At 37.8% G+C, this 264,527-nt stretch overlaps 8 protein-coding genes across 12 annotated transcripts; 6 read left to right on the top strand and 2 right to left on the bottom strand.

Annotated features, from left to right (window-relative positions):
- The first annotated feature begins 10,256 nt into the window (after window positions 1-10,256).
- On the top strand, window positions 10,257-40,177 carry zfhx2 (zinc finger homeobox 2). Of its 2 annotated transcripts, none has more exons than XM_036558103.1 (5): window positions 10,257-10,649; window positions 31,164-31,322; window positions 31,460-31,520; window positions 31,623-35,677; window positions 37,191-40,177. In XM_036558103.1, the coding sequence occupies exons 1-5, from the start codon at window positions 10,347-10,349 to the stop codon at window positions 37,563-37,565; spliced, it is 4,953 nt and encodes a 1,650-aa protein (XP_036413996.1). In that variant the 5' UTR covers window positions 10,257-10,346; the 3' UTR covers window positions 37,566-40,177. The 2 variants fall into 2 exon arrangements, with proteins under 2 accessions (XP_036413996.1, XP_036413997.1); XM_036558104.1 differs by lacking the exon at window positions 10,257-10,649 and adding an exon at window positions 20,946-21,032.
- On the bottom strand, window positions 12,671-20,004 carry thtpa (thiamine triphosphatase). The gene is made up of 4 exons (XM_036558105.1): window positions 19,841-20,004; window positions 19,579-19,677; window positions 16,114-16,623; window positions 12,671-14,117 (listed from the first exon to the last, which is right to left on the bottom strand). The coding sequence occupies exons 2-4, from the start codon at window positions 19,646-19,648 to the stop codon at window positions 14,017-14,019; spliced, it is 681 nt and encodes a 226-aa protein (XP_036413998.1). The 5' UTR covers window positions 19,649-19,677; window positions 19,841-20,004; the 3' UTR covers window positions 12,671-14,016.
- A 1,791-nt stretch (window positions 40,178-41,968) lies between the features above and the next one.
- pabpn1 (poly(A) binding protein, nuclear 1) lies at window positions 41,969-58,994 on the top strand. Of its 4 annotated transcripts, none has more exons than XM_036558164.1 (7): window positions 41,969-42,462; window positions 46,244-46,352; window positions 49,491-49,558; window positions 50,196-50,302; window positions 53,037-53,124; window positions 53,599-53,750; window positions 58,571-58,994. In XM_036558164.1, the coding sequence occupies exons 1-7, from the start codon at window positions 42,328-42,330 to the stop codon at window positions 58,767-58,769; spliced, it is 858 nt and encodes a 285-aa protein (XP_036414057.1). In that variant the 5' UTR covers window positions 41,969-42,327; the 3' UTR covers window positions 58,770-58,994. The 4 variants fall into 4 exon arrangements, with proteins under 4 accessions (XP_036414057.1, XP_036414058.1, XP_036414059.1 ...); XM_036558165.1 differs by lacking the exon at window positions 58,571-58,994 and adding an exon at window positions 57,281-57,738 and having other exon boundaries at window positions 41,971-42,462; XM_036558166.1 differs by lacking the exon at window positions 41,969-42,462 and adding an exon at window positions 42,727-42,879.
- Window positions 58,995-62,807: 3,813 nt separating this feature from the next.
- On the top strand, window positions 62,808-69,064 carry eloca (elongin C paralog a). The gene is made up of 4 exons (XM_036558757.1): window positions 62,808-62,859; window positions 64,477-64,508; window positions 65,193-65,336; window positions 68,545-69,064. Exons 2-4 carry the CDS (start codon window positions 64,505-64,507, stop codon window positions 68,733-68,735), a joined length of 339 nt encoding a protein of 112 aa, XP_036414650.1. The 5' UTR covers window positions 62,808-62,859; window positions 64,477-64,504; the 3' UTR covers window positions 68,736-69,064.
- Window positions 69,065-69,955: 891 nt separating this feature from the next.
- On the top strand, window positions 69,956-78,424 carry flj11011l (probable ubiquitin-conjugating enzyme E2 W-B). Its single transcript, XM_036558759.1, has 6 exons — window positions 69,956-70,050; window positions 72,071-72,162; window positions 72,733-72,835; window positions 75,565-75,720; window positions 77,377-77,452; window positions 77,545-78,424. The coding sequence occupies exons 1-6, from the start codon at window positions 70,036-70,038 to the stop codon at window positions 77,556-77,558; spliced, it is 456 nt and encodes a 151-aa protein (XP_036414652.1). The 5' UTR covers window positions 69,956-70,035; the 3' UTR covers window positions 77,559-78,424.
- Window positions 78,425-80,581: 2,157 nt separating this feature from the next.
- On the top strand, window positions 80,582-216,913 carry stau2 (staufen double-stranded RNA binding protein 2). Its single transcript, XM_036557975.1, is given in 16 exon segments — window positions 80,582-80,659; window positions 89,262-89,463; window positions 90,871-91,001; window positions 91,961-92,120; window positions 93,049-93,184; window positions 115,634-115,793; window positions 120,230-120,337; window positions 132,155-132,367; window positions 132,896-132,973; window positions 132,975-133,034; window positions 138,421-138,549; window positions 141,034-141,097; window positions 150,677-150,972; window positions 163,896-164,009; window positions 211,674-211,762; window positions 215,529-216,913. Coding segments are annotated over 15 exon segments (2,025 nt in total). The 5' UTR covers window positions 80,582-80,659; window positions 89,262-89,270; the 3' UTR covers window positions 215,623-216,913.
- A 15,900-nt stretch (window positions 216,914-232,813) lies between these two features.
- rdh10a (retinol dehydrogenase 10a) lies at window positions 232,814-252,265 on the bottom strand. Its single transcript, XM_036558291.1, has 6 exons — window positions 251,477-252,265; window positions 250,421-250,650; window positions 238,584-238,682; window positions 236,807-236,952; window positions 235,012-235,143; window positions 232,814-234,728 (listed from the first exon to the last, which is right to left on the bottom strand). The coding sequence occupies exons 1-6, from the start codon at window positions 251,754-251,756 to the stop codon at window positions 234,605-234,607; spliced, it is 1,011 nt and encodes a 336-aa protein (XP_036414184.1). The 5' UTR covers window positions 251,757-252,265; the 3' UTR covers window positions 232,814-234,604.
- A 2,643-nt stretch (window positions 252,266-254,908) lies between these two features.
- Window positions 254,909-260,280, top strand: si:ch211-171b20.3. The gene is made up of 6 exons (XM_036557924.1): window positions 254,909-255,259; window positions 256,505-256,624; window positions 256,867-256,996; window positions 257,666-257,776; window positions 257,919-257,980; window positions 260,141-260,280. The coding sequence occupies exons 1-6, from the start codon at window positions 255,088-255,090 to the stop codon at window positions 260,278-260,280; spliced, it is 735 nt and encodes a 244-aa protein (XP_036413817.1). The 5' UTR covers window positions 254,909-255,087.
- Window positions 260,281-264,527: the final 4,247 nt, after the last annotated feature.

The following is a 264,527-nucleotide window of genomic DNA, read 5'->3' as shown; positions in this document are numbered from 1 at the left end:
ATTCTCATCAGGCTGAAGTTGCATTCTGAAATACAGATTTTCAGTAGTGGAACTGAAAATTCCTACTTAAGTACTGCTAAGTGGGGAACCGTGACTGTTAGCTAGGCATTCAGTTTGGGGCTATAAATATCAAAACTCATAATGCTAACTTCTGCTAGCACCCATATGGAATTTCTCATAGTATGTTAGCACTAAGCTAATGCTGGTGCACATTAACTGTCGCCACTGTTTTCCATTCCTAACAACTAACTGAAACTTGCTTAGACTGCAGCTCGTATTCACCATCAGTGACATATCTAGGACCTCCAAAAGGTCTAGAGTGCAATTTTAAGGTAAAACAAAGCATGATTGGTTAATTGCTCTTCCTAATTATGTTGGCAGTGAATCTAATTTGTAAGGCCTTCAGTCCAGCTCCTGAAGTCCTAACCGATAGGAGAGCCCACTTAGCTGTATCTGTCTAGATACCACAGAGAGAAAATCCTAACTGGACAGTTTTATTAGTAATGTAATATTTGCCTTACAGAAAGGAAGTGTAATGCTGAAAGTTTTGGGTTTATTGGCTAAGCAAGTCTTTTAATTTACATTGAATATTAGCTTGCATTAGCTAAATTAGGTAGCAAACATACACTCACAATAGAGCATATAAGCAACAGACTTCAGCAGTTTTATGAGGAGTAAAACTGCTGTTATTTAATTACACTATGATACCATATACTTAATTACAAACCTCTATTCCGAAAAAGTCAAAACAGCATGTGAAATGCTTAAAAAAATTGTTTTCTGTATAACTTGAGCTCAGCAGCTGTTCTTTACATTGTGGGAAACTTCAAGATGATTGGCCCAATAGAAGTGCTCCAGAATTGCTTCGAATAAAATCTCTTCATATTCACATACAATGAAAGCAAAGAATGTTTTTGTTTGTTGTTTTTCTTTGGACAGCGACAAAGTTTTGTTTGACCATGATATTTGATGCTATACCTAAACTTTTTTTTTGTAAATATATGCCTTTGTGTACAATTTTTGGCCTTGTGCTTTACACAGAGACATCCAGATTCCCTGAATGTTTTGATGTTAATTTGCACTTTATAGGATGAAACACCTAAAATTCTTGCACTCATTGAGGAATGTTGTTCTTAAACTGATGGACCATTTGCTGATGCATGTTAGGCAAAGTGGAGACCATCGACCCATCCATGCTCTTCAGGGATGAGGCCTCTCCTGGATCTTCATTTTATACACAAGCATGATTGCATTGTCTGTTTTACATTTCAACATTTCTACCTGTCTCAACCTTTTCAGAAAGTGTTGCAGGCATGAGTTCCAGGATGAACAAGGTGCGAAATACAGGGAGTCTGGGACCCTCTAATTAACCTCCTGGAACCCCTGAATGTCTCAAAATCAAAACTCTGGGGGGGTCCCTGAAAATAAACGTATTACGTTGCGCTGTCTATTGGGAAAAATAGACGCTCAAATACAGATTCAGGGAGAGGTCATGGTTCAGCAAGCTTCTGTCTTTGGTATGTTTATTAGAGATGCAGGACCGGTCTGCCTCAGGGTGGCGCTGTAGCAAACTGGTTCACCCTGTGGGTCCTTTATAGCCTAGCGACTGTAACTATGCACTGGAGTATCTCTGAAATACTGTACAATATGCTGTTGCATATTTGTAAATCTGAAAACTTGCCCAGTTTCACGAGACCTTTGGAGAGACTGAAACTCATTTCCCAAAACGAAGACAAAAGAGATGTGTAAGATCTCTGTGTGTGGAAGACTGCATTACCAAACTAGAAAAGAGCCATTCCAAAAGCCCACCAATGCTGGAGTAACCAGCCAACATGGAACACCCCGAATACCAAAGTCTATTTCACACACTGAGGATGAGCTTATATTTACAAAAAACAATGAAACTGAAAAGGTACAATGTTAAATATCTTGTCTTTGTATTGCCCACATACTGGAATTGAGTATATTGAATATAATATTGAATGTATTTAAGCATACACTCCCAGAAATAAAGGTATGAAACTGTCACTGGGGTGGTACCCTCAAGGGTACATCTCTGTGCCTTTAGTCAGGGAACATAATTGTACCATAATCCTTTGAAATTATATTTCCTATGTTGCATTGACTCCACACACCCCGTCTCGTCTCCAGGCTTTTTATTCTGTTGTTCTGTTTTAAAACATTAGGTTATGAAGAGGTACTAATATGTACTTTTCACCTGGGAAAAACGTATTTAAGGTACACTATTGGACCTTAAAACCACTGTTGTACCTTTGAGGGTACATTTACATTGCTTGTACCTTGACAAACAAAAAATGTACCTGAACAGAACCTTTATTTCTAACAGTGTACCACCATATTACATGTACTGCTATATTATTACCATGATTTAGTTACATGTTAAAGGGAAAATGCACTCAAGCACTATAAGGAGAGCAGCTGTAATTTGTTACTCTCACCTCTGCAGGTATGCGTGGGCCTGTAGGCACAGCATGTCTCTGCTGATTAATCTGTTCTTCTGAGCTGTAAGTTAACACGAACAGTAGCTCCTCCTTCAGGACCAGAACATCCTGCTACACCCCACTGGAAAACTGGTAGCGTTCTTTAAAAACATCACACGCTGTACTGTCCAAACTCCTAACCTGAGTAAACCTTGTTATGGTGATTTATGACCACTACAAGATAATGCATTTTTCTTTACAGCAACATAATGATTTATTAGTGTTTGTCTACTTATTAGTACTTGATAGCAGAGACAGCATTCTAGCACTGTATATGATGCAATAAATAACCTCACCACATTAAAATACTGCCAGCTATTTACTTTTCCATGACTACACGCAGACGTGTAGCCTAAAGCAGTGCTCTGATACTAAAGAGTTGCTTTCACATGTGTAATCTTAAACTTCTTCAGAGGCCGAGGCTCCAGCACTGCTAAAAAGCGCCTGTAGCGTGTTGCTAAAATTAGATTAGGGCTCGTAAGCAGTGAAAGGATACGACTGGCTGTGTGTTTTTTAAAAAAGCATCAGTAGTGGACAGATCCTCTTTCCATGCTTTCCATAACTCGATCCAGCGCATAAAGCTCAGCTGAAGCTATTGAGACCAGAGTGATGATATTTAATAATTAAGATTTAATACAAATTGGAGTTTCACTTCATTATATTTCAGATGTGAATGGAGCTCATAACTGAATTTGTTTACCACGACTTTGTACAGTGGCTGCCTGTAATGTGCACTATGACATCAGTATAACAGCCCAATTTGAGGCAGCTTTGGGATCTACAGTACTGCACCTACAATTCAATACAATACAACACAGTACCACTGAGGAGGTTAGATATGAGTTAATCATGGTGAAGAAGAAAGTCAAAGTGAAAAAAACAAGAGTTTCCAAACTAGAAGAAGAAAAATGGACCTGCTAACAACCACCTGAAATACCTAGTAGACCACCAAAACTACCCCCAGAGAATTTTTCCAAATGTCTGCATAGTTAAATCAATACAATCAATATGTAAACAGATTTGGCTCATTTTAAACTGGCAGGTACAAAAAGATACAGACACTCATAAAAATTGCAATATTAAAGACACTTAAAACAATAGAGGAGAAAATCAAGCTCCACTTTTGCCTCAGATCTGAAAAAATCCACAGGTGTCCATGTTGTGTGCATCCTTCCACTGTGAATTCCAGAGTCTGGAAGGATGTGTGGCTGTTAAGAAGCTCTTACTGAGAAAAAGAAACAGACACATCAAACAAAGAAGCTGCTGGTGTTCTCAGAGCAATGGACTCAGCATCACTGAATGTGTTTGGGATCACTTGGATCTGGACTTTTTTCCGACACTGACTAACTTGTACTTAATGGCTGTTTTGAATGGAAATAACAGTTTAAAGTTCAGATGGAAAGGTTGAAGAAAATGTAACCCTGAATCAGCTCAGAAAATCATTACAGGCGAGTCTAGCAGGTACACTGCAGCACTCGTGAGGATAAAAATATCTGAGGCACAAGACACATTTTCAAGATAACAACTATTTTGAAAAGAACTCCACCTTCAACAGAGTTCACACTCTATCAGTGACAATACAACATAATTTTGCACAAATTAACATTTTACTTAAAGAAATTAAAGGACCAATATTGTACTCTTTTATACCTTATTTTCTTCCCCAGAAGTCCACTTGTGACATTTCTGTGGTTTTATGTACCAAAAAGAGTCCTAATGCCCAATCTCCCTTTTTTCCTTAGAATTAAACAGGCTGTTTTTGTAACTGACAAAAGTAATAGACAAAAGTAGGTAAATGATCTTTGGTCTGATTGGCTGTCCTGTACCATGTTTCATTCAAAAAGCAGTCCATTCTGAAAACCTCAGCGCGAGTGGGTTAAATTGCTGTAGGCTGAATAGATGGATGTATGTAAATTATTTTTGTGATATCACAAAATCAGAATTCAAAATGAGCAGCTTAATTTTCATATATGGACGATGTTTACATACTACATCAAACTCTTTCATTTCAAAACAGCAAGGAAGGTTTGGTTTCCCATGATATGGGAGCTTTAAGTTTTCAGAAAAGCAGTGCCCTCCACAAATATTGGCACTCCTGATAAGCATGAGCAAAACAACATTTATAAACAACATTCTTTACTGCTTGTTCTTTTGATATTTTATTCCAAATATTAACAAAAAATAAACTTTATTTAAGGTATAATGATTTAATGAAAAAAAAAAAAAAATCTTATCATGAAATAAATATTTTTCTCAAATCTGTCTGTGCCAAAATGTGTGGGCACCCCTAGAAATTCTTATGAGTGAAATCTAACTAAAGTATATTCCCGTTCAGATTTTATGTTTTATATTTCAACTGAGTGAGGAACACAAATAGTCAGCCATGACATCCTGTTACACTGGAATATAAATATCAAGCTCAATATTTTTAATTAAAGATCTAAAAGGAAAAGCAAGCAAAGAATGTTGTTTACAGCCTGTTTTGCTCATGTTTACCTGGGGTGTCAATATTTGTGGTGGGCACTGTAACTAAAGGTCAATATTACTTAGAAATATTAGAATCAGACCCTGAACCTCAATTATGTACCTCTATAGATTAGCATCAACTCTTTACCTTAATGAAAGTCAATATTTAGACCCAAAAATAATTTGGAAATTTATCTGTTTCACAGTAGTTTTTTTACAGTAAACTCAGTATGTTACAGTTTACAGGCAGGGCATTGTCCTGTTCTTGCAGGCCTTCAAAACCCTGCACATTTAAAACGGGCCTAAATATCTTGTGATCCAACATATATAAAAGAAGGCATTCTAATTGTACTGTATATGGACATCTCTACCAAATTCAAATTGTGAAAACACAATAAAAGCAATGAAAAAAACAATTTTATCAATCCATTAAAATGTGTCAACACTGCAATTTACAGTAATGTTACATTTAGTTCCAGTAATCTCATCTTTAAATGTCATTACATCTTCCGTAAAGAATGGATTTTGAAGACTTACAGAAGCACAGATTTATGGAGCTCTTTTGTATGTAAAGATAAGCACTAGTTTCATAGTGTGTGTCCTGGGTCCCAGATTTTGCTTCAGGCTGAAAAGGCTGACTGAGTTTTATTCAATGTGATATAATGCTGTCTTTGCCACGCCTCTCTCTTGGGAGATTTCATAGAGGGATGTCCTGCTGACCTTAATTTATTGAAGAGGGTCCGACCAATCGTGAGAAGCCTTTCTCACGCATATAGAAAAAAGACCAAGAAAGCTGCTCCATTGATCTGTAGCCTTTTTATGCCATTGTCCAGAGCAATAGTTACATAAAAAATGCTATAAATTTGATCCTCATTGCCACACAACTCTATCGTTTATTCAAACACTGACTTAGTATGGCAGATTAGGGTATTTGCTATCCATCATATTAGTAATTCAGTAACCTGATTACTTTGATCATTAACAATAAAAATGAAGTTAACTGAACAATAATTTTATAAGCTATGAAGGCTTTACACACAATTCTTTAAAAAATATATAAAAACACGATGTGGTAAAAATGCATAAAAAACATGTTTCATTTCTCACTGTAGGAGGGAGCCACAAGAGAACCTAAAATACACATCATCAGTTTGACTGACCACTACCCACTGCCCATGTCTCCAGTTTTAATCAAGGACATTCCTGTCTAAAACTACCATTTAATAAGTTATAAGTTGTCATAATATTCTGTTTTGCAGCGTTGTACACTTCAGCCTCGTCTGTTGAACAGAATTCATAATTTCACATTCTTTTTGTGTTTTAATGTTATCTTACTACAATACCCAGCATACAATGCACTAACACATTATACATCCATTGAGAATCCCCCCTGCTGCGACAAAGAAATCCACAGACGTAGAGGTCAATAAAAATCAACATGACATTTGGCTTCCGGCAGCTATCTGCCTTCCTTCTGTATTAGCCAGCTAGGCAAAAAAATGTATCCACCCCAAAGGACTTATAGTTCCTCCCATCTTCAAGACTCATCATCAGAAGGGTATTTCCTGGTCTTTAACCTGGAAAATCTCACTCTAGAGACTACTACAGCACCACTGTAGGAAGAGAGTAAGCAAGCTTTCTTTGTTTCTTGTTTCTTTTTGGCCAGAGTGTCCCTTTAAGCACCATGACCCAGAAGGATAAGCGGTTTAGAAGATGGATGGATGGACGGATGGATGTCCCTTTATTGAGTGTGTGTAGATTCAAATCCCAAATGACAGCGTCTTTGTAAAAACTGCAAAAGTGGGTTTTAAGAAGAAATTTCTTCCTAATAACTGTTGGTGAACGAGAGAAACAGTACTGAACTCATCACAACCAGGTTTATCCAGGCTAAATTAAACACAAATGATTCAATGGAAGCCCATGCCTGCCAAGTTTCTCCTTTTGACTTATGTCTCAAAATACTGACTTACTATCTCTAAATATTGACTTAGTATCTTGGAATAATGAACTTACTATGTAGATTCAATTACTTATTGTCTCAAAATATGAACTTATAATGTTGAAATCATTACTTACTTTCTTCACATTTAATGCCTAGTTTTTGGCATAGTTTCTCAAAATGTAGTAGTCAATATCTGAAAGTCAATATTTGAAAAAAAAGTTATTTTAAGATTTTAAGTGTTATTTCAAATAAATTATAAATTAGGCATTATCTTGAGATGTAGAGTCAATATTTTGAGAAATCATTTTGAAATATTGAGTCAATGCTTGGAAAAGTCATTGCTTTGAGATATGAAGTCAATATTGCAAATACATTTTTTGAGAAGTAAAGTCTTTTATTTTGAGATTTTTTCTTGTCTACCTGGTGTGAATCGGCTTCTATATGTTACTCATAATTACAGTTTCAACAATGTCAGAGATTCTAAATGTAATAGTGTTTGAAGACAATAGTGGGTTTCAGGTAAATATTAATTAGTAAAGTGTGTATAAAAGGCCTAGAGTGTGTGCAGAACCACACTCAGGTGATAGACTGATTAATTCTGAATGAATGAGATTAAATATTGAGTGTCCTTTACTCACTGTAGCTCTGACACTTAGTGTTAATGTAATCATCTTCTTAATGGGGCTTATTAGTCATAAGGACAGTTGATAAAATAATCCAGGCACTGTTCTTCAATGTGTGTGTTTGTGTATGTTTGTGTGTGTGTGTGTGTGTGTAATGGTACCCCTGTCATTGGCCTCTGGCTCTCCCTAAAATAGTGCGAGGCAGCTGCTCAGAGCAAAGTCAAATGTGAGAACCTTTAAAGCAGCGGCAGTATGTGGCTCTGTTTGATCAGCACAGGAACAGAGTTATGAAAGGTCACTGATTGTTTAGAGAGGAAGATGGATGGAGAGAGAGAGAAGCAGAGAAAGAGAGAGATAGTAAATAACTTAGGTGATTTAAAGGCATTGTATTTATGAAGATGATAACTTCAGTGGTTCATACACTGATGACATGACAGTGGACCATAAGTGACAGGCTGCACTGATGACATCACAGTGGCCAATAATCAACAGGTTGCACTGATGACATCACAACCGCCCATATGTGGCAGGTTGCACTGATGACATTACAATGGACCACAAGTGACAAACTGCTGATTACATCACAATATCCCAAAAGTGACAGGCTGCACTGATGACATCACAATATCCCATAAGTGACAGGCTGCACTGATGACATCACAATATCCCATAAGTGACAGGCTGCACAGATGACATCACAATATCCCATAAGTAACAAGCTGCACTGATGACATCATAATATCCCATAAGTGACAAGCTCCACTGATGACATCACAATAGCTCATAAGTGACAAACTGCACAGATAATCTTTGTAAAACCACTGGCAATTTTGAGGAAAGACAGAATACAAGAGTTTTTAAACACACAGCTATCAGCAAATCAACTACGATGATATTACACAAACATGCAGCCTTTCAGTAACACAGTCATACAGAGTGCTTTTTGCTTTTTATCAGTTAGCTCTGCATTGGATCTTGTCTCTCTCAGATCTATGACAGCATATGAGATAAAAAACCTGACAGAGAAAAACGCACATAGTGGCAAATATCCACAAAACTGTAGAGGCGTCAATAAAAAGTGAGAACAGATGGCACTAAGTATCTGCCGTCTCAGTTTCTAACAGCCTCAAATGCTTCCTCACTTGTCACTTCTCATTCACACAAGAAAAGGGCCTTGCTAGGTTCCTCACAGAGACGTACAACTCCTTGATTTACATTTCAGTTTTGGATTATATTCTTTCCAGCATCTGGACACAGAGGCACTGATCGACATTCACACTGTATGTCCAAAAGATTGTAGAAACCAGCATTTCTTCTGATATCAAGGGTGTGGAGAGTTTTATTTCCTCTACTCTTCTGGGAAGGCTTTACACTAGAGTTTGGAACATTGCTGTGAAGATTTAATGGCAATTAACCACAATAGCATTAGTGAGATCAGGTACTGATGTTGGATGATTAGTTCTAGACCACTTTAACTCCTCCCAAAGGTATTAGATGGAGCTCAATCACTCCCAAGAACACAGCTCCGCTGCTCCACAGCCCAATGCTGGGGGGCTTCATACCCCACTTGCAAAAAAGACAGTAAAGTTCTTATTGATCTTGATCTTCGTGATGTATCACAATACGGAACAAAACTTTAGTCTGAAATAAATCTATTTTTTACAGCTTCCAGACATAGGTGATTAAATATTTCTATTCTAGTGGTTTTGTTCTACACTGCAACCCAAAAGGATAAGCGGTTTAGATGGTGTGTGTGTGTGTGTGTGTGTGTGTGTGTGTGTGTGTGTGTGTGTGTGTGTGTGGTTTTACTCTAATATGGGGTCAGTGTGCACCCTAATCCTGCTTTCAAGTATTAAAACTACAAAGCATTTTGACCTGAATTTCCTTCAACCACTGCACCATCTGCTGGTGGCGAACTGAAGCTCTTACATTATGTAGTAACAGCGCCATCTGCTGAGTTAAGCTAAAACTGCACGTTTATTTTTTCAGTTTGATACTGTTAAACCTTATTATTCAGTATCTACTGTGAAATTTCAGTCACTTCTATGAATTACTCAGCATTTACTATTAATTATTAATCACGTCTATGATTTTTGTAACTACTATGGAAAGTGTAATTCTGAGTGAGGAACTGAAGCGTGGACCCAAATAGAGAATCTTAGATTTTAAGGATAAGTAATAAACTGCCCGTCTTACATTTTGGGACACCTGGTCTTCTTTCGTTCCAAATAAGAGTGTAATTCATATTTGATTTTCATTGTTAGTTTTTAATTAAAGTAAGAAAATAGCTGAAAATTGTATATTTTATACCTGCAAATATTGTGTATAGCATGAAAGAGCCATGTGCTTATCCATTGAGGACATTCAGCTTCATGTTCAAAGTGTTTTCCTTTCTAAATAATTTTGTAACAATTTTATATACACACACACACACACACATATATGTATATATGTGTATAGATAGATAGATAGATAGATAGATAGATAGATAGATAGATAGATAGATAGATAGATAGATAAACTTTTATTTGCTCGCCATTTGGGGACTTTTCTTCTAACCGGTGCTGCGCATAACTGGCACCGATAAAGATTTGATCCCTAACTACAGTTCCGCTCAGTCCCGGGCCAGTTCCACAAAAAACAAAAAATAAATTCTGGGCTAAGCACCAATCATTCGGGGCTCAAGCACTTTACTGACACCCCTGTTTCTAAATATCCTTCTATGTCTCTGTTTATTCACCTGTCTGTGTGTCTGTGTGTCCGGCTGCTCGTTGTCTGTTGTTGTTCGTCAGGCTGTGGTTCGTCTGACCGGCCATGCCAGCGTACCGTGTGTGTACATTCCCTGGATGCACATCCAGCGGTAAAGTGCATAAAAACGTCTCGTTCTTTAAAGTATCGCCACATAAAAGCTGGATCAGGTTTTTAGTGAGCCATGGACACAGCGGGAGAGTCTACAACACCACCTGTTTATGCAGCAAACACTTCACTGAGGACAGCTTCAGTAATTTCTCGCAGAAAGCGAGCGGTTTCGCTAAAACTCTGAACCTGAAGGACGGAGCTGAGCCCACTCTCTCTCTGCAGAACTCAGGAGAACATCAGAACCAGCAGAGGCAACATGTAAGTAACCAGAGCTTCAAATTTAGCTTTTATCATAGTAATCTAGAGAAGTGTAGCAGGCTGGAGGGGCATGTCGATCAAACATCCTTATTAGCCACGCCCCCACACTACAGCGCTGCTCTTTAATTGAAACAAATGCGTGAATTAAATATATAAGATCAACACAATTTTGTCATTCAGCTTACTTATATTATATTGTACACATTTGTGTTTTATGTTTGTATTTAAATGCATAAATTTAATGCACCACTTTTCAGTGCAGATCGGTTTGTTTGATCAGTGAATTCAGCTGTTTTCTGAGCAGTGTTTTATCTTTTTTTCTGGATGTCTAATATTACACTTGAGTTTGGTGGCGTACAAATATTTTGAATATTTTACACTATGTTCCTTGGGACCCTAAGACAAACAGGAATCCAAGATTTACAGATAATTTCTTTTAATGCTGCTTATAGAAACTCCTGTCAGATTTGTTGGAATACTGTACTGTACTTACATTTATATGTTTGAATAGTATATACATGAATGGGATTCCAGCAAATGCACTAAAATGTATGGCGTACATAGCGTTTTTTTAAAGTACTAAAGAGGGACATTAATGATATGAAAACTGGTAGAAACTACTAAACAATCCTGAAAGTGCCCCTCAGAGTGTGTTCGGTCATCAACAAAAACCCCAAATGATGAAAATTAGGAGAATGTTGTCGATACTTGTGTGGATACTTGTAGAATATTAAGAATGCAAAGATCATAACTTTTATGTCCAATTTCGATTCCGATTTCTTTACAGCCAAATTTGCCGATAGCTGACTTTTTTTTCTGACAGGGAGAGAAAGTGCAGAATTATGCCGGTCACGTTCAAAACATTTTTAATAGATAACGGATTAAAAATCACTTTAAGATGGAACTTTTGAGATACCATAATTTCTCAGACTTTCTCCGTAAACTGACTGTTGAGCATTATAAGCTTTCCGATTCATATTTCAACCAGTGACCGTCTCCTCCTTTATAACGTCACTGATCGTATATAATAAGGTAACCAGATTTCTGAAATGAAAACCAGAGACAGTTCCAGTTTGGCGGTCATTATATCATTATAATTTCCAATGTTTTTAACTATGAAATAAAACAGGGGGGACAGTTCCAGCCTACATGCACATGGTGCGAGTAGAGAAAGACACTGCTGCCAGAGGAGCTGCTGACTGAGATTGATGTTAACATTACTCTAAGCAGCATGCATAATAGTTCTATAAAAGATCTATATTTCTTGATCTATATTTCTATAATCTCTCAGAAATCAATAAGTCTGGCTGCTTGGCAGGGATGAGGCAGGGATACATTTACCAGAAAAGATTCAGTGGTTGTAGGAGCCCATAATTCATATTCATATTAAATATTTTGGCAGTGATAAGAGTTCTGGAGAGACAAAGATGGCTGTAAACTGTATGATTGTACAAATCAGAGCCTACCTATCACCAGGTAGTGCAATTCAAGTCCCATAACCCCAACTCTGCTTTTAGTCCCTTGGTTTTGAAAAGACGTTTGTGGTAGTGTTGTGGACTCACATGACACTTGCTAGCTTCTGGTTGCGTTTTACACAGTAGTGTTCTCTAAAACTAGGCAAGCAAGCGGTAGAAGTGGTTAGTAGCAGCAGCCAGCCCCCTCTGTTGGCCAAAACAAGCACAGTGCAAGATGTCTGCCTGTCTGCTGTGCTGCCAGATCCTTCTTCAGATCTTCCGGTGTGTTTTTAATTCACAGTTAAAAACAGGGACATTTACGGGGACAGCTCCAGCTGGGCACAGGCCACCAAAAATGGGGAGTGTCCCCGGAAAATGGGGTAGTCTGGTCGCCCTAGTGTACAATTATAACACTACGGCAGCGGCATTCAAATACAGTGTGAGTGCACTTACCTGTTATAAAAAAACCTACAGCAAAATTAAATGAATAAACTGGCCAACTGCCAATTATGTTTTTAAAACCCCAAAAAACCTGCAGATTCAGATCATGCTTCCCACAAAACCTCATCAGTTGCTCCAATCAGTGCTTTATTTTAGCTTTTTAAACAGAAAGAAATCAGAGTATGGGTATACATACACTGAAAAACCTGATTATTGTGCTAAAATCCAGCTCTCTGTCAGATTTCAAGGCTTTAAAGGGGACCTATTATGATTTTCTGTTTTTCCCCTTTCCTTTAGTGTGTTATTATAGCTTTTTGCACATGTAAATGGTCTGGCAAAGTTACACGCCACAGGGAGTAACTCTCTCCCATAGAAACCATTTTTCTCAGCTGCCTGAAACACCTTGTTGGAATTCCAGCCCTTTTCTCTGTTACAAGGTGATGCCATCTCGTAACACAGTCATTACTGCCCACCTACTGGCAAGCTTGGCAAGCCCTCACCCAACACACAGCATCTACTGTAGGCTGAGAAGAGTTTGTTCAGATTTGTAGAGTGTCGAGAAGATGCTGACCTGACTTTCAGGATTGGGCTCTGGCTCAAACTGATGCGGCAGAATCAACAGCATTGGAAAAAAAGCCACACTAGTGTTTACAGCTGCATAGGAGAAAAGGGTTTGTCTGCTAGCAATGTTATGTTCTCAAACGATCCGGTTCTTTTCAATGGCTGTTTGGTAAGAACGAAGGGAGCCTAGTCATATTTGATTAAACAAGCCATTCAGAGTTGCCTGAGAGAGAGCAGCGGTGGTCCAGCAAGCTATAGAGTGAATGAAGAGAGGGAGCAGCAAGAACAAGGCGGTGAATCAGAGAAATAAAACTTTATTTTCTGATTGTTTCACGGCAGTTACGTTCTAACATCTTCTGCACAACCCTGTGGGAAGGATTTTTGTGAATGCAGCCGCAGTGGATGCCTCATCCTGGCTGCTCCTGTTTGCCTCTCTCTGCACTGCGTGTCCTAATCTCCAGACTGCAAGACAGGGGCAGAACTGCTCTAGCAGTTCACCAGTCAGAACAGACTATCAGATATGGGCGAGCTGACCTATCAGAGCACAATGGGCTCATCGCGAGGAAGGGCATAATGACACCGGCACTCTAACAGAGCGTTTCAGATAGACCTTGAATAGTGATATATAGAATGAAAAAAATGACGTGTTTTTGGAACACTGAAACATGTAAATTAATACTAGCAGATCCCAAAAATAAAATTATGATAATTGAAAATGAGCAGAATAGTTCCCCTTTAATCTGATCTAAAAAAACGGAGATCATTTGAGCAATCAGATAACTGCTGAAATCTGATGATGATAGGATTATTAAGTGCATGTAAACACGCTCAGTCTGAGCTCATGTATGGGCGCACTGTAAACTAACAGCAGCTTCTGTTCATTATTACTGTAATGAAACAAACATGTTCTTTCATAAGACATGAGCACTAAGTAGCTTTGCGTAGTGCTCTGGGCGATAACGCTGGAGATACACGTCCATCTTCCCCTGAATCTTCTTCTCACCACCAACGCCTTCAGAGGTACAGAGAGAGAGGAAATAAACAGAGAAGATGAGCACAGGAACATAGTCCAAATAAAACTTTGTATCTCTGAAATGGTACATTTTCAAGAGAAGAAAAAACTGCTCTTAACTTTAACGTACGTTAATGCAATAGTAATTTTTTTTTATTTTATTAGCAGCTGGCAAATGATGTAAAAGATGGGGCATGATGAAGACAGAACCCTTCCATACAAATTCTAGCAGGGTTCTGTCAACCTACCATGGTTGTCCTTAGAAAACATATAATTTCAACATTTTTTACACCATTTGGAAATTCCAGTTGCTCTTTGCAAATATTTCAGGATGAAATGAAAACAGAAATTCTGAAAAGCAAACCTTTTGAGACATTTTAACCACTCTCTAAGGGTTCAGCATGTAATTCATAGTAGATACTGAAAAAATTATAGTAAACACTGAATAATTTATAGTAGAGACCGAATAATTCATAGTAGACGCTGAATAATAATAAGCTGTAGGCTTAAATAATTGTGCTGTTATTAGTTATAGCAACATTTTTTGTGTGTAAACAGATACTTAACATTTCCTTTAAACAAAACGCAAAATTACAAATGCATTTTTCAATATTCTGCAGAATAAAAATAATGACAGAACCGAAAGCATATTTTTGGTGCACTGTAGGGCTGAAACAGTCAGAAGTCCTCAAACAGCTTTTTCTAAAAGAGCTATAGCTGTTTTTATTTTCTATATACACCAGCCATAGCATTTAAACCAGCTCCTTGTATCTGCACTCTGTCAATTTTATCAGCTCCACTTACCATATAGGTGCACTTTGTATTTCTACAATTACAGTCTCTAGTCCATCTGTTCCTCTGCATGCTTTATTAGCCCACTTTTACCCTCTTCTTAAATGGTCAGGACCCCCAAAGGACCACCACAGAGCAGGTATTATTTGGCTGGTGGATCGGTAAAACTAACAAGGTGGTGGCGTATTAGTGTGTTTTGTGCTGCTATGGGTGGAAATACAGCAGTGCTGCTGGAGTTTTTAAACACTGAATCCACTCACCGTCCACTCTATTAGACACTCCTACCTTGTTGGTCCACTTTAGTGAAGTCAGACACACTTTGTGTTAGTCATCCTCTAGGCCTTCATCAGTGGTCACAGGACGCTGTTGGCTGGATATTTTTGGTTGGTAGACTATTCTCAGTCCTGCAGTGATACGAAGGCGTTTAAAAAGTCCAGCAGCACTGCTTTGTCTGATCCACTCATAGCAGCACAACACACACAAACAGACCACCACCATGTCAGTGTCACTGCAGTGATGATCCACCACTCAAATAATACCTGCCCCATGGGGGCTCTGTGGGGATCATCTTGAGTGATTGCGATTAAGAGATTATGTCATAACTGTGACAGGTCTAACCACATTTTCAGCATTTGTACAGACTAGTCAGCAAAGATAGAATAGTTTTTCAGTTGTGCGCATGTGGTTTGATTTGTTCTGTCATTACAGCCCTTAAAATGTGTACTGCAGAAAGTCTAATCACATTAAAACGATAAAATATGAAGTAACATGGAGCCAAACAATATGAATAGAACTCTTTTTAAACAATCAGACTGTGTGGATGTATCAGGCTGGGAAATATGATGGTATTTATCGTTACTGTGCTAAATTACTTAACAATATGCCACAGTATGCTTTTCTCAGCATATCGTGGATATTACAAGTTCTTAAAAACACTTCTCAACTGCATGTTTCTTTACAAAGAAACTAAATTTGTTCTTTTAATTGGATTTATTGTAGCGCAGTGTGTGAAATGTAGCATAAAATGATTGTATTCATCGTTTTTGATAGTATTTTTTTAAAATGTAGCACTAGATTGTCTGTCCCAACTTAACACACATCAGAAAAAATAAATAGCATGACAGAAAAAAACTTAAGAATTGTGAGATTACATTTTTTTGCCATATCCCTCACCTGTATGGTTGTATGATCGTCAGAAACTTACCTAATTTTTCAGCTGTCTTTTGAATCCACTGCTGTGCGGATTGCATGTCGTCTCCTTCCGAAACTAAAACTTCTATTTCCCCCACACAATAACCAAAATCAGCCTGATCCAGATCGACTCGCACTCTTCCTTCCCCTCCGTCGCTCTCCAGCATGTAAGAACATCGCAGCGTTGTGTATTCTGCAAAGCAAACCAGCTTCAAATCCTGCAGCCAGCTTTCATCTTCTGCATAACCGTCCATCTGTTCCCTTTCTGAGGAGTTTTCAGAAGTTCCTGTGCAGTGTTTCATAACCTTCATCACTTCAGCCTTAATCTGAGGTAGATCTGTAACCTCTCTGTAATTCGTACACAGTGCCTCTGCTTTCTTCTCTGGATTCGTTCTTGAGGCTGCTGGACATTTTAGCTCCCAGGATCCCTCTCGCCTGCGCAGCCAGAAATCTTCCAGTGTTAGAGCGAAATCAGTCGAGTCATAATACTGGTCTTTAAAGTGGTACTGACCGATACATTCAGCTGGAAGGAGAAAACAAACAGCTGAAAGAAATATAATAAGAATGGACTATACATTTTAAAGTCACAATTAGAGATTCAGTCCAGTGCTGTTGATATACACTATATAGCCAAAAGTATGTGGACACCCCTTTTTAATTTTCGAGTTCAGTTATTTTAGCCACACCCTTTACAAACAGGTGTATAAAATCAAGCACATAGCCATGCAATCTCCATAGACAAACACTTGAGTAGAACCGGTCGTACTAAAGAGCAGTGGAAACCTGTTTTCTGGAGTGAAGAATCATGTTTCAGTATCTGGCAGTCTGTCTAATGGATGAATCTGGGTTTGGCGGATGCCAGAAGAACACTACCTACTGGAATACATAGTGCCAACAGTCAAGTTTGGTGGAGGAGGGATAATGGTCTGGGGCTGCTTTTCAGGGTTTGGGCCCCTTAGTTACAGTGAAGAGTAATGTTAATACTACAGCATACAAAAACATTTTACATAATTTTATGCTTTCAAGTTCCACCATGACTGTGCTCTTGTGCACAAAGCAAGCTTCATGAAGACAGGGTTTGACAAGTTTGGTGTGGAGGAACTCCAGTGGCCTGCACAAGGCCCTGACCTCAACCCCACTGAACACGTTTGCGATGAACTAGAAGGTCGATTACGAGCCAGGCCTTCTCATCCAGCATCAGTGTCTGACCTCACAAATGCTCTTTTGACTAAACGGGCACAAATTCCCACAGAGACATTCTTGTGGAATACCTTCCCAGCAGAGCGGAGGTTGTTGTAGCTGGAACAAGCTCATATAGGTGTCATGGTCAGGTGTCCACATTCTTTTGGCCTTATAGTGTATGATGTATAAACTAAGCAAAATACTTTATTTAATATAAAATTAGACAAAATTACTAGTTGGTTGCTATTTTCGTGGCAACATCAAATGATTGTTCTTGCTCATGTCCACTCAGTAAGAAAACATTTGTCATTACAACTAATGACGTGATTTTGTTAAGAACTCATTCTTTTATATAATGAACAAAACATTTGGTGTACATTGGTATTGGACATATATACTGTTTTAAAGCATACAAGTCATGGCAGTTGTTCCGTTTAAGCCACAGTGAGACTGGACATCGGCAGTTTACGTCATCCTGAGAATTGTTTATTGAGGCTGGAATACTGACGATGGAAAGAAGTCCTCCATAGCTACCTCGCTAACAATAAACAGTAACGACACAAAATTGTACATAATTTTAATCAAATAATTAAATACTTTTGAAAATATAGTGCTGCACTAGAGAAAAATTCCCAATCCCATTTCTTCTTTTTACCCCTACCCCTTTTCAAGTGTCACCCTAACCCCTTGGAACTGAGTTACAAGGGGTAGTGGTTGAAATATTGCCCTATGAAATGGGACAACCCTCAAAAAAAAAAAACAAAACAAAAAAACCATTGCTTCATTAACAGCTACTAGCGCTGCACAGTAGGCGACCCAGCCCGTCTTCAGTGATAGCAGAGAAGGGAAAAGTTCAGCAACCTCGCTGCTGGGTTTTAGTTACATTTAGGGCATCATATGCCTTCAAAGAGGGGTACAAGACAATTATTTATTATCGCCCACCACTAATTCTTTGGTGATACGAAGCTGAAGTCAGCTATTTACCAGGTTCTTGTTCGAAATTTCCCGTTCCACCTTAAATGGTGCAGCAGTTACATTCTGGCACTTAAGTCGTCAATACTGCTGGACTATTTCAGGTTGAACGGGAAACTTAGCTAGCTACCTACCGAGACATTAGCATGCTATTAGCTTTTTTTTATGCTTGTTACGAAGAAAACGACCATAATACATTGAACGACATTAAACTAAGATAATACAATGGTTATCGTAATTTTTTAACAGAGAAAATACTTTGTGGGTTTCTTTGGTCGCTCGCGCAGCCATCTTGCCGGTTTTTCTGTTTTTCTCATAACACTCCGTTTGGAGTGTGCCTCTGAAAAATCTCTGTTTGGAGGGCCATGTAGCCCTAACACTTCACCCTAAGTTATCCCTTCATCTCAACAAAAATTGGGACACCCTAACCCTAGACGTGAACACGCAAAACAGAGGGCTAAAGGCTAAGTGGTAGGGGTAACGGGTGAAATGGGATTGGGCCAAAAAGTGTGGCATGGTTGGTGACAGTGGGCTGACTTGTGTGCAGCTGCAGTTAGCCAAGGAGCTGACCTAGCAGTTAGCAACCTGGCTAACTCACCTGAAAACAGTAAAACCACAGATGTAAAGATCATAGTAAAGATCATACAGGCCCCTTTCATGTTTCAAAACGAAAGTTTTTCTAAAACTAAGCTGCAAAACAGCCTGTTTTGAATGAACTGTTTCTGTGATGTGAGTTCATTTACATAACATGAATTTGCATGCTGAAACAAAGTTGAACTGAATGTGAAATTTTGCACATGAAGTTTGTTTTCCCTGTCAGTTTGGGTGTGTTGTGAGGCAAAGTAGTCCCTGTTGTGTGGACGTTGTGTGGACGTTTCATGTAAAAAGCCAACCTAACTCTACTTCACCAACATCCGAAGATTATTTTAATTTGCAGTTTGCAAACAAAAATCCCTTGGAGGGATATATAAAAAAAAAAAATAGAAAAAATACCAAAACAGTGTACAGGAATTTAAAACTATCACCGATACGCGCTCTCGCGCTCTCGCTCTCGCGCTCTCTCTCTCTCTCTCTCTCTCAAAACATTGTCAATAGCAAAGTTTTCATCCAAAGGATTTTTTATGAAAAACGTTGTAATACTTTTTTGTTATTAATCTGAACCAAACTAATCTATGTACAGCAGAATTAGACTTCTGTAAAGAACGTTTTAACACAGAAAATATGCAAAATCACATCAAATCCTGACCTCAAATCAACAGTCGTATCGAATGTGAACATATGTGAATCGTTGCACCCCTAAAAATATTTGGAGATTGAAACACACCTCCAATATCCTTCAGTTTCTCCTGGATGTCTGCCTCGCACACAAATTTCCTCTCCACCTCCACAGCCATTCTGAACAATCCAGAAATACAGAACCACTCTGAAAACAGAACAAATACAGAACCACTCTGAAAACAGAACAAATACAGAACCACTCTGAAAACAGAACAAATACAGAACCACTCAGAAAACGTTACGATTTCACCACATAACAACTACATAAACACAGAAATCCACCGTGATTCATTCAGTTTCCATCCTACCTGTTATTATGAATGAAGGGGAGAGAAAAAGTTCAGGTTAGATTCACTTCAGCAGCTCTAATTCCAGTGTATAACCGCACTGTAGTCACTGCAGTAAAGCAGTAACGTCAATCTACAGCGGAGCACAAATAATCCGGCGCAGCGCACTTTCTGCTCAGGCATGTTTCCGGACACTCTAGTGTCTTTCCGCACGTCATCTTGCGCAGCTTCTGCGCAGCAAGGTCGGATTATATTTATCTATTTAAATCATTGTTTTCACTTTTTAACAGATCTTTTCATTTATTCAGTTTAACCATTTAAAAGTGTCAGAAATATAAATTACACGGTAAAAATAAAATAGATACATTTAATTTTATACAAACGTAATATTAAATTGAATTTAAGTATTTTAATCATTTTCAATTTTGTCAATTTTAAAAACTTTTATCAGTTATTTATTATTTTAACAACTCCTCAAGGTAAAAAGTAACATGATTAAAGTAACATATATATGTAAAATTTCATTTCATGTGTTTTTCCCAAATGTTAGAAAAATAAGAGAATAAAAATGGTATTTGTAAAATTGTTTTTTTTTATTAAAATTAAGTGGTATTTATTAAATAGGACACTTTTTTATTTGTGAAAATACAAAACGTATTTTTGTGGTATTTACTAAAAATTACTTTTTAAATTTTATACAGTAAAAAATAACACTTTGTGGTATTTATTAAAATGGACTTTTTTTTTGAAAATGTTTATTTGGTGGAATTTATTAAATACGACATGCTGTTACTGAATACGATTTTCCAGAATTATTTATAATATTTATTATAATGAACTAACTGTGCAGAAATTAAATATGCAGGCAGCCAAATAACGGTTTACAGCGTTATTAAAGCTGATAGCATGACCGAAATAAACACTGAGGAAACCTGAAATTAGGGATTATAATGTGTGCGCTCTGTTTTCGGGCTTGTATGAGTTGTTTAATGGTGCTGTTAGTGCAGTTTTGGTGAGTGTGAGCGGCCAGCTTTGGGGGGAGCTGTTGTGTGTTTACTAGAGGGTGAGAGAGGTAGAGGTAGAGAGACAGTGAGAGAGTGAGAGAGAGACGGGGAGGGAGGGAGTGAGAGAGAGAGAGAGAGGGAGAGAGAGAGAAAACTTTTCAGTTTTAAAGAGGGAGAGGCAGCGTGGTGCTCTGAGTCTCACTATGCAGGTAAACGCATTGGCTAATTGCTCTGCTCTTAATTAATTAATCTGCGCTGTACTGAAAGCCAATCCAGGTTATGCTGTGCACTGAGCGGCGTGGGGGTGACTGGTTTATTTTGCTGTTGTTGAGCTTCTGCACTGTGCATATAGTTGGATTTCGGACCTTAAATCCCAAAACTTTTCTACCTCCGTCTCCCACTCGCCCCTCCAGCTGCGTATTAATTCTGCCCTTAATTACTGCGATCATATTAAAAAACACCCACATTTGACATTAACTATGCTATTTAGCATTGAAAGATGGACTTCGGTATCGAAGTAGACCGTTCTGATCTTTTTAAGCGAATGAGAGAAGGTAGAAAACGTGTTTTTCTTTCCACGCATCTGTTAAAGAAATGCATTAATTAAGTAGCTCAGCCTGTGTAGGCCGCAGTGTCCGTGCCGGAGCAGACAGCGGGTGCTCCGTGACTGGCTGCCCAGCCAGCAGATACAATCTGCGGTAGAGGTGCAGCAATCAAGGCCGCGGCTTTTGGATCAGAGGGGGGATAAAGGCTATTTACAAAATTCAATTAGTGCTCTTTTTCCTCGACTTTGTTTCTCGACTAAATGTTAAAGAGACAGGCCGGTCTGCTGCACAATGTGTCCGATTGTACTCCGATTTCATGCTTTATTTGAAGTTAAATGAGGTTCACGACGCGTAATTAGTGAGCTAGCCAATTTGTTTAGTTAGTAGCTAAAAACTAAACAGACGTCGAAAGACTGATTAAAACGACACCAATTCGGGTAACACCGCTCCGACTTAAGTTGGAATCGAGTAAAAGGTTTAACCAGGTCGGAGTGGTTTGCAAATATTTGTCATATTTAGTCATTATCGTGCTAATTGGGGTGTTAGCCAGCTGCTAACAGGACAGGCTAGCTAGCCCTGCTAATTGATTCCACACCAATCTTGCTAATGAGCCTGTGTGTTAATTAACACAATTATCAAGAGTTATAGCGGCCGCAGGATGTTGGATAAATATTGAATACATGTTTTATGTCGAGTATGGTGTTTTTGAGGGTCTGTTGGACTTTCGTCACTAGTTGGGAGTACTTTTATTTGGGAGTCCAGTAGCAGCAAAGCTAATTGGCGTGGAGTCGCAGCTTTAGCAGAGAGGCGCTGCAAATGGGGACTGCTGGCATTTACTGCTCCTCAGCAGTCTGCGCTGAATTGTTTTACACGCAAAACTCATAAATTGTTTGCGCACAGTTTATGCTGAAGCGGTGTTGAGCTGAGGTTTGTGCTTATTTGTTTAATAATGTGCAGTCGATGAATTTGTGTTTGTTGTTTTATGTGTTTATTTATTTATTTAATTATTTTAAAGCGACATTATGCTGCAGGAAAAATGAGCAGGAAACATGTAGTCCTGAGTTTTCTAATAATAATCTGAAAGTGGTGGCGCGATTTTTATAATGTTATATTCTTTTCAATAATTATGACGTCAGTGACCAAGGCCCCTTAACTGTCTGTATAGATTAATTATTGATTTATCAGGTTACGCTGCTTTTAAGTATACAGCATTTTATTACACAGTTATGACTGATGTATTTTATGTAGTTGTTTTTGTTCATTTCTAGCTCTTGTAGTCTGTTATGGTAGGGTAGATGTCCTGTTTTGGCCTAAATTGTCAACTAATTTGGAATGAGATCAGTAATTCTACCAGTTGTGATGTTATTTAGTATTATGGTTGATTAGTGATTATGTACTTTTGCAAAACAATATGTAAACTTACGTATTTGCAGAGAGGACATTTGTTAGTGTATCACTGTTTCTTCTTGATGTGAGGTTTTGGTAGATTTTCTGAGAATACTGAGATCCTGGAGGTGTAGTTGGAGTTAACTGAAGGGCTCATATCAAGGAAAAATAAAGTTTCCTCACTTGTAAAAAATAAATAAATAAATAAATAAAGTAAGTGTTTGGTGTAGTATATAAACACATCCATACAGTCCAACTGAGCTGTCTGTTTTGAAAGAGCTGTCTTTGTCACAAAAACAATCACGTTTACGTATGTAGTTCAGCCTACAGCAGTTTAGTCCTGTCTACTTGTGCTAAAGTTATAAGGAATGTTTTAGCCCAGACTACTTTAGGAACAAGGCATAACACTAGGTAGCCAATCAGAACAGAGCTCATTTACATATGTCAGTCTTAAAGGCACAGTAACAAAGGGGGTGCCTAAGGAATAAAGAGAGGTTGGAAAATGGTCATGTTAAAAGGAATAATAATTTTGGTAAATAAAATCAAATTAATATTGTAAGTAGTAAAAAAAATAAAAATATAAAAAATAAAACAAGAAAATGTTCATTATGGGTTCGTTAAAGCGACCTTAGCTCACATTCTTTAATTGTAGCGGCTGAAATAATGGACTTGTGTACCCAGCACTACAGCTAATTGAATTTGCTTCTGTTTTCTGAGGATTAAATGGAATTTTAGTAAATCTCAAGTTTTATTGCACACTTTTTGATTCATTTAAATGGAAATGAAACCGATCATAATTGCTGCATAATTTAGTGGTTGAGATGTAAGCAAAGTCATTCAGAGTGGTTTAATGTGAAATTGATCATTGTAGGGAAAAACAGATTTCTTTACAGTGGTGGTGAAAGGAACCGGGGGTTGTGATGTCTGTAGACATCAGTCAGTGTAATCATAACCATTTCATGTAATTAGGTTTTGTGAGGGTGCTTTTAGAGCGGGGTCCCAAACTTCTGTTATATAAATGTCCGGCCCACAATTTTTTTTTATTATTATTTTTTTGCTGTAATAATTTCCATCTGATGGGAAGATCTGCTTCACCCACCAGACTCTGTGGCTGGTTACCCAACAAAAGCTCAATAAAATCAGCTTTTCTGTTCTAAATTAGATTGGTAGTTAAATCTGCCTTTGTGGAATCATTCAGAATACAGTGGTAAAATGCTTAAACAAATCCAATGAGAATGCAGAGTTAACTGCTCTGCCAACACTTCACTCTCAATAGCTTCACTTGTGTTCATCAGGAATGTTAATGGTATCAAAATATAACTCTACTGTTAAATGTTTGATTTAATTACGTATGCGACACTGTATCTATTGCCATTGCTATTAGTACTACTACTACCAATATTAAAAAATGTTATAATTATATTAATTATCTCGTAATAACTCTAATAGTAATTATACTAGAATAACAGATATATTGTAATGGAAGAATTGCTAATAAACATTGACTAATATGTGCTTAAATGAGTATGTTATGTAGTTATAATTACATTTTTTCACACATATTTATTATAGCTAGCCCCTCCTTGTAGAACACCACCTGGCTAGTGGCACTCAGGTAATTTGAGTTATAGTTAATATGTAAATAGTCATTCAGAGTGCTTTGATGTGAAATGCTCTGTTCTAAAGAAGCTTACCATCAGAATTGTTCACAGTGGTGATGATAGGAACCAGACGTCCACCTCTAAAATCTCCCATGTAGAAAGTTATTACATGTAATGGTTATGAATACACTGCCTGATATGTGAGACAATGCTTTACAAAAGCTTTGAGGTATTTTTGGCGTAAAAGTATTTTTAAAACATAGTCATGGCGGGGAGGTACAAGTTGGTGTTCTAAGGTGAAATAGTCCCCAAGGAAAAACATTCTTCAGATTTACCCTTGCTTTTTTGTGGTCAACATTACATGTAAAAACTGAGAAGATGTTTAGGTTCACTGATAGTTTTGGATAGTGATTAAAATGGCTTTATTTGTGTTGTAGTCATCATGATTAGAGATGCACTGGTTGCAATTTTCTTGGCCAATTTTGATCTCAGATTTTTTTTAAATCTAACCTGCCGATTCTGATTTTGGCTGATTTTCTTTCTTCTTAAGAGCTATAATTCAAACTATTCACAAACATATTTGTAACTTTTCTCTACTGGCAGATCCTCACTTCTCAAAATAAAAACTGCACTGGTTTACAGGACGAACCTTTTCTTTTTACAAACCTCCAACTAAAAGTGAAATACAGTATTTGTACTTATCCAACAGAAGAATAATCTATAACAAGGCACCTTTAGGGTCTCACATAAAAAATATGGTGTAACTGAAAATCTTCATCCACCCACTGAGCAGTCAGGCTCAACACTGACATCAAGCGTTCAGATGTCATTTGTAAAACGAATTGCTGCTTTGGAATCTGCTTGTCGCAGTCTGCGTGTTTGGCATGACACGAGATTAAACAATTCTGGTAACGTGATGTCTGAGAATCATCGCCTTCTTTGTATTTTGTACCTTGGGCTCAAGTAATTTCTGAAACCTCAATCCCCCACTACAGAAAACGGCTGGACAGGTGGCGTGCCGAATTCAGACTCCCCGGCAGAATCCAACTCCCCTGCATGTGCACGCACATCATGCAGGCATATAGACGCTACAGATTACACTCGCGATTTTGGTTGTTTCTATGTGTAAATAACAGTTAATCTCTAATTTTCCTCTACAGAAAACAACAGGACATAAAGCCAAACACAGTCTCACCGTGATAGTTTAGTTTTATGTAATGAACTAAAGACGTTGGTTGTTGGAGCAGCACATCAGAACTCAAGAGAGTGAGTCTTTCAGTCATAATCATAAGTATTACTAGAACACTTCAAATGCAGTTTTAATTCTCAAATCTGGAGCAGTAACTTACATGTTACAACCAAGTTCACCTCTGACGACGTGATGTTGCAATATTACTTTTTTTCGTCATTACTGCACATTATTGGGCACTTTATAAATAAAATTTATTTATGCACAGAAACCTATCTGTTCAGCAGGGTGTTTTAAGTGTCTTATTAAATTTGATATATTGCAAATTGCGAGCTTGCTCACTGTGAAGAGCTTCCATGTCGACGACGTGTGTGTGTGTGTGTGGGGCTGTCTCTGTGCCGTTCTATCCTATGGCACATGCATGTAAATTTGACTGGTACAGAATCAGTTATATGAGACTGATCGGCCGGTCACCGTTCATGGCTTATCAAGCCAAAAACTGCCTGATTCTGGTCACCAGCCGATCGATTGGTGCATCTTTAATCATGACCCCTGGTTCCTGTCACCACCACTGTAAAGAAAAAATGAGTTTCTACAATGAAATATTTCACATTTAACTACTGTGAATTACTTGAAAATTGGGTGGAGCTTCACTTTAAAGGGCTGTGCTGAAGGTGGGTAATATGGAAAAAATGTAATATCACAATACTTTCACAATACACAAAATGTCACAATATATATTTTTTCTGACATCTGATAAATTGGAAAAGACAAAATAGTACCAAATTAAAAATACTATTGAAAACTATGAATACAATAATTTCTAATTAATATTTCACATACTGTGCTTCACTAAATCTAATGAGGATTAATTGGCTAATCTAAACAGAACTAATTATGCTCTCTTTGTTATCAAACATGCAGTTGGGATGTGTTTTTAAGTATTGATGATAACCACAATATTTTAAGAAAACCTGATTGTGGCATATTGTAACGTATCACAAAAAAGATAAATATTGTTATTTTGCCCAGCCCCAGCCTGTGGGTTTACAAACGTGTGCAAGGGCGGGTGAATATTTGCATGTTTAGTGTACCTCAAGCTGTTATTTGAGTGATGGTTTAGTGTGTTCACATGTGGTTTCTAAAAGCCTTGTAAAGCAATAAACTTTCTCAGCTTGGGACACCATAAATGGTTAGTTACCTCTGTTGGAGTGAAAATGAAGTGCAAACAGATCCAAGTTCTTCCATGGAAGAACTGCGTGGATATCTTTACAACTGCAGAACTGGTTCTGTACAGCTTTATGGTTCTGGAGGCTTTGCACAGAATGGTTATGGTTGTTTTGGTGCAGCACATCTGACTGGGAGTCTGAGAGGATTACAGTCGGCTGCAGTTTTCGACAGCGGGGTTCATTCTCATTTGTTGAATAAAGTGCTTGTCTCATTTAGGTGACCACAGTTGTAGAGCTTGTCCAAGTTAGCACTTTTTCCAAGCGCATTGAGGAAAGGAGCCAGGAACTGATGTTCCAGTTGATGTCTGCCACCTTCTAGTGGTGGAACATAAGAATGAAAGGTCCAAAAATGCATTTATCTTAAGAGGTAATAATGGATTATGTGCAGGTTAGCGTGTTTTACAGATAATTAACCAAAAGTATCCGAAAAAAAAAGATTGTGCACCTTTCTTGCCAGTTGTACCATCCTTCCTGTTTTAAAACGAAGGAGTTACAGTCCTCCTAACAAAACCAGCTTCTAAGACTGAACTTTGGAAGTGTGGAAAAAATTTCTTGCAGATTTCTTCGAAAACCTGAATGTGAGTCTCCTAAAAAGAATGGAAGCTGTAATAAAAGTAAAGAGTGGACACACAGAGTAGTGAAAAATCTGATATTACATTTAGTTGTTGGGGCTTCTGGGTAATTTTCTGTTAGATGTGTTTGTTTGTTTATTTATTTATTTTGATGGTGTAAAATAACTTGTACTTTAGGGCTGTTTTGGCTGGAAATTAAATAAATGAAAGGGAGGTCTTTAACGTTTTGTACTGTGGTAGAGTAGAATCTTTAGGTGACATTGGTCTACTGTGATAAATATCTGCATTTGTAACTCTTGAGAAATAAATGTTAATATTTCTCTGTAATATTAACCCAGGTAGATTTAGCCCCAGTTTCTGCATTTTATAAATGTTCAAGTGTCAGCATCGTAAGATATGTATGTGAAAAATAACAGATGTTGTCATTCTTATGTCGGTGCACCCCTAAATACAGTAATGTATAACATATAGTTAGATTAAAATGTGCGTGTACTTTTGAATATTATTATTATTATTATTAATGCAGTTGAATCACCACCTTTACATTCAGACTGATTTAACAATGATGTTTTACATAGAAAAACTCTGCGTTCAGTTGGAGTCAGAATTTTGTCAGGTCTGGTTATTGATGCACACTTGTTGTCTTGTTTGAGCAAGGAACAGTGTGCCGGGATCAAAATCCACTGATAATGTGAATCAAAAAGCACAGGAAGATTTAGAAGCACATTTTAGTTCATTTTTTACTGCAGCACGATACTTTCAGCTGAAGTTCCAAGCATGTCAGCATTCATTTTCTATTACATTCACGTGAAGTAAGTTAAGGGGAATCTGTAGGGTGAGGCTAGCATTACAGTGCGTAGCAGAGAGAGATAACAGGCAGTTTCTTAACAAACCTCACTCTCTGTCTGTCTGTCTGTCTCTCTCGCTCTCTCTCTCTGTGTGTGAAACTGACTGCTGTTGCATGAGCCTGCACATGAACCCCAGTTACCAAACATTTTGCAAGCTGTATAATAGTAAATTAGTCCTCTCTAATTCTCTCTTGGTTCTTCTGCCAAAAAGGTGGTTATTGCCTTTTACAAAGCGCCATCGGGTTACTTGTCCATCATTGACGATCGCCCTACCGCCCAGACGTATTGTATTGTTGTGCTGTAACTAACATGCAAGCCTATGGCTAGTGCGTTACCTTAGGACTAACATATTAGCATGTAGCTAAAGTGTTAGGACAATATAAAGCACAAATATTCAGATATTGTTTTTTTTTGGGGGGGGGGTTAAACGCTGAAGGCACAACTCCTTATTTTTGCTGTATCGCAAAAAGAAACAGACACCACCATATGAAATCAAATTGTAAATTTTGTGAATTATTATATCCTGAGTAAGGGGTTATGGACAGATATTTGGCATTTGGGTAACCAGAGGGCAGGAAAAAGCGAGGACTTTGTCTGAAAGGGGCTATAAGATGCTCTTTTTAGCTGATAATACTGACAGGAGGCTAAAAATGTCAGTACCACAAAAATTTAGTAGCTCACAAAGGAATACATTTGAAAGCATGTTTTGTTATTGAAAAATGGCAGAGAGAAATCGGTAGGTTTTCATGGTGGCTGAGTAACAGGCTGCCTCTTCAAATGAGCTAATGAGCTAATTCTGACGCTACACCTAACTTCTACAACATTAGATGCTGATGAGGACTCGTCTTTTTCTCCACAATGTTTTTTTCCTCAGTGGACAATGTGCCAACGTGTTAGTTTGTCACAGAAATATATTTTCACTGTTTCTGGTCCTAGCTAACATCAGGTAGAGCAGTTAGCCTAGTTGGTAGCTAGCTACATTTAGCTACATAAGCTCGCTTAGCACTTGGGCAACACAATCAGGTTATGGCAACAGCTGAAGTTAATGCTAATGGCAGCTTAATGTTAATGCTAATGGTAGCTTAGCTTCAACATTACTGAATCGATGGTAAAATTGGTGCCAGAGCCAGCAGCATAATTTGACTTGTCAGTCAGGTCCTTAACAATGTGTCCTTGGTAATGTGCTTTATGTTAAGGTGCCCCTGTTTTGTAGTAGCAGAGTATAATATACATACTCACTCATATATGAGTAAAATTGTCACGTTTTATAGTCCCTTTAAAGATATATTTTACCAAATTGTTAGCTTGTATATTTTCTGCATCTTCCCATAATGAAACAAAGCAAAATGAATACCCAAATAGTGTTTTCAGTATTCAAATACCTGACCTCGAACATTTAATCCAAGATTAAATTACCTGTGCACATCTGTATGCTGTACTTTTGTAAGTTTATTATTGTAAGTTATCTTTGGAAAACTGATATCAAAGATTACAGGTGTTATCTAGCAACATGCTATTTCTTCTGAGACCTCTGCAGCTCAAATCTACTCATAGCAGCTTAAGTTCAGATTTCACAGAAACACAGTATTTCACAGAGACACACATTTTAATATCAGTTAAAAAAGGACCTTTTATCACAAAAGCGAAGTACTTTGAAACCAAATCCTCCAGAGATCCTCCAGTGTGGAGATATTTGATATTTGGCTGCTATGTTGTTGTTGTTGTTACTAAGGACATGATTGGTTGGTACAAGATTTCGAAACGTAATTGCGCTCGAGATGGTCACAGTGTATGGTCACTAAAGGTGTAGTATTTCTGAAATGAGTCATGAACATACTTTAAGCAGGATTGTGAGTTTCATAAATCTTGGTTAACCTGTTTTTCTGAGCAAACAAGTTTTTGGAACATGGAGATTTCAAGTGTGCAATATAAATTGGTGTGGCATATTTTGCTCATAATGCAAAAGTCAGTAAATAATTTTTTTTATATATGATGATTTTGAAAAGAAAATCAAATTCTCAGGACACTAATAATACATGTAGACATCACAAGCAATGTGCAACAAGGCTTTTTTGCTTAGTCCAGTAACTATTTTAAATGTATTGTGTATTTTGTTTTTGGTTCATTATATAATAGATATGTTCTTAGTTGAGGTGTTGATGGTATATTGAGATGTAGACATAAATATTTCCACCCCTGATACTTTTTTTGTGTTAGCATATGTTACAAGGACAGCAATAGCATGGCAAAGTTTGAAATGCAACTGAAAGAAAAAAAATGTGAAGAAAATGTGTTCAAAACATTCTTTCTCATCTATGAAACATAGTGGAATTTCATTGATTAGGTATGTATAGAAGCCTCTGAAGCCAAAAATACACTGTCTCAAGGAATGTCCATTAATAAACTGCAGGCACTTTCTATGTGTTTACCGTCTAATATCAGTGCTCTTTTGTAACAAATTGTATTAATTTCTTTGTAATTTCTTTTAATTTAAGCAACAAAAGCAGCAAGGATGGCTGTTTTGCACATGCACAAATTTGAGTCACTGTTTTGTGCTGCCATAGCCAGCTGTTCTACTTTTGTCTCTGTAGCCACTAGAATGTGATGTTTAAGCAAGTTAATCTCACGTTTTTTTCATTAGATAAGAAAACTATTCTTTGAATTCGGTATTTTTTTTTAAAGGCTCTGCATAACTTGGTTAATTTTTCAGTTTTTCTAAAAAGATTTTGTGAGCAACAACAGTGAAACAGTCAATATAACACAGTCACACAATCTGCAAAAAGTTTATTCAGTTCACGCAAGCATTCAAACCTTTATGCAAATTTTTGTCAATTTTATTTGCCATCTTTTTTGTATTTGGTATTTCAGAATTTGCATCAAAATGTGTGGATGAAAACCTAGCTTGTGACCCAGAATACCAACAGGTTCCGTGCACTATGTGTCTGGCTAATGGTATCCTTTTGATTTCAGGAGGAGCCGGGAGAGACCATGGGCAGTGACAATGATGGGGGGTCATTGTGGTTGTGCCCTTTGTGTCAGGATGGTCACGTGGATCGCAGTGCTTTGGCTTTGCATCTGACCGAAAAACACAGCGTGCTTCCTGCTTGCCTTGATAAGCTACTGGACATTGTGAATGCTTTATGATTATTATTATTATTATTTATTTATTTTAAAACACTTCATAATGGTACTTTTTATTGTCAGTTATGAAATCTATGACAGTTTATTGTAACAATTGAACCCTGTCCTTTTTGTTCAAACATAAGGTGGTTCCTATTAATCGTCCTAGTGATGAAAATGGAGAATCCAGCACTCAAAATGATACCAGTAAGTTTTCCTTTGCAAGCATTTTCTTTTAGAATTTCTGAATTTGGATATCACTACTTGTTGTGCCAAATTATAACATTCTATCTCATTTCTATCTCAAAGATGGCGTATCACAGCAGAAGTGTTTAGAAAACACCAGCTCCCCTTTAATGGCTTCCCAGAATGAAGGTGAACCAACGGATGCAAATGACAAAGATGGTTCTTCCCAGGAAAAAGAAGTGGATGACGAAAGAGGAGGAGTAAAAAATGAAGAAGGTGACTGGGGTGGTTTGGAATCGGATCAAGAGAATGTTACCCAAGCTGTAAAAACATCAGAAGCCTCTGTCAACAGTGATAAATCTGCTGATAAAAGCAGTGTTGCTGCAGAAGGTGACATTAACCGTCCATTCAAGTGTCATGCATGCCTGGAGTTCTTTCCCACTAGATCAGCATTAAGTGTACACTATAATTCAACCAGCCATATCCAAAGGATGAGAACAGGAGGGGGAAGTGAAAATGATTCCCCAGCCCCTTTCATTTCTCGCCCTTACGTCTCCAACAAACCATACCAGTGTGCAGTGTGTCGTGTCTCCTACAATCATGCCATCACCCTGGAAAGTCATTTAAAGTCTGTGTTGCACCAGAGTCGTACGAGAAATGCAGGTAATGCGGCCGCTAGTTCCACGGCAAGCTCTGGAAGTGGAAGCACGGTGGCGGCCACCAACTTGACGACCACCACGGTGGGTAATACGACACAGTTGGCTTATGCCACAGCCAGTAATTGTGTCACGCAAGCAAGCTTGACTGCATCATCAGCGATGACCAAAGACGGGGAACAGGTTCAGCCACAGCTAGCTCCTTCGTTGCTTTCCTCTCCGGTAGCCTCAGCACAGGCGGTGTCTGCTTTCCTTACTCTCTTAACCTCTAGCCCAAACTCTCTTCCACACTCAGTCCTCCCTTCTCTCATTGCTGCTGGGGCAGGTGCCACCCCAGGCACAACCACTCCTCAGCTAATACCCCAGCCTCAGATGCTCGTACCCCTTATCCTGAATGGACTCCAAACCCAAAGTCCAAATCCAGAGTCCCAAAAACAGCTTTTGCAGCAAACGGTGCCAGTTCTTGGTCTCAGTGCGGCGCAGCAGGCTCTCTTGGCCCAAGGTCTCACTGGTTTACAGAATCAATGGGCTGGTATTGGACCCTCCAGTGTGACTCAGCTGACTCCAGAAGAGAAGGATGGAGTAGCAGAAAAGGGGGTAGAAGCAAAACAGAAAAATGAGATTAAACAGGAGCCTAGTGATCAAGTGTCGCAGAAGACAGAAGAGGCCTGCACAAATGATGCTTCTGTGAAGGTGGAGCCTAAGCTAGAATATAACGCTAGTATATGCGAGAAAAAAGTTGAAGACAGCATGGCATGTGGCAACATGGAGCAGGAGAAAGATGAAAGGGATGTAGATGGCCCAGCTGAAGGGGAGAGTGTCGAGGAAAATGCAAAAGTAGTTCTAGATACTGATGCAAATAAATCCTCAGCAGCCCAAGTCCTTCATTGTAGTAGCCCATCATCATGTCCTAACGAATCTAATCAGTGTCCCATGCACAACCATGATCATGCTGTTAACAGTTTTGAGTCAAAACCTAGTTCTGCAAAATGCAGCCCTTCAAACACTAACCTTGCCTTAACTTCCTCAGGCCATACGAGTGCTAAGTCTCGTCCATGCTTGTCCTCAGGGCCTCCAGCTCTAACTGAGTTTCAGTCTCAGGTTCTGTGGGCCTTTCTGGAGTCGCGAAATGAGTCCGATGCAGCTAGTCCACCAAGAGAAGACTGTGAAGCCCTTGGCAGAGAAGTAGGGCTCACTGAGGAGGAAGTACGGAAATGGCTGGTGGATGCCCGTCACGCCAAAGATAGGCAGAGCGCAGAAGCAATGGAACAAGATGAGATAGAAGAAAGTATCGAGGATGAAGAAGGTGCTCTGATGATAGATGAAAGCGAATATGCACAGAGTCCGTCGGTCACAAGCAGCCATGCTATGGATCTGTCTAGCAGTGCAGAAAGACGCAGGGACAAGACGGACAGGGAGAGCCAAGGAGACTCCTGTTTGACATCCGACTCAGAAAGTGAAGAGTTCTACACCTCTGTTATTGTGACAGATGAGGAGAGTCAAAGTAGTTCGCTGAGGGAAGAGCCAGGTAGCCCAGCAAAACAGGCGTTGCAGGTAGAGACATCAGGTGAAAAGTCAAGCGGTGGAGGGAAGGTCCTCCGCTCCACTACAGTCTTTCTCTCAGATGCAGAGGATGAAGATGATGATGATCAGGCTGCAAAGAGCAAAAAGAGAAAAAGGGAGATTGATAAGGAGGAGATAGAGAGCAAAAAGGAGAGGCAGGATACTGATCTTGATCTTCAGTTGGAAGCCCAAGCTGACCCGCCTACTCCTCTGTCAGTTACTGTGGACCATCAAGGTCTTCCCACTGGAATCTTGCATCCCTTACCCCTCTCTCTTTCTCTCGCACCATTTTCCACTCAGTTATTCAGTCCTTATGTCCTTTCGGTTCCCTCATCTGTTGTTGGAGTTGGTGTTTCTGACGGAGACCGAGCCAAAGTAACAGCCTTCACGAATCCCCCAACTGTTGCTCGAACTCAAGCTCCGTTCTCCGCCATTGGTTCTCTTGCACAGTCCACCCGATTTTTATCTAACGGCAATGACTGTGAATCTGCATTAGACCTCAGTATTGGGAAAAACCATAGCTCAACAACATCCACATCTGTCTCAGCAAGTACAAAGTCCTCTATACAAAAGACCAATTTACTTGATGGTCTCGGACTTAGGCCTGCAACAGTTGGTGTCCCTGCAGATGGCAGTCTTATTGTTGTTCAAGTGAAGCCTGATTCTGCCATAACAATCCCAAATTCCAGCAGCAGTGCCCTTATTAACCGCAATAATGTGGCTAAGACTAGCACTGTGTTCATGAGGGCGGCAGAGAAGATAAGCACTTCCATAATGGAGAAGGAGAAAGAGAGCGACAAAATGGGAGAGCAGAAACGACCTAATGCCCGACGGTTCAGGGACATGAGAAGGTCCAGGACTATCATTCAAGCAGACCAGCTGGATGTGCTTTATGGATGTTATTTCAAAGACCCAAACCCAGGAAAGCATGAATTTGAGCAAATCTCAGAGTGGGTGCATCTGCCAAAGAAGGTGGTCCAGATTTGGTTTCAGAACATGAGGGCTAGGGAGCGAAAGGGGGAGGTCCGCTTCATCAGTGATGGCACCTTGGCAGCTGTAGGGAAACCACTCATAAAGTTCACTTGGCCACTAACTAAGCCCATTTTCTCAAGTACACCCAAATCTAACCCCAGCCCAACAAGCCCCAGCTGGGTTTCTTCCAAGCCACAACCTGGAAACATTACTCCAAAGGTCGAAAAGATTAAAGAGGAGAAGGAACCGCTAAAAATCCCCATCCAAGGTTTCAGTAGGCCAAAGGAGGTGGCATCTTCTGTTCTTGCCAGCAGTACATCAGCACTCAAAACCAAAGGCGAAGCAGTAAGCACAGTTACGATGGTTAAAATTGCCCCCAAGGCTGTGGCTCCTGCAGTTTCAATTCCTATATTAAGCAGTGGGGCTCCTCTCACTCAAACTCCCCCAAAGAACAAACTTGAAGAACAGTCTAAAGCAGACCGAGCAGAGGAGAAGGATGGTCACAGTCAAGAAAAAACTGGCCCTGGGGCAACTCAGCGCGTGGTGCCAAAAGTGTCCACTACACAAATTAACAAAGCTTCCACTGCAACATCTCCAAAACACAATGGCCTGAATTACTGGTCTCAAAAGGGTCAATTCAAGATTAATACATTGTCCAGGGAACAGTTGGGCCTGAGTGCCCCACGGCTGACACTCACTACATCTATTGTAACACCCTCTGTAACAATTAGTACACCACCATCCAGTCAAAGCCAAAAGGAAGCAAGCTACACACAGCAGCACTCCACACCAAGAAGACCGCGAACACACCTGAACTGTCTGCAGTTGTCAATCCTACAGTCCTGCTATGAGACCTGTGCTCACCCTAATGCGTTAGAGTGTGAAGCAGTGGGTACAGAGCTTGGCCTACCACTTAAAGTGGTGCAGATTTGGTTCCAAAACACACGTGCCAAGGAAAAACGCTGGAGACTGCAGCAAGAGAAGCTGGTAAGACCATCTCTACACTGGACCTGTTTACTGCAAAGGTTTTCCAAAAGGCTGTGCATAGTACTGCAAATAATAGAGCCAGTTTAAAAGGAATGAGTAGTGGATCCACCAAGATACGTTTGGTGTCCAAACTTCTTTAGTTTAGCACAGGAGTTATGTGGCTAACGCTGCTAACAGTCAGTAGTCAATGGTCAGTAGTTACCCTGATCTTTTCTGTGAATACATCTCTAGCAGCCCACTCTAACCATATTCTAGTCTGTATTATGCATCAAAGTGGTGCAGACTTGTCGATATGGTTTAAAACACAGTATGACTCACTAAGCTACAAAAATGAACAAAACATCTCTTTGTAGCTGTTTATAGACGATGATGTGCGAAAATTTCCCAGCTCTTTCTTCATGTGCATGCACATCATGCAGGCATACGGCTTATTTAATGCATGATTTTCTAAGGGGCAGTCAAATTTCGCACAGCATCTGTTGTCTACCTACATCTAGGGTAGTAGTGAAAATTTAAATTTTTACCCATCCATTCATTTAAGGATTAATTGAAACTAGAGCTGTTTCTGTTAAATCAGCAAGTCAGCTGAGTTGTAGTATTCTTGGTTAAGATTCTTTAATGTACATTTGGTATATTTAATTATTGATTTGTGTACTTGTCATTTAGAGTGGTTTGATGTGGAATCGTTAATTGCAGAGAAACTTGCTCACTGTGATTTCTTTGCAGTGGTGATAGGAACAAAGGATCATGATGTCTAGACCACAAATATAACGATTTTATTTACTATGCAAAACCCCTAGTGAAATGTGTAATGTTGATGGTAAAATAGTAATAAAACCGGAAAATGTAAAAATACCGGTTATTGGGTATCAGGCCTTGATACCATGCTCATTTACTTGTACTCATACTCATAAAAATTCACTGAAACCAGCTGATACCGTATGACATAAGCCAACATTTGCAACCAAAGTCTTTCTATACGTACTCGTATTCAGTGAATGTGTACTCATACTCAGTCTGAAAAAATGGTATTGATGCATCCCTACTCAGTGCCGTGCATTTACCCCTTCACCATGAATGGATTTTAAAAAAATCTTTTTAAAACCAAAACCTTCTCAAAACTATCATAAATGAGTGTCTCAGATATCAGGCAGTGTATTCATACCATTTCTGTGAGGGAGCTTTTAGAGATGGACATTTGGGTCCTATCACCACCACTGTGAACAACTCTAGAACTCTGTGTACAGTTATGGCACATTGTTTTTTTTTTTTTCATTTCAATATGTTAAACAAGCAAATAAATAGAAATTGTGCACTAAAATTTTCAGAAAAATGTCACATTTGTTTGTTCTCTGTAAAAGCTATTAACTTGTTTTCACTTAGAAAATCATCTAAACATGCCATTTGACTAGGGATGTTGAAACTTCACAACATCCCTAGTCGATTGGCACAACTGTATGCATTCTGCTGTTGAAGATGTTGAAATTAACAACCATTTTTTCCCATTGTACAGTCTCCTAATTCCACTGACCCTTCCAAGAAGGTGGACATAAGCTCGGGCAGCTATCTTCAGTACAACGCGCTCAGAGCCAACCGTCCAATCCTGCCCAAACCAGTACAACTGACAGTTCTGGAACCTTCTCCGCCCCCCACTGTGGGCCAGCCGGCGGGCCGCGAGACACTACGAGGAAAATGTGAAGTGTGCGACGTAGAGTTTGAGTCGAGGGCAGCGGTGCGCGACCACGTCTTCTCTCCTCGGCATCTGGCCACACTGAGAACCACTAACTTTGGTCAGCCAGCAACACTAGTCAACAACGGTTCCTCCACGGGATCCACTGGTGTCGCTAGCCAGTCTTCTTCCACATCACCAGCTAGCAGCACCAGCTAAGAAACGGACTTGGAGCTGGTGCACTTAGTGGACCCACTTTGCATTTTAAGCTTTTAACAGAGAAAGGGTGCTTGTCTTTTCAAGCTAATGTTCTTTTGGAGTCTGAGTGGGCCCGGAGAACTTAATGCTGCCTGGATGACAGCAGGGGACGATATTCTTTTGGTTCTAAACAAGAACTTCTTTCAATGACTTATTGCCACCACATCAGTTCACTAAAAAAAAAAAAATAATCCAATGAAATGGTAATACTGGACAAATTGCAAATGCTTGTGTGGTAATGGTCCTTTTATGTCTTTCACGGCTCTGTCTGAGTTTTAAAACATCTGATTTCTGTTGTGCTTGTTTATTGTTATTATGATTATCCTCTCATGCTTATTCAATCAAACTCTGGTCTGATTTGGGAGAAATTCACCCTTAAACTCATCAAAAGTGATTTGGATCGATGACGGTACAGCTTTTGTTTGAGATGGGGGCCTTCAGTCCGTTTCCAGTCATTTTGTATTTTATCAGAGTTTCAGTTTAGCGATCTATTACCACATTCAGATGGTCATAAGTTTTAAAGTGTCGTTGGGAGTTTTTACGCGAGTCAGATCATTAAAAAAATCTGAACTGTACAAAATAGCTAATGGCTAGTTCAGGGATGGGTTCATATGGTTTTCAGGAACCAAGGGAATTTGAATGGGATTCGAATCCATACAACAAGGAAGACACAGTGGCCTCTTCCATTTATTTGAATGGATCCATCATGACAATCCTACATTATTTGAGCACCACTGGCAAAAGCTAAAGATGTCAAACAGCCATCATACAGCACTTTGTTCCTTTTAAGGTCTGAAGCATTTTAAAGGTTTTCACATTGCTCTGAATAAACGTTTGTTTTATAGTGATGTCTTACTGTATGTCCGAGTCAAGACTATATTGAAGTGTTAACAGCTTTTGCTGTTTTAAAGACCTGTGCTGCACATTGTTGAAAACGGACAGAAATGGATCAGACCTAGCCGCTGTGCAAAAAGCCAAAGTCAACTCTATACTTTTAGCGCAATTTTAAATGATTTTGATACGGATTTGTGAAACGTCAACAAATATGATAATCTCCACTCAGATCACTTTTTTGTTCTGTCATAACCTTAGCCTGTCAAGCATAAACAATTACTGCTTATTTACAGTATAAGACAACCCCTTTTTTATATAGGGATGCACAATGATATCGAAATTGTATCAGTATCTGCAGATAACTGTTAAATTAGCGTTGGACAGATGTTTAGATTTGACCAATATTTCAAACCAATATTTGATGTTATTATTGCCCTTTGGAAGATGCTAAATTGTAATCCAGTGCTCAAATATCTGCATTTTATTCATTGTATTGCATTTGTAACCCTCTACAAATAATTTACATTCTCCGTAATCCTAATCCCAGTGGATTTAGTACCGATTTCTACATTTTATAAATGCATATTTATCAGCATCGATATCAACCTGAAAAAAATATGATATCGACATGGGCCCACAATTACCATATCAGTGCATCCCTACATTTTGTGAATGAAAATGGGAGAGAACAGTCATTTGTAGACCTTTTTCCTTGTTGAAGCATTTTATGTGAGTGCAAATCAATTACTTGTACTGGTTAGTGGTCATATAGTCATGTTTTATCCTAAAGCCTCTCCAGCCCTCAGAGGTGACAGCTGTTTTGAGGTACCCTTTTTTTCCTTTTCTTTTGGTGGTTCTGGTCACTGACGATTCACACATGAGGAATCAACAGCAGTGCGATCCGAAGGACATGAAATACTAAAGAGAACTGTCATTTTTGGTTTTAAGTTGTATGTTATAATAATAATAATTATTATTATTAATGATGTTACTATTAATAGTTTAACAAAATGCAAAACTAAAAAGTAACTTTTTTAAAGGAACTATATTAAGAAAATGGTATTCCAAAGTTATTCTTCCTCTTGCTTTCTGTCATTTAAAAAAAAAAAACAAAAAACAAACCAAAAAGCATTTTGAAGTTAGAGGAGTGGGAGAGATTTGTTTGTAATGCAAAGTTGTAAAGGATTTTTTTCCCACACTGACACTTTGATGCCACTTCCAGGACATTTTACACACTGAGCTGAAAGCAGGTGCATTTCGATCAACACAAGGTGGAGCACTGTAGAGGCTAGTTGTTTTTTTGTTTTGTTTTTGTTTTTTTTTAATGCGCCTCTGTGATTGTTGGGTAATAACACTCAGTGTGGAGCTGTAGCTCTGGATGCAGTGCACGATGGGATTACACAGTGTTGCACTCTTCAAAGTGGATAAGTAAACATAGAAACCTGCTTTTTTGTCTGATTTTTGTTTGTTTTGTTTTCATTAACACTTATCACTTGTTAACTACTACTTGCTATTGTTTTCATTACTATCATCACTGTTTTTGATTATTATTGATTAATAACGGTTTTTAATAACATCTCTACATTCACTGAGATGGTTTTGGTAAACAGCAATGATGGTGACAGTGTTGTTATGAAATACTAGTTTATTGTTTAAGCTTGTTTTTTCCTTACTTGTACCCTTATTTTGTGTTGGATCTCCTTTTTTCTTATACAGAAAAATAAACTGAACTTCATTTAGTGATGTTAAGGTTGTTGGTTAAAAATTACAATCGTTGTTTGGGGGGGTGTTTATTCTGAATTTCATTTGGCAACTGATCATGATATATTGGCAATATTAACACACAGCTAATACATGGTTTCTGCTATTCACACTCACTTTCAGAGACGTTATATGCTGCTGTTGACCCATTTGATCCCCATTTTTTTTCCTCATGACAAACTGAATGCATTTTTAACAATTGTTTTGGAAAAGTTAATGCAAATATGTTTTGAGTCAAAACATGCATTAATCAGACTCAAAAATATTATTTAAAATGGCATATAATTAGTAAACAGTAAAGAACATTGAGATAATGGCGGAAATGCCACATTTAGTCTCTAGCTCAGGGTTGCCCTTTTGTCTTAGGGGCCAAAGTGGTGGGCTGAGAGCCAAAAAGACAAAATAATATAGAAATAACGCTGGGTTTGAAATAGTTCTTTAAAAATTTATTTTATATACTTGCACTACATTTTAACACTAAAAACTTAAAAGATACAATTTTAAAAGGAAAATAAGAATTTAGTATATATGAGATAAAATATATTTTGTTCTTTCATTGTGTGGAGGGTTGGGGTTAGAATAATGTTCTGCTGGATCAAATCAAACGTCCTCACGGGCCAATTTTGGGCAGCCCTGCTGTAGTCCATCAGGTCATCTTGCTCCAGCATGTCCAAAGTCAAGTCATATGAAACAATGCAATAGTGACGATTCTCAGCAGCTAATATACGCCACTGCTTTATCGCTCTGGTCACTATAGTGATCATTAACAAGTTTATATCTTCTGCATGATACAAATGTGGCATAGACAGTGCTGCTGTTAGGGAAACAAAAATACAGACGCTATGGAGTGCAGTTCAAAAGCTGCAGAAAAAGTGAATATCTATGGCACTCTTCATCAATAATAAACTCTTTAAATATTGTATCACCAGGTATGGTAGTTATAGTAAAAAAAATGTCATGAAATCAAGACAACCTATAATTTCATTTATAGTTTACCATTCAGTAGAAAACACACTGATATATTTCTTAGAGGTTTACAAACTCAAAGTTTCGGACACCATTGTGGCCGATGGAATTAATTGCGTTAATGATACAAAAATATATATATTCTTTTAATCGGAACGTACGTGTGTGTGTCTGTGTGTGTATGTATATATATATATATATATATATATATATATATACATATATATATACACATATATATATATATATATACACATATATATATATATATACATATATATATATATATACATATATATGTGTAAGCTCAATAAGTACCTAAAAACAGGAACAGGAAATTTACAAAAAAACATAATGTACTGTAAGACAAAACATAAATGTAAATGCATCAAAATAAATAACAAAACACTGCAATAAAAATATGTACTTAAATAAAATACACACACATGTGTGTTTTGGAAATACAAAAATACAGAACTGCAAAGTATTTCGCTACAAATAACCTAGTAGTTTTAAACTGAGCAAATTCTAACTGAGCGAGTCTGTGGTGTATATTTCATTCAATTCTTAAACGTTGTGCCACGCAGCGCCGTGCTGAATGTTCCTCTTCCTCAACAGTGTGATCCTTGACTGACACGCCGTCATCCAATCCCAAATCACATTGTAAAACCGATTCTGCCTGAGGAGCGATAGGCGGCCAATGAGAGCTCTGGATATGCGAAGAGGGCGTGTCCCACCCACAGAATGGACCAATGTGCGGACGAGTTGGTGGCTGCAGTGCGTGTAGTCCCCGCCCACGACTCGCATTAGTGTTCTGGAAGACGCGGCGCAGCGAATAAAACACATGCGGGTTTCAGAACATGTTCATGTAAAATAAGAGAAATTGATTTTATTTTATTACGGGGGGATTAAAGCCGATCCAGCTGTTGCTGTTGCGCGTTAGAGTGGGTTACAGAAAAAAAGGTCTTGAGTTTTTTTGTTGTTTGTTTTTTTTAAAAAACGAAAGGACAGGCCTTTTATTCCTCTTTAACCCCCTCCGCTGTGTGAGTGTGTGGATCTTTTTTTGCCCCTCCTGCCCCACTATCTGCCCCCCCTCAGGGGTGAGTCGGGCCCTTACCGCACAACCACGAGGCGAGGAGTGGAGCAGCGGGAACCGGGCGGCATGGCTGAGTTTGGGAACGGGCTGGCGGAGGAGTCGCTGTTGGACTCAGACCCCGGGCATCCGGAGCTGGAAGACCCGGGCGTGGGCGACGAAGAGCCGGGCTTGGAGGAGGGAGAGGCCGCTATCGAGGACCCGGTGAGTGGAGGACAGGGAGGACGGGGGTTATCGCGGTTACAGCCACACACATCGCCAGCTGAGCGTCTTTTACAACCCGTGGGGTGTTTTACTGTCGAAGTGGATTACGTTTTGTTAAGAGAAAAAGTGTGGTTTGTGGTGTCGCCATTCCGGCTCTCAGCCCGCGTTTTGGCGGGCAGCTGTTCGGCCGCCATTTTGGCGCAAAACGTTGTAGTTTCTGCCGCTGCTGAAGGAGGAGAGTGAGAGAGAGAGTGAGAGAGGGGGGAAAAAAAACACCGAGCAGAAAAAAATACCAAACGGAGATGCGAGAGAGACGGTGGGGGGGCGAGGGGAGGACACGGGCCGCCATTACCGCTGCTGTGGGAGCCTGTCTGCAGATTAAAGGCGAAATAAAAATAAAAATTTAACCGGCGCACGGTAAACACGACGCCTCTTTATCTTACGAGTTTAAACGCGTTAGCTTTAGCTTGTAGCCTTTTTAGCTTTTAGCTTCGCGTCGTCGGTCGGGTTGGAACGATAAAACGCTGACGACTTGTTTTTTTGCTGGTTAAAATACAAGAAATGCAAGATATGCGTGTTAGTTTTGATGAAAATGTCCCATGTAAATATGTATTGTTATTTATTCTGTATTTTTGTAAAGACACAGATTAGGATTTTTAGGTCATGCTAGCTAATGGGTGCTAGCTAACGTTAGCACGGATTCTGCTGATTTATTGCCGGCAAGTTCGCTGTTGTCACATTTTTGTTCGTTTTTGTTACTCATTTGTGTCTGAGGATGTAATGTAGTTGGTTGTAAACGACTTTATAAAATGATCAGGCTCTGTTTTAAAAGAACACAAACCATCTCTTTGTTGTATATTTGCATCTTGGGTGGCATGTCTTGTATAATGAGTCAGTTTTTTTCATTTTTTTGAACAGGGGTTGGTTTTTGGGGATGTGGTAGATGTAAACTGAGGTTTTTGGGATGTGAGAGATGGAAAGTGAGATTTTAGGATTTGATAGATGTGCATAAAAAGAGGTGTGGTGCTCTAAAGCAGTGCAGGTGTGCCTCCCAATGCATAGCCTTACATGCAAGGCGTTGACATGATGCTGGTAACACGTGCTGTTCTTAACAGCTTGCTGACATGATTGTGTGTCTCTGTAGATGGTGAACGCATTTATGTGTGATGAGAATAGGGAATAAATAAGGACTGGGGTGGGTTTGATGGTGATGCACGCTGGCAGAAGCGCTTGGATGCTGCTGTGCTGTCCTAGGATGGAGCATGGTCGGATCCTGCTGCCCTGCAATGCAGCATTGCCACAAGAGCAGACTCCAGCTCTGTGTAGAAAAAGGCATCACGCCCTGGATCAGGCTTTAACGGCCATGAGCGTGCTGTATGGAAAGCGTTATGATCGGAAAATCCGCATTTTGGTGTCGGAAAATGCAGTCAGAACAAGAGAAATGTTTCATGTATAGTGCTAGTAGAAACATGTGATTTTGTATCAAATTCTAACAGCAAAACTCAAATTTAAATAGTAGGAATTATTTTAACATGCAAAAAATGTTTTTTTTGTTTTTTTTGTGGAAGCAGTTTTAGCTTTCAATCCTGAATTTTTGATATCAGAAATTAAACTTAAAGTAAAACATAAGTAATAGTAAGAATGTCACTGTCATGTAAAACATCAAATTCTAGTATGTTTTCTTAATCATATGAATTTTGACTGTTCTGAGTTCATTTTAATTGCAGGAGCAGTTTCTAGTAATGAATTACATTGTAGCATGCTAATTCAATTTTCATGTTAATATTCAACTAGTGAAAATGTAATTGTTACAGGTTAAAAAAATACAGGTAAATGTAAAGCTCTGGTCACATCTAAGAAAGAAAGCAATTTGAACGTTAGATTTGAAGTGTTAGATTTTGAATTTTATGATGGTTTTAATTTTATTATTTTTGGGTTTTTTTCATGTTCATTCATACTAGTAATTTGTTCTCATTTCTAGTGAACTTGGGGAAAACAATGGCTTCTTACTAGTGCTGACATCTTGCTAGAACCGTAATCATGAATGCCAAAATATTTTTTGCTTGTAAATGTTGAAGTGTGACATGTTAGAATGAACTGTTTTTGATGTCAGATTTCATTATTTTAATTGTATTAAAAATGTTTTAGTTAACTGATTTCTGATATCAAGAAACTTAGTTGGTGCTGCAGAAACGAAGATAAATATAGTCGTTAGCAATCATTATTGGGAAGAAGGGTTTTTAGTTTCCATCAGTATTGATATAATGCCATATTAACTGTTTGAAGCATGTTTTCTTATATTAAAGCTGTCTGTATGGGTGATCATTTAAGGCTCATTTGTACTGTGTTGGTGCACAAAAATAAATGACGTCCGTTTCAAACGATGTAACTGTCACTGCTCATATACCTCCTGGCATCCTTTACATCGGCTTGGATGTTATGCAATACATCTGCTAGAGGACAGTCCAGAGTCAAAAGTTTCTGACAACAACGAACACGTTATTGGTGGAGGAGTTCGTAATAATGTACCTGCTGTGGAAAAGGCAGCGTTGGAGACGGCAGTGGTCTGTGAGGCTATTAAGTACTTCGTGACGTGAACAGAGGGTTTGTTCATTTACATCACCAATGAGAGAAACTGACGTCTTCCTTGAACTATTGGTACACTGTCCCCACGGTTTCCAGCGGTACTGCTGTTCCTCCGCATCAGTATCTGTATTTAACGTTGCATATAAGTGAATCTTTACTGTGACATGTCTGGCCTGAGATTAGTTATATTCATCATATTCTTGTTTAGGCATGAAAGTTATAGCTTTGAGGTGCTGAACTGATGCTGATTTGGCTGTTAATGGTAAAATGTTTTGGCCCTCACCCCTCTGTCATTAAGGGTAATGACGTGACGTGGAATTGGCGTAGTACACTGTAGTTCTGTCAGTGGGGTGAAAAACATTGAAAGGTCTGTGGACATTGTCACAGTCATATCAATACCTTGTAACTATACATACATATACATACATTTTTATATTGTTATAAATAGTGTAATAAATCAGAGATGATATTCTAGTGTATATCTCATCACTGTTGGAACAAGATCTCCAAAATAGTAACAGGGGACGGAAAATTCTACCTGACTTTTATTGTAAGGTGTTTTAACATTTAGGGATGCACAGATATGAGTTTTGAGCTAATGCCAACATCCGATATTTTTTGTGTAAATATCTGTCGGTGTAGAAATTGGGGCTAAATGTCCCTAAAGAGTTGAAAATGAAGTAAAATGAATAAAATTCAGATGTTTTAAGTTATCCACAGTCAAGTAAACCTGCTATTTTGGAGTTCAGTATTTAAATCAATATTTAACAGTTTCAAACATCAGTCAAATCTAAATATGTCCATTTCTGATACCTTGTGTTTTTTTATTATTTATTTGTTTGTTTGTTGAGTCCTCACGATAAGATTGTCATGCATCCTTGGCGACTATTCCAGTTAATTTTGGACTATATTTATTGGTCTATTCACCATTTGTAACAATGGAAATGCAGATGGAAAGTTTGGTTCTGATACTTGCATTCATTTTGCATCATTTGAAAAGTGCCAGCTGTTCTTTACATTGCATGAACACTTTATAATGAACAGACCAATAGTAATGGTGCAACATCCGTAATTATTTCGTACATGGAAGTGAAATACATTTTATGTGCCGTTGTAAAAATTTAAGGTTTTGTTCCAACATTGACACTATGCTTTTGTATCATTTAACAAACATTTCTGTATTGTAAATCTACAGGAGCTGGAGGCCATTAAAGCCCGTGTGAGAGAGATGGAGGAGGAAGCGGAGAAACTGAAGGAGCTTCAGAACGAGGTGGAGAAACAGATGAACCTCAGTCCTCCGCCTGGTAAGAGGGAGAGCAGGGTTTTGGGGAGTGAAAACGAGCGTGCATGTGGGGGAGGGGGTGTGTGGGGGAAAAGAACACACTGCGCATCAGCCACTGCTGACAAATAGGTCTGCGCTACAGCGGGCAGAATCAGTGGGGTCAGTCAAGATTTTTGACTGAAAAAGGATGTAACCTACTTTCTGTTAAGGGACTGCTTGTGAATGGTGAGCTTAGGATAACGTGATAAAACTTAGTGTAATGAGCAGAAAATTAAACCTCGCTTTGGTCAGTGTAAGGTCACTAAATAAGAAAACACTGATTCGAGATCTTATTAAATAGCATAAGCTTGATTTTATGTTTGTCTGAACATGGCTCAGTCAAAACAGCAGAGCAACTCTACTTGAAGCTGCTCCTGAAAACTACAGATTTATGCATACGGTAAGACAGGGCGGAGGAGGAGGAGTAGCATGCATTTATAATAGTGACTGACTGCAAAAATACCACTATTGGTGAATTTATGTCTTTGGAGTATGTTGAGATCAACCTTTTTTAGTGATGCTTCTATGTTACTAACTAATTTATATACCTCCAATGCAATATAGTACTTTTTGGCAAAAATTGTGGAGTTAATATCAGCAAGCTATTATTAAATTTCTTCTCTCTGGGGAATTTAACTTACATATTTATAATCCATCAGACAGTAATATTTTCCAATTCATCAGATTTCTAGTGACATTTGATTTGAAACAGCACAGGGGCAGCCTTCCCCACAAGCTCGGTCACATCCTGGATCTGGTAATCACTAAAGGTTTAAACACAAACGTGTCCCTGGTCACTGATGTTTTCAAATCAGATCATTTCTGTATTTTCTTTCAATTCAGTTTAGAAGAAGTAAGGAAGAAAGTGCCTGAAAGTTACTTTAAAAAGCATTACATTCACTCAGAAACAGTTGAAGTTTTAAAAAAAAACATTTATAATAGTTCATCAAATACAGCACTGACTCCCTCCTGTAATGATCTGGTCTCTGATCTAAATGCTAGATTAAGGGAAACTTGACACACTCGCTCCAGTCAAAGGGAAGAAAAGCTTGCATACTCATAAAAACCCATGGGTGCATGCGAAAATACGCCAGAGGAATTGTCATAAATCGTAAAACTAAGCTGCAGGTATATTATGATATTCTCAAAAAGCAGATCTCCGCTTACAGTAATGCTATGAAAATATCCAAACAGTTATACCTCTGTAGTTAATAAGCACAAAGATAATACTAAAATCCTTTTTTCCACCATGGACCGACTAATTAACCCCAACTTTTCTGCTAGTGTGTCTCATGGTGATTTATCTTCTGAAATTTGCAAAGAGGTTGCAGCTCATTTTTAAAGTAAAATAGATTTGATCAGACAGAGCATAGCTCAGCTGACTGAAACAAGCTCCTATAACCTTCCTGAAAAGCCACCTACATCATTAATGACATCTTTCTCTGTCAATTATCAGGAGTTTACCCGTTATAAAGGAATTGAGCGCATCCACGTGTAATCTTGACCCTGTTCTTACTTCTCTCCTTAAGATGGTTATTTTGATTATGTTCAAAGTGATGTTTTAACTACTGTAAATTATACTGTCAACAAGTGCTTTTCCAGATGCTTTAAAAACCACCTTGGTGAAGCCTCTGCTAAAAGCATGGATCCTTTCAAAGTAAACAATTTTGGACCAGTTTCACACCTTCCTTTTTTTTTAGGTAAAGGTAAAGTTGTTTTCAAACAATCAAATGCGTATCTAATATCAAACAAGTTAAATGGAAAGTTTCAGTCAGGTTTTTGTTCTAACCATAGTACTGAGACAGCGTTGGTTCGTGTTGGCAGTGACCTCAGGCCCAACACTGATGCACAAAATGGTTTGACGAAATCATTAATCAAAACATTTCTTAAGGAGTCCCACAAGGTTCAGTTTCAGGGCCTTTTCTTTTTCTCTTTGTACATGTTATTTCTAGGTGATGTCATTAGGAAACACAAACATGTTTATAGCTATGCTGACGACACAATTATACACTTTCATTCCTTCTTATAACAGAGACTCTGTAGACAGGCTTACCAGCTGTGTGTCTCACAGTTCTCAGTGGATGTTGCAAAATTGCACAACTAAATCACAAAAAAAAACTGAAATACCGACCTTTGGTGCTAAACTCAGAGAAAGCTGCTTTAAGGAGCTTCATTCTTTAGCTTCATGCACCAAACTTGAAATACAAAACCTGGATGTGATCTTAGATTCTGAGCTCTGCTTCCTAAGAAAACAATACATCCCTTACAACTCGTACAAAATGTGGCAGCACGCATCCTAATAAAAATAAAAAGAGAGATCATGTCACTCTGTCATTTTGAAAGAACCTCACTGCCTGTCTGTATCTTTCAGGCTAGGTTTTAAGTTCTGCTTCTAGTATTTAAGGATCTAAGTGACCTAGCACCTGCTTACATCACAGTGTCCGTTATAGCATGTGATCTTAGATCTGCACATACTGGCCTTCTGCAGATACATTCCGTAAAATACAGATAACGTGAAGAGACCTCTTTTGGTTATTATGGCTTCTAAATTGTGGAACTCAATTCCATGTGTTTTAGACAGTCAGGCTCAGTACACACTTTTAAGAAAGATTTAAAAACGTATCTCTTGAACTTGGCGTCTAATTAAAACTCTAGGTCTCTTGGTATTTATCTCTCTTTAATTTGATCTTTGTCAATTTCTCATATGATTTTAAATTGGTACTCATAATTTCTTGAATTACTGTTAAGCTTTATCACCTGTCTGTAAAACACTTTGAGCTGCCACCAGCATGTGGCTATAAATATTATTATGTAAAGGAGTTTTATCAGTTTACGTGTTAACTAATTTAGTTACAAAAAAAGTTTAAGGGATTGTTGAAATTCCCCATTAACTGTAGACTTTTAGTCTGATTTTTAACACAACAGTAAAAAATCTAATTGTGAATAAAAGTATGAAAATTACCAAAACAATTGAAATGAGTACTGTTGATGTTCGTCCAACTTTAGACCAACTAGAGCAAATTCTGAGCATTTATCATGCTAAATTTAGTTGTAGTTTTCCTTTTAAAAGTATGCCTCATCATTGATTGTGTCCTAAAGTGAAGTGTCTCCCCTCCTCCAGCTGGTCCTGTCATCATGTCCATTGAAGAGAAGATGGAGGCAGACGGAAGATCAATCTATGTTGGGAATGTAGGGACCACTATTCACTTCCTACTTTTTTAATTAAAAAATTGAATGTTATTGAATGTAGAGCAGTTGTTTAAATTCTGAATACCCAGTGCATTACTACTCAAATTAGAAATGTAAGGTATTGTAATTGTCAGTGCCTCAGTAGGTGATGCACTCCCCGCAAATTACTTTCAAATGCAGCTAATAAGAGCAATTATTTTGTTACCATGCTAATTTTTAAAGTTTTAGGTGAGCTTCAGAAGCATAAACAAAAGTGAACGATGCTAATACAGTGTAACGTTCAGGCATTTTATGAAATATTTATTGTTGTGATGCCAAATTTTCCAAATTTAGAGGAATTCAATAATCCGATGTTGGTGTGTCTTTTGTCCAGCTACATAATGCATTCAAAAGGCTGACTGATTATAAATTACCACAGAAGTGGCATTAATGGACGGGATTGCACCCTTTCGTTACTGAAGTTGTCTGCGTGACATACCCTTCCATTTAGAAATAAAATTTTGAATGTACTCGGATATCAACAGCGTGTAAACATTGTTACATTATATAGTAGTTATCTTTTATTTAAAGAACGTACACATAATCTAGCCTCCTTTATTTTAAAAACTGTTTGAGTAATCGTCTCTCTCTTCTTTAGGTGGATTATGGTGCAACGGCAGAAGAGCTGGAGGCTCACTTCCATGGCTGTGGCTCTGTTAATAGAGTCACCATCTTGTGTGACAAGTTCACAGGACACCCCAAAGGGTAATCTACAAATTACACTCCCTCTGCTATTTCTCTTCATTCCATTCTTTCTTTGTCATAGTTCTCACTGTAAGGCCAGAAAAAGCCAATATACGGTAGATGATGAACACGCTTTGCTATGGGGAAACTTCCACTAGGTATGTCAATATACATGAAATTTAAGCTTCGATACAATTTTTGATTCTGATGTCAGGATCAGATGTGTTTTTTTTGTTTTTTTTTGGTTTTAATTAATGTTTTTAATTCTAGAGTTCGAATTCTGTTCTAGATAGATTTGATAGACAAGCCCTGCTCCCTCTCCACTTCGAGGTTTCTATGACTTTTAAACAAAAGTCTGTAAATAAGGCTTACTTGGGAGAAAGCAAGGGACGTATCAGTGATGCAGTTTCAAAATCCCCCCTACAAATAAAATAGCTTGAATAGTTTAAAGTTGAAGGTTTACTATCCGTTTTGTAAGTATATTTGAGTAAAATTTTATCATTGTATTAATCTCAAGAAGGACGTGCACTGTGCAAAAGCATGAAGCAGAAATTTTCTAACAAAGTGACAGTGGTGTGTTACAAACACTGTAGGCTTTGACTTTCAGGCTGGCAGATCTCTTTTATATTTTATACAGATTCAAAGTTTGCTTTCTGCTGGGAAATAAAAGTTTAAAAGAGCAAAAGAAAACCTACCGCTCGTCACAGGCTTGTATACATTACCATGACTACACCACAGTCTCTGAAACGTCCACACAGCCCTGATCAGGCAGGGAAGCTGGGTATTTCTAGCTAAATCGAGGAAGGTCTAATTGCAGCACCATATGAAGGCATTTCTGTGATGCAGGAACGCCCTTCATGTGACATCAGGGGCAGGTGGGCTTTGGAGTAAAAGCCACAGTAACGTTGCTGAATAAACAGAACTATGACAGCGTTTTATGGCCTCTGTTAATAAAAATAAAAATAGTACACTTTGAGAATAAAGCTCGCGATATTTTGAGGATTAAGTGCTAACTGTAGGGGGGCTGACATAACGAATTGGGGTCTCGGTTGCTGTACTGGTGAAGACACAGCGGAAGACACTGAGCACGCTGTTCCACACACTCCTGTCTCTTTGTGGATCGATCATTTTGATCATCATTCACAGTGTCTGTGAAACTTTATGCCCTCTTTGAATGGCATGGAGATGTAGCCACAGATTAATGTCCTAGTTCTATGATATTAGTATCGAAATATGACTCTCTTCTCAAAATATTATGATTTCATAAAATTGATATCAAAATATTATATTCATTAAATAATACAACTTTTTTCTTGAAATATTAGGCCTTTTTTCGTGAAATATTACAACTTTATTCTTGAAGTCCACTAGATTTATTTTTATTAACAGTGGCCCTAAAATGCCATTGTGCAACAGTGCAAAAAAGAGGGAAAGATTAATAAGGTCAAGAACGAGCGCTTTCATTACAGATTATGATGTCCTAAGTTTACTGTTACATTAACATTTTAGTATGACCTTAAAACTTGTGGAAAATAAGCACATGGTTGCTCGATAGTTAACAATACTCAGCCTTGCCAAAGTTATATTATGCAAGCTGGCAGCACCACGGTAACCCCTGCTTAATAAAGACTATTAAGATTAAAATCTGATGGTTTTTGCCTCCTAATGGTTACCATAGGAGACCACTAGGCGTTCTTGTTCTACGGAAATGCCTTTCATTGCAGTTCATCTGTATTGGCTAAATCAGCTATTTTTCTTTGGTTTAAAACCATCGAGACCTGAAACGATAGCAGTCAACTCTCCGCTTAATCCTTCGTTCCTTAACATCATACATGATGCATTAGATGCTGTGAGGTAGATTCTTTATAGCTTTGTTATTAATGATTAATAATCCATCTGTTTGATCTTCAGACTTCGGAAAAGGTGCTTCAGGCTCCCTGTAATTAGCAGTAGAGAACATGGAGGCATCTCTGCCTAACCAGTGTACAGCTGAATCGATTTTTTTGTTCAGAAGTTTGTAGACAGCTGCATTTCTTCTGAAATCAAGGGTATTAATAGGGAGTCCCGCTTTCCTGCAGTAACAGCCACTATTCTTCTGGGAAGGCTGTTTTTACAACAAGTGGAACGTTGCTCTGAGGACATGATTGCATTCAGCCACAAGAAAGTTGATGTTGGATGATTAGTTCTGGATCAAAAACGCTACTCCAACTCATCTCTCATTCTGTTGGCGCTGCTTTTCTGTGGAGATTAGAATCGAGTTTATGCAAAAAGGGCTAGAATAAAAAATAAATTCAGACTAGAAAAGGGGTCCGAAGCACAACCAATGTTACAAAATGTTCCTCTGCACATTTCATGTAATTACACATTTCCACATATTTTGAGGTTTATAATATTAGCATGAGAACTAATTAAAAGTATGTTGTGATTTGATATGAGTGTTGGCTTAAAAGACACCAGTTTTTCAGAATTCAGCATAATGCGGTCATTAAGAACAGTCATTCAGAGCAGTTTGATGTGAAATGGTTCGTTGTAGAGAAACATACCAACTTTGCAAAACAATAGTGGCAAAATAATGGGAAATCTGAGGGAGAAAAATCGTGATGCTGTTTTGATTTACAACACCCTGGAGAAAACCCCTCAGCAAACCTGTGTTCTTCTAACCTACAGATCAAGAACTTCTATTAAAAACAATACATTCTGACTGCTTTTTACATCTGAGTTTTGTAATGCTTAAACGACTTTCTTCTCTCCACAGGTTTGCATATATTGAGTTTGCAGACAAGGAGTCTGTTCGGACAGCCATGGCGCTGGACGAGTCCTTATTCCGAGGGAGGCAGATAAAGGTAAATATGTGAACAAAGGAGGCGTTTTCTTTGAAAAACAGAAATTAACTTGAAAATGTGAGGCACTCTCAAAACCAATAAAGACTTTTTGATACATTATTGCTTTTACTGTCCATGATCCATGCTATATGAGAAAAGTCAGCATACAATTGCAGCATTGCTCCCAAGCAATTTTCACTCATTAACGTTTGAATCATAAGGTGAATGCCGCCTCTTAAAGCAGTAGTTCAGTATCTAATTTATCTAGGCCCCCCTCCCCACCTTACATCAAATGTAGTCGATCAGCCAAGCTATGTTTGATGTGTGAAGTTTGCTTCTGTAGTTTTAGTGCAGGAGCTACGAGGCTAAGCTCTGAGGAGTCTTGCCTGTGTGGTTTCTGACACTGACACACTGTCACATATAAACAGTGTGTTGCGTAGCTATAAAGAGCAGCAGTATCATAAAGCCTGAATTTTGTATGTTCTTTTGTCCCAGGTCGGGGCTAAGAGAACAAATCGGCCCGGAATCAGCACCACAGACCGCGGGTTCCCCCGGGCCCGTTTCCGCTCACGTGGAGGGAACTTCTCATCCCGGGCTCGATACTACAGCGGCTACACGCCCCCTAGAGGCAGAGGACGGGCCTTCAGGTGAGCGCTACAGCAGCCCGCACACTCATGACAGATGCACACAACACAAACATTAATCTAGCAGGGATGTAAAGAGGTTAGATTAGTCAAAAGCCAGCAGATGTTTGGTTCTGGCATGTCTAGTGTACATCCAGGGGTCTGTCCAAATATTTGCAAGTGGAAGGCTTGAATATTTAAGTAAAAAAAATCATGGGGCTTCTGTTTAAGGTCTAGAATTCGTGCTCTTATTTCTTGAGACCAACCATGGCATACAATAGACATGGGTACAGTTGAACCCATTATTTGCCAGATGTAAACTTTGGCTACTTTATTAGAAACCCCTTCCTTGCAGCTCCACCTTTCTGGTGTACAGTTAGGCTATAGCCCTTTCTGTTGATGGACAGAACAGAGTGTGCACTAATAAATGGGCTACAGTCTGTAACTGTAAAATAAAATATATGGTAGGTGTACAAATATACGGTAGGTGTTAAGTACAAATTTAACTTACAGCTTAATATGTACCACAAAAAAGCTTCTGTACTAATTTTGGAGATTGCAGTAATACATAGAGTAAAAATGTAGTTTTACTAAAGGGGATAATACAGAAAGTGATAACAGAAGATTTATTGTATTTTTACAGTACTGTGCAAAAGTTTTTGGCACCTGAGAAAATTAGACTTGAAGCTATTAAACATTTTTTTTTGCTTAGAAAGACACAAATATTAGAATAAACACAAATAACATTAAATACAATAAGTAGTGATGTATGTCGGTGTTTTCATTCAACCATTTCCAACTTTCTACTTGGAGCAGCCCTGTATTAATTGTGGATATCATTCAGTATCTGCTTTGGATAATCAGTACTTAAGTTAAATCAGGTCTGCTGCTGATGTCTTTAAACAGCCAGGCGAAATCAGGAACCACACTTTAATCTTCAACTAGTTCACAAAATATCATTTACTTTTCTTTACAATAAGTAATTCTTGTTACTTTTTACAGTATTTAGTTAGATTTGCATCTAATTACATACGTTGACAAGGTAAACACACTTACTGCCAAGATTAATGGTTTTAATCTACATGTTTGGGTGCCTAAGACTTAAGCACAAAACTGTATAGGCTAGTGATGTTAAGTCATCTGACCCACCCTAAAGAGAGCTACTTTTTTGATTCAGTACTACCTAGGTTGTAATCAATTGAGGCAATAGGTTTGTTTTAAAGGTTAGAAGCCACAAGGCTTGCAGAGCATTAGAATGCCAAACAGTCATGATAAGCTTGGTTAAGACCATAAGTGCTTTAGTTTTATAGTTGAATTTGCAACAAACCTGTCCAAGCTTTGCCCATAAATGCATTTGTTCTGAGCAGCTGTTGAAGGTTGAACAGCTGTGAACAGAAGTGATAGTGTTAGCAAATATCTGTTTAACCTAATTAGAAAATTAGTGTACAACTCAAATTAGACTGTTTTGAAGTCACTATTTAACATTGAAATTCCAGTTCAGACGCTACGCCACTGAACTGGACTGAGCAAATCCGAACTAGGTTGGAAACTGTTTTTAACATGTTACCTCAATTTTAGGTCAAAAAAAAAAATACAACTGTTCTGACCTCTAACAATGTGACTTTTTACACATTTTAATGTTTTTTTTATATAAACTGAGTCATGTTGTTCATGGTGTTCTACAGTTTCTCATTAGGTTGAATGAATAACTCACTCTAAATGTAGGTGTTGTGATATAAACTGAGTCTGTTCTACAGTTTCCCGTTAGGTTAAATGGGATATTTACCAGCGTTCTGTAAAGCTTCCAACCTCTCAACAGTAGCTACAAAACAGCGCGTTTGTGGGTGGAGCATGGACAGGTTACTTGGACAAATTGTTTGAAATTAGGCTATGGGCTTGCAATGACAGAATATGGGCATACAGTTACTCTTCAGTTACTTACAAAAGGCAAAGCATTTTCCATCCTGCATGAATGCCTGCAGAACACTCACTCATCCAAACATCTGCATTTGATTAGCATGCTTAAATTACAAAAAAGACGGTTATTTGTTAATGTTGATTTGCCGAGTAGCCCTGGAGTTTTAAGGTTTAAAGTTCTTCTTGTGGAACTTAGGAGTTTTGTTCTTTAAAAAGTAAACGGCTTAAGGATGGTGATAAAAGCTCAGGACATAGACATGTTATTTGTGGTGTCTTTCTCCAGTTAAATTAACGGTCTGTACAGGTGGTGATGGGTCAAGGCTGTCTGTCAATTTTGGTTTTAAATAAGGATGTTTTATTAATTTTGGACATGAAAAGGCTTCTAGCAGAATGGCAGCTCATGAATGAAGATGTCTAGCTCTAATCAACTTCATATTTATTTCCCTTTTCCACCTCTTCGGCAAATCTGGTATAGCTACTGCATTGCAGATGCATACATCGTGTAGGTAGTCTCATAACTAGGCTTGGGTGAATTTGGCAGTATTATCAATGTGAAGTCAGTGATCCTGCATGGTTTTCCTTTCAATAAACAAAAATTGGTTCAGAATGCTGCATAGTCTAGGACTAGGCTTGATCCTTGTCTAGGAAACCGACACTGGTATGTCTAGTTGCAACATTCCAGCTAGTATGTATGGGTTTTTTAGTTTTTTTTTTAATAGGTAGATACCATCATGTTTTCATAATGCTGCAGGTTTTTAATTGTATTGTTATAGAATGTTTAAGATTTGCACTGTTAGAAGTTTATGACCGTGTGTCGAATGCGGACTGGTTGTGTCTTCCCGTTAGATAGCAGATGTTAATCCCGTTTGGAAAAACAGACATCACCCAATCCTACTCTGAGCTAGCCTTCACTTCCAGAATGGAGGGTTCATTCCTGCAGCCTGATATTGACTTCAGTATCTAAACACTTTAGTGTGTAGTCTAAGCTGTGCCCTTATCAGCACATGCTTGGAGGGGGTGGGAATAGTGTGGGTTTTTTTGAGGGGGGTCGGGGTAGGGGGTGGTGGGGGGATGTGTGACTGTTCAGCTGTGTTTGTGGAATTCTGGCTGCTTGAATGGATGTCCTTGCATTTGCGTGCGCTCTGTGGCCAAGTCCTGTGGAGACTGCTTATTACTGGAGTGAATGTGAGCGTATGTTTGGTTGAGTATCTGTGTTTTGAAGGGGCAACTTGTCCCCAAAATCTCTCCCCTACAGTGACAACAGGAGGTGCCCTTACAGAGAGAGATAAAGAGGGAGAGAGGATGCCTTCACCGCAACACTTTATCTTTTTTTAACACTGGAATATTATATTAATGCACTTGAAGCTCCCTCAAGCTTCTCTTAAAGCTAAATTACCAGATTTACAATGCAAATTCTTAAAATTGAGATGGTATACATTATAATAACAAATAGCAAATTCTGTATACCTGAAACATGTATGCCATTTTTATTTGTATTATCTGTCTACCTGAGCCCCGTAGGTACATGCACATACACTATAATCTGAAAAAAACAAAATAAATAAATTTGGTGTCCATCTTCAACCAGGAAAAAGAAAACAAAAAAAACTCACCCTCTTTTTCTCTCTCTTTTCCAGGGGCCGAGGGCGATCAACATCGTGGTATTCCCCTTACTAATACCCCACACCCACCACCCCCCCACTCATTTCCCCCTTTTACTGTCACCCTCCCTGTCCCCATACAAAAAAGAAAATACTCCCCCTCCCCCTTCAATAAAAGAAGAAAAAAAGAAGAAAAAAGACAAAAAATGGAAAAGAGAGAGAGAAAAAAGAGAAAAGAGCATCTCGTGGACAGACAGACTGACTGGCCTCAGTGTGCGATTGTGTGTGCGTGCGTGTGCGGAGGTGTTGCAGTCACCCTGGTAAGGTACAGAAACGGTCCTTGGGGGAGTTTTGGAATTTGGTGGCATTTGTTTTGTTCAAAATTTGAGATGATGTTATCTCAGGCTGCAGATGTGTCTCCTTTGTCTGGCTGTGAGTTCCTCATACCAAAAGAAAAAAAAAAACACAGCCCACTCAATGTTTGCAAAAAGCTAGGAATATTTGTTTTCATTTTTTCTAATTGTACCGTGAATATGTGAAAGATCCAATAGCAAGTATGTTGTTTTTTGTTTTTTGTTTTTTTTCCCCAAGTGGTATTGGAGGTTCATATTGCTTTTTCTTTCTGCGCGCTTTCGAAAAGTTAATGCTCACTCCCATCCTCACATTTTTTGCACTCATCCCATTTCTTCTTTTTTTCCTTATTGTTTTTTTTTTTTTAATTGTAGGGATGCACGCTGATATCGGAATCATATCGGTATCGGCATCGGATGGATGTATAGATCTGACTGATATTTTAAACCGATATTTGATGTATTTATTGCACTAAAAGTCGGCATTTTATTCATTTTACTGCATTTCTGACAGAAATTAATGTTTTTTTCTGTAATGCTAATCTAGGTAGTCTAGATTTTATAAGCGTTTATTTATCAGCATTGGCAGATAAGTACATGGAAGAACATGGGCATCGGCCTGCAATTCCCATATCGGTGCATCCCTAATTTATAGCCCTGTGTTTTGCACCACTGTGACAGTGGCTTAGTTCAGAGTTTAATGAGTTTTTCTTTTTTCACCCTCATCCCTCCTTTCTACAACAGCATCCTCAGGCATGACCGGTTTCTTTTTTCCTTTCCTTATTTTTTTTTTTTCCCCCCCATTGTCTTCTGATTTTCTTTCCCTATCATCCTTTTTCTCTCGCTCTCTTTCTCTCTCTCCCCCTCTCTCTAGCGCTCTCTCTCTCTCTTTTCTCTCTCTCTCTCTCTCTCTCTCTCTCTCTCTCTCTCTCTCTGTCTCTCTCTCTGTATACTAGACCACTTCTTGTCGTTTCAGGTTTCAGGACCAGTGGAGGCTGACCACCCCTCCCCCCGTGGCCGCAGCACCCCCTACTGTCTCGGCAGCGTCTCTATCTCTCTCTGCTCCCGCTATACACACTCACCCCATCCTGTCTGTGTGGGGGGGCGGGGGAGGGGGGCAGGGAGACCACCGGCCCACTGCAGGCGGCATTTACTACAGTAGTAACAAGCGCTGAAGCTTTTACTCTCCTCCCCAACCCCCTTCACCCCACTGGCTGACATGCATCAGGCCCACACAAACACATACACACACACACTACACACCTCCACCACATATTTAAAATAGCGACAGCTAAAAGCCACGATAGCAGCAGCAGCTGGTTTAAAATTGCAAGGGAAGTGAGGCAGGAGCAGAGAGGGGTTATTAAGGGGGGTACAAAAAAAAACAAAACAAACACAAATGTTTAGGGGCCCCGAATTCTCAGCGCGCCGTGCAGCTTCGGCACGATTTGAGGACTGACATGTGGGCCACAGGAATCGGCTATTTAAAGAAGGAAGGGTGCAGAGCTTTTGTTGGGATGGAACGGGGGAGGTGTGGGGGGGGAGGGTTGTATGGAGAGGGATATTTTTTTTTCCCCTTTTTTATTTTTTATTTTTTTTCCCCTTTGGGCTTTTTTTCCTTTTTGTTTTGTTTTCTTTTTTTGAGAGGGGGAGTGGGTTTGGAGGGGGAAAAAAAGTTTTGCTTTTTTATTTTTATTTTTAACCCATGAGTCTGTAATTAGAAAAAAAAAAAATAAAAGACATTGTAAAAATTAAGTGTTGCGTACGTTTTATTTTTTCACCTTGGTGAAATTGATTACGTTTTCTAGTTTTTGAACACGTACATTGATTATGATAAATGATCAAAATGATTTGACAATTCAACTGTTAATTTTGGAATGTTGGTCAGTTATAATATAGAAACATTCTGCTGGCTTACTAGTGTCACGGTCTGTAGTCAAGCAAGTTTTACATTACAGTGAACTGAGGCTGTCGTCCCAAGATAAGCCCCTGCTCCAAAATTGATACCCTGAAGCTTGACTTGCAGCTGGCTGCATGGACAAAGAAAATGCCTTCTGGAGAAAAGTTTAATGGTCAGATGAGACAAAACCTGAGTTGTTTGGCCACAATGACCGGAGGTATGTTTGGAGGAGTAAAGGTGATGCATTAAATCTCAAGACCACTAACAGCTGTAGAGTATGGTGGTGGTAGCATCATGCTCTGGTGCTGTGAATTGAAGAAAGAAGGAAGACTACCACAGAACTCTAGCATAACCTCAAACTAAGCTAGATGGATGAAATCTGGACACAATTGGGTGTTTCAGCAGGACAGTTACCCCAAAGTCCTAACATCAACCCTATTGAAAATACATTATATGGACTGAAGTATTGGGACAGATACGTTATACCTACAGGAGTTTTTATGACATTCCATTCTAAATCTGTAGGCATTACTATGGAGTTGGTCCCCCTTTGCAGGTTCCACTCTTCTGGGAAGCTTTCTACAAGATCTTGAAGTGTGTCTGTGGGAAGAGCATTTGTGAGGTCAGACACTGATGTTGGCCTGGCTCGCTGTCTCCGTTCTAGATCATGTTCAGTGGGGTTGAGGTCAGGGCTCTGTGCGGGCCAGTCAGGTTCTTCCAAACCAAACTTGCCGGGCCATGCCTTTATGGACCTTGTGTTGTGCATTGGGGCTCAGTCATGCTGGAACAGAAAAGGCCCTTCCCCAACTGTTCCCACAAAGTTGGAAGTATACAATTGTCCAAAATGTCTTGGTATGCTGAAGCATTAAGATTTCCCTTCACTGGAACTAAGGGGTCTAGGCCAACCCCTGAAAAACAACCTGGGGTCTAGGCCAACCCCTGAAAAAAAGAACATTATCCCTCCTCCACCAAACTACAGTTTTCTCAATGCAGTCCTAGACTTGTCCATGGAAACCCATGCCATAAAGATCCCAATGCACAGTCTTTGTGCTGATGTTAATGCCAGGTTTGGAACTCCACAGTTATTGAGTCAGTAGAGCGTTGGTGACTTATGCACTATGTGCCTCAGCACTTGGTGACCCCGCTCTGTAACTTTACAATGTCTGACACTTCATGGCTGAGTTGCTGTGGTTCGTAAACGTTTCCACTTTTCAGTAATTCCACTCACAGTTGATCATCTAGGAGGGTAGAAATTCTCAAACTGACAATGGTGGCATCCTACAGTACCACGCTCAAATTCAGTGAGCGCTTTAGAACGATCCATTCTTTCACATTTATAAAGGCAGACTGCATGGCTAGGTGCTTTATTTTATACACCTGTGGCAATGGGACTGAATGAAACATCTGAATTCAATAATTAAGGTTATTATTGAGGTGTGTCCCAATACTTTTGTCCATATAGTGTATGTGGACTGTGCTTAAAAGTCAGGTCCTTGCCAGGAAATCAACTAATTTGATTGAACTGAAGGGCACGACGGACAAGGAAGGTAGACAGTCTCACACACAAAGCCGACCCTCCTCGGACACAATTCAATAAGCAACGAGTACTTCATCGTTGACCCGTGGCAGACTGCAAAACAGCAGAGGACACCCACATGCAAGTCCACAATGAATTGGGGTGGATGGAGCTAAATGGCTATAAACGATAAGTTAAAATAATTTTAACCACTTGTCCAGAACCTTCCTTTAAGTTTAGAAAGTAGAAGGATGTATTTCACCGAAAAAAGCCTAAAGCAGCTGAATTAGCTGATTAACTGTTTTTTCTTCCTAGCTCTCTTCACTTTGTAGCGAATGCTAGGTTGTACTGAAATAAACTGTAGTGTAGTGCCCGCACAGTCATAAGTGTAAGAGTCAATCATAGCTTACACCATGCTTCATGCTACCCCGTGTAACATGACAGTTCTTATAAGATTACACGCTACAGCCCATAAATATTTGGACAGTGCGTTTTTGGTGTTTTGTTTCTGCAAGCCTGTTGTGTTTTACATGAAGTATAAAATAAAATACAACAAAGTTAATACAATACCGAAACGCACGTGTAAAAAGTAAGTTTTCAGTCGATTTGAAAATGGTAACAGACGAGGCATTGCAAAAATTGAGAGGTAGCCTTAATCATCTTTACATAATCATAAACATCCTTACCATACATATAAACTTGTTCTAGGTTTCCCCTTTGAGTGCTGGTTCCTCTCAGTGGTTCTTTCTGATGCTTTACAGTGAGTTTTTTTTTCTCTCAAAGACGCTCATTATGATCAGACTATGTTACCACTGGAGGGCGCACTACTGAAGAACACAAACGGGCGCTGTTTATCAAGGACTTGCAGTAAACAAAAATGTCTTCGCTTCGGTCATCTATATTAAATAAAAAGATATTTTAAAACTGTTGAAAATTAGTGAAAAGTCTTTATGGGTTTTTTTTACTCATGCAATTATTCATAATAGCTATACTACATTGAAATTAACAGCAGCAAAATAGTCTAAAATAAAGTGAAATACAATCGAATATAAAAATAAAATATAAGAAATCATATCATGATGAAGGGATTTAAGTATGTTTTAAAGCTCCAGATATTTAAGGAAAGTGTTGCTCTTCTTATCATTTATCATTTATTACATTCCTATTTTAAACACAATTTTGGAATTAAATTTGATAATTGTTTTTTAGCAATAAAATGTTTTGCAGATAAAATATTTAAGAGAGGTATTAGAATTCACGTGGTAACAAAATATATCAGTCATTGTAAAGCTGTGACCCTGATTTACAGGAAAAAAGAGAAGCACCAGAAAAGATACAGTCAATACAAAACGAATTTTGAACTGTATCTCTCCTAGTCTTGCTGGGAATACAAAACTTGTCAGTCTTTATGGGGGACTGCGCTGCTGGAGGCGCATCACTGAAACAACGATGAAACGCACGAAACTAAACATTGCTTACAAGGGAAAGAGGGTTTTCAAAGCTTATGGAGTTAGAAAAGATTTAAAGCAAAGCCTTTATAGTTTAATATGCATTAAGTTTCTCATATCTCACACACGTAAGGACTTTTTTATTAAGCACAGTGCATCTTTATACGTAACTGCAATATAAGGTTTTACGTTATTGAAAGCATTACTGCTATTCGTCTTCAGGCTTTCCACCTATTTATTACATTAAGCAAGTAAGCAAGCCAACCTCTGATCCAGCAACTTCCTGTTAGATAACAATCCATTTCATTTCTATTATATTTGATGTTATTTTATTTTAAATGTTTAACAGACTTTTATTCTGAAGTGCCGCTGTGCAGTCTTGTGTTTCCTCAGCGCTGCTGGTGAGTCGGAGAAAAAATCAAATGTTTAACAAATTTTATATTTAAATAGTAACACTTTTAAGAAATACGACTTTTATATAATTAAAGTTTAATAATGCAGATTTTGGACAAAATTGAAGAGACAGTAAATTAGACAGTTAATTGTTTTTCGGGTTTAATCAGGGCCGTTACCAGCTAGTGTTAGCTGTTATGCTAAAGTATCAACACTAGAGATTGGACATCCTGGTTTTTCAAGAGTTTACTATTTATTTACTATTTAATAGTAAGTATTATTAGAGTGTGCGCAAAGAAGTGTTATCTGGGTTTCTTCTCCAGGCCTGTTAATATTGGTAGTACTTTGAAGATAAATAATGCTGCCTTGAAGTCCTGTCGGAAACATCAGAATTACGAGATGAATGCACATGAACGTCACCACAATGTCGTATTTACTAGTGGGAAACTCGGATTTTTCAGTGAACCCCGAGTTTCTGAGTTGGGGGCGTGTCAACTAAAACAATAATAGTCGCTGATAAACTGACTGTATTTCAGTTATTCATCAGCCATACCCTTAACACTGCAGGCTAAAACCATCCACACATGGATATACAAATATAAGCACGTTGTGATACATCTGACTGCATTAGAACATCACTCTTCTCATCAGCATCCTGTGCTCTTTACTTTGTTGCAGTAACGCAAAATACACAGACTCTCTTTGACAGCTAAACAAAAGTATATCTGAAATATTATTTCTAGTGTATCTATCTTACCTATCCAACCAAAACTACTTGAACACAAATCAGACTGTACTTACGGACCTGATTCCGAAGACTTGAAGGCAGAATAAGACCAGTGTTAAAGTGGAAATCCACCAACTTTTCAACATTTCTGCATGCTTGAGTCGTTGAGATGTAAATAAACCCATTCAGAGTGGTCTAAGGTGAAATGGTTCATTGCAGAGCAACGTAGCTGTTGGCTCAGGTTTCTTGATTCCTTTACAGTGGTGGTCACAGGAACCAGGAGTTGTGATGTCAACAACACAAATATAGCCATTTTATTTACTGTCCAAAATGACCAGTGAACCTACACATCTGTTCTTAGTTTTCTTATGTAATGTTAATCATGACAAAATGGTGGTAAATAGTGGGGACTATATTGCCTTAAAAGGCCTGCATGTACCTCTCCACCATAAATAGGTTTAACAAAAATACGTTTAAGGCCAAAACCCTCTGCCAGAACTATCATAAAACAATGTCTCAGACATCAGGATGCATATTTGTAACCATTTCATGTAATAACTTCCTGTGAGGGAGCTTTTAGAGGTGGACGTCCCGCTGTGAAGAGTTCTGACTCGGGAAGTTTTCTAGAATGGAGCATTTCACACCAAACCACTCTGAATGACCTTGTGTCCATCTTAGCCACTTAATTATGCAGAAATTTTGAAAAAATAGTGGAATTTTCCTTTAAGCTTTTAAGCCTCTCAGTCAAATTGCCTGTATCTAGATAACCTACTGTTACACAGTTACCTAACTTAGTCCTGGGGAATAATAATGGGTTAAATAAGTAATTTAATTTATGGAGTAGCAAGCGTTCCTGTGCTGTTTTCATCAGTGTTTTTTTCTCTGTACTGTTTTGCAGGAACTTCTCTCTCTCTCTCCAAGGAAGAATGGGTCTGTATTAAAATAAAAATAATGGAAAAAATGTATAGATATTTAAAAGTAGAATTATCTAAACATTTCTATGAGCCAAGTCAGCCTGCTAAGATGAAACATCAAGCCTGTTCGTTAACTTGTTAATGTCGATATCTGAAATTTTAAAATCATATGTTTGACTTGAAATGGTTTATTGTAGAGACTTGGATTTGTTTACAGTGGTGGTGATCAAAACTAGTCAACATTTCACATAGTGTACTGCCCTAAATCCACTAATCATGTTCTCTTTTTAATGAAACATGCGGTTCGTCAGTGTTCAGTAAGTGCTGATGATAACAACGGAATTCTCAGAAAAGCATCTTGTGTATCAGGATAATAAAATGTATCAAGATAATGATAAAATAGCACCTTATTGCCCAAGTCTAAGGTTGCGTATTTATAACCATTTGATGTAACAACTTTAACAACTTAATTATATAGAAATTTTGAAAACTTAATGGAATTCCCCTTTAAGACCAATTAGAACAAGCTGTGTCATACTAAATACAGTTATTGCTCATGAATGGATTTAGCAGGTGTGTCATGAATGTGTCCTGTGATTTATTTGGTCCTGCTTTTAAATCTTATGATTGAATCAATAATTAAGTAATTAGCACTATATCTGAATTGTGGTATGGATGTCTTGTGCAATATTTCTTCCAGATGGTGAAGAGAAGACATACGGTGGCTGTGAGGGCCCAGACGCTTTGTATGTAAAACTCATCTCTTCAGACGGGCATGAGTTTATAGTGAAGAGAGAACACGCTTTAACCTCTGGCACCATTAAAGCCATGCTGAGTGGGCCAGGTGAGTGTTCCTGCTACTGATGCGCTGATCCGACACACTGAATCACTGCACATGGCAGAATGTTTCTCAGTCATGGTCATTTTAAAGTTGTAGCTAATGAATTTTATAAACCTTCCAGGACAATATAATTTAAAACTTTGCGCAATCATAAAAAGAATGTTAGTGTATGATCGTCTCCACCTTCGTACTTTAGACTCTACATTATGTTTAGAGAAAGAAGCCCCTGTAAAAAGTGTCTCTTTACAGTAAAATTAAACTATTATCTATATGTAAAATCAGCAGAATTATGCATATACTAACACAAATAATAATAGATTGGAAATAGACTGGAACTGTAGCCAATTTTTGCCCACTGTCAGGGCAAGATTTCCCACTCCTTGACAGGGGAAATCTTGCATCAGTTTTCATCTGATTTCTTTGTTTGCCATTACTCTGAAGTGCAGCTCTTCTACTTTAAATTACAAATAAGATCAGTGTATGGCTTACAGATCACAAAAATCACAGTAAAATAGAAAATGTCAGCTCTTCAGTTATATAATTATTAAAGGATATATTAAGGGATCTATTATCAGAAATGGAATATAGTATATAAAAACCAGCTTTAAAATAGCTTTTCTTGTGCAACTTAATATAAATGCATACATCACTATTATCCAATGATATATCAACTGATCCAAGTTTCTGGGGGAAAATCTCAGGAATGCAGCGATCCAGCTGAAATTGCAGAACTGTTTGGACCACAGTCATTCAGTGAATGTGTCAAGATTAGGTTTGGCCAAATCATTTGATCAGGAGAGAAAATAAGAGGACTGCATCTTACTCTGGTGGGCTCCTTCCCCAAATTACCCCACATTTCTACTAAGAATCATTATTCATTGAGACGTAGCAGCTGCTGAAATGTTTTAACTGATGGTGCTGTTGTGTCTGTTGGCCAGAAACCATCGTTTAAAAAACCGCATATTTGGTTGTTGTGACGAAATATTCAAGAATAGGCCTGCAACAAACGACTAATTTGATAGTCAAATAATCGATTATTCGGATTATGAATCACTAGATTACCAAATAACTTTTATGTAGCTATTAGCTTTTAAATTTAGCTTGAGGTTGTTTTATGCATTTGCTAGCTAACAATCAAGACAAATATGAATAACATTCAATTATTTACTCTTTTAATGAACTTTCCTGCTAATATAAATGATAAAAAAACTCAAAAAACAATTTATTTTTCCTGTCAAAATTTATAACTTTATAATATAATATACTTTATAATATAAAGTAGCAGCAATACAATTTAACAAAACTAAATCAGTTTTCCTTTAATCAAGTAAATAAAAAATCTATCTAAATTTAAACTTTAAATTTAGACAGTGCACTCTGTACATTCTGCTGTCTGTCTACACTTTGCTGCAACTGAATTTTACAACACAGGTCTTTATTGAAACGGAGAAAAGTCAGTATCTCTCCGTGCCGCTGTGAGTCTCGCTCTCCTCTGATACTCCCCGCTGACGCGCTCTGATGGAGCGGATGGGAAAGTGGCGAATGTTTGTGGCAAACTTCTCTATGAACAGTTAAATGTCAACGATTTTGTGTAAACGCTTAATTTCAGCGGTAACCCTTTGTCCAGCTGCCCTGTATGGTCACAGACAACTACCTCCTTAAACTGTTAGCGAGTGGAGCTAAACGTTCGCGGAAAAGAGAGAACTTTGCCAACGCTCTCCGGTGTCCACCGAATCTGAGCGCACCGGCGGCCTCTGTGTTAAGACAACGATGCAGTGTTTAAAACTGTAAACGTTATATGGAAAGTGAACAGGGTCGCTGTGAATAATAGTTACTTGCTTCTCTGTTCCAACTCCATTAACGATTGCAGAAAACCTGCAATGCGAAATATAAAATGTTACAGCTCAGCTCAGAACATGAAGTAGGACAGAATTTAACATTAACATTAGCTAACCAGCTCGCTAGTACAACTATTGCCGCGTCCCAAACCACACACTTCTGTACTTCACATACTACGCTAATGAGTGCATTTCTAATGGTATAAGCGCTATTTTTACACACTATTTAGTGTGGTATTATGCGGTTTGGGACGCGGCGCATCTTACCGAGCTCAATCTTCTTCGTCCAGTGAGCCGAAGAGTTTCCTCTTCAGTAGCTCCACAATGGAGGATGAGCTCCCGTGCCAACCAGGGTCAGCTTTACAAAGAGCACAACTGACCACCTTTTTTCTGAGTTTAGCACTTTTGAGGATTTTGTTACTGAGGCAGCCATCGCGCTGTTGTTAAGTCTCCAGTGAGCGGTAATGTCAAAAGGTTCCTAATGAGCGCGAGAAAGACGCGTAATGACGTCATCACCTAATTGACTAGTAAATTAGTTGCCAACTAATTTGGTCGTCGATTTTAGTCGACTAAGTCGAATAATCGTTGCACCCCTATTCAAGAATAAACAAACAATGGCTACAAGTATTCAGTTTAATTCAGTTTAACTTGTACACATCATTCTCTTCTCTGCATATTTTTTTCATGGAATGGAAAAAGTCAGCAAACTGTCGTCGCATTTGCATGGCAGCAGGTTTATAGAGTGGTTCTGAACATGTTATCGTCAGTTTAAAGCAACTTACATATTAGTCATTTGTTACTAGGTGAGACATGACTTAAGGATTTGTGGTGCAACCAAACTTGATAAAAGGATTTCAAAATAACTAGTGTTAACTAAGGACTTAATAATGACTACACACACACTTAAGTACAAATTTACAAAAAATCGGTGCAACTCAGTTCATGTCTTGACTTTAAGATTCTGAAAGATGCCAGTGGGCATTGCATTGGCCTCCTCCACTGGCCTGTGAAACCACGTCTCAACAGGAGTGAATAAAATGAATGTCATGAATTGTAGGAACTGATTTAAGAAGTTAGGCCTGTTTAGATTTCAGCTGCATTATTAAGAAATTCAGTTTATTTATTTTAAAACCTGCCAAAATCATGACAAAGATTTTGTCCACTGCCAAAAAACTTTTCTTCCCTCCGAATCCAACCAAAATCTGCCCAGTTAGGTGGGAATCTGGCAACACTGGTTGATATCGGAAATGGTTTCAGGAGAAAAACAGCTCGCTTGGTCGTTAGGTTCTGTGCAGTTTTACAACAGAAAAACACAAACATTGACCCATAACAGTGTTTTACTTGACTTAATGTTTTTTTTTTTCTGCTTATAGGTCAGTTTGCAGAGAATGAAACAAATGAGATCAATTTCCGGGAGATCCCGTCGCACGTGCTCTCCAAAGTGTGCATGTACTTCACTTACAAAGTTCGCTACACAAACAGCTCCACAGAAATCCCAGAATTCCCCATCGCTCCTGAGATCGCGCTGGAACTGCTGATGGCTGCCAATTTTTTAGACTGTTAAACAGAATAATGCTCAGTTGTTCCATAGGACGTTTTAAATATATGCTTATTTAAATTGTTTGCAGTGAACTGCAGATTAAATAGTGAGTACAGAGTTTATCAGAATTGTTTGTTTGTTTGGTTTTGTACTGTGCTTATTTGAACAGAATGATTTGTTTGTAATAGAAAGACATTGCCTGATTGTGTATTCTAATTATGTGCTTTAGGAGTTTGTTTTAATGAATTTTAAAATGCTTTAATGCATTTATTATTCATTACTCATCACTTTATGGTTGTTTTATTATCCTTGTGTGGGTTTTTTGAAGCTGATTAAACATAAGGTGAAAAAAAAACTTTTTTGTTGTTTGGGTAATCTTCTGTACTGTAACATGAAGCTAAATAATAGTAAAATCAGTTTCCCACACAAAATTACTCCTCTTTATAAACATTATTATTGATACTCAGGATGTGATGCTCAGATAAATATCTGAATTCATTCTGAATAGTGATTACACACTGATTATAGTGTGCATCACCACAATGGGTAAATGAATGAACAATAAGTATATTACATCAAAAAATATAATCGCAACAATAATTATTATCATAATAATAAGAATGAAGGAAAAAGAGGACATATACAGGAGTATATATTATAATAATATAACAACATAATAACATCTCATATGTATTGTATCTACGCAAGTAAAGTACTATGCAAAAGTCAGACACTGCCTTCATTTATTTCACTTCCAGTCAAAACAGCCATTAAATTTAAGTTATTCATTTTTCAGCATCAGAGAAAAAGAAGTAAACTAATTTATCAGAAAACTACACAGAATTAATAAAGATTTTTTCCATGTTTAGTGCGTCCACTCTTCACCTTTATTACAGCTGTCATTCTTTTCAGGAGACCTGCTTTCACTTTTTCAAAGAAATCTGCAGGGTTATTTTTCTACACCTACAGAATTTAGTCTTAGCAGTTGCTTTGGCACGTTCTGCTTTACATCACCTTCCAAGTAATCCCAAATACATTTTACATGTTGATGTAACCTTCTCAGAAATATCTCCTGAAAATGAATAACTTGTACTTAGTGGCTGCATTGAATGAAAATTTGGTACAATATGCAAATAGACCCTATTATTATCAAATATACGCTACTGTATCAGAGTCAGGGGACCCTGTGTGTGTTTACGTGTGTGTGTGTGTGTGTGTGTGTGTGTGTGTGTGTGTGTGTGTGTGTGTGTGAGAGAGAGTGTGTGTGAGAGTGTGAGTGAGTGAGAGAGAGAGAGCGTTCAGTCCTGATGCTGGGGCCTCCATCATGGCGTCGATGCAGGTAAGCTGTATCAGTCAGTCTCACCTGTTCCCCTGTTTTGTTGTCTATTTTATACTCTTTGGATGAGGATTTTCGTGTCAGCTCCGCTGTTTAGTGCTTCGCTGTTTAATGCGTGTCTGACTGCAGAGCTTTATTAGCCACACAACTTATTACTAAGCTAACCTACCTAACTCTGCCCGCACTGCGCTGCCGGCACCTCCTTTAGCAAAATGGATTCGGTGATGGAGTTAATTTGTGTGATTTTAATTGCCCATAATCTGTGGTTAAATTATTTATTCCTGCTGTTTAATAAATGCTAACGCCGTGCTAGCTTAGCACGAAGCTGAAGTTGGCTTATTATCCCGCTCCACCTTAAATGGTGCTGCTGTTACGTTCTGGCGCCTCTGAGACACCAGTCTGTAACTGCTTCCATTTAAGGTGGAAAGGAAAATTCGAACATGAAGCCAACTTCAGCTTCGTTAGCTAGCTTAGCTCCGGTAACCTGCTGCAGTCTAACCGGGTCTGGGTTGCTGAGCTGAGCTGAGCTAAGCTAAGCTAAGCTACCTGCTGATTTGTCTTTACCCTGATTAACTCTCTCGGCTTTTCTCTTGTTTGGGTATTATTATGATTTTTTATTTCTGAATGTCTGTGCTGGCCTTCCTTCAGGTGTATAACATTACATTAAGCTCAAAACAGATTTATTTGTGTCAGTTTCTGTCTCAGCAGAATTAAAGTCCTCCAGCGTTTATACTCTCCAAACAGCAATAAATGGGTTCTGTATCTCGTAATATTAGCCGTTTTTGTGTCTCGTAATTTCAGCCGTTTTGACGTTTGGCGTTAAAACAGAAATCGAAAATTCTCTAAAACAACATTTATTAACAGAAATAAACCAGAAATATCAGGATCAGAGCTGTTGGAGAATTTGGACCCAGCTACAGTAGGATTATAAAAACTGAACAGTTAATTAGATTATATAAAAAAACATTGAGCTCTAACGGTCCTTCGAGCTATAATCTGTGTTTTTCCTACATTAATATTTCTGTGGCTATAAATCAGTGTCGTTTACTTGCTCAGCTATTGCTGCCAGCTGCTCCTTCTTAGTGATGAATTGTGAAACTCAGTTTTGCCTTATTTGTCTTTAGTTTGATTAAATTAACTAAATAAACACTGAATGACTAAATCATGCTGTTTTTTTTAATTATTAGAGTTTGTACGGTAAGTTATTGACACAGAACTACATAATATCATAATATCCTACAGGTCAAGTCTGTCATATATATTTCATATATTTGCTGAATTATGTAGAAATTTTTGAAAATGAGAAACGAAGTCATTCAGAGTGGTTTGATGTGAAATGGTTCATTGAAGAGACTCTTTTACAGTGGTGGTGACAGGAACCAGCGGTCGCAATGTCTACAACACAAATATAGCCATTTTATTTACTATCCAAAACCACCAGTGAACCTATACAAGTCTTCTGTGTTTTTATATGTAATTTTGATGATGGTTAAATCGTGGAAAATCTATAAAAATCAGTTTTGTGTGGGTCTATTTTGCCTAACAACATGCTGCATACACCCCACACCCTGAATGGATTTTAATACAGTTTAAGCCAGAACCTTCTCAAAACTATTGTAAAACAGTGTCTTAGAAATCAGGCAGCGTGTTCATAACCATTTCATGTAATAACTTTGTGAGGGAGCTTTTAGATGGTGGATGTCTGGGTCTTGTCACCACCACTGTGAACAATTCTGACTTGAGGACGGAACATTTCGTGTCAAACTCCTCTGAAAAAGGTCTTAAAGATTCAAATATGCAGGTATTTAGAAAACTCTCTAAAATTCCCCTTTCATATGGTCATGCTTCCATCACCAATATTTATTTCTATTGTGTGTCTGTCTGTTCATATTATTTTAGGTTGATAGAAATAAATTCATTAAAATATTTCTCATTCTTGTGAATATCATTCATTCTTTCACTGAATTCAATTTTAGCATCTGTGTTGTTCCTCAAATAACGCGTCTGTCTTTTTCCTCAACAGAAAAGGCTTCAGAAAGAACTGTTGGCCTTGCAGAACGATCCGCCTCCTGGAATGACTCTGAATGAAAAAAGTGTACAGAATACAATAACACAGTAAGTTGCAAGGAATGTCAAATATGAGGTGCCAGCCTGACAGCAAGCTGCTGAACTTGTTCATCCTGATGTGAGGGTTTCTTTTCGTCTTCCTTTCTAGTCAGTGTTTCAGAGGAAGCTGGATCCAACGCTCTCCAAAATATCATTGTTTACCAGCTCAGTATCATGTCAAAACTGCTCAAAGAAGGACAATTTAATCAATCAAGACACCTTGGATTATTTCTATAGTTTATTTTATAGCACAGGGTTAATACAACTTGGGGTTATTCCAATGGTTTGTTCATAGCACAGGAGCTACATATACAAGAAAATGTGTTTACCTGACCATACAAGTGACCAAGACATGTACTATACTGATTGGAATTAAAGAGAGCAGCACAGTTCAGTACACTAAATTACAATGAATATGCAGGACAACATAGACATATCAAGAGAGCCTATAATTCTGGGCTCTGTTACACAGTGATGATGAGGAAAAATGATAATCATTTGTTATGATGCTGTCTTTGTTGCTTTGCTGATGTTTTGTATTGATATATTCTGAACTCATTGCTGTTGTGTGTTTTGCAGGTGGATTGTAGATATGGAAGGAGCCTCTGGTACTCTTTATGAAGGAGAAAAATTTCAGCTGCTTTTCAAATTCAGTAGTCGATATCCCTTTGACTCGCCTCAGGTACAGTGTTGATTGTGATGTGAACTGTGGAGTACACACATTTTTTAGTCACTGTTTACAGTATCCCTTGTAAAAATGCCAGTCAGTACTGCCTACAACAAAAGTGGTTATAACTTCAGACCACTTAAACACTAACTGCATGTTTCATTACAAAGAGACCTTAATTAACTGTTAACTGTTTAAGGAAAACTAGTTAACTATTTAAGTACGATGGTTTCCTATAGCTCTAACGGTCCTTCGAGCTATAATCTGTGTTTTTCCTACATTAATATTTCTGTGGCTATAAATCAGTGTCGTTTACTTGCTCAGCTATTGCTGGCAGCTGCTCCTTCTTAGTGATGAATTGTGAAACTCAGTTTTGCCTTATTTGTCTTTAGTTTGATTAAATTAACTAAATAAACACTGAATGACTAAATCATGCTGTTTTTTAATTATTAGAGTTTGTACGGTAAGTTATTGACACAGAACTACATAATATAATATCCTACAGGTCAAGTCTGTCATATATATTTCATATATTTGCTGAATTATGTAGAAATTTTTGAAAATGAGAAACAAAGTCATTCAGAGTGGTTTGATGTGAAATTGTTCATTGAAGAGACTCTTTTAAAGTGGTGGTGACAGGAACCAGCGGTCGCAATGTCTACAACACAAATATAGCCATTTTATTTACTATCCAAAACCACCAGTGAACCTATACAAGTCTTCTGGGTTTTTATATGTAATTTTGATGATGGTTAAATCGTGGAAAATCTATAAAAATCAGTTTTCATCAAATCAATCAAATGCCAGTCAATGCTGCCTACAGCAAAAGTGGTTATAACTTCAGACCACTTAAACACTAACTGCATGTTTCATTACAAAGAGACCTTAATTAACTGTTAACTGTTTAAGGAAAACTAGTTAACTATTTAAGTACGATGGTTTCCTATAGCTGTGTTCAGTCTGAGGACTGAGGTCTGAGGCTACTTTTTTCAAACTAAATTACTTACTGACTTAATGACTTTTGTGTTTTTGTGTATCGCACAGAACGTGTTACGTATCATCACTGTCTCTGTCAGAAAAGAAAACTCCAGAACTCTTTCAGGAGAAGGAAGAAGGGAAAAATATGCAGAAGGGAAAAAATAAGTGAGAAAGAAAGGAAAGAAGGAAACAAGTGAACAAGACTGGTAGAAGGAAGGAAGTAAGATAAGAAAGAAAAGAAGATATATTTATATTTATAGTGTGTTCTCTATGTGTTCCTTTTAAAGTTAGAGTATGTGATAAGGTGAAGAGTTTGGCTCTTAAGCTCAGAGCTGTTGGGTGAAGTTAATGCAGTCTGTAGTGTTTGTGTGAAGAAGTGTTTGTGATTAGAGCTGAATTCCATGGTGTGGTATGATTTGATGAACAGGGTCCCTCTTGTGAGGATGGATCCATGCCAAATTCCCCATAGCTCCTGTCCTTGTTGTCCAAATCGGCTTCATTCTAATTACTTACTTATACTTACTATGCTTATTACTTATTATTACCTATTAAAGTGGTTTTCCCTCTTTACCCTCAGCTAGGACATGCTTGGTGTCTGAAGATCGTTTAGTTTGTAGTGAGCAGCACTGCCGCTTAGTAATGTCTTCCATGTTGGTCACACACTAGAGGGTGCGCCTGAGAGAGTCCAAAATGAGTGGGTTTTTTCATAGAGCTTTTGTGTATTTAAAAATCCTTCTTATACTGACAAATCCATCCAGTGTCTGTTTATACAACACTGTTGTCATATTTATGAGTTTTCTGAACAGTTAAAAGAGCACAAACCACTGTACTAAGCCAATGAGCTGATTACCTCACCAGCCAGTCAGCTCTCAGTAGCAGTAATGCTAACCAAATAGCATTCAGTAGCAGTAATGCTAGCCAATTGGCATTTAATAGCAGTAATTCCAACCATTTAGCATTGAGTAGCAGTAATGCTAGCCACTCAGCACTTAATAACAGCAACGCCAACCAATTAGCACTCTGTAGCAATAATTCAAACCAATTAGCACTCAGTAGCCGTAATACTAGCCGATTAGTACTCAGTAACAGTATTGCTAACCAGTCAGCACTCAGTAGCAGTAATGCTAAACAGTTAGCCCTCAGTAGCAGAAATGCTAACCCATCAGCACTTATTAGCAGCAGTTCTAACCAATTTGCACTCAGTAGCAGCAGTGCTAACCAATTAGAACTCAGACCTCAGTAGCAGTTGCTGCCGAAAAAGTATAATTTAATATATTATTTTATGTAATACATTCTTCTGCTTTCCAAAATGAAATTTTAGCTGTTTACCTCCATTTACTCCCATTCACTGAAGACTTATTCACAGCGTTGTCTAGTGTTGCCCAGTGATGTTCTTGAATAGCTAATGATTTGCGAAAGTGGTCATGGCTTCCCTTAAACTGGCTCTGCTATGAGGCTAATGTAAGAAATGGAAATGTATACTCCACCAGATAGCGTTGTGCAAACTGCAGGCATGGTTTCTTCTAGCTCCACTGACAGAGAAGGGTGAGGTTTGAGAAGATGAATGGAAACTTCAAACTTCAGATGCCAAACATCTTGTAGCTAATTGGCTACATTTTATACTGAATTATCACTTGAAGGTACAACCTTGAGAGCTTTTATCCTTTAACATCATCCGCTGCAGATTTAATTCTAGTGTTTATGTTTGTCACAGCAGGATAGAGAAATTCTAATAACTCTGTGCTCTTGTCTGTGTTTTTGAGCAGGTAATGTTCACAGGAGATAACATACCCATCCATCCTCATGTTTATAGCAACGGCCACATCTGCCTGTCCATTTTAACAGAGGACTGGTCACCAGCGCTCTCAGTGCAGTCAGTCTGTCTTAGCATTATTAGCATGCTCTCCAGCTGCAAAGACAAGGTGAGCAGACCTACATTTGTGGCAGCAGGAGAGACCAATTACTGGTGTTAATAATATATATATATATATATATATATATATATATATATATGAAAAGTCCAGCTGCCCTTTACATTATGTGTAAATTTAATGATGAATAGACCAATTGAAATGTGTTGAGGACGAGAAGTGCCAAAATATTTAATTAACATATAAAAACGGAAAGAAATAGATGAGTATCAGAAAAAGTAAAACACTATTTACAGTAAAAATACACTGTAAATGAATGAATATATGATTTATTTCTTTATGTATTTATTTAATTCTATATGTATTTATTAAGTTATGTATTAATTTATTTCTATTTTATTTCATTTACTTCCTCCACTACACTTATAAAATAGTGAATGCTAAGGATCTGAGCTGAGTATCTTTGCAGTTACGCTTGATACTTGACGAATAACAAGTTCAGGACGTTGCCCACCAGCTTTAGCATGTGTCTGTGTTGCAAATAAACATAAATTCAGTAAAAAGTAACAAGAATTTCTTTTATAAAAAAAAGTAGTTGATATCTTGTGAACTAGTTTGAAGTACAAAGTTTAGTTCCATTTTTTCCTGGGTGCTTCCAGACATCACATAGATTAATTCAATCTTGGTAGAACCCAAGATTGTAATACTTTTACAATAATGTAATGTAATAAAAAATTGCTTGATCAAAATTAACTTGATCAAAAATGTAACCCAACAATGTAGTAACTTGCCCAATAATTTAATACAGTGCCTTAGCTGATAATGTAACAGTACTTTTACAGATAATGTAATACTTTATTATAGAGGTGGGCCATATGGCAAAATATCACAGTGCTATATCATAATGTCACAATACCAAATTGCCCACCCCTACTTTTTTACAAATGTTATATCACAATATTTTAAGATGTTTTCACGATTCACAAGATCCATTACAATAATTAGTTTTTCTGAGATTGATAAGTTATAAACAGACAAAATAAAACCTGTAACACCACGTATAAAAATACTGTAATACTATTATGGAATAATAATAATAATAGTAATAATAATAATAATAATAATAATAATCCTACACGTACAATAATTTTTATTCAATGTTTTACAAACTGCACTGCACTATATCCAATTGAATAGACCTAATTATGCTCACTTTGTAATAAAGTTAGTTAGTCTGTGTTCGTTAAGTATTGATGATATCCACAATATGCTCAGAAAAGCTTATTGGGAATTTTATTACATTTTCAAGCTGACTACATGTAATACCTTATTACAATATTGGATGTGTGTCAAATATGTTTTCAAAATGTATGATGTAATACTTTTAAGAGAAGTTAACAAAGTCTTATGAAAATTAGATGAAAAAATGTATATTTATGATAGGGAAACACAATAAATCAGTCAAATTTGACCAGAACACAACCAGATGGCTAACAGCCATACCTTCTCTTCTTCTCAATAATGAAATAAGATATTAAATTATCGGTACGTTACTAGATTCTACACTCTTTTCAGTGATGAATGGTGTAGAAGGGGCTGATAAACTGCAGTAACAGATGGGCTGCAGTCTGTAACTGTACATTTTCAAAGCACACTCTGTGTGTATTACTGTATTTATTTATGAGTACATGTATTTTTTTATTGCAGAGGCGGCCTCCTGATAACTCCTTTTATGTACGGACATGTAATAAAAATCCAAAGAAGACAAAATGGTGGTATCATGGTGAGAATATTGGTTTTGAATATGAATAATGCAGTATATGTAATTAACAGATGAGCTTTGTAAATGATTTGTTTGCACTGTTCTTTTTGCAGATGATACATGTTAATATTAAACTTTGTAATACACTTAGAAGAAAGAAGTCCTCCTGACAAAAATAAGCACTTTTTTAATCATTAAGTCTTTGGACTCTGGACCCTGAACTGGAAAATATGGACTGCAGATGATCCGGAAGATCTGACCTGTTATGAGAAGGACAGTCAGATGCAGAGTGCAGATTTGCAAAGGTTAGAATAATGATGTTGCAAATAAGCAATGGAAATACACATAAATGGGATTGATTTCAGCAGGAAGTCGTTTCATGCAGTGAGTCTTTTCTTTCTGGGGGGATAGTGAGGTTATTCCTTTTTAAATCTATGTATTATTGTATGGTTTCACTTTGTTTTATGTATTGATTATGTGTCTGTTGTGCAATACTGATGGAAATCCAAATCATGTGGATTGTCTGGAAGAGATTTTAGCTTTAAAGGGGAATTCCATCCATTTTTTTAAAGTGTCTGCATAATTCAGTGGTTAAGATGTAAACAAAGTTATTCAGAATAGTTGAGTGGTCCGTTGTAGAGACTCAGATTTCTTTACAGTGGTGGTGATAGGAACTATATGTCTACAAGACATACAAAGCCATTTTATTTACTGTCCAAAACCCCAAGTGAACCTACACGTGTCTTCTGAATTTTTGCATGTAATGTTGATGATGGTAAAATAGTGGTAAATCCATAATAAGTTTTCTTTGGGGCCCGGTTTGCTTCTCAATGCCCTTCATGTACTCTTCCAACAGTCCTGACTATACAAGTTTCTTTATAATTGAGCATTTCACACCAAACCACTCTGAAAGACTTTGTTTACATCTTATTCATTTATTTATGCAAAAATTTTTAAGATTTTGTGGAATTCCCCTTTAAAATCTAGAGGATGTGCTGCATCTCTGTTCATTTGTTTATTTTTGTTACTTGTTCCCAAATTCAGTTTTTATGCACTGTAAGGTGGTGTATACCATCTTAAAGGTACAGAATAATTATTGTAAACATTGCTTGCCACTTTAAGTTAGTAGGGTTTGTGTTGCTCTGCTGTCTCTGCTGTATTTTGTTATTCAACAATAGCCTCTTTTTCCTTGCATTACTTTGACGAAACGTTTTAGTAATTGGTCTAAATATTTGACATCAATTGTCAAACCAAGAGCTGAACTGATTTTAAAAAGCATCTGTCTGCAGTCATATGCACTGAGCTATAATGGATGAAATCATTATTGTGATGAATGCGGGCAAAACATCTGTGTTGCTGTTTTATTTATGTGTTTTATATTGAAAATACAATATTGTCTTTGTTTTTAAGTGTTTAAAGGGTTTTTAGAAGGTTTGAAAGTGCATATTTCCATATCATTCTAGCTGGTGTAATTAACGGTTCTAGTGTTGGTTCCCCTGGTCACTCTCTTCTGCCTCAGGTACTTTTTTCCAAGAAGATATCACCTTCCTACAGAAATTTTACATTTTATGATATTTTCTCCTGAAGGACTGTTACATATTTAAAAAAACAAAAAAACAAAACAAAAACAAGATGTGTATGCCTAAATTGTATGTGTATTGCTCTTTTGAATTGCAAGTTAATTTCAGCAGCATGGTCCTCTTGTAGATTAAGTAAATAATGTTACCACGGAGCACAAATTTGATTATTTTGCCATTTTTTTGCACTTTTTGCAAATGAGCAGAAGAATTTGAAAGCTGGAGTTTTTCTAAACGCTCTTGCTCATGCATCCAGAGAAGTTAAGCTGATGGGCTGCTGCTGTGGCAGTCAGATATGTACAAATGTGTATGTGTTTGGTTGGTTGGTTGGTGGGCTTCCACAATGTTTCTGATAATGTCACTCACTCCAAAGATGTATTTTGTTGCCATTTGTTCAGAAATACTTGAATATTTCATTCTTAGTTCATTTGTCTTGTTTTCTCTTTGTGAGTCGGGGGGTGTGTGTGTGAGTGTGTGTGGGAGGGGGTACCCGGGGTAAGGTGTGGAGGAAGATTTTGAAGTTTATTTATAGCTAATCCAAAATAGTGTGTGTGTATGTGTGTGTGTATGTGTGTGTGTATACATACATGCGTGTGTGTGTGTATATACATACATACGTGTGTGTGTGTATATACATACATATGTATGTGTGTGTGTGTGTGTGTGTGTGTGTGTGTGTTTATGAAGAAGGAATAAACACCTTATGATGTAATGTAAGTTAAATAATTTTTCAAATTATGTACATTATTATATCACATATTGGACACAAAACCCAGCATATAATGTAGTCTGTGCAAAAGTTTAAAATGTTATGGCACATTCTATATTTTAAGTTTTATTTTTTTCCAAATATGTAAAACTCAGTGAATAAATAGAAATTGTGTACAAAAATTTGCAGAGAAATACCATAATTAAGATTGTTCCTTGTAGAGGATGTGTGAACATATTTGCACCAAAAATAAGAAAGTGAATTGACTGGGGATGTTTAAATTTTGCATGAAACTGTATGACGATTCTTTTTATTTGATGTTATTTTTGTGGTAAATGAGGTTTTTGGAATTAAAATCTTCATTTAAGCACACATACACGCACATATATGCCTATTGGTTAAAATAATGAAAACTGGTTTCCATTGAATTAATCTCTTTCTCCAAATGAATAAATAAACAAATAGTAAAATATAAACAAAGTCAATAGAGCTGGAGAAAGACGCAACCTAACCGAATGTATTTTCTCTGAGTTTTGCAGTTGAGATTCTGACCTGAAGAAATATTTAGCTGTTTATTATCAAATGTCCAGTCAGTAGCCAGGCTGGTCATAGCAGGTTATAGGGACTTTAATTCTGTTTTTCATGTGCCGGAACGGCCGCTGTGCAGAGCAGGAAGTCGGACTGTACCATTGTACATAAAACAGAAGGGGGTTCTATATTGAGCTGAACACAAATACTGTCTATTCTGAGACAAAGTGGGTTTACAACTAAATTAAATCCCTATTCAATCACATCAAACATCAGCAGTGATCAATATGTTTTCACCATAAACGCTATGGAGAGAGCAGAGATGTGTTTATGTAGTGGTTCGGTCCGTGTCATCAGTTCTCTTTAGTGTTTGCCGATGTTGGAGGTGTGAGTGGGTCTGGCTGTGGAAAAAAGGTAAAATATCATATTAAAATGGGTAAATGTTTCATGTTGGAGCTGTGCACCGGTTTGCATGTGGATCTGCAGGGGTTTTGTAGCGGCTGTTTTTGCTTGTGGCGCTCCTGAGTTATGGCCTGTGGAAGTGTTTGTGTGTCTGAGATGCGGAGGGGCAGTTTGGAGCTTCAGCCATGATGATGTGAGCTCAGGGCCAGTCAGAATGAAGAACAGGCTGGATTTGTTTGATTTTTTTTTTAACTGAAATAAAACATTGCCGAGCTCCTGCATTCTCAGAACCGGCTATGGAGCTCCAGAGAGCGGCGAGAGGACCAGCAGCGAAGCTGAAGTGGGCTCCTTATTTAATTTTCCGTTCCACCTTAAATAGTGCAGCAGCTACATTAGGCGGTTATAGGCGCCAGAATGTAACTGCTGTGCCTTTTAAGGTGGAACGAAAGAATCCTAAAAAAAGAGCTCTGTGAGCCAGCAGCAGGCCGCCAAATAAACTGCTACTATAATATCGATTTATCACACGTTTGCACCATTTTATCACTTGCTACTTTGTATTTGTTACCTCCGGAGGTAATGTTGTATGATTTCGTGGTCAACTGACCGTTAAAGCTTAATAAACAAACTCAGGTTTATGTCTGAATGTTAATAAATATTCATGCAACTCTATACTTGCCGCAAAAATGTGGTCAATTAAGAGTGCTATGAACTTATGAACTTATAACGGAGTCCTTTTTATGGTTATGTAGAACAGTTTTTAAAGGTTCTTTAAAGAACCATGTACAGGTTTTCAAACCTGTAGAAGAACCACTTATTCATTCAAGTAGTTATTTGAGTTGTCACTGCCTTTGATAAGGAACCCTCCACTTTATTAAAGGGTGTAATATAAATTTCAAATAATTTATCAGCATTCAGCATCATTTTATAAATTGCTGCAGTGATTTACTGTCTTTAAAGGGCACATATTCCACTTTTCTTGTATTATATATTTTTCCCTGAAGTCCCATTATGTTTGTTTTTTTTGTGTTAAGAGCAGTCATAATTCATTTGAAAATTTCCATTTTCCAATCCCTCTTTATCCTCTAGTATTCCCCACTGTACCTTTAAGACCGATATTTAAATGAGCCCTGTTCTAATTGGCTGCTTTGTGTTGCGCTTCATTCAGAAACCACTCCATGCAGAAACACTTTTGTTTGAATTCATTGTGAATGGGCAGGGCAAAAATGACTGTAGGGACTGGGGAGTGACCTGTATGTTTGTTTACATACTACAACAGTGGTCTCCAACCCAGTCCTTGAGAGCCACCTTCCTGCAGAACCTAGTTCCAACCACAATTTGCCACACCTGCTCCAGCTTATCAGCCTATTCCCAAGTCCCGGATTGGCTGGATCAGATGTGTCGGTGTTCAGTAAGGGGTGGGGAAGCTTATTTGATACAGGTGGGAACTAAACTGTGCAGGAAGGTAGCTCTCCAGGATCAGGATTGGAGACCACTGTACTACAACAAACTCTTATTTCAAAAAGTAACACATACAGAAACTTCGAGATATGGACTTTTGCATTGTTGAGATCGTAGCATAATTGATAAGGCAGCAGTATACAAAGGAGTTTTTCACAAATGACAGCTTTTTAAATTGTGTGTCATGCTCATTTTGGCCAATCCCAGTTTCAGATGAGGCCAGTTTCACAACAATGATTGACACATGATATATCGTGCATCCCCAATGTCTCAATTGTCCTCAATCGGTCATTAAAAACCCAAAATGAAAACCTGGAATGGTAGACTAACTCAGCAGCTGCTGATCCAAAATCGATAAATGCAGTTGAGTTGTATGAGTTGTGGTAGAGCTGCGTTATGGATGCAGTGTTTATGTATTTAATACATTTACAAGAGGGGGACCTTTACTTTCCTGACCAAAAAGACCCACTGTACTACATGCCCCATATCCCGTGTGCTTATTAACCAGAAAAAAATGAACCGTTTGTATTTGAAAGCAGCTCTTCTTTTTCAAAACGAGTTTACTGCAGGGCCGTTTATTGCTGTATACCCCCCCCCCTAATCAGAAAAGTTGGGACAGTATGTTAAAATTAAAACTGAAAACTAAAACTGTCATTTGTGAATTATTTTTAAAATGCACCACACATTCTCTGTAGGGCACAGGTCAGCACTGCAGGCAGGCCAGTCCAGCACCCGCAACCTCTCCTTCCGCAGCAATGCTTTTGTAATGTGTGCAGAATGTGGTTTTGCGTTGTCTTGTAGAAATATGTATTGTACGTCCCTGGAAAAGATGTTGTCCTGAGGGCAGCACATGTTGCTTCAAAATCTCTGTGTACATTTTGGCATTAATGGTGCCATCGCAGAAGTGTAAGTCACCTTTGCCAACCCCCATACCATGACAGACCCTGGCTTTCTGACTTGTTTCTGGTAAGAGCCTGCATGGTTCTTTTCGTCTTCAGTTTGGAGCACTCGGCGTCCATTTCTTCCAGAAAAGACCTAAAATACTGATACTGACCACAATAAACATTTCTGCTCTGTGATGGTCCATTCCAAATGCCTCCAAGCCTGGAGATGTCGACGGCTCTTCTTGACACAATCAACATAAGGCTTCCTTTTGGCACAGCAAAGTTTTAACTGACATTTGTGGATGTAACTATGTGATGTAGTGCTTGACAAGGGTTTGCCAAAGTAATCCTGAACCTGTATGGTTATGTCGCTTATAGATGATTGGCGGTTCTTGATGCAGTGCCATCTGAGAAATTGGAGAGCACAGTTATTCAGCTAAGGCTGGGCTTTTGCCCTTTTACACACTGAAGTTCCTCCAGATTCCTTGAATCTTTTAATTATGTTATGCACCGTAGAGGATGAAATATCCAAATTCCTTCCTATCTTTTTTGAGTAGCATTGCTTTTAAACATTTCAATAATTTTCCCACACATTTGTTGACAAACTAGCGATCCTCTGCCCATTTATGCTCCTAGGCCTTTCCTGGATGCTGCTTTTGTACCAAATCATTTTCTGTTTGTTTGCTTTTGTACCAAATCATGATTACAGTCATCTGTTTCAAATTACATCATCATTTAATTATTTTTCCTCATTACTAGCCCTAAACTGCCCTGTCCCAGCTTTTTTTTTTTTTTGGAATGTGTTGCAGGTCTGACTGGCTGGAATGAATGTATGTTTGCAAATGAAATGAAGTTGACCGTCAAAACAAACATGAAATATCTTGTGTTTATACTGTCTGCAGTGAAATACAAAACAAAGTAAATTTTAGAAATCACTGCTTTCTTTTTTAATTAGCATTTTTCATATGGTCCCAACTGTAGCAAAATATATAATGATAAATGTTATAAGCAGTTGTTTAGGGCCACCAGGGGTCCCTGCAAGAAGGCAGTTTTTCTGTCTTTATCGTGTGGCGATAACAAACTAATTTAGTTGGATCTGCTTGTTTGTTTTCTTGATCCCACTGTTAAAGCTTGTTGTAGTGAAAGGTTATTGGCTATCCTCCACAGATGTATATCCATACGCATTATGGATATACAACTGAGAGCAGTGTTTAAGAAAATGTTTGACTTTTTTGTGTAAAATGGACCTGATAAAATCAAAAACAATTTACAAAAAAATAATGCATGCAAGGTCATTTTGGGGTCTGTCGCTTTGAGGCAACATTACTCAACAATAAAAAGGAATTCTGCGGAGCGTTATATAGGAAACTAGATATTTTAACCTAAATATTTGGAACAAAACAGAGTAAATACACAACTTATGCATCTTGACACACTTTAAATGCTAAAAAACACGCTATTCCATGCGGTTTTCAAAGAACTGTTTACATGTTTATCTTTTAGAGTAATGTTTGTTTTCTTGAAAAGTAAAACCAAAGAGTTTGCTAAACTTTACAGTACTGAAACAACACTGAACAACAGCTTGCTTCATTAACAAGAGAACATAATAAACCCTGTTTATTTGCATTTGATGCAGCATAGTATGTGAAGTGTTGGCTATAGATCAAGAGTTACATGACTATTTTTAAATGTGCCACTACTAGTGCATTTTTTGTGTGTCAAGTTGATGTGATGCTTATCGTGTATTGTTAAAGTAGACAGCGCTTTTGTGTTAAAGGAATTCACAGTCTTCTGTATAATTAGTTGGGTAAGATGAAACAAAGTCATTCAGAGTGGTTTGGTGTAAAATGTTCTGTTCTAAAGAATTGTTCACAGTGGTGATGATAGGAACCAGATGTCCTCTAAAAGTCCCCTCACAGAAAGTTACTGCATGAAATGGTTATGAACATGCTGCCTGACATCTGAGACGTTATTTTACAATAGTTTTGCCTTAACGTTTTTTTAAAGTAGATGAAGGATAGAGAGGTACATGCAGGGTTTTTTTTTCCCCCCCCAAGATTTTCCACAATTTTTCCATTATCAACATTACATATAAAACCTCAGAAGACACGTGTCGGTCCACTGGTGGTTTCGGATAGTAATAAAATGGTTATATTTGTGTTGTAGACATCACGACCCCTGGTTGCTGTCACCACCACTGTAAAGAAATGACTCTCTACAGTGGACCATTTCACATCAGACCACTCTGAATGACTTTGTTTATGTCTCAACCACTGAATTTTGCAGACATTTGAAAAATTATTGGAATTCCCCTTTAAAGTTAGCAGATAAATCTCTCTGATAATAGACAGAAGGCGGGCTTGTGCGACTGGGGGCTAAGTGGCTTGTGTCAATGATGAGGTATTTGTTAACTCATGTTCATTTGCTAATGATAAGTTTTGTTGTAGACTACATGAAACGCCTCTGGGTCGAATGGTAAAATGTATCTTTTGCAGTTCGACTGTAATAAGTGCTCCTCTGGCATTTTTACTGTCGTTTATTCAACATGTAATTTAAGTGACTAGTAGAATCTTTTTTATGTATGTAGCAGGTTCAGTGCTACATTTTTATGTTAGCTAAGTAGTTTTTATTTATTTGTTTTGCATAAAAAAAAATAGATCCTGTTATTTAGGGCACCCCAAGTAGGATGTTCAGAAACAGTCCTGGCCGACTGACAACATTGTAGAGGCTCTGCTGGTCCAGATGATGTTGCTTCCTGGAAATCAGGGCTAATAAAACAGTCCTGGACTGGAGTTATTTTTCTCAGTCTAATGGAAAAAACAAAGTCCTTGGAAGCCAGTGTGACAGTGCTCCATCAGATGGCAAGAGTAAAAAAACTGCCACAGGCTGCAGTTTTTTGAGCTAGAATCACAAAACCTTACAGCATCACTGAGCCTTCACTCTTAAAAAGATGGTTCTTTAGGTAAAGAAAATGGTTCTGTATAGAACCATGAATGCTCAAAGAATCTTTTGCATGATCAAAAGGTTCTTTGCATCCTGAAAGGGTTTTTCAGACTGATGGCGAATAACAGCAATATAGAACCATCTACAGCACATTCTTCATAACATAAAATATACAAAATTAAAGTAACTATTTCATTAGAACCAAAGAAAAAAGACAGTAATCAGATTACAGCTGCATTATAAAAGTTGAGTGATTACAAGCAAGATTACATTAAAACCACTTTTTTTCCTCTGCAATACTTTGTATGATCTAAACCTTTGTTACTTTAAAAGCAGATTTTTTTTTTTTGGCTGTCGTTGTTTTGCTAATGCTAAGTTCCTCTAGTGGAGACTTTAGATCCAGCACATTGGGCTCTAATGTTTGGATACAGTGCTGTGAAAGAGTATTTGCCTCCTCCCAATTTCTTCTATTTTTGCATGTTTGTCACACTTGAATGTTTCAGGTCATCAAACTGCTTTTACTATTAGACAAATATAACCCAAGTAAACACAAAATGCTGTTATTAAATTATGACTTCATTTATTGAAGCAAAAATGCTGGTCAGCCCTACCTGGCCCTATGTGAAAAAGTAATTGCCCCTCCCCCCTTAAGATACTAAATCAACCAGTTAACCAAATTCAATTCAATTCAGCTGGGTTCAGTTTCACTAGTGACACCCAGGCATGATTACTGCTGACCTGTTGAATCTAAACATCATTTAAATAGAGCCTGTCTGGCAGTGAGAAGCTGGCTAGAATGTCTCAAAAAGCAGCACAAGATGCCACAATCTAAAGAGCTTCAAATACAGATGCGAAACAATTTTCTGCTCTAAATCAGAAAATCCTGAAGGAGAATATCTGCCTGTCAGTTTAGTGCAGCTGGATTATGCAGCAGGACAATGATCCAAAGCACGCGAGTCCAACTCTGAATGGCTCAAAAGAAACAAAATTATGGTTTGGAGTGGCCAAGTCAAAGTCCTTGAATCTCATTGAGATGCTGTGGCAAGACCATAAACAGGCAGTTCATGCGTGAAACCTCTCCAGTGTAGTCAAATTAATACAATTCTGCAAGGATCGGTGAGCCAAAATTCCTCCACAGCGATGTAAAAGATTCATTGCAAGTTATTGCAAATGTTTGATAACAGTTGTTGCTGCCAGGGGTCACTGCCAGCATTTAAATGTGACAGTTTAGCTAAAATAGAAGAAATCAAGTGAGGGGCAAATCATTTTTCACAGCACTGTATCCTCCTGAAGCCCTTTAATTCGTAGATCATGTGTGTTAGATTAGAGGTGGAGCTAAACTCTGTGTGGTAGATCTGTAGGACCAGAATTGGGCACTCGCATTGTAAGACAAACACACAGCATTATTCTTTACTTTGTATGTAGCAGCTTTAGTAAATATTACAACTTAAGGTCCACTTTTAGTGAAGAAGCCAGTTTCCCCTCTTTCAGTAATGCACACAAAACCTTTTGTGGAGAGTTTTTGGTGGAGGTTTTTTAGTCATATCTGAGTTGTCCTAAAAGATTGGTCACCAGCCCTTCTCCTGGAACTCCACTACAGAGTTTAGTTCTAACCTGTATCTAAAACGCTGCCCTGTCCCCTCACTTAACACTAAAGCATCTGATACAGCCAATCAGGGACTGGAGAAGAGGATATTACCCGGCAGTTTGTGGTTGAAACTAGACTCTGCAGGAAGGTAGATCTCTAGGACCAGGGTTAGTGAGCACTGCCCCAAAGAATAACTCATTACTTACGCTGTTATACGCTGTTAAATTTGTTATATGTTAACATATGTTGCTTCACTTAGATTTGACCATTTCACTTAACTTTGCTCTGTCTTAAGTTAAAGAAAACTTGTTAAAATCTTGTCTTTATTGAATTATGTGACTTTAACCTAGAATTCTAGAAATTCTGTGGATTGTGGATTTTGTGGATTCCTAACAGTTTTCAGAGTTTAAGGCTGTTGATCACTGTTTTAAACAAAGCGGTTTAATCACAAAACCAGGTAAAAATGACAGTTACAAGTTGAGTTTATTTTAAAGGTATTATTTCTTTAATATGAAAACAAAACCAAGGGATAGAAATCAACACAGAGATATCAGTTAAGGCCAGAAGAGGAAATAGACATTGAAGCTGTAATAGACGTTCTAATTATAGTATTAAAAATACATAATAAAAAATAAGAATACCTTGAAATAAAGAACAGGAATATGAAACGAGCCGACTACAACAAATAATTAAGTTCTTCACTGTTATTTCCATGCGATGGATGTGATTAAAATCATCATGTCGCTGCCGCATGCTAGAGGCTGGTAATTAGTCTAAGAAATCTCTCCAGCTACAATTTCACAAAGCCTCCCTGTTTCATTGAACTGAAGGCAAAAGTAAGGGATATTAAGTAGTAAGTTATAACCAGCATTTATACAAAGGCAAATAAGCAAATGTACGCTATTTTTCAGCTCTGATTTTGACTGCTGAACTACACCCAGCGTAAGGAATCTGAATGCATCTTCAGTCCCTCATTTGGTCAGTGTAGAGGGACAGAGACTCAGTGGAAATTAGCAAACACAGAGATATCAGGCTAGCTAACCAGTTTAGCTGATTCATAAAGGCTCTGAAATGTCCCCATAAATTGAAACAAACTGTCAACCAAGGAAATAACACACCAAGTCGTCAATGCTAAATGAGATATCTGTTCGCCTACTGAAGTTTTCTCACACGCATTAGAGTGTAAACTTGGCTATGTATTCAGTAAAGCAGCTAAAATAACTACAAAACACACTGCTAAACAAAGATCTTATAGGATTTGTCTCTCGAGCATACTTCCATATCATTACTGCTGACTAGCTGAGCTGAAATCCTGTCAGGCTGCTCTGTTTTCGTATCTGATAAACAGAACTGTTTTTAACACTTAGTCTCATACTCACTGGGGGGATTCATCATAAAAAGGGATGTTAAAATGTGTTCAGGTTTTTGTAAAGAATACAAAAAAACTGGATTATTTTGATTAAAAATAAACCATCTAGTAATCTAAAATGTAATCCATTGAACATGGCTGCAATTGTCGCATTTTCTATCAGAATCTACTTCATTTAATGAGATGAATTCTTATAGAATTCAGCCCTGCGCAGCTGATGCAGTGAAATTCAGAGTGGCCAGCAGAGGCTGCTGCGGGGTCTAAAGGTCATCAATAATCTGAAACGCAATACCTTTTTAAAGTAACCCTCTCATCCCTGCTAAAACAGAAATGTAATGGTAACAGAAAGTGTCTTTTCTCTTGTCCTGTCAGATAGAGAGCATGGCTCAAGTGAAAGTGCAGACATCAGCACCCCAGTCTGTGCCCGGCCTGGTGCCCTCTGTGCCCGCTGTGCCCAGTCCAGGAGCTTTGGGTCTGCAGCCCACTGTAAATGGCACAGTGCCCACCACGATGCCCGCCTGCTCCAGTCCGCCCGCTGGCTTCGTGGACTCCACTGTGCCCGCCAGCCCACCAGGTGTGTGTTTATTCTGCATCTTCTCTACGTCTCTGACATCATCAACAGAGACTATTTTTCTGCAAATGTTAATGCACACATTTGATGAACTTATAAAAATAGAATTTACTCAGTAGGGCTGATTAGTCAGGTCAAGGATCGTCATTAGGAGTTTTTTTGAATTAGAAAATTTTTTGACTCTTCAACCTTGTGCTAGCTCTTTCAGCAACCATGGGTTCCTTTAAGTAGCTGGCTGAGTTTCTGAAAATGGAGCAAATTGAATCCTGCGTAGAAGGAGTAGGCTATAAATAGATATGAAAGTGATATCTTCCAGCTCCCAGTTACCACTGTCTGAAATGGCATTAAAGGCGAACTGTGGAAGTCAAGACAAGATTTTGAAGACCAAGAAAACTCTCAGATAGTCCTACTCATATGCTGGCCAGAAAGGCAAAGCAAAACCCTCATATGACAGCAAAAGATCTGAAGGAAGGTTTCGCTGCCATAGAAATGGTGCACCGTTCTACTGTGCAGCGTTACTTGCACAAACATGTTCTGTAGCAAATACTGCAGACTGATGAAGTAAAAATGGGCCATAATCACCAAAGGTATGTTTGGTGCAAAAAAAAAAAATAAAATAAAAAAATCAGCATTTGATGAAAAGAACACTTGCCAGCTGTTCATCTATTATGTGTGGATCTATCATGGGTTGGGCATTGTGTGGCAGCCAGAGGCATAGGAAGCATTGCCCAGGTAGATCGGAGAATGGATTTCACTAAATACCAGCAAATTTCAGAGGCTGGCTACTGCAAGAGGACAAAGACCCAAAATATACTTCAAAATCTGCCTTGAGTTACTTCAAGAAATGCAAGCTGAAGTGTTTCAAATGTCCCTCACAGTCTTCTGATTTGAACATCACTGAAAATATGTGAGTAGATCTTAAACATGCTGTGCATGCAAGACAGCCCAAGAATATTACAGAACCAGAAGCGTTCTGTACGGAAGAGTGGGTGAAAGTTCCTAAACCCAGAACAAAAAGCATCTGTGATATGTTGCAAAAGGGGTTTTAAGTCTAGTCTTAGTAGAGTGTCCAAACTTTGCCACAATTATTTTAATTTATTCTATGTTTTAAGTTAATCAAATTTAATGTGTCTGTTTTATTAAAATAGTTTGCAGAGGTTGTGTTTACTAATTTTCATTAAAAAAAAATCAACAAAACACAAGACAAACAGCCTCAGCTGATTCGGAATGCAGCCTTTGTTTTTAACTTTTTTTGTACAAATCAATGCTTTCTGTCCAGTTAAACAGCTTTACATATAATTTACTCAGTTTTATTGGCTATTACAAAGTGATTAAATGATTGCTTTGGCTCAGTGATTAATTTATTGTGTGGTCAGTTGATTGATTGAAATGTGAATGTCTCCATGTCAGGTCCTCCCCAGGATAACATGGCAAACCCCAAAGAGAAAACTCCCATGTGTCTGGTGAATGAGTTAGCCCGTTTCAACAGGATACAACCACAGTACAAGCTGCTGAATGAAAGGGGGCCTGCCCATGCTAAGGTACATTACACCAATGGTGGACAAAGTACACAGTCACACACACTTTGTACACTTTGTTAAGTAAAAGTATTCTATTTATATATCACCTGAGCTAAACTACAAAAGTATTTGCTTTTAAATATGTGTAAGTATCAAAGATAAGAAGACTGTGAGGTACTCAAGCTGTTTTAGATATGTTGTATGTTGTTATTGTCACAGACAGTTTCTATTAAGACCCGTGTGGCTGTAACCGTTAAGTTTACAAAAGCAAACTTTCTTTTTTGTTCAAAATAGTGGCATTAACCAAATTAGCATATTTCAGTCATTATTTAGTGAAGGGTTTTAGTGTTTCTCCCACTTCAGAGTAACAAGTAATGACACCTTTGAGGTGTAAAATATAGGATATTTCATCTTTAAATATAGTAGAGTGTACAGGTAATTGGAAAAAAATATATTTAAAGGGAAACCCACATATTTTTACAAATTTCTGCATAATTCAGTGGTTGGGCTGAAATGTAAACAAAGTCATTTGGAATAGTTTGGTGTGAAACAATTTCCCATCAAACCACTCTGAATGACTGTTTTATCTTAACTGTTTAATTATGCAGAAAGTTTTGAAAGATTCCCTTTTATGTACAGTAACGAAGTGCATGAACTTCATCACTGTCAACCACTGAATTATTTCTGTTTATTAATATACACTGTTATCATGTGTTAACTTACTATAGCATGGGCAAAAGAATGAAAAGAATTCAGGCTTCGACATGGCTCCTGCTGTTTTTAGCTATGCTAATGTTCTTTAGTCCATGTTTATAGATAAAAATGTGTCATACAGAAAGCACATAATCCAAGTTTATTAGAGATTATTTAACACCTCCACATGAGTATGTGATGATGTGGGGAATTAAAATTAGTGGTGTATTAGCTTCCATTACGTGTTAGCTTAACGTTAGCTACTTGTGTTTTCTGTATATCTGTAGATCTTCACGGTGCAGCTGTGTCTGGGGGAGCAGGAGTGGGAGGCTGAGGGCACCAGCATTAAAAAAGCTCAACACTCCACAGCCACTAAAGCTCTGGCTGAAAGCAGCTTACCCAGACCTCCGCCTCGCTCCCCTAAAGTGGACACCAACAGCAACCCAGGTAAAGAAAACCCTCACAGTGCCTCACATACTGACTTTATTATAATGAAGATGAATACAGGATGTTTGAAGTCCAAAAGTGACCAGAATCAGCCCCTCATCACCCAGAGTGCCAAATGAAACCTGACAGGACTGCGCCACTATAATGCCGTTATTAGAGTGGATAAATAAAATATACAACAATAGAAAATAATATGCTTTAATAAACTAATTAGCTGTCCAAAATTAAGTTAAAATTCTGCTTTAGTAGATTTTACAGTTTTCATTTTTTATCTGTAAAGTAGTTCCATCCTGCAGACATTTAGGTCTCTTTATCTTCTGAAAACACTCTTCAGTGATGCAGGTTGTGGTTAATAGCCTACCTGTTTATGAAATCACTAAACAGAGCACAAAAAAACAAGAAACCAACTATTGGAACCAGATCAAGTTCAATATAGATGATTGTTGAGCTGTTAAAATATGCATAGAAAAGCTCTGACCAATAGAATAGGGCACTCTGGAGCAGCTGCACATGAGCATAAGGTCACCATGCCCAAATCCAGTCCTGGGTGTAAAGCCCCCGTGTAAAGCGTTAGGCTGTGGAGCAGTGGAACTGCGTTATCTGGAGTGATGGAGCTCCATCCCATACCTTTGGGATGAGTCATCATTACTAATGCTCTTGTGATTGAATGCAATCAAATCCTCACAGCAGTGTTCCAACATCTGATGTAGAGCCTTTCCAGAAATGTAAAGGCTGTTATTGCAGCAAAGGGGGACAAACTCCCTATTAATACCCTTGATTTCAGAAGAAACAGTGATGACTACAAACCTATGGACATGTAGTGTATGTGTGCTTGAATAACCATGAAAATTAAATATGAAGCAATATTTAATGTGATTTTTTTAAAAAATGTACAAATGAACATGTATGTTTTTTGTTTGTTATACAGGCAGCATCACACCAACAGTGGAGCTGAATGGCCTGGCAATGAAGAGAGGGGAACCGGCCATCTACAGACCGCTGGACCCTAAACCCGTCCCCAACTACAGAGCCAACTACAACTTTAGAGGAATATTCAACCAGAGGTAAGAACAGGGCTTCTTCAGCCAGCAGAATTCAGAACATGCTTGATGTGCCGAGTCTTTTATGCAAGTTTCAGGTGCAAAATATTAGATTTTGGAAGTAAATGTTTACCAAAGTCTGAAAATTTGTGTGTAACATTAACAACTATAACTGCAGGAATACGTATTTACTACAATTGAGCCAACTTTTTTGTGTTTTAATGAAAAATATTTTGATGTTTTGTGTATAACTTCAAAGCTGTGTTTGCTAGTTATGCACTGGCTAGCGTTTCTGAGTTTTGATCAAAATGAGCTTAAATTGTCACTACTACAACAGTCACTATTGACATATTTGGTGAAGTTTTAGTAGTGCTGTGATTCTAGTTTGTCACTAACAAACCAATGTTCAATTGTTTGTTTTTAATAAAATAAACATGATTAAGATATAGAGTCATTTAAAACATCAAAAGTCAGTTAGAAGTAAAGGGCACATTTATAACAGTATCACTAACACTGTAGCTGAGCCGGAGTTTGCTGAAAGGGCTTATTTTCATGTTATCCTTGGCCAGATATTAAGAGGCACCCTAATATAGCTAATATTAAACATACAATATTGACAAGTATCAGAAATGTGAAAAGTAGCCCACCATATACAATATCAAAATGTACCTCTAGCAAACTACATAAACAAAACTACAAAAAATAAAGAGCACAGACATTAACATTATGATCAGAATTATGCACACTTAACAGAAGCGACAAGTGACAAGTGATTTTTGAAGTGATTTATCATATATTACCTTTACACAGGGCCAGATTAAGACCGTTTGGTGCCCCTGGGCAATTATGCTCTCCACTCCCCACAAAGTCTGCAAGTCTCCCTGTCTCACAGATCATTTAATCATTGATAATAATATAAAACGTTGTCATTGTTTTTCTGACTTGTGCTATTCATTTTTTACAAAATATCTCAAATAAACCGACATTAGCTCCTCAGCAAAGACCTTTTCAAGATCAGCCAGGTATGAAGATGAGAGGCTGTCATTTAACAGATCCCTAATGTCACCATGCACAATGAAATAAAATGCCAAAGCAACAGGTTATTTTGTCTCTGTTTTAGACACATAGATGCCGTTGTCTGCCAGACTTCAGGCAGGCATAATGATGTAATGATTCACATTTGGATTATCCATAGACTGACAGGGAATATGTGAACAGTTCTAAAGTAAATGAAATGTTTCAAAAACTTGGTCAGATAATAGTCATTTTAAACGTGTGCAGTTTTTTTTTTTTGGAAGCAATGTATTGGTGCCCCTGGACATTAGGTGCCTCTGATCAGTCCCCCATGTCCCCCATGTCACCCATATGGTCTGGCCATGCCATTAAAGTTAATTGATAACAGGCAGGCAAGCAGTTAGCAATTAGCATAGCAAGAAGAAAAGACAAAAGAGGCAAGAAGAAATTAAGGCAAAGGTTTTTTTGGTTCACAAACCAATTGTATATTATGTGCTACAGGTAAATTAACTGAAATGTAACTGTTACATTCATCTATTGGTTAATATCTGAACCACCTCATTATTGAATGCTAGACTTTCTGTCCTTTCTTTCTGCAGTGTCAGTGATTATAACAATTTAATTCCACATATTTGCTCCTATTTTGAGCACAGCGTGAACGCTGAATGTGGTGTGCAGCAGGTAGTATAACACATTGTGTTTAACTCTTTGTTATAGAAAGAAAACGTTGAACAATGTAGATGATTAGAGGATTCATTGCTTTACGTAGACTTTTTTGACTAAATATCAGCAGACATTCTGCTCCCAACCAACAGGGGGCAGTACAGCTCCATTTATAATGAGCAATGCTGCAGTTGTGTAAGATCATTTTTTCTTTTTTTTTTTATAAACAAATGCCTTTTAAATTCATTCACTTTAAGGCTTTAGTTTTACAAGTTAAAGCTTCAGTTCACCACTTTTTTAGATAAAAGTATGCAGAAAAGGAAGAAAAAGTTTGATGAAGCATGTGTTCGCTTGCAACTGATATGGGAACTGTGGGGAATATCTGATCTTTTTTTTTTTTAACGTGTGTATATGCCGATACGATACATACATGAATAAGACAGTGTATAAACTGGGACTAAATCCACTTGGATTAGCATTGCAGAGAGATTTTTATTTCTGTGGAGTTACAAATTAAGTTAAATGAATAAAACACATATTACGGTCAGTCACTTAGTGTCACCTAAACATTCTGCTCTTCTGCAGTTCAGTGAGTACACCACCAGATATCAGTTTGAAATGTCTGTGGTATCCAAATATCTGTCTGATGTTGATAACATTTTTTTAATCAATCATCTGCCAGTACCAGTATGGTATCAGTATTATTGTATATCCCCAATTCTAAGACCTGAACTTTTTCCAGTTTATTTTTTTGTGTTTCTTTATAATGTTGTACCATTGTGATGTTTCAGTATTTGGCCAAAACCAGCAGAAATCCCTGTACCGGATATCGAACAATGACAAGAGCAATGAGTAGCTGGCATTCATCCGCTCAGGGAAAGGGGTCCAAAACACGGAACATGTTACATAATATTATTCCGCACATACATTGCAGAATTGTTTTTGAAAGAGAATTCAAAGAGAACTCTGTCGAAACTTTATGAATGACGTGTCTCCTGAGGGTGTGAGTGAATTATCTACTATTGCCATCATATCTTCATCAGTATGATGTTAATTTTGCATTATTGACCTAAACATTGAGCCAAACTTTCTTTTTGAGCCTGTGCGTGTGATGTAAAGACATAACATGGTACAAAATAACTCCCAACCCAACACTGAACATTTTTTCAAGCTTTTTAGGGCGACTCGCAGCAGCGTACACACACACACACACACACACACACACACACACACACCATGTTTTAGCCTATTTTTTATTCCCCTGGCTCATTAATACTCTTTCATTTTTAACAAAACATACATAGTGCAGTTTTAATCATCAAATTCTGTACATGTTTGCACTGTAAGTGATTGGTATCATTTAATATTCAAAGTTTCAGTCTCTGTACTGGAAGAGAAAAGGGCTATCGTCCTTCTCTAATTTCACAGAAATCATGTTTAAGTATAACAACGTGAAGTTAAAAAGAACATATTGAGTTGAACTCTCTTTAGTACAGAGTGATGGAGGGTGAAACAGGAGTGAGTGAAGGAAAGGTGAGAAACTCTGATAAATTCTCTTATCCTATAACACAAGAAACTCAACATGAGGTGATCTTTTTCTTTTTTTTTTCCTCTGCTGTCAATCAGGGGTCTCTGGCATAAAGCCTTTGAAATCCTAAGACAGAGAGGAGCCAATGCTAATCTGATCCACCACAGGATTACATCATACTGCTGCAGAGAGAGAAAGAGAGAGAAGGAGAAAGAAGGAGAAGAACAGAGAGAGAGTAGTGGAAAGAGAATAAAAAAGGAGAGGCATAGGAACAAAGAATGGAGAGAGAGAGTGAAAATAGGAAAAAGTGAGGGAAAGAGAGAGAACAGGGAAATAGGAGAAAGGAAAGGAAATAGAGAGAGTGAAAATAGGAAAGAGAAGAGAGAAGGGGAAAAGAGAAGGAGAGAACAGATTAAGAGGACAGAAAGGGAAGGGGGAGAGAGAAAAAAAGAGAAGAATGGAGAAGAGATGGAAAAAATTGAGTGAGAACAGGAAAGAGAGGAGAAAGGTAAAGGGAGAGAGAAAAATAAATGAGCAGAAAAGAGAGGAAAAGGCGAAGGAGTGAATGCACAGAGAAAACAAAAGGCAAAAGGGGAAGAGAGAGAGTAGAAGAAAGAGAAAAAGCTAAAAAGAGAGGGACAGAAAGGACAGTGAGAAAGAGGAAAAGTGTGAGAGAGGAGTAAAAGAGAATGGAAGAAAGAAAGAGAAGAGAGAGAGAAAGAGAGACATTACGAAGATATAGATTGTCGTGGCAGTGTTAAATGTGTGGATGATTAATTGGGGGTCCACTCCATGGTCAGTGTGCAGTTTGATGTCTTAATGAATTAACGTATTGCTGTTATAATGACTGTGGGTGTGCAGCGGAGTGAGCAGCGTGTTAAAATGGTGCTCTCTGTATCTGCTGTAATCACACTCTGTATTGATTGGTGGAAATGTATGCTGATTTATAGGGAGATTCAGTGGCTTTATGAACTCTGTAGATCAGCAGGGCTTTCTGCTCCTCAGCTCACAGACAGCTGCACTGATTTATTACTCACTGAACACAGAGCACAACTCAGTACGTAAATGGATTCACATACAGCTGTGCGATATATCGTCTATAGCAGTGTACTGATGTCTTTTAAGCCTGGACGATGATGTCAATTTAGACAAATGATTATCATATAAACGATATCATTGTGATCCCAATTTAATCATAAAGTATCACATGAGCTTTACATAACCTTATCCTATAGCTCACAATTTCCCTGATGGTAATATAATTATTGTGTATTTATCCTCAGGGCTTCTATTGTTGCTTAATCATTTATAATGGTAACTATGACTGCATGATGAATGATGTTTTTATTGTTATCATGAGAGTTTCTGTGATAAACATAGCAATAACAGATTGCCTCATACACTGAGTGCTAAAGAAACATGATTAGATTGGTGAACACACAATATAAATGAAGGAACCAGAACAACACAGTCCAGTCAAAGCAAACTCTGTCATAATCAAAATACCTTATTTTTGTACAGAGTAGTAGCACTTTATTTTTGACTTTACTGATGCTAATTTGTTAGATTTATTATGCTTTATCTCAAGTGCTTTCTAAGATGTTGCTAGGCCATAGGTATGGAATCTCAGGTGTTTGCTAAGGTGTTGCTGGGCTGTTGCTGTGGTATCCCAGGCGGCTACTGAGGTGTAACTAGGCTGTTGCTATAGTGTCTCAGGTAGTTGTTACGGTGTTGCAAGGGCATTGCTGTGCAATCCCAGGTGCTTGCTAAAGTGTTGCTAGGCCATTGCTGCGGTATTCCAGGTGACTGTTACAGTGTTGCAAGGGTATTGCTATGCTATCCCAGGCGGCTGCTAAGGTATTGATTGGCCATTAGTATGTTATTCCTGGTGGTTGCTAAGGTGTTGCTAGGTCATTACTATGCTGTCCCAGGTGGGTGCTAAAATGTTTCGAGGCTATTGCTGTGGTATCCTAGGTGGTTGCTAAGGTGTTGCTGGGCGATTGCTAAGGTATCCCTGCTGGTTACTAATGTGTGTATGTACATATGGGTTAGTGAATATGTAAGTCTGCGTGTAATGTCTATGAGGGGCAGTGTGGAATCATTTATGGCAGTTAGATTTTCTTTTTTTGTTTTCTCAACATTAATTTCCTAGCATAACAGTTGTGTTTGAATAAATGATGTACAAAAAACTGTATGTGTGATCTGTCTCATTTTTATATGTAGTGTTGATGATGGTAAAGTAGTGGTAAATCAGAAGTGTTCTTTAGGGACTCTTTTGCCTCGCCTATCTTTTCGCCATGAAAAATATGTTTCGGCCAGAGTGTCACAGAAACCAGGCCTCATAATCATTTCATGTAACAACTTTCTGTAAGGGAACTTTTAGAGGTGGACATCTGGTTCCTATCACCACCACTGGGAACAATTCTGACTCTGTAAGTTTCTCTAAAACAAAGCATTTCATACCAAACCACTCTGAATAACTGTGTTTACATCTTAACCATTTAATTCTGGAGGCATTTTTAAAAAAAATTTCTGTGGAATCCCCTTTCAAAAGTAAGTTGAGGGAGGAGAACAGTGGTCAGTAATCAATGTTGTGTTGCTTCAGTCATTCAGATTTTTGCTCTCTGTAGTACTCTTAGTCATCACGGACAGTTTTGGAGATTGCATTTTCCAGGCCCTTTGGGAAACGCCTGCATTCCATCCGAGTCGGGATTTGGATGATGTGTTTCCGGGAAACCTCACCATCCCAGCTGATTTGGATATGACAGTGAGATTACGTCAGGGCCAGCAGCTCAGCTGCAATAATAGTGAGGAGATCCGCTGGCCAATGATATTTCCTGCTCTGATACTGAGCCGGGCTGGAAATTCTCGGGAGTGAATAACGAGCGGCTAGCAGGTGCCTGCTCGCTGCTGCTGGAAATTTGCGTCAGTGTGGAGGCTACAGCGGCATGCTGGCTTATTTTCATTGTGATAAAGTTATTGTTAGCAGCGAATAGCTCTGTTTGAAAAGCAACTGCAAAAAAAACTGTTTTTAACCGCTGTCCTCTGTTTTACTGTTTGTATAGTGACTCAGTGTTTATGACCTTTACTGAGAACTGAGTGAAGAGCCGTAATGACCGTTGCGTATTCACTTTATTTATACAGCACCTTCAATGCATGCAATACTGGGAAAAAGTCTTAGGCACCTAAGCACATTATTTAAAGTCATTTATTTGGGCAAAGTTTGGTTCCGGGTTGGATGTATTAAGATCCATCAGCAGCACCTGATTTGATTTAAAGAAGGATTGATTAAATTACACCAGGTATTGGGTGATTACAGTTAATAAAATTTTAACCATTTTCAAAAAGAGGAGATTTGAAAACGGTTAAATGAAGACACTGACATACATAAAATCACTACTTATTGCATTAATATTTTTTGTGTTTATTCTAATTTTGTGTTTTTCTGAGCAATTAAAGCAAAAAAGTGCTTCACAGTAAAATACAACAGGTAATATAGGTAAAAAGCATAAAATTAAAAGAACACACAAGTTTCAAAAGCGAACAAGAATGAAAATGATAGTAAGAGGTAAACAATAAAGGGATAATAAAATGCTAAACTAAGTAAAAATGTTTTCAGCTGTTTTGTAAAACTAGTAATGGTAGGTGCTTTATGAATACTGATAAGAAAAGATTTCCAAATCTTTGGTGTACAGTAACAGAAGGCTGCTTCACCAGGCTTAATGTGTTTCATCTTTACAGCATTCAGTAAAGCAAAACTTGTTAATCTTCAAACAATTTGGAACATAGTTTGTCATATGCACTGAAATGTATGAAAATGCCAACCTTTTTTTATATAAATATACAGTACCTTGCAAGTATTAAACCCTTTAAAAGTCATCAGATTCATCTGGATTACAGATGACACTTACTGATACTGATCAATTAAAAAATTGACCATCAGAATTAATTTAGTGATATTAGTTTTATGTAAGAATATCCTATGAAATAATTAGTGACTGGAAAATACTGTGTGCATAAGTATTCAACTCCTGTGCTGTGGAAGCTCCACAGATGAAAAATATTACCCTAATGAAGATACAGTTGGCTTACAATTGATCTGTGAATTACTGAAGTTCACCTTCTGGATAAAAGGCCCCCTTAGATCAGACTGTGAATCTGAAGGCAAGCTGTCAGTATGAAGTCCAAAGAGCATTCTAAAGTAATCAGAGATAAAGTTCTAAACATGCACAAGTTAGGAAAATGCTACCAAGTAATAATCTAAAATAATATACAGGTGTTTGGATATCACAGGGAGCACTGTTGGACTAATTGTGAGAAAATGAAAACTGCATCATACCACTCATTCACTGCCTAGACAAGGCTGTCCCTCAAACCTCAGCATGAGAGCATAAAGGTGAGAGGGAAGCCACAGGGAGGCCAGTAGTCATTCTGACGGAGCTACAGAGTTTAGAGGCTGAGACTGGAGTGAAGGTGTACCAGTCAATGACATCAAGAGCTCAGCATACAACTGGCCTGTTGAAAGAAGCCATTACTGAAGAAAAAACACATCAGAGCATCTGGAGTTTGCCAGAAAGCATCAGATTGACCCGGCTAAAATGTGGAGTAAGGCTTTGTGGCCAGAGGAGACAAAAGTGGAGCTTTTAGACCAAAATTCAAAATGCTGTGTGTGGCTCCTAACACTGCCTATTCCTCAACAAACACCATGCCAAAAGTGAAGTATGAGGGTGGCAGCATCCTCATTGCTCAGTGGGAAATGGGCATCTGGTTAAAATTGAACACTCGATGGTGTAATATAGAGGGAGGTACTACAAGACAACCTGTCCAAGCACAAGGCTACAGCAGCACAGGAGTGCTTGAACAAAAAGGTGAATGTTCTACAACGGCCAAGTCCAGTCCAATCAAGAATCTGGTTCACTGTTGGAACAATGCAATGTACAAGCACCGTCCAACCAACCTCAACAACCTGAAGCAAATCTGCCAAGAAGAACTGATGACCCCCAAACAGTGTGCAAAGCTCATATAAATGTATTCCACCTGACTTAAAGCTGTTACTGCAGCAAAAAGAAAGTGGAAAGTGGTTCTACCAAGTATTGATCTGAAGGGGTTAAATGCTTATACAAGCAGCATTTTTCAGTTTTTATTTTTTTAAAAGATCTGCTAACAAATAATGAATTTTGGCTTTGAAAATTTACTTCAAGAGCATATTTGATACATGTGCATTCCTTTCTAAATTAAGATATTCATTGCAAATTCTGTTATCGGCATACCAATTTGAATAAAAAGCAGAATCGTTTTAAAATTTTAATATGAATTTTAGAATTTCATGGAATTTGGTATGTCCTGTTGCTTTAATGACAGCATGCACCCAAGCAGGCACAGACTCCACAAGACTGTGCAAAAGAATCTGATGAGTAGATCAAATGCTCTTGAGAGTCATCTAAACATGTGTTTCACTGGAATAGGTAAGACCACCAGAGAAGATGACTTTTCGTACAAAGGCCTTAAACATAGTCAGTGTCACAAATTTGCTTTGTCACGCATCGTGTCTCCAGAAAAGTACAGGAGGAGGAACAAACATACTTAAATTTCAGTCTAAGTCAGTGTGTCGACATTTCTTTCAGAGTCATTTTGGATCAGTTCTGTTGGTCTGTTTGTCATGAAGTTTATCCCAGCGGTCTTTGAGCGGAAGGCAGGAAACACCCTGGGCAGGTCGCCAGTCCATCACAGGGCAGGCAGACAGACATCACACGTTTCCACTTGGCGTCAGTCAATCCCAGATGATCTTACACAGACACGTCAGTGGCGTTTCTGGATGTTGTTGACATAAGGATAGATGTTGTTGACTACTTTGAGTAGAAGGGTCTTGACTTGCAGTTGTAGATGCAGCAATGAACTGTGTTTACTGACAGTTCCTGAGCCTATGTGGTTATATTCATTACAGAAGCATGTCCATTTTTAAAGAAGTGCCATCTGAGGGAATGAAGATGATATTGGTTTTTGGCCTTGCTCTTTACGCAGAGAGATTTCTCCAGATTTTCTGAATCTTTTAATAATGTTATGGACTGTAGATTGTGAAATGCCTGAAGTCTTCACATTCGTGAGTTGAGAAACGTTGTTCTTAAGCTTGTTCTTTAACTTCTTTCTCACACCTTTTTGAAAGTGAGCCTTTATCTTATACCGAATCATGAAAGCATCACCTGTTACCTATTTACCTTTTTAGCAGTGGGAAGTTACATAAGTTATCTCTGATCATTTCACGTGTGTGTGTTTGTGTGTGCCATAGACCGTAAAATATGCCATAATTACACAGACCACATTTTATGCATGTTTTTTTTTCCTGCATCTGTGAAGTCACGTTAGTGTTTCCATGTTACTGTCAAATTTCCAGAAAGGACAAAGTATCTCCCCAGGTATCTCATGGGACATTTTTTCATGATCTAAAAACTGTTGTGTTCCTTTCACATTTCCAGTAAGACATGTCTAATTACAGTGGGATGGATCTGTCATCAGGAAGAGTGTCGTGCTTTGATAAAAAAGCTGGAGGTTGTTTTATCAGGCCTGAGTCATGTTTAAAGAACAGTCCCTCCTGCAGTGGACTGTTCCAAAGAAGAATGTTTGGTCAGCTTATTCATAAAACTGCGTTCATATGCGAAACAAATGAGCAGATTGCACAAGCCCTGTATGTAAGCTCACAGAAAAAGGAGTATTAAATCCTCTGCAAGAGTCAGGGGAGCAATTCTGAGCAGAAAAAATGGGTTTCCCAGGAATTCAAAATGTGCTCAGATAACCTTTAACCTCCTTTTTTACTCACCAGAATTCGTTCTGAGTAATCTGTTCTCTTTGTGTTTAACCCAGACGGTGGCTGAACTCTCAGATTCCTACAGGATGACCAGTGGGTCTGTAATTCAGCTTTGTGCCCTAAATGAGTGATTTGAAGACTTAATCTCGTTGGTCAGTATGTGAGAGATTGGATATTACAACAGAATGTTGTATGTTGCAGAATGTTTATTTGACCGAAAAACAAGGTATTATGATTTGTCATTACTGCCAGGACCAATCATTAAGTGAGGGCCTTAGCCACACCTCTACTGACCGAACCTGTATGGGCCACTTTTGTATTGGGCACACTTCTACTGACCACACCTGTACTGACTGTATCTGAGCTGGTCACATCTGTCTGGGGTGCACCTGTAGTGTCTACATTTGTACTGACCACATCTGTATTGACCACACCTATATGGACCGCACCTGTACTGACTGCAACTTTATTGACTGCACTGCCACAGTCACACTTGTATTGGTGGCACCTGCTCAGACCACATCTCTGTTAGCCTAAACAGTACTGACCGCACCCATATATACTGCATCTATACTGACCACACTTGTGACTGCACCTGCAAAGATCACACGTGTACTAACCATACCTGTATTAATAACACCTATATTGGCTACATCTGCACTGACCACACCTGCATTTACTGCATCTACACTGATCTTGTACTTAGTACACGTATATTAACCGCACCTGTACTGAACACGCCTGTGTTGATCATACTTGTGTTGATCACACATGTGCATCTACAGTCAAAAAAGTGAGCAAAAACATTAATCAAATATAGGTAATTAATCTAATGATTGTTTTTCCACAAATATTTGGAGAAATTGCTAACTATTCATTCAGTAAAAATAAATCCTGCAAAATTGTTGTCGTGTTATCGGAATAGGTTATTTGGTCAAAAACGTGGCAAAATTATTAGCACCCTTGAAGAAACCTATACATAAAACCAAGTGAATGTGTGTCGTTGGGGAAAAAAATGTTTCTTGATACTGAATTTTATTGTTGCCTGTGATCATTTGATGATATGAGGTAATGCACAGGTAAAATCCCTTTGTCATCATCAACATGGGTAAAACCCAAGCGCTCTCAGCTCAAATGAGGAAAAAAAAAGCTGTTGAGCTGCATAGATTGGGAAATGGCTACAAAAACATAGGTCAGCAGTTGAAATTACCAGTAAGCACAAGCAGGGCTATAGTAACAAAGACAGGCGACATGTTCACATATTGCCCCCACAGTTTCACCATTTCAAAATCAACAGTAAGACGCCACCTTCATGACCAGGAACTTTTTGGACGAGTTCCATGAAAAGGAGCCCTTCCTGACACCAGGACACCATCCATCCCAGCATCTGAACTTTGCCAAACAGCATTGGAATTACAACTGGAATCATGTGCTGTGGTCAGATGAGTCAAAAATTTAGCTTTTTGACCTGCACACCATTGACATGTTTGGCGGAAAAAGGCGACAGAGTACAAAGAATGGCACCTCACACCCACGGTAAAATGGTGGTGGCTCTTTGATGCTTTGGGGCTGTTTTGCTGCCAGTGGTCCGGGGGCTCTTGTTAAGGCCAGTGGCATAATGAATTCCATGTAATACCAGAACATTTTAGCTGAAAACATGGTTGTCTCTGCCAGAAGGCTGAAACTGGGCCACACTTGGGTCTTCCATCAAGAAAGTGACCTGAAGCTCAAAATCGACAAAGACATGGTTTCAGCAACACAAAATCAAGGTTTTGCAATGGCACTCTCAGTCTCTAGACTTGAACCAATTGAACCAAGGCAGTTCACAAGAGAAAACCCAAGAATGTCAATGAGTTGGAGATTCAGGTTCTGCGAGGAAGAGCAGTCCAAGATCCCTCCACCTTGTTAACCTTGTTGAACACTACAGAAAGAGGCTCAGTGTAGTTGTTCTTGCCGGGGGGGCTCCACCAAATACTGAAATTTAGGGTGTCAGTATTTTTGAAATGTGTTTTTATGAAAATTTGTGTTACTAAAGTAAACCTCTTTTTATACGTTAATTTCAGCTCATTTTTGGGAAGGGTGTCAATATTTCTGGACTGTGTATTGAATGCACCTGTATTGACCACAGCTGTACAGACCACACCTGTGTTGAAGGTGTGGCCGGCATAGTTGTTACCTTTTAATGGTCTGTGAAACAAAACGGGACTATATATAATATATTTGTTACTACTATGCAGACAAATTATGTGTGCATATAGTTGTAATTTAGCCGTGTTGTCATTTCAGTAGGGGTAATATATTGGTTTTATTGTTTTTGCGTCATTCATCATATATCTTCATCTGAATAGAGGGCTAACCTATTCCGTTTTTGTTAGATCTTATTGCAGCTTTTGATACCGTTGACCACAAGATTTTAATCCAGTGTTTTGAAAGCTAGGTCGGCCTCTCAGGCACAGTTTTAGAATGGTTTAAAGGTAATAGTTGTTTTTGGGTAGGGTAATAGTTCATGGTTTCAATGGGAAATCGTTCATCAAAAACATTTGGCATTTCTTGTGGAGTCCCTCAAGGTTCAGTTTTAGGGAAACATGATACAAATTTTCATAGCTGTGCTGATGACACCTAGTTATACGTATCCATTCCTTCTGATGATCAAGACTGTAGCCAGACAGACCAGCTGTGTGTCAGATATTTCTCAGTTCTTTATATACCAAACCTGAATTACAAAACCTGGGTGTGCTATGTAAGTGAACATTATTTGTAGTATATTATTATTATTATTATTATTATTATTTATTTTTTTGTTATTATTATGATTAAGAAAGAAAAATGATACTGAACAAGTCACAATATTCTTATGACATGATTTGTGAAGAAAGCAGTTCTTACCCAATTAATAAAAGCAATCATACATGGTCATATAAACGTATGCATATGAAAACTGATCTTCAGCTGATCTTTTTAACAGTCGAAAGTGAGTGATTCTGCCTTTTCTGTAGCAACAAGTTATGAGCATCAGTTTAAGATCCAGAATCCAATTAACTGTTATGGAAATAAAGCATATCAGGTCATTATGAGTAAGCAATAAAGCAGTGCTCAAATATTGAAGGGATAAAGATGGGAAACTTTACTCTGATTAAAAAGCAGGGGTCAGTCATAATCTTTTGTTTGCAACAGAAACCATAACAAACAGGCCGGGCTCGCGGAGGAATTTCAATTTAGCCGAGCTTATTTAAAAGTTATGAAAGCTGGATGTTCTGTGCTGTGTCATGTAAAGCATAACTGTTTGAAAGGAGTTTGGGCTGTTAGCCATGAGGCCCTTTAAACAGCAGTCTGGCTTATATGACTCTCTACCCCCCGCTAGCACACACAAAGCTGTTCTGACCAGGCCTGTGTGCTGGTAATGGAATACTTACTTAACCGTTCAGGTGCCGGTATTAGAATACTGAAATCGCGGTTTGAGTTTTTGTTACACTGCATCTTGGGAAGTCAGGGAGAAAACGCGCGTAATAATTCCCCTAAGCTTCAACGGGGCTGGAAAGTGTGACAGTTTTGGTCGCATTTAAGGTTAAGGAATTATATACTTTGCTACTACAAAAAGGTCAGTTGCAGAAAATGCATTGTTAAGGACGTGTTTGGGAAAGCAGAGGTGCAGAAGAAGCTAGGCTAACTATAACTGCCATTGACTAGGCTAATGTTACCTTGATAAGTTGTTATTAGCTGAAATATTAGCTCTAATGTTAGTATATTTACTGTTAGTGCCAACTCTAGTATTGCTGTTGGTTCCGTTAGCTAGTGTTAGAATTATTTCTAATGCTAGCTGTAGTGTTAGCATGAACTCTTGTTGGCTTTTGCTCTGGTGGTAGTTTTGGCTCTAGTTTTAACTTGTGTTAGTGTTATTATTTTAATGTTAGCATTCTTACCGCTAGTGTTAGTTCTAGTGTTATAATTAGTTTTAGTGCTAGTTTTATACTGCATATCGCTGCTGTCAGAATAAAACCTTGTATCTCATTTTCTGTCATTTTTATTTATTAATTTTGTACAGAATTTGTATTTGCCAGCTGCCCTTTAGAATTTGTTAAAATTGAGATGGAAATTCAGAGCAATGGAAATTCTTTGGAAACATATATTGTTCCATTAACTTCCATTCAGAGAATGTTTTTTCCTTCACCTGTAAAATTACCATTTTGGAGATTATTCGAGGTGTTTTGTTGTGACAGCAACAGTATATTGGCACATACCCGAGAGCTGCCTGAATGCTTTTTATTATATTGTACATGCATATTTGTACAGTGACAAAAGAGCAAATTGAATTGATTTGAATTAGTTTGAGTGATAGTTGTAGTGTTATTTCTAGTGTTAGCATTAATTCTAGTGTTAGCATTAATTGTAATTAAAGTTAGCCTTAGTGTTAATTCTGGTGTGAGTGTTAGTTTTATTCTTAGTTCTAGTATTAGCTTTAGTTCTGGTGTTAGCATTAGTTATTGGGTAAGTTTTAGTTCAAGTGTTAGTTATAGCTTTAGTTCTAGTGTTAGCTCTAGTGTTAGCATTAATTCTAGTGTTAACATCGTTAGCTTTAGCTGCATCATTAGTTTTACCTCAATTGTTAACTTTTAATTTCGCTCATGTTTTTTAATATTTGAAATACATTTCAAATACACTGTCGCATCCTGAAATATTATCAAAAAAGCCTTTTTCATACATTTTAAAACATTCAGTAAATGCATTTATCTTCCATACTTGTCCCTAGTTCTGACCATGAAGCAGTGCACTGGCACAGGAGTGAACAGTTTAATCTTTACCCATGAGCTCATGAATTTATGACATTTCTCCTGTTTTATGCACAGATGCGGAAAGGAGGTAGATCTCCTGTAGATTTATGGCTAGTCTCATCATCTTTAAACAAGTGTTAAAAGTGAATTTTTATTAGAGAAATGAAGTGTTTTAATTCATATTCCAACATTTCATGAAATGCGCTGGCTAAGAGGGTTTGTATTGACTTTGCTGAGACTGTTGCATTTCTGGAGCCTGTTAAATAAATAAATAAGTACAGATTCATTTCTGAACTCAGAGAATATACAAATACACATATTTCCTCTGTTATGGTTATCCAAATTAAAGGGCCCATGTCATGAAACATTAAATTTCTCACTTATGAAGTAAGTGTTCGATGAGGTAAGGCCTTTAGACGCCAAGCGTGATTTATTATTATGATTTATTTAGGCGATTATAAATTCATTTGAGTGTGTATAACATATTTTGCACACCAAATGTGTCTTTAAGCCCCATGTCTTTAAAATACCCAACACATTCAAATACATCTACCTATTCAGTCTGCAGCAGTTTAGCCCTGCCCACTCATGCTGAAGTTATAAGGAGAGTTTCAGTCCAGACTCCTTTTTTTTGTTTGTTTTTTGATATGATAATTAGCTTAGTAATCCTCTATAATTATGGTAGTAACTACTTTTAGTGAGTAAAGGTAAAACATACCAAGTAATGTGGTGCGTAACTGGCATTGATTTGGAACTATTTTTCTAGTGCATTGATAAATAGCAGAAATCTTCAGGTCTGTATGGTAAGTGATAGAATGATCTAGAACAGGGTCATCAGATAGATTTGGCCACGTTCTTGCAGAGCCAGAGCTCTTGGGCCAGAATCCTCCTTAAGGCATTAACTGTCCACTGTTAATGAGGGACATAGTGGCTATCTGTTATGGCTCATGTAACTCTGCAACACTCTTTTCTATCTTTCTGTATTAAATAGTGCCAGATTTGAATATTTAAATTACTATTTCGGTATTCATTATATTCCCTTGCAGGAAAATGTAGATAATATACTGGCCAACAGTTTAGCAAGTCACAGATTTTGTGTTAACAGGGCTGTAAAGTGCACGTTTTTCTCATACTTGCAAGTAAGTAAGTTAATTGTATTTTGCTGCTACAAAACACAAGTGCTTTAGGCTGGCTTTTACATGGTGTAACATATTTGGTAACTTTACTAGTTAATTAGCTAATTAACATATTAGCGTTTTTATTTCTTGGTATTTCTTCAGTGCATCGTTTAGCTATATAAAATCATACGTCAGGTGTTATTTACATATTTGCAGCATTTTTGTATGCTAATTTTGGCCAAAGTAGATTTTTTTCCCTTCCCCACAGAAAACCTAATATCTGTTTGTTCATTCTTATGAATGCTCAAATATTAAGTTAGTCAGAATGCTCATTCCCAGTTAATGCTATAACGGTGTTTAGCGCATTGCCCTACTGCATCATTATTATAGAACTTAACATTAATAGAACTGATAAAGGGTGGGTGCATTGGAGGATGAGTTGAGGCTCAAGAAAACTTTCTGATGGGCTGGATTTGGCACGTGGGCTTTAAAGATTCCAGAGCTAGACCTCCATTCTACACCCTTATTTAAGGAACTTTTTGAAAAAAAAGTAAACAAAGTGTAATGGTCACTGACAGTTTAGAAGTTTATGTTGCTTTTACAAGAAATAATTTGATAAAATTCTCTCTCGTGGGGCTTTTGAGAGATTGGTCTTTGTATTGGTCTTTAGTCCTTCATTGTAAAACATATAAGGAGTATGCTGGTTTTAAAACCTTAAAATCAGTAAAAAAGATCAATAAATCAATAAAATATGTGACATATATTTTTGAAACTAAAACATCTCTAGTTGCGTCCAAAAATTTGGTCTGTTGTATATGCTGTGGAATATTGTCATTCTTATTACTTCACTTCACCTATAAAAGTAAAGTAGAACTATAGAATGAACGATACATAAATTTTAAATGTTGCTGTTATATTTATTATTATTATTATTATTAGTAGTAGTAGTAGTTGTAGTAGTAGTAGTAGTGGTAGTGGTGGTAGTAGTAGTAAATACAACAAAGTAGTTCACAGAGTAGTTTTAGATGCAAACTTTTAGTCCAGTTCTGAGAACTGCACAGTATGCTCATTATCTCATCATTTGTCTGCTCTGTTTTGGTATTACAGAATCAAAACATTAATTAAATTGTATAATCCATGCCGGGAAATGATGTTCCATGCGGCTGTATTAATGCCAGCTGCTGCAGACAGATATCCTCTGCTCCTTCACAGAGTGACTCTTTAATGTGGAACGCTTTGATGGCTGAACAAGCTAAATGTCACTAACGCGTCAGTCTGATAGAACTTCAGTAGTTTTCCCTTAAAGCTTTCTTGCAGCTCAAGCCATCAGCAGTGCCGCCAAAGCTCTGGCTAAAAAGTTATATTGCTATATATTTAAAATATTTAATTATTAACATTACACACTGCATATAGTAATATTTAGTTTTTCTAAGATGAAAAGGTCAGAACTACTTCATTAGGAATTAGCCAAAAAACAAAAAAACAAATAAATTACAGATAAGCAAAAACTAATTACACTAAGCAAAAACTGGCTATGACAGAGCTCAGCTTGGCCAGCATCTACATATAAAACGGTGGTGTGATTAATACTTATTAGTTAATATTTTTATTAACATTTAATATTTTTATTAAGTTATTTATTAGTTACGCAGTTTGTATCTAGATATGTGATTCATAAAACGTGCATTTGAAACTTTTTAGTAAACTTTAGCAACATAGCATGAGCAACTGGGCTTCAGCCTGACTTATTTATACACAGTTGTTGCCTACTGGATATATTTTGAGCTGCAGTAATGAAGATACTTTAAATTATGCTTAATTATGGAATGTAAATATTATTTGTAAGGGTGAAATTTGAAGAGGAGTATTCGAGTACTCATTTGGAAAGACCAACTAGTATTCATGTAAATTACTATAAAATACTGTTCAGGTCAGACATAGTGTAGCCACATATCAGTAAACAATGGTGATATTTTATGAAGTTTAGTTTGCCTGTTCGGCTCCTCTCCTGTACTGTTAGGTGTTCCCGCTTTGGCTCACATATCTCTTTAATGCAGAACAGACTGCCTGGATGGTGTATGTGTCTTTCCCACGTTACACTCATATGAGCCAAAGCTGTGTGTATGTAAGTGTGTGTGTGTGTGTGTGTGTGGGTGTGTATGTGTGTGGATGTGTGCGTGCTGCACCTGCATTCAATCACATCTTGTGCTTGTCCTATGTTGCACTTGGCATTTCCTCTGCACGTCCAGGCCTTTAGTGGTGGACCTCACCACCCCACTCCACCCCAAACCTCACAATATAAGGAGTCCCATTGACTTCTGTGAGAGAAATGCTATGTCACTGATAGGTGGGTGTGTCACGATACACATTTTAATATTCGTATTTTTCTATACTGGGGTTTCAAGACAATGCACACAGTGTAGACGATAAAACATGATATAAACCTTGTGTTTCCAAAATGGTTATTTTAGAGAGGAGGAAAAATATCAAACTTGTAATGAAACTTAATGAAAAATGATTTTTACCGCGTCATTAGATCATTTCGTTTGGTCTGTTCATAATGAAATTTTAACACAATGCAAAGGATAACAGACATGTTCAAATTTTGCAAAAAAGTAAAAACCACCAAAAATACCAATGCAAGGTTTTTGCATTATGGCAATAATATGATTGTGAAGGCTAACCATATCCAAACGAATGTCATCACAGCTTGAAAATTAAAAAAGGAAACTCTGCCTTGGCCGCGTTCACGTTTCAAACCCACGGTGTACTGAGAATTGTTGCCGTAGAGACGGGGTGGGTGGAGCCTACCGTGACTTTTCTTTGGCTAAATTGGATGTAGGCCAAGCTTGAGGTTCAACAGACACTTCGCTTCATGCACACACACTAGAACCGAGTAAAATAACCATATGCGGTCTCCCTAAAAAATAGTTTCTGAGATTTGAAATCTCGGCTGGAATGCCGTTCTGTCTCAAGTTTTACTCCAGGAATGGTGTTCCGGTGTGTTCCGGCCCATTTCCAGCCCTGCTGGTTAACAACAACCAGCCTTCCTCATGTTCCTCATTGAGCGTTGTCATTACCAGTTGATGCACATTAGCGTATTTTAGGATGTTCACAATTGTTGAACTAGCCGTGAAATCTGCTAAAGTTCTGTTTTATTTTCTTTCCTCATTGCTTCCAGATTATTCTCTTCTCTTTTATTGACAGCTTCTAGCTCTTCATGCTCCTTTAAGAACTCTGACTCTAAAGACATTCTAAAGCAAAAGCAGAAGCTCTGGTCATGCCTGTTGTTTGCAAGCTCAGTGAATTTTACATCCAGCGTTAACTTCCGTAACGCTTTACATTCAAATCATTTGTTCCATTACCCACCTAAAAAAAACGGAAAGTAAGCAGGGCTATTTTATGTTTTATTGCGCTGGAATTGTGCTCTGTATCTCATTAACATGCATGTAATTCTATCTTTTCTTCTTTCTTGGTGGCTTTTATTTTTGCCCTGAATGTAAGTTTTCCCAGCTGGTTTCCATCAGAATTGAATCTGATATCACAAATGTCTCAATGAAGTGGAAGTTCTCTTACAGCTGAAACTGGAGCTGGAACATTTTGGAGATGTTTAGACTCAGTAAAGCTTAGGCTTGTCCTAGTAAAAGTGCCTTTTGTTATGTGTCAAGGCCCAAATCCTACAAGGCTCAAATCTTGCATTTTGCTTATATTTTATTGTTTTCCCCTGATGTCCACTTATGGTTTTATGTACCCTTTGTTTTTCTGCATGACCATTTTCAAATCTCTCTCTTTTATCCTTTTTGCTGCTGTGCCTTTATGTAAATGAGCTCTGTTCTGATTGGTTGTACCTCATTCAAAAAGCAATCTGGGCTGAAACGCTCCTTATAACTTCAGTGTGGCCAGAGCTGAACTGCTATAGGTTGAATAGGTGGATATATGTAAACTAGTTGGTTTTCTTGGTATCAAATAAACAGAAACAAGTATGTAATTAGAACCCTGGCTCACATCAAATAAACTGTGGTGTGGTTCATTTAAAACTTTTTATGAGATCTGAATTGGTAATTACAGAACAGAGAGGTTCGTTTTTAAACCTGGCTGAAGCACATTAGAAGCCTTTATAAAATACTTGATGTACACAGCTACAACTGCATACATTACTTAAATAATGTAATATTGCGCCAAATTTTTGACATTTTGTAACAACAGTAAGACTCTCGAGGCCGTGTGTTGGTGATTTCACTGCTCTTCGTGAGAATGCCACAGTAATGCATGGCCTCTTATGCCTTATAGAACATTACAAGACAGATAAAACAAGACATCCATAAAAGCTAGGAGCCCATTTAGGCCAGAATACAGCACAGTTAAGAAGGTTTGTTGGATATTATCCCAGTTGTGGTCGTCAAATGTACATCATAAAATACACCCAGTCAGTATGATATTTGTTTTATTTTGGTTTGATGTCAAATATATGAGCGTAAATGCTAAACAAACCAGAACTAAATGCGACAATGTATCATTTTCTGCTATGGTCTGACCAAAGTAACTGAACTTTAAGTATAAACACACTCTTAGTGCCTTATGGACTGGGAGTGAATGGTACACTGTAAAACTTTAACAGAGTTTACATACTACGTTTAACACTTATTTAAAAAAGAGAGAAAATATGGTTTTCATTGATATGGACCTTTAAGAATATATCTCCAACTATTCCTCTCCCTGAAGTCCAAATGCTTATAAATAGTGTTCGTAATGCCCACGATTTATATACTAATGCTCTTATTCCTACATAAAAATTTAACTCTTTGATCTTAGTCTGGACCTTAGAATTCTTCTATCTGATTTAAGATGTTAAGTTGTTTTGATGTACTATTTAAATCAGTGTAAATGAATGTTTAGTATGTAATTATATTAGTGTGGATGGGGCCCCCAGGATTATGTTGCTCAGAGCCCCCAAATATTTAGAAACAGCTCTGCTACAGGTTAAGGGTAATAAACTGTTGTGTAGTTTTTCAGAAATAGTTTTTTTGGCTTTGTTGTTTGACCATGTGGGAGATGTTTTCCATGCTGATGTGCTAGAAGTGTGATTTTGGAAAGCATATACATAGAGCAAATGGGGTCAGACAGTGGTCCTCTTCATAAAGGCCCGAGAGTGCAAACAGGGCCCTAAATCTGCCCACTGAACAGCGGCCTGACAGCCCTGCATGGGTGAGCCAAAGTTAAGATAAAGAAAGCTGGATATATGTGGAGCGCCTTTTGTTTGGAGATCCTCAACTGAAGGCCGGCGGGGAGCCATCCGTCCAGTGTCACTGACCCCGAGAAAGAAGGGCCCTCTGATTTTACCATTTATAACTTCACCAATATTGTTCAGGGTCCACCTCGGGTATAAATCTGTCCTTTCTCCAGTTGTTTTAAGCTTTTGTCCACCACTCCCCTCTGCCATCTCGTCTTTAGTCCCTTCACTGTGGGAGCTCAGAGGATGCGAAACGAACTCACTGGGGAAGAATTAAACAATTAAGATTAAAGGAATAGTATGCTGAAAGATTTACACAGTTCCCCCACCCTTTAGCCCAAATGTTTTCGATCAACCAAGACATGTTTAGTGTCTGAAGTTTCCTTCTTTAGTTAAAGCTTTATAGTCGATAGTACCGTAGACTAGGTGTCTCTTGTACCGTATGTGCTAAGTGTAAATTTCTGCCTTGTAATCTGCTCTTCTTCATTAATCCTGTGATTTCTCAGAGCTGCTTTGGTGTTTATTTTGATATGGATCATTCTACCAAATGTGGAATTGAAACGACATGTCGCATTTTTAACTGACTTGCACTTTAGAATAAAATCTTTTTGCTTTGAGTGACCCTAAACCTTAATTATGTTTGTTTTTATTAAAATAAATTATTGAACATTCCATTTTGTCTCTACTAAAACAATCACAGCACTACCTTTACCAAGTGTTGTAGTAGTGATTGTTTCAGTAGTTTCATAATAGGGAATTTTGAGCGTAACTCAAAAACACTAGAAAACATAGCTCTGAACAGCTGTACACACATAAAGTCATACTGTTCATAAAACACAAAAATGTGTGTTTTGGTTGTGACAATTCTTAATGTTACACACTGATTTTCAGACTTTGGGACACATTCACTTCAAAACAGTGGAGTTTAACTGCTCACCTTGTGGCCATGAAGAACAAGGGTGCAGTCTTACTTTGACTCTGTGTTGAGTTGCTAGTGAGCAACAAGGGGTGAAAGGGAAGTCATGAGAGCCCCCTGCTGTGAACATTATTCATACGTCTGAGATAAAATGGACAGTGAAACTGCAGCTTTCTTTATATCAAACAATGCTGTACAACTGAAACAAAAAATAAACCCAGTAAAAACACCTTTATCACTGGCTGGATTGCTCACCAGTTTCTAAATCATTTCCATCAAAATATGTTCCTTCAAAAAATGAAATTTTATGGATGCTGTGAAAAGAAGTTAAGCACTTGAAGTAATGGTCTAGTAAAGGTCTGAGCTAATACTTTTTTGAATCAAATGTCCATTTTTCTTCACCCTCTCTCTGTTGGTCCTTTTCCCACTATAGGTACCATTACCCAGTGCCGAAGGTGTTTTATGTGCAGCTGACTGTTGGGAACAAAGAGTTTATTGGTGAAGGTCGGACTCGCCAAGCTGCCCGACACAATGCTGCCATGAAGGCCCTTCAGGCTCTGAGGAACGAACCCATCCCAGAGAGACCACCTCAGGTAACAATCATGCACCCTGTCACTACCTCACTGTAGTTAAGCACAGAATAACTTTATTTATTTATTTATTTTTTAACATTTGAAGGCCACGGCCACCAAAAGAAAAATAATAAAAAAAACTGGGACACATTCATAAAACTGGATTTAACATGACGATAAGAGTAAATAGCTTGGCGGGAACATGTTTGCTCAGTCATATATGAGGGTTACCGGTGCATTTTACTGCTTGTGTGATGTGAGGCGTTGCCCTACTTTTCATCCATTTGCATGCTCCTGTATTCATAACACAGCACAATCACACAAAACTAACGCCTGAGCCACTCTGGCTGGTGATTTTTCCCTAACCTTTGAGACTAGCAGATTTAACTGGCAGTGAGTGTAAATCGACCTTTTCTTCCTGCACCAAATTTGATGTTTGGTGAATCCTCCCCTGTGTGTGGAGTAGGGTTAGCTTGTAATCCAAATCAGTGAAGAGTAATTTGACATGTTAAGAATCTAATTACATGTTTGAATTGATTTTGTTGCAAGTAGTTTTGAGTTTTAATCCTTTTTTTCATTTACAATGATTTTCCACAGAAATGTACAATTCATACACATGTAAATGACATTTGACTCGAAAAATACATTTCTTGAAAGTGAAAACTGAATTTTTACAAGTCAAAATTGACTGATTACTAGTAATATTTACTTTGTGCAAATTAATTTCTTCAGATCAACAAAAATATGAAGTAAAAGCTAAAACAGCTTGTCTTACTAATTAAAATTTCAGCATGTCTGTTTAATTTTTAATTGTGTGTGGAGGGGGGGGGGATTGCCACCTTAAATTCTAATTCATGTCGGTAAAATTGTCACTGCAATTATAATGAACTGGAAAAAGGCTTAAAATCTTACCAATTATAAAAAGGCATGCTAAAATATAATTCCTACCAAAAAGAAAAAAAAGTCTAATTTTAAGGTATTATAATTAGATTTTATTTTTATCCATCATCGAAAATCAGCACTTTCTGATAAAGAACATTTTTTTGTGATTAAAAGTTAAAAACATATATACAAAATATTTTACTGTGTTTGCAGCACTTTTCCCCTTAAAATTTGTAACTCTGTTTCTGAGAATTTGTTCCTTTTTTGTTTTCATTTCTTTCATATTGTCCATTTTAGCAGCTGAAACAAAGCTTCACTTGACATGGGTCTTTCATATGTATGAATTCATTTACATGTGGATTTTGATTGGCTCTTGTAAACGACTCAGGTGAAAATATCATTAAAAAGACACGGTCAGTCTAATCACTGACTTAACGAATAGGTCTCATTTACTGTGCCACACATTGTGCCTGGTGTAGCGCTGTTACCGTTTAATGAGTCTAGCCCTACATCTCAAAACTAATGCCTAAAGTGTTGCATACCTATCTACTGGGCACAGTGACTTTTCCTGAAAGAAGCAAACAAATTTGAGAAGATATGTTGGGAGGCCTTCAGTGACTTCACATGAATTGACTGAGATATAATTGAGTATTCATGCTAAACAGTTCTACTATTTCAGGACACTTCCTGCTAAATGTAATCATGTTTGGGCAAATAAGAGCAATACAAAGCCAGAGGATTATAGTGAGACGAAGCAAGCGTCAGTTTTGTTGTTTTTTTGTTTTTTGTTTTTTTTTTTTGAAAATCTGTCACTGTATTCAAAGTCTAATATGTGGTTTTGGTTTCTGTGAATAAAGTACACAGCCTGGGGTCATCTCTTGAAATGCTGCCGGAAATCATATCACGTATTGCTCCAAATGGCTGGCGTCCACAGCGGTTATTTAAACCGCGATGGCTGAGATTTCTCCTGCTCAGTCTTGTCTTGCAGAATGAATTCTTTGTCAGGCGCTTCTTTCCTGTATTGCTTTACAAATTGAAGTACACGATGATCATGTACACCTGAGGGCAAACAGTGCTTACCTGCCAGGGTGCATACACATACGCACGCACAGCAGTGGTTGTGGTCTGTAATCTGTAGGAGCACAGAGAAACCACAACGCTGATAATTCAGTAACATCTGTAAGGCAACAAATACAATGAGCAGTTTCAGTTCTAAAATCTGATTGGCTGAGCTACGTTTAAAGGTGCTGGAAATAATAAAGCACAAAATGCACCTTTTAGACAGTCTTTTAAAGTGTGGTGATCTGTGTGTCTTCAACCACTATGTTCAGCAAAATTAAACGACGGACATTGTTGAAATATATTTGGTTGTAGTTTGTTTTCTGTCTTTCAAGAGTGAGACAATGTAGGTCTGATCATTTTCGGATGTTTATTTGAACTGCGACATTTGAGAAATCAAATACAAAAGGTCAAATGTCCAATGAATGTCCAATGTGAAACCAACTTACAGATAAATCTGTCTCAAGATCAGATTCAGCTCAGCTTTTTCAGTATTTTCCAGGTGAAGCTGAATGTGATTTTGTTACAGTCAGTTTTTGTTTGCTGAATTGTTTTCTCTTGTTTCCTGGCTAATTCCAGTTTGTTTAGTTGTTCCATCACAGCTGTTGACTGAAAAGCTTGCTTTAGGATCAACAACAACTTAGGAATTTGATATAGTCCTGCATCACTCTCTCCTTCAGAATCTGAGCAAAAGGGCTCCAAATCAAATATTATCTTAGAGAAGTTATTTCATGTGTCCGTTTACTGTTTTTGTAGAAAACTAGTAAGTTAGCTGCAGAATAAAGTGAGTTATTACTTAGCCACTGGTGCTCAATGCAATGATACACTTACTGTGGGGGAAAAAAACATGTTATCACAGATATGAGGACGCATCTCAACCATTGTGCCATCAGGAATAAGTGTTGTGTAATTCTCAATATACACACATTCATTTATGCATTTCCGTTTATGCCATTTGACAGACACTCTTATCCTGAGCAACTTAGAAGTTAATCATGTTACAGAGGTAAGCGGAAAGATAGAAGTCTTGCCCGGGTGGGGGATCGAACCCTGATCTGTAGTGTGTATGGCAGAGGTATTACCCACTACACTGTACCAATATTCCTGTTATCTTTGATGTTTACTATTACATTTTTCTGTCGTTTTCTTCTGTTCGGATTGAGTTGAGTGGGACTAAATTTGACGCAGGAGACATCAGATCTGCCCAGTTGGAGTTAGCAATATGTATATGTCAGCTACTCTTGTTCCTCCTCGTCGCATACAGTGACTGCTCTCCTGCTGCTCTCAACCCCAGCCGAAACTCCTAACAAGTAGCTTATGTTAACAATGCTTGTTCTGAAGGTTCATTACACTGTTGTTTTTAGCATGGCTAGATTCTGCTTCCTGCTTGCGTTAGTCGCCTGTTGCTGGCTCCTACGAAGAGCAATTAATATTACAAGACCATTTTAGATAGCGGTCCACCTTAAATATAGGAATAAAAAGCTAAAACATTTGTGTGACCTCAGAAGCACTTTCTTTTGGTGGTCTGTTTTTTTTGCTGCTGAAGAGGCTCAGATGTGCAAGACTGAACAACACCGATTGGTGGTGTCACTCACCACTGCTGCTGGAACCGGGTTGTGTACGCTGGGCAGATGTAAGCCAGTTACATTAGCTAGCTAGCCAAAAGCTTTTTTTTTTGTTATACACAATATGACTGAACCACCCATCGTAAGATGCAAGCCTCCAACATTACCTGCCAATGTGATCTCTAAAATGGCCATTAGACAGCTTGTTCTCCATTTTGCTCATTTTACTCACCATTCAGAGAGCAGGCGAGAAAAGCGAGGTGGTCTGTTTTTTTTTTGCTGCTGAAGAGGCTCAGATGTGCAAGACTGAACAACACCAATTGGTGGTGTCACTCACCACTGCTGCTGGAACCGGGTTGTGTGCGCTGCCCAAGAGACGCTGCTGTCAATCATTTTGCGTTCTGACATGCCTACACAGTTAAGAGCGGGCAGCAGCTTGGAATTTTGGAACATTTGTCTTGTATTTGTATTAATTTATATATATATTTCTTGAATATAACAATTCCGTGGCATAACTTTACAATTAAAACTATAATTCAAATATTTGAAACCATGTTGAGACCAGGGGCTTTAACAAATTGTTGTGCTTGGCAGGAGAAATGTGTATTGCAATTATTATTATTATTATTATTATTATTATTATATTATTAATAATAAATTACTTTATATATCGAACAATAGTGCATTTTATCATATTGCATTTTGTCTCTGTTTCATACAAGCAATAGTACACTTGATTACACATGTTACAGGGATTTTACTCCATTTTTTCATGCAGATCACCCCTTAAATATGGGAAAATCACATACAGTACATTATTATATTATGATCATTGAAAGGCATCTTCTGCCAGCTGAGTCTCTAATGGTGTCCAGGGAAGTTTCTAAAAGCAGGAATAAAGACTTCAAATTGTATTTTATAATGTAAGTTTTGTGTGTTGAACTGTTTCAGTGTCCAGAGGAGAAAAAGGGCGTGGAAGAAAACAGTGATGCCAGCAAGTCAGAGATCAGCCTGGTGTACGAAATCGCTCTCAAGCGGAACCTTCCTGTCAGCTTTGAGGTAACATGAAATCACGTTATTCCAAAAATGCTTGTACTGTGACTGAGCTCTACGCTAAGCAAGGCCTCAGCTTAGGCGCAGTAATTCCCTGCTTGGGCAGATGTTAGCCAGTTACATTAGCTAGCTAGCCAAAAGCGTTGGTTAAGGTAGCTTGCATTAATGTTAGATGAATTAAAAAAAAACTGTTTGGGCAGATTTTGGCCAGCTAGCTAGCAAGCTGCCTCTGTCAGCTAAATAAGCTAAATAAAAGGATAAGGCTATGTAGCTACTGTAAACTCGCTGAAGTACATTAGCTAGCAGAAGTAGCTAGCACACACAGAAAGATTAATTTTGTTACCCAGTTTTATGTACTTTCAAACGGAACTATATAACTACACATACTTTCTCAGAAATAATTAATTTACCTAATGTTAATGTGAGCTACCTCACCACTTTGGCTAGCTAGCTGACTTAGTAGCTCACTCGCTAGTTGGCTAGCTTCCTTTCAAGCTGAGGACCTTCTCAAGTGCGTTGACCATGTTGTTGTTCACTGGAATTTTATTCTGAATGAAGGTCAGCTCATGTATGTCCTGTTCCCTCACACAAGATTTACTTTTCAAACATTTCTCATATTTTAATCACAGATTCCCTCATTAGCGCTTATGAAAACATCAATTAATTCAGCAGAGTGCAGATAATGTGCTGTGCTCAGTGAAGCGGACTAGAGTACAATAGAGATTATGTTAAACGCCTCACATCGGTCACGCTCTGTCATGAATTTAATACAGTAATTGCTGTAGATTTTTTAGCACGGAGAAAGCGTTTGGAAGCCACACACATTTCGGCTCCACACTCACAGCCTGGAGCTTCTGCTGTTTGGGAAAACAAACGGATGTCTGCGGTCTCTGTTGCATCTTCATTATGTAAAGTGTTTTTCCACGCCTGTCTCCAGCCCCACATTCTGCACTCATCAGCTCGGGCTTTGGCGAAAGCTGCGTTTTCCAGAAAATTTCTTGACATAATTATGTTCTAAGATCCTTCTGCACTCGCATGCAGTTTGCTACACCTAGGGACCGAATCCAACGTTATTATTTGCGCATGAACAACTTGACCATAATTCACTTGAGAGAGCCTGGAATGATTTTGTTTCGGCTCATGTCTGATCTTTTCAGGAATTTTGCCCCTTGACATTTGGGAAGAATGTCTGTTTTTTTCCTGTTTGAATAAACATTCAAACCGAGAATAAGTGTTACAATATGAGAAAGAAGCTGAAAGTGGAAAATTGCTGCTCTTGCTGAAAGGGTTTTCTACCTAAATGAAACCATTTGAGTAGCAAGTCTGCAACTAATGATTATTTCTGCAGTTAATTTAACTATCAAGTTATGTTCATTTTATCGACTAACCTAAAATGTTCTGTCTTCTGTGCTATAAGCTATTTCTTCTTTATTTTGATTGAATGATAGAAGCTTTATTGCTCCTTACACTTCCAAAATGATGTGGATCATGTACAACACTATTAAGCGTTAAAGAGCCCTTTTTTGATGAAGCAATACACCCCCTAAACTTCCTGTTGTGTATTGTTACAGTCGAATGTAAGAATATATGTATATATGGCTTTAGATGAAACAACAGAAGTCAAATCACCCCCTATGCTTCCTGTAGTCAATTACAGTCTGTCAGAGTGACTGTGTGGATCATATGTACATTATAGAGCATTTTAGAATGAAACACTACAAGCTACATTGCCCCATACACTTCCTGTCCTGTAGTGTATTACAAACTGGCAGAATGACTGTGGAGCTTACGAACATTATAGAACATTTAGATGAGTGCGAGATCTAGCACAACAAAACCAAAAAACTCACCTCTTCCATGCAGAGCAAGAGGAGGACTATTTTATTTATATAATATTATTGTCAGACTCCAAATGAATCTTCTTGATTTGCCTAGTCGCCATCACATCATTCAGTGCAAATCAGGATAGTGTGATTTTTCAGTCGTTTGCCCTCTAATGCTGAATATCAATATAGGCAACTGAAGTGCATTCAAAAAGTTTCAAAGCTTTTAAAAAAAGGATGAGGCCAACCTAAGGTAGATCATGGTGACCTGTCGACTGGAAAATATAGATCTCAAGCCACGAAAGTATGGGCACCCCTGCTGTAGTGTATCGCAATCTGTCAGAATGACTGTATGGATCATATGAACATTATAGAGCGTTACAGAGATTTGATTCCCCATCTGGACGGTCACACCACACTATGTCCTTGAACAAGATTCCTAACGCTGTATTCGCCTACCTTTTATAATGTGATTAAAACTGTAGGTTTCTCTGGATAAGCACATCTATCAAATGCCATAAATGTAAACGTTTTAAGTAAACAGTGTGTTGACATTTTCCCATAAGCAACTTTGTTGACTTACCTTTGCAGACCTTTCAAAAGCTATATTTGCTCATTATGCTCCTTGAAACTACAAGTTTCCGGTTGTTCGTCTTTGTGTGAAGTACAAGACTATCTAGGACTGCATGGACAACTCGAGTCGCTTCTCAAGGCATGTCGAGTGCCTTGTAATGTTCAAAGATATCGATATGTAGCTCTAAGCTTTTGGACAGATGACACATTACTGAGAGACATAAGAGGTATAAGCTTTGGCCAAGAACCACCCATCATGTACATAAGTACCTTTCTCCAGGGCAGACGCGTCAACAAGCCGTACAAAAGAGCCATTCTTTAGTCTGCCAGTCTGCCATTGTCCCACCCTGGCCTGATATTCTGTCTTTTCACTAAGCTGAAGATGTCGGTGTTTCTTAGGCACAGATCCTGCCACTAATACCGTATCTGTGTGGGGTTTCTGGGCGGGATGGAGGATGATCAACCTCAAGTTTCAGTTTTTTCTCCAAAAGAACATGATCCGTGTCGTCAGACGCGCAAGACAAGAGCGCAGACAGAAGAATCAGCCACCATCAGACTCGGGCATCAAAGTCTGCTCTGAAACTCCATCACCATGCTGCAGATCCCATGGCGTCTGTTGCCATGGCTGCCGCTCGTCTGCCGCCGCCGACTCCCTGTGCCAGGACTCTTTCACAGACCTGAGACACTGGCTGAAGGCAAAAGCCGCTACAGCAGTTTTTCCATCAGTAAAAGGGACTCTGAGAACTGTGTCATGAGGCCAGCTGAGTCCAGATGCTGCAGACTTGTTGAGGCTCTTTCTTAACCCTCTGTGGTCCCCTGTGGCTATTACACATAAAAACATCTGCTCCTACGTTTCTGACTCGTAGGGAAATTGTGTGGAAAGTACAGATTTTAAACATTCAATCCGTACCATGTTTGTGTTTGTAAGTAGGAGACATTTTATGATTTGAATTTGAAGAAAAGTTATTTAAAGTTACACTGTGCTTGTTTTGCAGTTGTAGGGCTGAAACAGTAGGCATATTTAAACTAAACTGATAAATCAGGCTAACTGTTGATAAATATTCTGTCATCATTTAAAAGCATGGCTTTATGTTGGTAACATTTAGTATATCTGGGACAGTTTTGATTTCTGACAGAGGGGGTGACAAAGCCTTTTCACACAGAGTCTACTGTCTATACTTGACTATCTTTGTTTGGACTGGCTAAAAAAAATATTTTTTGTATGAACATTTTTATAAAAACTTTGTTTTGTTACTTTTAATACTCAGTGGATCCAGTTCCTCCGTGTTCAGTGTTTAATAACAAAGGCGCATCATACTTAAAAATAAAAAACTGCATCCCGTTTTCATTCAGCTATCAGCAGTAATCCGGTAACACTTTGTTTTAAGGAACACATACTGGAGGTTGATTAAGGTTTGTTCTTCATTTAGTATAGTCCAAAGTAGACTAGATTAAATAGTTTACTCACTGAGCATTAAGATTGATGATCTGTGTTAACATGGAATTGAAGAGCTGTTGTGTGAAAATCACTTATAATTGCATATTAGTTTTAATAATGCAGAATAAACAATAAGTTTTTATTGTGCACATTATTGAAGCACAGTTAATCACATGAATTCACATCTTATCAGTGTACAGTCGATGATATTCATTTGCATCACAAATTCAAAACCTATTCATGATATGTTGAAATTTTAAAATGGTTTGAAACTAACCAGAAAACCATGAAAATGTCTTTACATAGGAAAATGGGATGCAAACTTTGACTTACTGAAAACGTAAGTGCTTTTTAGCCTCTAATTACTGATGAATAAAACTGTACTTTAGCATATGGAACACATCCTGATTTATTAGTGACTCTTATTAGCTCTAAAGTGATAAACTCAGTCTTTTGATGATATAGAGCTGATCACAATAAAATTATGCTTATACATTAAGAGTATGTGAATTTAGCTAGTGATGTGAATTTAGATCATTTATGCTCAATAATTTGCTTAACAAGGTCTTAGCAAAGTGTTTATCATGCATTATTAGAACAGTCGTGTTAATGTGAAAAATGCCCTGTCTAAACATTAAACTAAAATTAAGAATGAAAAATGCTGTTTCTGATGGAATTGTCACTGTCTGGAAGTGAAAGTGCAGCACAGACCACAGGGAGCTCACTGCTGTGTGCGTGCGTAAATGTAAACCAGGACTGTAGTTAAATAGATAATAGATAAATTCCACTTATCGATAATTATCATTAGATCAATAAGTGGTCTTAGCCCTACATTTTGCCATGTTCTTGTCATATTTTGGCACTAAAGCTAACAGGAAAAAAGACAGTGTCATTGATGTAAAGCCTTTATGAAGGTACCAAACCTACTTGAGCACTAATGATACCAGTGGTGTGTCCAGTTTAAGGATTTGGCTCTACTAGGCCCGAGTCCTCTTATCTAGGTACCTCTGCGGAAAGTAACCGCAGTAAGTAGTTAAACTGGGTTGATAGAGGTTCTTTAACTTTTTTGTCCAGTAATTTTGTTACTGTCCCTCACACTGAAGTGGACACATGAGCAAACACAGTGATAGCGTGTGAGTTTAGTCTTATTCATTGTTAAATAAAAGAACATCAGAAAAGCTCAATTTAGTAAGAGCTGTGTTTATAGTAGGGCTGGAAGTTATACTGGTATAAAAGTGAACACTGGTGTGACATTCTCTAATGATATGCATTTTGCTGGTGATACCGTGACAAGCCAAAAAACAGTGAAAACTCAACAAAAGGACGTTTTAGACAAAACTGCACTGAGTGCCACTTGCATTCACTTCTACACTAATCAGTACAATGTTTACACGGCCGCAGGGACAAAGCAAGTGCGTTGTTGGGCATGTGCCACATGCATGAAGCATCACGAAAACATTCCATGTTGCTGGCTGTGCCGCTCAGTATTTACAAAGATTTTTACTTTGCAAGAGTTTTTTTTTTTTTTACTTTTTTGTTTAATTCTGTTGGATAAAACAGATTTAACAACTCTTGAGCCTGACGAAGAAGAACAAATCAGCTCATAAAACTTATAAAATTAACTTAGCAAGCCTGGAAAAGCCAGCTGCCTTTGTTAGACAGAGCAAACGCTGAAGTACTATTTTAGACACCAACCACAAAGTGCAAAGTGGAATAAAGGATGAATGAAGCTGTAAAAACAAACATGAGGAGAGGCTGCAGGAGAGAATATGGATGGTAGTATTTACACAATGAAGAATACAGTTGCAAATTCTCATGGTGTTTGTTTTTTTTTCAGTTTAGAATGAACCTTCTATTATTTCTTAACTTAAGTCCATATAAAATTGCTGTAATGATGATAGTAATAATAGTAACAATAACGACAACAGTACCAATAATAATAGTACTAGTAACAACAATAATAACTGTTGTTGCCATGTTTTGTAATTGTTATTATTCTTACTTTTATAAATTTATTCACAATTTTTGAAGATATCGTGTTATCATCTGAACAGTGTATATACATAGTATAGCAAGTTCATCAAGCAAAGCCATTTTCCCATCTAAAAAAGCCTGTTTCACCTGATGTTGCCATCTTTTTTCTGAGACATTAATTCACTTTTGTGTGAGACCTGAGGTGTGATGTGAGGATCCCAAAATTTACACCTTAATATAGAAAGCTTTTTGAAGCTTTTTGATATCTGTCTATAGCAAAGAGCACTTTTAACCTGTGCTGCTGCATTTCTAAAACAAATTTATCTATGTTGGGTACAATAAATGTGATATTGAAGTGCGAAATCACATTACCCAGCATTAAAAACATTCAAAGTCCAGCTATGTTTGTGTAGAAATACTGCTGATTTGCTGTGGTTTGCGTGAAGTAAATCAAGAAATGAATGAATTTAATTAAAAAATTGCATCATCATTCTGTATCGTCCCTCAGAATAGTTTTCAAGTCTGAACTTCTCAGGAACATCTAATGGTGCTACTTTCTGCACTACAGTTACCGAATTTCATTCTCAGAGAGTGGACGGACAACACTGAACTCGAGTTTGTGTCATACAAATGGCACAAAATGAGACATTCAGACATTCAAAGTCCCAAAGCCCTGTTCTTTAAAAGGGCGAAGAGATTGAACAGAAACACATTTCGATTTCTGCACATAATTTAACTCTCTCCGAAACTTCTCTTGGATTTTCTTGGATGAAGTGGTGGTACACTTCATGTACAAACCCAATTTCAAAAAAAGTTGAGACTAGGAAAAATGCCAATAAAAACAAAGTAGGCATTTTATAAAAATCTTTGATATGAATTTAAACAAAACCAGTACAAGAACAAGGTATGTAATGTTTTATCTTATCAACTAAATATAAACTCGTTCCAAAATTGATAACGGCATATCTATGAAAGCACGATTAACGCTGAACACATTTTGGAGCTGTGTATGCTGCCTTCTAGATGCCGTCTTTTTCAGGAACATCCATGCTTATTTCTACGTGACAACACCAAGCCACATTCTGCCTGTGTTACAACAGCATGGCTGCGCAATTAGAGAGTTCGGTTGCTAGACTGGCCTGCCTAAAAATTTGTGTTTTAAGCTCAAAAGATAACAACAAAGACCCTGTTGCACAGCTGCAGACTTGTATAACAGAAGAATGGCAAAAAAATTGTCTTATTAAGTGCTGTTAAAAGGAAAGGTGATCTAACACAGTGGTAACTGTGATCCTGTCCCAACTTTTTTGGAACATGTTGCTGGCATTAAATTTAGAATGTACAAAAAAAAAAAAGTTCATAAGGTAAAACATTCAATTGTGTTTTTGTACTGTTTTCAATTTAATACAGGTCAAACAGAATTTATTGATCACTACTTTGTTTTTAATTGGCATTTCATATACTGTGTTATTGGAACTGCACTACAAATGTGGTCCAGAGTTTGTTTATCAGTAAAACAGGCCTGAAGTCACAAATACCTTCTTAATGAGTAAATATACCTGTTGACAAAATCAAATCAATTTCTTTGATTAATAAATTACAAATTGTAGCCTCTTATGCTCCTTGGAATCACCGGTGGTTCCAAAACGCACTTTGTCATATTCTTCATAACTTTCATATTTCGTAAGCTACATTCAAAAAGTGGGTGTCGTATGAGATTTGTAACTGTCTTTTTTCCAGTCAAATAGATGGGTAATGTAATTTTAAACCCTTATAATAGAAGAAGCTTAACTCCCAATTTTTTTGTCTACTGAAAGTTGACCCATTTTTCTACAAATCTGGGCTATCTGTACCGCTTTTAGCGGTAAATTGTAAGCATATATGAATATGTGTATGATCATAAAACAGATTTTCTGTTAAATGGAGGGGAGCTTTTACAAAAAAACAAATAAATAAATAAAATAAAAATTTGCATTCATTTCATGCAGTTACTGAATAATTTGCCTTAAGATTTGGTCATGTAAATTCAGATGGACAAACCAAAATATACCCTGGAGCATAAGAGGTTAAAGTTCTTAATTCAGGAAACCAACAAAATCACACATTAATTTTGTTTGCCACAGGAGTCAATGCAGTTTTAAAAGGATGAAGACATTAAACATCTTGATTCCTACAAATTATTTAACTCTCTCTGAAACTTTTCTTGGATTTTCTTAAATAAAGCCATTACAAGTTTTCCCTTCTTTTCGCTGAAGCTTTCCTCCACAGGAAGAGACGAAATAACTGTCTTACATTTCTGAGGATAAGGCTCAGTGCAAGAAACGTTTCCGCACTTAATTATAAACCCATGAGAAGAAGCTCAGAGCGGATGGTGCTGCCTGGAGAATTTCTAAATTCTTATGTAACGTTGGAGTGTGATGATCAAATCCTCTTCACATCAAAGCCATGTAAATATTGGGTCATGGCATTCTATCGAGTGTGTGAGGAATGCATGAAGTTCCTCTGTGCCCCCCCCCCTTTGAGATTAAAGCGCAAACTTCTGAAGATGGTGAATTCTCTGATGAAGATCGATGGCTCATTGCAGCTTCTGTTCACTTTGCTTAGCTATGTTTAGCAAGTTAGGCTAGTCAGCAGGGCAGATGGTGAAATTGCACAAGGCTTTCAAATAGGATCAGATTGTCAAATATTGAAATATGTTTGATTTTTAAATAAAAGTATATTTAAAAAAAAATCTGACTCCAAACACGAGTGCTCCTGCTGGTGTGGAATCATGACTGTTTCTTCATTTTCTGTAACGAACACAAACAACATGCTTGCTAATATTGCCACCTGCTGGATAAACTTGGCCAGTAACTTTCAAAGCCATATCCAAAAACATTAGAGAAACAAGGTTTTTTTTTCCGCCGAAGCTATCTGGAATTCAACTATAGATGCTTGATGAGTTAAAATGATATTCTCATAATTTTAACTCATCTGAACCTTTGGGACACATGACAAGACTTTTTCTTAAATGGCATGATGCCCTCTAGGAAACCAGCAGCAGACATGGTGGAAAATCTGTTCTTTCTTAATTTAACGGCTTATTAATGCTGAGTAATAACCCCCTTTTTTTAACAGTAAAAGAAAATAAAACACTACATGTACTTTTTTATTTAGCAAGCTTTTTGTACATTTGTCTTCTCCAGTTCTCTGCCAGTTCTCTTTTCCAACACACGAATTAAAACCTTTGAAGCATTGTCACCAGGTTATTTCTTAATTGTTCTTGATATTCAAGTACATCGCCATGGTCTGTTAGGTAGCTACAATAACTTATGCTTCAGTTGTTTACCTGCATCAGAGTACCAAGCATGTTTAGAGTGTGGTTCAGATATAGCAATAGCAACTAAACAAGCAAATTAAACTTGAATTCTTTTTAAAGCTAGGTCTGTGAACCACTTTATGGACCTACCTTTAACTCGCTCACATTTAGCAAGCGGAAGATTGTCCACAAGGGGGTGCTTTAAGCACTCAAGTAGCTTTTGGTTCTTCATAAGAGTGGTGCTTTACATCAGTGGCATTGCATGTACTTGTTTTATTCATTCAAGATAAATGAGTTTGCTCTAAGTTTGTAAAGATCGTAATTGTGTCACAGTATGCTGTATGGCTAATGGATCTATCCATGCCCACGAATGTACTTTCATAGATACTGTTCTGAGGTAGAACAAGCTTTAAAGAACACTTGTAAATATCTCTTTGAACCTGACTGTCCAAACTCACAGCAGTAGCTACGAAAGAACACACTTGTGGGTGGAGCCTGGAGAGGATTATTAGAGTAGTTATGTGCCTATAAGCTTTTACTCAGAGGAGGTTTCATAAACACAAGTTGACCATTGCATGGCGGTCTGCAGTCCAGTGCAGTGGTGGCTGTGTTTATTAGACCAGCTCTCGTGTGTGTGTGTGTGTGTGTGTGTGAATGTCAGAGTGGTCCTGTGTGTCAAGAGAGGATGTGAGGAACTCTCAGGAGAGAGATAACTTTCACTCCAGACTGAGAGAGCCAGGCTCAGCTGGGGTAGGTGTAATCTAATCCCCCCAGTGCTGCTCTTTAACGCTGCCGCCCAGCTCACCTGCACCAGCACTCTGACACAGGAAGTGAATGTGACTGCTCATGCATTTCACACATGTTCTTAAAGTGATAGTACAGCTAAGAATCTAACTCCCCGAGTTTTCCTCCCTCTTTACCTCAACATACAGTGGTGCTTGAAAGTTTGTGAACCCTTTAGAATTTTATATATTTCTGCGTAAATTTGACCAACAACTTTATCTACTTTTAGGACTCGTGTGAACCACATTAAACAAATGAGACAAACATATTAGACTTGGTCAATTATTTATTAAGGAAAATTATCCAATATTACATATCTGTGAGTGGCAAAAGTATGTGAACCTTTCAGTATCTGCTGTGACCCCCTTTTGCAGCAATAACTACAACTAAATGTTTCCGGTAACTGTTGATTAGTCCTGCACATTGGCTTGGTGGAATTTTAGCCCATTCCTCCGTACAAAATAGCTTCAACCCTGTTATGTTGGTGAGTTTTCTCCCACTAAGTACTTGCTTCAGGTCTTTCGACAATATTTCTATAGGATTAAGGTCAGGACTTTGAGTTGGCCTTACCAAAACATTATCTTTATTCTTCTTTAACCATTCTTTGGTAGAACGACTTGTGTGCTTAGGGTTGTTGTTTTGCTGCATAACCCACATACTCTTGAGTTTCAGCTCATGGACAGATGTCCTGACATTTTCCTTTAGATTTTGCTAGATTTCATTGTTGCGACAATGATGGCAAGCCATCCTGGCAAAACAGGCCCAAACCATGATACTACCACCACCATGTTTCACAGATGGGCTAAGGTTTTTATGTTAGAATGCAGTGTTTTCCTTTCTCCAAACATAATGCTTCTCATTATACCAAAAAGATCTATTTTGGTCTAATCCGTCCACAAAACATTGCTCTAATAGCCTTCTGGCTTGTCCATGTGATCTTTAGCAAACTGCAGACGGGCAGCAATGTTCTTTTTAGAGAGCAGCGGCTTTCTCCTTGCAACCCTGCTATGCACACGGTTGTTGTTTAGTGTTCTCCTGATGATGGACTCATGAACATTAACATTAGCTACTGTGAGACAGGCCTGTAGTTGCTTAGAAGTTACACTGGGTTCCTTTGTGACCTTGTGGACTATTACACACCTTGATCCTAGTGTGATCTTTGTTGGTCAGCCACTCCTGGGCATGTAACAATGTTCTTGAATTTCGTTCAAACACTTTAGAGATGGTATTGTGACCTTTTCCAGTCTGATGAGCATCAATAATTCTTCTTTTGAGGTCCTCGGAAATCTCCTTTGTTCGTGCCATGATACACTTCCACAAACGTGTTGTGAAGATCAGACTGTGATAGATCCCTGTTCTTTAAATAAAACAGGATGGTCACTCACACATCATTGCCATCCCATTGATTGAAAACATCTCTAATTTCACCTCAAATTATCTGCTAATCCTAAAGGTTCGCATACTTTTTTCACTCATTTAAGATTAACCACTATGAATTGTCCAGTAACCACTATAAATAATTAAATAACTAACTACTATGAATTATTTAGTGTCTACTATTAATTATTCAGTAACCACCATGATTTTTGCAGTGTCTACTACCAGTTATTCAGTATCTACAGAGAATTATCCAGTAACCGCTATGAAATGTTCAGTAACTGTTATGAATTATTCATTATGTACTGTGAATTATCCAGTGGCCACTATGAAATCATCAGTATCTGTTATGCTATTAATGTGTAAGTTTTAGGGGTTAATTTATGATGTTTTAAAGCAGAAATTAAATTGCTAGTAAGCATGCTGGTTGAAATGTTATTTTTCAGTATTTATTTTAAAGATTGCTTCATTTGTATGAAATGCCCCTGAATTTCAGGTAGTGAGGGCAATAATGGCTCTTTTAATAAAGATATTTTCTATCCTGGCGATATGTGTTTTAGGTGCTGAAGGAGAGCGGCCCGCCGCACATGAAGAGCTTCCTGACCCGCGTTACTGTGGGAGAATTCTCGGCCGAGGGTGAGGGCAACAGCAAGAAACTTTCCAAAAAGAGAGCAGCTTTCTCCATCCTGCAGGAGCTAAAGAAACTGCCGATCATTCCAGTGGTGGAAAAACCCAAACTGCATTACAAGAAACGCCCCAAAACCATATTAAAGGTATTAAAAGCAGCTGAATTTAGGCTACAGAAGTGCATGTATTAATGTTAATGCCAATGCTCCTCTATAAGTATTCAGTGTTAGCTCTAAATTCAAGTATTTGCTCAAGGTCTGCAACAATCAGCTGTTTACATCTTACAGGCTTTAATTGTCTATTGTTTGTAGATCTGTTTTATGTACTAGTTAACACACTGTGGGCAAATTAATGTGTAGCACAGTTAGCTTGATGCTAACATAATACAGAAAATTGCATAGAGAAATTAGCATTATTGCATTGGTCTTTGTTGATAGCTTACTCAAAAGGAGCTAAATTTCTTAACAGAAGAATTATTGTGATGATTATGAATAATAAATGTGATTGTTTATTAAACATCTGTGCATTTACTGTTTAAGTAGTTCAGCAAATTATATCTCTGTGCTCAGTGTATTTTTAATAATAATTCTGAATGATTTGTGGTGAAATTTGTTGTGCATGCCTGGGAGTCAGTAATGAGGGTAAATAAAAGCTGTCCGTTTTGTCTGTGGTAGACTGGACCGGAGTACGGCCAGGGCATGAACCCCATCAGCAGACTGGCTCAGATCCAACAGGCCAAGAAGGAGAAGGAACCCTGAATACATGCTGCTGTCTGAGAGAGGGATGCCCCGCCGCAGAGAGTTCATCATGCAGGTACAACCAGAGAGAGAGAGAAGAGAGCAATGGAAGATAAAGGAGAGAGATAGAGAGCAGTCAATGATAAAGGGGAGAGGAGAGAGAGAGCGAGAGAGAGAGAGAGGGAGAACAATGAAAGATAAAGGGAAGAGAGAGGGTAAAGAGAAAGAAAGATCAATGAAAGATAAAAGAGGGAGATTTGAAAGAGCAATGAAAGATAAAGGAAGGTGAGAAAAAGAAAAGAGAGAGCAATAAAAGATAAAGGAAGGTGAGAAAAAGAAAAGAGAGAGCAATAAAAGATAAAGGAATGTGAGAAAAAGAAAAGAAAGAGAGCAGTGGAAGATAAAGGATGGTGAGAAGCAATGAGAGAGAGCAATGAAAGTTTGGAGAGATGGAGAAAACGTTGAGAGAGAAGGGAAGAAAAGAGAAAAATGAACAGAGGAGAGGGGGGAAAGAGGAGGTAGGAGAGCAAGAAAGTGAGATAAGAGAAATGAAAAAGAGAGAGAAAAGACAAAAAGAAAAAAGGAGAGTGTAAGAAAGAAAAGACAGCAAGTGAGAGAAAAAAGAGAGCAGTAAATAAGGGGAAAGGGGAAACAGAAGAGAGAGAGAGAGTGTGTGTGTGTGTTCTGGACAGGCTCTGATAATCTCCCACTGTGTGATCTGTCTTAATCAGTGTGTCTGTCACCTCCACACACTCTGACTCTGATTACTGCTGACCTACACACACACACACACACACACACACAGGGACAACAGCTCATCTCAGTAATGAAATTAGGATGATACATTTTAATCCCTTCATGTGTGGGTTCACACTTCAGTTCCTCTCTCTTATACCTACAGAAGTTATCATTTCATAGTAGTTACTGTATAATTCACCTGACCTATCCAGTCTTTTTTGTTGCTACTGCGCCGAGTTTGACCAAATCCAGTTCAACCTAATGAGAAACTGTAGAACACGACTCAGTTTATATCACAATACTGACATTTAAAGCAAGTTATTAATTTAACCTAATGAGAAACTATAGCAATTTTGGGTGGTTACATAATGTAGATTTTCCAGTTTAAAATGCTGTTCTACCAAGCTGTGGCATTGTAGCTAATCAAAGCTACGCAGGTTGGAAATGAAAAATTTGCTGGACTATTACGTGCTAACTAAAAAACTAGACACAGTCTATCCTAACATTTGTCCAACCTAGCAACAGTTGCTAGAAGAGAACGCATTTGTGAGTGGAGTGTGTATATTAGGGGTGCAACGATTAATCAACTTAGTCGACTAAAATCGACGGCCTAATTAGTTGGCAACTAATTTAATAGTCGATTAGCTGGTGATGTCATCACGCCTGTTTCTCGTGCTGACTAGGAATGTTTTGACATCACCGCTTACTGGAGAGTTAACAAAAGCATGACAGCTGCCTCAAGAACAAAAAATGTGGGAGAATTTCACGCTTAACTCCAAAAAAAAGATTGTCAGATGTGCTATTTGTTAAGCCAACCTTAGATGGCACGGAAGCACATCTTCTATGTTGGAGCATCTGAAGAGGAAACGCGTTGGGTCACTGGATGAAGAAGATTCATCTCGCTGACTTGTTAGCTAATGTTAATGTTAAAAGCCATCCTACTTCATGTTTTAAGCTGTAACATCTATTTCGAAACTTATGTTCTCTTGAATCGTTAATGGAGTTGAAATGGAGAAGCAAGTAACTGTTATTCACAACAACCCTCTTCACTTTCCAAATAACGTTTACAGTTTTAAGCATTGCATCATTGTCTTAATGTCGAGGCCACTGATGTGTTCTGATTGTTTCAGAAGGTAGCTCTCTGTGAACATACAGGGCAGCTGGACGAAGGGTTACCGCTGAAATGGAATATTTACACAAAATTGCTCAAATTTAACTGTTCAGAGAGAACAAGTTTGCTGCAAACGTTAGCCACTGCTCGCCAAATTTGAACGCAACTCACGTTTATAGGTGGAGATGTGTTGCTCATAGATATACATATGTAGATCCACTCTCATGTTTGTGTGTTGTTTATTGTTGTTTGATGTTTGTGTAGATATGGACATGTGGTTGGTGAAGCACAGAGACCCTGTTGGTGTGATTAAGGAAAAACTTTTAGTTTTGTTATATTTCATTGCTGTTACTTTGCACATCCTTTGATTTAAATTTTTGACAGGAAAAAGATGTTGTTTTATTTATCTTTTGTATTAGCAGGAAAGGTAGTTAAAACAGTGAATTTAATAATGAATAAAGTATTCATTATTGTCTTCATTGTTAGCAAATGCATAAAAAATCTCAAGCTAAATTTACCCAAGTGTTATTGGTACTTGATCCAAAAAATCAATTATTCATTTTAGTAATCAACAGATTATTAGACTATCCAAATAGTTTGTTTGTTGCAACCCTAATGGATAGGGTCATTTGTTTTTGGTTTGTTCTAAACCATTAACTTAGTGCTGATGTGTATCTGTTTTTCATATTTAGTGAAATTAATTATTGTAAGTTTCTTTGCCATTAGTGAACTCCTTCACCCCTTTTTGGCCCTGGCTAATGCCCATGCGTTTACTGAGGATCATTAAAGCTGGAATAGCAGCTGCCCAGCGTCTTTTCCACTGATATCACTCTGACTTTACGTCACTCTGCTGGAATGCGTGCTCTAGCAGAGCTGCTCTGGAGGAATGGGAGGGAACTGTACAGCCTTGGCTTTTATACACAAAGATTAGTAAATTTACTGCACTGTTTTCAGAAAGCAGGTTCAGCTGAAGCCTCTAGATGGACTTTTCCTTCTTTGTTAGATTTCACTGTGTTAACTTTATCGCTTAAAACAGGAGCATACATTTATCTTCTGATCTGTTTCTGGTGTTTCTGGCTAATTAGGAGTTACTTCCTTTCCAAGGGTCAGTGACAGTTAGCACAGTGACCCAGAACGTATTACATGGGAAGAGATTTTTTTCTGCATAATGCAGTGGTTGAAATGTAAACGGATTCACTGAGAGTGGTTTAGTGTGGGAAAAAAAACTTACAGCCTCAGATTTCTTTACGATGGTGGTGATAGGAACCAGGCATTGTGATGTCTGCAACACAAATATAGTCATTTTATTTATTGTCCAAAACCATCGGTGAACCTACACTTGCCTTCTGAGTTTCTGTGTAGAATATTGAGGATGGTAAAATAATGGAAAATCTGAAAAAATCTGTTTTCTTTTGCCTTGTACCTCTCTGCCATGAATGTTTTTCGAAAAAGATTTTTTAGGCCAGTACTTTGTGTCAGAACTATTATAAAACGTCTCAGACATCAGGCAGCTTATTCATGACTACATAACTGCATTCATAACTCACGTAATGACTTTCTATGAGGGAGCTTTTAAGAGGTGGACACCTGGTTCTTATCACCACTGTGAACAATTCTGACTCTATAGGTTCCTCTAGAAGCATTTCACATCAAACCACTCTGAAAGACTTTGTTTATATCTTGAGAAAAGGACTCAAAACATTCACATGGTCATTCACTAGCACAGTAGAAGGTGATAATGTCTGAAAATTAAATGTCAGGTACCTTAGGAAGAACATTTGTGAGTGTAATGCTGTCTGATTCCTGCCAGAAAATAAAAGCTTACAAAAAAGGGAGAAGAAGCTGCTGCATCTCTGAGACACCGACACAGTTTTGATCAGATGAATTTTTTTTGTAAATTTTTTTTTGTTGTTTAAACCCAAAACATGCCTTTGGTTAATAATCATCAAATCACATGTATTTAGAATCATTGAGGTATTTTTAATATTTGCAATACACTTGAGAACCCCTTTAAAAGAGCCAAGTATGTTCTGAGACCTCCACACTACTGTACACTGAAAAAGTAAAGCTAAATTCAGTAATAAATATGTTTTCACCCCCAAATTGCCATGCACACAGAAACAACCCAGCCATCAGTCATATTTTAGGAGTCCTGCATGCCCAATCAATGAAATGTGCTGATGCTCCAGAGCATCCTATTATATTGGCCAATGCCTTTTTATGGAGATTGATGCTTTTCAGTCAAAGCTAAGTGAAGAGAGATGCTAACACAGACGTTGCAGGTTTGCTTTGGGGAAGGCGTTACATCGGGATTGGAGGACGACTGCATCCCTGTATGTGTCTGTTAATCCTCTTCATTCAGAGCAGCACTGTGTTCAGCAATACGGCTCTAACGGATTCTCCACGCTTCTGTCAGCGCTGCTTTACGCTGCTCTTCTGTCTGTTTCTTTTGAGTGGTCTGGTTGTGTCTAAAATTTCCACATTGTTTGGTCCCAGGCCAGTGGCATAAATAAGTTTCTGTTTGCAGCTTTCAGCTTTAAAAATAAGAACTGTGATTTTGTGTATGTAAACGAGATTTCATAATTCCTAGTTCAAATGTACACAAAGTCATTGAGAGTGGTTTGGTGTTAAATGCTCTGTTCTAGAGGAGCTTACCGAGTCAGAATTGTTCACAGTGGTGGTGATAGGAACCAGACGTCCACTTCTAAAAGCTCCCTCACAGAAAGTTATTACATGAAATGGTTATTTTCACAAGATGCTGTTTTACAGTATTTTTGAGAAGGCTTTGGCCTAAAACATATTCCTAAAAACCAGAGGTACATTAGGGCATTAAAAGGCAACCACCTGAAAAACTGTAGCAACCACCTAACAACCACCATAGATACCATAGAAACTGCTTAGTAATATCTTAGCAACCACCTAAAATACTGTAGTAACTGCCTCACAACAACCTAGGATACAATAGCAACCATCTGGAACACCCACGTAGCCCCTTAGCAGCCACCTAGCAAGACCCTAGCAGCGACATGGGATGCCACAGTAACACCCTGGTAACCACCTGAAACACTGTAGCACCTACCTAGCAACACTCTAGCAAAAGGAATAGCTTAAGCTGCACAGTCAGTATGTATGTTCTTCAGGAAATGCATTTTTCTAGTTTTTAAATTTTTAAATGTAAGATTTAAATATTGAAGTGTGACAATTAAGAACTGACTGTAATATAATATAAATAAAATATTGCCTGTACTGTCAATTACCTGTTTTAAGTTTAAGTCCCCTAAAATCAATTTTTGTGTAGATACGTACATACATGCATACACACATACGTATATATATATATATACATATATACACATATATATACATATATACACATATATATACATATATATGCATGTGTGTGTATGTGTATGTGTTATATATATATATATATATATATATATATATATATATGTATGTATGTATGTGTGTGTGTGTGTGTGTGTGTGCGTGTTAGAATGGCATCGTGTAGTGTTGCTCTTTTGGTCATATTAAAATAAACTCTCGCTGTATTACAAGCTTTTCGTCCCCCACAGCTGATTTGACCCAAGCCCCTGCTCTTGTGTGTTAACAGGTGAAAGTAGGTGCTGAGGTGACCACAGGAAGTGGACCCAATAAAAAAGTGGCCAAGCGTGCAGCCGCTGAGGCCATGCTGCTGCAACTAGGCTATAAAGCTTCAACCGTGCAGGATTCGCCAGACAAGGTCAGTATTCACCCTGTACAAAACAGTGAATGTATTGAAAATATGTTGCGATCTTCACTGAGTGTGTCAGTTTATCACGTCCACCTATCTACTGTAACTGGCCATTTTGTCAAAAAGACCTACCATATAGGTACATTCAAGTTTACAGTTACAGGCTCTTGTAGGTGTTCATTGATTGGTCAGCAAATGAACACTCGGTTACTTTCACGTATGTCAGTAGTGCCCAAATAGTCTATAAATATATGTATTTAAAGTATAGATATATCGCAGTCACAGTAATCAAAGTAAACTTTAATTAATTCTGTATGATTATGATATTTTGCATCAGTTTGAATCAGATCACTGATGCCTGGCCCAAAATCACAGAACTTTTTTGGAATATATTGACAAGATATAACAATATATTTCGTATTCATGACAGAGCACAGATTTCGAGTTGAATCTAGCCACCTTCGGAGATACCATATAGCAACCACCAGAGATACCGTAGCAACTGCCTAGCAAATGCAAGGGATACCATAGCAACCACTTAGCAACACCCTAGCAGCCATTGAGATACCATAGTAACCACATGAAAACCTATAGCAACCACAGAGTAACACCCTAGCAACCACCTTGGATACCATATAAACTGCTTTGCAATGCCCAGCAACCACCTGTTATACCATAACAACTGCCCAGCAAAACCAAAGCAACCACCTGGAACACATCATAGCAATTGCTTAGCAGCCACCTAGCAACATCCTAATAACCACCTGTAAAACTATGGCTTTTACCTAGTACCAGTCTAGCAATGGAAATTGTGTAAACTGCCCAATCAGACTTGAATTTCTACTCTTCTAGTTTTAATATTGTATGTTTAAATGCAAGATTTAAACATGCTGTGTTGTAATATATCTGTAGATTCTGCTCAGTGCGTCTCGAAGAACACAGAATTTGATTAAACTGATTTAATACGATTCAGAATTCTTTTTAAAAAATACACTGAATACACAAATAAGACTTTAGGAATTGATGGCACAGTAGTGCAATCTAGACAATAAAAACACTATGTAAAACAATATACATCAGTCCATCAAGGATTTTCCTGAGTTTGCTCTGTCTCTTTGAGAGCCCCACCAGGTTTGATTAAATGGAGGTTATGTAACAGCGTCCCCTCTGTGCTGTGTCTAAGGCGTGTTTAAGTTGATTGCTCCAAAGTCCTGTTAGAACTGGATTAGTTTGAACTTTTATTTAGCATAAATCTTCAGTGGGTGAAGTTTTTTAAAGTCTGACTGTGATAATTGTGATTTTAATTCAGTATGAATCTGGAGTGTATATAGTGTTTACAGTCTGACAGTGATAGTTAACCAGCTCCTCTGTCTTAGTTAGCGGCATAGTTTAATATTTAACAGTTGTTAGATAGATGATTCAACATTTATTGAAAGATGGCTTGAAAATTGTGCACTGTGTTTACCTATTGGGTGATCGTATGAGTGCACGAAAGTTTTAGATTATTTTTCAGTTGTGAATTAACAGAGGACAAGATGGCACAAAAGCAAACTAATGCTAGTCACTTACAAGACTTACAACACCCCCCACACCCTGTATTTAATGTAATACCATATGCCGCTATAATATTGGAAGTTTGTGTATTAAAAAAGAGGAAACCTCCCAACCCTGGTCTGACAGTAATAACTGTGGAGTGCCTAATTTCAATTATATACAGCAGCGCTCATTCCACTGCTGCCATCATTTGGCTTTAGTGAGTTCTCCTAATTCTCACCAGATTCAGTCCAAATGATTTGGGGGAAGTGGGGAGGTGTAGGGGTAGTGGTGCTGAATGAGAGAATAGAGTGTGTAAATGGGAGAATGGAGTGTGTGTGTGTGTGTGTATACACTATTATACTGAGCTCTGTAGGACTGAGCTTCCTCTCCTCCTCCCTCTGATTTCCTGCCGTGTTATTGGCCTCTGGGCTGCGATGTCTCAATCTGGTGGCCGTCCTTTATTTCTGGTAGGGTCAGCAAAGAGCAACTTATCTGACATGCATGAAAAGAGACTAACTCTCTCTCTCTCTCTCTCTCTCTCTCTCTCTCTCTCTCTCTCTCTCTTTTCCCCCATCTCCCCCTTTCTCTCTATCTCTTTCTCTACTCTTTTTTCTTTCATTCTCTTTTTTCCCTTCTTTCTCATTCTCTTTTACTGTCTTTCCCTTTTTTGTTTAATTTTCTTTCTTTCTGTTTGATTTTTTTCTTTTTTTACTCTCTCTCTAACTTTCTTTTCTCTCTTTCTCTACATTTTCTCTTTTTCTTCTTCTTTCCCTCTCCCTCTTTCTTTTATTCATTCATTCTTTCAATAATTCTTTCTTTCTTTGTCTTATTTCTCTTTCTTTCTGTTTCTCTGCACTTCCTTTCACTCCCTCTCACTTTCTCTCACTTCCTCTTCTCTCTCTCTCTCTCTCTCTCTCTCTCTCTCTCTCTCTCTCTCTCTCTCTCTCTCCCCTTTAGTCACAGATGGATAATAAAGGTTGGAATGGACAGAGGGCCGGTTTTCCTGAAGCGTCAGCGAACAGTAAGTGTGTGTGTGTTGTTGCGGGTGATGCTGCAGTGTTTAATCTGTCTGACTGACACACACACACACACACACACACACACACACACACACTGCTGTCCTGCAGCTTTCTTCCATTCAAACAGACTGCTCTTTATTTTTCTGTTTACACCTTTTATCTGTCACTCAGGATTACTGACTACACACACACGGACACGTAAGCATGCTCTCACACCCACACACACGTTAGGGCTGTCAGGATGAATTTCACAAAAAATTCTTTAAAAAGTGAAAATTGAAATTTTATTCCAACATCATGGCTCTGACACCTTTTTAAAACATTTACATTCAACACAATGACTGATACTTTTATTTTGTTTTCTTTAAAAAAAAATAAAAAGAATAATATGTGGTCTCAGTTTCCTCTGTGTAATGCCGGTATGAATTTGGGCACGGGTTAGGTCCTCAGTGGCTGGAACGTTGGGACACGGATGATATTTTTTGTTTACATGCTCTGAAACCCAGATAGAGCTTGTGTCAGTCACATTCCATTTGTAACCTTTGTGTGGTTTTTTTGTTCAAAATAGGATGATAGTTAATTTCTAGATGACCATTTTCCAGCCATTTTTTACTCCTTAGAATGAAACAGGCTGTTTTTGTTACTGTGCTGTTAAATTGAAATATAAAAGTGTTATGATTGGCACTCCTTACAACTTCAGCATGAATGGGTGGGACTCAACTACTATAAACACAGAATAGATGGAAATATAAATTTTCTGGTTGTGGCTTGACAAACAATTAGTTCAGAAGTTTTGCAAGTTTTTGCAGCTTAATTTCCATATATGGAGTGAGACTGGGGAATGAGCCATACATTTTTGAAACTTTAACAGTGTTTAGATATTAAACTCCTTTTTTTCCCCAAAATGTTAAGGAAACTGTTTTCCATCACATGGACCCCTAATTTTACACCTTTTAATATTAATAATGAGAATACTTAATAGCTTCCCAAATGTATCTAAAGCTGAATTCCAAAGCACTTTCTCCATAACAACAGAAAACCCCTTGTTTTTTAATATGTAGAGCATGTGGCCTTAGCTATGGAGCTCCCATTGAGCAGTCTGAAGTTTCTCCAACAGGAGACGCTATTAGCACATCTTGCTGGACAATGCTTTAATTTGAGCTCCTCTCAAATTAACAGAAAATGTGTTTTATGATCATAAACATATTGCTATATGCTTACAATTTACTACTGAAAGCCAAAAATCTTAGACACTCTTTGTATTTTTTAATAAAAATAATTTTTACAGAGCAGATCACTGAAGAGACACCATCCGTGATCCAGTTTATAGCTCAGCTTTGTGGAAAAATGGGTCAACTTTCAGTAGAAATAAAAATTGTGAGTTCAGCTTCTTTTATTATAAAGTGTTAAATTTACATTAGCCAACTATTTGACTGGAAAGAAGATAGTTACAGCTCTCATATGACACCTTTTGAATGAAGCTTATGAAATATGGACGTTTTGATGTAAAGAATGTGACAAAGTGCATTTTGGAACCACCGGTTCCACTGAGTTAAATCAGTCAATGTTGAGAAGTATGTGGGTTAAAGAGCATATAGAACACAGCTGCAACAGAGTGTGTATGCGTTTCACTGTTTATCTGATGCTCGAACAAACAGTTTTTTTAATCACTATCATTTTTACTATCGGTCAGATTATTTGTTAAGTTTTAGCTTTTGACACATTGTAGTCTTCCAGTGCACTCTGCAAATATTGGCACCACTGGTCTGTAAAAATCTTTCATTTTTTTAAAAACCTGTGTGCCACTGTTGCTGGTACTTTGTGCAGCCTCCCATCGCAAAGACAACAACTCTGAGTCTTCCCCTATAATGCCCAATGAGACAGGAGAACACATGGCAAATATCTGAGACTATTCATCCATACATAATCTCTCCACATCCTTCAGATTCAGTTTCACGCTTGTGAAACAGGTTTTCTATGGGGTTTAGGTCAGGAGACTGGGGTGGCCATGGCAAAACCTTGTGGTCAGTGAACAATTTTATGTTGATTTTGAGGTGTGCTTTGGATCATTATCCTGCTGGAAGATTCAACCATGGCCTAGGTTACGTGTCCTGGCTGAGGCAGTCAGGTTTTGATATTTGCATCTGCTAGTACTTGATGAAGTCCATGATAGCATGTATCTGAACAAGTTGTTCAGAGCCTTTGGAAGAAAACCAGCCCCCCAACATCACAGATCCACCACCATATTTCACATTGAGGAGGAACTACTTTTCTGCATAGCTTTCTTTGTGTGTACGCCAAACCCACCTTTGGTGTTTGTTGCCAAAAAGCTCTATTTTGATGTTATCTTACCACAGAACACAGTCCCACTGAGAGTTCCAGTGACTGTAGGCGCTTAAGTTTGTTTGACAGTAGAGGCTTTCTTTTGGCAACCCTCCCAAACAACTTGTGGTTATGTAGGTGGCGTCTGATTGTAGCTTGGGAGACATTCTGACCCCAAGATATAACTAATGTTTACAGTTCTTCAGCTGTAATCCTTGGAGATTCTTTGGCATCTCAAACCATCCTCTTCACTGTGAGTGAGGTCAGTATGGACACATGTTCTCTTCCTGGACGATTTTTAACATCTCCAGTTGCTTGAAACCTCTTAATTATTGCCCTGATAGTGGATTTTCAACTGTTTAGCTGTTTTCATGTAGCCATTTCCTGATTTTTGCAGCTTAACAGTCTTTTGTTAACAAGGGAATTTGCCCTGGGTGTCACCTCATATTTATACCCCAGTGAAAGAGAAAGTCATGGCTGACCATTTAACAGTTCCAGATCGCTGAGGAGAACTCAGCAGTAAGATTTCACTCATAAGAATTTCTAGGGGTGCCAGCAGTTGTAGCACACACAGGTTTTAGAAAAATATTTATTTAATGATTTTTTTTTTCTTTCAATCATTACACTTCGAATAAAGGTTAGATTTTTCTTAATATTTTGAACAAAAGATCAAAAGGATAAGCAGTTCATGTTCACCAGGGGTGCCAAGATTTAAGGAGGGCACTGTATTTAATTTTTTTGGCCAAAATATTCAGCTCTCTTTCCTCTTTCAGCCATTTTCAGCTGAAAATTTTCTGTGGCTGAAGTGTTTATATCTCTAGTTTTATCAAGAGAGCCTTCAGTGGAACTTGTTTACAAGCTATTTTTGAATGAGTGGGCTGCAGTCGCAGAGTCATAGCGGTGCACTTGCAACTGGGCTTCAGCCTAACTCAGCGGATGGTTAAATTGGTCAAACTAAAGTGTTAACAGTATTAAAAGCAATAGTGACATAAAAAAAATTATTAACATATTAACTTTGACGCCACAAAAATACACACATACAAATGAAAAGCACACAGGCAGAAAAACACACCTGTAAACACATAAACAGATAATCAGTGGAAGAACAGAGAGAAAGTGAAGTGATGGTGTGAATTCCTCACTTTATGAAGCAGCGTTGGCTGTGTTTAGCTGGAACAGAGCCATTTTCCAGTGTTATCTACGCGCTGTTCGTCTCTATCTGCTCCTCTCTCTCTCTGTAAACTTTCCCAACCGCACAGCTTTTACTGTCAGAAAAGCACCACTAATTTACAGTTCCACAGCTCTGCCAGCAGAACCAGCAGCATCTCCACAGAGTGCTGATATGATCCAGAGCTCATCGCAGTCAAAACTGCTCCGCCTTACTTTCCCACTCATTAAAGTGATAGATCCTTTCCCAATGCTTTAGCTTTCAAAGCTTTTCCTTAAGTTTAAAGAGGAATTCCACAGAGTTTTCAAAATTCCTGAGCAGTTAGATGGTTAAGATGTAAACAGAGTCATTCAGAGTGGTTTGAAGTGAAATTCTCCATTCTAGAGAAACTTACCGAGTCAGTAATGTTCACAGTGGTGGTGATAGGAAGCTCCCGCGATGAAAGATGTTTGATGAAATGGTTATGAATACGCTGCCTGCTGGTTTTGAATAGTAGTTTTTAATCGTTCGCTGTTCTGATTGGTCTGATTGTGCCTCATTCAAAGCAGTCCAGGCTGAAATGTGGAATAACCTATGAGGTTGAGACTGAAATCCTAAGGCCTGTGGGGGGGGGATAAACTTCAGCTGCTCCTTTTGGGTGTGTGGATTCTTTAAAAGCTGGAATAATCCATTTGCTGCCACAAACAACACGACATTTTATCGTTTTCCAACATCTGCTGCTGCTGTAGCCTGAATGGGCGTGGATAAACGGCTGTAGCCTGAATAGGTGTGGCTGAACGCTGTAGCCTGAATGGGCGTGGCTAAACGGCTGTAGCCTGAATGGATGGGGAAAAACTACTGTAGGCTGAATAGGCGAGGGTAAACAACTGCTAGCTGAATGAGCAGGGCTAAAGTGCTAGAGGCTGAATGGGCTGGACTTATGTCCTGTAGCCTAAATGAGCAGAGCTAAACTGCTGTAGGTGGAAATGTATAAATAAATAAATATAGGCTGAATGGGTGGGGCGAAACTACCGCAGCTTAAATAGGTGGTGCTAAATTGCTGGAGGAGTGGTTATATATAAATGTCCTCATGTTTGTGACCACCACCATTTCACGTATGAACTGTACGGGGAATAATTGTTAAAGTTTTTGTGAGTGGCATCAGATGTGCGTTTAGATTTGACCAATTTCAAACTAATATTTGATGATCTATTTAATGAAGAGAGAAGAGCAGAATGATTAGGTCACACTGGGTTATTGCACTTATCTGCTTTTTAATCATTTTACCATATTTGTAACACAACAGAGTGTTATGTTTCACTATAATGCACTATATTATATTCACTATATTTTGATGTGGGCCCTTCAATGCTGTGAGGTTTTGTCTGTAAGATGTCTCTGTATGTGTCTGTGTACTTCGGTGCTGAAGGTATTGAAAAGAAAATAGCTGGAGTGGGTGTTGTTCGTTTACAGTACAGTGTGTTGATGTTTAGGTTCTGTGTGCGTTGCTTCGTGATGTTGATTTACAGAATCGGAGCCGTGTTTTTATCTGTTTTAAATCAGAGTATTTTGGCTGTTCTCTGGATGCTCTCCAGTTCACAGCGAGAGGGTGAAGGGGGAATAATTTTATTGAACATTTATTGCTTTTTGTTGTATTTCTCTGCTGATGTAATCTTGGCTAACACCTCTCTTCTGTTCTGTTTCTTGTGCAGGATCTGCTAGACTGGTTTATGTTTGTGCTTTTAGTTGTACTTCATTAAGGAGGCTAAACTCCAGGCCTATTATAGTTTTGAATGGAATATTTTTCGGTTTTTACTGTTATTTAGTTTTTGTTATTTTTATGTAGTTGTTTTCTTTAAAGTTTATTTTTTAGTTGTAGTTTGTTATTTTAAGATAAAAGCTGTGTTTTTGAGAGGAGTCAGATAAACAGTTAAAATGCATAATGAAAACACCCTAAAACACAGTTCTTATGCATGGTATATACTGATGATGATGATGATAATAATAATATAGTAATGTATTAATAATAAAATAATTCTACTACTACTACTACTACTAATAATAATAATAACAATAATAATAATAATAAAATAATTAAAATGTTTGATTTTCTTTTATGATCAATACTGTTTGGGAACAGCAATATAAAAGGGGATAATTAGATAATACAAACATTTTTGTTTCATATTGTTTTTCTTAATGATAAATACTAGGAATGCACAGTGATGTTTATATTTGCATGGTATTGGTTTCGGTATTGGCATAATCATTGCTTTTAACTAATAAAGCAATGACTAAGACTAAAATGAATGATGAAGTATTTATTGAATTCCAAAAAGTTCATTCTGGAATTGATGCCTGCAACATATTCCAAAAAGTTGGGCCAGAGACAGTTAAAGACTAGGAACATTGTGAAATGTTCAAAGAACATCTTAAACAGGTGATGAAGTCATGCTTGGATGTTAAAGGAGCATCCAGCAAAGATCTAGTTCTTTATGAGCAAGGATGGGTTGAGGCTCAACACTTTGCCAAAAATGCATTAGCAAAAAATCCAACATTGAAAATAGTGTTCCGTTGTTGGTATTTCACCCTCTATAGTGCATATCATCATCAAAAGATTCAGGAAATCCAGATAAATCTGTGTGTAAAAGACAAGGCTGAAAACCATAACTGAATGCCTGTGATCTTCAATCCTTCAGACAGCACTGCATTAAGAATCAGCATGTTTCTGTGATGGATATCACCACATGGCCTCAGGAATTCTTTGAAAAATCGTTGTTAATTAACACTCTGTTGCTGCATCCACAAATGCAAGTTAAGACTGTACCATGCACAGCAGACGTTATATATCAACAGTGTCCCGAAACGCTGCTGACTTCTCTGGGCTAAAGTTCATCTGAAGTGGACTGATGCTCAGAGGAAACATGTAATGTGGTCTGAGTCAATCTTTTATATGTAAATAATGGATGTTGTGTTCTCCAGCCCAAAGAATAAAAGGACCATCCAGAATGTTACCAGCGTGAAGTTCAAAAGCCTGCATCTGTCATGGTGTTAGGAGTGTATTAGTGGGTATTATGCACAGTCCTATTCTGGAAAGTACCATTAATGTTGAACACGTTTTGGAACTACATACGCTGCCCTCTAGATGCCGTCTTTTTCAGAGACATTTATGATTATTTGAGCTTGACAGCACCAAGCCACATTCTGCACAGGTTACAACAGCATGACTGCGTTATAAGAGAGTGTGAGTGCTAGACTGGCTTGTCTGCAGTCCAGAACTGTCTCCTCATAAAAATGTTTGTCTTATTAAGCTCAAAATATTACAACAACGGCCATGTACCGTTGTGCAGCTGAAGACTTGTGTAACTGAAGAGTGGCAAAAATTTACCCTTTCTAAACAGGATTAGTTTGTATTTGCAGTCTCCAGTCATTTTAAGTACTGTTAAAAGGAAAAGAGATGTAACAAAGTGGTAAACATGTACCCATCCCAACCTTTTTGGACTGTTGCAAACATCATATTTGGCACGAGTGTATATTTACAAAAAGTAGTAAAGTTCATTCAGTCCAAACAGATTTTAATAATCATTGCTTTTTGTTTTTATTAGCATTTACATACTTTGCCAGCGTTTTTGTAATTTGGGTTGTACATTGTATAAATGTATACATAAAATATCGGATATGGGCATCGGCCCACAAATCCCATATCGATGCATTCCTAATAACCCTGCTAAACTCACTGATTGTTTTTAGTGGAAACAAGCCTCTTCTGTGATTTTCTTGCAGTTGGTCTGATTGAAAAGAGCTCTGGGAAATCCACACAGTTTTTATTTGATGACTCCATTCAATAAATTACAGGCTGTGTCAACAGCGAGCTTAAGCGTTCAGCAGACACCTTGTTTATTCTTCTTACTAATTTCTAGAGTAATGTTTACAGGCTTTATGGAGTGAACACTGTGTTAAATCAGTCTTAACTCTTTTTGCTTATGTAGTGCTGTTTTTAAAGTCCTGCTGCTTTCCAGCATTTGTTTTCCCTACAGCAAACACTAACAGGAAGTAGCCCTGAAGCACAGCTGCACACATCAGCACAGCTGGATTCTTGTCCGAGCCTGAATGTTGCCTATTTTTACAGGCAGACAGGCCTAGAACCAACATGCTCCACAGATTTTAAGGGGGCATAACATTGAAAACTGAATTTTCCCTGCTTTTTGAAATAACACTTTGATGTAGTATGTGAATGTCACCGTGATGTCACAAAAACCAACACGTTTATATCCACCTGTTCAGCCTTCAACAGTTTATCCCTACCCATTCACACTGAAGTATTAAGGGGAAAAGGGAAAAAAATAACATAGAAGAAAAATGTAGGCTATGAGTCCTTTAATGACATAAACCACTGGATTCTTAACAGTGTTGTACTGGCTGGATGAAAATTTCAGTGTAAAATGAGCTGCCCAAAAGGTCATGAAAATCAGAACACATATGATTTCACATCTTGTTCACATCTCGTTCCTTTCGTTAGGCTGTAATATTGGAGAAGTAGATGTTCAGATTTTAGTGCAGTGACCTTATCGTTGGCTCTGTGGACATTTTCTCAACATAGTTTGTGTTTAAACATCATGCTGGTTTTCAGCAAAGGTTAGTTTTTATCCATCTGCTGGATCATTTTAGTCTTTCTTGTCCAAACAACCCTGTTTTAACAAGTAATGAAGTACATCTGTAAAACCATAGTTTTAAGTTTAGCCATGCCCATCCTGGCTACCTCAGAATCTTGTTAATTTTGTCTTCATATCTATCTGTTTGAGTCTAATATATCGCTGCTGTCGGAACAAAGCCTTGTATCTCGATTTTCTGTCATTTTTCAGTTTTTAAAAGTTTAAAAATGCCTGTTGTCCTTTACATTGTGTGTAAATTTCATGGTGAATGGACCAGAAGAAACAGCCCAAAATGACTTGGGGAAAACGTCTGGTTCCATTGACTTCCATTAAGAGTAAGGTGTGTTTTTTCCTTCTCCTGTAAAGTTAACATTTTGGAGATACAAGGCTTTGTTCTGACCACAGCAATATACATCTGTCTGTCTTTGCTGCTGTCTGTCTATTCATCCACTATGCACATATCTATCTATCTATCTATCTATCTGTCTATCTATCTATTTATCTATTTATTGATCTATCAATCTATCGATCTCTCGTTCTATCTATTTAATGGTCTACCTTTTTATGAGAGATTTGCAGTGCATCCATGTAAAAAAAAAAATCATTTTAGTTTCTTTTTTTTTCTCTTTTTTTTTCCTCCAAAAGTCTAAAAATGTCAGGTGGTGCAACCATCCAACCATATATGTTGATTAAGTAAACTATCAAAAAGTTATATAACATTCTAGATAAGTTAGTTTGGCATGATTTTATATTTAAAAACTTTCTTAAAGTTTTGAAAAACTTTAAAATTACATCCATGTTGCCACATAAATTAATAATAACTTTAAAAGTGTTCAACTCACTGAAACACTTTTGAATGCAAGTTCTTATTTCCTCAAATGTCATGCGGCACAACCAGAAACAAAGGACTTTTGACATGCATTTGCGAAAGAGGGGTCAGGGTGATCAGGGTGATCAAGTGATCTTCATGGTGCAATGCCAAGGTCGGTAGCCCAATGTCATTTTTGAGTCGTGGTTAAGGATGGTTCAATTTACCTGTCCAGTGATATGACCTCAGGAAAACAATGAAAATGTGTAATTTTTATAGTAATATTTATTTAAATTAAAAAATGTAAGTGTAAGCTCAAGTTTAAGGACAAAGCTTTCTACAAGTATCTAAGTAGATGCCCAGTTTAATTAGAATTTAGTCTGAAAAGTCAGGTGGCACAACCAGTAAGACAAATGGTGCAACCAGAACAGTGGAGTTAATAAATTAATAACTGAAATAGGCAATTAAAAGCTTTGATAACGCTAACTTCATGTAAGACATAAAATGCACATAAATGATAAAGATATTGAAAAGATTTATTTAAGATTTTTTTCAAAATGACAATTTATAAAAAACGTATTTGTCGCTGACCCATATACATGTGTGTATGTATCAGATGTAAGCAGCATTTATTTGTGTCTTTCTCCTGCAGCACAGAAAGGAATTCTGCACCTCTCCCCGGATGTGTATCAGGAGATGGAAGCCAGTCGGAATAAAGGTGGCTCTGGAGCATCCGTCAGCTTCATGAGCACTAAAGAACTGGGCCAGGGGTCTGCTGGACCTTTCTACAGCTCCCCTGGTAGCAGCAGCACCGCCTCCATGGCCAGGGAGCTGCTGAGTGGGACCCCCACAGGGGAAGGACTGAAGGGTAAACCCACCACGCTGACCTGCAGCTCCGTCCAGCCATCACAGCAGCTCGAGTACCTAGCTCACATCCAGGGCTTTCAGGTACGCCAGAATAATGGCCATTCATACACCTATCTACTCAGGATAACTCACTTGCTGATCAGTTTCGCCAGGATCATTTAGGTAGAATTTAACATATTGTGGAAAAAAAGAGAGAGAAAATGTAGCCTGTGCAAAAGTTATATACATTAATTATATATATATATATATATATATATGTGTGTGTGTGTGTGTGTGTGTGTGTGTGTGTGTGTGTGTATATATGTATATATATATATATATATATATATATATATATATATATACACACATATTTGCAGTATGTTAAATTTGGCAAATAAAAATAGAAATTGTGCAGTAAAATTTGCAGAAAAGATGCCATATTTGAGTGTTCTCTGTAGAGGATGTGAACTTATTTTACATAGAAAATCAACAAAACATGAAATTTGACCAGAGGTGTTCAAACTTTTGCATGCAATTGTACTTATATGGGGCATATTATTATTATCATTATATATGGATATTTACATATTTGGGCCATATACATGACCCCGGCCTGTATTGGATAAAAAGTCTCCTGTGTGTCGTATCCCTCCAGCTTTTTAGTTTTAAAGGAAACTGTATTGAGTGGAGTCAGTCTGTGTGCCTCACCCTGAGTGAGGCCTATTCATTTAATTCCAGGTGCTTTTTATAATGGACAGTAAAAACATTTTGTCTTAACCTGCTGAGGTTGCCTTTGAAAAAGCGTTTTGTTTTTGCTCTGAGGCTTCCTGCTGCCCAAAACTCGATGAAGAGCAGAGAGGCAGCCTAACGTAAACAGCGGCAGGGCCAGCAGGTTCCAGTTAAAGGGGCAGCTGCGAAGGATGAGCCGAGTCTGCCTGTGGATCAGAGTTTAAACCCCACGGGATCAGTACAGGCTGGGATATCTTCCCATCTCTCCTACCAGCAGGGATTTGACTGTGTGCTGTAAAATAGCAGGAAATGTGAGGCAGTGATGTAAATGATGGAGATCAGTAATGAAAACCTGAATGCTCAGAAAGCCCCCTTCAGCTTTTCGTTTTTCTGCCTCGTTCAACTTTTACTGGAGAGTTTTGTGAAAGGAACTTACTAGGGCTGTCATGATTAGTTATGTGAGCTTGAATATTTAATTTACAAAAAATATTCAGTTTAATTATCAAATTTGATTAAAATATTTAAAAACAGCAATGCAGTTTGAATAACTGGTTCTTTTACTTGTTTACACGCCTCTGTGCTTCTGTGTTTTTATCAATGTGACAAGAATATTTTCTTGTTTATGAAATCATCAAAATATTGATTATGAAATGATAATGTTTCTTCTGTTCTGAAATAGTTTCATCAATCTGGTCAGGTTTGCCAGATTGGGTAGAAATCTCTCGGAACAAGATTTTATGGTACTTGCTACGACGATAGTTGTTTACCAGTGATGTTTTTTCTTTACTTTGTAGTATTTCCAGTTCTCTAATAAATACTAATAATATTAATAAAATAATAATAAAAACTGTAAAAATGACTGTAAAAAAAATGTAAAAAGTAAATAGCAATTTTTTTTTTCAGTTAATCATTAGGTGAAACACATTTTGATTTTTCCTTGTTCTGGTAGGATATTCAAATATTCAAGACAACATTTGATAGAATATTTGAAAATGAAAAATATTCAATCGTTGCACCCCTGCTTAATATTTATGTTCTCTATGAATCAACAATGATTTGTTTAATATCTTTGTATTTTTTAATTGTATCATTTCAGTAATACCTTCTTCCACAGGGGGGAGCCATAAGCTCTCTAGTAGCTTTTGAAAAATATGCATGAGCCCACACCAGCAGGAGCTCACGAGTGCATGTTTATGAACTGAAAGGCCTGACACTACACTAAAGCAGAAAGCATGCTCATTTGGGGCTTACTATTGTTCTTCTTCTTCTTCTCCTTCTTCTTCTTTTTCTTCTTATTATTATTATTATTATTGTTATTACAAATAGGTACTCATTAACTAGGTACAATTACATAGGTACTTATTACTCATTTTTGCATGTAAGCAGCAGTGGTCAGGCTGCGCTTTGCTGGCTCAGATGCAGGCTGTTGGACAGCTCTGTATGTTTGCTCTTATTTTCAGAGTTCGCGCTGTTGGCTCAGACCAAATCTGATGGAAGTAGGGCAGAAATAATGGAGCGAGTGTAATTCCCAACACACTCATTCTCTCTCTTCCTCTCTCTCTCTCTTTCTCTCCAGCTTTTCAGTCTACCAATTCTTCTAGGAATCCTCTTTCATGAACCAAATCACATGATTATTTGGTCTGCATTATCCTTAACCTCTTAATGTCTGTCTTATAAGCATATTTTGAACAAATTCACCAAGTTTTTAATTACTACTTTTCATTAAATTCAGTCTTTGCATGAAGTTTGAAAAAAATCAAATTTGATTATGAATAAAAGTATAAAAATTACATGTAATCAAAGCAATTCAAACGAGCACTGTTAAGTGTTTGTCCAAGGTATGAAAACAGAAAATTTCGACACCATTCAGGGCAAGTTCTGTGGCATTTTTCCTCATCATACTGCATTTAGTTATTAAACACGAATGAGTTAATGTTCTGTTTCTGGTTATTTTGTGTAATATTTTTAGTAAAACCATTTCTTAAATCACACTTAACAATTCAGTAACCTTTTATTGTTCATCTGATGAAACAGATCAATAATAAGCGTTTCAATAGCAGTCTGAGTTGTTCTAAACATGTGCATCCAACAACAAAGGCAGCATGGAGCTTCTTTTATACAGTGATAGGAAACACTGTAGAGTTACTTCTGGGCCTTGAATCCAGTTTCCTGTCCTTTCCTGATTTTGTATTCACCAGACTGTATAACCTGAATTGTTGATGTAACTGGTTGGTCACCTACCAGCAATTACAAAATCCAGGACCAGAAACTGGATTCAAGGTCTGGATTTGAAGTCCTTTTCAGCTAGATCTGACACCAAAGCCACCAAGTATGGACGTTTGAATCCCTGTTCAAGTGGGACCATTACGCTATACTTACAGTCTAATGCAAAAGTTTGGGCGCCACAGTCAAATTCCTGTTTTGTTGAAGTGAAAGTTAACACATCCTCTACAGAAAAAAATAAGTATAACACATGGCACATTTTATGTTTTATGTTGTTTGTTGTCATTTCACACTTTTGTTTATAAAAACTTAGCAAATAAATAGAAATTGTGCACTAATATTTGCACAAAAAGTTCTCTATAGAGGTGAGGTTACTTTGACTTAGAACATCAACAAAACATGTCATTTGACTGGTGGTGTTCAAACTTTTACATACAACTGTATAAGAGTCCTGTATAATTGCACTGTTTAAATATGAATCTTGTTTTGAAGATTTGGGAAATGTTTCATTAGCATTCTGGCTGTTTATTGTTATTATTTTGGTACACAAATTAAAAAAAACATTTAAAAACATCTTTTTAATTATTTTTTAATTTGATATTACAATATACACCAATCTCCCATGTTATTTTACTTACTTTTATTTCATTACTGTTCTTATCTTGTGTAGTTTTTTAAACTTACTTGTTCATTGTACAGCCTTTTGATCTGAATTTATTTTTATTATTATTATTATTATTATTATCATTATTATTAGTTGTATCAGTAGCAGCTTTTCTACACTTTAGCTCATACTATGACAGCATCACTCCAAAATGCACCCAAAAAGATCAGGCAACAGGAGCTATGGACCCATGGGAGGGTGAGGAGGTGGGGTTGGGGAGCTTTGCTGGGGGGGTTGAATAGTGAAGTCAATCTCTGTGGGAACCGTCGTGGTGCAGCACGTCAGGTGCACATCATAAAGAGCCTTTTGTAGAGAGTCTGTGTGCTGTAGAACAGGTAGAGCTGATATGAGGGACAGTCCTGCTCTCAGTCCCACCACCATTCAGCCCAGCCTTCACCACATCGCGACACTGAAGTACTGTTACATCATTTAAAGCAATAGTTCAGCAAAAAATAACCTTGTTTATATTGAGTTTATGCGGTACTGGTTGTTTAAAGGTAGTGGTTTGCTTAAGCTGCCAGAAGATTGTTTTTCATAAACAAATGGGTTATTTAAAGTTACTTCCTTTTTTATTTAAACATGGAGCACTTTGAGCTTATTGAATGCTATGGTGTCTCAGGGGTTGCGAGGTGGTTAATATAGTGTTCCACGTACTTGTTAGTGTGTTGCTAGGTAGTGGCTGTGGTATCTTAGGTGGTTCCTAGGTTGTTGCCAAGCAGGTTCTAAGGTATCTTAGGTGGTTGTTAGTGTTGCCATGTGGTCGCTGTGGTATTGAAGCTCGTCACTAGGATGTTGATCAAAGGTTCATTTGGTAGCCCAGGCAGTTGCTAGGTGGTAGCTAGGGTGTCACTAAGATGTTGCTATGATATCCCAGGTGATTGCTAGAATGTTGTCAAGCTCTTGTTTATGGTGTTTCAGGTTGTTGCAAGGATGTTGCTCAGTGGTTGCTAGGATGTTTCTAAGCAGTTACTATGATGTTTCATTAATTGAGATTAGGTGATTATGTAATAATTCTGCCAGGGTTTGTGGCTATGGTGGTCCAGGCTTGTGGCTAGGGTGTTCCAGGTGCTTGCTATGGAATCCCGGGTGGTTGCTAGTGTACTTGATTCATGCTGGCCAAACTTTTGGCCAAATAGCGTACTATGACTGGAAGGTTTCTATAAGAAGAATGTTCAACGTACCTTCATTCATGGGGGCAGGGGGGAGTCGTGTTTAAGTGAATGCAGTATGAAAACTCTGGTCAGTTCAGAAAAAGCAGAAGTAGCCTATTCAGGTATAGGCTCTCAACGGTGCAAAGTTTGGTGGTTCTAGCTTGAAAACTGTGGTTGGAGAAATGTTACAATGTTTTGACCATGGATTAATAGCAAAAAGAAACACAAAGAAAATGAGGAAAAATAAGTTGTAATTGGTTGTATTCAAGCTTTTTAGGTTTTAGATAAATGTTTCATACAGTGCCAGAAGCCATGTAATCAAGTCTTTTAAAGATTACTTGAACACATGGACTACTTATTATTTGGTTTTGTGTCACAAAATACATTTTTTTTGCCCAAGAAAACATGAATATAACGTAAATATTTTTTTCCCATTTTTTTACTGACTTACGATTACTCAAATACCTGTTCAGTAACTCTAACGCATACTCAAATGTCACAATTAGTCACATCCCTATTATAAATACTTTCTATAGGGTCTCATCAGAGATCTTGCTTTGTAATACACTATGAACACACAATGTATTTTTAAATAAAACACCAGCCCACCCCACCCCACCCTCTTTTCTTCTTTACCCACCTGCTTCCTGTGGAACTATCCCTCACTACCTTAATGGCTAAGCACTGACTGATGATGACCTGATTGATTTAATGAGGGGAAGCCTGAGCTTCAGTGTTTTTATTGTAGGTTTCACTGTTTAATTTTAGTAATGGTGGTGAAGTGATGAAAGTGCTGAGGAAAATGACTCAACTTATAATGAAAGATTTCATTTTATTAGGTAATTCATCTATATGACTCATTCACTGCCTGCTGCTCAGATCTGTTAATGGACTGGCTTATTAGTAATGTTTAGGCTTGAAATTGCTCTGGTCAGACATGAATAGAGCTGTTCTATCAGTAAATTTGGGCACCTGTCATGTCTGTTTAGCTTTTTGACGGATATTTATCAGCCAGTTCTGTTGTGAAGACCATATTTAGTTAGAAAAGTGAAGCACTAATGTGAAAAGAGTAAAGGTTGTTATCTGCTGTTTTTATTTTGTTATAGCTAGATTCTGTCGGTGTATTGGGAAATATTTACATTTAGCACATGCAGTTTAAGTGAAATCATGAATAACTCCAGCATGCTTAGACTACACAGTGATTAGCAAATTTAGAGTAATGATTAGAGTGATGATAAATGATAAAAACTCATATCGATCAAAGGACGTATAATATTTCAGATATGGACATGGCAGATATGGTTGCGAATAACAAAAGTTAGGAAATTGTGTGGAAAGTGCAGATTCTAAACTTTTAGTCAATACCACGTTTGTGTTTGTAGGTAGAAGAGGAGATATTTTATTATGATTTGGTTTCGATGGAAGGTCATTGTTGTGTGTGTCTTGTTTTGCAGAAAGGGAAAAAACACCCTTCATACTTCTGCTGTTTTTGTCATGTTTTTGACGTGTAAACAAACTCTGAACTCAGATCTGTTTGCAAAGAATTTAAATCAAATGTAAATATAATTAATGTAGCTATGTAGTTTAATTTGTGTTTACATAATTACGTTTGAATACTGCCAAAAGAGAGTAATTCATTACATCAATCGAAATGCAATTCATTATACAACTCAAAGCTACAAAAAGCTACAGAGAACAACCACCTGTAAGACCTGGTAGACCACCAAAACTGTCCCCATTAAATAAATGGCACTTACAGCTTTGATTTTTGAAAGAGAAAATCTCCACTCTTGCTTCAGATCTGAAAAATATCCACAGGTGTTTCTGTCCATCCTTCCACTGTGAGAAGACAGCTCAACACTGTGTCTGAAAGGATGTGTAGCTGTTAAGAAGCTCTTACTGAGAAAAGGAAACAGATCAAGCAAAGAAGCTGCTGGTGTTCTCAGAACAATGGACTGACCACCCCGAGTCCAGATCTCAACGTCACTGAATGTGTTCGGCATTACCTGGATGGTGAGAACAGAAAATGTAAAACCAACTTAAAAGACTGAACTTGGAGGATGTGGAAAAATAGCCCTGCCTATTTCTCACACAGTGACTTTTGCAGAATGTTGTACACTATATGTATAGTGCAATAGCCTGTATGTTTACAACAGCTGAAGTGTAGCATATTTGTGTAAGCATCACTTTCTTCTCGTGTGCGTTCCCCTTCCTCCTCTCGCCTGTGTGAAAACCACTTCACACGGAGCCTGCAGTGTTTTCTCCCCAGCTTTGCCGGCTCTCTGTTCTCATGCACTTTTTCAACATCAAACACATCTCCTGTCCAGCCTTCAAAGAGCCGTGGAGTTTGTTTCCATCGCTCTCGCCCTTCTTCCATCCCTGCAGCCAGTGTTTATGCTGGGATTTACATTAGCAAACACAGGCTGGACATGATTTTGGTTTTTGCTTGGTTCTGATGGGTTCCAGCTGTGGCTTAACTTGTGTAAGTTTGTCAGGGAAATGAATGTTGTGGTTGAGGAAGAGCTGGCACTGTGTTGGGTCTCGGGGCTCCGTGGTGGCTCTGAGCGATGAGCTGGAGTGATAAAATTGCACCACAGTTAATTCCAGCAGGAAAACCTCAACTCGGGCACTTTCACAAACAGCATGAGAAACATATACAGAGATGGTGAGCATTTGGAGATTCAAACTACAGCAGAAAAACAGCTCTTGAGATGACGAGAAATATAAACCGGGTGTCCACCTACTTTGTATTTACACTAGTTGATCATTTTATCAGAAACACTTACCATTAACAACACAGATTACGTAAACAGTAAGTGAGGAGGTGTGGCTAAGGGCCTGGGAAGACTCAGTACAACCCTGCCAGTTCCTTGATTTGGAAGGAACTTCTGCTGAAAGAATATTGTTCATTTTTTCATTACAGCAGAGGTCTCATCAAACAGGGTTCATGTGTGAATGTTGGAGGGACTGCGGGACAGTTATGGTTGATCATGCCAGCATATTTTGGTTTTGTACCTTAATTCAGCCTTTTTGTTTAGAGGTGGGATATATAATTTCATAAACCTTCGTTTTTGTATTTGATTTTGCTTTCTTATTTCTGTACTTTGGAATAATATCTGTAAATTTGATGGCTATCTTTTAAAGGTTTTCCTTGCTGCAGGCAAACTCCTGGCTTAGGAGAAAGCCTCCTTGTAGACAGTGTTAACTTACTTGCACCAAATGGAAATTTTCACTACAATAAAAAAAAAAAGGAAGGAAGCATACTTTGAAAGCGCTGTAGTAGCTGACTGTGAGATCCAAAAATCTAAGCCCACACTTAAAATCAGGTATATTGTTTTTTTTTGTTTTCTTTTGAATCTGGAAATAAACAACAGATTTTTAGAGTATTGAAAATGTAAAATAAAGAAAAGTTATGACATTTAAATTAAGGTCACTACTCAAATCAAAGCAAATTTGTGAAATTGACTCTGTTGAGGCTTTTGTACAAAAAGGTCAGATATTTTTTGAGTCTTATTCCTTTCATTGTAACACAAGTTCAGATGACTCTCAGGTAGATTTGATCTACTGGTTAGAGGCATTTCAACAAACATATGGAGTCAGTGCTAGCTTGAGTTCATGCTATCATTACAGCAGAAGGTATGTTTATGCGTTTATGCGTCATATTGCACAGTTAGTTTCACAATTTCTTGACAGATAGACTGAATGTGAATAAACCTACCTCTGAACTCATGTTTGTTATTACTGTTCCTATTCCTAAAACCATAAAACATTAATTAAAAAAAAAACAAACACTTACCATACATAGTTGTTTGCAAGAGTTTGGCACTCCTGGTCAAATTTTCATGTTTTGTTGATTTTCTAAGCGAAATGAAGTTAACACATCTTCTACAGAGAACACACTTTTGTGCATGTTAGTGCACAATTGCTATTAATTTGATGAAAAAAAAACATATTTAAGTGTGTTTTCTGTAGAGGATGTGTTCATTTATTTTCACTTAGAAAATCAACAAGTTGTGGAATTTGACCAGATTGAGGGTGGTCTACCACCTTTTTACAAGGGACGTGCACTTCAGTCAAAAATTTGATGTTTGAATTTGTAAGAAATTACTAGGAAAATAATGGAACTCTCAGAGTGCTCGGTAAACATACTCTGCATCCAACAATAAAGAAAGCGTTGCACATCTTTTATACAGCGATACTAACACGATACTTTGAAAAGCAGCACGTCTTCACTCTCCCAGCTTGATAGCGTGGTGTGAGTGAGGGAGACCTTGCTAACGGGGGGAACTGGACACAACTAAATTGGAGGGGTGTATGCAGGTTTAATGTTTAGTTTTAAAGAAGTGTGATTTCTTGAGTCATTTGCTCTCCTAGTAAATAAAGGTTTAAAATGGGAGTGAATGGGTTGATTCATCACCAGAGAAGCAGTGTCTTGGTTCTGTGATAATCATTGTTGTTCAGTTTGTATTTTTTCCTATTGACTTGTTAAGTCTGACCTGCACTTTCCTACATATAACTTTGTTTTTGTTTTTTTTTTGCTGCGGAAACCATAGCTCTACAGTCCACAGCTCTGCTACACATGTAGAAAAGAGTGCATCATTTGTTTTGACACGTTTTGACATTGTGAGCCATTTGGGGCCGCTCCAGTTCTCAGTGCAAATTACATAATTGCATTAGCATCTAAAATGAATTACAGCAGAGGACTGTTTCCATTTTGTAATCTTTTGGCAGATAAATGTAATATTGGGCTGAATGTAAATTTAATCTTAATAAGTATCCCACTGAGACTGGGCACATGCATTAAGACTATTATTTTTGTGAACTGAAACAGTTTTTGTACAAGATTTTTTGGCTATTATAGCATAAAAGTGGACTAACTGCATGAGCAGGTAGGGAGTCAATAAAAAAAAAAAATGAGGTCAGATGAATAAAGTGTAGATTATATTAGAAAAAACAGAAAAGTTTTTTGCGAAGCATGATGTACTGTTAAAAGTAAGCTAGTAAGGCTGTTTTTACCAGTAAAAACACTAAAGTATTTGAATAAATACAAATAAGCATAAATTCAACAAAAAGTAACACATTTTTTATTATGTGATTGATAAGTTGGTTAGAACAGCAACAGGTTTTCAGCCTCGGAGAAGCAAAGCAGAAAATAATTTAACAGACAATTATTCAGAAGCCTCAACTAATTATAATGTCCACTCTTTACCTCTGTTACAGCTTTTCTTTGAATTGCAATTTTGGAAAATCCTCCTTTTTCAGTTTTCTTATTCTAGTTCCTTATTCAGGTGGAATATCTCCTTAGAAATATCTCCTGACACTGGTTGTAGCACAGTGCTGTATATGTATGTGTGTGTGTGTGTGTGTGTGATATATATATATATATATATATATATATATATATATACACATACAGATAGTGTGCTAAAGCTAATAACACACACCTCAATCTTTTGTGTCTTTATTGTGCACACAATTTAAATGTTCACATTGCTGGTGAAAAAGAAAGTGAACCCTTGGGTTTAATAGCTTGTCAAACCTCTTTTGGCAGCAGTGCAGTCAAGCAAGCACTTCTGGTAGCTACAGATCAGACCTGCACAACATTCCAGAGGAATACCGAACCATTCTACCTTACAGTACTGCTTTAGCTCAGTCGTATTCTTCAGAAGTCCAGTGCGAACGGCTTTCCTGAGGTCATTCCACAGCATGATCCTGTAGGATACCTTGATAAACTTAGGAATTTGTTTTTCCCTCAATGATGGCAATTGATCCAGACACGAGACAGCAAAGCAGCCCATCATGATACTCCCTCCACCGTGCTTTACCATAGGAATAATGTTTCCATGTTGGTATACAGTGACCTTTTTTACACCATACGTAGTGCTGTGTGGTCTTTCCGAATATTGTCACCAGGCCATATTTTAAGATGAATTTATACATAAATACAGGTAATTCCAATGGGTTCACATGCTTTTTCTTGCCACTGTATACACTTAAAAAGATGGTTCTTGAAGGGTTCTTGAGTAAAGAGGTTGGTTCTATATAGAACCATGAACACTCACAGTATGCTTTGCATGATTAAAGGGTTCTTTGCATGGTGAAAAGGTTATTCAGGTTGATAAAGAATGTGCTGTGAATGGTTCTCTACGGTACCTTTTTGAAAAGTATTCTTTATAACACCAAAACGGGTTCTTCCACTGTTAGCAGCTTGACAGCGTAAATTCTGATTTTAATAATATAGCATTGATATTTCTTGTGTGTGTGAAGCCCACCATGCATATATATATACATAGTGGGTGTTGTGATTTATTTGTATTTAGATACTTGAGCTAAGTATGCTGTAGGAATTCCCACTCCTACTCCTCAGCCAGTCATGTGCTCTCTTACTGTTGGTGCACAGAACCCTTTAGAAAATGTGGCCAAACAAACGCTAGAGTGATCGGGAAAGAGATCAATCAGATGAGCTTAATTTCTCCTTCTCACAGCGTGATCTTTCAGCCATCTTCATTGTGTAGCCTGTTGCTCCTCTAGTGCGCCTGATGTATGGAGTGTCAGGGGGGCCTCCATTTCCCATGATTCAGTGAGCTGGCTGGAAGGCTGCCACATGTTGGGCAGCAGTTTAACTTAAAACTCTGACATGGACCGAGAACTAATGATGCGCAGTGCTAATCAAGCATGTGTTTCTGTGACACACTGATTGTGTAATAATTCACACCATTGTGCAGAACCTTTATACTTCCTTAATGATCTAGCACGCAGCCTGGATCCAGAGGTTGTACCACAGTCACCACCCTGCAAACACACCCAGAACACTACCTCCCCCACTCCCCTCACCTTTTATCTGAACTGTTTAAAGTCATTTTGAAACTGAATGTTGTCGAACAAATAATTATCATTAAAGCTGATGTTTACAGCTGCAGGTTAAACAAACAGTTGCACATCAAACACTTTCTCCTGGTCTCTTCTCTTTTCTTTTTCTTTCCTCTTCTTTCTTTGCGCTCTCGTCTTCTCCTTTTCTTTCTTCTTTTTCTTTTTCTTTTCTTCATTTTTGTTATTCTGTGCTTTCTTCTGCTTATTTCTTCGTTGTTTTCATATTTCTTCTTGTTCAATTATTCTCCTCTTTTTTCTTTCTCTTCTATTTCTCTTCCTCCTCTTGTTCCCCTCCTTTTTTTCGCTTGACTTTCTCCTCCACCACAGCCTTTTATCAGAACAGTTTAAAGTCATTCTGAAAGTGATTCTTGTCAAACAAATATTTAGCATTATAGTTGTTGTTCACAGCTGCAGGTTAAACCAACAGCTGCACAGTTGCACACCAAACGCTTTCTCTTCTCTTCGCTTCTCATGTTCTCTTTTTCTCTTCTCTCCTTTTATCTTCTCTATCTTTTTTTTGTCGCTCCTCTTTTTATACCTTATCGTCTTTTTTCTTTTCTTTCTTCTCTTCTTTATTGTTCTCTTTCCTCTTTTCTTCCTTCTATCTTCTCTTCATTTTTCTGTTCTTTCTTCTACTCATTTCACCACTTTCTCTCCTTCTCTTCTATTTTCCCTTCTCTTTTTTCTTCTCTTCTTTTTCTCTTCTTTTTCTCTTCTCTTCTTTTCTCTTTTTTCTCTTTTCTCTGATCTCTTTATCCTCTTCTCTTTCTACTCTTTGTCTTTGTTTGTTTTTGCTTATTTTTTCTTTCTTCTCTTCTTTCTTCTATTAATTTTAATCTTTTCTTCTTCTTTTTCTTTTTTCATTTCTTTTTTCATTTCTTTCAACTTTTCTTCTTTCTCTTGTTTCTCTTTTTTTCTAATCCTTTTCTTGTTTATCCTCCCCATTTTCCATTTTTTTCTTCTTCTTGTCTCTCTCTCTCTCTCTCTCTCTCTCTGTCTGTTGGAGGTGTATATAGGTCAGGCATGAAATGATCAGAAAGTGCTCACAGTGAAACTCCTCCTGGTGTTGTTGAGTAGTTTGACAGTAGTTGCTGTTTGTGTCCTCAAATGACCCTGAGTGTTAAAACTGGGCCAAAATTCCCCCCAGCAAGACCTTGTAATAACACTCAGTTCGGTGGAGGAAGTTAGGCTTTGTTACTGTTTTGTCTGTTTTGCTGTGTTTTATAGTGAAACTAAAACTAGATGGTAAAGTTTGCGTGTCTCGAGAACACTTTCAGTCTGATGTGCTGTTTATTCCGGTCAAGGCTAGCGTAATGTCCCTGTGTGATACTCTGTCTAATCCCCCTTTTTTTTCTTTTTTTTTCTTTTTTTTACCTCCTCCGCAGGTGCAGTATACAGACGGACAGACTGACAAAGAATTTATGACCTATCTGACCCTTTCACCTGTCCAAATGACTTTCCATGGCATTGGGAGTTCCATTCAAGCTAGCCATGACCAGGTATGCTTAACACAGTGTTTTAGTACTGGATATCGTAAGGCTGTGTGATATGGACAGAGTGCCATACTGTGATTATATACTGTATATTGCAGTTGTGATATGCATTACATTACAACACATTGGGGAGCCATTCATTTTAAAGGTTGCATTATTTTAACTTATTTGTTCATGTGAATGACTTGATTCATCAGTGTTTGTGATTGGCCTAGATATTCACAGCACACAGTGAACAAAGACTGATTGGTTATAGGCTCATTTGGATATTACAGCCTTCTGTGATATCAGTATTGCAAAGACCGATATCATGATAAGGATTAACAAAGAACATTCTGCGCGGCCCTGTATAAGTGATTTTCAGTTTCTCTCAAAGATCTACATTAATTTATTTTCCTGCAAACTTTACTTTTAAATTGGTATTAACCCTTTAAGATCTACTTTGGGACACTTCTGCCTTTGCATACTTTTGTGTTTGGCATGTTTATCTTGTTTAGTTTTTTTGACAGGACCAGAGTGTTCTACTTCCCCAGATTCAGCACAACCTCCGCTAATAAAATGTCATTCAAAAAATATTTCTGAACACCATATTCATGGATTAACCCGTAAAAAACTAAGTAGCACAAAACATGAACTTAATTATTTTTTGCAGTTTTTATTGAAAAAAAAATTAATGGTATCAAAAGAAAGTTAACACAGAAAACTGCACAACACCCTTTTACCTAATATACAACTTGTTTGAAGTTTTTACTTCAACATTGCTTATATATGAAAGTTCTCTTGGCAGTTTCTGTCCATAGGTACAAAAGAGTACTTTTCAGACGCCACACAAGAAAGGGGACAATTGTTTTGTATTTTTTTACACAATCTCTATCATCTGCATTATGTTGCCAACATCACTCAGATCTTCTGAAGAACATAATTTGGGATCTGAGTCACACTGTGCGTCATGCGTCGTTCAATTCTAGAGCCTTGTCTTCAGACAAAAGCCCGTAGGCATATTATTTGTTTTTCTGTTTCTGCTTGCCCAAAAACACTACGACTTTCTTTACATCAGAAACTGCAAGTGGGTGATGCAGCCTAACCAAAGCCAATCTGCGCACCCAATCTTCAGCGCTGCACACATTAAAAATCTCCAAATCACATACTCCGATTGGCTGTGGCTCGCTAACCAAAGCCTGTCAAATACAAAACATGGACTATGCATCACATGACATTACAAAAACGGCTAAAGATTGAACTGGATCTGTATACAAAACAGTTGGATTAGCATTTTGCCAAGTGCAGATGTTTTCTGTAAATTTACGCTGTAGGTTTAGGATAGGCAAGTGACCAACAAAGACGAACTTTGGCTTTTTTCTCTAGTTTCAAGAAGAAAAAAACACATCTCTCTAGCTCACACTACTTGAAGAGCAGTAAAGCTTTGAACATAGCTTGGTATTTTGTCTCGCTGGTGAGACGTTATAGTTCTTAACCTTTTAAGGTACTTAAAATTATACCTATATATGTATGTAGTATTGTGGGAAAAAGTCAGACGGAAAGGCAGAAAAGCTTTATATCTGGTCAGTAAATGTTGATTTATTTGTAGTTTTATCTAATGCCTGGTTTATCAGTACTTCGTTAAATTAAATCAGATGCTGCTGATGGAATTTAACAAATCCAGACTGGAGGCATCCAGGCAAAAACTGTTTTTTGTTTTTTTTTGTTTTTTTTTACTTTTGATCTTCAAAACTAGCTCACAAGACACTGTATGTTTATTTATATGTATTCTGTGTTGTATTGGTATTTACAGTATTTGTATTTTTATATAAAGTACACAAATATTTATTTACTGTATAACATTAAAATATGGCCCAAACATTTTTCTTGCACTGATATGTTTACATTGCTGTGCTAGTGAATCAGTGGCAACCTGATTTGTGAGATTAGATAAGCTACTTTTCTGTTTCCCCTCTCTCTCTTCCATTTGTTTCTAGAGCATACAGAAGTTTAAAACAAAGGGTTATACATGAGAATTTATTTACCTACCTTGTTTTGAAATCATGACAGCTCCAAATGTTTTGGCCTCATTTTGAAGCCGTAGTCTGACTTTTACAAGAGTAGAAGTTAAACTGCTAGTAGCCTTCTTAACTGCTAAAATGCTGAGCTGATGTTAGCCAACCCACACAAAAACTTAGTTTATGGAAATAGCCAGGCCACAACCAAGCCACTGATGCTAACCTAAATAAATATCAATCCTGTTTATTTTTATATCTTTAGCTGCCATTTAATTTCTTCTAATGATTGATTTTGTCATAGAAACTGAATATGCTTATCAGCAAAGTAAAGAGTTGAACCATGTATTTAAATTGAGTGAAGCGAAATTCAGAAATACTGAAGCACCTGTACAGACTGATTTCTGCACATATATTTCATCGCAGTGTTTGTTTGCAGGGTTGCCGTGGTTACTCACAGATTGTACATATAATTTTTTTTTCCTCTATTTGTGGCCAAGTGTAAGCCTCAGCGATAAATTACATTCAACTGTGCAGGATTACTACAAATTACCTTCAAATTTGCTGTTAGGCAATCAGAACACGCATAGCCATTATCCGCATTGTTAATGATAAGCATCATTTAGTTACAGTTTCGACAGGCCAGACTGCGTTTGATTAGTTTTTTTCCCCTCTCTCCTTTCTTCAAGTAATTACCAGAGAAATGTCCCTCTGATCCGAGTATGTTTTTTCTGGGCTGACTGGTATTCAGGAGGTGGCTTATTGTGTGCCGTCGTCCATGCAGAAAACCCGTTGCTTACATTACCTAATCTAAACATAGGACACTCTTTTGTTCTGCCCTTCAAAGCTCCCACTCCAATAAAGCCTGCTCTATAACTGGTAATGGGCTTTCTGTTGAGAGGACATGGCCGCTAAAGCAAAATTAAGGCAATATAGGCCACAGCCTTGTTGTTGCCAAGAGCACTGGTGCATGACCAACTGTTAGGCAGCTTTTCTTCTCCAGATTCCTTAGTACAGTGGCACTCAGCCACAAAAGGAGGCTGGACAATGAGTTCTGAGCGTTTTTGGGCTGGGACGCCTCCACAAGTGGCTAGGCTGCTTAGCATTGTGCAGAGAGACATTCTCATAATGGTGTGCACACTGCTGGGCTGGTGTTAGAGTGGCCACACGTCTCTAGGCTTTAGGCAATACATCTGTTTTTAGGCTTTAAACTTTAGATATCAGGCCATGTATCTGCCTTTAGGCCCTGTGCTTTAGGCTTTAGGCCTCACATCCATGTTTAGGCTTAAGCCATATGTCTGTCTTTAGGCTCTTGGCCACATATTCCATGTTTGAGTCTACGCTTTAGGCCACACATCTTCCTTTAGGCAACACATCACACTTTATGCTTTTGGCCACATGTCTTCCTTTAGGCTTTAAACCTTAAGCTTTTTAAGGCCACTTGTCTGTCTTAAGACTCTATGCTTTAGGCTTAAGGCCTCACATCCCACTTTTAGACTGTAGACTCTTTAGGCCAAACATTTGGCTTTAGGCCACGTTTCCTTTTAAACTCCAAGTTTTGGACTATGCATCAGGCTTTAGCCCACATGTTTCCTTTTAGAGTCTAGGCTTTAGATCACACATCTCCTTTTAGATTCTAGGCTTTAAACTGTGCATCTGGCTTTGGGCCAGGCATCTAACTTTAAGCCACGAATCTGACTTTATGCTTTGGACTGCATGTCTGCTTTTAGGCCTTAAACTTTAAGCTTTAGGCCACATCACTGTCTTTAGACTCTATGCTTTAGGCTTTTTTGGACTCTAGGCTTTAGGCCATACATCAGGCTTTAGGCTTTAAGCCACACATATGGCTTTATGCTTTATGCCATGTGCTTGATTTTAGACTAGGCTTTAAGCCACATGTCTATCCTCAGGCTTTAGGCCACACGTCTGCCTTTAGACTGTATGCTCTAGGCCACACATGCCTTAGGCTTTAGGGCACACATCTGCTTTCAGACTCCAGACTTTAAGCCTTATGGCTGTCTTTAGGCTTTACACTTTAGAACAGGTATCCATGTTAGGCTTTAGGCCACATTTTTGGCTTTAGAAGTTAGACATTAAGCTATAGGGCACCTCTCTGGCTTTAGGTTTTAGGCTTTATGCACACATTTGGCTTTAGGTTTTAGGCTTTAGTCCAGACAACCCACAGGCTGTCTTTTAGGCTGCTTAACTCTGTGCAGTGAGTTGCTGTTATAATGAATGCTTCTGTGCTACATATCTGACTTTAGACCACGTGTCCACCTTTAGGCTTTAGGTCACGTGAGGTTTTAGGCTTTATTTTTCTCCAATTTAAGTTCATGGTATTGGCCAGTCCTGCTGGTGTTGGTGAGACAGTCATTTTTATGGGATTTCATTTTTCTGCCCATCATGTTGTTGTGACTAATAGCAGTAATAGAGGTAATACAGCAGAGCTGTTTCACTGTGCAGTGATTAACACCACACATGCAGAGCATAATGTCAATGAATCAGGCTCACATGTACTGCAGAATCGATTGGTTGTAACACATGTGGGCAGATCCACGTGTGCTGGAGTCTCAGATAGATGAGCTTATCTGTGTAATTAGACATTGTTAATGTAGCTGGAGGGAAATGTGATGGACTTGGTGATAAATGTTTCCTGGAGCTTATCGACAGGCTGAATGAAGGCCATCAACCTGCAAGAGCTTCAGCACTTTAATAAAAATAATGAGCTTGATCTGCCAGAAACTTTACTGTTTTGTATCAGAGGGTTGTGATTGTGCAGGAAAACAGAAAGAGATACCAAGATTATTTGTCTTGCTCTTGCAAACAGTGTTTGTCCGAAGTAGGGTGGTGTGATATGATAGCATGTTATTGTTATCGCAATATGTTACATAATGATAAGCTTTTCTTTGTATATCATGGACACTTCCACAGCACTGACCTACTGCATGTATCAGTAATGGAAGAAGTCTACCCTTTTTCTTGGATTGGAAGTAAGGTTCTTGGGCTTTTACAGCTCTGGGCTTAATTGGCATAGATCCTTTCCATTATGGAGGTTCTTTAAATTTTAAAGAGGTTCTTGCTCATACTCTTGGCAAAAAGGATTCTATATAGTACTGAAACGGGTTCTTTAACTCAGTACTGTAACTATTTTGGTGCTGTATAGAACCATTTTTAAAAGGGTTCTTTAAAGAACCACATACAACTTTTTTGTATCAAAGAAAATCATCACAAAACCAGGCAAAGATCCATTTTGCATTTAAATTGTTCATTGAGTGCTCAAGATTCTTTAGAGTTTACTAAAGAACCCTTAAAGAACCATTTTTAAGTGTGCATCTCATTTACAAGAAAGAACCATCCACTGAAATGTTTATTTATAGTATTCTAATGATGTCACACAATCACGCTGTCAAAATTTTGGTAGGCATCTTCAAGTTCATTCTGCAGTGTGGTGGCGGTTTGTTATGAGATAAAGCCATAATCAATCCAGTAAAGGCAGTAAAACACTTTTTTGGGGGAATATTCAATTTAAAACTCATTTTAAAGCATATTAAACAGTATATTTGTATATTGTCTTTATTTGATTTGTTGCACCTGAATAACTGCTGCACCATTTAAGGTGGAATGGAAAATTTGAATAAGAAGCTGGCGAATAGGAAGCTAACTCCAGCTTAATTGTGTTTATTATTTAAGAGCTTTGGTTGGAAGTTTTTGTATCCATGTTTATTAGTTTTTGTAAAATCTCACACATTGGAAAGTTCTGAAATTCAGAGTTTTTTGTGGCTGTTCTATTTTGTTTGGTTTTCATTAACCTGCAGGGTTGTAGCTGCAGAAATGGTGACGAGATAAGCTCTATCAGAGCAGAGAGTTACAGCTTGCCTCGCAAAATTATGGTGGGGCATTCCTAATAACACAATCGAATACTATGAATTAGAGAATTAAAGGTTTTTCTTTTTCTTTTTTTCTTTGATTGTGGCTGGATATTATTACTGTCATGTCAAAAATCTTATTGCTTTTATTCATTTATTTATTTTGCACAATTTTTTTGCCCTGTGTGAACAATTAGAAAAGGTTCAGAATTTAAATCTGGTTGCATGAACATACACTTATGAACGTTTCTTATTCCCTCTCCTCTAAAGCCACCATTCTGGAGAAGCTTTTGCTATGACGGTGACAACAGTTTTTACAATATTGTGAATATCCTGATGTGTATCATACCTTGAAAATGTGTTCTGGTAGGGTGATGTTATATTTTTGCCATATCATCCAGTCCAAGTCTGAAGATAAGAGAATATCAGGCTGTGTTGAGTGTGATTTCTCCCCCACATTGCAGGGCTGACTCATGGGACCTACAGTGATTAAACTGAAGGTCATGTTGTGATGTTTCTGTTGCTAATTTATTTTCCTTTTCACTCCCCCGAGGTGTGCTTCAGCCTAAGGGTCGACTGTACAGCAAAAGTATGATGTCACGATACATTAAGACATTTTCACTGTACATGATATGAATCACGATATTCCATTTATCTGAGATTTACAAAGAATTGCCAAACATATCAGCAAAAAAAAAAACTATATGCAATCATTTCTATTTTTGTTTGGCATAATAAGGAACAGTATGAAAGAAATCAAACAATTGGCAAAAAAAAATCATAAATTATGTTGTTATGGGCTGTCTTTCAGTCTACAATGTTACTATGCAGTATTTCCAATTACTATATACTGGCTGTTGTTGTTTATAGTAGAACAACAACTAACAGTGATCTCCTTAATTGATTTATTGCCTCATTAGTTCTGCTAGTCTGTCGATAACTTAATATTTCATGACACACACAAATTACAAATACAAGGATTATTCCTTCTTTTGTACAGTGCTCTTTCAAACATAAAACATTTACACAATCTTCTAAGTCATACTTTAATGAAGATCAACAGATCTTCTGCTTTGCCCTCAAAAAACACTTCTAATCCTTGTGAAAGCTTCAGAAACAATTAAGGAACAACACATGAAGAAATCTTACATAGCAGTCCATGTTATGAAGGTATTTTGATTCAAGAACTTTGCATTGCTATTCTCCAATAATGATAAAGCAAAGATAAATCAATTAGTTTGTGTACATCATGTAATCAAACCTGATATTACTGAGCACACGGAAGCAGTGTGGTTATCAGTCGTGTTAGATGTGCAGAGCCATAAAGCATGTTCACCGCTCACTAAGCAGCAGTAAACCTGTGTGATGAAAACACAGAAGTGGAGTTTTTAAAATCTCCAGCCTGGAGAGCAAAGCTCCAAAAACATCATGGTCGTGCAGCAAAAACATGGAGAAAGAAAGTACACTTTCAAAAAATATCCGCATCCATGAGGATGAGCAGGTCTGTGTGCATTAGCCTCACAACAAATAAGTATTATTTAGCAGCTTATCTCCTCAGCCAATGCCAAAACAGACCCAAACAGAGCGCTCTGGAAAGCAGACAACGACCTGCTGCTTTTAATTTTTGATCACCATGCTGAGCTTTTGTCATTTTCTGCCATGAATTTGTTTCTCTGGATCCTCGCGCTGCCATCAAAGGCTTAGTTTTACACATCGTACAAGAAACCATCTTTTCAGACAGTGTGGAAGTGAAGTGACTTTTTTAGTCATGTATAACTCTGTACTGCACTCTTCACCATCTGTTTCCCTCTTTCACTCAGTTGATTTAAATAAGGAACGAAAAAAGCATCGTCGATAATGATTTGTCGCCAACGTTTTGTTATCAACGTGGTTGATAACCAGTAACATCCGCTCTCTGCTCGAATTTTGTAAGGTTTCACTGGCGACCAAACTCATTCCACCAGTCATTGTTGTCTTTGACATTGGTGTGGTGGCAACCAAGTTGTCTGGCTGGCTGTGTTCTAGCAACCAGAAGTTTTTGATGAACATCATCTGCTTTTTTGTGTAGACCTGCCTCTCCAAAATCATCTCAAAACGAGTTACGAAGTTCCGAGCTGTAAGTAAAAGAGATCGTTAATAAATAATGTGAATAATGTGGATAAACTCTCAGCTCTTCTTTAGCTTTTACAAAAAGAAGCCTTCCCAATGTCTCGATTTGCCCATTTTCTGAGAAGCAAATCTTTTTGATGGACATTCTGCCTGTTTGTTAATTTTTTTTTCCACAGCATGGACACAATGACAGAATTCCGAAAATTCTTGTCACGTCCAGTGTGTATAGTTTTGATGTGAAACAAATGTGTATGAATATTCCGCATTTTGTTGTCATTTATTCGTGTCTGATCCAGCGCGGCCTTGTACTTTATTTATTTTTTTTTTGAAAATGATCCAAGCAATTGTTCAAAGTTCCCTTCCTTTTTCTACTTGCGGCCCACACAAATGACCACAGAAGCTTCAGTGGCCCACAAGATTTACCTGATCAGATCGTCTTTTTCTGACTTACCTAACGAGAGAGTTGATAGCAGCTATTGACTGGTGGATGTTAAGCTGAAGAGAGGAAAGCTGCAGATATTCACTGCTGTGTGTTCTTTTTTGGATTATGTTTGGTTTTCTCCGTTTTCTCTGTCTGAGATGTGGTAACCGCTTCACTTGTAGATGACCCAGCCTTGAGATCTTTCCTTTTTAAAGATCTTTTAACCATTTATTCATGATGGATGAGTTCCAGATGATTGAAATGTAAAACGTTTTACCTTGACTTGCACTGAAAATATAAACATAACTAGTGAGCATTTTGCCCGAACAATCAATAAACTCAATATAAATATATGTTTTATTTCGTCATTACGTTTAAAATGATCTTTACCTTTGCTGAAATGTCTATATTGTAACGAATTTTTGCAGTTACGAAAAAACTGATAGCTAACGGCCCCCTAGCAGTACCACCACGGAGCACTGGGAGGCCAGGGCCTACGAGTTGAAAAGTGTTCTAGAAGTTTTGACCATACCGCTTCATATACACAGAAAAGAGTGTCGTAAAGGAATTTATCACGATAATAGAAACATATCGTCATATCGCTCAGCCTTGCTCCACCCTGGATAGACTGATATCCTGGCCGCTTCACCATCTGTGTTCCTGTAGGGCGTGTATGTGTGATAAACAGCTGGATGCCTCTGCTGCTCTCGTGCCCACTCTTCTGTGCCATCTGCCAAACATATGCTTCACACAGCCAGGCTCCGAGACAAACCAGACACGCAGTAACTGGAAGTTTACTCATGTTGCTCATTTTTTTGACCTTGTTGAATTTCCTCTTCTCCTCTCCTGGATGATTATTTTCTTCTGAAATGTATTTTTTTTCCTGTTGATGATTGCATGTACTGGCTGCAGTGGAGCTGGGTGGGTTTGTTGGGTTTGCTAAGTGAATTGTTTGTTTTACTGTATATATTCTTACTGCCATGGTCCTGTTTGTAGAAAAGAAGGTTTACTGTTGGGACTCTTGTAGACCCTTCAGATTAGCCATTGTTCCACAGTGATGAGATTTTTTTCTCTAAAGCTGATACCGATACTGGAACATCTCATATTTTGTGATCTAAGTAACAACACAAAGCTTTTAACTGAGCTATTTTTAATTGAAGCACTTGATTGCCATTTAAGGTCGTTTTTCTGTTGCACATTCAAAAACAAGCTGATTCAAATGGGAACTGAGGGGACCTTACAGTTCTAGTTCTGCTTGATAAACACTATCAGTATCCACTCTTAATAATCGAATTTGTGATGTTTCTTGTTAGTTAGCTTAACTTACCAGCTAATATGAAATGATGTACTGCACTGCACGATATAGACATAAAATGCAATGTTCCGTAAAGCTGTTAGAAGTTCTGATTTGATATAGTGTGGTTGGATATGCAGCAAGTGCAAATAATTTTATTGATTTTTCTGCTGTGTAAACAGGGCTCTAACTAATCTATCCCTAAAGCGAATAGCAAAAAATAAATAAAAAAATAAAAAATTACAACATTTTCAATTGTGCAAAATAAAAGTTATCATTATTTAGACCTACTAAAACAAACAAATACATACTTAATGCTTTAAAAAGCTCCTTATGGTGGTGCAGGTTTGTTGTAACAGTAGCCATTACTGCTTCAAAAAATTTGACAGTGAGAATTATAATCCCGTTTAAAGCATTGTTACAGGCTAGTAGTTCAGGATAAAGTGGTTTTTGAGCATGTATGTGCACTTGTAATTGAGCGCTTAGCTGAATAGACAATATAGGAGATCAGAATTGAAGCCCAGCACAGGGAGGCACTTATACCGAATCATGTAAAATGAAAGTTTAAAATTTTCTCTGTCAGCTGTGAAAATATGAGCAAAGATACTCATTTGTTTTACATTCTTGTGTTCTTTTTCGCAATGAAATGGTGCTAGTTGACTTTATCTTCACCTGGAAGCCTAAAGAATTTGGTAAGTTGTTGTTAGCTTCAGCTGCAAGTGTTACTGAAGACAGAGAACTCCCTTGAGTACTATTAGGTTCTGTTGGTACCAAAAACCATAAAACTGGACCCTTCAGTACTGGACTGATTGCCAGTGTGAAAAGCACAGTTCCAGTTTTCTGGTGCCAAAGGTTACACTGCTTTGTGCAGAGAAAAAGAGCTGATGTACGTAAACGCTAACAGGGATCCACAGCCAAGTGTTGCTTATCCCACATGGCTTTTCTGAGGTCAGAAGTGATGGAGCATGTTTAGTCACTGCTGTGTGAGCGGCCTGCTCTCAACTGGAGCGTTCGTCCCCCCTGAGCTTTATCCCCCAGCTTCCCAGCTGAGCCTGGAAATACTGCAGACGTCATGAGGACATTTCAGAAGTTCTTAAACGTTCTCACTTGAAGCCCAAAAGCTGGTCATGAGTGTGTCCAGACTTTTTCAGTTCATCAAATCTCAATCTCTGTTGCTTTGTGTTCTCTCACACTAATAGCTGATGCTTTGTATGGAATCGTTGTCTTGGTAACAGGTCCAGGCTAAATTCGGTCCTGACGAGTAAATATAATTGAGCACAGTAGGTACTGATTTAAGTCTGTATGAGTTCATTTAACACTGGTGATTTTGCTGTGATTGTGACAACAGGCCTAGCATATTACTGTCATAACGTTTAAAGGGCCCGTATCCTGCAGTTTGTCTCGAACTGTCCACTTACAACATCGGTTTGGTTTTATGTACAAGAAACAGTCATAATTCACCTCTCTTTACCCTTTTCATAGTATTCCTATGATGTCACACAGTCGTGCTGCCACCATTTTGGTAGGCAACTTCGAGTTCATTGGGCAGTGCAGTGTGGTTTATCTGATAGCAAAGCCACAACCAATCCAGTAAAGGCAGTAAACATGTTTTGTTGAGAAATACTCAGGTTAAAATGTACTAATGAATATATTTGAGTGTATCATCTTGATTTCTTTTTTTTGTTGTAGTAGTAACAAATGAAAGCTGAAATCTACACAGCTGAGATTTCCAACTGTGTTACTTAGGCTGTGTCCCAAACCGCGTACTAGCACACTAAAAAGTATATAAACAGTGAAGTACCATTAGAAGCACACTTATGAAACAGGTAAAGTACAGAAATGTGTGGTTTGGGACACAGCATCAGGTCAGCCGGTGAGACACCTTCAGCAGTCCAGCAGCTCCAGTGGCTGATTATAGTTCTGCCGTGCTGCTTGTTAGCTGCTCATTAAACATTTCCAAGCAAAAGGTAAAGCTGTTTCCTGATTGGTGTTGACTTTGTTGAGGTAAATTAATACATTTATTGAGGTAAGTTGATGTTGGCTTCTTATTCGCCAGCTTCTTTTTTTGAAATTTGCTCTACGTATAAGGCACCTGAACTTAACTGCTGCTTCATTTAAAGTGGAATGGGGGATTTGAATAAGAAGCTGGAGAATAAAAAGCCAACTTTAGTTTCATATATATGTATGAGTTTATTAAGAGCTTTGGCAGTTTTGACAGCTGTGTTCATTCATTTTTGTAAAATCTTACGCATTGGAATGTTTAGAATTTGAGAGGCGTGCAAGTTATATGGATCCAGTGCACCAGTCAGTTTTCTAATCATAACATTTTCTGGAGACTGCATCTGAAGTGTCCACATATCTTTTTATCTTTTTCACTTTCATTCTGGACCATTTTGCTTGGCGTTCTTCCACCTGCAGGGTTGTTACAGGTTGCCTACCAAAATGATGGTGGGCTGTTCTTAATTACATAATCACATACTATTCATTTAAACAGGCTGTTTTTGTTACTGTGCTTTTAAGACTAATGTGTGTAAATGAGCTGTGTTCTGATTATCATCATAAAGAACATCATAAAGAACAATGAAGTCAAAAGTAAGTAAAACTCAGTTTTCCATGACTATGGGTGCTTTAAATTTTAATTAGGGATGTACCGATGTGATCGGTTATCTGCTATATTGAACTCGATCCAGTTTTGGTCATTTGTTGTTCCTTTGTTTATATAGTATATATAAAAAATGTAAATGTTTTTAAGGACCCAAAAGAAATAATTTCAGTGTATGTGCAATTTTGCTGCGGCATCTTCATCTGATTGTTTAATTAAATTGGATTATAAGTCAGTACTAGACACACTATAAAATTGTCATTAAAAACAAAGTAGTTAACAAAATGTACCTGTCCAGAGTGTTCTTATGTGCACATACTAAAATTAAATGTTTGACAACCTAATGTGTCTGACCTAAATTTTGTGAGTATTACATGGCCCATATCATACACTTTTTTTAAAGTACAAGAGTTCAAAATAGTATGGAAACACAGGTAAAGTGTGAAAATGTACCATTTGCACTGTTTATATATGGATACTAAGCTGCAAAAATAGCCTGATTTGAATTGACTGCTTTTTATGGTGTCACAAAAACCAGCACATTTACTTTTGTCTATTCATTGCAGTTTTGACCCGCCCATTCACACTAAAGTTAAATAAAGTATTTCAGCCCAGACTGCTTTTTGAATGAGGCACAATACAAGACAACTAGTCAGAATATAACTCATTTACATATATATCAGTCTTAAAGGCACAGTATGAAAAACAGCCTGTTTAATTCTAAGATATAAAGAGAAGTTGGAAAACGGGTCATGCTAAAATGAACTGTTGCTGGTACATAGAAATACATGTGTTATAAAAGTGAAAGTGTTATAAGTGGACTTCAAACACAATCCTGTTTCCAACCCTGGGATGCTGTGCAAAATGTAAATAAAAACATATTGCAGTTATCAGTGCAAATTGTTTAAACCCTGTATTTAATTGAAAGTAGTACAAAGACAAAATATCAAACGTTGAAAGTTTTTATTTTATTGTTTCTTCAAAAATATATGCCCATTTTGAATTTGGTGCCAGCAACACATTTCAAAAAAAGTTGGGACCGGGGCAACAACAGACTGGTAAAGTTGTGTAATACTGAAAAACACCTGGTGGAACATCTCGCATCTAATTAGATTTCAGAAGTAAAGATGGGGAGGTGTTTAACACTCTGTGAAAGACTGCACGGACAAATAGTGCAACAATTCAAGAATACCGTTTCTTAATGTAAATTAGTAAAGACCTTGGGGATTTGATCATCTACAGTACATAATATCATGAAAAGATTCAGAGAATCTGAAGAAATCTCTGTATGCAAAGGACAAGGCTGATAATTAGTATTAGATAGCTGTGATCTTCAGGCCCTCAGATGGCACTGCATTAAAATCGGACATGATTCTGTAGTGGAAATCACTGCATGGGCTCAGAAACACTTCCAGAAACAGTTTGTTGCTACATCCACAAATGCAGGTTAAAACTCTACCATGCAAAGAAGAAACCATATATAAACAGGATCCAGGAGCCTTCTCTATGCCCAAGCTCATTTAAGATGGACTGAGATGAAATGGAAAGTGTCCTGTGGTTTGAAAAATTTGAAATTCTTTTTGGAAATCACCGTCAGGCTTGTTATCAGCGCACAGTTCAAAAGCCAGCATCCATGATGGTATGGGGGGGGTGCGTTAGTACACACGGCATGGGTGAAGGCACCATTAATGCTAAACAATATATATACAGGTTTTGGAGCAGGATATGCTGCCATCCAGATGACATCTTTTTCAGAGGAGGCCTTGATTATTTAAGCAAGACAATGTAAAACCACATTCTACACATATTACCACAGCATGGCTCCATAGTAAAAGAGCCTAAACTGGCCTGCCTGCAGTACAGATCTGTCACCCATTGAAAATATTTGGTGCATTATGAAACGAAAAATACGACAAAGGATACTCTGAACGGTTCAGCAGCTAAAATCCAATATTAAGCAAGAATGGAAAAACATGTCATTTTTTCACTACAGCAGTTAGTCTCATCAGTTCCCAGATGCTGTTGCTTTATTGAGTGTTGCTAAAAGAAGAGATGATGCAACACAGTGGTAAACAAGGCCCTGTCCAAGCTTTTTTAAAACGTGTTCCTAGCATCATATTCAAAATGGGCAGATATTTTTGAAAAAACAATAATATTTGATATGTTGTCTTTGTATTATTTTCAATTAAATATAGGGTTTACATGATTTACACGTCTTTTGCTTTTTTTGTTTGTTTTTTTTTTAATTTACATTTTGCACAGTGTACCAACTTTTTTGGACACTAGGTTGTTCAAGAAAAATGTAGGATGTAGTCCCTTTAAAACTGGATCCCAGCTTTTAATTGATGTAAAAATGTCACAAGATTTTATTGTACATTAATTAATTTTTGGCCATTTGTTCATTAAATATTCACATAATATAAAGCACACGTAGCATTTCAGCTAGTGTAAGAATGAAAACTGAAAAAAGGGATCTTAGTAGGTTTTGATATGACTGTAATGATTAGTGTAACTGAGTGGTTAAAGTTAAAATGTTTGTTTCAATGCCGTATAAGGTTTTCTGGGAATTGGGAGGTGGGCGGGATTAAAAATAAGGCCTTGATCTGGCACATGCTTTGTTTAGTCATGAATGCATCAGGAAAATCCCAAAAGTGCTCGGTTATAAGAGTAAGATTCCTGCACCTTCGTTCTCAAGATGTCAACCATTCTTTTATTTACCAGCATATGAGCATCCACTTTTCTGAATATCAGCACCTAAAAAGAGGAAATCTGTGATTACTGCCATAAAGTCTTTGCGTTAGTCTGTGGTTGAGATGTAAACAAAGTCATTCAGAGTGGTTTGATGTAAAATAGTTCATTGTAGAGACTCCGATTTCTTTATGGTGGTGGTGATGGGAATCACAATATAACCATTTTATTTACTATCCAAAACCACAAGCGAAGATGTCTAAATGGAGCATTATTTCACTGGATAAAGATAAAACAGGAAGCCTTTAAGACACTTTTGAGTAATTGAATGTGATGAAGTAATTAAAGAAAATTCAGATTAACCCTAAATATTGTTTTACATATGGTTTAAAGAAAACTGTTTGCATTGATATTTTTATGTAAACAGCGACTTTGGAAAGGAAACGTCAGGACTGAAAGTATCGATGTTCCAGTAAGGCCCCCTCCCAGCCTTTAGCCGGCAGACACTTCTTCTGTCTGAAAACGAGAGTTTCACTATGACAGCGAGACAGAAATGGATTGTGAAGGCCAGTACACGCACCTGTTGAAGGACGGTCAGTGACAGGCTGATTCATGGTGGGATGGTGGGGGTCTGCTGGACCTTCACAGGGTCTCCTGCAGGGCGTTTGAAGCTGAGCTGGAGACGTTAGTGCAGCAGGCCGTCTCACTTCCCCAACAGCTGTTCACGTGTCCTCTCGGTCACACATACTGGTGTTGCATAATGGGTTCGGTCACCTCAGTCAGACCCGCAGCAAATCCGTTTACATAAAAACACCAAAAGGGTCTCTGCTAATCTCCATTATCAGAAAAGTATTAGGTTTTTCTTTTTATAGTAGGAAATTGCTGATGGTCTTTTAAGGTTATAAAGTTTACTTCATATTCTCTAAATATCCCTTTTTTTCTCTTGCTCTCTTTGTCTTGCTAGAGACAACCCTTCACTTTTTAATTTTGATTTATTTAATTTCCAGTCCAGGCCATTAAGTACAAGTTGTTCATTTATCAGGAGATATTTCTGAGGAGATTAGATATAAATTAATCCACTTGAATAAGGCCAGCAGAAAGTTAAAGTGAAACAAAGTGAAAAGTTTCCAAAACTCGACTTCAAAGTTGATTTAAAGTGCCAGAAAAAATGGGACTCTTAACAACCACCTACAAGATGTCCCCATCACATAAACAGTGCTTTAAGTTTTCATCTTTGAGAGAGAGGAGGAAATTAACCTCCACTCTTGCTTCAGATTCCACATCTATCCTTTCACTGTAAGAAGACAACGCTGTGGGTCTGAAAGGATGTGTAGGTGTCAAGAAGACAAATGGACAAATCAAACAAAGAAGCTTCTGGTGTTCAGAACAATGGACTGGCCACCCCAGAGTCCAGACCTCAACATCACTGAATGTGTATGGGATTTCTTGCATCATGAGAGGCAAAAAAAGAAAAGGTCAACCAAATACTAAGACTGAACTCTGGAGAGCTGAAAGAGAGTCTTCTGAAAAGAAAGGAAACTGTAATAAAGGTAAATATTGGACAAACTAAATAATGAAGCATCTGATATTATATTTAGTTGTTGAGGCTTCTGTGTTATTTTCTGTGATATGTTTTTCTGCTTTCTTAGCTTTTTTCCTGTTACTTAAAATTAATAAACTTGTCCTTAATGGCCATTTTGATTGGAAATTAAATAAATAATGGGCGGTCTCTCATTACATTTGATATTTTTTGTATGTGTAAAGCCCACAAAAAGAAAATTCATTAAAGTGCTGTTGGAACAAAACCATTGAGATATACACATAAACACATACATACATAATTATAAGAGATTTTAAACTGTTGACAGTGTAGCAATGTGGAAATCCAGTATGAATTTTGCTCAGAGTGACTTTATCGCTGTATTACTCAATGCATTCATTACAGATAAAACCTTGTAATGCCAACATAGTATGTGGTTTTCAGGAAGGAAATAAATTTTTGGAAAAACAGAATCTACCTTTTTTCCACAGCGATTATATGTTCAACTCAACAAAATATTCAATTGGATATTAAAATTCTAAGACCTTGTAATGACCATTCTTATGCAGGATATTTAACACAGTGTAGCTACTCTTTAATTGATAAATTTACATTCATTGCAAACAGTGATCTCTTCATTAGGCGCTGGAGAAAATCTGATCATCTTCTATCAGAGGCTCCCTGTGTGCTGTATCAGTTCCCTTTGTCCACCCCCCCCCTTGTGAATCTGAAGGCCGTTGGTTTCGGAGCCTCAGTGGGAGGCAGGAGCCCGCATTTGTCAGTTTGTCCTGCCGCAGTCAGACCCCATTAGCCCGTCTTTGAACATCTCAAACTATCCCTCTGATAGCCCCTTCACCACCAGCGGCCTGAAACCCAAAAACCATCACTCACCCGTCTGTCTGTCAACCGCTGCGCTTAGCTAACGATTTTCAAAGTCTGGCAGATGAAAACGCAAGAAAGCTTGAATGAAACATCAATGGAGGAGTGAGGGAGAGGGAGAAGGAGAGGGAGGCCTCCTTCATCAAAACCTCTCAGCAGGCCAAAGCTTCCCAATCTAAACATGAACTTCACATTAAGGGGAAGCTGTTGATAGCTGGAGAGGCTCTCCAAACCCAAAGACCTGATAAGAGAGACAACATTAGAAACCTGGCCACCTATTAAGGGCTAGACAGGACCTCTGGGCCTCCATCACACTCCCTATCTATCGATCAATCTAGCTAGCTGGATATTTTTCCTTCAGGATACTAAAGTGGCTGTTCTATTTAGCTAGCTAACTAAAGCTCTAGCTATCTATCTGTTTCCTTCAGGGTTCATCAGGTTGTTATTGCCTACCTAGCTTTGCAAGCTAACTATCTATTTTAAGTTGCGGTCTTTCTATTTAGCTGGCTAGCAACTTTGTGAATCCTGAAGGAAATTGCAAGCTAGCTAATTAGCTACGGTTGTCTATTTGTTTCCTTCAGAATTCATCAGACTGCTGTCTACCTAGCAGCAACTTACTGAGTTCTGAAGGAAATTGCAAGCTATTTAACTATAGCTATAGATAGCTATCTATTTCCTTCAGGATTCATCAAGTTGCTGTGTCTATCTGGTTTGCCAGCAACTTGATTAATTCTGAAGGAAATTGTAAGCTAACTAGCTGTGTAGTTCCTCCAGGATTCAGGTTAATCAAGTTGCTGTCTCTCTATTTAGCTAGCTAGCAACTTAATGAATCCTGAAGGAAAAAAGTGCAAGCTAGCCAAGTATAGATTCTGTCTGTTTCCTTCAGGATTAATCAAGTTGTCATCTTTGTGCCTGGCTATCTAGCCATTTCCTTCAGGATTAATCAAGTTAGTGTTTTCTTTTCGTCATTTGTTATATCCGTCTGTCTGGCTGCCTTTCTAGAAATCTAGCGACTTGATGAATCCAGAGGAAAAGTGCTAAGTTACAGTAACACAAAGAACTGTGTAAAACACATTCAGAAGAGGTAGAACATTTACAGAAAATAAGATTTAAAGTTTCTTACAAGAGAATACAAACAGGTACTTGAATGATGGTGCATATTTATACATGATATAATTTCAGGTTCTCTTAGGTTTTAAATTTGCCTGTTTCTCTTTGAAGTTTCGTGGCAGGCTTGGCTGTGGAGTTCTCATGTTGGTTTTGTGTAAAACCTGCTTCACCTCTGCTGTGATTCAGCACAACAAAAGAGTTCAGACTGGTGGCGTGTTTCATGACTTTGTGGGTGTTGAATTTTAAACGGGCTTCATTTTAAACATTTATGCAGCTCTTAATCCAAGCCTGTCTCAAACACTGTCTTGTAAATGGATGAAGTGAAACGTTCATCATAAAAGCAAGTTTTAGTTTTCACTTTGGATCACAGCTCTTCAGCCTCTTTCCTCTATTAGATAACAGCATTATTCTCACAAACATCACACAATGAAAAATGACTTGGGATGTCATTTAAAATGACTAACACTTGATGTTCTCCCTTAGTAAATGTACAAAAAATAGTGACTGGTTGAATGATAAAAAAAATAAACCTAGATGATTTAATTAATGTGCAACTGATTTTTAATAACATTTTCCAATTTAAGTGACCTAATTCTCATCACTGCAACAGTTAGACTAAAGATAAATGTGTAAATATTTTTTTTTATCTTTATCTTTTTTTCATAATGTATAGTGTTGTTTTCAGCTATTTATTAAGACATATTTTGAAAAACAGATTTTTCAATTTTATCTAATTACCACAACACATTGACACCCCTTCAGGTTTTGCCATTTGAATGTTGTGCTTGTGCCAAAGAACATTTTGGTTTTCTGTGGTTCCCTTAAAAAGAGTTTGCAATGGAAACATTAAAGTGCAAAGATTCAACAGTTTAAGGAAATACACATTCATTTTTATCATTAAAAAAGCGAAAAAAGGGAAATGTCTGCAGATATTTTGGCACATTGAAGTAATATTACATTAAACATATCATAGAAAAACTGAATTGCCTTACTTTATTGAAATTGTGAGCATTCATAAAATTTCTAAATGTACTGCTCACTCCCCAGTCCATATAGAGAAATTAAGCTGCAAAAATTGCTGCATTAATTTGTTTTTCTGATGCCATAAAAACCCACTCATTTGCATGTCATCACTGTCAGAACAAAATCTTGTATCTCCAAAAATTTAAATTTACAGGAGAAAAAAAAACATCCTTAACTTTTAATGTAAGTTAATGTAACAAGATTTTATTCCATGTTATTTTAGACCATTTCTGTTTGTTCATTCGTCATGATTTTTGACAATTATTAATAACAATGTTGACTCTAAGGTGTGAAGAAAGGTTGGAAAATGGTCATGTAGAAATGAATTATGGCTGTTTCTAATGCACAGAACAACACAAACGTCAGTAGTAATGTCAAGAAAAATTCATATATTTATGGCTATAATTTGAGGTAGGGGTGGGCAATATGATTTTTTTTTGTTATTGTGATAAATGATTCACAATATGCATTTCTGGGCATGTTGTTTGTATCATCAGTACATAAAGTACATAACTAGTACCTTTAATTGGATTTAGTATAGATCAGGATATGTGAAATGTTCATAGTCTTTCACAGTATATTTTTGAAATGTGGCACTGCTGGGGCTTTTTGTATCTGTTCTGTCTTATCAGACTTTCCACTTTCAAAAAGCTAATATCGTGATATGTATCGTGTACCACAAGAACATTTTCAAGTATCGTGATATTGCATTTTGGCCAAATCACCCACCCCTACTTTGATGTGGTTTCATTAGAATGACACGACACTGCTAGTGTGACTGAGGAGCTTCGTTGTGGTCTGGCAGATTCGGTCTGTTCTGATCCAATTTTAACTTTAATTTATCATCCGACACGTAAAGAAGAAAGAAAATCCTCGTAGCCGTGCGAGAACAAATGTTTGCTTTGTGGTGTTTAATGCGCGAGTGAGTGTTAGTGGTTAAATAATGAGTGCAGATCGTATCAGCCGCTCTCACATGATTAAGTGCAGCTTCTGTCGCGTTTCTCAGCACCAGTAAGTGTTGCAGTCATTAACGCCAAAGTGCCAGCAGTGCTCCGTGTTTGGGCAGCAGTTGATTAGTGATGTTATAAGAGGCATTTGAGTTTACTGTTTGTTTGCGCTGCTGAGTGAGAACTGATTAACTGCTTTAACCGTTCACACTTTCAGAAAACTCTCAGCTGCCACTCAGGAACTTTCATATGCAGATTTATCTGAAAAGGCTCCAGGATAAATTTGAATTTAAATCCTGGTTTAGTGTTCTGATCCTCTAGTGTTCTCATCCTGTGCACAAAATTTTCTAAGTGAACATAAGTTACACATCCTCTACAGAGAACACACTTCTGCACATTTTAGTACATAATTGCTCTTTGTTTGCTGAATTTTACCTTTTTGCCTGTGTGGACAAGCTTTTTTCTCAATTTCATCCATCTGATTTAGGGCTGTGTGATAATAAAATTCATTATCATGATCATTTTCAAATATATCACAGGACAAGACAGTATTTAACATTAATAAAGTTAATAAGCTGGTCTTAATAGTTAATACATTAATATGAATAAAGTTAATGGGCTCAAATTAAGGTTAATACATTTTTAAATTTTTAATATAAATCATTAATAACAAGTATTGATAATTCACATTAAGCTTATATAAAGATAAGCTATTACTCAAAAATAAAATAGCATTGATAGTTAAGTTAGCTTTAATAAGCTAAAAAATGTTATATTTAGTAAAGGCAATATGTTAGCAGTAATAAAATTAACGTTAACACGTTTTTTAATAAAGTTAACAGGTTAGCTTTAATAAAGTTAATAAGATAGTCTTGATAATACATTAGTGTAATTAGTTAATAGGCTCACATTAATAAGGTTAATGTTATTTTTAATAATGTTACTAACTAGCATTAATAAGGTTCACATTAAGCTAATATAAAGTTAAGCTGTTATTCATAAAGATAATAAGATAGCATTAATAAACATAGCTTTAATAAGGTTAATAAGTTGTTTTTAACAAAGCTAATAAGTTAGCAGTAATAAAATTAACATTGATGAAGTTCATATGTTAGCATTAAAAAAGTTAAGTTGGCTTTAATAAAGTTAATAGGTTGGCATTAATAAAGTTAAAAAGTCACCATCAACAGAGTTAAAAAGTTAGTATTGATAAAGTTATTAAAGTAGTTTTATTGAAGTTAGTGAGCTTGTGCTTCCTGAGTGCTGCTACTCTGTGCTGGTTCTAGATATTATGAGTAAAGCCCTCAAAATAATAAAATGCCTGACAACACCACCTCTGTTTTATGTGTATTATATCATCATCGATCATTATAAATCAAATATAACAGTAAAAATATCAGTAAATCTGAGTTAGTCAGTTCAACCTAAAAAGATTACTTCATGTGGTAACAACCAATTGAACTGGTTTAATTTAAAGTTTCGTTTGAATAATACTAGTTAATTTACCTGTTACCACATGACTTTTAGGTTGAACTGTCTTACTTTTCTTTACAAGTGTGTACACTGATGTAGACAATATATTGTCCAGTTCTACTGTGAATGCTGTTGTTTGTATCTGATTGTACAGAAATGGACCGTAGACTGAGATGCTGGCAGTAATAAACACTCTTTGTGTGGCTCTCAGTGGGCTTCAGTGAGCAAATTAAAGATCGAGATTTGCTCGTTTATTTGATACGTGACACATGCATGTGGTTAAGAGCGTTTCAGCATTAATCATCTCTGAGTGATTCTCCAGAAAAATAAAACCTTTCAGCCACTCACTGCAGGCACACAGGAGACAATGAAACTCACTGTTTTTCAGTAATGATCAACCTTTTTTCACAGCTATGAAACATTATCCCTACATGTGTTGATTTATTCATTTTAGAAATTATTTTTTTTTGTTCTGACAAGCTGTGATTAAAGGATGTTCTTGCTCAAAATTATTCAGACTATTACAGACATTATACAGACTATTACTGACATGCAGACTGTTACTGACACTATGTGACCACCTTCTTAGAATTATTTTAGTATCCAGTAGGAGCACTATTTTTAATAACTTTATAAATGCTAACATTAACTTTTTTATTGTTACTAATGTTATCAATAATTGTTTATTGTTAATAATTTAATGTTAACTTGGTAGTTTTATTGATTCTAACTTCTTAACTTTAATGCCAACATTCACTTTTAAAGTCCCAGTGAGCAAAGTATAAAAAATGTTTTTTGTATTGATACTAAACATCCAGCGAAGCATGAATGAAAAATATAAGATATGAATATGATAAAACACGGCTTAAAAACCACGGGTCAGACCTGTGTGGCCGTGGCAAATGAGCAGCTTCATTGACAACTCTTTGTCCAACACTAAAATCTTTATCCAGATTTTATGTGTCGATAACTGAATGAAAAATTCACAGATGAACCAGATGTGAGGACGGATGGACAGATGAAGTAACACGTCAATTGAGGAACAGACGAACAAACAAAGTTCATGTATGGATAAGCGAACGAATGGCCAGCAGGCAGCAACAGACTGGTGGTCCAGCTTACCATGGTCAGATATGGTCAGATATACTGGTCATTTATTGGTCATTTGTCATTCAAAGGGCGTACTTAGTACTTGTTTATGGTTTGCCTGCAAGAAAAAGATTAACCTAATTAGAAAGAAAACACAGAATTATGTTCTCTGGGTCTTTAACTTATTAACTTTATAGATGCTAACTTATTAACTTTATTAATGCTACCATTAACCTTTAATATAAACTTATTTTCTTTATTGATGCTTTACTTTATTAACGGAAACATTACCTTTTTTAGTGCCAACTTGTTGATGCTAACAGTAACTTTATAAAGGTTAAATTAGTTATTTTCTAAAGCAAACATTAACATAACATTATGTATTAATATTAACAGATGAACTTTATCTGTGCTGATTATCAGCTGATTATCAGTAGTATTGTGATGTATTAACGGTTCAGTTGTAGTCTGAGTTTTTTGACCTTGTTTATCAAAAGGCTGTAAAGTGAGTGGATTAATTATAATCTCCTAAATCAGCGCTGATCTTCAGAGCTGAGTGCAGAAACCTGAGAATGTTTTTCTGTCTGTCTGAGAGCTCTCTCATCTCTCTCTAAAGCGTTCTCACGCGTCAGGAGCCAGACATCATAAAGCGCTTGGACGCTCAGGGTTAACACCGATTACAGCCGAGGTGTCACACACTCCTGCTGCTAAAACAAACACCACACACCAGAGTCTCTGGGTGTGTGTGTGTGTGTGTGTTTTAGGAACACCCCAAAAAGAGCTGCTGTTCACACCCTTTTCTCACACTGCACTCTCACTCTGCAGCAGCAGCTTTGCCTGGACAGAAAACTTTCAGACTCTTTTCCGTTATAAAGACTTTTTCTGCTGGTATTTAAGAGGACAGCTCTTATCAGGAAATGTGGTTTTCAGGAAACGATCAGAGACCGATGTTAAATGTCATTCCTGATTGGATTAAAGAAGCATGTTTTGATCCAACACGTCATCTGTGTATAAACATGGACAACACAAAATCCTTTTAAAAATATAAAGTTTGAAATCTCATGCCATATTAATACCTTTTGTCATGTAACAACTTAGATCCACCAAAAGTTACTTTTTTAACGTTTTAATCAAGATTTCAAAAATTCTGTGAACAAGAAGTGAATAAAGTCATAATTATTTACTTACATTCATTTTTTTGTAAAGATATCTGCATTGAGATGGGTATATCTTTAAAAAAATCAGATTTTGTTTATAGTTGTAATTGTTAAATATTTGTTTTTTGCTTTTTCCTGATGCTGTGAGCTACAATTTTGGCTGAACTGCACAATTAAATTACATATACAGTGTGACTAACAAAGATTCGTCCGATTTGAAAGCAGCATATTTTTACAACCGTGAGGCGCTTAGGAACCAATCACATACCAATTGAAAGAGGGGGTCATAGAGTTTCTGACCGTCACTGGAAGTCAGTCTGCGAGGAGACGGCGACCCCTGAGTAGAAAGTGTATTGCGTTTTCAACTTCAATAAGAGTGAATCCGTCATAACTGTGCAACATGATTTTCACCGGCAGTGAACCTCCAACAGCTCAGGGCGTTCGTCGTTGGTTCCGCAACACTGGATGATCTCCGAAATCGCATTGAAAGAGTCGCGAGTACAGTGACACCCGACATGGTTAACAGAGTATGGGATGAATTTGACTATCGTGTTGATGTTGTCTGTACAACTGGGGGAGGTTCATATTGAGCACTTGTAAAATTATACAATAAACTTTACGCTCAAACCATTTACAATTTACTGTATTGTTCTGTAATGATTTACAAGTGAAATGAAATCGGATGAATCTTTTTGAATCACGCTGCATTTGTTGCTTGTGCACTAATGCACAAATGTAGAGCACTTCCTCAACTGAAGAGACTTTAGTAGAGCTCAATAACACTCTATTAATAAACGATCATCACGCTCAGTTATCAGTCTACTCAGGCTTTAGCAGGGCTCAGTAACACTGAGAGTAATAAACGGTCATCACAGTGATTTATCAGTTTACTCAGGCTTTAGCTGGAGTTTCTAAAGAAGTCATTTGTTGAGTTCCTCTTTAGAGTCTGTCTAACGAGCATGTTTGCTACTCATGCACTGATTTTAAAATAGTTAATAAACAAACATTAGTAGTCTTTTCAGATGGTATACATTTTTAAATGTAGTGGATAAATATTCTTAAATATTTTCCTAAAAGTGTAAAAAGTAACCATAAAGGGTTCTTCTATTGTAACAAGCTTGATGTTGTAACAGTAGAAGAACCCTTTTTGGTTCTATACAGAACCATCTACAACACATTCTCCATCAGTCTGAAGAATCCTTTCATGATGCGAAGAATATTTAGTCATGCAAATAGGTCTTTGAGTGTTAATGGTTTTATATAGAACCTTTTTTTTCCACTAAAGAACCCTTGATGAACCATCTTTTTTAAGAGTGTAGAGGATGTGTTAACTTATTTTCCCTTTGGTTTGAGTGTAGATGTACTAAAAGTCATTGAACATACCAACAGCTTACTAAGCCAGTGTCGATAACTGCAGTGTCAGTAAACAGAACAGATGCCGTTTCCTTTTACCCCATTATATTTTTTCCCTCCTTATTTCCTCATCTCACTAGAGACAACAGTCATGCTCTGTATTTGATTACTCAGAATTACACTCTGTAAGCAAATCTGTAAGCTATCTGCGTATGGGTGCATACGAACATAACAGTGCAATGGCATTTAAACATATAGCGTTCATGAGACAGCATTATTTCCCTAATTTTTACTGTAATTTTAATTTTTAGTGATATTTTAATCATTAATATTCAGTTACCTACTTACTTTAATTTTAGATCAAATCATTTTATTCTAATTACTTTCATTTTAAGCCAAAATGGTCCAAAAAGAGGAGAAAAGAACCTAACAAACTTTACTTCCTATGCTGAACTGTATTCGTCAGACTGAGGTGCCAGAATGTAACAGCTGCACCATGTAAGGTGGAATGGAGAATTCGAAGGAGAAGCCAATTTCAGCCTTAGTCCTTGTGCTGATATATGCTGGATGGACGTTCCCCTGCAGTCCTATAGAAGGATACTTTACTGGTGTTGATCATTTAAAACTGGTTGTATCCGTCTGTATATGCAGTGCTGTTGTCTCGTTCATTCCCTTTCTTCATTCCTCGCACTGCCTATGTGTCAAGCTGTCGCACTGCAGGACAACCCGTGAAACGAGAGATGCTCAGGCCGTCCCGGAGCAAGCAGTGCGCTGATTTATAAGAAGTCAGTGAGCGAGGGAATGTTCTGAGCGGCTGTGAAGGCCATGAGGTGTCCATTAGTGTGCTGACCTCTGATATGGGCAGCAGAAGAAAGAAGGAATCTTCTCTGGAGAAGAGGGTGAAATCTGTTCTTTCCGTTTGTTGGCCCCAGCTGCAAAAGCTGGCCATCAGAGCCGTCTCTGCTGCCCTTTTTACGACTCTCCTCTCGGCTTTACTGACCGCAGGCTAATTAGCTCTGTCCTAATCATGTGTTAAATTACATCGCCTGGTGTTTACTGTCTGTTTGTCATGCCGTAAAAAATGTGTGAGGGAGCCCGTAAACTCAGAACTGCAAACCGCAGTGAATCCATTAATGTTTCACCACTTTCAAAACTTGCCGCTGTTACACAAGTGGGAGAACCGCAGTGTGGACTAGACAGACTTGTGGTTTGACCGCTGGCCTGCTGGGCTTTTGCGTATAAATGAGTTGATGAATCACAGGTCAGTCTTGAGATTTTTGTGTTGGCTGACCCTCGTTTGAGTAGAACTTCAGCACTGATGCATGGATTGGTGTACTACACCTGTTTCCATTGTTACGCTACACCCGTTTCCATTGTTACGCTACACCCGTTTCCATGGTTATTCTACACCGATTTGCATGATTACACCTTCCCCCATTTCCATGGTTGTGCTACACTTATTTCCATTGTTACGCTACTTCGGTTTCTGTGGTTATGCTACACCTGTTTTGATGTTTACGCTACATTGATTTCTATGGTTGTGATTAGGGGTGGGAATCTCTAGGCACCTCACGATTCGATTCTATTACGATTCAGAGGGCTGCGACGCGATTATAAAACGATTATTGATTTATCTCGATGCATCTTTTTTTATATAGCATTTATATTTTCTCACTGTGTGAGCTCAACTTTCGAGTTCAAGTTTCAAGTTTATTTGTCACTTGCACAACATGTCAGGACATTTATGCATTGAAATGCTCGTGGTGAGGCTCAGGTAATCACTCAACAGAAAGTAAATAAGTAAAAATAAAAATACAAGAAAAACCAACTGAAACATTAAATATACACAAAATATACACAGAATATAGAGACAATATACATTTTAAAGTGACTAAGTGACTCAGTGTTATTATTATTTAAAGTGACTTGGTACTTTTAAAGCAAAGTATTTGTAATGATCCATAATGAATTTACTTCCAATATCTTTTTTAATAAAACAAATGGAAGTGTTGTGGCAAGTGAACTGGAAGGCTCTCATTCAGTGCTCTTGTTTGGAGTACGAGAAGCTGCTGCTACTCATCTGCGATAAAATGCGCAGTTAAGGTGAAGTAAGATCCAGTGGCAGTGGATGTCCACGCAGCACGTTACAGCTATTCTACCCGTGTTCTTTAGTGATTTTATAACTTCGGTTTTGGTCTCGTTGTAGAGACGGGGGGGGTCGCTGTGTCAGTAAAATATCTTTGAGACGGGACGTGTGCAACATAGCGCGAAAGCCCTGTTTCGCAACGACTGAGAACCGGCGTGCGGACTGCAGGTCACATAGCAGCGATGCGTTATTCGCATTTATAAGCAGCGCACTTGGTTTCCCTTATTTCTTTGGTTGCGCCACACACATTTCCTTGATTATGCTACACTCATTTCCATGGTAACATTACACCCATATCCATGGTTACGCCACACCCGCTTCCATGTTTATGCTACACCTTATTTCCACGCTACATTTCATTTCCATGTTTATGCTTTCTGTTGTTGCCCTTTCCATCTATGAGGCAGTCATAGCTGACAGTCACTAAAACAAGGCTCTGATGTTTTCTTTCATGTTGTTAGGCTGAAACATTGTTTTGTTGCAGATCAGAGTTTATCTGTCCAACAGCAAAATACCGGTTAATCACATGTGCCTCGCATTGAAACACCAACATCGACAACACAGCCAGCACACCAGCCTCTTACAATGTTGCGGGCTATGATTCAGTTCACAAGGTTAAAAAAGTTAGATTGGCCATCCCTGAAAGTGACTAGTGCATGAATACATTACAGAAGCGCTTGTTTTGTCAAGGTTGATTTGCACTGTTTAGTATGAAGATGTATTTTGGTATTTTGTAAGGAACAGCAGACATGTGACTAAATTGTCATGGTTAGTTAGTGGATTGATAGCTGAAGAATGGATGTTTCTTTCTCTTTTTTTGTTTCCCAGTCAAATAACTGGCATTTCTCTCTAATTCAGTCAGTCTGCTTGTTATTGGATTCAGTATGAAATTTCATCAGCTGCACGCCTTTTATAGGCCAGCACGAGGCTCTGACGTAACAGATAACAGCCTGCGGGAGATCGCGTTACAAAAACACTGCTTTGTTCCTCTAAGATTTTGTGGAGTGCCTTTAGCCCAGCGGTCTTAGCATGCACATTTTATTTTCATCATGAACTGTAGAAGACGCACAGGTCACAGGAAGTGTTGTTTTTGGTATTTCATATTGACGCAGTGCGCAGTGGATGAGCCACAGGTCGCTCTGGCAACAAGGTCAACGGAACCACAAACGTTTTAAGGTGTTTTTTGAGCATGTTAGGAGTCTTGAGCGGATGTAAATGGGCCGTGGGAGGAATGTGGATTGGAATAATGAGAATGTGACCAATGATTGGCTGTCTTCATTACTCTGGCCATCTGAGCGTTTTATTGTTGTTTTGCATTAGTACTGCGTTGGGACGGAGCGGAGGGGTGTAAAATGCTGTCTGACTCCAGAAGCTCTCCAGTTACGGGGTTTGGTTACCTGTGAGACGCGTCTGCATGTATATGCATACAGCTGTGTAAAATGACCTGCGTCCTTTTTACCGTGTACTCAGTGGGTGATCACAATGGAAATCACTCTCTTTAAAAAAGTTACTCGCTATATTTATTGCCAGCTTCTTTCCTCTCTGTTGGGTGTCTTAAACTCTTGGCTTATACTACAGGCCCAGTTTCATAAAACACCTTGAGGCTTGCTTTACACAGTGAAACTTCCACGCAACTAGTTATATGCTAATAGTTGCATGCAACATTTTTTTTTGCAATTTGACAGTTACACAAAGCAGTTCATAAACAAAGTTGCACACAACACATTCAGTTACTCCACTCGATGCTGTTACTATTAGCCACTAGCTTAACTAAATACTGAAAGACTCTCCTAAATCAGTCTTTAAAACCTGTTGCTGCTTTTGAGATGAAAAATTAAGTGCTTAGTTTAACCGTCTGGAGAGAACGTCTTCTATGTCGGACAACCCACATAGGACTCGAACATGAAAGAAATCTCCCACCATGCGCCCAACAGAAAATCGAATGATCCAATCAGGATTGTTTTCTCTGTTGTGTCTATGTAGATACAGCCAAACAAACTCTCCCATAGGTTAGGACTTCAGAAGCCAGACTGAAGGCCTCACACATTAGATTAACTAGCAATATAAAGGGAAGTGACAGAGGAATCAACCAATCATGCTACAATGGATTGAACCAAAAAAAGTCACACTAGACCTTCTGGAGGTTCTAGATATGTCACTGTGAGTACAAGCTGTAGTCTAACCAGGTTTCAGTTAGTTGTTAGAAATGGTAAACAGCGGTAGCAGCTCAATGCCAGGACTCTTTTCTGAAAGAATATAATTCCGAACATCCAAAAAGCAATGACAGCATTAGCTTAACACTAACATACTAATAGAAATGCCACAGGGGCGCTAGTAGAAATTATTGTTTTCAGAGGGGTGGGTTTTCTTGGTTTTTGGATCACAATTTGACATTTATGGCCCAAACTGAAGGCCTAACTCTGATAGGCATGGTTCTCTACTACTGTGCGACATACTGTTATCTATAGTAATTGACATAGCATAGCAAAAAACAGTAGCAGTCTGAATTTTGTTTGTACTTTCGCCATGTTTATAGAAATAGTATGTAATACAGTGTTAGAAACCGCATCATCACATTACAGTTCAAATATAGCGTAGCAAACTTCAGTCATGTCTTGGCTAATCGGCTACATTTATGTAAATAAAATGTTTTTTGGCCAAACTGTCGCTTTAAGGACCTAAAGTGAATAATAAAGAGCCTTTCTGGAGCTCTCGGTCTGATTATGGCGATTGATTGGTACAGCTTCATCTAGTCTCTCTCTGCTCAGTTTATTACTCATGCAAATGGCAGGAAGTGATTAGCCGCCCGCGCTAAACCGCGGTTTTGCCGTCGTTAAGCTCCTGGTTTAAAGGTCTTTTCCAGCAGGTATGCAGCAACATGACAGCTGAGCACTGATAAGCTGCCCAGCATTTGCATTCGCTCAGTGCTTATCAGCACAGCAGGCATTTCCCTGCGCTCCATTAATCAGCTTGCATCTCTCCAGCAGTATTAGCAAGCATGATGGGATCTATGGGAAGAAATAGGGAGAGCCCCTGAACACTGTAATCGGATTGGCTGGAGCCCTGATTCCACCCACAGCTTTCCACCTTGCCCAAGGTAATCTTTGTGGGCAGAAGGGAGGGAGAGAGAGAGAAAGAGAGAGAGATGCTTCAGGGCTGAACTGAATGGAAGGGAATCCTCTTCTGTTGTGGTCTGTCTGTCTTACTCATGGACAGTAAATGTTTGATGTAAGTGTGATTCATTAAAATAACCTACGGAGGATAATTTCCTGTGTGATACTTCTAAAATTGCAAAACTCACAGTACATACACTCAAGAGGCCCATATTTTGGAAAACTGAATTTTACATATAGTCTTTTATAATTTTACAAATATGGAAACTAAGCTGTAAGCTGTGTGTGTGTGTGTGTGTAATATATACACATATATTCGATTCGATTACAATTCAGAGGGCTGTGATGCGATTATAAAACGATTATCGATGCATCTCGATGGATCTTTTTTTTCTATACATGATTTCTATTTTCTTACTGTCTGAGGACTTGGTACTTTTAAAACAAAGTATTTGTAATGATCCATAATGCATTTACGTCCAATATCTTTTATTAATAAAACAAATGGAAGTGATGTGGCAAGTGAACTAGAAGGCTCTCATAGCTCTCACAGCTCTTGTTTGGAGACGCTGCTGCCACTCATCTGCGATAAAATGCGCAGGTCACGTAGCAACGAGGTTTCGCCTGGCTAGTAGCGAACGAAAAAGGAAAAGAGAAAGACAGATGAACATTTGAAAACGAATGGACTTATTCACATTTATAAGCAGCACATTTGGTTTCCTGGTACGTTAAATCTGCACCAAGAGATTGTCAAACACTAACTAGAAAGTTGTGAACATGAAGTCGCTTCTCTTTCTAATTTTCCCATTCCACCTTAGATGGTGCCGCAATTACATTCGGTGTCTTAGTCAGAATTTAAGGTGGAACCGGAAAGTTCAGCAAGAAGCTGGCGAATGAGAAGCGACTTCAGCCTCGTAAAACAGCCGAAAGCTGAGAGACATTTTACAAGAAACTATTCAACTTTTGAGGAAAAGTTTTCTGGCCGAGATGGAAGAAAAGCGGCTGTAGCTGAGCTAAAGCTTAAAGCAGAGCAGAGTAACTCTGTGTTTACGTTTATATTGTTTAGCCTAAACTAGGACATTAACACATACTGAGACATACTGGACAGTAAATGTTGTGGCTCCCAAGGTGGTTTGATTTTTGTTGAAAGGACAAAATGGCTCTTCTTAACATTTGTGTTGTGACTCCTGATCTAACCTGGCTTTAATGCAGAGGGAGCCGGTCGGATTTCTCGCTCCTCCAGTTGTGTTTTTGTTATGTGCCGCCACAGACTGTCCGGGTGCTGCACTTACCCACTTCCAAGTTCCGCCCTTTGTGTTCCGTCAACATTACGTTATAATTCTGAATCGATTCACAAATGTCAAAAATCGATTTTCTAAATATTTAATTTATAACGTAATGTTGACGGAACACAAAAGGCGGAACTTGGAAGTGGGTAAGTGCAGCGCCCGGACAGTCTGTGGCGGCACACAACAAAAACACAAGTGGAAAAGCGAGAAATCCGACCGACAGCCTCTGTATTAAAAGCCAGGTTAGGACAGGAGTCACAACCCAAATGTTAACATTTTGTCCTTTCAACAAAAATCAAACCACCTTAGGAGCCACAACATTTAATGTCCAGTATGTGATAATGTCCTAGTTTAGGCTAAACAATATAAACGAGAGCGCAGACTTGCTCTGCTCTGATTTAAGCTTCGCCTACAGCTGCTTTCCTCCCATCTCCACCAGAAAACTGTTCCTCAGAAGTAGATCAGTTTCTTGTAAAATGTCTCTCAACGACTGTTTTACGAGGCTGAAGTCGCTTCTTATTCTCCAGCTTCTTGCTCGAATTTACCCGTTCCACCTTAAATTCTTACTGAGGCGCCGAATGTAATTGCGGCACCATTTAAGGTGGAACGGGAGAATTCGAAAGAGAAGCTGACTTCAGCTTCGCCACTTTTTAGTGTGTGACAGTCTCTCGTTGCAGATTTAACGTACCAGGAAACCAAGTGCGCTGCTTATAAATGCGAATAACGCATCGCTGCTATGTGACCTGCAGTCTGCACGCCGGTTCTCAGTCGTTGCGAAACAGGGCTTTCGCGCTATGTTGCACACGTCCCATCTCAAAGATACTTTACTGACACAGCGACCCCCCCCCGTCTCTACAACGAGACCAAAACCGAAGTTATAAAATCACTAAAGAAAACGGGTAGAATAGCTGTAACGTGCTGCGTGGACATCCACTGCCACTGGATCTTATTTCACTGTAACTGCGCATTTTATCGCAGATGAGTAGCAGCAGCTTCTCGTACTCCAAACAAGAGCACTGAATGAGAGCCTTCCAGTTCACTTGCCACATCACTTCCATTTGTTTTATTAAAAAAGATATTGGAAGTAAATTCATTATGGATCATTACAAATACTTTGCTTTAAAAGTACCAAGTCACTTTAAATAATAATAACACCGAGTCGCTTAGTGATTACCTGAGCCTCACCACAAGCATTTCAATGCATAAATGTCCTGACATGTTGTGCAAATGACAAATAAACTTGAAACTTGAACTCAAAAGTTGAGCTCACACAGTGAGAAAATATAAATGCTATATATAAAAAAAAAGATGCATCGATAATCGTTTTATAATCGCATCGCATCCCTCTGAATCGTAATCGAATCGTGAGGTGCCTAGAGATTCCCACCCCTATTCCTCATTGTCATTTTATGTGACAAAAATGTTAGGAGCAAGTTAAATACAATTTATATTTGTATATATTAAATTTTACTTAAAAGTAATGGTTTTATTTTGAATGGATATATGTAGTGCTGATGTGGAAGCAGGTCAGATTTGAGTATGGTGAAGAACTTTTTGTAATATTTGAGATTAATTTAGTGGCTGTCAAATTACAAATGTCTGCATTCCTAAAAAAAAAAAATCAAATGTTGTGGACCCAAATGGATCTCATGAAATGACACAGACAGTGAAAGTTTTCTTAAGGTAACATTTAAGGTAGAAGTTGACAGCCCTGTGTCAATGCTAGCTGCCTCATATTTGCTAGAGCCTCACATTGTTCGTGCTATATACATCATATAAATTATGAATTTTCAACAATTCATTAGATTTTTGTTATTGAAAGCCTTCAGTGCATTTTAGTGCTTCAGCTCAGCATTTGTTCTAAACTGCAGTTCTGTCATCTTTTGCTGAAGTTGAAAAAATGTCCACACTGCTGTCACTGCTAACTTCAAGTTATCAGTCAAATTCAGTTGTAATTCCACTGCTTATAATTCAGTTTTCCCATTTATCTGTGAGGAATATATGGGTTACCTATGTATGATGCTCCATTATGATAAATACATCTTCTCTGATGAGTCTGCAGATGTTTTTCAAAGTGCTGGACTTTTCCTGAACAGGTTCCACCCTCAACAGGTCATAAAGTGTGGTGTGTAATCTGACTGTGAATCTGAACATGTGCAGAATGTAATTTCATGATGCCATAGTGGAACTGAATGAGGCCAGATGTGCTGCAGAACAACGTATGTGTTCAGTTAAAAAATAATTCACTTAATTGTTCTGTTTCCCAGTCAGTTTTTCACATTAAATAACATTAAAATAAACGTTTAATCAGTTAGTTCTGAAAGATACATAATTTATACTTTATTATAAGTTTTGTGTGTTTTGACAGAAAATGTTAAAGTTTAAAAGGATTTTTTTTTGGTTAAAAAAGTCATTCAGAGTGGTTTGGGTTCAAGTTCTTCGTTCTAGAGAAGCTTACCGAATAAGAATGATTCACAGTGGCGGTGATACAAACTAGACATCCACCTCTAAAAGCTCCCTTACAGAAATGTATAACATGAAATGACATTATGATAGTTTTGAGAAGGTTTTGGTCTAAAATGTATTGTTTTTAATTCATTCATATTGGAAGGGTACATGCCGTTCCATTATGGTTGTCCCCATAGAAAGCTTATTTTTTCAGATGTAGCACTATTTTACCATCATCAGCATTACCTATAAAATGCAGAAGATGTGTAGGTTCCCTGATGTTTTTGGATAGTAAATAAATTGGCTATATTTCTGTTGTAGACATTGTGATGTGTTGGGAATGCATGTTGAGACTTTTCAGCTTCTGGTGTGTGGGGAGTTCCGCTCCTGGCGTTGGAACTTGCGTGGAGTTAGGGTTCTGGTATGTTGAATTCAGATTCAGTATGTGGAGTTGTGATTCCGGTATGACGATTTCGGGGGCTGGTTTGTGGAGTTTGGGTTCTGGTACGCTGAATTCGGGTTCCAGTGTGTGAGGTTTGGGTTACCCTGTGTAGAATTTGGGGGGCTGGTATGACATTCGGTTTTTGGTGTGTGGAGCCCTGCACTGTTCCCATGTGCTTTAGCTTCACATGTGAAGTGCCGATAAAGCAGATAAAGCAGTTTTCTCTGCTCTAAATGACGCATGGCATGCCTTTGCATTTCGCCTCCTAATTTATGACTTCCCATGTCAGCGGAGTCGCTGTCCCCGGGGACGTTGCGGTCATTATTGACCCTGTGCTCTGGACCTGCTCCATGAACAGGCAGAATCTGGAATTTTGATTAGTCGAGCCTGCAGAGAATGCAGATGGTTTCTTGCTGCTCCTTCACAGCATATCAGCTTTTTCTACATAGGCGTTTGGGGTTTAATTAATTGTGTGAGTTTAGGTAGTAATGTTACAATACTGAGATTGTTGATTAAGTTAAAAAAGAATTCCAGCACAAAGCTAGCATTTGGTATCTCTCAGCGATTTACAATTTTCAATCAGTCATTGTCTCCCAGCAGCATCAATGGATATGTTTTAACTTTTTCCCTAAGTGTCTTTTTGTGATGTATATATTACTGTTATTAGAGGGTTGTTTGATACAGTTTTATTTGCATTTAAATGAGTCACAACAGAAATTGGATTGCTTGTTTGATTGAATATATGCTAAAAGCTACCTATTCACTGTATTAATGCAGACAGCAGAAACACTGAAGGAAGAACCAGCAGAAAGTGTCTTATTAAGGTGTTGGGCCACCAGCTTTAACAGGCCTCGTCACAGATTCTACAAGTTTCTGGAACTGCACTAGAGGGATGGAGCACAGTTCTCTGTTGGTGTTTTGATGATGGTGGTGTAGATTGCAAGGAAACACGTTGCTCCAAAATCGTCTGTGACTACAAAGACCATAGCGTATGATTTACATCATTTTCATACAAATCAACCCTTTCATGTCCTGGGCAGAGATTACCAGCCCGTGTGTCACCTTCATGCAGCCCAGCATCATATGGACAATTTAACCACAAATTGTTTCTTTATTATTAATATTATTTTTACTATTATTCTTTTTTTATTATTATTTCCCCTCTAAGGGGACTGGTTGACCCAAAGCATAGCAGCAGGCATGCTGCACATGCACTTGCCCACTTGTGGAGAATATGGTGAAGGATGACTACTCTGATCGTATCACTTTTTCCACATCTCTGTAGACCAGTGCTGATGGTTTTTCCACCACGGACCTCTTAGATGGTCAGTCAAGGGGTTTGTGCACTGCAGCCCTATTATTCCTCTTTATGTAGTTGTGGACAGACTGTTCTTGCTACAATCTGATGATGTCCTGCACTGATGTTCTCATTCACATGAGAAGCAGCTGCTCTTCTGTTTTTCCTTACATGGACCATTGCTCCACAGTAAAATTCATTAATTGATAACAATTACTTATTCAGACTGTTGATATTCACAAGGATTATGTTATAGTCTGTTTAAACCCAGTGCATTAATTGAAGTAGTAATAATCTAAATATTTGCAAATTCATCATTTTTAGGGTACTTTCCACTTCGGTATAGTGGCTGTCACAAACTCTAACCTCTAAATTTTAATTTATGAATATAATATTTACATTTTTCAAGATCTTTTTGATTTGCTTTAAAGCAACGTTGAAAGATTTAGATTATCATGAGTCATTTTTACATTAAATAAAAAAAAAATTAAAAAATGCTGTCCAAGTCAGTTAGAAGTCCGAAATGTGTTTTCTCAACTCTGACTCTGAACCAGTTCAGTAGAATGATCCACATAACATCAACGTCACCCGTCTGTATATTTTCCATTTTATAATGTAAATTAATAGCAAAAATGTGGATGAATCCTATATTTGCTTGTTATTTAGATGACCACTCAGTTAAACATTATTAGTTTGTGGATAATTCCTTTCCCACTTACTTATAAAGAAACAGTTTGACTTAATAAGGCTACTAGTGACTATAAGCTAATAACCACCAATTAACACAGTCATGCTAACTGTTATCTGTTCACTTTCATTCACTGTTAGCAGCATTAGCTTTTCCTGAGCTGTTCCTTTAAATATGTTGTGGGTTTCTAGCTTGTTAACTGATACTGTTTGATGCCTGCAGTGTGTAGACGAGTGTGGGAACCGCAGCAGGCAGTGTGTGTCCGTCCGAGTAGGATCTCACGGGCGCCAAGAGTTTTATTCGCCCAGTGTAATGAAAGTAATTCCTCACCTGGCTGGATGGAATCTTCAACCTCAGCTCAGCAGGCTGTGGATCCAAACCAGCAGTGCAGGCAGGGCAGTCATGCTGAGGCCGTAACGTCTTTATTAGCTCCCTGATATCGCTAATTTTTCCGGCCAATATTTGTGATTGCAATTTAAATGCAGTTTTTTTTTTTAGTTTACCATGCTGTTAAAACTAAGACCCCCCAAAGTAAACAATTGGAGAACTTCATAATATCCCCCCATATGCATTTACAAAAGTTAATTTTTGGATGTTTTACGCAACTCTTTAGTCTTTTACAGGTTACCCTGCCTATAGGGTGAGTTGTTACATTTGCATTCATGCTACATTCAGCTTTATTGTTCACAACCTGTAGATGCTTGAAACAAAGCATACTTTATTATTTGTAACAGAGATGTTTAGGTTTAAAAAATGTTAATCTTGCTCAAATATTTGTAAAACTATTGAGCAAAAACATGTTAGGTTGGGTCCTGTCTCCTACTTCCAAATTAGCCTACATCATGCTACATTCATGACCGGAACTGGGAGGTTTCTGATTTCCAAGTAGAAAAAAGATTTCCTTGAATGAATCATCTGACTTCTGCCAATTTCTGTCAATTTAACATGCAGGAACTGAAACTTAGTGAGTTTCCACATATTGTTCAGGTCTCTGTAACTCTGTTTGAGCTGATTTTGGATATGGAGCTCCACACAGGACATAGCAGAAGACTAACTAATCCCTCTGATGTATGTCAAAAACCTGTAGCTGCTGAAACACAGCCAGTTAGTCAGCTTGTTTGCCGCTATGCAAACACCAGAGAAAACAGTGATTGGAAGACTGAGTTGCCTGTGAAAGTTAGCAAAAATAGCTGCAGGCGAACAAAATAATGTCGCATTTCCGTGGTCCAAAGAAAGTTCGTTTAGTGTTAGTAATTAAGTCCTTCTGTACAAGATTTTTGATAAAACTGTGGATGTCATGTTTTTTTTTTGGTGCTGTATTAATGGTGAATTGCTGCATACATTCATTTCCAACAGCTGAATTTAGTTAGATAACTTAGGGGGGGGAAAAAAAGCCTCAGAACTTGTTGGGCTAAATTGATGAAATGTAGTTATTTTTAATTTTTAATTATTTCTAAGAGTATCCATTTGAGTTTTGTTGATCATATGTAATTTTCTGGGCAGCATAGTAGTGAAGTGGTTAGCACTGTTGCCTCACAGCCAGAAGGACCTGGGTTCGATTCCCGGCTGGGCAACCAGGGTCCTTTCTGTGTGGAGATTTTCTTACTTTTATTCACAAGCAAATTCGGAAAACAAAATCCAAAATCTTTTGTTTTGGTAAAATCAAAAGTGCAGCAAGACTAGATTTAGGATGACAAATTAAGTGTTAAAAGATCTCCTGCTAGCCACAGATTTAATCAATTTGAATTTATAAAATTATTTTATTTAAAATTTAAATAGAAATTTTAGATTTGACATGGACATTATTTCATATGAACATAGCTGTTTAATTCCAATATAAATGTTTTTAAAGCTTCTTTTTAACAAGCACTTCTTCGCATCCATTTTTTCCAGATAATTTTCAGTTTCCAGATGTCATGAAGACATTAGAGCACCTACCTAAAGCCACTAAACAACTACATTGCAGTCATTTTCTTTATGTACTGAAATGTTAAGAGTTTCTGTATGAGGGGCCCGTAAGATCCTCCTAAAACCACTGACCCAAACACTTCCAAAAGCACTTACAGGAACGTCTGCGTTTCTCAAGTTCCCCTCACACCTGTCTGCTCACATAATCTGCCCTCAGCAGGTACAAAACGGGTATGCAGACAGATATGTGTATATGTGGGTTTATGGGGGTTTGGATTTGACCTGAGCCGTCTGCTTACTGTTAAAAATCTAAAACCACAACTGCTGCTTATACTGTGTTCTGTATATATAAAATTCTTTACTATTTATATCTCTTTAAAATCTAGAAACATCTTGCCAGGTCATGTCATCCGGATTTTTTTTAGATTTTATTATTCTGTATCATTTTGAGCTCAGTAGCTTTACATTGTGTGAACATTTCCTGATGAACAGAACGAGAAGTGGTTCAGATTGCTTCAAACAAAATCTCTATACATTAACATACATTAAAAGTTCCAAATGTCTTTGCCTTTACATGTAAAGTTACTATGCTTTATTTATAGATCACCCTTCATAGACTCAAGAATGCTTTACAGCACAAGTAGCAAAATAACATACACAAATTAACGTCATATGTAAAAATTTGTACACCCCTCGGAAAATCAACAAAAAAGTCCTTGAATGAAAATAAGTTAATCCATCCTTTACATAACCAAACCTTTACATACGACTATATACTGTGTTCTTTTACTTGTCGCAATTAACAAAATCTTCCAGACAGGAATGTGAAACGTGTTAATGAGGAACAATAAAGAAGGTGTGAGGCTGTTGAGTTTTAACCCACCTGCTCATTCTCACTGCTGTTATCTCTACAGTGATAAACATAGTGAGGAGAAAGTGAGAGAGTTTCTCCTTGTTTTGTGTGTGGCGGGGGGGTGGATGTGACTTTGGTGGTTGGGCAGTAAGAGTGGAGAGGAAAAGCGGAGAGTATGTTTGAGTCTAAGCTGGAGCTGATAAGGGCAGAAATTCCTCGTCTGCCTCCTATTGGGCTCCTCCTTTGGTGTGATTTCACAGCTCATTGAGCCGAGGGCTGTGGTATGTCCTGTTTCCAGACAGAGGCTCATCTGCTGCAGCTGCGATGAGGCCTGCGCAAGGCTTTATGGATGTAAAATACACTTACAAAGGGGTTTAGAGGCTCTCCTCTTACAGAGTTTGCAGGGCAAAGAACTTTTTTTTTCTTTTTTTTCAGTATTTAATACTTCTTCACAGCCTATTATCTTAAGCCTCACCCATATGTGTCCAGATATTTACAGTGTTTTTTTAAATCTCTTCATCCACACAAGAACATACAAATCACTCAGAAACACATATGTGAGCATGTGATAACACTATTGTGAGAGCACAAAACATAGAGCATGAAGCATAAACGAAAGTGACAGCGGTGTGTTACAAACACAGTAGGGATTTAACTTTCATGTCATCAGATCACCATAATTCAATATTTCATACAGATTCAAATTCCTGCCAGAAAATAAAAGCTTAAAAAAGCAGAAGCCAAAATAGGCTTGCTGTTGTTTGCAGTGCCGTAGCTATGCCTCCATCTCTGAAACGTCCAAGTCTGACTGTGGTTGATGATCATCAAGTCACATATCTTTAGAATCGTTGAGGCATTTTTAATATTCCGATCAAGGGGACACCCTATTTAAAAGAACTGAGCGCATCGCATCCTAATCACACTACAGTGTAATAAAAAGAGTAAAGCTAATTTCACATAGAAGTGTTATCAACTCCTAAATTGCAGAGCACCCAAATAACCCAGGTCACAATGTCTACAACACAAATAGTCATTTTATTTACTATCCAAAACCACCAGTGAACCTGCACATGTCTTCTGAGCTTTTACGTGTAATGTTGATGATGGTAAAATAGTGGAAACCCTGTAAAAAAAGGTTTTCTTTGAAGAGTATTTTGCCTCACAATGCCCTGCATGCACCCCTTCATAGGTCTTTCAAACATTTAAAAACACATTTTTAAATGAATGTTTTTCCTTTAAAAAAGAAAATTAGATTCAAAAAGCTAATAATATTAATACAATAAGTAGTGATTTTATGCATGTTAGTGTGTTTGTTTAACCATTTCCTAATCTCTCCTCAAGCCCAGTATTAATTGTAGCTATTATCTAATACCTGGTTTATCTAACAAGTACCTCATTAAAATAAATAAGGTGTTTCTTTTATGCTTATTTTTATGCTCAGTTACTGTTTATTTGCTGAATTGAACAATTTTGAAAAAAAAAAATACTGTGCAAAAGTGATTACACATTAACATTACATGGATTTTTTTCATGTATTTTCAGATAACCATAAACAAGCGCTTTACATCAGAGCATATAAACATTGTTGCCTTCTTGCTAACATGGTGACTGTTTAGTCTAGAAAAAGATCCTTCAGTACATCATGAATGTATTTAAATCCCTGCTTTTGTAGGTCTGATACGATGACATCAGCTGTTTAGTTTGCTTTGATGAAGCTGAAGTTGTGTAATAAGAAAAACACAGAGCAGGATTTGGTTTTCCGTTCAGTCGGGGATTTGGAGGAACCCAAGTCTGTAGCGCTGTTGGGAAAGTGTGCGTGTACACCTGCAGAGTGTTTGATTGTGTTTTAGATCACAGGGCTGTTTATAGTGGAGCCAAAGATGCAGCACTGCTCCTCTTCCTCAGAGCTAATGGAGCACTAAATGGTCCATGGTCTCCGCCTCAGCGCTGCAAGGTGGCAAACAAAACATACGATGGCATGGCGATCAAAGAGCAGCGGGGAGCCACACTGATGCTTTTGGATCGGGCCAGAAACACGCTGTGGTGGGAACCTCCGCTGGACCATGAGGGAAAAAAAATCAAAGTCTTGCTGTTTAGCAGTCAGACTTCATCTCTAACAAGGAGAAAAAGCTCAAATCTAATGATGCAGTTCATCATTGACGTAAGAAACTGGTTAAAATGTAAACAGTCATTCAGAGTGGTTTGTTGTGAAATGCTCTGGTTTAGAGAAACTTGCAGAGTCAGAATTGTTCACAGTTCACAGTGGTGGTAATAGGAAGTCCACCTCTAAAAGCTTCTTCACAGAAAGATGTTACATGAATGAGCTTACATGGTTTTGGCCTAAAATCTATAAACACGGTGTATAGGTACACCATGGTGTACTTCCACACCAGTTTCTTCCAAACTATCGCTTTAGGGAGAAGCCTGAAAGGTCTGCAGTCTAAATGTTAGCCTTAGCTAGCATCTGAACCCAGCACACTCTCTCTTTGTCCTGGGTTAGTGAGTGATAAACTGTCAGCTGGTTTGAGGGTTTCCATGTTGTTGGTGGATGGTAGGACCCCCTCCACCATTCTTGTCAATCCATCACCCCCCTCCCGCTGGCCACTGGCTCTCTGGAGAATCGCCACTGTTTAGCCAAGGCAGTGAAGGAAATGAAAATGCAATCAGAAAAGCCATTAAAGTGACCTAGAAAAATGAGTCGTCTCTGTCCTCTGACAGTGCTCGCTCTTCTTCATCCACCTCGGCCTTTTAGTCCGCACCACTATATTTAGCCTTTAGTCACATTCCACATTCATTTCCCCCCCCTCGCTCCGTCCTTTGAACCCAGCGGCAAGGTGATGAATGAAACCTGCAAAGTAGCGTTTGGCTGAGACAGATCCATTTTGTCGGCTAATGCCTCCGCTGAGTGCTGGTGTGCGTTATCTGTAGTGGGTGGGGGGGTTGGGTCTAGCAAGGATGGACCACTTCCAGACTGTCGCTCTAAACTAAACACATTTCACCTGTGTTGATATCTCACTCATCCCCACTCTATCTCGGTAGAAAAATAACGCCACAGTTGAGGATTGTTACTGCAGATAGAGGGCTATTTGTCTTAGAGCCTGATGGTCAGTGATGCATGGGCTTTATCAGGCCATGGAGAAGCAGATGCTGCTCAGGGGTGGGCAACATGGCAAAAGTAGAACATCACGATGCTTATAGACATATTGTGCAGAAGTCAGAGACCAGACTTTATTTGTTTCTAGTCTGGTCCAAACCTGTAGGTCAAGACTTACAAGTTATTCATTTTTCCACCTATTAGAAAATTACACAGAGGCCTCAACAACTAGTTATAATATCTAACGTGTTAGTATTTAGTGTGTCCACTCTTTACCTTTATTACAGCTTCTATTCTTTTCAGGAGGCTCACTTTCAGCTTTTTGAAGAAATCTGCAGGGATAATTTTCCAAAGTTCGGTCTTGTAAGTCAGTTTTGCAGTTTCTCAAACACATTTCGTGATGTTGAGGTCTGGACTCTGGGATGGCCAAACCATTGTCCTGAGAACACCAGCAGCTTCTTTGTTTGACAAGAACTTCTCAGTGGTGTGCTTAGGATCATTATCTCACTGTAGAATGAATCAAACGTTTTACGTTTGCATGCATGATGCCTTCATTCAAAAACACATCACCAACTCCAGATGCACCGAACCTGCACTGATCCTCTGCCTTGCTTGACTGTTGATGGTTTAAATTCACAGAGTCCTTTGTTGCTTTGGTGCTCTACATACTGCCTTCTGTCACTTCCGAAGATCTCAAATTTAGACTCCAGTCCATACAACCTTACTCCACATCTCATATGTTCAGTTTTGGCCTTCATTTGTTTCTGTTTTTGTCAGTAAGGGCTTCTTGACAGCTGCACGTCTTTTCAGACTCATAGCTCTGTGTTGTCTTCTCACAGTGGTAGGATGGACAGAAACACCTGTGGATTTTTTCAGATCTGAAGCGAGAGTGGAGCTTGATTTTCTCCTCTCTCTCAATGATGCTTGTGTGGCTGTTTTGACTGGAAATTAAATACATGTAAGGTTTCTGGCTATTGTGCAGTACTGTATTACAAAAATAACCCATTTCACCCCAATTATATCAATATTTGTATTTCTCAAAATAGATGAAAGTAAGCATAAATATACAACTGAGAAATTTCCTGTTGTGAAAAAAAAATAGTTGATATCTTGTTTGAGTTTGAAGAGCAAAGTTTGGTTCCAGATTTCTTCTGGATGCTTCTAGCCATCAACTAGATTTATTCAGTTTCATCAGTAGCACCTGATTTAATTTAATGAATTAGTGATTAGATAAAGCAGATATTAGATGATAACTGCAATTAATACTGGGTGTCTTGAAATAAAGGTTTGTAAATGGTTAAACAAACACACTGACTTGCATAAAGTCACTAGTTATTACACTTGGATATTAATGTTATTTGTCTTTACTCTAATATTAGTGTTTTTCTGAGTAAATAAACACGTACTGCCCAGATAAACAGCTTTTTAATTCTAATTTTCTCAGGTGTCTAAAACTTTTGCCCAGTACTGTATATGTTTTATACATGTTTATGTCAATTTTTTGTAACATTGTAGTTGTTTTAAAGCTTCCTTTCGATGTCTGTAGTTGTATGTAGTTGTCTTTAGTTGTCTTTAGCTGGCTACCTTTGTCTTTCTGTCTTTAGTTGCCTTTATCAGTCTTTAGTTGCCTTTCGTTCCCTTTATCATTCTTAAGTTGTCTTTCTGTCCTTGATTGCCTTTTTATGTTGTTTTTACTTTTCCTCAGTTGTCTTTGTCAGTCTTCAGTTGTCTTTAGCTGTCATTAGTTGTCTTTCTGTCCTTCACAGTCTTTAGCTATCTTTGGTTATCTTTCTGTCTTTAGCAGTCTTTAGTTTGCTGTATCAGTCTGTAGCTGTCTTTAGTTTGCTGTATCAGTCTTCAGCTGTTTTAGGTGCCTAAAACTTTTGCACAGTACTGTATAGTTTTATACATATTTATGTAAAAATAAAAATCAATGTTCTACCTTCACTAAAAAAGTCCAAAGAAAAAGTCTGACCACTTCTAAATGGGTTTTCTGCTGTATTGAACAGTTACTTTGCTGAATAACTGTCCTCTCCTCCTTGTGACCTACATACTTTCGTAATCAATCAAAAAAAATTCAATTTAAATTTGATTTACAGCAGATGCTGGGAATGCACTCAGTGTAAAGCGGGGCAGCATGTTCCACTATAGATAAGCCTTCATCATTTACAGAGATTTCAGGAGCAGATAAGGAGAAGACATTCCATACAGCGTGTGTTACATTCGCACAGAGCTTTTCTGCTGTTAGCAGTGTTTTTTTTCCATCATTAAGTCATTCAGTCTCATTCACTCTGTCCTTTAACCTCCCACTAATGCAGCATTCATTATTGTTTGTAGGGGCTTTTTTTGTTACTTTCTTATAGAATTTCATAGAGAATTAAGGTGATAAATTGGCAAGTTTTTGAGTGTGAAAGTGTAGATTCCTTTACTCTTTAGTACTTTGATGGCCCCAGTAACATATGTGATCTTACTGGAAGAGAAGTTGTCTTTTGTTGCCTTTACCTACCCTTAGTAGTTTTTAGCTGCCTTTAGTTACTTTTATCTGTTTTTAGCCGCTGTAAGTTACTTTTAGTTGTCTTAAGTTGTCTTCAGCTGTATATTTTTCTTGAGTCATCTTTAGTAATCTATAGTTGCCTGTAGCTTTCTTTAGCTGGCTGTAGTTGTTTTTACTGTCATTCATAGCTGTTAGTTGTCTTTAGCTGTCATTAGTTGCCATTAATTGTTTTTAGTTGTCTTTAGCTGCTTTTAGTTGCCTTTATCAGTCTTTAGCTGTATTTATTTCCATTTCACCAGTCTTTATTTGTCTTTAGCTGGCTGCCTTTGTCTGTCTTGCTGCTTTTAGTTGCCTTTATCAGTCTTTAGCTGTCTTTATTTCCTTTACATCAGTCTTTAGTTGTCTTTAGCAGTTTTTAGTTGTTTTTATTTGTCTTTCTGCCTTTGGTTGCCTTTTAAGTTGTCTTTACTTATCCACAGTTGCCTGTATAAGTCTTTAACTGTCTTTATTTCCCTTTATCAGTCTTTAGTTGTCTTTGGCTGTTTTAGCTGTCTTTCTGTCTTTGGTTGCCTTTTAAGTTGTCTGTACTTATCCTCAGTTGCCTGTATCAGTCTTTAGTCCTCTGTAGTTTTCTTCAGCTGCCTGTATCTTTAGTTGTCTTTCTATCTTTAGTTCCTCTTCAGTCTTTACTCATCTATAGTTGTCTTTAGCTGTCTTTAGTTGTCTTTTTGTCGTTAGTTTTCTTTAGTTGATTTTGTGTTTAGTTGTCTTTCTGTCTTTATGTTTCTTTAGTTGATTATGTGTTTAGTTGTCTTTCTGTCAACTGCCTTTTCAGTCTTTGGCTGTTTGTAGTTCTCTGTATCAGTCTTCAGTTGTCTTTAGCTGTCTTTAGTCATCTTTAATTGTCTTTAGTTGCCTTTATCTGTATTTCTATCTTAAGTTCCCTTTGTCAGTCTTTACTCATCTATAGTTGTCTTTAGCTGTCTTTAGTTGTCTTTCTGTCCTTAACTGTCTTTCTGTCTTTAGTTTTCTTTAGTTGATTTTGTGTTTAGTTGTCTTTCTGTCTTTAGTTGCCTTTTCAGTCTTCAGCTGTCTTTAGTTCTCTATATCAGTCATCAGTTGTCTTTAGCTGTCTTTAGTTGTGTTTCTGTTTTAGCTGTCTTTAGTCATCTTTAATTGTCTTTAATTGCCTTTAGCTGTCTTCAGATCAGATGCTTGTATGTGTATGTGTGGCTCAACATATGGAGTGATGGGTGAGACAGTATTATAACTATGTGTGAGTGTCTCCCTCACATCTGGGTGGGGTGGGGTGGGGTGGGGGGCGGGAGGGTGCTGTTAGATTTATGTCATGGTCGCTCCATCCTGCACATCTGGTGTTCATTGGCAGTGTGTAGGAGAAAAAGTCAGTAAGCATCACACACGCTGACCAGGTGGACACACACACACACATATTTGCCTGCTCTCTCTCTCATACAATCTTTCTCTGTTGTATTACCAAAGCAGTAAAAGTAGTGAATACCACTGATATCCCTATTACTGATGAACTGTTGTATTAAAGCAGTGTAACACTGGAGTTTGTGTGTTCTGGTGTGTTCTGCATATCGTCAGCGAGTCTGGTGGGCTTTGTTGCATATTGTGGTGAAGAACCGCCTGCTTTGACAAGAAAGGGCTGTCTGACATGCAAAATAACCAGCCACAGACTGCTGTTTTAGCGTGACGTGTAGAGGCAGGAGATTCTCAGAACTGCATTGAAAGCTCAACTGCAGGAAAACCATGTGAGGATATCACTTCATACAAAAAAGCTTTTAGTAGATATCATCTGTGAGCGGAGCGTCTACAATCACAGATTATTTACTGCTAGAACTACTGTTTTTTTGGCAACTGCCAATTTTAAAACAATGAAATATATTTCGGCTTCTGTGATATACTTTTTTCCTTTACTTTGTTAAACTTTTGTATAAAAGCGACAGAACTAAAGTGGATAACATCTTGCTGAAAACTGAGAGTCTTAAATGTAGGCAGTATGTTTAGTATTTTAAGATATAAGAATATTAAGAGATTATTCTGATTCTAAACACATTCTATCAAATAAAAAAGATAATTTGGTTTGAAGTAGTGCTTGAAAACATAGCAAGACTATCTCTCAGTTCACTGGAATCTTTTCACTGGATAAGATTACTTTATTAGTAATAATGACTTAAAATAGATGTAATAATCATATACTTACAATACTCTCATAGTGAGAAATATTACATGTATTGACTTAATGTTGGATGCTGAAATGTCTTTTTATTTTTTGTTTTGGTTTGTGAAGTCACTTTCTTACTGTAAAACTCTCTTTTCTCATCCACAGGCTGCTCTTAGTGCCTTGAAACAGCTTTCAGAACAAGGACTGGACCCAGTGGATGGACCAATTAATGTAGAGAACGGATCATGTGAAATGTGAGTACATATAAGTAAAATGTAAGTTTAGAAAGCATGTTCCTTTTTTTCTCTCACAAATATAATACAGTGAAAGTACAAATGTTCCGTTTCAATAATGCCCAATTTAAAGCACAAATCTTCTAACATAATGTATATTGTGGCCCACAAAGATTACCTGACTTAGAAAGAAAACACAAATTCAGTTTTCCTGGGGCTTTACATGTCAGTGTCTGACCCAGGGCTGCCCAGACTGAGGCCTGCTGGGCAAAATGAGCCTTTACCCTATTTTCTCCCCAATTTCACCTGCTAGCTATCTCTTGCGATGATAGGACCAGTGCTTATGCTGCGTTCACATGTCGACGGTAGACAGACAATGGCAAAACGTGTACTCCATTGTTCCACAGCCGCAACAGAAAAGACCGCAGCGCTAAAAGGAACACTCCATCAAAAGTTCACTTTTCACACCTTTTGCCGTCGACCAAAGCACTGAAATACACTGGATATTGATTTTTCTCGCGACATTCCCTTTTTTATACAACAAAAAATAAGAGTACAGAGCGTCCTCCTGCCTTTTTCCACCTTAAACAACAGAACATTGTTTTTTTTTTTCTTTCAGTTCAAATTTGAACATTGCATTCTTATTTTCCTGTTAATTTTAGTGACAGTATACCAAGTCATGTTATAAAATACATTTGAAATATTTTATTTGAAATCTACCTGCCGTCTTTATTTGTATATTGTTGTCTTTTTGGCCCTCAGCCCAACATAAACACTGCACTTTGGGGCCCCAAGAGTCAAAAAATTTAGGCACCACTGCAATAGGTCTATCACCTGACCTCAGTACAAGAGAGCTGCTGATTGTAAAGCCCCTGTGAAGCCGCTGCTCTGTGGAGGGCAGTGCTGATTTCCATTCCCCACCACAGCTCTGCTCTTATTATGACTGAGGAGGATTTTGCATGATCTTTATCCACAAATAATGAGAGCCTATGGGAATCACTTTCGCTTGCTCGCTATTTATTTCTCTCTCTCTCTCTTTCGTTCTTTCTCTCTCTTTCTTTCTGTTTCTGTCTCTTCTGCCATCGCTCTCACTTGCTCCTCTCATCCTCTTGCTCTCTCTCTGTCTCTCTCTCGCTTTCTCTCTGTACTTCTCTTTCTTTGTACGCCTCTTTCTTTCTCTCTCCATTTGTACTTCTGTCTCTCTCGCTGTCTTCTTTCTTCATTTCTTCTCTTTCTCCCTTCAGCTTCTCCTTTTTCTTTCTGTCCTTTTTCCTTTACATCTTCTCTCTTGCGCTCTCTCTCTCTCTCTTTTATGCACTCTCTCTTACGCACTCTCTCTCTCTCTCTCTCTCTCTTTCTCTCTCTCTTTCTCTCTCTCTCTAACCTTTTCATTATCTTATCTGATGAGTAGGGCAGTGGAGAATGAAATATGAGCGTGGAAATGATGGGCACACCAAAACGGAAATCGCTCTGACCGTTCAAGAATATTTTCATAGTAGGTGTGTCGTAAGAAAAGGTTAGAGGGCTTTATTTTCAGTGGCTGCAGCTTTGCAGCACAGAACAACGTTCAGACTAAGAGGGAAAAACTGTCCAGCCTGACTGCCTGTAAGGAAATTAGAAGGAAAAATCCTGAGAAATCTGTCACCTTTATTTATTCAGGATGATCCCTCTTTCCTTCTGTTGTTATAGGTTTCATATCAAAATTCAAATCTGGATTTTCCTTGCTTTTTTGAAATAACAGTTAATGCAGTATGTAAACATTGTTAAAGTTTCAAAACAGCCCCACTCATTTAGCCTGTCGCAGTCTAGCCTGCCCATTCAACCTATAGCAGTCCAGCCCTGCCCTTTCAGCCTATAGCATTCTAGCCCCGCCCTTACAGCCAATAGCAGTCTAACCTCACCCATTCAGCTTATAGCAGTCTAGCCCCACCCTTTCAGCCTATAGCAGTCTAGCCCCGACAATTCAATGAACTCTGTATTACTGTGCCATGGCATGAAAAACCCTTTTGCTGTTAATGGATTAATCTTTGACTCTAATGCTGATCGCATGGACCACCGAGTGTACTGGTGAAGTAAAAACCTAACGTTTTTGTTTAAACTGAGGGGCTGAAAACTTTTCTTATCTAGAACTAGGCTGGTCAGCAAGCCAACAGGGTAAAAGAAAGCAAACATGCTAAACAACTCCAACATTAATATCATAGGCTTGAATTAAAGTGCTCATGATATGATACGATTCACTGAAAAAAAGCAATATGAAAGTCTGAAGAATGTCACCTGAACCACTTACATGCCTCAAATGTCTGTTTCAGTCAGAAGTAGCATCAAAACCAGGCTGAAACCCAAACGGCTCCGTAATCCCTAGCTAAATAGTGTGCTGTGTAACATTTAAGTTTAGAAATTCTAGCTTCTGCTGTCGAACAGTGCACTGCCTGTCGAGTACTAATGTGGATGAATCCCAAATGACCATTTTAGCGATATTTTTCATTGTTGGGGTGCAAGGGTCAGTATTTAAACTCCTACATAGTGCACTGTGTAGGTAGTAGGGAGCCGTTTGAGATTCAGCTCCAGCCTGAGAAAAGTGGCGTCGTCAGACTGGCAGAAGAAGGCTTGCGGTGGTAATTTGGTGACCAAAATGTACTTATAAACTGTAAGTTTTTGCATTAAACAGTGCTATGTTGTCGTATGTTCACTGTTATACAAAAAAAAGTTTTAAAAATCATGAAATGTCTGCAGTATACAGTGATTGGTGATCGAATGTTATTCTCCTCATTCAGCGGTCAGTAGTTGCTTAGCAATGATACCGTACTCTAAAGCAACTACATTTCTTGGCAGAATACTTGTTTATGTCGGTTATTATTAATAATAACTTAAATAATTACCTAAAATATCATGCATTTTAATATATTTTATGTTGGCCGCCATTTTATGTACACCCCTCTTGTGTCACCCTGAAACATGCACTAGCAACACCCTAGCAACCACCTTGCAACTATGAGACACTGTAGTGGCCATGTAGCAGCAGCCTAGGAGTCACGTCTAATATCATAGCAACTACATAGCAGCACATCAGAAACTACCAGAGAGACCACAGCAACCACAACAACACAACAGTTACTTAGCAGTCATCTGGCAAACCCCTACCAACCACCGGAGATACTACAACACCCACCTAACAACATCCTAAGAACCATCTCCAATACTACAGCAACAACATATCAAACGCCGGTGATTACACAGCAGCTGCTTGGCCACAGCCTAGAAACACTATATCAGCTACCGAGTAACACGCAAGCAACCATGTTAGATACATTAGCAGCCACTTAACATTTACCCTATTAACCGACTAAAACACCAGTGCCACCATGCAGTAATATCAGGAAATAGGGCTGGGCAATATGGCAATATTTATCATTTTTGTGACAAATTACATCAAAATACAACACAATATGGTTTTTTTGAGGATATTATATCGTCAAGATCTGTAAAACGCTGACCAACACTGAACAAAAATGGTTGTAATCATAGTCTTTGATAGTATTTTTTTAAATGTTGCACTACTTGTTCTTTTTTCTCTATTCCAACTGAACAGATGTCTGAAAAGGTAAATGTTGTAGCATAAAATTTCCTTGGACATATTGCTGTATTATATTTTTGCCATATTGCCCTCCCCTACCAGGAAATGCTTAAGAGGTGCAAAGTGCAAGAGGTGTCAGAACTTTTCTGATTTAGGATCACTTTCCTGTATTTGATCCCCCCAGTGTTCAGTGTATGTATGTTCAATCTGCAGACAAGCGAAGCACCTGGCCGAGAGGACGGACAGTAAACAGACTAACTCAGGCACCACCGCTCAGGACTGCAAGGATTCAAAGGCCGTCGTCTAGGAGCTGAAACCTCCATCGCTCCGTTGGAGCCTCGCGACCGCCACTGTATCCTTCACACGTGTCAACATGCAATAGGGTGGATGTGTCCCAAGAAACGACGATTTAGAGGATTTAAAAAAAGCATTCTTTCAGTCTATGTGAAGACAACACTATCTTAACACATTTATTTACTATGGAGAAATTAACTATTAAAAGAAGCAAGCAAATGTAAAAAAAAAAGAGAAAAACTAATCAGATAATGAGTTAATGCATGGTACTGTTGACTTTAAAAGAAATTTAAATGACTATATAGAGCATTTCCCTGATCGATAGATGTTTTGATTTTGTTTTTTTGTTTTTTTTTCACTTAGTCTCCAAGTGGTATGGATAAAAACAGGTGTATATCATGCCATTGATATAAAATGAAACATTATAAGGGTAAAGCAAAGTTCCGTAGTTTATCTTTTTTGGGGGGGAGGGGTTACATTGTTTTCTTTTACTTTTAATCTATGAATAACAGTGCTTGAGTATTTAAAGATTAACCAATGGCAGTGCTGTGAAAGTTGTAGTTGTTGTCTTCATATATAGTCACCCAGCTTACCTTTTATGCTGACATAAAGCATTCATTTATCTATATGGATGTGTATGACTTGCAGAGTATCATATGCAGAAGAAAAAACTAAAGGATAAAACTGGTGTTAGAACTAAAAAGTAGAGGCTAAAGGAAACCTAAAGTACCCCAGTGAATGGAACTGGAGGCTTCAGTAAAGAAAATACCGACTGCCTTGCCCTCTAAAATGACGTACCATAAAAACAGAATTACCTGAAAGGTTTTTAACAAGAATACAGTATTTTTTTTTGCATCATTTTGGGTAATGCAAATCTTCTAGAATCACCAATTCTCTGAACAAGGAAACACTGCTAACTAGTACATTGAGGGGGGAAACTGGTATACTGACCTTGCAACTTCCTGCTAATTCTGTTTCTACGGTTCTTCTCCTCACAGTTTTGTCCAACACATCTACACCCATGTTGTGTGTTGTATTGACTTAATGCATCAACTGAGTGCTTTTAATAACTGCATTCTGGAGGAGCTTTGAAAAGAGACGCTGTTTTGCTGTTTGTTTTTCCCAGAACAGCTTTTCTTTCCAAATCCACATGATCCCAGTGAATTAAAAAGATTGATTACTTGAATCTGTTTAAGTTCACTTTGCCTGGAGGGCATTTTTTTTCTCTCTGTTGGATGCACAGTATGATAAAAGGTTTCAGTTTTGAAATGCAGTAAAATCACATCAGTTCGTGTTGAAAAATACCTGTGTGTTCGTCTTTCTTTCTCTCCTTTATTAAGCCTTATTGTCCATGTCAGGGCCTGACCAACATACCGCTAAAATAAGTTGATATAAGGGTCACTTAGATTTATTATTTACCAGTATAAACATTAACCACACGCATTAACTACAAACATTAATCACAAAGTCTTAAACAATATTTTTTAATATTGTTTAATATACTAAATATAAAGGTGTTAAAGTATTTTGTGTGTGAGTGTGAAGAACCTATTCAAACGGATTACAACCCTCAACAAGTTCTAGGAAAAACCCTTAAATTGTTATAGAACCTTTACATTATGTGACCTTTAAAAGGTTCTTCACACTTACTCTTTTTCAAACATGGTTAGGGAACCAAACACTAAAACTGTTTAAGTGTGCACTGTTTAAGGTATAACTAAAACTGCTGTAGTTTGTTTAATGTTTGACCATATTGAATTATATCGGCTGATATTATCATTTATTGGAATTTTCAATCCTGAAAATTGGTATCGGTGACAAGTTTCATATTGGTCAGGCTGGAGTGTCAATATTTCCTGGAGAAAAAGAGTTACAGCTTTTTAATTTTGAGGGAACATCATTCAAACACAAACACTAATTTTCTTCCAGGAAATCAACTGAACTCAGTGGTGATGAGGCCTAATCTGCTGTTTTTTTTTTCCTTCAAACTTCATACATGGTGTGCACAATCACTACTGAATCCAGATTCGAACCTGTAAAAACATAAAAAATGGGCTTTACTGAAGAGTAAAAACGTTCCCAAATAAATAAAATGAATTTCTAAATAAAATACAAAATAAATAAGTTTGGCTTCTCTATTGTTGACACAACCTAATTTCTCCAAAAAAGTAACTTTACAGGAGGTGGGAAAAAATCTTAACTTTTAATGCAAGTTAATGTAACAATTTTTTTTTAAACAATTTGATTGTTTCCGTAGGGCCAGTTGTCATGAAATTTTAACATATATAAAGACACAATAATGCCAAAAAGACAGAGTAGTAGGACAATTTAATTTGCATTATCGTCATTCAAACTGACGACTAATAACGGCCCATTTACTCATAAGATACTTCTTTCAATCAGTAATTTATTTTGGATATTTTATTACACTATTCAATTAATCTTTTTATCAAAAATACACATTTCAAGCGTTTTCAATTGTAAAAAATAAAAAAAAGCTTTTTTGTCTATATTTCTCTCTCGCTATGTTCAACAATGTATTGAGTGGATTTTTATTGATCATTTTGAATCGTGCCACTCAGTTCCAATCATGGGGAAATTCACGATACATGATTGTTTCTGAAACAATCATAAACCGATTCGCCTGAAGTCAGAGACATAAACCCCTTTACCAAACAAAACACCTCAGAACAGATAAACATTTTCTTTAGCTCCGATCTATAATTCGCACCTTGTAGCGACCCAACTGTTGGGGTATTTTTCTGCTAACACATGGTGTGAATTAAACCCAGCAGGAACTTTTGCTGGAGCATATGGAGCTGTGCTAAAGCCTCACCGGGCTCCGCCCTTAATGACTTCACACTTCAGTCCTACCTTCATCATCATCACTGTTACAGACAGTCCTGTCTGAAGAACAGAACTACTGTAGGATTCTGTTGATGGGTAGTAATGAGGTGGAGGTCTGTCATTTAAAACATGTATAATGACACAATTTACCCCACAGGTGGAATTAAGTGGGGAACTAGATGTAATATTCACTATACTAGTCCAGCTTGAATTAAGTCAGTACAGTTCTGTTTGAACCAGACAGACTTTCCCACCTAAATACATGAAAGTATGTTGTCACATGTCACAACAGACCCTCATGTCTTCAACATTAGAACTTTACAGGTTATTTCTATGATTGGTTTTATAGCACAGAATTAATATAATCTGGGCTTATTTCTATAGCTTGTTTTAAAGCATGTGATTAATATCACATTACTGGGATCATTTCTATAGTTTGTTTTATTGCTCTGTATTAATATGGCAGGGTTGTATGGTAAAAAAGAAGTCTTTAGGCTAAAGTATCACTGATTGCTGTAAACATTCACAGATGATGTTGCTACAGAAATATGAGATGATCAAAAGCATCTTCTTTATAACTACAAAAAAAAAAAATCTGTTACATTTTACCCACACTCCCCTAATAAGGTGTCAGCCACCAAAAAGACTAGTATATAACCCTGCTCTGCTAATGCTAGTGTAAGTAAGATGTGTTGTTATCTCCATGCTAGTCTCATCAAATTCCTCAGCAGATGAGCTAATGGACCTCCGCGGCTCTCCATGGGACGACCACTGCCCTGGTATTCGGTGTCTAAAAACTGAACACATGGATACGTAGCTATGCAACCCCAATAACAAACCGTCCTGTACGGCTGGAGACAAGAGAAGGTTCTGGAAGGTCTTTGCTCTCATTAAGCGGAGCAGCTGAGGGCTGGAGGAGATCCATATCACCACCTCACTGTGTCTGAGTGTTGGGAAAAGGAACAGGTCATGCTAATCTGTAATTCTGTTGTAAAACGGTTCATTTTATGACCTTCTGGGTTTGAGAAACATCAGGAGACTCTCCAAGAACCAGCATGGAAACCCAACCATCTCTACAATCAGATATGTTTTCATTCTCTTGCTTTTACAATGAGTCTTACAACCTAAATTTCGAGTCATGTTAGTCTGGCTGAGTTAAAATGACATCTTTCGACCCATATTAAGTTGTAATAAAATGATTTTTTGGTTATTTTGTATTATTTAATCAACAGTTATGATTAGTTATAAGAAGCCTTCATGTGGTGACGTCACAGCAGACAATGTCCACCTGCTGTTGGCGTACATCCATCAGACAAGTGAGGGCTCTTGAGATTTTTGTTGTTTTTGTGATGTCACAAAACCTAACCTTACATATGCCTATTTAGTCTACAGCAGTTTAGCCCTGCCCATTCACACTGAAGTTATAAGGTATGTTTCAGCCCGGAGTTCTTTCTGAATGAGTGTAGTCAATCACAACAGAGTTCATTTACATATTGTCAGTGTTGTGACCTCCAAAATGTTTACAGGCGAAGGAAAAAAATGTTCTTAACATTAAATGAACACACAAGATTTTGTTCCGACAACATAATATATCAGTCTTAAAGACACAGTAACAGAAATGGTCCATTAACTTAGGCTGGCTTTACATGGTAAACCCTTCATGCAACTACTTGCATGTTGTGATCTGCCTGCAACATAACTTCCAAAGCAATTCAAAAACAAAGTTGTATGCAACACATTGGTACACCAATACTTAAGCAAATTAGCAGCTTATTGATACACTGTATCGTTCTCATTAGTCATCCATGTGATGTTATTTACATTTTTGCAGATTTTTTTTTATCATCTTTGTATATTTATTTTTCTAGCTGTTTTCTTCATCTATATATCGGTTATCTATCTCTCTATAGGGTTCTTTACTATATAATTGATTTCTTTATTTGTCGTTTTTAAGATAAGCCTTTGAAAATGAATGTTTAAGTGCTGTTACGGTTATAGACTACTTGATCTCTCACTCATTCTGTCCTAGTAGCACAAGACGTTCATTGAGGAGCATCTTCTCTGTAACAATTTTCATCCTTTGAATCCCAAATGAATCTGAGCTTTGTGTTAAATTAGAGGATGCCAAGAGAAGAAAATGAATCTGGCTACAAAATCAGTAGTTTGTAAACTATTATAAAGTATGTAAAGTGAAATTAGTCTCTTAAAGTTGAGGAATGAGCAACTGTTGTGGCTGAGATTCAAGTAAGTTGTAGGATGCTTGACATTATGTTGTAGTGCAGTTTAGTTTTATGTAGGATTCAAGCAACTGAAGTTGCATGAAAGTTTCACTGTGTATAGCCAGCCTAAATGCTAAAGAGATGTTGGTAAATGGTCATGTAAAAATTAATTATGACTGTTTTTGGTATTTAAATCCTCAAAAAATGTTATAAATGACAAATGAGGCTGAGAAAAATGAATGAGGGGATGCAGGGATGACCATTAGCTTATTAGTTGATTATATGATGACTAAATAGCTCTACAAAGCTAGTTTAATGGTTTTATAAACAGTTATACTTAGTTATGTGATTTTCCTATTGTGTTGATTTCAAATTGCCGTACTTTTTTTCATTATTATTATTTGTTGTTTTTGTTATAGTGCAAAAGCTCATTTACACACCTATTCAGCCTACAGTTTAGCTCCGCCCATTCACACTGAAGTTAGAAGGCCTGTTTCAGCCCGGACTGCATTTTGAACGAGGTTAGAAAAGAGCCCTGTTCACTATTAGAAATAAAGGTTCTGTGCAGGTACATTTTCATTCATCAAGGTACAAACAATGTAAATGTTCCCTCAAAGGTACAACAGTGGGTTTAAGGTCGAATTATGTACCTTAAATAAATTTTCCCAGGTGAAAATTACAACGCCATTTCCCAAAAAGTTGGGACACTCTGCAAAATGTAAATAAAAACAAAATGCAATAATGTGCAAATCATTTAAACCCTATAATTCATTGAAAATAGTACAAAGACAAAATATCAAATGTTTGAAAAGATGAGAAACTTTATTGTTTTTTGAAAAATATATGCCTATTTTGAATTTGATGCCAACAACACATTCCAAAAAAGTTGGGACGGGGGCAATAAAAGGCTGGTAAAATTGTGTAAGGCCAAAAAAAACACCTGGTGGTTAACTGGCAAGAGGTCAGTAACATGATTGGGTATAAAATGAGTATCTCAGAGAGGTTGAATCTTTCAGAAGTAAAGATGAAGAAAGGTTCACCACTCTGTGAAAGACTGCACAAGCAAATAGTGCAACAATTCAAGAATAACGATTCTCAACATAAATAGCAAAGAACCTTTGCTTTCCATCATCTACAGTACATAATATCATTAAAAGATTCAGAGAATATGGAGAATTTCTGTATGCAAGGGACAAGGCCAAAAGACAGTATATGAAAACAGTTCATCGCTGCATCCACAAATGCAAGTTAAAACTTTAAACGCAAAGAAAAAACATTTATAAACATGATCCAGTAATGCTGCCACCTTCTCTGGGCCTGAGCACATTTAAAATGGACTAAGGTGAAGTGGAAAAGTGTCCTGTGGGCCAACGAATCAAAATTTGAAATTCTTTTGGAAATCAAACGACATTCTGCATGTATTACAACAGCACTGCTCCATATTAAAAGAGTCCGGGTGCTAAACTGACCTGCCTGCACCCCAGACCTGTCACCACTGAAAACATTTGGAGGGTTATGAAATTAAATATATGACAAAGGAGACCACGAACAGTTGAGCAGCTGAAAAACTACGCTAAGCAGGAATGGTAAAATAATTCACTTTCAAAACTACAGCAGTTGGTGTCCTCTGTTCCCAAACACTTACAGAGTGTTGTTAAAAGAAGAGGTGATGAAACACAGTGGTATAGTAAACATGCCCCTGTCCCAACCTTTTTGGAACGTGTTGTTGGTATCAAATTCAAAATGGGCATTTTTTGTTTTTTTGTTTTTTTTTTTCAAAAAACAAAATTTCTTAGTTTTAACATTTGATTTGTTGCCTTTGTTCTACTTTCAGTGAAATATAGGGTTATAGGGTTAATATAGGGGTATTTGCACTTCATTGCATTTTGTTTTTTGCACAGCATCCCAACGTTTTTGTAAATGGGGTTATACATATTTGTACCTTTTCATAAACTAATGTTTTAAAACAGAACAGTAAAACAAAAAGCCTGGAGATGAGACAGGGTGTGTGGAGTCAATACAACTTAGAAAATATAATTTCAATGGATTATGGTACAATTATGTTCCCTGGCTAAAGATACTGAGATGTACCCTTGAAGGTACGACCCCAGTGACACTTCTGTAGTATAGAAATGAATTATGACTGTTTTTGGTATTTAAACCACCAAGCTGTCAAAGATGCAACATAAACCAAATCAGTCTGGAGAAAACCATTAGCTTATGAATAATTGTGAGATATATCTCAGGTTAAAGTCACTAATGCTGTCTCTCTGGCTGTAATGAAAGCAGAGAGAAGGACATTAATGAATGAATGTCCTGCACTCCAATAATCAAACCCTGACAGTGAAAAACGAGTAAAATCGATGTGGCTTTCTGCACAGTGGAGAATGAGAGCACTCGCATTGAATTTTCCGCTATTTGTTATTGATCCTTTTAGCTCCGAATGATTGCCTTATTAAGTGGAATTACTAGTGCAGGCGGTCGAAACTCAGCATTTTAACAGTCTTGAGTTTTTTTTTCCTCTGGATGTGTGAATTCCTGGCAGGACTACATTCAATTATATCCTCAGCAGGCAGATTAAGCTGTGTTTCTTTTTTGCTTTGAGGCAGCTGCTGTTTCTGCAGCAGACGGATTGGAGCTGACCATTTGCTGGTGGAGGAATGGAGCTGTCAGGATGGCTCTCTTTTCTTTTCTTTGCTTTGTATTAAAACTAATCTCCCACCACACAACTTCAGTCAACCCGATTAGTCACGCCTCAGAGCAGACTGGACATCGCCCTGACCACTGAGCCTTGTTAAAGAACAGGGAAGACTACCAGCTGGCAGGAGAAAGGAGATTTTTTTCAAAAGGGGGTTCTTTAAGGGTTCTTTAGTAAAGGCAGTGGTTATATTTAGAACCATGACATCTCAAGGAAGCATCTGAATGCTTAAGGGGTTCTTTGCATGGTTAACGTGGTTCTTAAGAGGTTTTTTACACAGTTACAGTGGTCCTCCATGATGGGGAAGCTGTTCACACTCATCTTAAAGAAGCATTTAAATGCTTAAGAGGTTCTTTGCATGGTTAACATGGTTCTTAAGAGAGCCTTTTTTGTGGTTAAAAGGGTTCTTAAGAGTTTTTGCATAGATAAAGTGGTTCTCCATGAAGGAGAAGCTGTTCTCTCTCAAAAGGTGCCATAAATGATTCTTTGAGCAATGACGTAGAAGATTCACTGGCAGCAAAAAGATATTTTGTTAAATTAAATGTTCTCCAAGGGTTCTGTAGTAAAGTCAGTGTTATATTTGTGACTTCTCAAAGAACCATTTGAATGCTTAAGTGATTCTTGCAAGGTTAAAGTGGTTTTCAAGTGTTTCTTAAGAGGTTCTCCATTATGGAGAAGCTGTTCACTCTGCCAGGAGAAAGGAGATGTTTTTGAGAAAGGGGGTTCCTCAAGGGTTCTTTAGTCGAAGCAGTGGTTATACTTAGAACTAGGACATCTCAAAGAACGATTTGACTGCTTAAGTGATTGGATGCATGTTTGAAGTGGTTCTTAAGAGGTTCTTTGCATGGTTAAATGGAGAAACCGTTCACTGACTGATAAACCACTTTTGGTTCCAAGAACCATCTTTGAAAAAGAGATTTGTGAAAAAAACTTGTGTTTAAAGAACCTTCACATAAGATAGAAGTTCTTTACCAATATGAGGGTTCTTGTTGGAAGCTTTACATTATGTGGAGGTTCATAAAGTTTCTTCACACTCATACCTCTCATTTACAGAAATGTAAATACATCGCAAGGTTCTTTAAGACACCAAAAACTGTTTTTCTATGGCGTTTATGGAGTGCCGTAAAAGATTCTTTAAAGATCCTTTTACAAATGCCTTTATATAGCACACAAAGAGGGTTCTGGTACTGTATAGAACACTTTTGTGTGTGAAGCACTTCTCTGAGCACTGTTTTAAATAGATCGATTAGATGGCCTACTTTCCACAGCGGAAACTAAAGTGAGCGATGCTGATTCTGTTATGTAAATTTAAACGATCTGTTCGTTCGGCTTTAGGAACAGAGCTGAGATAAAATAATATCTGGATGATGCATGAGCTTTCAAAGAGCACTGACACGTTTAGTAATGAAACTGCATTCCAGTACAATAGAGCAGTTAAATCTGAGGTGAAATAACTTTCTATTCATAGACAGAAACTTCCCATTTTGTGAAAGCGCATTCTTGACATTTAGTAACACTTACATCAGATAGGCTGGTCATCAGGGTTGCAGAATAGTTGTGAGAATAATTGCTCAGTGGGCGTATTTGAGGTTTTACTACAGCTAATGCTGAAATACTGCACACTAAGAGTCATTCACTAAGTGTCATTCACTCTTACAGATGCTTATGAATGAAAATACTATTGATTTGTAATAATGAGGTGGCAGTCAGTCCGTTTTCATTGACATCTTGAGTAATGGCGGCTCTGTCCGTTTTGTTATTCATATCATCACTGAAAATAACTCAAATGGTGCGCTGCTGTTTTGAATCAATGTTGTCAACAGTATAAAGCCAGCTTCAGATACATGTATAATATGAAATCAGTATGATTGTCCTAGTCAATATAATAGCTGTCAACAAATTGGTAGGAAGCAGAAAATAAAAACAAATAAATGGTAGATGTGTCTGAAATGATGAACAGAGCTGTAAGAGATTGTATATTCACTGAGAAAGCTGTATTCAGAATGCCTTATAATTGAAAGGTAGTAATCTTGAGGTAGAAACATCTGAAAATACTTTTTGGCATCTACTTTATGAAATTTAATTCCACTTTACAGGAAAGTGGAAAAACATTAACCTTAATGTACATTAATAAGATTTTATTCCAAGTAATGTAGGACCATTTTGATTGATCCAATCAACCTGAAATGTTCACATTATAGACCTCTAAAGTCATGGCACTATTCTGATCTTGGCATTATACTCATATCAGGAACTCCGGGTCTAGGCTGGTTTTCTTTGAGAAAACTGTCTTTAAAGTTCTCAAATATTACTAAATACAAGTCATTCAGACCTTTGCCATGCTCAGATGTACATTGCATATATAAAACATATAAAAAATGTCATTTGTCTCCATTTGTCACACAGAATTGTAAATAAATTATAAATAGGTAGAATATATATAACAGAAAAAGTTCTGTTACATTAAGTGCCATGATAACGAGGAAGTGATCACTGAAGACTTTAAGGAAGGAACGTTGAAACCTTGGTAGGTTCTGCATTAATTCAACATTGATCATTTCCAGTGGTGAACCGTGACTATTAGAACTCGGCCTTCATTCATTCATTCCACATCTTTTATCTGAAGCTTGTAACAGACATTAAAAAATATTTGAGGTTGTATGTATCAATTTTACAGTGACTCAGTAAAGATTCCTAACAAATCACTGAAACCTGCTCAGACTACAATTCATATTCACCGTCAGTGACGTATCCAGAACTTCCAGAGGGACTACAGTGACCTTTCTTGGTTCCACCCGTTGTAAATCAAAGCATGACTGGTTGAGCTGAATTATGTCGGTAGTTCATAATGTGCAAGGCCTTCGGTCCAGCTCCTGAAGTCTTAACCAATGGAAAAGCTTGCTTGGCTCTGTCTACCTAGAAACCACAGAGAAAACAATCTGGATTGGATAATTTTCCATTGACCGTATAATAATTTGTTTCTAACCAAAACTTAACAATGAAATAAGAGTATTATTACAATACTTACAGAGTTTTAAGTACAACAAGCATGACTTAGACTTCTCAGGTTTACAGGGCCCTAAAAAAGGTCCACCGAGGTGAGAAGTCTGTTTTTGGCAAAAGTAATATGTAATTGAAACTCTAGAGCAGTGGATCTCAAACCTGTCCCACTACATGGTGCGGTTTTCCCCTGTCTCTGTTTTGGGAGTTAGGATTGTAAATGCTGTAAATGTAAATCTGGGGTCCCTGAGAAGTTTGAGGACCTCTGCTCTACAGGACAAAAACTGACATTTCTCGACATTTGACACAGATCTCGTGGAATGACTCGGCTATGTAGCAATGCAAGCTAGGCTGCAACATTGATGCTAGCATTAACATTGAGGTGTTGCTGTCGTTGATAATGCTGAACTGCTGCACGAGTCACTCATTGCCAGTCACTCAGAAGACAAGCTTCTCATCTGTATGACAAATTTCTTCAAATTTTACTTTACTAGTGTCACCCAGTGTCACTGCTGAAACAGTTCTGTGTTGAGATTTTTCCTTTTTTGATGGATTATAATCCACCTGAAAGGTAACTCATGTCAATAAAATAATAATCAACTCCTTGGATCTTTACATAATCTTTTTTGAATCTATACTGCTCAGTTTTTATGTCCTCCTTGCGATAATTTCTTCATTCTAATGAAAAATGAGACATAAGAGTCATAAAGAACCTCAATAAAAGCACCTAAATGTTATATTTTTGTCACATGGCTTTTTGATCAAACAATTAAAATTGAAAATTGATCTTTTCATTCACTGTATTTATATGAAAAATGTTAATATTTCCATTTTGAGGAAACAACAGCTTTCAATGTGATTCCACCAGTGACATACAGATGTAGGTTCTGTTGATGTTCTAAGTGTAAATAAGAGAACATGTCCTATACAGAGAACAGGCTTCTGCATATTACAATGCACAGTTTGCACGGTTTGCTGAAGTTAATATGTTGGAAACATAAAACATGGCCTGTGCAAAAGTTATGGCACATTTTATGTCTTATTTTTTCCATTATGTCAAACTCAGCAAATAAATGGAAACTGTACACAAAATGTGCAGAAAAATGCTCAGGATTATTTCTGTTGGTGCGTTTCTCATGAAATTTTAACACGATGCAAAGGGTAACTGGAGTTTTATGACACATTACAACACAGTAATCCATTCAGACCAACATAAAAGTTAATGTCAAATAATGCAAAAAAAGTAAAAATAAAATAATAATAATAATAATAATAATAATAATAAATACAAGATATTATAGAAATATCTACACACACAAACTTTCTAAGCCACTTATCCTTCTGGGTTGCGGTGGGGAGCTGGAGCCTATCCCAGCGGTCATTGGGCAGAAGGCAGGAAACAGCCTGGACAGGTCTGCAAATATCTAATATAAGAAAATTAATTTTAAGAGAAATCAAATAAGTTATGTGTCCTTGAGTTTTTCCCCCAATCTTACATAAAATATTCCACCCCTTCACAAGTATAACTAGGAGTTAGACTTCCTAGTGTTATTTTGTCCCAATATTGTCCCACTGAGGAGCAGTAATTGAAGCTATAGTGGTCCTCAAACTGGTCCACAGTTTTGCTTAATCCCTGTGTTGGGAGTTGGGATCGAGCAAAACTGTGGACCATCTGGTGGTCCCTGAGGACTGGTTTGAGGACAAAAACTGGATCTTGTGGAATGACTTGGCTATCAAGGGGTGCAAGCTTCAGGTTCCTAGAGTTTTTACCGAAGTGGGAGAATCTGCTTTTAGTTACAGTGCACCAGCGAACTGGAATACAGGAAACTCTAAAACTCCACTCGACCATTTAAAGCTTGAATATCTAACCACCTCCACTCTGCCTGCAACTGTTTTATTTTAGTTCAGTTCTTTCACCATTCTATTTTATTGTACGATTTTATTGAATTTTTTTTTTAAGAAGTAGGTTTATCTTATCATCTATTATCTAGTTATCTATCTATAATATAGTATTGTTATTTTATCTGTTTCTTATTTGAGCTTTTATTTATTTTATTTTACTTTGTTCATTCAGTCTTGTCAGTTTTGATTTGTTTTAGTTTAATTAAATTCAATTTTAACTCTTTTTCAGTCCCTTTTTAACTTCCTTGGTGAATGAGGATTACCCTAAATGAACTTCTGAGTCAAATTAAAGATTGATTGATGGATGCCAAGTTGCTGTTAGAATGCACGCTGAGGTTTTATTATAGCTGCTAATGTTGAAATACTGTCATTCACTGCCAGTCCATTCATGTCTTCAGCTGAAGACGAGCTTCTCTTCTGTATGACACATTTCCCACTGCGGCGTTATGGCGATGACACCCCTAACCACAACACAGGCCGCCCGGGTGGACCAGAAACAAATGGAAGAAGTGAGTCAAACTCCACTCCCACTCCAGCCGGCCGGACTGTAGGTGGTCCAACCCGGAGTGATGCATCCAGACCAACATAAACGTTAACATGATCCATGTTTTTGTCTCTCTGCTCTTCTCAGGAAGACTGTGTCACATGGATGGAAAGAATTAGAATGTGCCTAGCAATCGTGCCATTAGAGAAGAGCTCTTTCAGCATTCTGAACGTAGTTTGTATTGAGTTACTATGCATTGTACACTGCATCGCTGTGCTGCGTGTGCACAATGTACTGGGTCACTTTTTATGAGCCTTTTATTTTGTGGTTTAGTTTCTAACTTCTAACTACAACACAAGCTGGTGCTAACAAAGATACCAGCATCCAGTTCAGGCTTCATAAGTGTAAATCTAAATGTTTAGCTTTTAAATACTCTTCTGTAAGACTTTATAAACGCGCCGCAGTGTTTAGTTTGACTGGAACATTAAATAAACCTAAGTGCTAAATAAGGTAACAGTGTCAAAAGTAATCATGCTCTTTATTTGATGATGGTCAAACTGTCACTAATTTGTTCTCAAACAGTTATGACGTGTTTAAAAGGTTAGTAAGCCTTCTTTAAAGGCTACCTACACAGGGAAGTGATAACACATGCATAAGCTTTGAAATAAGCAATCCTTGAACTTTTATAAACAGCTAATGCCAGAATGACACAAGATGTCTTATGAAGTAAATGACATGATGATATAAGGGCTTTAAACTGAAATAATGGACATTTATGCCTTTAACACTTTTATGAAGCATCATTTCCAAGTAATTGAATGCCATAAATCAGTTCTTTGGTGATTATTTATATACACATTTTCCCTGTATAAATATTCATGTATTGGTGTATACACCAACCAGCCACTTCATTAAGTACAACTCCTTGTTTCTACACTCACTGTCCATTTTATCACCTGCACTTACCATATAGGTGCACTTTGTAGTTCTACAATTACAGATGGTAGTCCATCTGTTTCTCTGCGTACTTGGTCAGCCCCTTTTCACCATGTTCATCAATGGTCAGGACCCCCACAGAGCAGGTATTATTTGGGCGGTGGATCATTCTCAGCACTGCAGTGACACTGACATGGTCTTGGTGTGTTAATGTGTGTTGCACTGGTATGAGTGGATCAGACACAGCAGTGCTGCTGTCGTCAATCTGTCAACAAACCTTAAACACTTTTGTCAGAGGATTCTATTCATAGCTTATATCATATATCATGCTAATAAAGACCTTTCAGCTTTTTATTTACATGCTCATGTACAGGCATAAAACCACAAAGCAATGCCATTACACACCAGTGTTTAATGCAGAAATCTGTTAATTTGCTTAAGATAATGTTCCTCAAATGTTAGTACGCAGCTAGCGGAGTTAGCTAAGCATTATGTTGGATTTTGATGTCAGCTCTAGTTTAAATAAAGACATTTTCAGCTCATAACAGGCATGTGTCATATTCTTGTACATTTATTACTTAGGTAACTCATTCTGTGAAGGCTTGAAACTGAAGTATTTTATTATTGGAGTTAGCTTGTTAGCTTCCTGCTAACCTGCTGGGCAGAATATCCAGTTACAGAGGTGTAAATAGGTTAAAGAGAATCTGTTAGCAGCATCCTGAACTGGCATTTCATCATCCGGTTGAATTCATGTTCATTGATTTCAACAAGAACACCTGCTTTTATGAATTATGAATTATGAGCTACGTTCATGTCTTTTAAAGCTCTGTGCTTTCTTGAGGTTTATGCTCTTCAGCTTCACTCAGCCATAGTTACAGCCGTGAACTTCATGTTGTCCCAGACACGCCTTAGATACATTTAGTGGGACAAGAAACCATAACTTAAAAATTGAGCACAGGTTCCTTGACCTAGCAAAACAATAATGAACGACACTTATATTCCCCAACTAAGAAACAAAGTGGTCATATAAAGTGGACAGATACAGGCTGAAATTGTCCCTCAGGTGTGAGTTTTGTCGTAACCGTTATACTAGTATGGCGCAAATAACTCAATGTACAAACAACAAACCACGCTAACGGTAGTCCGTTTAGCTGAGTGTCTGAGTCAGACGTGTTTCAGTCACGTTTCAAATGAAAATGAAAATGCAGCAGACTCGCTCACCTCCCGCTGTCTAGTCCATTTAATCTGAAGGAGTCCACTTTGTTTTCGAGGCAGGGGACAGACAAGAACGGCTGGTCTTTTGGGGTTAGCACTAGCCTAACATTGACAACAGACGGATTGTCGCGTTTCTACGGCCCGAGGAGCCTCCTAATTCAGTCAGCTGCATCAGACAATAAACAAGCTGGTAACGTTACCGAAGCATGAATGACTGCAATATTTTGTCTCTTCCAGCAGGGTCTGACCGTCAGAGGGGCGAATATATCGGCACAGATTGAGACAAATTCCTTTAGAAATTCCACGAAGCTGAATTTGGCTTCTTATTCGGCAGTTTTTTTTTTTTTTAATTCAGCCTTGTACAAATCGTGGCTGCCGGGCTAGTGTTAGAAAGCAGTAATGACAGGTTTATCTACATATTGTTTAGTTTTGGTTTTAGTATTTTGCCCAAAAGAAGTATTTCAGATTTGTTTTGGAGGTGGCCGTCCCAAACCCTAACCCCTAAATTTCAACTTCAACAAATTTCAACTTTTTTTTTAAAACTTTTTTTAAAGACCTTCTTTAGCTCTTTAAGGTTTTTTTTAAGTTTTGGATTATTTATGAGTTTGATTTTTAAATTAAAAACTTTATTCAAAAAGAAGCAGTTTTCTGAAATGTAACAAACGCTGTCTGCTCATACAGTATTCGAAGGCAGGAAGGCACACAGTGATGCCTGAGTTGAATGTTTGTGTTTAACGCTCCTGCTGAGGTTTCTCCATTTGGCTGTTTTTGAAGGCAGTGTAGGTGAGTCTTTTGCTGCCTTACATTTCCTATAACCCTTTTGTGTCAGCGCAGATGCAGTTAGGATGCAGTGGAGAGAAGAGACCAGTTTGTGTTCAAATACAATACTGTTCATTTTGGTTATAAAAAGTCAACATGATAGCCTCCTTAAAAGACACTTTCTCTGGGTAAAATATGCTAATATCTAACGCTAACAGCTAGCAGTGGGCTGTTGTATCTTGGCAATGATGTGACATATCACTGCCTTTGAAGTGTCTCAAACATGAGTCAGTTGCAGATAACTTCATCACAATGTTGCCTTCTAAACCCCTGACTTATGAGATAGCACAGGCAGCGAGGCATCACAGTTTTAGTCCAGAGGCGGAGCCCTATTTTAGCCACGCCCCTGCATTTCAGAGCTGCAAGTGAGACTAGATCCCTGTCCCTCATGGCCACATGTTGAGCAGTTAGATCCCATTGTTTTAAAGTAAATGTGTCCCAAAGTCTGAAAAACAGTTTGTAACAGTAAGAATTGTCACTACTGAGACACATATTTTTTGCAATTTAGTAAACTTTTTTTGTTTTAATGAAACATTTTATAATTTTATGTGTACAGCTGTTTAAAGCTGCGTCATGTGTTAATCATGTACTGGCTAGTGGTTTTGATTTATGCTAAAAATGAGCTAAAATTGTCACTTCCGAAAACTTTGGTAAAGTTTTGGTAGTGTCGTGATTTTGTAAGTGACAAAATGTAACGTTCAGTCATTTGTTTTAATAAATAAACATAAGATGTAGGGTCACTTTAAATTATTTTAGTCCAAGTCTGAAATATGTTTTTAACTCTGACTTTCAACCAATTCAGTAGAGTGATCCACATACTGAAACTGTGAGAACTTCTAATTATACTATGATATAAATTTTTGGCCGTACCACCCACTACTAATGTATTGTCCCTTATAGCTAGTAGTGCTCTCAATGTTCTCTGGTACGCAACCAAGCTAGGTCTATATTTACAACATAGACTAAACACTACAGCACTATAAACAGTCATTAGCGTTTTTTAAACAATAGTAGTAGAATGAAAACTAGACAGGAACAAAGTCCCAGCAAATTTACCCCCATCACACTTTAACAATCAAAAAAATCACAATCTAAATCACTTTATTAATTTAAGTTAGGTAGAGACACTAAACATTGGAACCACATTGTTTGCTCATCTATAGAGCAGTCTTAAGAAAGTTACAAAAGGAGGCATAATGTCATACTGTCAACAAATGGCAAAAAAAAAAAATGAAGAGGTAGTGATTTTAGGCTCATCACTGTAAGTGAAGAAATGGTGCCTATTGGAATGTACATTAAATTCATAAATGTTTTTCTTAGACATACAAGATATTCATATATCTATCCAAGGAGAACAATTTCAGTCCAAGTTACAAGAAACATGATACAGATTTTAGCTGGACATCGGAATAAAGATGTAGTGAATGTTTGGCAGGATTTCTGAGATTTTCAAACCATTTCGGTCAACACAGGCGAATCGATGGTTCACATACTTTCTTCAGTCCGAGCCCTGCTTCAGAGAACTGCTGATTTAAAAAAATAAAGTATATGCTGATTGAAAAAAGGAAATAATAAGACACACACCTCTTCCAGCCACATACAATTTAAAAACAGAGTTTGACAAATGACCCACAAAATCAATAGAGGTGGGCTGGTTTGTTTCTGTTCTCCTCTTCATTAATCAGATTGATCTTATCTAGTGGAGGACGGCGATCCTCAGTTTCAACTCAGTGAGCTTCAAACTGCTCAAAACACAGACTGGCTTTTTCACAAAGTATACCAGCCAAGAGACGCAGACTGAGTTTTCCTACACACACTGAGCAGCCATAACTGCGTATGGACCATATTTATGAGAAAACATAAACAAATGCTGGTGATTTGAAGGACAGCAAAAGGCTTAAATGGCTAAACTGTTCACACTGATCTTTCAGGTCTAAAAGACCGGGATCAGATGAGAAGGTTGGGTTTTATTTTGGGTTTAATGTTGGATTTGCCAGGGAGATCAACACAGAGTTTATCACTGAGTTTACTTTTGGGTTTAAAGTTGGGCTTACAGTCCAACCCTGGGGTTTAATGGCAGCTCATCTTTGGACTTAACATTGGGTTTGCCATGGACATTAACATTGAGTTTTTCACTGGGTTCATAGTTGGGTTTAATGTTGGGCTTACCATTGGATTTAGCACTGGGTTTGTCATTGGGTTTACCTTTGGGTTGTTTATTATTGAGTTTAACAATAGGTTTAATGCTAGACTTTAACACTGGGTTTACCGTTGGCTTTACTGTATTGTTTGGGTTTAACATTAGGTTGACTGTATGGTTGGGTTTAAAGTTGGGTTTAACATTTGCTGTCTCATTTGGGTTAAACGCTGGATTTAACCTTGGGGCTTACTTCTGACAGATGAAACGATTGCCTCTAGTTTCTGCGAAATGAGGTGGCGTACTGGTTTAGCTAATAGCATTGGCAGTGTAGAGAAATTAGGTAATTACAGTGCATGTCTACAAGTAAAAAAGTGACAAGATTTTACTGTTCATACAGTAACATACTGTATATTTTCACAAAGACACTAGATAATGCTGGTGACTACATTATGTAAATAATTACTGAATATCTCATGTATGATTTCAAAACTATTGACACAGTATATAGATGGCTGGTTTCTTTTAAAACAAACCAAACAAAAAATAATAAAGACAAATAAATCCTTAGCGTAGTTACACAGCTTTCTTTGTTCCAGAGGAACAATATGGTAAACCTTTGCATCTGCTCAATGCAAGTGCACCAGTCTGAATTCAGTCTCTCTTCTGTCCACTCTGCTCTCAGTGGTGTTTCCTCGTGTGGATAGCTAATATGCCCTGGAGTTCGGGAGTCGTTGTCTAGATCCCGTTCTTCGCTTCGTTGTTGTTCATAGCTTCTTTCCTTTGGGCCAAGAAAGGGTACATGCACTTGTCCGCCCCGAGGAAACGGTACATACAAACAATGGCCTCGAATGGCAGGATGCTGGAACAGAAAGAGAGAGAAAACAGGACCGTTTGAATCGAGACAAAAAAATTACATCATATGAGCATATCGCCAAATACGCTTCCTGTAGTGCAATTTGTCAGAATGACCGTGTGGATCTAAATATCATATGAGTGCTTTTTTTTATTAAAGATTGAATCACAGTCAAAACTGGCAGATTTCGACTGTCATTCAATCTTTAACAAAAAAAATACATTTGGTAAATGATATACATCGTTTGGTAAATCTAAAATGAATGAAGAAAGTAAATATCGGCGCTCACCTTTTCATGAAGTTGACCATATAGACGATGCGGGGTGTGCAGACCATCGGCTGGTCAGTCAGGATGGCCCTCATAGCCTGTTTCACACAGAACTCTGGCCTCAGTGGAGGCAAAAATGGCTCAATTTCTTTCCTAGTTGGAGAAAAAATAATGAGATGAAAAAAGCTCAGAGACTTTTCAAAGTCAACTAAGTTTACATGCATACCAGTGGTTAAGACTGTGGGTCTAACTAAGATATGATCACGTTAATAGAACGGTTCGATTGTCGAAGTCCACCTAAGAAATTAGTCTAGGCTTAGTGGTTCAGGCTGACATTGGCTGGACTAGTTCAGACAGATTTGGACATAAACTAATGAATCGCTCCACTGAGACATTCTGTGGCTCCTTCTGCAGCAACACCAAACAAACATGGGTAACAAAAGATGAAAGACCCACACTTTTTCATCCCTCACGTTAAACCCTTCATATTAAGCCACTGGTCTAAAGTGATGTGGTCATGTGTCTGAAAGACTGAATACGACAGATTAAGATACATTTTTAGCCATATGCTTTGATAAATTTTGTCACATTTGTGCTCTGGCAAGCTCAGAGAACATATGGACCATTGGACCAATATTATTTTTCCCGACACTGGTGAACAGAGACGCCATCAAAAATCAGAAGGCATTTTAGAGGCAGGGCAAGAGTCATTATATTAAATGACAGATTACAGGAAAACAAGAACTTAGCCTTTTAAATGATATACAATAAATTGTGCTGAATATGGCCAGATGAAAAAAAAATAATAATAATAATTTCAGATTTACTTTAAAAAAAGGTATGGAACTTAGGTGGTCCTGAAGGGAGTGTTCCATGCTGTAGGTTAGTCAAGACTAAGCAAACAGGACTGAAAGTGGGCTAATCTTTTATATATTCATACATGTAAACTAAAGTCGTTCAGTGCAGTTTGTAGTAGGTAGCAGACTAGCATATAGCAGCTTTCAAATACAAATTTCTCAGCAGAGGAATTTTACCGCAACTCTTTATCACAAAAATAAACAAAGAACACGGAGGCTGTGAAACAGCTGTTGTAGCTTATTAGCTAGCCATTAGCTAGCATTTGTTGTTTTGGGCCTATGCATGTTTCGATACAGCAAAAATAAGGAGTTGTTGATGATGTGCCTTTTGCTAATAAGTTTATGTTTCCATTTTTGGGTTATTAGAGCATTGAACACTTTAAAAGTACAACTTGTAAAACAAAAGCTGATTTATAGTGTCCCATGCTAATGTTCTAGCCATAAGCTAACACACTAGCTACAAGCTAAGAAGCTAACAAGCTAGTCACGATACAGTACAATGTTGTATTTTTAGCTCCCTATTAATGACACTTCTCCTGGTGTATCTGATTATACTTCTTTCCTTGGTTATGACGAAAATGATATCACTTGGCTGATTTGTTCTGCATCAGATATTTTGCTGTACTCAATTTTGAAACTTGTTCGTGTGTTGTCTCAAGGTGGGAAACCCCAGTAGAACTGAGACCACTTGAAAGCAGCAGAAGAGCTTAGTTAGTCTATTGTGCGCCTGTAACCATAACTACTGTTGGGACAGGAATTGGATCCCGTGTCAAAGAAGCGAGTCTGCGTCTGAAAGGAGAGCGTGCGTGCGTAGGGACGTCATTGTGCTAGTAGAAAGCCAAGCTGAGTGTGACATGAGTGGACACAAGCAAAGCTACCCTGAGCACTGTTCAGCAGTGTCCACTTGAACCACGTCCCTATTGTCTCCTTCTGTCTTTAATGGAAATCCAATAAGTTACCTTATCCTGCAGCCTCGGAACATGCCCGTGTCCACCAGGTAAGGGCACACCAGTGTCATTTTGATGCCGTCTTTCTCCGAAGCCTTGATTTCGTGGCTCAGGGACTCGTGGAAGCCGATGGCTCCGAACTTGCTAGCGCAGTAATCCTGTAATCGTGAAGGAAAAAAAAACAGCAGTCTTTTAAAAATCGAGCAGAACTGAAGCTCCCCAGGCTCTTTTCCTCTCTGTAATGACACAGCTCCATCAGAATGGCTAACTTCGACAGTCTCATTAGCATTCTTCAGTCTTGCGTAGCTGCAGGAAGGTTTTGATGTGGCTCACTGTGGACATAATCTTCAAAACCAGCTTGGTCAAACACAGATGCGTGTAGATAAACATACAGGGATAAAGAGATTCCACACAACGTCAGCAGCAGCTTTACTCACTGCATTAAGGCCCGGCCATAAAAACACCCACACTCACTGTTTCTAGCCATTATATTGGGTCAGAAACATTGCCGGCTGCTTTGAAGTGAGGCTAACTTGAGGATAAGGGTTGCTACAACACAAGCATATGGGCATCTAACAAAACAAAAAAGGCAGCCCCCCCCCAACCCCCCCAAAGGCCGCTGGAAAAATGACACCAGGTTGGACCGCAGTGAAAGGAAGTTGTACAAGCAGCAGAATATTAACTCAGAGCGGCCTTTCACTGGCGCAGGCTAGAGTAACCAGTTTGGCACCAATCCTTTAACCATCCCAGCAAACAGACTGTATTTACATCCCAGAAAAAAAGAAAAAAAGACTCATTGTGTGAATTAATGAATAGAGAAAGACTGAAAAAGTTGAATATGAATGCTAGAGTACAGAAAAAGAATCTATAGACAGATGTCTTGCTGAGTTTATGTCTGTGGACTCTAAAAACAGGAAATAAGTTCTAACCTACAAGGCCAGCAAAATGCCCCTGACTGTAAAGCGCTTTTTAAAAAAACTTTATGTTTCTGTATGTAGTACTTTATGTATCTTTTAAACTGAGGGTTACTTAGGCTTAGGCTTAGAAAATACATATTACATATAGACACTTACATATATATAACACACATGGCACATGTTATGATTACATAAACAGAATGCACATTTTAACCCCTTAAAATCCCAGGCTTTGTATTCAGTAACTACAGGGACTTGAAATGCAAACTGGTGGAGCGGTTCATAGGTTGTAGATTTGTGTAATAAAACTTTGGGCCTGCTGGTGGGCCCTGGGCATTTAAGAGGTTTAATGCACAAATACTGTTTATTTGCTGAATTTACCATATTCAAAAAAAAGAACTTAAAATGTGGTCTTTTTTACATTTTATATGTATATTTTTTCCAATATATTAATTTATTTTCACTTAGAAATTCAACAAAACATGTCATTTGATCGGGGCGGGGGTGGGGGGGGATATGTTTAAACTTTTGCATACTTTTATAGACTTATGTAAATACTTATATTAGGTGTGGGCGATATCAACTCAAATATATATCACAGTATTTTCCACTATTTGGGACAATAAAGGTATCACAATATCTAAAGAGTTGATTAATTTAACATAGTAATATATATATATATATATACACACACACTACACACTAAGCAGAGGTCCTGGTAGCTTTTTATCAGGCAGAGCGATAGTTGTAGCTGCAATGCTGATGTCTGATGCTGTGATAAGCCACTGCACTAAGACTTCTCTAAACTTTCTATGGTTTTCCTTTTATCTGAAGCTGCCAGTAGATTTATTCGGTTTCTGCAGTGCACTAACCTCCACGCCAGCTGTGCTGAAGAGGCCCAGTGAACTGGCAACTGTCACAATGTGGCCATGGTTCATCTCCAGCATCTTGGGGAGAAATGCCTTGGTGGTCTGGAAGAGGATGAGGGAAAGAGAGAGAGAGAAAAAAGAGGTTATTTTCCTGATGCTCTTCATCTTTGCCAAAGCCCTTTGATCCTGGATTTTTTTCCCCTCCCTCCCTCTGCTAATAATTCACAAAGACTAAACAATCCTCATCTGCTCAGCCCTACTGAGGGAGTGCAGGAACAGTTCTGTTTCTGTCTGAAAGGCTATTACTGACCACTCCGTTTTCACAAGATCCCCTGAGACTAATTTGAACAGAACTTACTTACTTATCTGGACAAAGAACAACTTCCAGAAGTATTAGCAAGACAAATGATGTTTCATTTGGAAGTAATATGAGGGTGCTTTCATTAGAAGAAAGCAAACAATGACACTAGCAATGCTGGCTTTGTGGGTTTAAAAATCAGGTTGGAATTGCATGTGAATGAATGAATCAATGAATCAATGAATGAATAACGCTGCTCTCCCATATGCATCCATCAATAGTAACGGGATAGGAATCACGGGTTGCAATGTCTACAGCACAAATACAGCCATTTTATTTACTATCTTTTTTTCTGAGTTTTTATATGTAATGTTGATGATGGTAAAATTATGATAAATCTGAAAAAAGTTTCTTTGGGGACTATCTTGGCTCACAACGTCCTGCATGTATCTCTCCACATGCATGTATCTCTCCATCATTAAACATACGTTTTAGGCTAAAACCTTTTCAAAACTATCATAAAATAAAATCTGGGATCTTAGACATTAGCCAGTGTATTCGTACCCCTTTCATGTAACAACTTTCTATGAGGGAGCTTTTAAAGGTGGATGTCTGGTTCCTGTCACCACCACTGTGAACAATTCTCACTCTCTTCTCTAGAACGGAGCGTTTCACAACATACCACTTTGAATGAGAAGCAATGGAGTTCCCCTTTGATCCTTAAAAGTTGCCGTTAAAGTCAGCAATGCTGTAGTTTTCTAAGAATTATTTCTGTGTCATAGCTCATTGAAACAACAGCAGATTCTAAAGTAGAAGACCATCTTTTACATTTTGTACGTCTTTTGTCTTTTTCTAATTTGAAAAAGCAAGAAAAAGTTAGAAGTCCAGATTCGAACCTGTTCTTGCAAAATGTAAGTCAAATGTCAAATGTTTACTCCCCAGTACATACAGCACATACAAGAAAAATGAGCGGCAAACTCAATGGAATTCATTGTTTTTGTGGTGTCATGAAAACACATTTACAAATATCAGCCTATTCAGCCTATAGCAGTTTAGCTACATACATTCTCACTGAAGTTATAAGGCCTGTTTCAGCCCAGACTGTTTTTTCAATGAGGCACAATACAGGACAGCCAATCAGAACAGCATTAATTTACATATACCAGTATTACAGGCACAGTAACATAAATAGCCTAATTAATTTAGATGAAGAGAAGTTGGGACATGGTCATGTAGAAATGAATTATGACTGTTTTTGGTTTATAACAATACACAGACATTATGCAGCCCTGGGGGAAAAAGAAAAATAAATGAAAAAGGGCTGTGGGCCCTTTAACTGCTGCATACTTGCAGAAGTACAGTACAGTCTGTCTGTGGCTTTATAGAGGATTCTTCATGAACAGCATATAAAAAGCAGGAGGCCAAGAATAACAGACAGGACCTTAATACAGCCAGTGATATCAGAGTTCATAAACGTGATGGAGAGAAATGAGCCTGAGAGTGGTACCAGCTCGCACAGTTCTGCTCCGTGAGCTAAAATGCCTTTCAGCTCTGCCAGCAGGCTTTAAAAACATCAATCTGACAACCTGCTGGAATTTCTGCGCTGTCTGCAAGCATGCACACCATCCAGAAACAGGTTAGCGTGATTAATGGACGAATAAAACAACCTGTGATTTTCAATGCTGGCTATGTTCAGTTTGCAGTTTCTTTTATTGCGGTTTCTTTTATTGGCCCATATTGCACCTTTTATTTAGAATTCATTTCTTTATGTCAAATATGTGATTGGTTTGGCTTTATGTAAACAAAAACAGTCATAAGTCATTTTTTACATGACTATTTTCCCAACCTCTCTTTATCCCTTAGAACTGTACAGCCTCTTGTTGTTACTGTGCCATAAGGACTGCTGTATATAAATAAGTTCTGTCCTGATTCAAAATGCAGTCCAGGCTGAAATATAACTTCAGCTTGAATGGGCGGGGCCAAACAGCTGGAGGCCAAATGGGCCAATGTGTTGACAAATTCAAAACAGGTTGTTTTTGCAGTATAGCTTCTTTATATAGATGAACGGTACATTCTGAAACAATGTTTAAAAAAAATAAGCGCATCTTATTCTGTCACCTGAGAGGTGCTGGACAGAACGAGGGCTGAAATGCTAAAATGGTGGTTAGCATGAGTACACATGGAGTGTTAGAGTTGAAGAGGCTCGTATCACTCACACCAGCAGCAGCTGTGGAGTTTACAGTCAGCGCTGCTGCCAGTAGAACAGATTAGATTGCTGTTGCGGCCTTCTTGGCTAAAACGGAAAATTACTACCTGAACTAAAACACATAGAATGTATTAAAACCGGTTCAGCTAGTCTGTTCTAATCTCAGGTTTAACAGATTAATGTGATGTGACAACGTGAGTTTAGCAGTTTTAAACAGAGTGTAGGGGTGGTCAATGTGACGATACTGTTATTGTGATCAATTATGTCACAATACTCTTTTCAGAGCATATGATGGGTGAGGACAGCACTTCTAGAACACTGAACAACTGAATCTTGACAACATGAATCTTAATACAGACATATTTAGACCAATTATAAAAACAAGTACAACCAGTGTAGTAAAGGGCTGACCTACAAGAGGCTGTAGGTAACAGTAATTTTATCACGGATAAGGGTAAGGAGAAAAAACTTCTTAACCGTGATAAAATCAGTGTAACTTCAAGTGGCTTATTGCTTTATAAAACTGCAGACAACATAAAATATGATAAAATACATGTTTAAATACATAATTAATAATAATCGAGAAAAACAATTATTCCACCAAAAAATATAGCTCCTTTAAAGTATGTTATTGCTACTAAGCAACCAGGGACTGCCGAAAAAAAAACAAGAATGTTCAGTTGCCCAACATATATAGTATAAAGTATATTGCAGCCATTTTATGAACTTTTAAACTTTTTGTCATAAAATAATGAACATATAAACAAATAATAATAACATAATATAATAATAATATAATAAAGCATTGTTTCATGCAAATACCATTACCATTAGTTTTTGGTCTCAAATTACCACCTCGAGGTCAATTTCTATTTCTATTAGCACCTCTAAGTGTTTTCGAGTCTTTTTTTAGCCTCAAGCTAGCTTCCCCCATATCTCAAATGGCTCCCTACAAAGGAATTAAAGTCCTGCACCCAAACAGTGCATAATATGCTTAACCAATAGTAATTTGAGATTCAGCCACATGCACAATTAAATAGCGAACAAATAGTGGGTGTAGAAGAATTTCATAACTTACACAGCGCACTATTTAGGGAGCAGAGAGTCATTTGAGATTCAGCAGTGGTTTAATGCTACTTAAGGCAGAACTAAAGCACAGAGACATAAAGCATGTAAGACATTCGAACTTTCTATATTGCAGTTTCACAGTGAATCATGTAATAAGTACCAGACATATTATAAAGGAGGACATAGGTCACTGGTTGGAAATGGGAAAGCTTGTAACACTCAACCTGATGTCTGTTTACATGGTCCCACCCTTTCTTTTCTAATTCGAAGGCTTTGAAGAAACAGAGTTGTTGTTTATCCTGTTAGCTATATTTTAGCCTACTAGATATCAACCTGTTAGCTAACAGACCAGGCTAATTTTAGTTAAGAAAATAAGTTGTTAGCCCCTCAGTTTAAACAGAACCTAGTTCTTGCTTCATTTATCCTTACACTGCTCCATGTGAGCAGGATTACAGTCCAAGATCACTTTAATAGCATAAAGATTTTTGTGACTTGCCGTAATACAGAATTCAGTTGATGTGAGGTGGTAGCTGTGCACATATTAAGTATTTTACAATGCCTTCAAATACGGCTCAACTGATGAGATTTTAGGACTAAAACTATCCATACACATCTACTTTTACAAGGGATGCACAATGATATTGTATCGTTGACGCTGGGTTACTGTACTAAAATATCTGCATTTTTAGCCCAACAAATAAATGTTATATTTATCTGTTCTGCAAAGTCAGGTAGATTTAGTTTAAGTTTCAACACTTCAGAAATCTTCATGTATCAGTGTCGGCATCAGCTTACCCATATCGGTACATTCTTAAATTTTACCAGTTGATTTTTTTTCTCCTGTTCCTCGTTAGTTTATTTTTGCAGACATTCAAAGTCTTTGTAGCACTGCTGTTTTTGCAAAAATCCACGAAAAACATACTGTGTATCGTGATGTAATATTTTTGCCACCATTATAGAGCGCGCAAAATCGCTTGAGTTGTGAATCCAGCCCCCCGTGGTCCCGCCGACCTCTCGGACACAAAACGTGTGAAGCCGAACACGAGTTCATGTCTTACTTCGTAGCTTCCGTAATTGGTTCTCAACGCTTGCGTTTACGCTAAATTAACTCCCAACAGCGCGGGGCTTCCTCTGCCCATGCCCGGTGCGCCTCCTAATTGAGACAAACTCAAGTGCGGCGCTCCGCACAAAAGCTTTTCTCAGCTGCCGCGTCAGCCTGGATTAGTGCTACTGTTTAAACAACAGGAATACATACAAATGTTGGGTGTGGATAGCTGGACATTAATTAGCCGTCCAACAAAGAAGACCAGTCTGTGCTAAAAACAAAATGTGGCATTTTCTGTTTTTTCTGCTTTGACTGACCAGACTGGTGTTTGTTTGATGATAACTTAAACAAAGCCATTCAGAGGAACAAACAACTTTCACTTTTGTGCGCTGCATCAAAAAAACACATGGACGCTTAAGAAAGAAAAATGGGAAGAAACAACTGGATGACGAATCACTGGATAACAAACAAGAATATAATGAATACACGAATAAAAGTAAACCATTTTGATGCTAACAAAGCCCTGAATGAAGTAAGTTACTATGCCTATGGTAACAAAAATGTGTTCAACCCATAATGGCCTGAACAGCCTTTAATTTAAAAAAGAATTCCACCACTTTTTCAAGAGTTCTGCATAATTAAATGGTTAAGATGTAAACAAAGTCATTCAGAGTGGTTTGGTGTGAAATGCTCCATTCTAAAGAAACTTTTAGAGTCAGAATTGTTCACAGTGGTGGTGACAGGAACCAGACATCCACCTCTAAAGCTCCCTCACACAACGTTATTACATGAAATGGTTATGAATACGCTGATTGATGTCTGAGACATTGTTTCACAATAGTTTTGACGTGATTTTGGCCCTAAAACCAGTTTGTTCAATACACTCATGGTGGAGGGGTACATGCAGAGCGCTGTGAGGCAAAATAGTCCCCAAAGGAAACTTATTTTTTCAGATTTACCCCTATTTTATCATCATCAACATTACATATAAAACTCACTGTGTAGGTTCACTGTTGGTTTTGGATAGTAAATAAAATGGCTATATTTGTTTTGTAGTGACCCCTGGTTCCTATCACCACCACTGTAAAGACATTTGAGTCTCTACAATGAACCATTTAAACCAGTCTGAATGACTGAGAAAATTCTGCACAGTAAAAAAAATATCGCTGGAATTCCTCTTCTATTTCTATAGAGCCATTTAGAGAAAAGTAAACAGGTTTGGAAACATAGTGTGCATTGTATTTCTCAGAGGTGAGAAAATACCTTGATTTTTGAGAAATCAAACTAAGAATAAATAATAATAATAATAACAGACATTTAATTCTCACAAGTAAAAAAATTCTATTCAAATCGTACAAGAATCCTATTTTATTCAAAACCGAAATTAAGCAACTTCTCTATTTTGGGTCTCTCCAGCATATCAAGTTCAACCCTGGGCATTTAAAGCGCTAATTACAAATAACATCTCTTTTAAAAAACAAAGTCTAAGGCAACAAAAATCTGTTCAACACCACAATAGCTGCCAAGTGGTTTTGAACGGCACCACGCATATGAACGTTTCCAAGTTAAGTAACAAACACAGGTGCACGGCTCTCTAAGCCCATCTAAGACTACCCGAATGAGACCCTTCTGCCTGGCCGGCCCTTTTCTCCAGGTCTAGCAGGAATGCAGCAGAACTCTGGCTCCTGCCACTTGGAATCTTGTCAAGCAGATCCCAAGACAAGAAAGTAATTGTGGCAGAAGTGGGTCAGGCAGCAGCTCGCCATTACAGCTCTCAGCTCTCCCTGCTGGACGCTTTCTAAAGGTGAACCGATATCAGCACAGTATCGATAAACCTGAAACACAAAACTGTAGCGCTGGTTGTTGTTGTTTACCGGCTCTATAGTTGGTTTAAATCTGACTTTTTTATGATCCGAGTATCGTAAAAGGAGTATAACAAGAACATATCATCTAAGAATCAATTCTTTTGTCCACTTCTCGTGCTTTTCGTTTCACGCTTCTCTGCAGGGATGTTTGCCAGAGTCCCTCTTCAAAGCCCGAACTCACTCTCGTTGCGTCCGCCTACAGCTGTGTCCGTCACACTTGTGGAATGTGCTGCCCACAAATCACAGCGAATAACTGTGTTCAAAACCAAGTCCTTCACTTCAGAAAAAGAAAAGGAAGAGGGGAGGGGCAGTGAGGGGATTAAATGAAGACAGAAATGCAGGAAGAGAGAAACTTCCTCAAATACATGCTAGAGCTGCATGATATGAACAAATGCAGCCCTGCGATTATACTGTTAAGATGTGCGATATTCTTAATATAGTAAAAAGGTAACTGGAGCATTAAAGATTGGTCAGCATTCATTTTAACCAAAACTGGCCTTTGCTGGATGACCTGAATGTGCTGATTAATCAAAATACCTACAGAAACTCATCCAGAGCTGTGATTGGACAGAATGATCATGGCAAACTGTAAATAACACTGTGATTTGTTAGAGGGCTCATTTGCATATTCCAGCCTTCTGTGATATCAGTATTGTAAAAGCCAATATCAACAATAATAATAGAATAGAATAGAATAGAATAGAAATTATAGCTCCAAAGTCTTCTGAACATCATAACATTTTATAAAACAGATTTTTGGGTTATGATAGTTATGATAGAATGCACAATACAGTAAAACCTGTATCTTTAGACAGTGTCACTCTGGTATTATTCTAACCCCAACACTCTCTCACTACATACTCACTCTCACTGAGTAGTTTACCGGCTGAGAGAGAGAGTGACCTCACTTCCTGTTGGCTCTTACTGCACTGCTGCATTCCCACAATACAATCCAGTAAAATAAAGACGAGGTCCATCTGGAACGTGGCCTCCTCGCCTGCACTGTTCCCAAACACAGCTGTCCACTTCAAAACTCTCAGAGTAACAGACTGACTGTGAAAAAACAGACCTTACCAGCTTACCAGCAAAAAGAAAGGTAAGACTAAAATACGGCTGTTAAGCTCTTTGTGAGGCCTTTGAAGGGCCCATATTACAGAAAAACCAAACTTTCCTTGCTACCTTCATGTGAGAGTTTGATATAGTACAAAAAGACTGCAAAAACAGCCAACTAACTCTTTACACACATCCGCATATGTAGCCTACGTCAATTTAGCTTCGCCCATTTACGCTGGAGTTATACAGAGTATTGCCTTTTGAATGAGGCACAGCCAGAGGCACATCACAATAGAGCATATACATACATTTACATATATTAGTCTTAAAGACACAGCCTGTCTAATTCTAAGGGATAAAAAGAGGATAAAAAAGGTAATGAAAAAATAAATTATTAACTGACTTTGGTCCATGAAACTGCTCAAACATCATGGATCTCAGGGGAAAAATTATATAATTTAGGATATGTGCCCTTTAACACAATAAGTATAGACATACATTTAATCCTCAGTTGTGTAGAGATGTTATGTAATTTCTATTCTATGTAATGCAATGTATTATGTAATTACATATGTAATTAAAGACTGTACACAACAATAACTTTTCATCAAATTCAAATCTACTTACAACCACAAATGTGCTATGGATTGAAAGTTCAGAATATGCACTTTCCAGACAATTTCTCCAGTTTTTTCAGAATTAAAGGGGAATTCCACCAATTTTTCAAAATTTCTGCATAATTCCGTGGTTGAGATGTAAACATACATTTTTAGGCTAAAATCTTCTCAAAACCATCATAAAAGAATGTCTCAAAGGCAGCGTATTCATAAACATTCCATGTAATAACTTTTTGTGAGGGAGCATTTGGAGGTGGATGTCTGTTCCTATCAGCACCACTGTGAACAATTCTACCTCAGCAAATTTCTCTAGAATGGAGCATTTCACACCAAACCACTCTGAATGACTTTGTTTACAACTTAGCCATTTAATTAAGCAGTAATTAAAAAAAAAGTATTTGGAATTCCCCTTTAAAACATGCTTTCGTCATTGTCAGTTATAAGTGGCTCTTCTAAGGGAATTAAAAAAAATCTTCTTAAAAAAACACAGAAAGTATGAAGCAACAGTGATCCATCCAAAGTACTGGGTTAAACATCGTGAGCATGCAGCGGCCAACTGACCAATTAAAGTTACATGTGTCTCACAGACAAAGAGCTGTGCCGGTGCAGACCGGTTTGTGGCTTTAACGAACCACATCCTCCGTACTGTGGCCACCGCGCGTCCCTATTCATTAAAGTCTGCTTTCATCTTATACCAGAGGACTCACCGCACAGAGCTTAAAAACATTCTCAAAACCTTAATGACCATTCCAACTAAACCACAAAACAAGTGCATCTGCACCAGGAACACTACTGCAGAGCACAATGCAGTGTACACTCAGCTTTAAGGCACTGTTAAACATTTACAAGGCAATTCATTAAAGGTGAATTCCACCAACTTACACATAATTCAGTGGTGGAGATGTAAACAAAGTCATTCAGAGTGGTCTGATGTTAAATGCTCCACTCTAGAGAAAATTATCAACTCAGATTTCTTTACAGTGGAGGTGATAGAAACCAGACACTGTCTACAATGCAAATCATTTTATTTACGATCCAAAACCAACTACACTTGTTGTCTGAGTTTTTTTATGTAATGTTGATGGTAAAAAGTGGCAAATCTGAAAAACTAAGTTTTCTTTGGCCTCACAACACCCTGCAAGTAACCACCATGAATGTGGTTTAAAAAGATTATAGACCTAATCCTTCTCAAAACTATAACAAAATAATGTATCAGACATCAGGCAGTGTTTTCATAACCACTTAATGTCATAAAACTCTACATTAAACTCTTTGGGCGTCTGGTTCCCATCACCACTACTACGAAAACTTCTGATTCTAGATCGGAGCATTTCACATCAAATCACTTCAAATGTCTTTGTTCACATCTTAACTATTTATGCTGAAATTTTTAAAAATCAGTGGAATTCCTTTCTAAGATGGAGTAAGAAATCAATTTGTCAAAATAAATGAATGAAATATGATTAAGTCATAATGGGCTGCCATCCATCAGCTACCTTGCTTTGCAGTTACTCTACACTGGTTGTTGTTGTTTACATAACTATTTATAATTAGTCTAAATCTGCATTCATTATGATCCCTGCAGTTTAATGTTGTAGAAGTACTGATCAAATACTCAGAAAAGAGTATCATAACATAATTTATAACAACATATCTTCATATCACCCAGCCCTTGCATTAATTCCTACTACAATTAATGAAAAAAGTAAAATAAAACTAGCACTCACTACAAGTCTCACTAAAGGACCCTCAAAGACTGTGAATTCAAAGGCACAATGGTATGCATTCATCTTATCCATTCAAATAGCCCAATCAGCACTGCTTAATTAATTCTTTGTGAAAGTCTGTCTGCCGCTGTGTGAATCTTCACACGTCTCTGTGCCGGCCATCAATAACTCCGTCACGCTAATAAACAAACAACAAACAACCTGCTCTGCTCAGATTTTAACACCCAAAAACGTCTGCAAATGGGTGGCTTTAACACAGCATGACCCCCAGCAAACTGCTGACCCCCAGGTGGTCCAGCAGAAACAATGCAGCCTGCAGAAGTCCTGCGCTCATTCGTTTACCAACACAAGGTTAATTAGAGAGAAGCCAGATGAAAACGGCTTTGTCCAAATGGCACTTCTCCGAGCAGGATGTGCTCTTCAATGGGCTTTTAATGAACAAACCAAAGCTGGACACCCCCACCAATCTCCTCCAATCTCTGCTTTTGTGTCAGGCTAAGTTTTGGAGGAGTGCCATACTAAAACGCCGAAGGACCCAAAACTTGATGAAATAGTTCAATCAACAAAAGTTAATGTTAAAAAAGTTAACAGTCAATGCTAACAATTACCATTATTAGTTACCAATTAGCATTATGCAAAATGTCTATAGACCTTGCTTAGCTTTGGAGGGGTGGCACAGCAAAACACTTTTAAAGGGACACACTATTAAAATACCAAGGAATTACATCTGTAAGGGAAAAGTTCAGTCAAAAGTTAAAAAAAAGGTAACAACGAATGAGAACCAAATAGCAAATGTACATGGACCTGGCAGTGCTTTGGAGAGGGGCTATGCTAAAACACCAAAGAGCCAAAGTTCAGTCAAAAAAAGTTAGTCTTAAAAAAGCTAGCAATAAATGCTATCAAAATAAAGAATACGCTAAGGTCAATCACTCCATTTAGTCACTGCTTTTGTGTGTGTAAAGATGTGTATAGACTTTGGCAAAGCAAACACCAAAGTATTCCGTCCATAAAAGAATAGTTTAGTCAAAAAAGCTATCAATAAATGAAAGCAAACAGTCACCAGTTAGCATTGGAGCTAAGGCACACCACTAAAACACCAAAGAGCCACATTCATAAACGAATACTTCAGTCCAAAAAAGCTAATAATACATGTTAGCAGTAAGCTAGTGTCAAAAAGCTAACCATAAATAAAAGTAAAGTGTCACCAGATAGCATGTCTGTAGGCCTGGCTAAACTGTGGAGCTTTGGAGTAGGCCCAGTTGAAACACCCAAACACCCATTCCTTAAGGGAATAGTTAAAAGCTAATGTTGTTAAGAATAGGCTGAGCAATATGAATACAGTGGTATTAGTGTCACTCAACAGTATGATTTTTTAGCAGTATTGACAGATATTAGTTTTATTTCTGACTATCATTCAGATTTTTACTATCTCATATCTTAGCATTCATACTAAGGCACTCCGCCGACCACACATTCTGCACATACCATCTCAGTTATACAGAGTAATTCTGGCTGCAAACAAAGGGCTTAATGAAAACAAATGCTGAACACTCAGAGACACACAGACAGGCCTTCTGCACTGGAAAATGCACTAAAGAGCTCAACAGCATTTTTTAGTTGACCTCAACTGGCAGAACTAACATTTTATCCCCTCAAGTCATCAGATTGATCTGCCACTGGACAAATAAAGGCAGTCTTGACTGCCCCAAATCTCAAAGATGCCACTTTATCAGAAACTTTGCTCTTGTAGCTCCAGCCTGCTGGTGTTTCTAATAAAGTGGCCAATGAGTGGAAGTACAAGGTCAGTGTTTCTAATAAAGAGGCTAGTGAGAGGAAGTACAAGGTTGGGATAAGCATGTATCAAAGCAGCTGAAAAAATCACATCTGTGTCACATTTAGTCAAAAAATCAGATCTGAGCCACTACAGTCTATATTAGAGAGATATTCAAATCGAGACTCACCCAGAAGTGGGCGTGGCAGTTGACCACCATCGTCCTCTCAATCAGCTCATCCGGACACTCCAGCAGGTGATGACCCGACACCACGCCGGCGTTATTGATCAGCAGGTCCACCTCCCCCACCTCCCTGCGCACTCGCTCGGCTGTGGAGTACACACTCTCCCGCTTACCCACGTCACACACGTACGTGTACACCTGTGGCTGGAACGCAGAACCCTCCTCTGACCCAGAACCTGCAGGAACATGCACAAAAGACACAAACCTTCAGCACAATCAACAAACTGATTAAGATGACGGGCTCTGTCCTGCCACAGTGGATGCACCAGAGATACTATTCTGCCAATTTCTCAGCTAAATCAATATGTCAATCCATCTATCACAACAGTACATGTTTCACATTCAGCATCACCTTCAGTAAGACCTCACCAATCACAGCTAATAAAGGCATTACTGTCAATATCAGATCAATACTATATTGTGACCTACTGACCAACTGATTGTGTGTTCCCACTTTGTTGGTATTGTCTTCACTAATTTGCATTACGTAAGATTTGGTCTTCTCTCTCTTTCTCTCTCCCCTCATTCTCTCTTTCTGTTCCCTTTTCATTCTTGTCACTCTTTCCATTGTGACTTTCTTCAGTCTCTTTCACACTCTCTTCATTCTCTCTCATACTCTCTCTGCTCCCTCTCCACTCTCTCTCCACTCCCTCTTCATAATCTCTCTCTTCATTCTCTCTCACTCTTCACTCTCACTCTTTCCATTCTTTCTTTCTTCTTGTCACTCTCCATTCTTACTTCCTTTATTCTTTCACACTCTCTTCACTCTGTTTCCTCTTCACTCTCTCTCTACTCCCTCTTCATTCTCTCTCCACCCTCTCTCTCCTTCTCTCCATTCTCTCTCACTTTTTATTCTCTCCATACTCTCACTCTTTTCACTCTCTCTTCATTCTGTCATCCTCTTTCACTCCCTTCATTCTCTTCCACACTCCCTCCATTATAACCTTCTTCATTCTCTCTCACACTCTCTTCATTCATTCATTCTCTCTCTCTCTCACTTACCCTCCGTTTGCGTGTCCAGTTCTCTGTAGATTTCTCTGACCATCTCTGCGGTCTCCTCGTTGCTTGTGCTGTTTATGTCCCACAGCACGAGTGTGGCGCGGCGGCGCGCGAACTCCCGCGCGAACAGGCGGCCGAGCTCCCCACCGGCGCCCGTAATCACGCACACCTGCCCGGTCACACTCTTCTCCTTCGGCCGCACGAGCCAGCGTAGCGCGGCGGCCAGCACAGCCCACGCGACCTGCAGCAGCACCACGAGGAATTCCAGCGCGAGGGCCAGCATGGCAGCGAGAGACGTCAATACTAACTGACTGGAACTAATCGACTAATAAAGCACTAATAAACTGCTAATAAATCACTAATAGAGCACAATAAACCTTTAATAAATCACTAATAGAGCACTAATAAACTGCTAATAAATCACTAATAGAGCACTAATAAACCGCTAATAAATCACTAACAGAGCACTAATAAACCTCTAATGACAGCTTCTCCAAAGTGATCAGTAGTTGTTGTGTTTTTTGTTATGATGTAGTATAAATCAGCGCACGAGTTTCATTCAGATCCCTGTTGAAGTTAAACTCTTCTGCAGGCTAGTCCACTCTACCGAATATTAATTAATAATATTAACAGCATATTAAACCTGTGTAATAATAATAAATAAATACCGCGTGCGTTAAACCCGTCACTGCGCTCTAAGCTCTCCGCGCGCTGCTCTGACGCTCCTGTGTGTGCGGCTCGCGCTCTGACTACTCTAAGTGTTTGATCTAGGCGCGTGCTCTCCGCTGCTCTCCGCGCGCTGACTGTCTGAGCTGCAGCTGCGCGCGCTTTAAAGCGGCATCGCGCTGCCCTGAGGACCACTGAGGGAAGGAGGAGGGGTCTTGAGGAGCGCCTGAGTGAAAATACAACAACGGGTAACGATATAATGACAAGAGTTTAGATATATAACACATTAATAACACACATTGAACACACATTAATACTTATATATAAGATTAATACTTCTGAGAAGATTAGATATAAGACAATCCACTTGCATAAGGAAGGAGATCAAAATGAAAAAGACAGGAGTTTCCAAAACTGGAGTTCAAAAAGTGTGATTAAAAGGTACAGAGAAAATGGGATTCCTAACAACCACCTGAAAGACCTGGTAGACCACCAAATCTGTCCCCATCAGACAAACAGGACCTAAAGCTTTCAACTTTGAGAGAGAGGAGAAAATCAAGCTCCACTCTTAATTCAGATCTGAAAAAATCCACAGGTATTTCTGTCCATCCTACCACTGTGAGAACTCAACAACTCAACACTGTGAGTCCGATGCTTTCCTCAGTAAATGCTTGAGTCAAGAAGCATTTACTGAGGAAAGGAAATAGACACAAAAGAAGAAATCAAACACTGGACTGACCATCCCATAGTCCTGACCTCAGCATCACTGAATGTGTCTGGGATTACTTGGATCTTGAGAAACAGAAAATGTAAAATGTAACTTCTAAGACCTTTGGAAATGAGGAAAATATCATGAAAATATCCCTGTAAATTTCTTTTAAGTTCTCAAGTTCTCCTGAAAAGAATGGAAGCCGTAATAAAGGCTACTGTGGACACTAAATACTGAACAATCTGATATTAAGTATTTAGTTGTTGAGGTTTTCAGAATGCTCTGCTTTTTGACACTGAAAATTAAATAACTGATATATGTATGTATATATACTGGCGAGAAAGGAGACACACCGTGAAATCTACTACGAGATTCGCTCTTTATTTACACCAGCAGAAAACGCACATAAACTGCAGGGAAAACAGCAGGGTGGTCGCCTCAAGCCACAAAACTCCCCTCCACGGTAGACACCCAACCCCACACAACTAAACCCACACCCCAACACAGAATAACACAATAAACACATAACACATTTTAAACTAGCAAACAACGACATGAACAACAAAACAACAACATTTTAAGTACCTTTGGCGAAGGTGGGCAGCTCTGCACACCACGCCTCTAGAGCCCCTTTTGAGAACCGGAGCAAGTGGCAGCCGCCACTTTATATGCCAAACAGCCCGTTTACCATCACGGGTACAGCACTGAAACTAGAAGAATCAAACGTCAGTAACGAATATTGTCATGAATATGATAACTGTATTTATAAACACGGCTCATCTTAATATAATCAGGTGTTGTTCTCACATCTTCGTCTTGTGGTGATCATGTTTTATTAGAACTACAGCTGCGTCCAAAACCGCACACTACTATACTACACATACTAAAGTAATGGAGTTCTAATGGTGGCGTAGTAGCTTTAACATGGCATTAAGTACGAAAGTGTGTGGTTTTGGATGCAGCATATGAGTTTTAAAAGTGCTCTGATTTATTTTCTGCTGCACTGTAAAGCGGCTCTTAAGTGAAGCAGTGACATAGCGCTGTACAACACCGCCATCTAATGGTCAGCTGTGGTGCTGCGAGTGTGCAGCCGCTGGGTTTTGTTGTTGTTTTTTTTTATACTTTAATTTTGAACTCCACATCTTTCTCCTGCTTGCAATGTGTTGTGATGTCGAAAATTAGCAGTTATTATTAGGAATTAAATGTAGATACAGTTTAAGCCCAGCAGAGCCTCAACTCGAAATGACATCACGAACCTCAGGAATATGCAACTGATACAGATCTAAGAGCTATGAATCCTCACTAATGTTTATCTGTCCAGATCATTTGCTTTTGCTGAACCAGTGAGTGAGTGAGTGCTCTTATTTCTAGGCATGCAGAAATACAACATAACTGTATCTTATCATGTTGTATTTGACTAACTTGCAAGCTTTTGTTAGCTTGGGGCTAACCTATGAACTTGTAGCCACAGCATTAGATATAAACGCTATAAAACTGTTGAATGCTCTAATAAACTGAAAATGAAAACATTAAAATGTGAATATAAGGCACAGGCACTTCTAATTTTTACTGTATTTTTACTTATTTTTTAAATCATTACACCCCTACTAAATGCATGTTAATCCTAATAGTGCCCTGATTCTGGCAGTCTGAAACGTTTTATTTTAGTTACAGTGTCTCAAAGTGCTTTACACAGTCATGTACGCAAAACAGTGTAGAGACAAAATGTCATCGTCTTAATGAAATGACAGCACATTTACAAGCAATAGGAGGAAAATTAAACCATCATTAAACCATCACTAACTCAGTTACTGAGCTGAATCAGATGTGCTAGATACGGGCATGCACGAAAGTGTATTGACTTTTAAAAATTAGTTATATTACGTTTTCTGTGTGGGTGTTTATTTATTTGTTCATCCATTCACACGTCTTTACACACCTGTCAATATTTTTCCCAGCAGATCCCGCCCACTTGCTCTTGGATTGGCCAGTATAAACTACTAGCCAATCATATCACATGAGGGCGGGGCTTGCATCAATACAGGTGGAATTGTGCCTAAAATCGGGTGGTCGTTACTAAACTACAGCAGCTTCTCTTTACAGAGTGACAGTAAACGTTGCTACAACTCCAAAACGTCTACCTTTACATAAACCAACCATTTTGCTAACGTCAGAATGGCTTTTCGTGATCCAGGATTACAGTAAAACATGTCATTTCATCCGGGCTAACAGAGCTGAAATGCGACCCTTAGCTTCTCCTGAACTGCTAACAGCACCGGCTGCAGTGTCGAGCATCTCAAACCAGGAGCCAAATAAAGGCCAAACTTGTGTTCAGTACCTTCGAAACAACAACCCAAGATTGAGATTAAATGTTATTTCGTCGGAAAAGTCGCAGCCGGACAGACCAAGAAGTGAGTACACTGAGACAAGTTCAGTTGGAAAGCTGCTACCTGCGGCTAACTTAAGTGTTAATATATATTACTGACAGATTAGCAGAGCTGTTAACGTTTGCTAACTACTGAAAACTTGTAAAACCACTTTTCTGAGGTGTTTGGTGACTAAAAGCCACATATTTTAGGTTAGTGCTGTGTAAATACCTTTTACAGCGTTAAAGCAGGTGTTTATTTTACTCAGTAGCAGCCTCTTTGGCAATAAAGTTCAGGCTGTTTAAATAGGAACTCCTCCATAATTGGCATGTTTATGGATTAAACTAACGTAATCAGACTCACGTTACTGGCCAAGTACGCGTACGAGAAATTATTCTTGTTGGAAATGAGTAAACAAACAAAAAGGGATGCACCGAGATGCTAATTGTGGGGTCATTGCTGATATGCGACATTTACAATTCATTTACATCTGTTGATGTCGATCCTGATATATACACGTTCATAAAATACAGAATTAGGGACTAAATAAACAAGCCGCTGTCCAAAAACAAACAAACAAAAACATGTATCTATGATTTTTTCGATTTCCATTTTTCTACATAACTTGAGCACACCAGCTGCCCTTTATGTTATGAAAAGATTTCATGATGAACAGACTAACAGAAATGCTCCAAAAATGCTTGAAATGAAATCTCTTTACATTAACTTACATTAAAGGTAAGAATGTTTTTGCCTTTTCCTGTAGTTTTGGAGATGCTTTGGACAATGATGAAATGCAGTAAAGTTGTGTCCTGTTTTTCCAGACTACAATAAATATGTCATCAAAAATATTTTTTTAATATCAGTCAAATGTGATCATCTGTCCACCAAACCAGTATGATTGCGATATCATTGTACATTACAAATAATACAAATACATACAAAGATACTGGTACAGGGTGAGTCACAGCTGTATATTATATACACAGAGCAACCTAAATGTATAAAGAAGAACAAATACAGAGGAATACATGCAGTATATTTACAGCAATATAGAATCGAGATTTGCAAGATTTGACTGTAAAGTAGGCCAAATGTGCTGTATGAGACAAATACAATGTGCAAGTATTTCAATTTGGAGTCCTGCAAGAGTGCAAAATGTACATATTTGAACAAAGTGCCCTGTTAAGAATGCGTGCATACTGTATGTGTACTGTATGTGATGCTAAAATTTATCTGCACTTTTTGCTGTTCTGTATAAACTATGCAGGTATTCATTCTCTCTTTTAGCAGGAGACCATTCAGAATTAAGAGGTAGTTCAGAAAACACTGTTGGTGACGTATGTGGACGACATTTTCTGTTTGATCCAAGATGGAGAAATGGGGTATACTGCAGGAATAATTTGACAGGTAATTTTTCCCCTACGATTAAAATGCATATTACTTTTTAGGTAATCATTTATCTCAGACATTTTATGTTTTGTATTGTGTTGTATTGTGTTTGTGGCTGAAGAGAAACTTGTATCATAACAAAAGGAGAAGACACTTACTCCTGCAGTTTAGGGGACTGACCAGCAGGTGGCGCAAAAAGTGTTCCAAAAAGAGTGTATATCATTTTTGTTTATCATTGTTTATCACATCTCTTTGAACAGATGACGCGCTAATGAAACCCATCTTGCCTCTGGTTTTTCGAGATTACGGCGTACATCGGTCCCACAATTTAAACAGATTTTCTCATCGAAAACAACTGTCCTACAGAATGACAAAGCCCTGCACTTTTGGGTTAGTACATTAATACTGTTTTAGAAGACTATTGCTTTAATACACATCGCAAATAAACATACACTTGTAAGTGTTTTGATTCCGGCTGGGTATTGAAATTCACTATTTTTATGGTACTGACCCAGTTACTTCAGTACTATAGAGTATTCACACATGTCATACAGTAGCAAATTTCAGTACCTTAGTAGTCAGTCTAACAGTTTCTGTGAGCCAAAATAGATGCTTGTTGCAAAATCTGGACTCATGATTGGCTGTCTAAATCACATTCAGTATGAGTCTTATTAGTCTAGCCAGTAAATAGACCCACTAAGTTTATGTACTTTATTGGTCCTACAAGGGAAATTCGTCATTTTGCTGCCTTACTATGCCCAATCTGGAAGCAGCACTTCCAGCACCTCCTGTTCATTTCTGGTTTAAGCCAGGCCGACTTTCAGTTTGTAATTTTAAAGAAGGTATAAAAAAATGTTCAGGAATCAGTTTTGAAATCAAGGTATCGGTATCATTGTTGAAAATTTTTTAATGATACCCAGCCCTGCATATAGTTTACAGCATTAGAATATTCCTTTTATTTGTGTTCATGTACCTCTACCTATTAAATAAACATTAAATAAGTTAACTAAATAAAACTACGTAAATTGAAAATTTTGAATGAATGAGATTTGATTGCAGGTCCTTTGAGGAATATGATCTTCCAACAGCTCCATCAGTTCTGTTAACAGTTACCACGCCACCGATCAGAGGAAGGAGATCAATTACTTTTACTGAAAGTTCTAAAAACAGGTGATTTATAGAAGTGCACCCAAAACAAACTCTCATAATAGTAGTAGTAATAATAATACAAATACAAATAATAATAATGATAATAAAAAACATTCTATGTTGAATGGAAACTGATTGCTTTCTTTATCTTGCCTTTCTGCAGGTCAAGGATCAGAGTTACGAACAGAGTTCATAATCTCCTCACTGTTAGATTTAACAACACAAGTACGTATATTGCTTTTTTTAATGCATTGGTACACATGAGTTCTCCTTAATAACATTCAGGGATTGTATTCTACTCCAAATTGTTGAGATTGTAAAGCTTTAAAATAACAGTTGAGCAAACAGTGAAGCATTGAATTGACTGAGAAATTATTATTATGTAATATATAATGTAATTCTTTTTGATATAATACTAATTATTACAAATTCTAAACTGTTTAATCTTATTTATGTGAGATGTGAAATACAAAAATACCTGTAAAAATTATTCTTATTTTATATCCCATTTCTTCTTCTCATATGGTCTTATACAAATGTCTGTGTGCTCCTTGTCAAATTCCATGTGTTGTTGATTTTCAAAGTGTAAATAAGTGAGCACATCCTCTACAGAGAACACGCTTCTGCACATTTTAATGCACAATTACTGTTTATTTACTGAATTAAACATATTGAAAAAACACATTGTATTATAAACATTTCTCCATATGTTACATTAAGCAAATAGTTAGAGGATGAGTGAACTTATTTGCATTTAGACATGCAATTTGACCAGCAGGGCACAAACTTTCTATTACTCATACTACTACTCATAACGTCTGCACAGGCTGCGCAGGTTCAAAGAGTGAGAAAGTACTTTTGCACTGTTTTAAGGACATTTTATCTGTCATCCCTCAAAAGCATGTCTAACACTGTCTTCACATTCGGTCCAACGTCATATTACAGTATGCAGTAGGGCTGTCACTGTTGATTATATTAGTATTGGAGTAAAGGACCGATGATTTGATCATTCGGTTAATAATCAGGGCTTTTAATAAAGGCCAAAGCAGCTCTCTTATGAAGCATCAAAAACTATTTGACTGCTTATAGCGCCCCCTTGTGGAGGACTTGTAGCTTGCAAAACGAGTGATTCCTAATGCTTCACTTTCAGGAAATATGGAAAAATCTCATTAAAAACGTGTAAAAAGCAAGGCTAAAATCACTCAATAGTTGTGATCGTCTCCCTCTCAGGCAGCACAGCATTAAAAATCAGCATGTTTCTGTGATGGATCCGTCGCTGCATCCATAAGTGCAAGTACTGTGCACAGCGAAAGCCATTTGCCAAGGACATCCAGAATCACTGCTGATTTCTCTGGATTCAAGCTCATTTGAAATGAACTATTGCTCAGAGGAAACACGTATTGTGGTCTGCTGAGTCAGCCATGATTGTTTATGGAAGTAATGGAAATTGGTTGTCAGGCCAAAGAAGTAAAGGATTATCCAGATTGTTACCAGTGTTCAAAAAGTTCAAAAGTCATGTATATATTTCAAATATAAAGATTACAAATTTGTACAGTTTGTATAGTTTGTTTGAGTTTAAACAAGTACACCAGCTAACGAGTTCAGAAATCAAGGCACAGCTCCCTAGGAGATCTGGGTGATTTTAAAAGGAACCCTGACTGTGTAGACATTACACTTCAATATGGTGTGCATGTCCAGTACTATTAAAATATGTTGTATAAATCAAACAAAATACTTTATTTATTATTAGAACTAGAAAAAAATAGGAGTACAGTGCAACTATATGACCATCAGTGTGACAGTTGTGACCTACTAATAGAGGGACTTTGCATATTTGTCATGTTTTTTTATATAATAAACAAAACATTTTTATTTGGTTTATACATCATATTTAATACATCACACTATATACATCATATGTTTTGGACATGTACAGCATTTTAAGGCATACAAGTCTTAACAGTCAGGGTTTTCTTTAACATGATAGTGAAAACATTTGGTCCTTTGTGACTAAATACATGTTAAATGACTGAATGTTCCTAATGTTGATCAGGTAATAATTAAGTGTTTGGATCGGAGTGCTCTCTGACTGATAGGAGGAATTAAGAAAATAGAAGAAAAAAAGTTAATTTCAAATCAGGAGCACTAGAGCACCTCAGCAAAAATGTGTATAAATGTTCATTGATCAGGCTTTGTTTCTGACTGTAAGTCATAGCAGTAGGAGAATCAAAAAATACATTATCATACAAATTGATTCATCCAAAGGGTAAATTCCAGTTGATTTTTTAAAGTTGAGTAATTGCTTAACAGTTCATCAGTCCAACCCCCCCCCCACAAATTCATACACTTTTAACAGGTGTTTTTTAATTTTGGTTTATTTTGCAGCTCAGTCATATCCTGATCCAGTCTTGGGGGCTCCACCATCGTTCGTCCAAAGAATTTCTGAAATCTCCTCACTGCAGGAGGAGACAGTGCGTCAGGAGAAGCTAAAAAATCTGAAAAAGTACAAGAGACAGGAAACATAAGCAAAGAACTGTTGGTGAAAGAGAAAAGACTTCACTGTACAGTGCCAAAGCAATGCCAACAAAGATGCAAAGAGCATTACCCTGTGGGGGAATGCTATAATAACACTTATTACACTGTCAAATAGAAAAGTACAAGCAAGAATACCCAGTGTCATCTTTCATCTATGGATGTTTTAGATATTAGGGCTGCATTATTAATGCTTTAACTGGCAATTGAAATAAATAAATGAATATTCACATCACCAGGTTTTATCTTTGCCAGGCTTGTACTACAGCAGTCTTTAACTCTTGCTTGTTTCAGGGGCTAGTCCCGAAAGTTTTTTCTTTAGCATATGAAAGGCATACTCAGTCAGGTGACTGACTTGGTCAGTCAAGTATCAATTTTTAGCTTTAAAAAATTCCTTTGCTGCTGTGGCAGTCTGTATGGAATCATATGGAATCAATGTCTTGCTGTAGAATGAAACGCTATCCAATGCGTTTGGAGGCATTTTCCTGAATTTCAGCTGATAAGATGTTTCTATACACCTCAGAATTAGTTTGGCTCCTGCCATCAGCAGTTGCATCATCAGTGAAGATGAGGGAGCCAGTACCCATGGCAGCCATGCAGGCCCAGGCAATAACACCCCCACCACCATGTTTTACAGATGAGTTAATATGCTTTGGATATTAGGAAGTTCCTTTTTGGCCTCCACACTTTGCTCTTGTCATCAGTCCAGGTGTAGATTTGTCAGTGCCACAGAACACTTCATGAACAAAAATACAGAGGCTATACTGAAAATTTGCTAAAAAGTACTTAAAAGAGCCTTCACAGTTCTAGTAAAAGGTCTTGTGGACAGATGAGGCCAGGACTAACTTGTATCAAGTTTGCAAGTTAAAGTGTGGGGCCAAAAAGGAACTGCCAAAGATCCAGTGCACCTCATCTGTAAAACAAGGTGGTGGGGGTGTTATTGCCTGGGCCTGTATTGCTGCCATAGGTACTGGCTTGCTCATCTTGTATCTGCAAAACATGGTGGTGGGGGTATTATTGCCTGGGCCTGTATTGCTGCCATAGGTACTGGCTTGCTCATCTTCACTGATGATGCAACTGCTATGGCAGCAGCAAAATGAATTCTTATCAGCTGAAGTTCAGGAAAATATCTCTAAACTCATTGGACAGCACTTCATCCTACAGCAAGACAGTGATTCCAAACATACCGCCATAGCAAAATTAAGTTTTTCAAAGCTAAATACTGGAGGATTCTTGACTACCGAAATCATGCACGCAGACTGTATCCCATTGAGCAGGGCTGGGATCATTTTATCAATTATCAGTAACAGCTGTGAAATCACTAGGTAGAATTTAACTTTTTATATTAATTAATTAATGTATTTATTTTTCTTTCTGTTTTGTCTGTGTGAGTGTCGTGCGCTCCATTCTGGAAACTGAAACTCCAGACACTGTGTCAGAAACAGTAGTTTTCATTTTTAATGCAGGGCTGTAAGTAACATTTTTCAGTTTGTGGCACTGGTGCTATAAAAGTTGCAAATGTTGTGGCACAAACTAAATATTTTTAGCACTAACAACAACATAAAATATAAGTATCAGTAAGTGGAACACGTTATCATAACTGTAAAAATACAGAAGCAGTGTTTAAAACATTTGTATTTTAATGTTTATGTACAGAGAATTCATTTTCTCCTGAATAATGCACACACAAAGGGGCACTGTTAAGTAGCATTTTTTCTGGATCTTTAAGTTGGAGGAAACCCATGCCAGCAGTAATGCATGTATGGTTGGAGTAATAAATTAAAAATAGGAAATTAAATTGTTTACCACCCAAAATGTAAGACTCACTGTTATTTAACTGTTATTTAAATACATGTTATTTTTAACTTAGCTCATTGTTAAGAAACAGGCTAAAGAAAAATGCAAAGGCAGTAGGAACAGCAGGGGGCGCCTCAGCTCCCGATTTCAGAGACGTCTTTGTGGGGACTTATTTTTTTCGGCAGGCAAACTGGCTTTAATATGACTTTATAGCTCTAAACGAAATAACTTTTGGCGTTTTTCTACATTGCGATGCACTTTGTTTACAAACATTTGAATTTGTTTTCTACTGTTACACCAGAGCGAGTTTAAGGGAGGCCTGGCTACTTCCTGTTTCTCCTGCTATAATGGCAACATGCGGCTCTGGAGCTTCTTGTTTGAAATGCGGCTCTGCCAGCTTCTTGTTTGAATTTTCCCGTTTCACCTTAAATGGTGAAACAGTTGGCTACATTCTGGTGCCTCAGGCAGCATTTAAGGTGGAACTGGAAAATTCAAACAAGAATCTGGCTAAAGACAAGCTGACTTCATTAGACACATTAAGAGACATTTTACAAGAAACTATTCTACCTTTGTGGCAAAGTTTCCTATCAGAGATGTGAGAGCAGCAGTGCAAAGCAAGTCTTTCGTTTATATTTTTAGCCTATACTAGTACATTAGAACATACTGAGACATATTTACAGCCAAGATGGTAAAACGTTACTTCAGTAAACTGGACATGAAATGTTGTGGCTTCCACTGTGGTTAGATTTTTGTTGAAACTTGACAAAATGGCTCGTCCTAAGATTTGGCTTGCTGATACCCGTGTTATACCAAAAACCATTACTGCAAAGCGCTAGAGGGCACCTGCTAGTGAGTCCTCAAGGAATAGGGTGAATGGAGCTAAGCAGCTAAGAACAAAACATTGTTTCTAATTATATGTGTGAGACCTTTCTTTAATTTAGGAAAATAGAAAGATGTATTCCATTAAAAAAATCAAAGAAAACATACCAGTACATATTTATGTTTTTTACAGCAAAGAATTTTGGGTAGTAGGACGCTAACATTACTGCTCCCTAGTGCTGATGGGTTAGCCTTACTGCTACTGAGTGCTGATTGGCTGACATTACTGCTTCCGAGTGCTGATTCGCTGACATTTCTTCTGAGTGCTGAGTGGTTGGAATTACTGTTACTAAGTACTGACTGGTTGGCATTACTGCTGCTGAGTGCTGATTGGGTGGCAAGGTGATCAGCTCATTGGTTGAGTAAAGCAGTTTGCACTCATTGAGGTCGAACATACACTGTTATAAAATTCTATGACTGGAGTTCAAGAGCGGACAGTGATGCGCAGATTATTAAAAACACCACACTTGCCCTCAGCTAGGTAAGTGAGCTAATCGTAATCATAAAGTAGTTTACTGCTTATAAACAGTTTGATTATCAACCCAGCAATACATAACATCAACTCAGTGATCAATATAAACAGTTATTACAAGCATATAAGTAAATATAGAAATGAATTGCGTTATGAATAAAGTATAATTTAAATAAAGAAAGATAAATACTACATCAAACTCTTTCATTTTAAAAAATAAAGACAAAAATGTGGTTAGTATGTATGTCAAATGAATCGCTGTGGAAAATGTGAGTAAAGCAGATATAAATGCGGGACTAAATGTGGATCAAGGTGTACACTTTACAGCGAATTATATAAAATAGTATAATTTAATTTTTGTTGCAGTTGTTTTTATGTATTTTTTTTTGGGGGGGGGGTTGCTTAGCTTTGACCCTGAAACTGAGCAGTCAGACTTAGTGAAGGAGTTTTATTCAGGAGCTACTGGCAGCTTGTTTTCTTTGCAGCCTTTCAAGTTTAGTCAGACAAAATGACCTGGAACAAACAGTAAACAAAGAGACCTTTAATAAAAGGCTGCTGTAGAGCCGCCCACAAGCGGTTTATCATTTCAGCCCCACCCCGCTCAGCTCACCCTTAAAGACACACAAACAGCTCACATTCTCCTGCTCCTGTAGTGTAAATCCAAACACTTACATTTTAAGCACTTTCCTTACACATTTCTTAACACGTCACAGTGTTTAGCTGAGTTGTTCTGCTGTTTGAGAAAAAACTGCAAAATCAAATAATTACCAGTGTTTTATACCTGAAATTATTGTTTTCTTTGTTTGACGTTACAGTGAAGAATTCCAGTGTTTTTTTTAAATAGGGGAATTAAGCACTGTGACTTGTTTAAAAAGTGTTACACAAATGTGTATCATTCCTAAATATTTGGATTTACAGTGTGGGTGGTGAATATCAGTGCAAGCTTTGCTCATTTCTGTCTAGAATTAAACTGCACACATTGATCTCCATCCCAGCTCAGAAGTAAGTTTAGTTAGGTAGGTATAATGAATACAGCTGCTAATATACAGCAAATAATTACAGATTAAACAGGTAGGTATCTTAAACTAGTAT

This window comes from Colossoma macropomum, unplaced genomic scaffold (assembly GCF_904425465.1).
Source record: "Colossoma macropomum unplaced genomic scaffold, Colossoma_macropomum, whole genome shotgun sequence".
NCBI classification, from domain to species: Eukaryota; Metazoa; Chordata; class Actinopteri; order Characiformes; family Serrasalmidae; genus Colossoma; species Colossoma macropomum.
The sequence above is the reverse complement of the archived record's forward strand: the minus strand, read 5'-3'. Positions and strand labels throughout refer to the sequence as shown.

What these genes read in the sequence shown, in the direction of transcription:
- zfhx2 (XM_036558103.1), top strand. Translation starts at nt 10,347, where the DNA reads ATGCCAGCGTACCGTGTGTGTACATTCCCTGGATGCACATCCAGCGGT. An exon ending in AGAACCAGCAGAGGCAACAT is followed by an intron (nt 10,650 to 31,163) that starts GTAAGTAACCAG and finishes TTTTGATTTCAG; the next exon opens with GAGGAGCCGGGAGAGACCAT. An exon ending in TTGATAAGCTACTGGACATT is followed by an intron (nt 31,323 to 31,459) that starts GTGAATGCTTTA and finishes TTCAAACATAAG; the next exon opens with GTGGTTCCTATTAATCGTCC.
- thtpa (XM_036558105.1), bottom strand. Translation starts at nt 19,648, where the DNA reads ATGGCTGTGGAGGTGGAGAGGAAATTTGTGTGCGAGGCAGACATCCAG. An exon ending in GAAACTGAAGGATATTGGAG is followed by an intron (nt 16,624 to 19,578) that starts GTGTGTTTCAAT and finishes TTCTCCTTCCAG; the next exon opens with CTGAATGTATCGGTCAGTAC. An exon ending in AAAGACAGCTGAAAAATTAG is followed by an intron (nt 14,118 to 16,113) that starts GTAAGTTTCTGA and finishes GTACCTCTGAAG; the next exon opens with GCGTTGGTGGTGAGAAGAAG.
- pabpn1 (XM_036558164.1), top strand. Translation starts at nt 42,328, where the DNA reads ATGGCTGAGTTTGGGAACGGGCTGGCGGAGGAGTCGCTGTTGGACTCA. An exon ending in TCCGAGGGAGGCAGATAAAG is followed by an intron (nt 53,125 to 53,598) that starts GTAAATATGTGA and finishes CTTTTGTCCCAG; the next exon opens with GTCGGGGCTAAGAGAACAAA. An exon ending in GGCAGAGGACGGGCCTTCAG is followed by an intron (nt 53,751 to 58,570) that starts GTGAGCGCTACA and finishes TTGTCGTTTCAG; the next exon opens with GTTTCAGGACCAGTGGAGGC.
- eloca (XM_036558757.1), top strand. An exon ending in AGCCATGCTGAGTGGGCCAG is followed by an intron (nt 65,337 to 68,544) that starts GTGAGTGTTCCT and finishes TTCTGCTTATAG; the next exon opens with GTCAGTTTGCAGAGAATGAA.
- flj11011l (XM_036558759.1), top strand. An exon ending in GTACAGAATACAATAACACA is followed by an intron (nt 72,163 to 72,732) that starts GTAAGTTGCAAG and finishes TGTGTTTTGCAG; the next exon opens with GTGGATTGTAGATATGGAAG. An exon ending in TCTCCAGCTGCAAAGACAAG is followed by an intron (nt 75,721 to 77,376) that starts GTGAGCAGACCT and finishes TTTTTATTGCAG; the next exon opens with AGGCGGCCTCCTGATAACTC.
- rdh10a (XM_036558291.1), bottom strand. Translation starts at nt 251,756, where the DNA reads ATGCTGGCCCTCGCGCTGGAATTCCTCGTGGTGCTGCTGCAGGTCGCG. An exon ending in ACTGGACACGCAAACGGAGG is followed by an intron (nt 250,651 to 251,476) that starts GTAAGTGAGAGA and finishes ATGTTCCTGCAG; the next exon opens with GTTCTGGGTCAGAGGAGGGT. An exon ending in TTCCGAGGCTGCAGGATAAG is followed by an intron (nt 235,144 to 236,806) that starts GTAACTTATTGG and finishes TTCTCCAACTAG; the next exon opens with GAAAGAAATTGAGCCATTTT.
- si:ch211-171b20.3 (XM_036557924.1), top strand. Translation starts at nt 255,088, where the DNA reads ATGCGACCCTTAGCTTCTCCTGAACTGCTAACAGCACCGGCTGCAGTG. An exon ending in CTGCAGGAATAATTTGACAG is followed by an intron (nt 256,625 to 256,866) that starts GTAATTTTTCCC and finishes CTCTTTGAACAG; the next exon opens with ATGACGCGCTAATGAAACCC. An exon ending in TGTTAGATTTAACAACACAA is followed by an intron (nt 257,981 to 260,140) that starts GTACGTATATTG and finishes TTTATTTTGCAG; the next exon opens with CTCAGTCATATCCTGATCCA.